We start from the raw sequence: 288,358 nt of genomic DNA, 5'->3' as shown, positions 1-288,358 counted from the left end.
GCAGACACCCATCAGGTGCACACAAGTCCAGCGAGCTACCCAATGCTGTAGCCTGTGTCCGGGGAACCAGAGTCATGCACCATGAAGTGTGGCAAAAAGCAGCAAACACACACGAGCTGCAGAGCAAGCAACCTCAGCAGGGCAATGGCACCGGTATCGATACCATGCCCCAGGTCGGCTCCACCTCTCAGACACCCGATGGCACCAACTGCCACGAGCCTGAAGGAGCAGACCGCACCAAGGCCATACCCCTCGATGTAGGATCACCCACCACTGTTCCCCTGAAGGAAACAGGCACCAGCCAGGATCCCAAACCAAATGACGCTCAGGCCAGCGAGTCAGCAGTTTCCTGTGCACTGTTAGATGGCAGCTCCTCAGGGAGAAGCTGTGACCCAGGGCATAAAGAAAGGACAGGGAGGTCTGTGAACCGGTCCGACACCAAGGACCTTGGCAACAGCCCCGAGAGCAGGCCACGCGAGCCAACCGGGATCCCCCTGCCAGCACCGGGCACTGAGCCGCCACCAGACTGCAGGGACACAACCCAGCAGCTCCGGAACTAGCTTGTCCTCACGCATTGGTCACTGCATCGATAAAGCATCTAACGTACTTGTCACACCACGGACCCACACACAAAAAAACCCCACAAAACCCACTTACCTGAACTTGAATGTATATGAACGTTAGGAGCCCCCGCTATAATCGATGTGGGAGGGGAGGATAATGAAGTGGTCAGGGTCACACACACACAAACAGCAATCACCAGCACGCTACTGCACCAACTACTCACCCAAGGTTGAAGTGACCCACCAAGGGTCAACCAGACAGAGCCCACATAGAGCTAAGCCCAGAGCACAGTCAATACAGAGGCAATTTGCACTGAGGGCTCAGGGGGGAGTGATGTCATGTACCTTACATGGCTACTGTTGGTACTATCACAAGGTGTGCCACCAGAGGGCACAGCAGTGGGAGACTTGTAGGTTACCTGTACAGGTGTGCCTGGCCTAGTATAAAAGGCAGGCCACCAAATGTGATTCTCACTCTGGAGTTAACTAATAAAGGACTAAGGTTCGAGTACAACACACTGCCTCGTGGAGTCACTAGAGCATTTAAGGACAGTAGATGATCTCTCTCTTCCTTTTCTTTCTCTTTCTCTCTTCTCTCTCTCTTTCTCTCTCTCCCTCCCCCTCCCTTTACCTTCTGCGCAAGTGTGGATGACCCCTGACCTCATGAAATACGGGAAAACCTGTTTATCGAAAAAAAGTCGCATGCACAGAAGGCTAGGGAAGCTTTGCATCCACATCGCTGGACTATTGCTGTGCCCATTATACATCGCTGGACTATCGCTGGGCCCATTACACATCGCTGGGCTATTGCTGGGCCCATTACACATCGCTGGGCTATTGCTGGGCCCATTACACATCGCTGGGCTATCGCTGGGCCCATTACACATCGCTGGGCTATTGCTGGGCCCATTTCATATCGCTGGGCTATCGCTGGGCCCATTACACATCGCTGGGCTATCGCTGGGCCCATTACACATCGCTGGGCTATCGCTGGGCCCATTACACATCGCTGGGCCCATTACACATCGCTGGGCCCATTACCCATCGCTGGGCCCATTACACATCGCTGGGCTATCGCTGGGCCCATTACACATCGCTGGGCTATCGCTGGGCCCATTTCATATTGCTGGGCCCATTTCACATCGCTGGGCCCATTACACATCGCTGGGCCCATTACACATCGCTGGGCTATCGCTGGGCCCATTACACATCGCTGGGCTATCGCTGGGCCCATTTCATATTGCTGGGCCCATTTCACATCGCTGGGCTATCGCTGGGCCCATTACACATCGCTGGGCTATCGCTGGGCCCATTTCATATTGCTGGGCCCATTTCACATCGCTGGGCCCATTACACATCGCTGGGCCCATTACACATCGCTGGGCTATCGCTGGGCCCATTACACATCGCTGGGCTATCGCTGGGCCCATTTCATATTGCTGGGCTATTGCTGAGCCGAAAGTCGTTATCCTAAAAATGGGGGATGTTCCAGCGATCATGAAGGTTGACACATCACCAAAGCTGGAACATTGCCCATTTTTTGGGCCCTAGCGATCTGAGTGGAAAGTCTAGCCCTATATAGAATAGTATAGCACAGAAGGAGGCCATTCAGTTCATCGAGTCTTCGTCGGCTCTTTCAAAGAACAATCCAGTTAGTCCCACTCTAACTGGTTTCTAACTTTGCACCAATAGGTGGGAAAAACCATGCTGGCAAAATATATATTTCAGGCTAAACTACAGCACACTAGTGTTATACAGATGCAAGGCAATACACTAGATTAAATATCCTTAAATCTCACTGATTCTTAAAATGGCCCTCTGAAAGAAAAAAGAAAAAAAGCTTTTTGGTATTATCATGTATTCAACTATCATTGTAACCCATGTATAAGCTGACCTAAGTTGTACACCTTGAGAACACTGACCACAGGGGGCGAACTTGTGGGAGACACTCCTAACCTGGACTTTCCGGTATAAAAGGGGAAGCTCCACCCACCGTCTGTCTCTTGAGGTCTTGGTAATAAAGGTAACTGGTCACAGAGTGATCTTTTCTCAAGTATGGGCCTCGTGTGCATTTCTACTGTATAGTAAGGACATATTATTGGCGATGAGAAACTGGGATTTAAACCACGCGAGCATGGCCACTAGCAGCACAGAAGAGAGGTACTGTGTTGGTGATGATTGGGATGACTTTATTGAGAGACTACAGCAAAGTTTTGTCACTAAGGAATGGTTGGGACAGCATTCGGCCGACAAACGCAGGGCTCATCTCCTGACGGTTTGTGGATCCAGAACGTACTCCCTGATGAAGGACCTTCTAGCGCCAGAGAAGCCGGCGGACAAGACGTTCGAAGAGCTCAATAAGTTGATCGGGGAACACCTTAAACCAGCGAGCAGCATGCACATGGCGAGACATCGATTTTATACGCACCGGTGGCAAGAAGGGCAAAGCGTTCCGGACTTCGTGACAGATCTCCGGCGACTGGCGAGCCTATGTAAGTTCCCAGATGCATGCAGAGCAGAGACGCTGCGAGACTTTTTTATTGAGGGCATCGGGCACGCTGGGGTTTTCAGGAAACTGATTGAGACCAAAGACTTGACCTTGGAAGCAGCGGCTCTGATAGCCCAGACAATTATCTCGGGGGGGGGGGGGAAGAGATCAGAATGATTTATGGCAAAAATCTTGGCTCAAATGCGGCAAATGACCAGGGAATCAACATTGTTAACGCGGCACACAGTTCTCTCGGCAGACAAGGGCAATCGGACATGCCCCAGCATGCAGTCGAACCCAAAGGGGGAATTCAACAGAGACAATGGCTAGCTGAACGGCGATTCATACTATCGCAATGGACAATGTGACCAGTAATGGGGCCATCAACACCTGTTAATGGTGCGTTTAAGGACAGTTACAGAGACAGTCAGAGACGATCGACTGGTAATGAACCTTTTGTTTCCAACAATTAGGCCTCTAGCTCATGCTGGAGCTGTGGAGGCAAACACCCAGCCAGAGCTTGCAGGTATCAGCAATATACCTGCAGAAACTGCAACGTCAGCGGTCACTTGGCGCATATGTGCAAGAAGCCTGCAGCCAGGTTGATGTATGAGGAGGACGGGCCCGATGTAAGCCCTACGAGGCCAAATGAATACAGGGGGAAATCGCTGGAAACTGAAGTTCAGCGAGTTCATGTGGAGCACATATACAGTTCATATACCAGGACGCCACCGATAATGATGAAAGTGCTCCTCAATGGCATCCCAGTATTAATGGAGCTGGACATGGGGGCCAGACAGTCCCTGATGAGTATCAAACAGTTCCAAAGTTTGTGGGTGTCCAAGGCCAGGAGGCCAAAATTATTGCCGATTGACGCACAGCTACGGACATATACAAAGGAGATTCCCATGGTAGTCGTGACCCACAAAGATTCGGAGAACAGGTTGCCACTCTGAATTGTCCCGGGGGACGGTCCCGCACTACTGGAGAGGAGTTGGCTTGCTGTCATGAACTGGAAATGGGGTGATGCAAATGCAATTTCTTCTGTGGAACGAGTATCATGCTCACAGGTCCTGGGCAAATTTGACTAATCATTTCAACCCGGCATCGGCATTTTCATGGGGACCAAGGTAGTGATGCACATAAACCCGGACGCCAGGCCAGTACACCACAAGGCCAGAGCGGTGCCGTACGTGATGTGGGAAAAGATAGAAGGCGAATTGGACCACATGCTGAGGGAAGGCATCATCTCGCCAATCGAATTCAGTGACTGGGCGAGCCCAATCGTTCCGGTGCTCAAAGCAGATGGGTCGGTCAGGATATGTGGCGATTACAAGGCCACCATCAATCGGGTATCACTCCAAGACCAGTACACGCTACCGAGAGCGAAGGACCTCTTTGCGACGCTATCCGATGGCAAACTTTTTTCAAAATTGGACCTGACCTCAGCTTACATGACCCAGGAGCTGGCGAGTGAGTCGAAGAGGCTGACCACCATCACGACACACAAGGGGTTGTTTGAGTATAACAGATGTCCGTTCGGGATTTGTTCGGCCTCCGCGATCTTTCAGCAAAATATGGAAAGCCTCCTCAAGTCGATTCCAAGGACAGTGGTTTTTCAAGACGACATCCTCATCACGGGTCGCGATACTGAAGAACACCTCCACAACCTGGAGGAGGTGCTACGCAGACTGGGCCGGGTAGGGCTGCGACTGAAAAAGGCGAAGTGCGTCTTCTTAGCTCCAGAGGTTGAATTCCTGGAGAGGAGGGTAGCAGCAGACGGGATCAGACCTACTGCGTCCAAAACGGAAGCGATCCAGAGAGCATCCAGACCCCGTAACACGACGGAGCTGCGTTCATCAATCTGATCATCAATTACAAGCTTTACATTTAACTCACAGTTGCTATTACATTGCTTGAGTGTGTGGAACTGTCCCTTTAAGTGTGGTGGGTTGCTGGCCTCCTTTAAGAGAGCCTTGCTATCTTTACCCCAACCATCTTCTTCACTTGGTGCCACGTGTTGCTCCATCAGCGCTGCACCTCGTGGTCTGGCCGCTGCCATCTTTTTCTTCAGCGCTTCACCTCGTGATTTGGGCGCCATCTTTCTTCCATCCAAGATGTCGACTGCGGTGATCCTCTTCTCCCCGGGTTCTGACACCGAGACTGGGAAGTCGCCTTTGGATCCGATTTTCTTCCTCCAGAGTCCTGCCACTGGAGCCTGGTAGGTGCATTCGGGTCGTCTCAGCTGGATCATGTCCACGCAGTCGTGCTGAGTGGTCTGTGCCTTGGGTGCTGTGCTGGTCTGCTCTCTGGTGCCGGATCCAACCTCAGGTAAGGGCTTGCTTTGCCTCTGAGTGCGGGGGATGTCGATCGCTGGAGGGATGAAATCTTCCCAGCTCCAATGGATCTTTTCCATCCACCATCTTCCGAGTAGCATTGGTCCATCACCTGCAACAATCCACAGTGGTAACTTGTGCACTGCACCATCATGGAGTACCTTTACATCCGCACTACCAATGACTGGGATAAGTTCATTGGTGTAGGTGAGCAGCTTTGCCTGAACCGGGACCAACTTGGGTCGTTCAGCTTGATTGTCCCATAGCCTCTCAAAGGCTTCTTGATTCATTACTGACTGGCTCATCCCCGTCCACTTCCATGAAGACTGGACTGCCATTTATCTCGACTTCCATCCTCAACGGGGAACATTCTGTGATGCAGGTAAACATGCCATACACCTCATCGTGGGGCTGAGCTGCCTCTCTGACTATCACTTCATAATCCGTGCTGGATTCATGGCCATCTACAGACTCTTCATCAACACAGTGAATTATATTTCTTTTATACATTCACTGGAGGTGGCCCTTTGTGCTGCAGCCTTTACACACATAGTCCTTAAAACGGCACTGGTGATCCCTGTGATTCCCTCCGCAACACCAGCATCGTGCGACTCGATTAGCCCCCCTCGGCGGACTCTGAGTGAAGAGACTCAGGGGTCTGTTCTCTCTCCCATGAGGAGATTCAGGTTCTACAGTCCAGCCTCCAAAAGGAACCACTATGTGTACAGTAGTTGCCGGGTTTGAGTCCTGAGGATGAGTCATCCGCCTGGAGCTGCAGGTCGAGGCCATGAATGCCTGGCTCATGGTGATCGCCTTCTGCAGTGTGACTGTGGTATCCGCAGATAGTAGCCTGTGACCTGTACACACCTGTACAGGTAACCTACAAGTCTCCCACTGCAATGCCCTCTGGTGGCACACCTTAGTGATCATACAGCTGATATACAAGTTTCCTATAGTAGTACCCTCTGGTGGCACATCATATGTAATAATACAAGCAGTAAACACATTTGGATACATGACAGATTGCAGTGGAGATGCAGTCGATATTCGGCACTTGGATGTTTCCTTTGGCTCGGGGCGGATGTAGTCGCGGCTGAGGCGCGGAAGTGCCCTTGCACCGGCTCGGTTGCCCCGATCACTCATCAGCGCTACGCTGATGATGTCAGGCTGACGTGTCACAATGTCTCTCCCCTTCAATTAAAGGGGAAGGTCGCTGCGAGCTCTGCATATTTTTCAGTTAGGTTCACTGGGCCACCAGGGAGAGTTTCAGCCGGGCCAGCGGCCTGGCACCCAAGAGGGGATGCCAGATTGCCTGTTGGCGGCCCGGTTGAACCCGGGGTCTTAATTGTCGGCCTGACCTGGCAGTCGGCCGACAATAGAAAATAAGATGGTGTCGCCGGCAGCACCACCTCCCCTTTAAGGGAGGACGTGCCGTCAACCAACAAGGACCAACAAGAAGTGCACCGACACAAAAAGCTGTCGGGGGCACCGGCTGGCGGCGGCACCGCTCCCGCGGGGCAATTCCACAAAAGGGATATTTCTCGCAGGGCAATTTCGGGAAGCAGTTGCCACCAGTCGGTAAGGGGTTGGCGCGTGTATGCCGCAGCGTGAAAACGGGCAGAGCGATCCCCCACACCGCTCCATCCTGATGAAGGGCAATTTTCAAAATGGCGGCCCTCCACGGAGAATCGACGGTCATTGCGCACCGCCCCGTGGCCATCGCTTTCAGGTGGCCAGAGGCCTTATCGGGAGGGGCAATTTTGGCCCCAAAGAATGGCCACTTGGGCGAGAAAGTGCCACTATCACCAATGTAACTATACCCCAGTATGAATCAATACCTTTGGGAGTGCACTCTGCTTGTCTTGACCCTAACCCACCTATATTTCTTTTTTCAGGCCATTGTAATAGGGCCAATCGTCCACCTGCCCTCCCTTGAGTAGTCTTGTGCCCGAAAGTGGAGGCTGAAAGTCAACCACTGCTGCAGGACAAGAGTCATGCAATGGCACGAATGGTGCTGGCTGAGGTCCATTGGCTGCTGACCAAAAACTGCAACCGGAAGGCTTCCAGCCCTGATTATACTTTGCTGTCGACTGTAGGGAAAATTAAACCTACTTGGTTTCAGCCTCCAGCTGTTTGCTGTCTGCTCTTGTTCAGATCCAGGAGTGGAGTGAACACAGACCGGCAACGAACTGCAGTATTTTTGTGGAGCCAGAGAAGCACTCTTGCTCCTCCTGACTCCACAAAAAAAGACAAATTGGCGCCCTTTTGTGGAGCAGCCACCAGCAGTCTGGTACAAATGAATTACACCAAAATAATCTCAGAAAAACTAAACACAAAAATAATAATGGCATTTTATTAAAAGAATATTAATCTAGGTAGGAAGTCGATTATTGCTTATCTGGTGATGCACATTGTGAAATATATTTGTTCCTTTTCTGTAGGGTTGAAAAAATTAGGGGGAGAAATTCAGGAGCCAATCAGAAAGCATAAAAGGTATTTTGTTCTGCAGACACAAGTACATGGTGACACACCCTATACACAAGACTTTTAAAACATTACCTATATAACTAAAGATTTGGCATCTGAAAGTGTGGCCTCAGAAGTATCATAGAGTGAAAGTATTATCCTTCAAAGCATCACATCGCAAGAGATCACGTTGTGCAGGCAGGGCAGAAATTAGTGATTAGTTGAAATAAGCATATCTGTTGACAATCAAATGTTTGGTTGACTAAATGGGCTACAAATGCAGTACTTACCAGCGCCGGCAACATCCAGAGAAATGATTAAAAAATGAACAAAGCATAAAGCAGTGAAATACATAATTGAGAAGCAGATCACTTGCAGCAACAAGCATTAAATACCTATTTCCTCATATTTATCACAGAAGTCCATGGCCAAAACTTTAAATTCACAAGTATATTACAACAACAACAACTTGTATTTATATAGCGCCTTTAAAATAGTGAAACATTCCAAGGTGCTACACAGCAGTATTATGAGATAAAAAATTTGTCACCAAGTCGCATAAGTAGAAATTAGCGCAGATGACAAAAAGCTTGGTCAAAGAGGTATGTTTTAAGGAGCGTCTTGAAGGAGGAAAAATATGTAGAGAGGTGGAGACTCCTAACCCACCCTTTCTTTCAACCACTGTCTGTCCCACCTGTGACAGAGACTGTAACTCCCGTATTGGACTGTACAGTCACCTGAGAACTCACTTTTAGAGTGGAAGCAAGTCTTCCTCGATTTCAAGAGACTGCCTATGATGATGATGTGATGATGATGGTGGAATAGTCTTGAGGTAACAAAGGCATGGATGAGGGCTTCAGCAGCAGATGAGCTGAGGCAAGAGTGAAGACGGGTAATGTTACGGAGGTGTAAATAGGCGGTCTTAGTTATGCTGTGGATGTGTGGTCAATAGTTCATTTCAGGGTCAAATATGACACCAAGGTTGAGAACAGTCTGGTTCAGCCTCAGATAGGAGTTGGGAAGAGGGATGGAGTCAGTGTTTAGGGAAAGGAATTAATGGCATGGTCCGAAAATAGTGGCTTTGGTCTTCCCAATATTCAATTGGAGAAAATTTCTTCTCATCCAGAACTGGATGTCAGACAAGCAGTCTGACGATTTAGAGACCGAGGAGGGGTCGAGAGAAGTGGTGGTGAGATAGAGCTGGGTGTCGTCAGCGTACATGTGGAAACTGACGCTGTGTTTTCGGATGATGTTGCCAAGGGGCAATATGTTGATGAGAAATAGGAGGGGGCCAAGGATAGATCCTTGGGGGACATCAGAGGCAATGCTGCAGAGGTGGGAAGAGAAGCCGAAGCAGGTAATTCTCTGGTTACGATTAGATAGATAAGAATGGAACCAGGCGAGTGCAGTCCCACCCAGCTGGACGACGGTGGAGAGGCATTGGAAAAGGATGGTGTGGTCAACTGGGTCAAAGACTGCAGATAAGTCAAGAAGTACGAGGAGGGATAGTTTGCCTTTGTCACAGTCACAAAGGATGTCATTTGTGACTTTGATGAGAGACGTTTCAGTATTGTGACAGGTGCAGAAACCGGATTGGAGGGATTCAATCATGGAATTGCGGGAAAGATGGGCATGGATTTGGGAGGCGACAACACATTCAATGATTTTCGATAGGAAAAGGAGGTTGGAAATGGGGCGGTAGTTTACAAGGACGGAGGGATTGAGGGTTGTTTTTGAGGAGAGGGGTGATGATGGCAGATTTGAGGGAGAAGGGGACAGTACCTGAGGAGAGAGAACCGTTAACAGTGTCAGCTAACATGGGAGCCAGAAAAGGAGGTTGGGCAGTCAGCAGTTTGGTGGGAATAGGCTCAAGGGAGCAGGATGTGGGTCCCATGGACAGGATGAGCTCCGGAAAGATCATGAGGAGAGATCGGAGAGAAACTGGAGAAAGATGTGAGGACAGGGCTAAGGCACGGGACTTCCTTAGAGGAATTTTGGCCCGGTGGGCTAGGGGAAGGAAGGGAAAAAGCAGAGGTGGTCTCAATCTGAGAGACAAAGAATTGCTCCTCGCACTTCTTGTCGGAGGTGACGGTGGAGACTGGGGAGAGAGGTGTAAAAAGATGGTTAGTAGCGGAGAATAGAAGCCGGGGTTTATCTTTGCATTCCAGAATGATTCTGGAATAGTGAGTGAATTTGGAGACGAGAGCAGGACCTGATAGTGCTTTACATGGTCCAGCCAGATCTGGCGGTGAATGTCTAAACCAGTTGTCCACCATATCCATTCAAGTCTGCGTCTCTTAGACTTAAGGGAGCAAAGATCAGGGCTGTACCAGGGGGAACGGCCAGGGTGAGAGCGAGTAATCGTTTTAACAGGTACTAGGGCATCAAAAGTGGTGGTGAGGGTGTGATTGAGCTGATCGGTAGCTGCAGAAATGTCATCGTGAGTGGAGGGCCAAAGGCTGGACAGTTGGGAATTCATAAGTGCAGTTGATATGCGCATCGTTACCTCTGGTGTCCCCCAAGGATCTATCCTTGGCCCCCTCCTATTTCTCATCTATATGTTCCTCCTTGGCGACATCATCCGAAAACACAGCGTTGGTTTCCACATGTACGCTGTTGACACCCAGCTCTGCCTCACTACCACTTCTCTCGACCCCTTCATGGTCTCTAAATTGTCCGACATCCAGTTCTGGATCAACAGAAATTTTCTCTAATTGAATATTGGGAAGACCGAAGCCATTGTTTTCGGTCCCCGCCACAAACTCCATTCCCTAGACACTGACTCCATCCCTCTCCCGAACTCCTGTCTGAGACTGAACCACACTGTTCGCAACCTTGGTGTCATATTTGACCGTGAAATGAGCTTTCGACCACATATCCGCAGCATAACTAAAACCTATTTCCACCTCCATAACATCGCCCATCTCCACCCTTGCCTCAGCTCATCCACTGCCGAAGCCCTCATCCATGTCTTTTTACCTTTAGACTTGACTATTCAAACGCACTCCTGGCTGGCCTACCACCTACGTCAACTAGAGGTGATCCAAAACTAGATGTGATCCAAAACTCAGCTGCCCGCGTCATAACTTGCACCAAGTCCCGCTCACCCATCACCCCTGTGCTCGCCGACCTACATTGGCTTCCAATTAAGCAACGCCTCGATTTCAAAATTCTCATTCTTATTTTCAAATTCCTCCATGGCCTCATCCCTCCCCATCTCTAATCTCCTCCAGCCTCGCAACCCCCCGAGATGTATGCGCTCCTCTAATTCTGCCCTCCTGAGCATCCCTGATTGTAATCGCTCAACCATTGGTGGCCGTGCCTTCTGTTGCCTAGACCCTAAGCTCTGGACCTCCCTGTCTAAACCTCTCTGCCCTCTTTCTTCCTTCAAGACATTCCTTAAAACCTAGCTCTTTGACCAAGCTGCGCTAATTTCTACTTATGCGGCTCAGTGTCAAATCTTTATCGCATAATATTCCTTTGAAGTGCCTTGGGACGTTTCACAACATTAAAGGTGCTATATTAATACAAGTTGTTGGTGTTGTTGTAAGTGAGTCGGGAGACAGTTTTTTCCCGGGGCAGACAAAGGACGAGGTAGGGTTCGGGATGGCGGTGGAAGGGGGTGTGGATGGAGCGCGATACGAGGATGTGGTCAGAGATGGCCTTATCTGGGATTGACACGATGGGAACTGCGATGCCATGAGAGATGGCAAGGTCCAGGGGGTGGCCGTGAATATGGGTTGGGGAGTTCACATGGAGGGAGAGACTAAGGGAGGATAGGAGGCTAGTGAACTCAGAGGAGAGAGAGCATGATGAATTGAGATGGAGGTTGAAATATCCGAGGATGAGAAGTCATTCGTTGCAGAGGGAGGAAAGTAGTGAAGAAATATCGGTAATAAAATGTTTATGGTACTTGGGTGGGCGATAGAGAACGTTCTGATGCGCTTTACATTAGTAACATTCTGATGTGCTTCATTGTGTATATGTCAGATGTTCATCTTCCAAATGGGTCAATTAAAAAAATTGCAATCTTTGCTTTTTTTGAGAAAGTTACTTCCTGTTTTCTCGAAATTGTGCAAAACTTTTACTCATGAAATTTCCTGTGTGACTCAACTAAAAATATTTAAATTACTAACAAGCATCTACCAAAAGCTCCATCCTGTCTGTCCTATTTCACACTTTACAGGTAACAACATTGAATGGTTGGGGCATTGTAAAACAAATGTGAATGCTGGAAATATGGAATAATAATTGAAAATGCTGGAAATTCACAGCAGGTCCATCATAAAAGAAAGTCTTGCATTTATGTAGCACCTTTCACAACCACCGGCTGTCTCAATGCGCTTTACAGCCAATGAAGAATTTTTGGAGTGTAGTCACTGTTGTAATATGGGAAACGCGGCAGCCCTCATGAAGCCCTCACCATGCCTTTGTTACCTCTAGACTTGACTATTAGGACGCCAAGGTTCCAAGCAGGTCAAAGACAATGACTTTGGTCTTCTCAATGTGTAACTGCAGAAAATTGCGGCTCATCCAGGACTGGATGTCAGACAAGCAGTCTGACAACACAGAGGTGGCGGAAGGGTCAAGCGAGGTGGTGAAGAGGTAGAGCTGGATGTCGTCAGTGTACATGTGGCTATTTGGTGCATGAAGCTGGCTTCTTCCACACACCATGTGTAATCTACTCTACACTGCATGCTACCCTGTCCATTTAATCACCCATGAGGAAGCTCTGCAGCTACTTTTCCTTGGTCCACAAAGGCAATCAAGCAAAGGTTCAGACCCACATAGTCAACATTATTTTCCTCCCCAAGCTCAGAAGCACAGGAAGGAATATGCTGGGTTATTTACACCAGTATTTGAGGATAGTCATGTTATAGGACTGATAAATGATTTATTTACTGGGATCTGGTGAACTCAGCCTTCACGAGATAGAATAGCTGCCAGCACGTTACTACTGCCATTTTATTTAATGCAAATATATTTACATGCATTCAAATTTTTATATATTAGCTAAAATACAATTTAGAAACCATTAAGGTACAGTAGCATTACAAATGATACCCCGTCCCCTGATCCACACTTAAAAGAAAGTAGAAAACACACTGTTAGCGATTATTATTGAAGTATATATTTGTATTAAATCTGGTTTCCTCAGCAACTGTTGTTACCAATTCTCAGGATTTGAAGCCAATTATTGTACACTATGTTGGAGAAAACAACAGTGAGAGTGGCCACGCAAGTTTTCCATCTCAAGGGGTTGTGCAGACTTCCTATTTCATGGAAAAAGCAAGATGTGCCAAGTGAATGAACCATCGCAGCCTCCTCCTGAGGTCTCCACAATCACAGATGCCAGTGATATCAAGAAATGACTGAGTGCACTGTATACAGCAAAAGCTACGGGCCACGGCCATATCCCAGCTGTAGTGCTCAACACCTGTGCTGCAGACCTAGCCAAGCTGTACCAATACAGCTAAAGCACTGATATCTACCTGACAATGTGGAAAATTCCCCAGCTATGTCATGTCAACAAAAGCAGGACAAATCCAACCCGGCCAATTACCTCCACATCAGCCTGCTCTCAATCAGCAGCAAAGTGATGAACAGAGTCATCAAAAATACCATCAAGTGGCACTTACTCACCAATAACCTGCTCACTAATGCTCAGTTTAGGTTCCGCTAAGACCACTCGGTTCCAGACTTCATTACAGCCTTGGTCCATACATGGAGCTGAATTACATAGATAAGGGGGGCGAAATTGGGTGCCTTTGCGCCCCCTGTTATCACTCCCTGGGGGACATAATGGGGTGCAAATGAATTTACAACCAGGCGTGGTGTTGACATTGACTCCCGCCATATTCAGCAGGAGTTCTGCAGCGGCATTATGGTGTTGTGCTCTGATCTCCTTCGGCCGAAGATTGTGATGTCATCTCTGTGCACATCGCTCCGGTAGCACCCTGGACCTAAAATTGACTTCCGCCCCTACAGCAGCGCCGATCAAAAATACCGACAGCTGCAGGAGGCGAGCATCGAGCGGCCGGCCGCTTCGGGGCAATGATTAAAGGCAAGGTGACCGAGGTAAGTAAAAAAAAACATCCCTTTCCTGATCTAGTTTTTTCACGGGATCCTGCCTGAGCTTGATCAACCCGGCACTCTGCTTGAGTGGCAGGCTGATCACATGGAATCACAGCTGTCATGGTGGTCCCGCGAGGTACTTTTTATATTGCAGAGCCTGCAGCGATGGTGCTTCCCTTTAAGGGAAGGAAAAACCTTTGAATGCGGCAGTGCTCCACGGCCCAGTGTGCAGAGCTGTTGAAGTCTCCGCCTGCCTGCTGCCGATTGCACTGTAAGAAGGAAGTGGAGTGCTTGATTTATTGCTCCACTTCCTTCTTGGAGCGCAAATGGCGATTTTTAAAAAAGTTTAAAATCGTTAACGCCTGGTGATAACTTTTCAACCTTTTAAAAATTATCGCCCCAAATGGGACAATAGTAAATTTCTCCCCCAAGGTGGTTACCGTTGACATCAAGGCAGCACTTGATCAAGTGTGGCACCAAGGGGCCCAAGTAAAACTGAAGTCATTGGGGACCAGGGGGAAAACTCTCTTGTGGCTGGAGTCATAACTTGCACAAGGGAAGATGGTTTGTTTGTTGAAGGCCAATCATCTCAGCACCTGGACATCATTGCAGGAGTTCCTCAGGGCAGCAGTATAGTCCCAACTATTTTCATCTTCAATGGCCTTCCACCCATCATAAGATCAGAAGTGGGACTGTTCATTGATGATTGCACAGTATTCAGCTCCATTTGCAACTCCTCAGATAATCAAGCAGTCCATGCCCGGATTGCAGCAAGACTTGGACAACACCCAGTCTTGGGCTGATAAGTGACAAGTAAAACTCGGAACCATTGCCGAGTTCCCCACCATTAGCATCCTTGGGGTTACCATTGACCAGAAACTTTACTGGACCAGCCACATAAATATTGTGGCAACAAAAGCAGGTCAGAAGCTGGATATTCTGCAGTGAGTGTCTCACCTGTTCACTCACCAAAGCATCTCTACCTCATACAAGGCACAAGTCAGATGGAATACTTTCCACTTGCCAGGATGAGTGCAGCTCCAACAACATTAAAGAAGCTCAACATCATCCAGGACAAAGCAGCCCGCTTGATTGGCACCCCATCTGTTGGCTTACACATCCACTCCCTCCAACATCAGCGTACCGTGGCTGCTGTGTATACCATCTACAGGATGCACTGCAGCAACTCGCTAAAGCTTCTTCAACAGCACCTCCCAAACCCGTGACCTCTACCACCTAGAAGGATAAGAGCAGCAGGAACATGGGAACACCATCACCTGTAACTTCCTCTCCGAGTGACACACCATCCTGACTTGGGAGTATATCGCCATTCCTTTATCGTTGCTGGGTCAAAATCCTAGAACTCCCTCCCTAACAGCACTGTGGGAGTACCTTCACCACACAGACTGCAGCTGTTCAATAAGCGGCTCGTCACGACCTTCTCAAAAGCAATTAGGGATGGGCAATAAATTGTCAGCGATGCCCACATCACGATGAATTAATTTTTAAAAACACAGAAGCCCAAGCAACAGCACTTTTAATCTCAGTGTCCAAATAAACAGCTTGGGATACATTTTGGCAGCCTATTTTACATCTCTCCTAATTTTATTTCAATCGAAATAAAAATTGGGAGAGATATAAAAGGGACTGCCAACTCACCAACACCTGTTTTTCATTATTGCAAAAAGTAAAAATCTAACGTCTTCTCTCCCCAGAAACCTGGGGGTACATGTGTACAAATAGTTGACGGTGGCAGGGGAGTTTGAGAAACAAACGGGATCCTTGGCTTCATAAATCATCATCATCATCATAGGCAGTCCCTTGAAATCGAGGAAGACTTGCTTCCACTCTAAAAGTGAGTTCTCAGGTGACTGTACAGTCCAATACGGGAATTACAGTCTCTGTCACAGGTGGGACAGATAGTGGTTGAAGGAAAGGGTGGGTGGCCAGTCTGGTTTTCCGCACGCTCCTTCCGCTGTCTGCGTTTGGTTTAATGCATGTTCATGGTGACCAGACTCGAGATACTCAGCGCCCACCCGGATACGCTTCCTCCACTAAGGGTGGTCTTGGGCTAGGGATTCCCAGGTACCAGTGGGGATGTTGCACTTTATCAAGGAGGCTTTGAGGGTGTCCTTGAAACATTTCCTCTGCCCACCTAGGGCTTGCTTGCCCTGTAGGAGTTCCAAGTAGAGCACTTGTTTTAATAAATAGAGGCACAGAGTACAAACACAAGGAAGTTATGATGAACCTTTAAAAAACACTGGTTCGGCCTCAACTGGAGTATTGTGTCTAATTCTGGGCACCGCACTTTAGGAAGGATGTGAAGGCCTCAGAAAGGGTGCAGAAAAGATTTATGAGAATGGTTCCAGGGATGAGGGATTTCAGTTTCGTGGATAGACTGGAGAAACTGGAGTTGCTCTCCTTAGAGCAGAGAAGGTAGAGAGGAGATTTGATCGAGGTGTTCAAAACCATGAAGAGTCGAGACAGAGTACATAGAGAGAAACTGTTCCCGCTGGTGGAAGAGTCGAGAACCAGAGTACACAGATTTAAGGTGATTGGCAGAAAAAGCAAAGGTGACATGAGGAAAAACGTTTTTATGCAGCGAGTGGTTACGATCTGGAATGCACTGCCTGAAATGGTGGTGGAGGCAGACTCAACTGTGGCTTTCAAAAGGGAATGGGATAAGTTCCTGAAGGAAAAAAATTTACAGGGCTACAGGGAAAGGGAAGGGGGAGTGGGACTAGCTGAAGTGCACTTGCAGAATGTCGGCATGGGCTCAAAGGGCTGAATGGCCTCCTTCTGTGGTGTAATCATTCTATGATTCTATGGGGGTGAAATTCGGTTTTGCCCCGTTTGGGTGCGGTAGCCGAGGCGAGGCGGGACTTCCCGTACCCAATGCGGAAGTCCCGCCCTGGCCGCGAAATTGGGGTTACTGTCCTGAGAGGAGGTGGAGCGCCATGTTAAAAGGGAAGGCACGCTACGAGTTCTGCAATGGGTTGAGGGGCCTCCACTACACCACCGGGGATGCGGGTGCCGTGGTTGCAGCCCGGCACAGAGGCGGAATGCTGGCCTGCGCCATCATGGCACGGACCCCGAAATAGATAACGGAAAGACCATCTGGAAAAAGAAATGGCACCGCGCACCTCTCCTTTACTTTTAGCCTCACAAGCAGAGTGCGTCCTGGTTGTGTGAAAGCGGGTTGTGTAGAGGACACAGAGAGGCTGCAAGGAGATTTAGACAGGTTAAGCGAATGGGCTAAGGTTTGGCAGATGGAATACAATGTTGGAAAATGTGAGCTCATCCACCTTGGAAAAAAAAACAGTAAAAGGTAATATTATTTGAATGGGGAGAAATTACAACATGCTGCGGTGCAGAGGGACCTGGGGGTCCTTGTGCATGAAACTCTTTTTGGATCCTTGTGCATGAATCCCAAAAAGTTAGTTTGCAGGTGCAGCAGGTAATCAGGAAGGCGAATGGAATGTTGGCCTTCATTGCGAGAGGGATGGAGTACAAAAGCAGGGAGGTCCTGCTGCAACTGTATAGGGTATTGGTGAGGCCGCACGTGGAGTACTGTGTGCAGTTTTGGTCACCTTACTTAAGGAAGGATATACTAGCTTTGGAGGGGGTACAGAGACGATTCACTAGGCTGATACTGGAGATGAGGGGGTTACCTTATGATGATAGATTGAGTAGACTGGGTCTTTACTCGTTGGAGTTCAGAAGGATGAGGGGTGATCTTATAGAAACATTTAAAATAATGAAAGGGATAGACAGGATAGAGGCAGAGAGGTTGTTTCCACTGGTCGGGGAGACTAGAACTAGGGGGCACAACCTCAAAATACGCGGAAGCCAATTTAAAACCGAGTTGAGAAGGAATTTCTTCTCCCAGAGGGTTGCGAATCTGTGGAATTCTCTGCCCAAGGAAGCAGTTGAGGCTAGCTCATTGAATGTATTCAAGTCACAGATAGATAGATTTTTAACCAATAAGGGAATTAAGGGTTACGGGGAGCGGGCGGGTAAGTGGAGCTGAGTCCACGGCCAGATCAGCCATGATCTTGTTGAATGGCGGAGCAGGCTCGAGGGGCTAGATGGCCTACTCCTGTTCCTAATTCTTATGTTCTTATGTTCTTATGTTGTTATTATGGTTCATGTCCTGCGAGGCTGGTGCTGACATTGCCCGTGGCAGCCTCACGGGGCATTACCTAATTTTCACAGCGGGGCGAAAACGGGTTGCTGCGCACGGCAATGATGTCATCATTGCTGGTGCAGCAGCCTGGGGTGTTACTGGTGGGAGCCGGGCGCTGCCGGTTCCTGCCTCCGCTAACTCCCATGTAATTTTGCGGGAGACGGTAGCAGACCCCCGCCCCTGGCCCCCCCCACCCCCCGGGCCAGAAATCTAACGGGAGGCACAAATGATGTGACTTTCTCCCCCTATGATTCTAAATGTTGTGAACATCATGGGGTAGGTTTTAACTTGCAGTGTCCGGCAGAAAGCTGGTGGTAGTGAATGGGCTACCCATTATACATTCTGCCAGGCTTTTTCCTTCCATTGACTTTAATGTAGAAAAAAGGGAGACAAGGAAGCAGTAAGGGAGGGGTCAGTTGCAGGTTGATGATACAATTTATTTTCTTGTGACTGCTGCTCCTGCAGCTCACATTGGGGGAAATTTTCCTTTTGCACATGTATCCATCCCAATGCCATCCGAAATGAAGTAGAATGTGTGTGTTCAGGAGACGAGGGGTCAAAACTGTCATGTATTCAACCAGCATTGTAACCCATGTATAATCTGACCTAAGTTGTACACTGTGAGAACAATGACCACTAGGTGGTGAACTTGTGGGAGACACTCCTAACCTGGACCTTCAGGTATAAAAGGGGAAGCTCCACCCACTTTCATCACTTGAGCGCGAAGGAATAAAGGACAGGTCACAGACTGACCTTCTCTCAAGCATGGGCCTCGTGTGCATTTATACTGTATAGTAAGGATGTATCAAAAAATATTTTTAAAAATTAAACCTTCAGTCTTCCACATTGTTCTGTTTCGTGCCCCAATGCTCAGATATAAAATTCACAAAGTTCAAGGGAGGTTGTCCACTACCTCAAAATTGTCGGAACCCAGAGCAGTGTTTCTCAAACTGTGGTCCACGGATCCCTGGGGTCGGTAGAGACTTTCTAGGGGTTCGGGTAAAACCCCCAATGGCTGATGGAGAGCGAGTTGGTGCGGAGCAGCCGGGCGCTGCTGAACAGGGCCGTAGGAACTGTACGGCCAGCCCACACTGCGATATGTGTGCACACTAAGTCCGTGCAGCAGAGCAGGTCTCCAGTCGTCCTGGTTAACCCTTGCCACTGGATAAAGGCCTAGCTCTGTCAAGCCCGTGTGGTGGCTGATGTGCAATGGTCACCACACGTTAAAAAAATCCACGCACAGGCAATTTCCACCCCTTCAATTGAAGTTCAGGTCCTTCATTGAAACATCTGTGAACTCATGTGGAAGCAAGTCATCCTTGTTCGAGGGACCGCCTACGATGATGATGTTGCAAGAGGAGAAGGAGGGAGGGGAAACGACTGCGGGCCAGCAGCAGCCACAATGCCACCGCCAGCAACAGGAGTCGGAGGTGGAAAAGCGCAGGGCCCTTTGTCACAGCTAGTTCATCTCACTTTAGAATCCTTTCTTGATCATTTTGAAACTGCTCTCTCACATTATAATCTTCACTTGCAAGCCATAAACAGTGAACGTCTGCCCATAAATTCAACCATTTTGGAATGTCTTGACTCACTTGGAGAAAGTAACACAAGGATTTAAAATGTAAAGAAGCCCTTGGAATTTTGAATGATCACTGCTTTCCGATACTTTTACCACAGATATGCAGTGCTGCCAGCCAAGATCAAATTTATAACATGCAGTTTTTTTTAATATGAAAAGGTGAGGATCGGGACCAGGGCCACCTGTTCGGAGACCCTGGTCTGTCTGTAAACAAAGAACATTTTCTGTTCATATTGAAGCATGTAGTGTTTGGACTGTGCTTTACTGTGTGCTTGAAGTCCTCTGTATAGAAAAAACATTATTGAACTCGATGCTTTCATACTTTTCAGGTATGGAGGCCGCTTTCGGTTGTTTGATTATCTTCTTGGTGAAATTAGCAGGCAAGTTCTCAGTGAACCAGCACACACAGGGAAACCACGCGTAGGTTATCATCAGCTCCCCACCGAAGAAGTGGACACAGCGCTGGCAACCATCAAGTCTGGGAAGGCCACCGGGATGAATGGCATCTACCCAGAATTTCTTCAGAAACAAGGCCCAAATGGAAGAACGTGGTTTGCCAAACTTGCCTCCAACATCCTTGACCAGAAGTTTGGCACAATTCCAAAGTCGCTGCCATCCTAAAGCTAGGAAAACCAGCCAACAATCCCAAAAGCTACCACCCCCTTGACCTTCTGTCTATGGTCAACAAGGTGGTCGACTGGCTCATCCTTAATTGGATAAAACCGGCTTTAGAAGCCGCACTCCCATATGAGCGGGCACGCTTCAAAAAGGAAAGAAGCTGCTCTGACCAGATCCTTGCACTCACTACCAACACTGAAGCAAAGTTCCAGAAGCAACTGAAGACTGAAGTTACCTTCATAGACTTGTCATCGGCATACGACACTGTAATGAAGGTCTCCAACTGAAGCTGTCAATAATCACCCAATACCGCAAGACTCTCAGGCTTATCAACAACCATAAGTTCCGCGTCTATCTTGGTGGCAAGATCAGCTGAACACGAACGCTCAACAATTGTCTGCCAACGGGGTCGGTGCGCGTATTGGCCCTTTTCAACATCTACATGGTGGACATGCCCTGCACCAAGTCCCGGAAGTTTGCATATGCCGATGACCTAGCACTGCTGATGCAAGCAACAATGTTAGAGGAAGCAAGTAGGATGCTAACAAGTGATCTGGACCTACTGGAATGCTACTTCCAGACCTGGTGCCTTCATCCCAATCCAGAGATGATAGTTTGTGTTGGCGTTCCTGTTATTTATGCAAGACCTTGTAACCAGCATTCTACTGCCACCAGAGGGCGCATCTGTTGGAGTCCCAAGGGATCTCAGCATCCCTTGGGAGCACTGCATATAAGCGGGCCTCCCATGCTGTGCCAGCACTCTGCAGTCAGAATAAAGAGACTAAGGTCACACTTACTCAAGTCTACAGTACTCAGTCACATTGCTTTATTTGAGACGTAACAACTGGCGACGAGTAATAGATAACAAAGCATCACGCGAAAATGCAGTGAACCATTGGTACCCTGGAGAAATTCTCAGAAGGTGATGATTGGGAAGCCTTCATGCAGTGACTCTACCAATACTTCGTGGCCAACGAGCTGGAATGGAATGAGAACACTGCCAAATGAAGGGCAAGCCTCCTCACCGTCTCTGGGGCAACAACCTATGGCCTCATGAAGAATCTTCTTGCTCCGGTGAAACCAACAACCAAATCATATGAAGAACTGTGTACGCTGGTCCGGGAGCATCTAAATCCGAAGGAGAGCGTTCTGATGGCAAGATATCGATTTCATACATGTCAACGGTCTGAAGGCCAGGAAGTGACGAGCTATGTTGCCGAACTAAGGCGCCTTGCAGGACATTGCGAATTTGGTGGATTCCTGGAGCAAATGCTAAGAGACTTTTTGTGCTTGGCATTGGCCATGAGGTTATCCCTCGCAAACTATTGACTGTTGAAACACCGAATCTGAGCAAAGCCAGAACAATAGCCCAGACATTTATGTCCACCAGCGATAACACCAAACAAAAGATGCATCAGCAAGTACTGTACACAAAGTAAAGTCGTTTTCAGGCAGGAATACATATGGCAGAATGTACACGCCTGCATCTGCACGACCTCAGATGACTCAAAGTCCGCCATCAAGTATGAATGCGAGGCAGTTAACACTTCATTGGCGCTGCGGAGGTGATCATTGAGCCCATCAATGCCGCTTCAAACACCATGCTTGTAAAGGCTGTGGAACAATGGGACACCTCCAGCAAATGTGCAGATGAGCTACAAACCCTGCAAACCACCACGTTGCAGAGGAAGACCGGTCTATGGCAGATCAAACTGAACTAGAGACTCGAACCGAGAAGGCAGAAGTGTACGGGGTACACACCTTCACCACGAAATGTCCACCGATCATGTTAAAAGTTGAACTGAACGGAATTCCAGTATCCATGGAATTGGACATGGGTGCGAGTCAGTCTATCATGAGCAAAAAGGCCTTCGAGAGGCTGTGGTGCAACAATAGGTTCTCAAGGGCGATGGCACGGTCAGAATTTGTGAGGACTATAAAGTAACGATTAACCATTTTTCGCTGCAGGACCAGTACCCGTTACCCAAGGCAGACGACCTATTTGCGACGCTGGCAGGAGGGAAGACGTTCACCAACTTGGACCTGACCTCGGCCTACATGACGCAGGAACTGCCGAAATTTTCGAAAGGCCTTACCTGCATCAACACGTACAAAGGTCTATTCATCTACAATAGATGCCCATTTGGGACTCGATCGGCCGCGGCTATTTTTCAAAGGAACATGAAGAGTCTGCTAAAGTCGGTTCCGTGCACATGGTTTTCCAGGACGAGATATTGATCACAGGTTGGGACACCATCGAACACTTGCAGAACCTGGAAAAGGTTCTAAGTCGGCTAGACTCAGGTTGAAACGCTCGAAGTGTGTTTTCCTGGCGCCAGAGGTCGAGTTCTTAGGGAGAAGAGAAGAATCGCGGCAGACGGCATCAGAGCCACCGACGCCAAAACGGAGGCCATCAAGAACGCACCGAGACCACAGAACATGACGGAGCTGCGGTCGTTCCTGGGACAACTCAATTATTTTGGTAATTTCCTACCCGGATTAAGCACCTTGCTAGAACCTCTACATGTGTTGCTACGCAAGAGAGATGACTGGGTATGGGAAAATCACAAGAGACTGCTTTTGAGAAAGCCAGAAATCTGTTATAGTCCAACAAACTGCTTGTTCGGTATGACCCATGTAAACGTTTCGTGCTAGCTTGTGATGTATCTTCGTACGGGGTCGGGTGTGTGTTACAACAAGCAAACGAATCGGGAACATTGCAACCGGTCGCTTATGCGTCCAGGAGTTTGTCCAAGGCCGAAAGGGCCTACAGCATGATTGAAAAAGAAGCTCTGGTATGTGTTTACGGGGTGAAAAAAATGCACCAATACCTGTTGGGTTTAAGTTTGAGTTAGAAACTGATCATAAGCCGCTCATATCGCCATTCTCAGAGAGCAAAGATATTAATACCAATGCCTCTGCTCGCATGCAAAGATGGGCGGTCACGCTGTCTGCACATAACTATGTAATTCGCCACAGGCCAGACACAGAGAACTGTGCTGATGCTCTCAGTCGGCTACCATTGCCCGCCACCAAGGTGGAAATGACACAGCCTGCAGACTGGCTCTTGGTGATGGATGCATTGGAAAACGAAAAGTCACCCGTTACGGCCTGCCAGATCAGGACCTGGACCAGCCAGGATTCTTTACTGTCCCTTGTAAAATACTGTGTCCTCCATGGGAGCAGGTCCAGAGTCCCAGCGGAGATGCACGAAGAAATCAAGCCGTTCCAGCGGCGCAAAGATGAAATGTCCATATAGGCGGACTGTCTTTTGTGGGGTGATCGCGTGGTTTTGTCTAAGAAAGGCAGGGAAACGTTCATACATGACCGACACTGTACCCACCCAAGCATAGTAATAATGAAAGCTATAGCCAGATCCCATGTGTGGTGGCCCGGCATCGACTCAGATTTGGAGTCTTGCGTGCACCAATGCAACACTGGCTCTCAACTGAGCAATGCACCCAGGGAGGCACCACTAAGTTTGTGGTCAAGGCCCTCCAAACCGTGGTCTAGGATCCACGTTGACTTCGCTGGCCCGTTTCTAGGCAAAATGTTTTTGGTTGTTGTGGATGCTTATTCAAAGTGGATTGAGTGTGTAATAATGTCTGTAAGCATGTCCACTGCCACCATCGAAAGCCTACAAGCCATGTTTGCCACGCACGGCCTGCCTGATGTCCTTGTCGGCGACAATGGGCCGTGCTTCACCAGCACTGAATTCAAGGAATTTCTGACCTGCAATGGGATCAAGCACGTCATATCTGCCCCGTTCAAGCCCGCATCTAACGGCCAGGCAGAACGGGCAGTCCAAACCATCAAGCAATGCTTGAAACGCATGTCGGAAGGTTCCCTGCAGACCCACCTGAACCGAGTCCTGCTCAGCTACCGCACAAGACACCACTCGCTCACCGGAGTTCCCTCTGCCGAATTGCTCATGAAAAAGGCACTCAAAACAAGGCTCTCTCTAGTCCGCTCTTATCTCCATGATCATGTTGAGGGCAGGCGGCATCAACAAAGCGTGCACCATGATCACGCAAATTTGTCACGCGATATTGATGTCACAGACCCTGTATTTGTACTCAACTATGGACATGGTCCCAAATGGCTTGCTGGCACTGTCGTAGCCAAAGAAGGGAATAGGGTGTTTGAGGTCAAACTTGCAAATGGACTAACTTGCAAAGAGCATTTGGACCAAACCAAACTGCGATTCACAGACAGCTACGAGCAACCTGAAGAGGACACCACCAACTTCGATCCTCTGATACACACACAAGTGACAACCGACATCATGGTTGACCACGAAGCTGAACTCATCATCCCCAGCAGATCAGCAAGGCCAGCTGCGCAGCAGCCCAGCGAAGGCCCAACCAACTCACTTGCAGCTATCTTTGTACCGAGACGATCGACTAGGGAGTGGAAAGCCTCAGATTGTCTCATAGAAACAAAGAAACATAGAAAATAGGTGCTGGAGTAGGCCATTCGGCCCTTCGAGCCTGCACCGCCATTCAACAAGATCATGGATGATCACCCACCCCAGCACCTTCCCCCCCCCCCCGACCCGACTCCCCCAGCTGCAAGGACCACATCCAACTCCCTCCCGAACACATCCAATGAACTGGCATCAACAACTCTCCGCGGCATGGAACCACACAGGCCAACAACTCCCCGAGTGAAGAAGTCTCTCCCTATCCCAGCCCCAAACAGCCCACCCCCCATCCCAAGAGCATGCCCCCCCCGCCCCCGGCTCCGGACCCACCCAACACCGGGAACACTCCCCCGCACCCAACCCGCCCCGTCCCGTCAGAATCCTTCCCAAATGCCGAACACCCCCGGATGTCGAGCCCCCAGCCCCGGCCACCCCGGAGCCACGCCCCCGTGACGCCAACCACACCACATCCAACAACCGCCATCTGCGCAGTCAACCCGTCCACCCCACTCTGAACACTCCCAGCACCGAGGCACAGAGCCCCCAGGCCTGCCCCTCCAACACACTTCGCCCCCCCCAGACCTTCGTGGCAATGTGGCCCCTCCTGTCCCCCGCCCTGGGTTTCTCCGCCCCCCACCTCCACCACTCTCCCCTCCATCCCCCGCCCCCGTCTCCCCTCAACTTCCCTCTGCCTTCCCGCACAGGCTCCCATCTTGGGGGCGGTAACCTTCTGGGGCCGGGAATTTTAGCCCCCAGCGTGGAAGACCTGCTCCCGCCGCAGAATTGGCCTTACCACCCCTCAATGGAAGCGGAGTGCAATTTCCCACACTCCACATCCTTTGGGGGCAGTTACCGGAGCACGACTGGATGCTCCTGTGACAGTTTGAACTGGTGCTCTCCACTCTCCCGTCCTGTGACAGTTGGAGCTGGTGCTCTCCACTCTCTCTCCTGCGACAGTTTGAACTGGTGCTCTCCACTCTCTCTCCTGCGACAGTTGGAACTGGTGCTCTCCACTCTCTCTCCTGCGACAGTTTGAACTGGTGCTCTCCACTCTCTCTCCTGTGACAGTTGGAACTGGTGCTCTCCACTCTCCCGTCCTGTGACAGTTGGAACTGGTGCTCTCCACTCTCTCTCCTGTGACAGTTGGAACTGGTGCTCTCCACTCTCTCTCCTGTGACAGTTTGAACTGGTGCTCTCCACTCTCCCGTCCTGTGAAAGTTTGAACTGGTGCTCTCCACTCTCTCTCCTGCGACAGTTTGAACTGGTGCTCTCCACTCTCTCTCCTGTGACAGTTTGAACTGGTGCTCTCCACTCTCTCTCCTGTGACAGTTTGAACTGGTGCTCTCCACTCTCTCTCCTGTGACAGTTTGAACTGGTGCTCTCCACTCTCCCGTCCTGTGACAGTTTGAACTGGTGCTCTCCACTCTCTCTCCTGTGACAGTTTGAACTGGTGCTCTCCACTCTTTCTCCTGTGACAGTTTGAACTGGTGCTCTCCACTCTCTCTCCTGTGACAGTTTGAACTGGTGCTCTCCACTCTCTCTCCTGTGACAGTTTGAACTGGTGCTCTCCACTCTCTCTCCTGTGACAGTTTGAACTGGTGCTCTCCACTCTCCCGTCCTGTGAAAGTTTGAACTGGTGCTCTCCACTCTCTCTCCTGCGACAGTTTGAACTGGTGCTCTCCACTCTCTCTCCTGTGACAGTTTGAACTGGTGCTCTCCACTCTCTCTCCTGCGACAGTTTGAACTGGTGCTCTCCACTCTCTCTCCTGCGACAGTTTGAACTGGTGCTCTCCACTCTCTCTCCTGTGACAGTTTGAACTGGTGCTCTCCACTCTCTCTCCTGTGACAGTTTGAACTGGTGCTCTCCACTCTCCCGTCCTGTGACAGTGGGAACTGGTGCTCTCCACTCTCCCGTCCTGTGACAGTGGGAACTGGTGCTCTCCACTCTCCCGTCCTGTGACAGTTTGAACTGGTGCTCTCCACTCTCCCGTCCTGTGACAGTTTGAACTGGTGCTCTCCACTCTCTCTCCTGTGACAGTGGGAACTGGTGCTCTCCACTCTCCCGTCTTGTGACAGTTGGAACTGGTGCTCTCCACTCTCTCGTCCTGTGGCAGTGGGAACTGGTGCTCTCTACTCTCCCGTCCTGTGACAGTGGGAACTGGTGCTCTCCACTCTCCCATCCAGCGACAGTTGGAACTGGTGCTCTCCACTCTCCCGTCCTGTGACAGTGGGAACTGGTGCTCTCCACTCTCCCGTCCTGTGACAGTGGGAACTGGTGCTCTCCACTCTCCCGTCCTGTGACAGTGGGAACTGGTGCTCTCCACTCTCTCATCCTGTGACAGTTGGAACTGGTGCTCTCCACTCTCCCGTCCTGTGACAGTTTGAACTGGTGCTCTCCACTCTCCCGTCCTGTGACAGTGGGAACTGGTGCTCTCCACTCTCCCGTCCTGTGACAGTGGGAACTGGTGCTCTCCACTCTCCCATCCTGCGACAGTTGGAACTGGTGCTCTCCACTCTCCCATCCTGTGACAGTGGGAACTGGTGCTCTCCACTCTCCCATCCTGCGACAGTTTGAACTGGTGCTCTCCACTCTCCCGTCCTGTGACAGTGGGAACTGGTGCTCTCCACTCTCCCGTCCTGTGACAGTGGGAACTGGTGCTCTCCACTCTCCCATCCTGCGACAGTTGGAACTGGTGCTCTCCACTCTCCCGTCCTGTGACAGTGGGAACTGGTGCTCTCCGCTCTCCCATCCTGCGACAGTTGGAACTGGTGCTCTCCACTCTCCCGTCCTGTGACAGTTTGAACTGGTGCTCTCCACTCTCCTGTCCTGTGACAGTGGGAACTGGTGCTCTCCACTCTCCCGTCCTGTGACAGTTTGAACTGGTGCTGTAAATAAGTCTCACCCTGTAAATAAGTGCTCTATTGACTTTGGGGGGGTCGTGATGTTATGTATGCAACTCCTTGTAACCAGCATTCTACCACCACCAGAGGGCACATCGTTGGAGTCCCAAGAGATCCCAGCATCCCTTGGGAGCACTGCATATAAGCAGGCCTCCCATGCTGTGCCAGCACTCTGGAATCAGAATAAAGAGACTAAGGTCACACTTACTCAAGTCTACAGAACTCAGTCACATTGCTTTATTTGAGTCATAACAGTACCAACATTCTTTCGGGAAAGAACTCAACATTTCCTTCTGTGGAAGGCGAACTTACCCATAAATGCCACCCAAAATAACTGGGCGTCAGCCTGGACAGGACCCTCATCTATTGGCCTTCTTTCAATAACACGAGCCAAAAAGTAAAAGCCAGGGTGCACCTGGTCTGGAACATGGGGTAGTACAGGCAAAACATTTCACTTAGATTATGAGAGTAAACTAGCAAGAAATGTAAAAACAGACAGTAAGAGCTTCTACAGGTATATAAAAAGGAAGAGAGTAGCTAAAGTAAACATTGGTCCCTAAAAGGATGAGACTGGGGAAACAAGGAAGTGGCAGAGACTTTGAACTTATATTTTGTATCTGTCTTCACGGTAGAAGACACTAAAAGCATCCCAATAATAATAGATAATCAAGGGGCAAAAGGGAGAGAGGAACTTAAAACAATCACTATCACTAGAGAAAAAGTACTAGGCAAACTAATGGGAGTAAAGGCTGACAAGTCCCCTGGACCTGATGGCCTGCAACCTAGGGTCTTAAAAGAAGTGGCTGCAGAGATAGTGGATGTATTGGTTGAAATCTTCCAAAATTCCTAGATTCTGGAAAGATCCCAGCGGATTGGAAAACCACAAATGTAACGCCCCTCTTCAAGAAAGGAAGGAGACAGAAAGTCGGAAACCACAGGCCAGTTAGCCTAGCATCTGTCATTGGGAAAATTCTGGAACCCATTATTAAGGGAGTAGTAGCGGGACATTTAGAAAATCATAATACAATCAAGCAGAGCTTGATAAAGAGTGGATAAAGGGTGGTTAAAGAGGCATCAGTAGATGTAATGTATTTGTATTTCCAAAAGGCATTCGATAAGATACCACATAAAAAGGTTACTGCACAAGATAAGAGCTCATAATGTTGGGGATAATATATGACCATGCCAAAAATTGTTGGTCACGGGAATGTGGGAAGGGCGGACCTTGAGACAATCACTATCACTAGGGGGGTAGTGCTGGACAGGCTAATGGGACTCAAGGTAGACAAGTCCCCTGGTCCTGATGAAATGCATCCCAGGGTATTAAAAGAGATGGCGGAAGTTATAGCAGATGCATTCGTTATAATCTACTAAAATTCTCTGGACTCTGGGGAGGTACCAGCAGATTGGAAAGCAGCTAATGTAACGCCTCTGTTTAAAAAAGGGGGGCAGTCAAAAGGCAGGTAACTATAGGCCGGTTAGTTTAACATCTGTAGTGGGGAAAATGCTTGAAGCTATCATTAAGGAAGAAATAGCGGGACATCTAGATAGAAATAGTGCAATCAAGCAAACGCAACATGGATTCATGAAGGGGAAATCATGTTTAACTAATTTACTGGAATTCTTTGAGGATATAACGAGCATGGTGGATAGAGGTGTATCGATGGATGTGGTGTATTTAGATTTCCAAAAGGCATTCAATAAGGTGCCACACAAAAGGTTACTGCAGAAGATAAGGGTACGCGGAGTCAGAGGAAATGTATTAGCATGGATAGAGAATTGGCTGGCGAACAGAAAGCAGAGAGTCGGGATAAATGGGTCCTTTTCGGGTTGGAAATCGGTGGTTAGTGATGTGCCACAGGGATCGGTGCTGGGACCACAATTGTTTACAATATACATAGATGACCTGGAAGAGGGGACAGAGTGTAGTGTAACAAAATTTGCAGATGACACAAAGATTAGTGGGAAAGCGGGTTGTGTAGAGGACACAGAAAGGCTGCAAAGAGATTTAGATAGGTTAAGCGAATGGGCTAAGGCTTGGCAGATGGAATACAATGTTGGCAAATGTGAGGTCATCCACCTTGGAAAAAAAAACAGTAAAAGGGAATATTATTACAATGGGGAGAAATTACAACATGCTGCGGTGCAGAGGGACCTGGGGATCCTTGTGCATGAATCCCAAAAAGTTAGTTTGCAAGTGCAGCAGGTAATCAGGAAGGCGAATGGAATGTTGGCCTTCATTGCGAGAGGGATGGAGTACAAAAGCAGGGAGATCCTGCTGCAACTGTATAGGGTATTGGTGAGGCCGCACCTGGAGTACTACGTGCAGTTTTGGTCACATAGAAACATAGAAACATAGAAAATAGGTGCAGGAGTAGGCCATTCGGCCCTTCTAGCCTGCACCGCCATTCAATGAGTTCATGGCTGAACATGCAACTTCAGTACCCCATTCCTGCTTTCTCACCATACCCCTTGATTCCCCTAGTAGTAAGGACTCCATCTAACTCATTTTTGAATATATTTAGTGAATTGGCCTCAACAACTTTCTGTGGTAGAGAATTCCACAGGTTCACCACTCTCTGGGTGAAGAAATTCCTCCTCATCTCGGTCCTAAATGGCTTACCCCTTATCCTTAGACTGTGTCCCCTGGTTCTGGACTTCCCCAACATTGGGAACATTCTTCCTGCATCTAACCTGTCTAACCTGTCAGAATTTTAAACGTTTCTATGAGGTCCCCTCTCATTCTTCTGAACTCCAGTGAATACAAGCCCAGTTGATCCAGTCTTTCTTGATAGGTCAATCCCGCCATCCCGGGAATCAGTCTGGTGAACCTTCGCTGCACTCCCTCAATAGCAAGAATGTCCTTCCTCAGGTTAGGAGACCAAAACTGTACACAATACTCCAGGTGTGGCCTCACCAAGGCCCTGTACAACTGTAGCAACACCTCCCTGCACCTTACTTAAGGAAGGATATACTAGCTTTGGAGGGGGTACAGAGACGATTCACTAGGCTGATTCCGGAGATGGGGGGGTTGGTTACCTTATGATGATAGATTGAATAGACTGGGTCTTTACTCGTTGGAGTTCAGAAGGATGAGGGATGATCTTATAGAAACATTTAAAATAATGAAAGGTATAGACAAGATAGAGGCAGAGAGGTTGTTTCCACTGGTCGGGGAGACTAGAACTAGGGGGCACAGCCTCAAAATACAGGGGAGCCAATTTAAAACCGAGTTGAGAAGGAATTTCTTCTCCCAGAGGGTTGTGAATCTGTGGAATTCTCTGCCCAGGGAAGCAGTTGAGGCTAGCTCATTGAATGTATTCAAATCACAGATAGATAGATTTTTAATCAATCAGGGAATTAAGGGTTATGGGGAGCGGGCGGGTAAGTGGAGCTGAGTCCACGGCCAGATCAGCCATGATCTTGTTGAATGGCGGAGCAGGCTCGAGGGGCTAGATGGCCTACTCCTGTTCCTAATTCTTACATAGCAGGTTGGCTAACTAACAGAAAACAGAGAGTCGGAATAAATGGGTCATTTTCAGGTTGGCAAACTGTAACTAGTGGGGTGTCACAGGGATCAGTACTGGGGTCTCAACTATTTACAATCTATATTAATGACTTGGATGAAGGGACCAAGTGTACTGTAGCCAAATTTGCTGATGATACAAAGATAGGTGGCAAAGCAAGTTGTGAGGAGGACACGAGTCTGCAAAGGGATATAGAAGGTTAAATGAGTAGGCAAAAAATTTGCAGCAGGAGTATAATGTGGGAAAATGTGAGGTTATCCACTTTGGTAGGAAGAATAGAAAAACAAAATATTATTTAAATGGAGAGAGACCACAGAATGCTGCAGTACAGAGGGATCTGGCGGTCCTCGTACATGAAACACAAAAAGTTAGTACGCGTTTCATGCTCTGCTTGATTGCTTGGACTGCCCGCTCCGCTTGACCGTTAGACGCGGGCTTAAACAGAGCAGACCTGACATGCTTGATGCCATTGTGGGTCATAAACTCGTTGACTTCCAAGCTGGTGAAACACGGTCCATTGTCACTGACAAGAACTTCGGGCAAGCCATGGGTGGCGATCATGGCCCGGAGGCTTTCAATGGTGGCTGTGGACGTGCTGGATGACATGATTATGCATTCAATCCATTTGGAATAAGCATCCACTACTATTAAAAACATCTTTCCTAGAAAGGGGCCGGCAAAATCTACGTGGATCTTGGACCACGGTTTGGAGGGCCATGACCACAGACTCAGTGGAGCTTCCCTTGGTGCATTGCCCAGTTGCGAGCAAGTGTTGCACTGATGCACGCATGACTCCAAGTCCAAGTCAATGCCGGGCCACCAAACATGCGACCTGGTAATTGCCTTCATCATGACAATGCTTGGGTGGGTACTGTGTAGGTCGCGTATAAACATTTCCCTGCCTTTTTTTGGCAAAACCGCGCGATTATCCCATAAGAGACAATCCGACTGGATGGACATTTCATCTTTGCGTCGGTGAAATGGCTTAATTTCATCTTGCATTTCCCTGGGAACGGCCGACCAGTTCCCATTTATGACACAACTCTTTACTAATGATAGCAGAGGATCCTGGCTGATCTGGCGAGCCATGACGGGTGACCCATCGCTCTCAAAAGCATCCATGACCAGTAGCAGGTCTGCGGGCTGCGCCATTTCAACCCCTGTGGTGGGTAATGATAGCCAGCTGAGAGCATCAGCACAGTTTTCAGTGCCTGATCTGTGGCGGATAACATAGACATAAGCGGATAATGTCAGTGCCCAGCTTTGGATGCGGGACGAAGCATTGGTATTTGTACCTTTGCTCTCTGAAAACAGCGAAATGAGAGACTTGTGGTCAGTTTCAAGCTCAAACCGATGTCCAAATGAGTATTGGTGCATTTTTTTTACTCCATATACACATGCTAATGCCTCTTTCTCAACCATACTATAGGCTCTCTGAGCCTTAGACAGACTTCTCGATGCATATATAACCGGTTGGACGTTGCCCGATACATTGGCTTGCTGTAACACACAGCCGACCCCGTACGATGAAGCGTCACAGGCTGGCACTAAATGTTTACATGGGTCTCAGTGTAAAAGTAACTTATTTAAACATAGCAGATTCCTGGCCTTCTCAAAGGCTATGTCTTGAGATTTGCCCCGAACCCAGTTGTCATCATTACGTAGCAATATGTGCAAAGGCTCGAACAACGTGCTCAACCTGGGTAGAAAGTTACCAAAATAGTTGAGGAGTCCCAGGAATGAATGCAGCTCCGTCACATTCTGTGGTCTGGGTGCATTCCTGATGGCCTCTGTCTTTGAGTCTGTGGGCCTGATCCGTCTGCTGCAATCTTTCACCCCAAAAATTCGACTTCTGGCGCCAGGAAAACACATTTGGAGCATTTCAGCCTGAGTCCCACTCTGTCTAGTTGACTTTGAACCTCTTCCAGGTTGTGTAGGTGTTTGATGGTGTCACGACCGGTGATCAGGATGTCGCCTTGAAATACAATGGTGCGCGGAACAGATTTCAGCAAACTCTCCATGTTTCTCTGAAAAATGACTGCAGCCGAGCGAATCCTGAAATGGCACCTGTGGTATATAAACAGTCCTTTGTATGTGTTGATGCACATCAGCCAGCTCCTGTGTCATGTAGGCAGAGGTTAGGTCCAACTTGGTGAATGACATTCCCCCGAAAACGTTGCGAACAGGTCATCCACCTTGGGCAGCGGGTACTGGTCCTGTAGTGAGACTAGGTTAATCGTTACCTTTTAGTCTCCGCAGATTCTGACCGTGCCATCGCTTTTCAACACCGGAACAATTGGACTGGCCCATTCGTTGAACTCGATTAGTGATATGATTCCATCGCTTTGGAGTCTGTCCAGTTCGATCTCGACTTTCTCCCTCATCATGAACGGAACCACCCGAGTCTTGTGATGGACGGGCCGTGCATCGGGACCTCGATGGATCTGTACCTTGGCGCCTGTGAAGTTGCCGATGCCTGGTTCGAATAGCGAAGGAAACTTGCTCAGCACTTCAGCACACGAGGCGTCATCCACTGAAGATAGTGCTTTGATATCATTCCAATTCCAATCTTTTCTGGCCAGCTTCTGCCCAACAGTGTTGGGCCATTGCCTGGAACAATCCACAATGATAGGTCATGCACAGCTCCATCATACGATACCTTCACTGTCGCACTTCCAATGACTGGTATGAGCCCTTTGGTGTAGGTACGCAGCTTTGTCTTAATTGGGCTCAGTTTGGGCCTTTGTGCCTTATTGCCCCACAGTTTCTCGAAAGCCTTCTGGCTCATTATTGACTGACTTGTACCCGTGTCCAACTCCATGGATACTGGAACTCCATTTAATTTGACTTTCTGCATTATAGGAGCGCTCTTGGTGGTGAAGGTATGTACCCCATGTACTTCTTCCTCGGGTTGAGTTGCCTGTGCTGCGTGATCCGCGCTGGATCGATCATCCTCTGCCATATGGTGTGTCGCAGCACGTTTGCACATTCGCTGGAGGTGCCCCATTGTTGTGCAGCCTTTGCACACGTAGTGCTTGAATCGACATTGATGGGCCCGATGATTATCCCCCGCAGCACCAACACGGTGCTAATGGATTCACATTCACCCCCGATGGTGGACTCTGAGTCATCATAGGTTTGCAGCCACAAATGTGTAGGCCCAGCCATATGCAGTACGGCCTGCTAGCAACGTCATTTTATGCACAGTACTTGCCGGTGAGCTTCGATGTTGAGAAGATACCTGTTTGGTGTTATCATCTGTGGCCATGCATGCCTGGGCAATCGCGATGGCCCTGCTCAGGTCGAAGGTTTCGGCAGCCAGCAGCTTTCAAAGAATGACCTCATGGCTGATGCCCAGCACGAAAAAGTCCCACAGTATTTGCCCCAACACAGCTCCAAAATCGCAAGGTCCCACGAGGCGTCACAGATCGGCAACATAATCCGCCACGTCCTGGCCCCCGGAGCGATGGTGCGTGTAAAAATGATACCTAGCCATGAGGATACTCTCCTTCAGCTTGAGGTGGTCCTGAACCAGCGTGCACAACTCTGTATATTCCTTCTCCGTTGGTTTTGTCGGTGTGAGCAGATTCGTGATGAGGCCGTATATTTTAGGCCCGCAGACGATAAGGAGAACCGCCCTGCACTTGGCCGTGGTAGTGTCTCCTTCCAGCTCGTTGGCCACGAAGTACTGGTCGAGATGCTCAACGAAGGCTTCCCAATCATCACCCCGTATGAATCTCTCGAATATTCCAAAGGCAGCCATGGTTGCTTGAAGGTTCGCATTCTGTTACTCATTGCCAGTTGTTAAGTATAGAAGAACTCCATGAGGCTGTGAGCTAAACTTAGTGTAACCTTAGTCTTCTTTATTACAACTCCAGAGTGCCTAAACAACAGGGCAGCCAACCTTTTATACTGGCCCTGTACATGTGTGCAGGTGACCATTGGGACGCCAACAGTCACGCCCTCTGGTGGCAAGTATTACATAGTTACATACATAACAAAAATATTCCATTTCAAACACCCACCATCGTCATTCGAGTACTTCTACATCAGACGCAGCACAGTTAGATTATGAGTAAACCTTCTCCTAAAATGGCTCAATCTCAACCTGAGAAAAACATTGTTCTTTTTCCCTTTCCATTTCCTTCACCAACTGTCCTGGGACCTCTGTGAGCAAGTTGCATGTTGGTATCAATCTCTTTGATCAAGTAGGATGGATTTTCCCTTTTATTTTTCCTGGAGAACACTGATTTCCCAGACACATGGAGGAAAAAGGGTGTAAACCCATTACATAAGAAAATAAGAAATAGGAGCAGGAGTAGGCCATACGGCTCCTCGAGCCTGCTCCACTTTTCAATAAGCTCATGGCTGATCTAATTATGGATTCAGCTCCACTTCCCTGCACGCTCCCCATAACCCCTGATCAAAGAAAATGTCTATTTTTGTCTTAAATTTATTCAATGTCCTAGCTTCCACAGCTCTCTGAGGCAGCGAATCCCACAAATTTACAACCCTCTGGGAGAAGAAATTTCTCCTCATCTCAGTTTTAAATGGGCGGCCCCTTATTCTCAGATCATGCCCTCTAGTTCTAGTCCCCCCCATCAGTGGAAACCTCCTCTCTGCATCCACCTTGTCAAGCCCCCTCATAATCTTATATGTTTCGATAAGATCACTTCTCATTCTTCTGAATACCAATGAGGCGCAATCTACTTAACCTTTCCTCATAAGTCAACCCCCTCATCCCAGAATCACCCTAGTGAACCTTCTCTGACCTGCCTCCAAAGCAAGTATATCCTTTCGTAAATATGGAAACCAAAACTGCGCACAGTATTCCAGGTGTGGCCACAACAATACCCTGTAGAACTGTAGCAAAACTTCCCTGCTTTTATATTCCATCCCCTTTGCAATAAAGGCCAAGATTCCATTGACCTTCCTGATCACTTGCTGTACCTGCATACTATCTGTTATATATGTAAACTTGTATAGCCACCAGAGGGCTCATCCCCTGGAGACCCAAAGGATCCCACAATCCATTGGGAACACAGGTACTTAAGGAGGCCTCAAAGGCTGGAGAGACACTCTGGAGACCTGCAGTAAAAGACTAAGGTCACACTTTACTTTGAGCTCACAGTATCCAGTCAGACTCTTCATTCATACATAACAACTGGCGATAAGATACAGATGATAAACCCAACGATGCAGAGAACAGTGGGCATCCAAGAGAAATTCTAGGAGAGAGATGATTGGAGAACCTTTGTGGAGCGACTCAACCAATACGTCGTGGCCAACGAGCTGGAAGGAGAAGCGACCGCTGCTAAACGAAGGGCGATTCTCCTCACGGTGTGCGGGGCACCAACGTATGGCCTCATGAAAAATCTGCTTGCTCCAGTGAAACCCACAGAGAAATCGTACAATGATTTGTGCACACAGGTCCGGAAGCATCTGAACCCGAAGGAAAGCGTTCTGATGGCGAGGTACCAGTTCTACAACCACAAAAGGTTTGAAGACCAAGGAGAGGAGAGTTATGTTGCCGAGCTAAGAAACCTTGCAGGACATTGCAAAGTTGAAGGACATTTGGAGCACATGCTCAGAGACTTTTTTGTACTTGGCATTTGCCATGAAGTGACACTTCGCAAACTTTTGACTGTAGAGACCCCAACCTTGAGTAAAGCCATAGCGATAGCCCAGGCGTTCATTGCCACCAGTGACCATACTAAGCAAATCTCTCAGCACACGAGTGCTGCTACAAGTACTGTGAACAAAGTGATGTTGCTTTCAAATCGCAACGTACAGGGAAGGCCCCACATGCCTGCAGCTGCACGTCCACAGATGTCTGAGTCCACCATCAAGGGTGGCGAATACAAGGCCATTAACACCTTGTTGGCGCTGCGGGGGTGATCATCGTTTCCATTCATGTCACTTCAAAGGATACATTTGCAAGGGCTGTGGAACAATGGGACATCGCCAACGTATGTGCAGGCGAGCTGCAAACCCTGTTAAACCTGCAAATCACCATGTTGCAGAGGAGGACAGATCCATGGCAGATCACAATGAACCAGAGCCTCAGACCGAGGAGGCAGAGGTATATGGGGTGCACACATTTACCACAATGCTGAAGGTTGAATTAAATGGACTCCTGGTTTCAATGGAGCTGGAAACAGGTGCGAGCCAGTCCATTATGAGCAAAAGAACTTTCAATAAATTGCGGTGCAGTAAGGCCTCAAGGACAGTCTTGACTCCCATTCGCACGAAACTGAGAACTTACACAAAGGAACTGATTCCCGTAATCAGCAGTGCTACTGTAAAGGTCTCCTACAATGGAGCAGTGCACAAGCTACCACTCTGGGTGGTACCGGGCGATGGTCCCACGCTGCTCGGCAGGAGCTGGCTGGGAAAGATACGCTGGAACTGGGACGACGTCCGAGCGCTCTCGTCCGCTGACGACACTTTGTGTGCCCAGGTCTTGAACAAGTTCCCTGCTCTGTTCGAACCAGGCATCGGGAAGTTCCAAGAAGCAAAAGTGCAGATCCATCTAATTCCGGGGTCGCGATCCATCTATCAAAAGGCAGTACCATACATGATGAGAAAAAGGGTAGAGATCGAACTAGACCGGCTGCAACGAGAGGGCATCATTTCGCCGTTTGAATTCAACGAGTGGACCAGTCCGATTGTTCCAGTCCTCAAGGGAGACGGCACCATCAGAATCTGTGGTGATTACAAAGTAACTATCAATCGTTTCTCCCTGCAGCATCAATATCCATTACCAAAGCATGACGATCTTTTTGCTACGCTGGCGGGAGGAAAAACGTTCATGAAACTGGACTTGACCTCGGCCTACATGACGCAAGAGCTGGAGGAATCATCGAAGGGCCTCACCTGCATCAACACACACAAAGGTCCCTTCATTGACAACAGATGCATGTTTAGAATTCGATCAGCCGCGGCGATATTCCAGAGAAACATGGAAAGCTTACTGAAGTCAGTCCGATGTACGGTGGTCTTCCAGGACGACATCTTGGTTACAGTTCAGGACACAGTCGAGCATCTGCAGAACATGGAGGAGGTTCTTAGTCGACTCAACCGCGTGGGACTCAGGTTAAAATGCTCGAAGTGCGTTTTCCTGGTGCCTGAAGTGAAGTTCCTGGGGAGAAGAATCACGGCAGAAGGCATCAAGCCCACTGATTCAAAGACAGGGAATCGAGAATGCACCGAGGCCAAAGAATGTGACGGAGTTGCAGTTGTTTCTAGGACTCCTGAACTATTTTGGTAACTTCTTACTGGGTCTCAGCACACTGTTAGAACCACTGCACACCTTACTCCGTGAGACGAATGGGTATGGGGCAAAAACCAAGAAAATGCCTTTGCGAAAGCTAGAAAATTGTTATGCTCAAACAAATTGCTTGTGTTGTATGATCCATGTAAGCGTTTGGTACTAGCATGTGATGTGTCGTCGTACGGCGTCGGGTGTGTATTGCAACAAGCTAATGAATCTGGGAAATTGCAACTGGTTGCTTATGCATCCAGAAGCCTGTCTAAGGCTGACAGAGCCAACAGCATGATTGAAGAAGAAACATTATCGTGTGTTTATGGGATAAAGAAAATGCATCACTATCTTTTGGACTCAAATTTGAATTGGAAATTGACCATAAGCCACTAATATCACTTTTTTCCGAAAGTAAGGGGATAAATACGAATGCATCGGCCCACATCCAGAGATGGGCGCTCACATTGTCCGCATACAACTACGCCATCCGCCACAGGCCAGGCACAGAAAACTGTGCTGATGCTCTCAGTAGGCCGCCATTGCCCACCACGGGGGTGGAAATGGCACAGCCCGCAGATTTAGTCATTGTTATGGAAGCATTCGAGAGTGAGCAATCGCCCATCACAGCCTGACAGATTAGAACCTGGACGAGCCAGGACCCCTTACTGTCCCGAGTAAAAAATTGTGTGCTTCACAGGAGCTGGTCCAGTGTCCCAGTGGAAATGCAGGAAGAGATAAAGCCATACCAGTGGTGCAAAGATGAAATGTCTATACAGGCAGACTGCCTTCTGTGGGGTAATCTGGAAGTGGTCCCCAAGAAATGCAGGGACACTTTCATCAGTGACCTCCACAGTACTCACCTAGGCATCATAATGATTAAAACGATCGCCAGATCCCACGTGTGGTGGCCCGGTATCGATGCGGACTTATGTCCTACGTGCACAGATGTAACACATGCTCGTAGTTAAGCAATGCACCCAGGAGGCGCCACTAAGTTTATGGTCTTGACCCTCCAAACAGTGGTCCAGGGTCCATGTCGACTATGTAGGCCCGTTTTTGGGTAAAATGTTCCTTGTGGTTGTGGATGCGTACTCCAAATGGATTGAATGTGAGATAATGTCGGCAAGCATGTTGGCTGCCACCATTGAAAGCCTGCGGGCCATGTTTGCCACGCACGGACTGTGATGTCCTTGTGAGCGACAACGGACCATGTTTCACCAGTGCCGAGTTCAAAGTGTTCATGACCCATAACGGGATCAAATATGTTACATCTGCCCCGTTCAAACCAGCATCCAATGGTCAGGCAGAGACAGCAGTGCAAACTATCAAGCAGGGCTTGAAGAGGGTAACTGAGGGCTCACTGCAGACTTGCCTATCCCAAGTGCTGCTTAGCTACCGCACGAGACCCCACTCGCTCAGTGGGATTCCACCCGCTGAACTGCTCATGAAAAGGGCACTTAAGACAAGGCTATCGTTAGTTCACCCTAATCTACATGAACAGGTAGAGAGCAGGCAGCTTCAACAAAGTACATATCATGATAGCGCAAATATGTCACGCAAAATTGAAATCAATGATCCTGTATTTGTGTTGAATTATGAACAAGGTCCCAAGTGGCTTCCCGGCACTGTTGTGGCCAAAGAGTGGAGCAGGGTGTTTCAAACTTTCAAATGGCCGCATTCACCGGAAACACATGGACCAAATCAAACTCAGATTCACGGACTATCCTGAGCAACCCACTTTGGATCTTACCTTCTTTGACCCCCCAACACACACACCAGTGGCAACCGACACCGCAGTTGGCCACGAAGCAGAACCCATCACCCGCAGTAGCCCAGCAGGACTCACCACACCAGGTAGCCCAGCAAGGCCAGCTGCACAGCAGCCCAGCGAGGGCCCAACAAACGATTCACCAAGACCAGCTTTCACACCGAGACGATCAACCAGGGAAAGAAAGGCCCCAGATCGACTCACCTCGTAAATAGTTACACTGTTGACTTTAGGGGCGGGGAGTGTTATATATGTAAACTTGTATATAACTTGTATAGCCACCAGAAGGCTCATCCCCTGGAGTCCCAAGGGATCCCACAATCCCTTGGGAGCACAGGTACTTAAGGATGCCTCACAGGCTGGAGAGGCACTCTGGAGACCTGCAGTAAAAGACTAAGGTCACACTTTACTTTGAGCTCACAGTATCCACTCAGACTCTTCATTCATACATAACACTATCCTTTTGTGTTTCATGCACAAGTACCCCCAGGTCCCGCTGTACTGCAGCACTTTGCAAACTTTCTCCATTTAAATAATAACTTGCTCTTTGATTTTTTTCTGCCAAAGTGCATGACCTCACACTTTCCAACATTATACTCCATCTGCCAAATTTTTGCCCACTCACTTAGCCTGTCTATGTCCTTTTGCAGATTTATTGCGTCCTCCTCACACATTGCTTTTCCTCCCATCTTTGTATTGTCAGCAAATTTGGCTACGTTACACTCTGTCCCTTCTTCCAAGTCGTTAATATAGATTGTAAATAGTAATTACACCAGGTCTCTGCCCCAGGGTTTTGTGCGGTATCCATGATAGGCAGTGCTTGATCTGAATTAGATGCAGACCCAGTGCAAAGATATACACGATGTGGGAGGGAACATTCACAACCTCCCGCCTTCCCATAATCCCACAACCATTAGACACCTGAGCAGCAGGACACATAGAAACATAGAAAATAGGTGCAGGAGTAGGCCATTCGGCTCTTCGAGCCTGCACCACCATTCAATAAGATTATGGCTGATCATTCATCTCAGTACCCCTTTCTTGCTTTCTCTCCATATCCCTTGATCCCTTTAGCCGTAAGGGCCATACCTAACTCCCCCTTGAATATATCCAATGAACTTGCATCAACAACTCTCTGCAGTAGGGAATTCCACAGATTAACAACTCTCTGAGTGAAGAAGTTTCTCCTCATCTCAGTCCTAAATGGCTTATCCCTTATTCTTAGACTATGTCCCCTGGTTCTGGACTTTCCCAACATCGGGAACATTCTTCCTGCATCTAACCTGTCCAGTCCCGTCAGAATCTTATATGATTCTATGAGAACCCCTCTCATCCTTCTAAACTCCAGTGAATACAGGCCCAGTCGATTCAGGGCCTGCAGTTGTACAGGGCTTTAGTGAGGCCTCACCTGGAATATTGTGTTCAGATTTGGTCTCCTAATCTGAGGAAGGACATTCTTGCTATTGAGGGAGTGCAGCGAAGGTTCACCAGACTGATTCCAGGGATGGCTGGACTGACATATGAGGAGAGACTGGATCAACTGGACCTTTATTCACTGGAGTTTAGAAGGATGAGAGGGGATCTCATAGAAACTGTTATGTATCTCACACTACTGTACATAACTGTATCTTACCATGCTATACATGACTGTAACTAGAGATAACCTGTAACCACTAGCTTACCTTACCACCAGGGCTGCACTTGCAGGAGACACTGGATACCTGTCCCAGACAGGTATATAAGGACAGGTCTCAGGCAAGTGGGGCATTCGAGAGCTGTGTAATAAAGGTGCAAGTCCTGAGTGACCTTGACTTCAGTATATGCCTCGTGTAAGTCTGTACTGCAGCGTCAGGACTTTACAGTGGCGACGAGTTACGGGATCACAGAATGGCGACCAACGGCTCAGATGAAAAATACAATGCTGGAGATAATTGGGAGGACTTTATAGAAAGGCTCCAGTAAAGCTTTGTAACCAAAGACTGGTTAGGCGACGATAAGGCAGACAAGAGAAGAGCCCATCTCTTGACCAGCTGTGGCTCGAAAACATACGCTTTAATGAAGGACTTGCTGCCACCCGAGAAACCAGCAAGCAAGTCGTTTGAAGAGTTGAGCACACTGGTGAGAGACCACCTGAAGCCAGCAAGCAGCCTACACATGGTCAGACACAGGTTCTACAACTGCAGACGCTATGTGGGCCAGAGCATACCCGACTTCGTGGCGGAACTTCGGAGGTTGGCTAGCTTATGTGAGTTCTCCAATGAACTAAGGAGAGAAGTACTGAGAGGCTTTTTTATTGAGGGAATAGGCCATGCAGGCATATTCCGAAAGCTCATAGAGACCAAGAACTTGACCCTAGAGGCAGCAGCACTGGTTGCACAGACATTCTTGGCAGGAGAAGAAGAAACAAGGTTGATCTACACTGCGGGTACGACAACTAACGAAACATTGGAACAAGGGGTTCACAGCATTAAACAAGCCCCTACCCCCACACACAGACAAAGGTAGGAGAGCAGGCCCTCAACAGCAGGCAGTGGCGCCAGACGCCATCAAGGGCCACATGAACAGCCGTTCAGTCCTCATCAACCCACAATGCGAGCAATCAACTACAAACTGAGAGAAGCTCAAGAGAGATCAGCCAGACGCAGCTCATCGTTTGGAAACAATGGAAGCGGTATGTGCTGGAGATGTGGGGGGAGGCACTCGTCTAGGGGGTGTCGATTTCAGCACGCCGTTTGCAGAAAATGTGACTATTCAGGGCATCTGGCCCGCACGTGCAGAAAAACGGCAGCTCGGCTGGTATACGAATCGGTAAGTTCAGAAAGTGGACCAGAAGACGGTGGGGACAGTACCCGGGACACCGAGGTACAGCGGGTCAACACGATCAATGGCCACTGCTCTTACAACAAGATGCCTCCAATAATGATGAGTGTCCTACTCAACGGGATACCCGTTAACATGGAGTGAGTCAATCTCTCATGAGCGCTCAACAATTTGAACAGCTGTGGCCGCACAAAAGAGAAAGACCAAAGCTCACAAGGGTCGACACCAAACTAAGGACCTATACCAAAGAAATCGTCCCAGTCCTTGGCAGCGCCATGCTCTCAGTCACACACAAAGGGACAGTGAACCGACTTCCCCCGTGGATTGTCCCAGAGATCTCCCAGCACTGCTGGGGAGAAGCTGGCTGGCAAAACTAAACTGGAAACGGGATGATGTTCACGCTATGTCGTCAGAGGAACGGACCTCCTGCTCAACAGTTCGAAGTCGATTTGAACATCTCTTTCAGCCAGGTGTGGGCACCTTCAAAGGGGCTAAAGTCAAAATCTACATCACGCAAGATGCTAGACCGGTCCATCACAAGGCTAGAGCTGTGCCCTATGTGATGAGGGAAAAGATTGAAAACGAACTGGACCGGCTTCTGCGGGAAGGCATTATCTCACCTGTGGAATTTAGCAACTGGGCAAGTCCCATCGTCCCAGTCATGAAGCCTGATGGATCCGTACGAATCTGTGGGGACTACAAATCTACCATAAACAGAGTCTCCCTACAGGACCAATGCCCGCTGCCCAGAGCGGAGGACTTATTTGCCACATTGGCTGGAGGAAAACTTTTCTCAAAACTAAATCTCACATCTGCGTATATGACGCAAGAATTGACCGACGAGTCCAAGCTACTCACCACCATCAACACACATCGAGGCCTTTTCATGTACAATCGATGCCCATTCGGCATCAGGTCGGCAGCTGCTATATTCCAGCGCAACATGGAGAGTCTGCTCAAGACGACATCTTATCACGGGCAGGGACACCGACTCCCATTTCTGCAATTTGGAGGAAGTACTAAAGCGGTTGGATCGGGTAGGCCCAAGAGTTAAGAAATCCAAGTGCCTGTTTCTCGCGCCCGAGGTTGAATTTTTGGGCAGAAGGATTGCCGCTGATGGAATCCACCCAACAGAGTCCAAAACAGAAGCAATTCGCCTGGCACCCAGGCCCCGGAATGTCTCAGAACTGCGCGCCTTTCTCAGGCTACTCAATTACTTTGGGAACTTTATGCAGAACTTAAGCACGCTGCTGGAGCCTCTCCACGTGCTACTCAGAAAAGGGTGATATTGGTTTTGGGGGGACGCCCAGGAACGCGCCTTCAATAAGGCATGCAACCTTCTGTGTTCCAACAGTGTTTTGGCTTTCTTTGATCCAGGTAAAAAGCTAGTTCTTACATGTGATGCGTCAGCGCACGGGGTCGGTGCGTTTTACAACATGTCAATAGTGCAGGTAAATTACAACCCCTAGCTTATGCCTCCAGGTCACTTTAGCGGGCGGAGCGCAGGTACGGAATGGTGGAGAAGGAAGTGCTCGCGTGCGTGTACGGTGTCAAAAAGATGCACCAATACCTTTTCGGGGCCAAGTTCGCGTTAGAAACCGACCATAAGCCCCTCATGTCCCTAGTATCCGGGAGCAAAGCAATAAACACCAACGCCTCGGCATGCATTCAACGGTGGGCACTCATGCTGGCCTCTTACGATTACACCATAAGGCACAGACCAGGCACAGACAACTGTGTCGACGCGCTTAACAGGCTACCTCTGGCGACTATGGAAGGGTCTGATGAACAGGACTGTGAGATAGTCATGGCAATCAATGCCTTTGAGTCCACAGGTTCGCCCATGACGGTTCGCCAAATCAGGGCCTGGACGACCAGTGACCGCCGTTATCCATAGTAAAAAGATGTGTCTTAACTGGTGATTGGGCAGAGGCTCGCATGCCTGCCCCGAGGAGATCAAACCTTTCCATAGGCGCATGCATGAGCTGTCACTACAAGCAGACTGCCTGATGTGGGGCAGCCGAGTAGTTATGCCTTTGCGAGGCAGAGAGGCATTTTTCTGGGAGGTCCACCGCGAGCACCAGGGGATCATTCTCATGAAGGCCATAGCCAGATCCCACGTCTGGTGGCCTGGCATTGACGCGGACTTGGAACTCTGCGTCCGACAGTGCACCATTTGTGCCCAACTCAGTAATGCCCCCAGGGAGGCCCTCCTGAACCCCTGGCCCTGGCCCACCAAACTGTGGTCGCGGGTGCACGTAGACTATGCGGGCCCATTCATGGGCAAAATGTTTCTCGTAGTTGTAGATGCATTTTCAAAGTGGATCGAATGCACCATTTTAAACTCGAGCACCACCTCCGCCACTGTGGAGAGCATTCCTGACATATTGGTCAGTGATAATGGTCCGTGCTTCACCAGTGCATAATTCCAAGATTTTATGAGTGAAGGTAGTGCAGGGGTCCCCTGCGGTCATCCCCCTGCAAAACAGATACACCATTTTGAGTACTGTTGAGGGGGATGACTCATCAAGGGAGGGCAGCAGCAACCAAGTTCATAGCACCGTGGCTGGCTCTGCTGCACAGGAGGGCAGGAAAAAGAGTGGGAGAGCGATAGTGATAGGGGATTCGATTGTAAGGGGAGTAGATAGGCGTTTCTGCGGCCGCAACCGAGACTCCAGGATGGTATGTTGCCTCCCTGGTGCAAGGGTCAAGGATGTCTCGGAGCGGGTGCAGGACATTCTGAAAAGGGAGGGTGAACAGCCAGTTGTCGTGGTGCACATTGGTACCAATGATATAGGTAAAAAAAAGGGATGAGTTCCTACGAGACGAATTTAAGGAGCTAGGAGCTAAATTAAAACGTAGGACCTCAAAAGTAGTAATCTCAGGATTGCTACCAGTGCCACGTGCTAGTCAGAGTAGCAATCGCAGGATAGCTCAGATAAATACGTGGCTTGAGCAGTGGTGCAGCAGGGAGGGATTCAAATTCCTGGGGCATTGGAACAGGTTCTGGAGGAGGTGTGACCAGTACAAACCGAACGGTCTGCACCTGGGCAGGACCAGAACCAATGTCCTAGGGGGAGTGTTTGCTAGTGTTGTTGGGGAGGAGTTAAACTAATATAGCAGGGGGATGGGAACCAATGCAGGAAGACGGAGGGAAAGAAAAAGGAGACAAAAGCAAAGGACAGAAAGGAGATGAGTAAAAGTGGAGGGCAGAGAAACCCAAGGCAAAAAACAAAAAGGGCCACTGAATATAAAGGGGCTGCAGGAGGGGTCAAAACTAAAAATCATGGTTTAAAAACTAGGATGAAAACACTCTACCTAAACGCACGCAGCATTCGAAATAAAGTAAATGAGTTGACGGCACAAATCATTACAAATGGGTATGATTTGATGGCCATTACAGAAACATGGTTGCAGGGCGGCCAAGACTGGGAATTAAACATACAAGGGTATTTGATGATTTGGAAAGATAGGCAAGAAGGGAAAGGATGTGGGGTAGCTCTGTTAATAAAGGATAATATCAGGGCAGTTGTGAGAGACGATATTGGCTTGAATGAACAAAATGTTGAATCATTGTGGGTGGAGATTAGAGATAGTAAGGGGAAAAAGTCATTGGTGGGTGTAGTTTATAGGCCCCCAAATAATAACTTCACGGTGGGGAGGGCAATAATCAAGGGAATAATTGAAGCATGTGAAAAAGGAACGGCAGTAATCATGGGGGATTTTAACCTACATATCGATTGGTCAAATCAAATCGCACGGGGTAGCCTGGAGGAGGAATTCATAGAATGCATACGGGATTGTTTCTTAGAACAGTATGTTACAGAAACTACAAGGGAGCAAGCTATCTTAGATATGGTCCTGTGTAATGAGACAGGAATAATAAACGATCTCCTAGTAAAAGATCCTCTCGGAATGAGTGATCACAGTATGGTTTAATTTGTAATACAGATTGAGGATGAGGAAGTAGTGTCTCAAACGAGCGTACTATGCTTAAACAAAGGGGACTACAGTGGGATGAGGGCAGAGTTGGCTAAAGTAGACTGGAAACACAGACTAAACGGTGGCACAATTGAGGAACAGTGGAGGACTTTTAAGGAGCTCTTTCATAGTGCTCAACAAAAATATATTCCAGTGAAAAAGAAGGGCGGTAAGAGAAGGGATAACCAGCCATGAATAACCAGGAAATAAAGGAGAGTATCAAATTAAAAACCAATGCGTATAAGGTAGCCAAGGTTAGTGTGAAAATAGAAGATTGGGAAAATTTTAAACGACAGCAAAGAATGACTCAGAAAGCAATAAAGAAAGGAAAGATAGATTACGAAGATAAACTTGCGCAAAACATAAAAACGGATAGTAAAAGCTTTTACAGATATATAAAACGGAAAAGAGTGACTAAAGTAAATGTTGGCCCCTTAGAAGATGAGAAGGGGGATTTAATAATGGGAAATGTGGAAATGGCTGAGACCTTAAACAAGTATTTTGCTTCGGTCTTCACAGTGGAAGACACAAAAACCATGCCAAAAATTGCTGGTCATGGGAATGTGGGAAGGGAGGACCTTGAGACAATCACTATCACTAGTGGGGTAGTGCTGGACAGGCTAATGGGACTCAAGGTAGACAAGTCCCCTGGTCCTGATGAAATGCATCCCAGGGTATTAAAAGAGAAGACGGAAGTTATAGCAGATGCATTCGTTATAATCTACCAAAATTCTCTGGACTCTGGGGAGGTACCAGCGGATTGGAAAGCAGCTAATGTAACACCTCTGTTTAAAAAAGGGGGCAGACAAAAGACAGGTAACTATAGGCCGGTTAGTTTAACATCTGTAGTGGGGAAAATGCTTGAAACCATCATTAAGGAAGAAATAGCGGGACATCTAGATAGGAATAGTGCAATCAAGCAGACACAACATGGATTCATGAAGGGAAATCATGCTTAACTAACTTACTGGAATTCTTTGAGGATATAACGAGCATGGTGGATAGAGGTGTACCGATGGATATGGTGTATTTAGATTTCCAAAAGGCATTCGATAAGGTGCCACACAAAAGGTTACTGCAGAAGATAAGGGTACGCGGAGTCAGAGGAAATGTATTAGCATGGATAGAGAATTGGCTGGCGAACAGAAAGCAGAGAGTCGGGATAAATGGGTCCTTTTCAGGTTGGAAATCGGTGGTTAGTGGTGTGCCACAGGGATCAGTGCTGGGACCACAACTGTTTACAATATATATAGATGACCTGGAAGAGGGGACAGAGTGTAGTGTAACAAAATTTGCAGATGACACAAAGATTAGTGGGAAAGCGGGTCGTGTAGAGGACACAGAAAGGCTGCAAAGAGATTTAGATAGGTGAAGCGAATGGGCTAAGGTTTGTCAGATGGAATACAATGTCGGAAAGTGTGAGGTCATCCACCTTGGGAAAAAAAACAGTAAAAGGGAATATTATTTGAATGGGGAGACATTACAACATGCTGCGGTGCAGAGGGACCTGGGGGTCCTTGTGCATGAATCCCAAAAAGTTAGTTTGCAGGTGCAGCAGGTAATCAGGAAGGCGAATGGAATGTTGGCCTTCATTGCGAGAGGGATGGAGTACAAAAGCAGGGAGGTCCTTCTGCAACTGTATAGGGTATTGGTGAGGCCGCACCTGGAGTACTGCGTGCAGTTTTGTTCTCCTTACTTAAGGAAGGATATACTAGCTTTGGAGGGGGTACAGAGACGATTCACGAGGCTGATTCCAGAGATGAGGGGGTTACCTTCTGATGATAGATTGAGTAGACTGGGTCTTTACTCGTTGGAGTTCAGAAGGATGAGGGGTGATCTTCTAGAAACATTTAAAATAATGAAAGGGATAGACAAGATAGAGGCAGAGAGGTTGTTTCCACTGGTCGGGGAGACTAGAACTAGGGGGCACAACCTCAAAATACGGAGGAGCCAATTTAAAACCGAGTTGAGAAGGAATTTCTTCTCCCAGAGGGTTGTGAATCTGTGGAATTCTCTGCCCAAGGAAGCAGTCGAGGCTAGCTCATTGAATGTATTCAAGTCACAGATAGATAGATTTTTAACCAATAAGGGAATTAAGGGTTACGGGAAGCGGGCGGGTAAATGGAGCTGAGTCCACGGCCAGATCAGCCATGATCTTGTTGAATGGCGGAGCATGCTCGAGGGGCTAGATGGCCTACTCCTGTTCCTAATTCTTATGTTCTTATGTTCTTATATTTATGACCACGGCATAAATGACGTTAGGACGGCACCGTTCAAGCCGGCCTTCAATGGCCAGGTGGAGCGAGCAGTGCAGATCATTAAACAAGGCATGCTCAAAATCCAAGGTCCCACGCTGCAGGGCCGCCTGTCGCGACTGCTGCTGGCATACAGATCTCATCCACATTCATTGACTGGAGTTGCCCCCGCGCAACTATTGATGAAACGGACCTTAAAGACAAGGCTCTCTTTAATTCTCCCAGACATGCATGAAATTGTTGAGGCAAAGCACCGTAAGCTAACCGAGTACCATGACCGAAATTCGAGGGGGAGGTAGAATGAGATAGGGGACAAAGTGTTTGTGCTAAACTATGGCAGGGGTCCCAAATGGCTTGCAGGGACAGTAACAGACAAGGAAGGAAACAGGCTACTGGTGGTACAAATGGACAATGGCCAAATCTGCCGGAGGCATGTAGACCAAGTCAAAAGTAGATTTACCAACAACACTGCTGAACCAGAAGCAGACTACAATGTGGAACTCACACCACACCTGGTGGACAGACAGAGGGAACAACCTGAGGAAAGGGCAATCCCAACAGACAGCCCAGGTGAGACACCAACAATCATACTGAACAAAACAGACAGCCCAGGCGAGATACCAGCAATCACACCGAAAGAAAAACAGGCACCAAGGCAAACAACTGAACCACAACTAAGACGCTCCACGTGGGGTCATAGACCACCCGAGAGACTGAACCTATAAAGGCAATAAGACCTTGGGGGACGGTGATGTCATGTATCTCACATTACTGTACATAACTGTATCTTACCATGCTATACATGACTGTAACTAGAGATGACCTGTAACCACTAGCTTACCTTACCACCAGGGGTGCACTTGCAGGAGACACTGGATACCTGTCCCAGACAGGTATATAAGGACAGGTCTCAGGCAAGTGGGGCATTCGAGAGCTGTGTAATAAAGGTGCAGGTCCTGAGTGACCTTGACTTCAGTATGTGCCTCGTGTGAATCTGTACTGCAGGGAAAGGACTTTACAGAAATGTATAAGATTCTTACGGGACGGGACAGGTTAGATGTGGGAAGAATGTTCCCGATGTTGGGGAAATCCAAAACCAGGGGACACAGTCTTAGGATAAGGGGTTGGCCATTTAGGACTGAGATGAGGAGAAACTTCTTCACTCAGAGAGTTATTAACCTGTGGAATTCCCTGCCGCAGAGAGTTGTTGATGCCATTTCATTGGATGTATTCAAGAGGGAGTTAGATATGGCCCTTACGGCTAAAGGGATCAAGGGATATGGAGACAAAGCGGGAAAGGGGTACTGAGGTGAAGGATCAGCCATGATCTTATTGAATGGTGGTGCAGGCTTGAAGGGCCGAATGGCCTACTCCTGCACCTATTTTCTATGTTTCTATGTAAAAACTGACCTAAAAGAACATCACCCCCAACACACGTTTACTCACTTGCACGTGCAAAACTGACACTATTAGAAAATTACCAAGGAAGGATTTCAGGTAGCAGTCTAATCTTCGGCCTTTTAGATTCTAATCTTAGGCAATTAGATTCTAGTCCATAACTCACTCCAAGATACCCTTTATTTATCATATATAAACCATCTGAGCAATTTGATGGAGTTAGAACATAGGTCTGGAAATTGCAGTCAGCGGCGAAGTGATCCCGATCGCCGCTGACCTCTAAGAAAGCTGCCCACAAAGATCTCATGATTCCTGTGGCAAAAACTTTAGGTTTCTCGACATTATTTTGATTGTAGCACTGTCAAAAGGGTGTCCCCAGCGCGATGCAGAAGTGATGTCACCAAGCTGTCAATGCAGCCAATCACATTGAAGAATTCTCTTATCATCACTCCCTCTTGTCCATTGTCCTTTCTCTGGCAGCTCTTTCTCAATGACATCAATGATAAACTCTTAGTTCTCCAGTCCATCTGGCCTCTGCTCTGTCACGGTCCAATGGCATGATGAAGGCCATGTCTGTTATAACAGTGATGCTTTTTATTATGCTCATCCATCAGCCCTGGGCTGGTCCATAACTCAAGAGCCAATTATGTGCAATAGAGCCCACTTCCTAACATGGAAGCACATCTGGGCCAAAACCTACCAGTTAATGTTGCAAATAATCAAAACATGTTTAGCTGAACCAGAATGGAAATGATTGCCCACTCCAATGTCATGATGGATCTCTCACATTGCGATTGAATATCTGAGGCGGTTTAAAGTTCCGCACCCCAGCAACAGAAGAAAAGAAAGACAGGTTTGGATTTGTATAACGCCTTTCACGACTTCAGGACATCTCAAAGCACTTTACAGCCAATGAAGTACTGTTTGAAGTGTAGTCACTGTTGTCATGTAGGAAACATTGTAATGTAGGAAGGGCTGCATTTGGCTCAGGATACAGAGTTGTACTGGTGAACAACCAATCACTGAGTATGTAGCTGAGACATTGGGCCCAAGTTTCCACAAGAAAAAAAACGGGCGCCGCTCCTAGCTGGGCGCCTGTTTTTCGCGCCTAAAACGGCGCCTAAAAAAATCCTCGGTATTCTCCACCGACTTACAGGTCCTGTGGCACTCGGCGCAGTCAGCACGAGCTGTGGGGGGGCGGAGCCAGGTCCCGGCGCTGAAAACAGTGCCGGGACCTCTGCACATGCGCGCTACAGTCAGCACGCATGTGCAGTAGCTCCAGGTGCCGAACTGTGTGGGAAGGGCCCGAAGCACGCAGCCCCTAGCCCTGGCCCAATGGCCTCACTGGGGCTGCGTGAATGAGGCTCCTCCCACGGCCAGCTCCTGCTCCCCCCCCCGCGACCAGACCCGACACTCGCTCCCCCCCCCACCCGCCGACCAGACCCGACCCGACCCGACACCCGCTCCCCCCCCCCCGCCGACCAGACCCGAGACCCGAGACCCGAGACCCGAGACCCGCTCCCCCACGCCCCGACCCGACACCCGCTCTCCCCCCCACCCCGATCCGACACCCGCTCCCCCCCCCCGCCGACCCGACACCCACTCCCCCCCCGACCCGACACCCGCTCCTGTTCCCCGACCCCCCCCCTCTTGCCCCCCTCTCTCTTCCCCCCCTCTCTCTCTTCCCTCTCCCCTCTCCCTCCCCTCTCCCTCCCTCCCCCTCCCTCTCTCCCTCCCTCCCTCTCTCCCCTCTCTCCCCTCTCTCCCTCCCTCTCTCGCTCAGCGGCACGAACAGCTGCAGAATTCTCCCTTTCACACAGGTAGGAAGATGGTTTATTTAATCTTTTCTTGGCTTATAAATGTTTATTCAGGTTGGATTTATTTGTATAATATTTGTAGAAGTATAAATAAGGATTTATTGTCGAATTTAATGAGTTCCCTTCCCCCCCCCCCCCCCCACCTCGTTCTGGACGCCTAATTTGTAACCTGCGCCTGATTTTTTAATGTGTAGAACAGGTTTTTTCAGTTCTACAAAAATCTTCACTGGCGCCATTCTACTTTCGTTTGGAGTACATTTTCACTGTGGAAACTTTCAAATCAGGCGTCAGTGGCTGGACACGCCCCCTTTTGAAGAAAAAATTCTGTTCTAAACTAGAACTGTTCTACCTGACTAGAACTGCAGAAGAAAAAATGTGGAGAATTGCGATTTCTAAAATAGTCCGTTCTCCACCAGTTGCTCCTAAAAATCAGGCGCGAATCATGTGGAAACTTGGGCCCATTATCTGGACCCCAGCATTTATGTAACTGCCTTGCATGCATCAGTTGTTTTGGTACGTTGTAATGATACAAAAACTGCAGTTCATCAAAATAGGGTTTGTGTAGTGAAATGTTTGCTTACTGTGATGCACACGAGTGAAAGTTGTTGATAGAATAAGCCATGAAAATGAAAAGGTTTGGTACTTTGTAATGGCAGTTACTCCTTAAATTCACCATTAACTGAATTTTAATTAATCAACAGAATAACATGCTTATTCCATCCTCTGTATATATTGTAAACATCTTGTTGCATGTTTTGCTTGGAAAACCTGAAACCATAGATTCTGTTAGTGGTGTAACATCTGAAACTCTGATTTAAAAAAAGTAAAAAGAAGAATCTCATAAGTGAAGATGATAATACCCTACACACTTTAGCCAGATCATCTGGTTAGCTATTCAAATGTACAGAAATCAATAACAAATTAAATTTTTATATACTATTCGCTTACAGAGAGACATCTCAGACCACTTTACAGAGTCATGGCCATTAAATGAACAACGTGCAGGGTGAAGGGGAAGGGGAAGAAATAGGCCTGCCACAGAGCAAAGCCATGATCGAAGAGAAGCATTTATAGATGGCTCTCGATTGCAGGAGCGAGGTGACAGTGGAGATGCTGAAGGACGGAGTTCCAGGGTGCAGGGACATAGTATAAAGATTCTGGCAGGGCTTGACAGGGTAGATGCAGAAAGGACGATTCCCCTCATGGGGAATCCAGAACTAAGGGGCATAGTTTCAGAATAAGGGGTCGCCCATTTAAAATGGAGATGAGGAGGAATTTCTTCCCTCAGGTCGTGAATCTTTGGAATTCTTTACTCCAGAGAGCTGTGGAAGCTGGGTCATTGAATATAATTAAGGTGGTGATACAGATTTTTGAATGATAAGGGAGACGAGGTTTATGGGGAGCGGGTGGGGAAGTGGAGTTGAGGCCAAGATCAGATCAGCCATGATATTGAATGGCGGAGCAGGCTCGAGGGGCCAAATGTCCTACTCCTGTTTCTATTTCTTATGTTCTTATAGTGGCTGAGGAAGCAGACACTTAGTCAAGCGGAGGGAGCGGGGAATGAGAAATAGGCCAGTGATGGAGGAGGGGAGGGTGCATGCAGGGACATACAGAGGAGATTAGTGGAAGTAAGGCGATGCAAGTTCATGGCGGGTTGGGGCGATGGATTCGATTAAGTTGATTCTCGGGGATACAAAGCATCTGTGGATCTTGGCAAAGATAAGGGTAATGAGGACGTCGGCTTTTGTACTAGTGAGAATGTGAGCAACATCATTATGGATGAACTGTAGCTTATTGAGGATAGAAGTAAGGAAGTCAGGGAGTAAGTTTGGGTGCAGATTAGGGTTTCAGCAGGGAAGATGGGGAGACAGGCAATGTCACAAAGGTGAAAGAAAGCGGTCAGGGGTAGGAGAATGTCAAGATACTGCATTTCTGGTCTTAGCCTAAAATTGGGAAAATTGATGGAAAAGAAGCCGGTGGTCCACTGGTGTTTGCAGGAGCAGAAGAGGTTGGCTTCAGTTTTGTTGGCATTCAGCTGGAAGAAGTTTTGGCTCATTCGGGTTTTAATGTTGCAGAAAGTGACAATATCCCTGGAGGCAATGGTGGAGGCAGAGAATAGTCCTATTTCCTTTGTGCATTTGTACCGATGACACTTGTTCTATTCATGTGGATCCTGTTGAGAGAAAAAGATTTAACACAAAATTATACTCATGTTTCAAACCTAAAAGTTGACTTTTAAGGCGATATTCTACGATTTGGTGCTCCCATTGGGGGTTGATACTTGCAGAGAATCACCTCTCTCTACCCCAAAGCAAGGTGTACCTGCAAGTACCTGTGGTAGTTTTTCCATGTCATATTCCATCACTCTCAAACAATCAGAAGAGCATGGTTTATGTACAAGGCAAGAATATATGCAAAAAATCACAATGTGACTGAGCTGACCACTGCCCTGAAATGGATGAACAAATATTGATGTCGCCTCACTCAACATCTGTGTATCAGTTGTGGGGGAAGCTTTGTTGAGGCTTTGAGCCCTTCCTAAAATGTTCACTCAACCTGCTAAACTCAGAAGGGCAGAGCATTGGTCACAGATCCAACACTTCTTCACCAGCTCACTGTCAACTAGTCAGATCGCTGATTTGTAATGGATGATCAGAGATACCAGTCATGATTTGTTGCAGCTAATCTGTTTAGCTCTTTCCAATATTGTACAAAGATTTCCAGGACTGGAAAGGATATCAATCTTGTTTATACCGCTGGAGCTGTTCTACTCCCAAGTGGAAGAGAGTTTAAACTATCGTGTATTAACTTAAAAGGGGTTGGTCGATGTCTTTTTACACAAAGTACTCTCCTCAACTTTCCCAGTCGGGGCATTGCATTTGGCCCCGGACTTCGGAGGAGAGAAATCAGCGGGGTTCCTAGTCACTATCCAGTGACGCTGCTGAAGCTGACTTCAGTTGGATGGCTGACTGTAAACAATGAGTGTTAGCAGATAGAGCCCACACCTGTGCTCACTAGCCATCCACATTGACTGTCCACACATGTACATTTTACTGAGTTTCAGATTGGAGTCATTAAACAGACACTTTTCTAAAGGTCTACACTACCCTAATGGGTAAAGGCTCACTGAACACTTGCACATCAATCAGGCTATACAATTTGCATGCGTTTTACATGATATTTAAAGGACCTCTTTAAATTTACATTCATATCCTCATCAATTACTTGGTTTAATTTTAATCATCTGGGTATAAAAAGATCATGCCTTTGAGAAAATTAATAACACTCAATCACGACAATACATGAATCAGGATAATAAATAAAAACTACAAGATGTCAGACCCTCAGAGATCTGAAGCAACACTGTGATTTCCACTGTATTTTCTAAACAGTAGCAGGCCACTTGTCTCATCACAGTGCCTGGGGAATAGAAACATAGAAACATAGAAAATAGGCGCAGGAGTAGGCCATTCGGCTCTTCAAGCCTGCACCGCCATTCAATGAGTTCATGGCTGAACAAGTAACTTCAGTACCCCATTCCTGCTTTCTCGCCATACCCCTTGATCCCCCGAGTAGTAAGGACTACATCTAACTCCTTTTTGAATATATTTAGTGAATTGGCCTCAACAACTTTCTGTGGTAGAGAATTCCACAGGTTCACCACTCTCTGGGCGAAGAAGTTTCTCCTCATCTCGGTCCTAAATGGCTTACCCCTTATCCTTAGAGTGTGATCCCTGGTTCTTCACTTCCCCAACATTGGGAACATTCTTCCTGCATCTAACCTGTCTAAACCCATCAGAATTTTAAACGTTTCTATGAGATCCCCTCTCATTCTTCTGAACTCCAGTGAATACAAGCCCAGTTGATCCAATCTTTCTTGATAGGTCAGTCCCACCATCCCGGGAATCAGTCTGGTGTACCTTCGCTGCACTCCCTCAATAGCAAGAATGTCCTTCCTCAAGTTAGGAGACCAAAACTGTACTCAATACTCCAGGTGTGGCCTCACCAAGGCCCTGTACAACTGTAGTAACACCTCCCTGCCCCTGTACCCAAATCTCCTCGCTATGAAGGACAACATGCCATTTGCTTTCTTAACCGCCTGCTGTACCTGCATGCCAACCTTCAATGACTGATGTACCATGACACCCAGGTCTCATTGCACCTCCCCTTTTCCTAATCTGTCACCATTCAGATAATAGTCCGTCTCTCTGTTTTTACCACCAAAGTGGATAACCTCACATTTATCCACATTATACTTCATCTGCTATACATTTGCCCACTCACCTAACCTATCCAAGTCACTCTGCAGCCTCATAGCATCCTCCTCGCAGCTCACACTGCCACCCAATTTAGTGTCATCCGCAAATTTGGAGATACTACATTTAATCCCCTCGTCTAAATCATTAATGTACAATGTAAACAGCTGGGGCCCGAGCACAGAACTTTGCGGTACCCCACTAGTCACTGCCTGCCATTCTGAAAAGTACTCATTTACTCCTACTCTTTGCTTCCTGTCTGCCAACCAGTTCTCAATCCATGTCAAATCACTACCCCCAATCCCATGTGCTTTAACTTTGCACATTAATCTCTTGTGTGGGACCTTGTCGAAAGCCTTCTGAAAGTCCAAATACACTACATCAACTGGTTCCCCCTTGTTCACTCTACTGGAAACATCCTCAAAAAATTCCAGAAGATTTGTCAAGCATGATTTCCCTTTCACAAATCCATGCTGACTTGGACCTATCATGTCACCTCTTTCCAAATGCGCTGCTATGACATCCTTAATAATTGATTCCATCATTTTACCCACTGCCGATGTCAGGCTGACTGGTCTATAATTCCCTGTTTTCTCTCTCCCTCCTTTTTTAAAAAGTGGGGTTACATTGGCTACCCTCCACTCCATAGGAACTGATCCAGAGTCGATGGAATGTTGGAAAATGACTATCAATGCATCCGCTATTTCCAAGGCCACCTCCTTAAGTACTCTGGGATGCAGACCATCAGGCCCTGGGGATTTATCGGGCTTCAATCCCATCAATTTCCCCAACACAATTTCCCGACTAATAAGGATTTCCCTCAGTTCCTCCTTCTTACTAGACCCTCTGAACCCTTTTATATCCGGAAGGTTGTTTGTGTCCTCCTTAGTGAATACCGAACCAAAGTACTTGTTAATTGGTCTGCCATTTCTTTGTTCCCAGTTATGACTTCCCCTGATTCTGACTGCAGGGTACCTACATTTGTCTTTACTAACCTTTTTCTCTTGACATATTTATAGAAGCTTTTGCAGTCCATTTTAATTTTCCCTGCAAGCTTCCTCTCGTACTCTATTTTCCCTGCCCTAATCAAACCCTTTGTCCTCCTCTGCTGAGTTCTAAATTTCTCCCAGTCCCCGGGTTCTCTGCTATTTCTGGCCAATTTGTATGCCACTTCCTTGGCTTTAATACTATCCCTGATTTCCCTTGATAGCCACGGTTGAGCCACCTTCCCTTTTTTATTTTTACGCTCGACAGGAATGTACAATTGTTGTAGTTCATCCATGCGGTCTCTAAATGTCTGCCATTGCCCATCCACTGTCAACCCCTTAATTATCATTCGCCAATCTATCCTGGCCAATTCACGACTCAAACCTTCAAAGTTACCCTTCTTTAAGTTCTGGACCATGGTCTCTGAATTAACTGTTCCATTCTCCATCCTAATGTAGAATTCCACCATATTATGGTCACTCTTCCCCAAGGGGCCTCACACAACGAGATTGCTAATTAATCCTCTCTCATTACACAACACCCAGTCTAAGATGGCCTCCCCCCTAGTTGGTTCCTCGATGCTCAATTCCTAAGTGCTGTGGACAGGGAAAAAGGAGTGGAGAGAAGTGGTATCAGGTCTCCTCCCCCACTGCACTGCCCCAGGATTTCTGAGGTTTTCCTTAGTGTCCATACCTGGATCTGGGTCTGTAATTACAACTCATACTTAAACAACTGTTTCTCGTGAGGAGATACAAGGCTGATTTTCCTCTCCCCAAATATGGCAAATTGGGGCATTCCTGGCACTCTCACCACAACATGCTGTATTTCCATCAATGAGACGCCCAAACACAGGACACTCCAAAAATAAAAGCTGCTGGTGGGACTTATGCTGCCCACCCCGCAGCCCCCCCCCCCCCTCCAAAGCTGAAAGGGCCCTGGGAACAACTCAAAGATGACAATTACCAGCAAAATAATTTCTCATCTTCATCCAGCAGGATCTTAGAGCCTTGGAGTCTTCTGGCTGCTGCATGCAGTAGCACTCCTCTTTCCACTTCTGGTTCCCAGTGCAAGTGCAGACAACTGCCAACACCCACAGAACTGTATTCCAACAGCAGACAACATCTTTTGGAGAGCAAAAGAGGTACTCATCCTCCTTCAGAAATATTCCTCTAAGATTGATTACATATTATAGTTTCTACTCATACAGTACAATATGTTGACGAGGTTTGTAATCTTACCTGCAGGAGTATTCATGAACGCTGGATTCTCAAACATATCTTCTGTACCCTCAGTACTGGAAGACAAGTATAGCAGTTTAATTCGAAATGAATTGCTCATGGACAATTTAAAAAGAAATTGAATTGAGTCTGCCTCCGGGATTAATATATGTAATGGATGATGGTCGCATCCCTATGCCTCTGCAATGAGCAATTCCTCATCCTCAGTGATTTCAATCTGAACCGAGTTCCCCTTGCTCTCTCTCCTCTGAATTCAGCACGTCCTGTCTGCCCAAACCTCTCCTTCCAAATATAATTTCCTACCCATATTCATGGCCATCCCCTAAATCTGCTTGGCTTTCATTCAATATTTTCCCTGGTTAACAGCCTGTTTGAGATTGGGAAAGTGTCCAATGGAGCTGCAAAGGCAGACTCTACTACTCCATCTTCTGTCTTGTTGTATAAATAGGCCATCTACAATAATACAACAGCCTGGAATTAAAACAGAGCTTAAAAATGTTTATTGGGAACTGGATTGCAGTGGGTCAGTGCATTATCTATTTGCTCCAAAACCTGTGTTTGAATCCAGTCTGTAGAGATGGGATGAAATTATTCCCTCTACTGGCTATAAGTGTTATACATTTAATGCTTTTGAGCAGCCTCGATCTGATTGGCAGTGCCATTGCATAAAAATGCAACTAACATGACACTGATTGGCATTTTTACTCATTGGGCAAAGTATTAAACCAGTAAGTGGCGCTCTTCCAAAACTGGGAAGAAGGCACTTTTCAGGACAGTAAAAGCAGCTAAACATCGAAGCCACTGTGTGATACTTGTTCAGGGAGCTTGGCACTGACACTAGGTACTCAAAATGAAAACAGATTTCATTTCTCAGCGTTAACATTCCCACTTTGATGAGCACAAACATTGAATTTGAAGTTAGCAGAACATAGAGAAATTGAAGTTACCTGTCAAGGGTCAGCATTTTTGCATCATCTTCTGAAAAAAAAGAAAACATAAGGAATATTAAGGCTTGTATCTTGAAACTTTTAATTTTAAAAATAACTTAAAACACAACACATGATTTCAGCCAGGCAGATGTAGGAATGCTATAGTTAGCCTCAGTGCCTCTGGACTGGGAGGGGGAAAGGTTAGCAGCAGTCTCAATCTTGATTGTTATCCAGTGATTCTGCTGGAAAGTGCATATGTGTGGATGTCAGGCAAGAACAGGGTGAAGTATATTTGTAATGTCAATCTTGGTCAAACAGCCAGTTTACGCTCACTGTCTTGTCTCACACATGAAGTCAAGGCACTCAGGTCACCAGCTTCCATGGATTATACACTTTGAGTTTATATATTTAATCGAGATGGTGGGCGGGGGGGTGGGGGGGAAACTTGAACATAAAAAGTGTAATCGGAGTTTTAATTTACTAAAGAGCTATTACTGGGTTGAAAGCTGATTAACTCAATTAGGCATTATGCACAAGTAACAGTCTACAGCAACATTTTGATCCAAAACCACAATGCAAGGCATTCTGATTCTCGTGTCACCCATCACTCAAGCTCCTCAGCAAGTAAGTGGCTAGGTCCTATTGACTAAACTGCTTGACCATTCAAAGCCAAATAATTGACACTTAATTATTGGTGCATGAGTTAGAAGGGTATGGTTTCAAGCCCCACTCCAGAGACTTGAGCACATAATCTAGACTGACACTTCAGTGGAGTACTGAGGGAAAGTTGCACTGTTGGACGTGCTGTCTTTTGGATTAGACATTAAACCGAGGCCCTGTATGCTCTCTTAGATAGATGTGAAAGGATTTGAAGAGCGAGGGGGAAATTCTTCTGGAGTCTGGCCAATATTTGTCCCTCAACTAACTTCACTAAAACAGATTGGACATTTATCTCAGTGTTCCAAGTCAGACATTACTGTATGCAAATTGGCTGCAGTGTTTTCTTACATTGCAACAGTGACTACACTTCAAAAGTACTTAATTGGATGTGAAGCTCTTTGGCACGTCCTCAGATTGTGAAAGGCGCTATATAAATGCACATTCTTTCTATGGTGAGATCTTTCTGTCTGGCACTCCAGTAGGTAAGTAAAGGTATATCAAGTTTTGGTACAAGATGGCACACTCCTAAATACTGTTTGCAGTCAGCTCATAGAAAAAAAACTATTTTACTATTGGACTGCTAACATTCTTAGTTACCTTTCTTTTGCAGTTTTTTTCTCATCCAGGCCACAATCATACCAATAACGAGAGCAAGTAAGACAGCTGCTGCACTTCCACCTATGTAAGCCAGAAAACTCGCTGCAGGGGGTAATCCAGCAATCACTAAACATAAGAAGAATACTAAGCGGTTACTATGGTGTAACTGGTAACTTTTGTCACATTAGGTTGATTATCTGCGCATTACTGTTGTTGTCACAGCCCAATAGTGATACATCACACCAGCAACGTATAAAATACTACATTTGTGAGTTATTGCTCTCTGTTCATAACTACACTGATTTGTTTCACATGGCACTTTGATGATCCCCATGATGTTAGATCTTGGCTACCATCTGTATCTTGGAAGTGTAAAATGATTGATTACATTAACACACAAAAACATGATATAAATGGCAGGAATTTGAAACTGCAACACACGATTGGAATTATTGACACAATGGCCGTGGAGAAGATGCTAGCATTCAGCCCTAATGAGGGAAGTTTATAAAGGGGGATTTCCCTCATCCAAGCAGAAGTCCTAGGCTGCTCACACCTGGACCTGGGAACAAATAGGAAGAAGTTGTGTGCCATTCGAAGAAGTTTCAAGATAAATGTACTCTGAGGCATACATGCATACTCAAGCTGTGGTCCCAGAGTAACTGAACTTGCTGGACTTTCTGAAAGAGCAGCTGCAGAAGATTCTACAATGTATTATCCCCTTGATGTTACAAATCTTTATTTAATAGAGCCTGTAAAGCACACTGAAATGAGGATACATGACGTCCACGCACAGAGCTCTTCACAGGATGACCGGAAATAAAACAGGCAAATGAACAGTATGCAAATTACTGGGAGCAGTCTGGGCCATAGGATGGGGTTCTTCAATAAACTGCTGCTTCCATCACTCATTCACAAAAAAACAAGCTCATAAATGTGTACCATTTACAGGCCAAGGCAGCCCACAACATTCAGGAGTGAATTATACTATTTTAAGGGGGTGCAAGAGCAGAGGGACCTGGGGTTGCATATTCACAAATCTTTAAAGGTGGCAGGGCAAGTTGATGAGACGGTTAAACAAACGTATGGGGATACTTGGCTTTGTAAATAAGGGCATTGAATACAAAAACAAGGAAGTCATGCTAAACATTTACAAATCACTGGTTAAGCCTCAGCTGGAATAGTGTGTAAAATTCTGGGCATCACACTTTAGGAAGGATGTCAACAACTTGATGAGGTTACAGTGGAGGTTTTACCAGGATAATACCAGGGATAAGGGACTTCAGTTATATGGAGAAGCTGGGATTGTTGTCACTGGAGCACAGAAGATGAAGGAGAGACCTAATAGTGGTATTCAAAATTTAGAGGTTTTGATAAAGTAAATAGGGAGAAACTGTTTCCTCTGGCAAGTGGGTCGGTAACCAGAAGTTATAGATTTAAAATAACTGGCAAAAGAACTAGAGGGGAAATGAGGAGAAACGTTTTCCACACAGAGTGTTGTTAAAATCTGGAACGCACTACCTGAAAGGATGGTGGAAGTAGGTTCCATAGGAACATTCAAAAGGCAATTGTACATGTACTTGAAGAGGACTAATTGCAGGGTTATAGGGAAAAAGCCGGGGTGTGGAACTAAATTGGACAGCTCTTTCAAAGAACCGGCACAGGTACGACAGGCAGCATAGTCTCCTTCTGTGCTGTAAGATCCATTGATTCCAAGGGTCAAACATTCTAAAGGTGGCACCGCCCTCTGTAGCTGACAAGCTGCGCAGAGCATTGGAGAGGGAGAGTGGAGTCAAGGCAGCACCATCCAGTAAGCATCCTTCAATTGTTGGGATCTTTCATTCAGTTACTGCATTGCCCAATCCTTAAGACAGGGTTTACACATGTTTTTGCATGAAGCATTAAAGTAGTATCAGCTTACCTTATTTTACTGGGATCACAAAATGAGGGCTCACGAGTAAGCTATCGCAGTGTGTTTGAGCAGACTATTTGATCATGAAAGACATCACAATGAAGCCCAACCCTGTGCATAGATGATGAACAGGGAAGCGCACTTTCCAGAAGTAGCTGTCAGGAGTAGAAACCTTAGGCCAAGGGGACAACCCCAACAGGAATTAGCAGAGCACAGACCAGGGATCTAACCTAGGACCATTCTGCTCTATTGGACTCTGTAAAACACTGAGCTGTGCATTTACTAACAGAGCCACCTTCTCTGTTTCTTCGAGTCCATCTCTCAACTGATCAACATATAAAACCTATTCTCAACTATTGCAAAAATGACATGTTGCATTCTTATGCTTATTATGTAGGGGAGGACGAAAACCCCTCATTTTACCCAGAAGGAAAAGGGCTGTGGGATCAGTCTGTGCTGTGAATTGAAACCGATGGAAGGAAAACTTTGGGACACAAATGGAGACCCCCCCCCCCAGTGTTTGGACTCATAGGAAAGGGAACTTAATTTGGAACTATCTACCAGAAAGTTTGAAATCCTAAAGTGCACATGGAAGAAACTATGAACTTTAATCGAATTTGGGATTTTTTTAAAGGTCTGCAAGAAAAGGGGTGGAGTCAATATCAAAAGGGCCAGTTTGGACATTGGAACTAATCAAATTGTCTGGGAACTGTATACCCTCGAAACTTGCCCCTTGAAAACATTAAGCATTTAAACAATGCCACATACATATTCCAACACCTTTTTCATCAGGCATAGAAATATCTGGCTCAGGCCAGACTAGCACAATGGCTACAGGAGGCCAATGCAATCAACACCCACTCAAACCTTGAGTAGGTTAAGATCAGTGGGGAAAAAAACCTAAAAACCTCAAACTGTTGCATTTTTCAAAATCAAAAGTCCACCAATGAGAAGAATCGACTTCAGCAGGAGAGGCGGACTGGATAATCTGGCTATAAAAAAAGGGTTTCTGACGTAGTGAAGAAGAGAGGAGTGATGATTTTCCCTGCCCTCGTGATTCAACAACCACAACCACAGGCCTCTCGACACGGAAGGAAAACCAGTGTCCGAAGACACTAAAGATAGAAGAAACAAACCACCAGACTGCAGAAGGCACAGTAGTGAGTATAACCTCTGGTCCCCAGAACTCCCAACTCAGTTAGGCCAGGAAAGGTGGGAGGTTGGGCATTGTACTGCTAAACTGGTGTAAAGATTTTCGTTGTGTCCGTTTAGTGGGATTTAGGGGGATTGTTTTGTTGGTGTATTGCTGTTTGTTGAGTTACACCTTGCCAAATAAATTGGAAACCTAAAGTTCCTCTTGGAATCACCTTGTCTCAGTTCTATTGTATTACATCTCCTGATCGTGAGTCTTATGTCAGAACCGTGTAAGGGAAGCTAGGAGCGCCTCGAAAACGCTCAACTGTGTGTCACAGGCTAGGGAAGAAGGGGTTAGGAGTGTTTGACACTCACAGGTGCCTCACAGGCTAGGCATAAGCTGTGGGGACGCACGAGTCTCAAAACTCCCTTCATAAGCTGTGGACACAGTCTCTCCAGGGGTGCTCTTGCAGCACTCAGGGTACCTCACAGGCCAGGCATAAGCTGTGAGGGCAGAAGCCCAGAGAGAGACACCCAAGGCACAACAACAACCCTGTGAAAACCCCTTACAGAACATGGCGACCCAGATGGGACATAAGCAAACAGGAGATGTTAATATAACAGATGAGGTGATAAGAGAGGAAACTAAAATGGAGGAGAGAATTTCCTCATACATTTTTGGCAAGGTGAACCTCACCAAACCTTGGGTGCAAGCCCTCACTCGGGCAGAGCGCCCAGTGGATGCTGCTGCTCAGTGGACAGCAGGGAAGTACCACAACCGCAGGGTGGAAAAGGCCATCTGGCTTATCTGCCTCACCCGCCAAGTCCGAAAGCTCGACCAGCGGGTGAAGGACTTGGAACATAGTCTTCAGAAATCATAGGAGCTCTCTGCTATCCGGGCTGTGGTTGGGGACAACCTGCTGGCCGAATTAGCTGGGGAGCAGCAAAGGAACCGACAGTTGGAGGAGACCTTCCGAAATAGCCGGGACTATCTTCAGTGTCAGGTCACTGAGGCCAAGGGTAGTGAGGGGTCCCTCCGGGAACAGAACTCTCGGTACACCCAGAAAATTTGGGAACTGGAGAATAAATTAAAAGACGTACAGGCAGCCTATAAAGTGGCCAGTAGCAGTGAGTTTGCAGATCACGGTCCCTGCCAGGAGAGGATTAAAACTCTCACCCACGCTCTGTCCCAGGCAAAGGGGATGGTCGCCCTGATAGAACCTGGAGGGTCCACAGGGGACAAAGGAGAGTATTGGGGGGTAGAGGAGAATCCAAAGGCAAGAGACGCCCGACCACCTCCTGAGGCACCGGTGGTTTGTCCGGTGGGGTACCAGGAGGGGCAGGGCACGCAGGTAGTAGCATTCCCAGGGCTGGGGGCAGGACCAATGTGTCCCGCTCAGCAGCAGGGATGTGAGGCTCCAGCCGAGGGTCAGTTAAGGGCTGGATCAGGAGACCAGGCACTGTCTGCTGCACTGGGTTTGGTGGGACAGCCGGAGGTAGAGGGACCAGCGCAGAAAGATCCTGAACCAGGGCGGATGTGCCCGGTCAGGCAGCGCAAGTACAGTCCACCACAGGGAGGTGGCCAAGGTCGGGGAGTGCTGGAGAGCGACTTTATTATTCCCCATGGAGTTTAATCACTCAGGGCCATGGTGGCCCATTTGGCCAAACTCACTCGCAGCGGGGACCCGTCTATCCACTTCATGGAGGTGATGCAGGCAGGGGAAATTAATGGGTGCGACGAGGAAGAGACAGCCAAGCTGCTGCTCTTCTCTCTGGACAGCAAATTGTACCAGGCCCTGCCGGCAGAATGCCGGAGGGGACAGCGTACATTTACTGAGGTCCAGAGGGCCGTCCTTGAGGCTATGGGCTTCGATGACGGCAGTCCTTTCGAACGGGTCGAAAGGACAAGGCAGCTCGCAGGGGAAACCCCGCAGGCGTTTGCGGACAGGCTGTGGGTGGTATACCACGCAGCCTGTGGGGAGCTCCTCGACCGGGCGAATCTTTCCGCGGTACAGACTGGCCGCTGGCTGAGGATGCTGGTGGCAAACTGCTTGCCCCGGCTCAAGGCCAGGGCAGAACTGTGGTTCGATTCCCGGGACCCCAACCTCACCGAGGAAGCAGTGGTCAGGCAACTGGCACTGGTCCAACGGAATGGAGGAGGGGAGGAGGAGAAAACCTCCAAAGGTCGGGTAAATGAAGTAAAGCCCAACTCGATTCCCAAAAGGGAATGGCACCAGGAGGGTGGCCGCTCGATTGATAAGGAGGGTGTGTGCTACGGGTGCGGGAAAGCTGGGCATTTTAAAAGGGATTGCAGGAGCCCAGTAAAGAGATATGGGGGGAGAAGTCCTTCAGGAGCCGCCCAGAGTGGGGGAAGTGGAGTGAGCTGCAGTGAGGACAGCGCTAGAGGGGACTGGGAAGGTAACCACGGCAACAGGCAGGGAAGCACCAGCAACCCTGCCAGTACAGAGACCGTGACTAGCCCAGACCCAGCCTGCATACCTGTGCCCACTAGAATATGACCCCTGGGGACGACCCTGGGTCAAGATGGAAGTTGAGGGTGTATTGGGTACCTACCTTTTGGACACTGGTGCTTCCAGCACGATAGTCCATTCGGAGGACCCCGCAACCTCACCTCTATCAAACGGGGTGCCGTATCAACTAGTTGGGTTCACAGGTAATGAGAAGGCTGGGTTTTTCTCAGTCCCGCTTGCAGTTCGTTTAGGAGCACTCCAAACACAATGGAAGTGCGTCCTGATGAACTGGGAGCAGGTGGGAAAAGGGATCTTGGGGGCTGATTTTATCATCGCTCGCCAGATCCTAGTAGACTTGAGGAATCACTGTCTATGGGGCACAGTGGGCACGGGAGCAGAGGGAGAAGTCATGGTTATTGATAAGAAACAGGGAAAAGGGACTCTGTGTACAATGAAGCCAAAAGGGGGTTACGACCTGGAGGTTCTGGTCAGTAACACCCCGGCCGAGTACCGGGACTATGTGCAAGCAAATCTTGCAGCATTTGCCACCCATAAACACGACTGTGGGAGAGTCACAGGAGTGGAGGTTCGAATAGATGGGGATCCCATGTTGCGCCCGCAAAAGCAGTATGGCTTTCCCCGAGAGGCAGAAGCAGACTTGGAGACAGCTTTAAGCTCGCTTGTCGAGCAGGGTGTTTTGAGACTCATAGCCACCCATGTCAACTCCCCGCTTTGGCCGGTTAGGAAACCGGATAATTCTTGGAGGGCTACGGTGGATTATAGGGTGCTCAATAAAAACATCCCAGCTTGTGCTCCCACAGTAGCGGCGGTTGCGGATCTAATAGGGGAAATCCCTGCATCCGCAACCACGTTCACAGTGTTGGACATATCCAACGGGTTCTGGTCTATCCCTGTACGGAGGGAAGACCAGTACAAGTTTGCCTTCACCTTCCGGGAACAGCAGTATACATGGAGCTGCCTCCCACAGGGCTTTCATAATAGTCCCAGCATCTTTCACCAATGCATGGCGAACTGCTTAAAAGGCTTCAGCCAGCCACACCAGCTGGTCCAGTATGTGGACGACCTGTTGTTGTTCACAGACAGCATTGAGGAACACGGTCCACTGCTGGCCGAACTGCTGGTATTACTGAAGGAAGGGGGTTTTAAAGTTAACCCCAAGAAAGCCCAGATAGGTCTAGGAGAAGTAAAATTCCTGGGCCTGACGATAAGGGCAGGAGAAAGGGCCATTGATGAGGCTAGAAGAAAGGCAGTGCAGGAACTCCCTGTCCCTAGGGATGTGTCGGGGGTAAGGTCTTTCCTGGGAATCACTGGCTACTGTAGGGACTTCATCGAGGACTATGCAGCCACTGCCGCCCCTCTGCTCAGACTCCTACATAAGGGGGTCGAGTGGGAATGGGACGAGGGCTGTGAGGCAGCATTTGTCCGTCTTAAGAGAGACCTGCAGGTAGCACCAGCCCTAGGGGCAATTGATGGGGTTGAGGAATTCTTCCTGGAGGTGGCAGCCAGTGGCGACAGCTTAAGTGCAGTGTTGCTCCAGGAGCGAAACGGTCAGCTGAGACCAGTGGTGTACTCCTCCAGGGTCCTCACGGAGGTAGAAAAGGGATACTCCAATTGTGAGAGGCACTTGCTTGCCATCCACTGGGCAGTAAAGAGAGCTCAGATCTTTACCGGAATATCCCCCATTACACTCCTCACCCATCATACCCCGACGCAGATGCTGTTGGACGGGAGGATTAAGGACGGGACAGTGAGCAGTGCTCGAATCACTCGCTGGACCCTCCTCCTCTCCCAAATGACTTTAAAGGTCAAGGGCCTCTGCGAGCCCAGGCTCGCAGCAAATTTAATCTATCCAGGGCAGCCGCATCGATGCTCTGTGGAGGGAGTATGGGACATTAACTTTGGATTTCGGGCAGGGATACACCCCACAGGCCGCGAGATCTATGTTGATGGCTCCAGTTCAGTGTCCGCGGGTACAAGACTCACGGGCTGCGGAGTTTGGGATCCCAAGGCAGGGATTGCCTTGGCTCTTAAACTCCCATGCACCCTGAGCGCCCAGCAGGCGGAACTCTCGGCGGTGATGTATGTGGTCACACACCCCGAGGAATTCCCTACCCCATACACGATTTGCTCGGACAGCATGTTCACTTGCAATTCATGTACAGAGTATCTGGCGATTTGGTCACGCCGGGGGTACACCTCTGCGGATGGGAAGCCCCTTGTGACCAAACCCCTGCTAGAAAAGATCGTGGCTGCAGTGGGAGAAACCGGGGATGTATATATCCATAAGGTAAAGGCCCACTCCAAAACTGAGCCACGGGGGGAAGGTAACCAGCAGGCAGACCTGCTGGCAAGGGAAGGTGCTCGCACAGGTCGCCCATGGGACCCATATGAGGCAGGCAGGATAGCAGCAGCAAGAAGCAAGCCAGGGACACAAGGGAGCGTAGGGGCGGCTGTGGCCCCGGACCTTAAAGTAGTCCAGATGCAGGATCCGATCCTGAAGGCTGCCTTGGCTGCTATCAAAAGGGGGGAAAAGGCAGAGGGCCCATACAGTGCTGTAGATATTGCTGTGCGGGAAGGCATGTTGTTTAAAGGGGACAAATGGGTAGTGCCGCCACAACACCGGAGGGAATTCCTTCAGCTGGCCCATGAGGGTCCAGGTGCGGGACACCCTGGGCCAGAATCTACCTGGCAACGGGTAGAAAAGGCAGGGTGGTGGCCAGGCCTCCGGGAAGACGTTCGCAACTTCTGTGCGGGCTGTCTGGTTTGCACTGCAAACAATCCAGACCCTCAGAAAAGGAAGGCGTCTATAGGACACGTCAGGCGGGTAGAGGGACCATGGCAGTCGATCCAAATCGACTACATCGGACCCCTACCGGCCGCCCAGGGAGGTTATAAATACTGCCTTGTCCTGGTGGATGTGTTTTCCAAGTGGGTGGAAGCCTTCCCTTGCCGAACAGCTACCGCGGTGGGGACTGCAAAAATCCTGGTGAGGGAGGTGTTCTCTCGGTGGGGTCTACCTCAAATCGTGGAGTCCGACCGAGGAAGCCACTTCACCGGCCAGGTGATGCAGGCCACCCTAAAGGTGCTGGGGATAAGAGCCAAATGGCATGTCGCCTACAACCCTCAGTCCTCAGGCCCCGTAGAACGCCTGAACCGGACCCTAAAGGAAAGGCTGCGCAAGGAGACGGGAGACTCACCGAACAAGTGGGTGGAGGTCTTACCGTTGGTCCTCATGGGAATCCGGGCCAGTCAGTCAAAGAGCACAGGGTACTCACCCCATGAGCTGATGACGGGCCGGATCATGAGAACCCCAGTGCATGTGTTGGCGCCGGTTCTCACCGAAGGGCAGCTCCGAGAGGTGAACCGGGACCGGTTTGTCAGGAACCTGTTTGAACACCTGAAACAGATTCACTGGCAGGCTGCTAGTAACATGGGCAGACAGCATCAGAGTAACCGATTGCTGCTAGAACCCAGCAAACACCACGAATGGGAGATAGGGGACCAGGTAATGGTGAGGAACTATGCTCGGGTCGGGGTTTTTGAAGCATTATATATGGGACCATACAGCATAGTCGACAAGGCTAGCCCTATGGTCTATGCGGTTCGACTGCCTCGCCGGGTGAAGTGGTATCACATTAATCAGTGTAAATTGTTTGACCCCAAAAGAGGTAAAAAACAGAGGGGACGAGCAAGGGAAGGGAATCAGGCACTGGGGGAAGAACAGGCCCCGGTGGATTTGGAGGCTCCGGAGGAGGCAGCGGGCCCCGAAGCTCTACAGCCGGGGCTGGTTCACTGCTCCTGTAAGGCTATCCCGCCACTGGGTAGAGGTTCCCAGCCCACTAACAGAAGTAGGGAGAAAGGCTCTACCATGAGCAAGGTTCAAGGGGAAGCTGAACCTCCCATGGTGGATCAGCTGGGGCTAGCCCAAGAGGTGGAGGAGATGGCACTGCAGCCCATAACGTGGGACTCTGCACCGACAGTAAGGAGGAGTAACAGAGTGCCACAGCCCAGGGCGCCGTGGTCCCCTGTTTACTTAGCCCCCCGCCCCAGACTAATACGGCGAAAGACAACAGGGAGGGTGCTCTGTTGTGCTAGCAAGGGTCTCCCACCGATCATCCGGGGCTCGGGACGGCCTTGGAGGGCAGCACAAGACTCATTTAGGGGGACCATACGAGCCCCTCAGCGGAGGACATCCTGGTCCCCAGGGTACGGTCAGCCAAGTGGTCGACGACGCCTGTACAGTGACAGGATATAGCCTGGCCACCCGGGGACGGGTGGCGGTGTATATATTTTCACTTCCTGTTTTGTTACTTTGTGTTGTGAGTATATGTGTTTAGGTAAGGCAGTGACGGTTGGGTACAGCATTTTTGTGTTTGGAACATGTTAAGTGGGCCGAGCCTGGAGAGGTCTCTCAAGGCAAGGCCATGTTCTTCTTGCCTTTCAGATGTCAACACCTCCCGACTGGACGTTAGTGATGCTGGTATCGCTAAGGATCTGCACCGGGCACCGAGGGGACACCGAGGACTCCCTAGTTTTCGGATGCTCCGGGGGCAGAGCGCCGACAGTGACCACAGGAGAAGGGACTCCGGCGGCGGATGGCCGGGTCACCTACTCCCACGAGGGGAGATGGCCTGGGTGGTTGGGATCGAACTCCACCAAGTACTCCAACCATAAGGACTTTACCTACGGAGAGGCCTCCATCCCCTGCCCGGAGATCACTGTGGCCACTTCCAGAGTGAGAGTGACAGAAGGCAGGAAGGTATGCCTAACTTGCCAAGGGGACATACCTCTGGGACGGTGGTGGTGGCTCAGAAAGCTCAAGAGGGAAATGAGAGACCGACACTCGGACTGGGAACGTCTGGATAATGATACCTACCGAACCATCATGGGGTCATCCGGCGGGGTAACGGTGTGCTGGGAGAAATGGTGGCGTACGACCAAGGAATTTATTTGTGTATGTGGGGATCCACTCGCGTGTGTTCAGAGGGGGTCTCCATTGCTTTCTATAGGTGGTGGCAGGATGTCGGGGATGGGGTGGTATGGGATCTCAGCGGGGAGGCGTGTGTGATCCCTAATCCCCGGGTACCAGTAAACGCCACCGAACTTGTAGTTCGGGAAAGGAAGCCCCCACCCACGGCCAAGCCCACCGTCCCACACGAGTGCCCGACAACAACCAGGGGGCCGGGGAATGGTTTAGTGTTGGTCCCTACCGAGAAATTATTTTATCAGGGGGTACACTACGCAGTGGCATCAGTGGTGCTAAATCTGACAGATCTGCCTACCTACGTGGTGTCCCCGGGAAACCGAGCTGTTATACCAGGCTCTGCTGCGGGAGATGTTCCGGAAGTTCTATGAACTGGACTTCGGGGATGTCAAAGTGACAGACTTGTATAAACAGTGGGATAGGGCCGAACCGGGCAGGCAGAGGCGAGGGACTTTAAATGACATTCTTACGGGGTTTAACACCGGGGCGTCCGCCATAAACAGTTTGGATAACATGCAGCTGGCCCTCCAGATAAATGGGTTAAAGAATCAGCTGCGCAAAGTCCTGGGGGACGAGAATACCGTAGTGGGATCCGCGCTCCACGAAGAGGTGGCAATGACAGTTCACTTAAAGGAGATTATCTCTCAATTGGAGGCACAGGCCAGGGCTGTAAACGCCTTGATTCGGGAGGATAGAAACGCCTCCGATCAAGCCGCCCAAAATGAGGTGTGCGTGCTCTATGGGGCCTGGTTGCTGGGAGAGGGACGGAGTAACCTCGAGGATCTGAGACAGGGACAGGTCCCCTCCTGGATCAGCAACCAGCACTTAGCAGCACTGCACCCTTATGATAATGTTTTGAGTCCTTGCCAACTTCGTGTAGCATCGGAAGCCTACCCGGTACCGGTGGACTGTGGAAAGTCAAATCATACCATCATGGGTGTGATGGTCAGGATGCCCGTGATGGGGGGCGTCCCCACGACCAGCACCCCTGTACCGAGTGAAGAATGTTCGATTCCAAGAGGTCCCACCTTATGTCACAATGTGGGAGCACACTGTGACGGGTACAGACCTCTCGGGTTGTCGGAGCAGGGGAGCACAGGTAATCCTGTGCCCCCAGCACTTGAATGCTTTTGCAAGGCCACAATGCGGGTTCAGCACTGCTGGGGCAGAGCCTATCAATTGCACAATGGAGGTAATGGCCCCTAACCACATGCCTCCACAGGTAGCGTATGTAGGCGGTGGGACATATTGTGTCACCACAAGTGGCCATCGGTATGAACACGGACCGGGAAGGTGTCCAATTCCGTACAGCAGCTTTTGCTTTAAACCCAGGGCAGAGGTTCAAGTGGCACACACCAGAATCACACCCATCCCTGAACCTTCCACGATTCACCTCACGGTACAAAACAACCTCAGCCATCTACAACAATATGTCGCCCAGTTTGGCTATCCCATTGCCCCACTACCTGAGAAACTTACAGCCCTCCTCCAGGCAGTGGATTTGTCTCAAAAACATTTTTACACCATGGAGCAGAAAACTGAAATTCTAGCAGGGGAGATTGCCCAGATTAAACCCCCAGCATGGTGGAATTTGGGAATACGGGCAGACATACCTGCATGGATCCGGGTGGGATCGCATGCCTTAGTAATCGGCCAACTCCTGATTGTAGCTTATCTGCTAGTTACAAGCTGTAAGCTCAGGAGAAAAAGAAAAAAACGCAGTTCCTCAGGCTACTACACAGCCAGGAGAGCAGTTGCTAAACACTCAAGGCGTGTAAACAAAGCTTGACCGTGACACTTAGGCGGTTTTGTTATTTCCAGGGATGACTGCGTTTTCGTACATGGCTCCTGGGGAGTTTGCAGGGCAGGTTTCTTCGTTTTACGTTTGAGACCGAAATGAGACTCAATGTACAATTACTGCTGTAACCTTAAGTACATATATGTATGTTGCTGTCGTGTATTGTAACCTGTTGGATTTCTGTGTTTAGTACCGCGTTAAAAGGAATTACGATATATATCGAAGGGATCAGTTTAGAGTTAAACTGGGGAAAGTTGGGCAATTTGGGAGACCTAGGGTTTTCTCACCACCCTGAACTTTGACACACTCGAGTGGTGTCTGACTGTGTCAGATGGGGGATTATGTAGGGGAGGACGAAAACCCCCTCATTTTACCCAGAAGGAAAAGGGCTGTGGGATCAGTCTGTGCTGTGAATTGAAACCGATGGAAGGAAAACTTTGGGACACAAATGGAGACCCCCCCCCCCCAGTGTTTGGACTCATAGGAAAGGGAACTTAATTTGGAACTATCTACCAGAAAGTTTGAAATCCTAAAGTGCACATGGAAGAAACTATGAACTTTAATCGAATTTGGGATTTTTTTAAAGGTCTGCAAGAAAAGGGGTGGAGTCAATATCAAAAGGGCCAGTTTGGACATTGGAACTAATCAAATTGTCTGGGAACTGTATACCCTCGAAACTTGCCCCTTGAAAACATTAAGCATTTAAACAATGCCACATACATATTCCAACACCTTTTTCATCAGGCATAGAAATATCTGGCTCAGGCCAGACTAGCACAATGGCTACAGGAGGCCAATGCAATCAACACCCACTCAAACCTTGAGTAGGTTAAGATCAGTGGGGAAAAAAACCTAAAAACCTCAAACTGTTGCATTTTTCAAAATCAAAAGTCCACCAATGAGAAGAATCGACTTCAGCAGGAGAGGCGGACTGGATAATCTGGCTATAAAAAAAGGGTTTCTGACGTAGTGAAGAAGAGAGGAGTGATGATTTTCCCTGCCCTCGTGATTCAACAACCACAACCACAGGCCTCTCGACACGGAAGGAAAACCAGTGTCCGAAGACACTGAAGATAGAAGAAACAAACCACCAGACTGCAGAAGGCACAGTAGTGAGTATAACCTCTGGTCCCCAGAACTCCCAACTCAGTTAGGCCAGGAAAGGTGGGAGGTTGGGCATTGTACTGCTAAACTGGTGTAAAGATTTTCGTTGTGTCCGTTTAGTGGGATTTAGGGGGGATTGTTTTGTTGGTGTATTGCTGTTTGTTGAGTTACACCTTGCCAAATAAATTGGAAGCCTAAAGTTCCTCTTGGAATCACCTTGTCTCAGTTCTATTGTATTACATCTCCTGATCGTGAGTCTTATGTCAGAACCGTGTAAGGGAAGCTAGGAGCGCCTCGAAAACGCTCAACTGTGTGTCACAGGCTAGGGAAGAAGGGGTTAGGAGTGTTTGACACTCACAGGTGCCTCACAGGCTAGGCATAAGCTGTGGGGACGCACGAGTCTCAAAACCCCCTTCATAAGCTGTGGACACAGTCTCTCCAGGGGTGCTCTTGCAGCACTCAGGGTACCTCACAGGCCAGGCATAAGCTGTGAGGGCAGAAGCCCAGAGAGAGACACCCAAGGCACAACAACAACCCTGTGAAAACCCCTTACAAATCTCAAATGAACCTTCAAATGATTTTAAGTCATGATGTACAACTGGATTTTCTAAATAGTACCGTTACAAGATGGAATCTCCTCTGTCCATTGTCCAGATTCATTGCACTGGAGTCTCAAAGGTCCTTCCAAAATGAAGCCCCTGATGCAGTCAAAATGACACGTGTCATTTTTGGGTGATAACAAGATTGGGATGAGCTGTCATGCCTTTGTCAACTAGGTTCCTGACACTCACTATCTAAGTGCACACATGAAGAATCATCAATCTACCAACTCCCATTTTACTAGTTTTGAAACGTTCACCACCGAGTGGTCAGTGTTCTCACGGTGTACAATTTAGGTCAGTTTATACATGGATTACAATGACAGTTGAATACATGACATCACATCCCCCCCAAAGTCTTATTGGGGTCACAGGTTAAGTCTCTCTGGTGGTTTACGCTCCTTTGTAGAGTGCCTGAGTTGGGGCTCCGGTTGTTGGGCGCTGGCCTGAGTGTCTGCTGTTTGCGGTGCCTCAGGCCTGTCCGGACTGCCCACAGCGACTGGGCTCTCCTCCACTTGGTTCCGGTGTTCGGTCACCTGTGGTGGAGTGAACTCGACATCGTGTTCTTCCTCTGCTTCTTCCATGGGGTTGCTGAACCTCCTTTTTGTTTGATCCACGTGTTTGCGGCAGATTTGTCCATTGGTAAGTTTAACTACCAGAATCCTATTCCCCTCTTTGGCAATCATAGTGCCTGCGAGCCATTTGAGCCCTGCAGCATAGTTGAGGGCAAAGACAGGATCATTGACATCAATACATCGCGCCCTCGCATTCCTGTCATGGTAGTCACATTGTGACCGGCGCCTGCTCTCAACAATTTCTTTCATGGTGGGGTGTATAAGGGATAACCTGGTTTTGAGCGTCCTTTTCATTAGCAGCTCTGCGGGTGGAACCCCTGTGAGCAAGTGTGGTCGGGATCTATTGTCCAACAGGAGGTGTGATAAGTGGCTTTGTAAGGAACCCCCTTGGATTCTGAGCATCCCCTGTTTGATTATGTGCACTGCTCATTCTGCCTAGCCGTTTGAGGCTGGCTTGAACGGTGCCGTTCTGACATGGTTAATACCATTTCCTGCCATGAAGTCCTGAAACTCAGTACTTCTAAAGCACGGGCCATTGTCGCTGACCAAGACGTCCGATAGACCATGGGCGGCGAACATTGCCCGTAGACTTTCGACCATGGCAGAGGATGTGCTTGAATTGAGAATGTCACACTCGATCCATTTGGAGTAGGCGTCTACTATAACCAAAAACATTTTTCCCATGAAAGGACCTGCGTAGTCCACATGGATGCGTGACCATGGCTTGGCGGGCCAGGACCAGGGGCTAAGGGGGGTTTCCCTGGGTGCATTGCCCAGCTGGGCACACGTGTTGCACCTGCGAACACAAAGTTCCAGGTCTGTATCTATCCCTGGCCACCAAACATGTGACCTGGCAATTGCCTTCATCATGACAATGCCCGGGTGCTCATTGTGGAGTTCTCGGATGAACACCTCGCTGCCCATCTGGGGCATGACTATTCGGTTTCCCCATAGTAGGCAATCGGCCTGAATCGAGAGTTCATCCTTGCACCTGTGAAATGGTTTAAATTCCTCAGGGCATGCCCCGTACGTGGCTGCCCAGTTCCCATTCAGGACACATTTCTTGACTAAAGACAGTAGCGGGTCTCTATTTGTCCAGACTTTCATCTGACGGGCTGTCACGGGTGAGCCTTCGCTTTCGAAAGCTTCAACAGCCATGACCATCTCAGCAGCATGCTCAGTTGCCCCCTCGGTGGTAGCTAGTGGGAGCTTGCTGAGTGCATCGGCACAGTTTTCAGTGCCCAGTCTGTGCCGAATTGTATAGTCATAGGCGGCTAATGTGAGTGCCTACCTCTGTATGCGGGCCGATGCATTTGCATTTATGGCCTTGTTGTCGGCCAAAAGGGACGATAGGGGTTTGTGATCTGTCTCCAGCTGAAATTTCCTGCCAAACAGGTACTGGTGCATTTTTTTTACTGCATATACACATGCAAGCGCTTCCTTTTCTACCATCCCGTAGCCCTTTTCTGCCTGGGACAGACTTCTGGAGGCATAAGCTACCGGCTGTAACTGACCCTTGGCATTGACATGCTGCAACACACACCCGACCCCATAGGACGACGCATCGCACGTTAAAACAAGTTTCTTACATGGGTCATAAAGCGTTAACAGATTGTTGGAGCATAACAAATTGCGTGCTTTTTCAAAAGCCCTTTCCTGGCTGTCTCCCCAGACCCATTCGCGACCTTTGCGTAGGAGCATGTGAAGCGGCTCTAACAGCGTGCTCAATTTGGGAAGAAAGTTACCAAAATAGTTCAGGAGCCCCAGGAACGCATGCAGCTCCATCGTGTTACGGGGTCTGGGTGCTCTCTGGATCGCTTTCGTTTTGGACGCAGTAGCTCTGATCCCGTCTGCTGCTACCCTCATCCTCAGGAATTCTACCTCTGGAACCAGGAAGATGCACTTCGCCTTTTTCAGTCGCAGACCTACCCGGTCCAGTCTGCGTAACACCTCCTCCAGGTTGTGGAGGTGTTCTTCAGTATTGCAACCCGTGATGAGGATGTCGTCTAGAAAAACCACCGTCCTTGGAATCGACTTGAGGAGGCTTTCCATATTTCGTTGGAAGATCGCGCCGGCCGAGCGAATCCCGAACAGACATCTGTTGTACTCAAACAACCCCTTGTGTGTCGTGATGGTGGTCAGCTTTTTCGACTCACTCGCCAGCTCCTGGGTCATGTAAGCTGAGGTCAGGTCCAATTTTGAAAAAAGTTTGCCACCGGATAGCATCACAAAGAGGTCCTCCGCTCTCGGTAGCGGGTCCTGGTCTTGGAGTGACACCCGATTAATGGTGGCCTTGTAATCACCACATATCCTGACCGACCCATCCGCCTTGAGCACCGGCACAATCGGGCTCGCCCAGTCACTGAATTCGACTGGCGAGATGATGCCTTCCCTCAGCAGGTGGTCCAATTCGCCTTCTATCTTTTCCTGCGTCACGTACGGCACCACTCTAGCCTTGTGGTGTACTGGCCTGGCATCCGGGTTTATGTGACTCACTACCTTGGTCCCCATGAAAATTCCAATGCCGGGTTGAAACAGTGAGTCAAATTTGTCCAGGACCTGTGAGCATGATATTCGCTCCACAGAAAAAATTGCATTGACATCGCCCCATTTCCAGCTCATGACAGCAAGCCAACTCCTCCCCAGCAGCGCGGGACCATCTCCCGGGACAATCCAGGGTGGCAACCTGTTCTCCGAATCTTTGTGGGTCACGACTACCGTGGCGCTGCCTAGCACGGAATGATCTCTTTTATATATGTCCATAGCTGTGCGTCAATCGGCAATAAATTTGGCCTCCTGGCCTTGGATGCCCACAACTTTTCGAACTGTTTGATACTCATCAGGGACTGGCTGGCCCCCGTGTCTAGCTCCATTGATACTGGGATGCCATTGAGGAGCACTTTCATCATTATCGGTGGCGTCCTGGTGTATGAACCGTATATGTGCTCCACATGAACTTGCTGAACTTCAGCTTCGAGCGATTTCCCCCAGTGTCCATTTGGCCTCGTAGGGCTTACATCGGGCCCATCCTCCTCGTACATCAACCTGGCTGCAGGCTTCCTGCACATACTTGCCAAGTGACTACTGATGTTGCAATTTCTGCAGGTATATTGCTGATACCTGCAAGCTCTGGCTGTGTTTGCCTCCACACCACCAACATGAGCCGTTGTTGGAAATAAAAGGTCCGTAACCAGTCGATCATCTTTGACTGTCTCTGTAACTGTCCTTAAATGCACCATTGACAGGTATTGATGGCCCCATTACTGGCCGCATTGTCCCTTGCGATGGAAGGAATCGCCGTTCGGCTAGCCATTGTCTCTGTTGAACACCCCCTTTAGGTTCGACTGCATGCTGGGACATGTCCGATTGCCCTTGTCTGCCGAAAGAACTGTGTGCTGCATTAACAATGTTGACTCCCTGGTCATTTGCCGCATTTGAACCAAGATTTTTGTCAAACATCATTCTGGTCTCTTCCTCCCCTGAGATAAATGTCTGGGCCATCAAAGCCACTGTTTCCAGGGTCAAGTTTTTGGTCTCAATCAGTATCTGAAAACCCCAGCGTGACCGATGCCCTCAATAAAAAAGTCTCGCAGTATCTCCGCTCTGGATGCATCTGGGAACTTACATAGGCTCGCCAGTCGCCGGAGGTCTGCCATGAAGTCTGGAACGCTTTGCCCTTCTCGCCGCCGGTGCGTATAAAACCGGTGTCTCGCCATGTGCATGTTGCTCGCCGGTTTAAAGTGTTCCCCGATTAACTTACTGAGCTCTTCAAAAGTCTTGTCCGCTGGCTTCTCTGGCACCAGAAGGTCCTTCATCAGGGAGTACGTCCTGGATCCACAAACCGTCAGGAGATGAGCCCTGCATTTGTCGGCCGAATCCTGACCCAGCCATTTCTTAGTGACGAAACTTTGCTGTAGTCTCTCAATAAAATCGTCCCAATCATCACCAACACAGTACCTCTCGTCTGTGCTGCTAGTGACCATGCTTGCGTGGTTTAAATCCCAGTTTCTCGTCACCAATAATATGTCCTTACTATACAGTAGAAATGCACACGAGGCCCATACTAGAGAGAAGGTCACTCTGTGACCAGTAACCTTTATTAGCCAGCACTGAAGTGATGAAGGTGGGTGGAGCTTCCCCTTTTATACCTGAAAGTCCAGGTTCGGAATGTCTCCCACAAGTTCACCACCTAGTGGTCAGTGTTCTCACAGTGTACAACTTAGGTCAGTTTATACATGGATTACAATGACAGTTGAATACATGACAAGCTTTACATATGATTTAAAAATGAGTATCCACGTAAAGTTCTTCAGTACCTTTACAACTGGGGGTCAGTCCTGTCCACTGTCCATTGGCTTGACACTGAAGCCTGTCTGACCCGTGCAGTACAAACCCTTCACTGCAGCTAAAGTCACACGCTGAGTTGTAACTGAAGTCTCCAATGGGATGGGAGCAGTTCACTGCCCCTCGTTCAAGCCGTGTCAGTGTCTGACACGTTACAGCTGAATACAAGATTGGAATTACAACATTTTTTTTTAACATGAAACATAGGGGCGGAAATTCACCCCCGCTGAAAAAAGGGTCGCAACTACTGTTTTTGGCCACTGCAACGGATGCTGCGGCCCACCTTGCGAAAATTAGCTCTTTATCATTTTTTTGAGAGCGGGGTGGAAGTTGGTCATAATAGGGGTGGAAGTGGGTACGGGACGGAGCCTCCGCCGCTGTCAGTCATCAGCGCCAGGCTGGTGACGTCATTGCGCTGGTGCATCAACACATCTCTCACCTTCAGTTAAAGGGGAGAGCCACTGCGAGCTCTGCAGCTTTTTAAGTTAGGTCCACTGTGCCACCAGGGAGGGTTTCGGCCGGGCCAGCGGCCTGGCACCCAAGAGAGGGTGCCAGGCTGCCTGTTGGCGGCCCGGCCGAACCTGGGGGCATAATTGTCGGGCTGACCTGGCAGTCGGCAGACAAAAAGGAATAAGATGGCGGCCACAGCAGTGTGCCCACCCCTTTAATGGAGGCCGCACCGCAATTTCAAATGCAGTTCAACAGAAAAAACCGTCGGGGGCACCGAGCGGCGGCCGGAAGATTTTCTGAGGTGAATTTAACTTCCGGGACGGGACATCGGCAGTGCGCACTTTGTTGTCGCACTTACAAGGGTTCGGCGCAGCAGTGGGACAGAAGTGGGGGGGGAGCGGGTCAGATATGGTTACCACCGGAAAAACCACTGGGGAGAATTTCGCGAGCGGCAGCTACTCGACGACAAATCGCCGGCCATTCGATATCACCGCGAGGCTGCCACTTTCCGGCAGTAACAGGCCTTATCAGGAGACTGAATTTCGGCCCCATAGTATATATGCATGCGTAATGTTATATAACTTATAGCACAGGGAATTGCTCCCCTCTTTCGGGCATTAGGGAACGGGTTTCCGCGCCGCTCATGCTGCCGCTCTGTCGGGCACGCACCAAACCCATACCGACTGGCGGCAACCCCCTTTCCGATCCCCACGGGAATTTGTCTCGCGGGAAATTGCCCCACCGGAGCGGATCAGCCGCCGGTCGGTGCCACTGACAGCTTTCCCCTGCGGGAAGCTCTGTGTGTCTGGGCGGCATGTCTGCCCTTAAAGGGGAAGGTTTTATTTTAATTTTATTTTAATTATTGCCCAACTCCAAGGTCAACCCGACAGTGGTGGCCCCCCGGGTTTGGTCAAACCGCCAATACGCAGCCCGGCACCCCCTTTTGGGTACCGGGCTGATGGCCCAGCCGAACCCCTCCCTGGTGACCCAGTGGGCCTAACTAAACCCCATGCAGAGTTTGCAGCGGCTCTCCCCTTTAACTGAAGTGGTGGGACATTATGACGCAACTGACGTCATCAACGACGCGCGGTCGTCATCAACGCTCCGCCCCACCTGCATTTCTGCCCGACTGATGACAGCAATACCGCTCCGACCGAATAAATAAACTAGGAGCTGAATGTCACTCGAGTCTTCACCGCATGGGTTGGGGCAGGGAAAAAATGACAAAACAATGAGTGCGGCACTTTTTTGTCCGGGGGAAATTTCGGCCCCATAGTATATGCATGCGTAATATTATATAACTTACAGCACAGCGGAGACAGAGACAGCTTTTATTGAAGAGTTTAAAACCAAATTTATAAATGAGCATTCATTTAGTTAGTGACAGTTTTATAAATGGAGGTTTATATGGTCCATTGCTACACATCGGAGTTCATCCAATTCCCTTAAAATAAAGCCTGCAGTGCTGCTAATGTCTAATGTTGAGTTGTAATTCCAGTCTCCAATGGGATGGAGCAGTTCATTGTCCTGCGTTCAAGTTGCTATTAATGTTTGACAGGTTACAGCTAATATACAAGATTTTAATCTCAATGAAAGAAATGTGAATGTTTGAAAGCTGCTCTGGTTTTCCATTGCTCAAACGGTTTAGAGGAGTGCAGACAGGTTTATGGGAGTTGTTGTTTGATTACACCATTTTAATATTTGATGGTTCATTTAAAGTTCCCCAGTCCCTTTACAGCTGGGGGTCAGTGCTGTCCACTGTCCATTAGCTCGACACTGAAGACTGTCTGACCCACTTAGTACAAATCCTTCAGCACAGCTAAAGTCACACAATGATCTGTAACTGAAGTCTCCAATGGGATGGGAGCAGTTATAGGTTCCTCTGGCTGGACTCCTCAGCACATCACACTTCATGGCTGGAATATTAATGACACTATTTACGCTGGTTCTATTTACACATAAACGACAAAGGCGAATAGTCAATTGGAAACTAGGATGTTGCCTGATTTTCCTGGATTGCCCCAACTCACAAAATGATGTCATATGGTGGAAGTGGCGGAATTTATCTCATCTTGTGATTGGCAGCCATGTGTCTGACGTCATGGAATTCTGCTTCTCTTTATAAATTGTTCTCTAAAATTCAGAACTCTGGTGAAGAACATCCCATTCGTAATTAGTCTGTTCCTCAGCAATGTTACTGAATTCCATGAAGAACAAAACCTGATGGTTTAGTGAGTAAAGAGCCATACTAAGCCATACAGACTTGGAAGTCCCAGGTCTGATCCTCAGTCTGCACTGAGTTAACTGATCTAATCTGTGGTGGCAGAAGATTTGCTACTCTTGACTGCAATGTCCTGGGCTAGGAAGAGTTAAAAATCAGGCCCTACAGGAAAATATGTGGGCTCATGATAGATGAAGACGCATTTGGGCTCATGTGATGTTCTCTATAGTCAAATAGGCTGGAGTCACCACCTAGGTTCACAGACTAAGAATGGCAACTTGTATCAGAGTGCTGACAGTGTGCATGCTGCAGTGAGTGTTAGTGTCTCAGGAGAGGAGAAGAGAAATTTGGAACAATAAAAAAGGAAAGGCTTTCCTGTTTGTAGAACCCTATCACATCTCTCAGAAACATCTTCACATAAGTTAAGTTAACTTTGAAGTGCGATGACTAATTTATGTAGGCAAATTGGTAGTCATTTTGCACACAGGAGGATCCATGACATCAGGCGAACTTCCTATTCTTCCTTGAATACATGGGATTCATCTGAAGTGGAACAGCTAGACGGGACCTTTGTTTAACATTTAATCCAAATCTTTAACAATGCAACACTCCTTTACAACTGCCCTGCAGAGGCAACTCAAACTTTTGGGGCACGAATGTCTTGTGGAGGGGAAGGGCACAAAGCAGGCATATTGCCGGCAGGAGGGGGACATGATTTTGGAGTGGAACCCTGGTTGGCTGGGTTTCCACCCCATGTAAATACGTTTAGAAATCCTGATCATTTGGGCGGGGGGCGGGTCTGGGGTGGGGAGGCTGGGGAGGCAGATGAGCCTTCTGTCCAACTGCCCACACCCATGTCTACAGCCAGTTTTGGAGTCATGTGAGGGGAGTTCCCGGGCCACCCTGGAAATTCTGGCCAGTATGCCCGACTAATCCAGTAATGAAAGGCTCAACAGGCATAGTAACTTTTACTGAAAGGTTCTTCACATGTGACAATTATGTGTTCATTTGATGCAGTACAATACCTGTACACATGGGTACCTGTGCAGTCTTTCTGTATGTCATGTATAAATGCTTGGGGTCACTAGACACCAGGGGGCGCCACTGTTGGAGGTCATCGGGCTGTACGCGTGTGTGTGGGCCCTGGTCTATAAGTGCTGGTACCATGTCTTGAAGTCACTTTGGGCGTGAATAAAGTGAACCAGGATTGCACCGGAGTGAGTTTACAGTAACAAGTCTTTTGAGTCATTATATACAGAACATTTGGCGATGAGGTTACTTAACAACCTTCTCATGCACAATGGGCACTATTGGAATTCTGGAGAGATTCGTGGATGGTGAGGATTGGGCAGATTTTATCGACCGCCTGGATCAGTATTTTGTGACCAACAACATGGCGGGAGACAATGACGCAGTTAGGCGCCGGGCGGTTTTACTCACTGTTTGTGGTTCAAGAATATATGGTCTCATGAAGAATCTGCTCTCGCCTACACTTCCAATGGACAAAGAACACAAGGATTTATGTGCTTTGATATGTGACCATCTCAAGCCAAATGAAGGGATCATCATATCACGCTATCGCTTCTACACACATGTTCGTGCTGAGGGCCAGGATGTGTCGGGATTCATTGCCGATCTGCAATGTCTTGCTGAGCTGTGTAAGTTCAGGACCGTGTTGGAAGACATGCTGCGAGATTTCTTCGTGATAGACATCAACCATGATGTGATTCTCCGGAAGTTATTGGCTGCAGAGACGCTGGATTTGAGCAAGGCCATCGCACTGCCCAGGCATGCATGACGACTGATGATAATTTGAGGCAGATATCATCGAAAAGTCAGAGCTCCAAGACAAGTACTGTGAACAAGATTGTGTCGTTGTCTGGCAGAGCTGCTTATGGCAGGGCCTACTCGACTGCTTACGTGAAACCTGTAGCTGCTCAAAGTCCGCCAACTGGTACGAATCCTGTTTCACCCTGTTGGCGTTGTGGGGCAATCATCAGCCTCATCAGTGTCAGTTTAGGCAGTACATCGATAATGGCTGTTCCAAAGTGGGGTATCTTCAGAGAATGTGCCCACAACTGAGAAAGCGTGCTGCCGCTCATCACATTGGTGATGATGACAGTCGAGTGTTGGCCCGGATACACAACCCGAGGAGGAAGTGTATAGTCTGTATTCGTTCTTGGGAAAGAGCCAGCCAATAATGGTTAATGTGAAACTGAACGGTGTGCCAGTATCGATGGAGCTGGACACGGTGCGAGTCAGTCGATAATGAGCCAAAGGACATTCGACAAGCTGTGGGACACTGAGGTGGTGAAGCCTAAGCTGAGTCCAGTCAATGCCAAGTTGCGTACTTACACTAAGGAACTCATACCGGTGATTGGCAGTGCAGTTGTCAAGGTGTCATATGATGGTGTGGTTCATGATCCACCGTTATGGATCGTCCCAGGTAATGGTCCAACACTGTGCGGCAGGAATTGGCTCGAGAAAATCAAGTGGAATTATAACAATATTAAAGTGTCGTGTGCTCAAGTGTTGAAGAAGTTTCCTTCTTTGTTCGAACCGGGCATTCGAAATGTTACGGGAGCCAAGGTGCAGATTCAACTGGATGCTGATGCAAAGCCTGTCTATCATAAAGCTCGGTCTGTTCCCTATATGATAAGGAAGAAGGTTGAAATTGAGCTTGACAGACTCCAACATGAAGGGGTCATATCACCGGTTGAGTTTAACGAGTGGGCCAGTCCTATTGTTCCCGTGTTGAAGAGTGATGGCACTGTCAAGATTTGTGGAAACTACAAGGTTACGATTAACCGATTTTTGAAACAGGATCAGTATCCGTTACCTAGAGCTGATGACCTGTTCGCCATGCTAGCTGGTGGAAAGTCATTCACTAAGCTGGATCTGACGTCGGCCTATATGACACAGGAGCTTGTCGACACTTCGAAGAAACTTACCTGCATCAACTCCCACAAAGGACTGTTTGTCTACAACAGGTGTCCTTTTGGAATTCGTTCGGCTGCAGCCATATTTCAGAGGAATATGGAAAGTCTACTAAAATCTGTTCCTAGAACTGTCATGTTTCAAGATGACATTCTGGTCACAGGTCGCGACACTGCTGGACATCTGAACAACCTTGAGGAAGTTCTACATCGACTGGACAAAGTGGGACTCAGGCTGAAATGTTCAAAGTGTGTCTTCATGGCACCTGAAGTTGAATTCCTGGGAAGGAAGATTGCTGCTGATGTCATCAGGCCTATGGATTCGAAAACCAAGGCCATCAAAAATGTACCCAGGCCTCAGAATGTGATGGAGCTGCATTCATTCCTTGGGCTACTCAACTACTTCGGTAATTTTTTACCCAGATAGAGCACTTTACTAGAGCCACTGCACATGCTGCTCAGAAAAGGTGACAACTGGGTCTGAGGTGTATCTCAAGATAGAGCTTTTGAAAAAGCTAAGAATCTGCTCTGTTAAAACAAGCTGCTGGTTCACTATGATCCATGTAAACATCTTGTATTGGCCTGTGATGCTTCATCATATGGGGTTGGCTGTGTACTCCAACAAGCAAATGAGTCAAGTAAACTACAACCTGTTGTATATGCTTCGAGAAGTTTGTCAAAAGTGGAAAGAGTTAACAGTATGGTAGAAAAAGAAGCTTTGGCCTGTGTGTATGTGGTAAAAAAATGCATCAGTACCTGTTTGGTCTTCGATTTGAATTTGAAATGGATCACAAGCCACTCATTTCATTGTTTTCGGAAAACAAAGGTATTAATACCAATGCATCGTCCCGCATTCAGAGATGGGCGTTGATGCTGTCTGCCTATGATTATGTTGTTCGTCACAGACCGGGCACTGAGAACTGTGCAGATGCACTGAGTTGTCTGCCTTTGCCCACACCAGATATGGAGACGCCTCAACCTGCAGATCTACTGTTAGTAATGGAGGCTTTTGAGAGTGAAGGTACCCCTGTCGCTGCTCAACAAGTTAGGATCTGGACCAGCCATGACCCTATTTTATCGGTTGTAAAACGTTGTGTCATCAGTGGTGATTGGTCTGCAATACCCATGGAGATGTGTGATGAGACCGAACCTTACAACCGTCGCAAAAATGAACTGTCCATTCAGTCAGATTGTCTACTGTGGGGCAATCGTGTTATGCCCAAGAAAGGCAGAGAAAAATTTATACGTGAACTACATAGCACTCATCCTGGCATTGCATGATGAAAGCCATTGCCAGGACTCATGTTTGGTGGCCTGGAATTGACTCTGATTTGGAATCATGTGTACATCAGTGCAATACTTGCATGCAGCTAAGTAAAGTACCAGTGGAATCTCCGCTGAGTCTTTGGTCGTGGCCATTTAAACCATGGTCAAAGATCCACATCGATTTTGCGGGCCCTTTCCTGGGAAAGATGTTTTTTGTTGTGGTGGATGCATATTCAAAGTGGATAGAGTTTATTATTATGTCATTCAGTACGTCCACAGATACCATTGAGAGTCTTCGTGTCATGTTTGCTACTCACGGTTTGCCTGACATTGTTGTGAGTGACAATGGACCTTGCTTCACATGTCAGGAGTTTCAAGAGTTCATGAAACTCAATGGTATTAAACATGTGAGGTCAGTCCCATTCAAACCTGCTTCTAATGGTCAAGCAGAGCGTGCTGTTCAAACGATCAAGCAGAGCATGAAATGTGTAACTCAGGGTTCACTGCAGACTCATTTGTCACGCATATTGCTTATTTACAGGACAAGACCTCAAATGCTTACCGGGGTCTCCCCTGCTGAACTACTGATGAAGAGAAGTCTCACGACCAAACTCCCTCTTGTTCATCCCGATTTGAATGATCGTGTTGAAAACAGACGTCAAAGTCAGCAATTGTATCACGATCGTGCTGCTGTGTCACGTGATAGTTCTGTCAATGATCCGATTTATGTATTGAACTATGGTCAAAGTCCAAAGTGGATTGCCGGTACTGTCACAGCCAAGGAGGATAACAGAGTGTTTATTGTCATGCTCATGAATGGGCAAACTTACAGGAAACATGCTGATCAAGTGAAACTATGGCACACGGATGAACTGGAACCGCTTGAGGAAGATGCTGTCAGCGACCAACCAACCAATGGTCATTCATCAGAGGACTTTGCTCTCATTACCGAACCTGGACTTTCAGTCCCTGACATGGTCATTACCACACCCATCAGATTGGCTACTCAGCCTCCAGTCATAACTGACTCAGAACGCTCGCCCAGAACTGGAGTTGAACTGAAACGATCAACTAGTGAGCGGAAGCCACAGACTGTCTTAATTTGTAAAGAGACAGATACTAAGATCTTGAAGGGGGATGTTGTTATGAATTGATGCTTGGGGTCACTAGACACCAGGGGGGCGCCACTGTTGTAGGTCATCGGGCTGTGCGCGCGTGTGTGCGGGCCCTGGTATGTAAGTGCTGGTACCATTTCTTGTAATCACTTTGGGAGCGAATAAAGTGGACCAGGTTTACACCTGAGTGAGTTTACAGTAACAAGTCTTTTGAGTCATTATATACATAACACTATACAGTTTACATTTGAAAGAAAAATGATTCACCTATCCACCTATTTCGTGGATAACACATTTCTAGAGGTAGCCACCCCACAGCTTAAGAGTGTGCAGGCAGAGAGGAAGTGGGTGACCGCCAGACAGAAGAGGAGGACCAGGCAGGTATTACAGGAGTCCCCTGAGTGCATCTCACTCTCCAACCAGTATTCTATTCTGAGTACTGGTGGGGGCAATGGTTCCCCTGGGGAGTACAGCCAGGGCCAAGTCCATGGCACCACGGGTGGCTCAGCTGCACAGGGCGGGGAGGAAGAAGAGTGGAAGAGCAATAGTGGTAGGGGATTTGATAGTTAGGGGAACAGACAGGCATTTCTGCAGCCGCAGACGTGACTCCAGGATAGTATGTTGCCTCCCTGGTGCCAGGGTCAAGGATATCACGGAGTGTTTGCAGGGCATTCTGGGGGGTGGGGAGGGGGCAGGGGGAAGGGTGAACAGCCAGAGGTTGTGGTCCATATCGGTACCAATGACAGGTAGAAAGAGGGATGAGGTCCTACAGGCAGATTTTAGGGAGCTAGGAGAGAGATTAAAAAGCAGGACGTCAAAGGTAATAATCTCCGGATAATTCCCAGTATCACGTGCTATTGAGTACAGAAATAGAAGGACAGGACAGATGAATGTAGGGCTGGAAGGATGGTGCAGGAGGGCGGACTTTAGATTCTTGAGGCATTGGGACTGTTTCTGGGGGAGGTGGGACCTGTATAAGCTGGACGGGTTGCACCTCAACAGAGCCGGGACCAATATCCTCATGGAGGGGGGAGCGAGGTTGCTAGAGCTGTTGGGGAGGGTTTAAACTAGCTTAGCAGGGGGATGGGAACCTGAGAATAGATTCAGTAGGGAGAGAAGTAAAGCTGGAATTGGAAAACAAAAAAATAGAAAGCGAATTTGGAAGACAGAGGAAACAAGGGCTAGAAAGTAGACAACAAGGGAGTTTGGCAGTGCTAAATGGTATATACTTCAATGCAAGGAGTATAGGGAATAAGGCAGATGATCTGAGAGCACAGATAGACATTTGGGAGTATGATATTAAAATTATTACTGAGACATGGCTGAAAGAAGGGCAGGTATGGCAGCTCAACATTTCTGGTTACAGGGTTTTCAGACGGGATAGAGAGGGGAGTCAAAAAGGAGGGGGTGTTATGGTATTGCTTAAAGAAACAATTACAGATGTGAAGAGGGATGATATGTTGGAGGGATCATCAAATGAGGCCATATGGGTCGAATTGAAGAACAAAATAGGAGCGATCATACCACGGGGAGTGCGCTATAGACCCCCAATCAGTCAGAGGGAGATAGAAGAGAAAATATGTCGGCAAATTTCCAGAAGTGCAAAAACTATAGGGCAGTAATAGTAGGGGATTTCAACGACTCTAATATTAACTGGGATAAAATTAATGTGAAAGGTATAGAGGGTGCGGAATTCCTAAAATGCATTCAGGAGAACTTTTTTGGCCAGTATGTAGCAAGCCCAACAAGGGAGGGGGCAGTTCTGGACTTAGTTCAAGGGAATGAAGCTGGGCAGGTGGAAGGGGTATCAGTGGAAGAGCATTTTGGTGCTAGTGATCATAATTTAGTTAGATTTAGGGTAGTTATGGAAAAGAACAACGATAGACCAGGAATAAAAGTTTTCAATTGGAGATAAGCCAATTTTGATAAGCCTAGAGGTGATTTAGCCATAGTGGGCTGGAAACAGCTACTTGAAGATAAATCAGTGTCAGAGCAGTGGCAGGCATTCAAGGAGGAGATCTGAAGGGTTCAGAGCAAGTATGTTCCCTAAAGAAAAAGGGCTGGACTAACAAATCTAGTGCCCCTTGGATGTCAAGGGACATACAGGTTAGGATAAAGAAAAAAAGGGAGGGTTATGACAGATACCGAGGGCTAAATACTGCAGAAACTCGAAAGTCCAGGGGTGAAATTTTAAAAAAAATTAGGAAAGCAAAGAGAGAGCATGAAAAAATTTTGCCAAGTAAAATCAAGGAAAAAGATGTTTTATAATACATTAAGAGCAAGAGGATAAATAAAGAAAGAATATAGCCTATTAGAGACCACAATGTTATCTGTGTGTGGAGGCGGAACACGTGGGTATGGTTCTAAATGAATACTTTGCGTCTGTTTTCACCATTGAGAGGGGTGATGCAGACATTGCAATCAGGGAGGAGGAGTGTGAAATATTAGATGAAATAAATAGTGAGAGAGGAAGTATTAAGCTGTTTAGGAGCTTTGAAAGTGGATAAATCCACTTAAAGGTATCCCATGCTGTTAAGAGAAGCAAAAGAGAAAATAGCAGAGGCTCTGACCATCATTTTCCAATCCTCTCTGGCTACAGGTGTGGTGCTGGAGGACTGGAGGACTGCTAACGTGGTACCTTTGTTTAAAAAGGGAGAAAGGTATAGGCCAATTCGCCTAACTTCGGTGGTGGGAACATTATTGGAAAAAATTCTGAGAGACAGGATAAATCTTTGTTTAGAAAGATATGGATTAATCAAGGACAGTCAGCATAGATTTGTTAAAGGAAGGTCATGTCTGACTAACTGATTGAATTTTTTGAGGAGGTATCACGGAGGCTCGATGTGGGTAGTGCATTTGATGTAGTGTCTATGGATTTTAGCAAGGCTTTTGATAAGGTCCCACGTGGCAGACTGGTCATGAAAGTAAAAGCCCATAGAATCCAGGGCAAAGTGGCAAGTTGGATCCTAAATTGGCTCAGAAGTAGTAAGCAAAGGGTAATGGTTGATGGGTGTTTTTGTGACTAGAAGGCTGTTTCCAGTGGGGTTCTGCAGGGTTTACTACTAGGTCTCTTGCATTTTGTGGTATATATCAATGATTTAGACTTGAATGTAGACATAAACTGGTAGGACATTGAGAAGTGTAGAAGGACAAAGGGACCTTGGAGTGCATGACCACAGATCCCTGAAGGAAGTTAAGAAGGCATACTGAATATTTGCCTTTATTAGCCGAGGGATAGAATAAAAGAGCAGGGAGGTTATGCTTGAACTGTATAAAACACGAGCTAGGATGCAGCGAGAGTACTGCGTACAGTTCTGGTCACCACATTACAGAAAATATGTGATTGCAGGAGAGAGGGTCCAGAGGAGATTTACAAGGATATTGCCTGGACCGGAGAATTTTAGCTATGAGGAAAGTTTGGATGGACTGGGTTTGTTTTCTTTGGAACAGAGGAGACTGAGGGAAGACCTTATTGAGGTGTGTAAAATTATGAGGGACCTAGATAGAGTGGATAGGACGAACCTATTTCCCTTAGCAGAGGGGTCAACAACCAGGGGGCATAGTTTTAAAGTAATTGGTAGAAGGTTTAGAGGGGTTTTGAGGGGAAATGTCTTCACCCAGAGGGTGGTGGGGGTCTGGAACTCACTGCCTAAAAGGATGGGAGAGGCAGAAACCCTAACATTAGATAACATTAATTAAGTCAGTGCAAATGAGATAGATTTCTTTCAGAAAAATAATATTTTGGGATATAGCATATGAGTAATTTGAGGCATGACTTGGCCTGTATTTTGCTGTGAGCGGCGAAGGAACAGCTTTCGCCGTTCACCTCGCATAAAGTTTCCCAGAGAATTTTTGCGGGCATGTCAGTGGAGACTTCTAGTCATCCAGCATATATTTGGATTCAGCGCCCTCTAAAGCAAATCTGTGACATCTGCAACCAGCATTGAGGCTCTTCAAGCAATCAGATTGAAGAATCCTCACTAAGACATGCAGCCTGCAAAGCAGGAAGTTAAAAACAGAAAATATAAATTACATTTAAATCATTGTACAGGAAGCAAAATATAACTTTGAACTTACACATGAGATTAAAGGAAAGACAGAAAAGAGAAAAATAGTAAAACTATTAAAAAGATTTATTTAATTTTTTTTAAATATGCAGCATTAATTTTCTTTTGAGGGAAAGAAACTCCACACTTGTAAAATAAAATTTTCAGGGCCAGAGAGGTTGTTCAGCAGTAATTATCAGTTACTACACGATTAAAAACTCACTTAGTCCTGATTGTACAAGGCCTAAATTTTTCATCTGTGTTTAGAGTGAGAATAGTGGGTAATTAGCCTAAGTTTAAGCCATCACAGTAGTCGCTGTGCGGATTCCATCGGCAATGAAGGCAATAGCGCACTCTGTGGAGGAACAGACTATCACTGACAGCAACTTCCGGAATTCTGCATTTAACTGCACATGTGCGGACACCAGAAGTTGCTGTCAGATTTACCTAGTAATAACGGCAAGCGCTAACAACTCCAATATTCTTTTATCATGCAAATGCCAGGATGGTAGAATGCGAACTAAATGGATCTTGGTCTTTCTTCATCTAAAAATTCTACATTCTTACTATATTCCAGTCTATAATCCTCAGCAATGTTTCATGGATGTAACAACTACAGCAGTTTGGATTTACCCCTTAAGCTAGGCAGTAATCTCTAGTAACTGAGGCATAACATTACAGGACCAATGGCAAATGTGCAACAAAAATCACTGCTTCTAAATATATCGATACATGAGGAATAACATTTCATATTTTTATATGTGTTAGCAATAATTTAGAACCAAATCTGTCACATAAATTTTGCTTCTATTTCTTCTAAATTTGAGTGCCATTTCTACACATGTACGGCTTATAGTTGAACAATAGTAACTGTTTATACCCAATTTATTCTACAGCGCTGCCGCCGATGGCAGCATGAATTTCCATGGCAGGACTACAAACTAATGAGGCCCACCTAAAGAGGTAGCTTCCCAATTGCATTATAAACAGTGTCATCTCCGGCACCGGCAACCATCTTTTCTGGCAATCAGTGGCTGAGTGGCTCAGCCTGACAAGAGAGCTCAATAATGCAGGTATGTTTGACCAGATAATTACCGCACAAACCATGACTTATAAACAACAGCTCAAGTTCCAGTGCTATGAAATTTGCAATGTAAATTGGACTTATTCTACAGCACCAATATCCTTGAGCAATTCTGCAATCGCGAAGCAGATCTGGAACATAAATAGGTCATAACGTTGCAGGGTACCTTCACAGGAGGGTATTTGTGTTGTCCAATTTCCAGAAGCTCCACATTGAACCCTGTCTGATCCATTTAATATAAACCCTTCTTCACAGTTGAAGTCACATGTTGCGTTGTAACTGAAGGGTCCAAAGGGATGGGAGCAGTTTATAGTCCCTTGCTCAGGATTCTCCAGTATTGTGCATTTTGCAGCTGAAACAATAATTTAGCGATTTTGATACACATTCAAACAACTCGGTTTTAACCTTATAAGTTTTGCTTTCTATCCTAAAACACTTTAGGTTACCACCAACATCTATGAAATAAGGATTGACCCCCAACCCGAGGTGTTCTAAATGCATTGAGTTGCTATTGTCAGCCGTATGTAGTCGGCAGCTTTCACCTTCTTACTCCTTCCTCCCCAGTGCCCCAGAAACAGGACAAAATGCGGTAAATTTAAACTTTCAGTAATGGTGCTAAATGAGCAATATCTGATTAGTTGCCTGTTGTCCAATTTTACTTTTCAGAGACTTATTAAGACATACTAATGGAGAGGAAAATCTGGTGGGGTGTTTAATGGGCAGTCAATCCAACACCTCCCATTTCTACCATTGCTGAAAGTTACAATTACTCCCCAATGTTGCAAAAACACGCTTTGTTATTCAGATAAATGCCTAAACTGAGAATGCAGTCTCCAACGGTTGAGACATCGAACTGAAAAGGAGGAGTGGACACAAGTCTCTAAGTTAATAGGCACGAGAGAGGACATAGAAACATAGAAACATAGAAAACAGGTGCAGGAGTAGGCCATTCGGCCCTTCGAGACTGCACCGCTATTCAATGAGTTCATGGCTGAACATGAAACTTCAGTACCTCATTCCTGCTTTCTCGCCGTACCCCTTGATCCCCCTAGTAGTAAGGACTACATCTAACTCCTTTTTGAATATATTTAGTGAATTGGCGTCAACAACTTTCTGTGGTAGAGAATTCCACAGGTTCACCACTCTCTGGGTGAAGAAGTTTCTCCTCATCTCAGTCCTAAATGGCTTACCCCTTATCCTTAGACTGTGACCCCTGGTTCTGGAACATTGGGAACATTCTTTCTGCATCTAACCTGTCTAAACCTGTCAGAATTTTAAACGTTTCTATGAGATCCTCTCTCATTCTTCTGACCTCCAGTGAATGCAAGCCCAGTTGATCCAATCTTTCTTGATATGTCAGTCCCACCATCCCGGGAATCAGTCTGGTGAACCTTCGCTGCACTCCCTCAATAGCAAGAATGTCCTTCCTCAAGTTAGGAGACCAAAACTGTACACAATACTCGAGGTGTGGCCTCACCAAGGCCCTGTACAACTGTAGTAACACCTCCCTGCCCCTGTACTCAAATCCCCTTGCTATGAAGGCCAACAAGCCATTTGCTTTCTTAACCGCCTGCTGCACCTGCATGCCAACCTTCAATGTCTGATGCACCATGACACCCAGGTCTCGTTGCACCTCCCCTTTTCCTAATCTGTCACCATTCAGATAATATTCTGTCTCTCTGCTTTTACCACCAAAGTGGATAACCTCACATTTATCCACATTATACTTCATCTGCCATGCATTTGCCCACTCACCTAACCTATCCAAGTCACTCTGCAGCCTCATAGCATCCTCCTCGCAGCTCACACTGCCACCCAACTTAATGTCATCCGCAAATTTGGAGATACTACATTTAATCCCCTCGTCTAAATCATTAATGTACAATGTAAACAGCTGGGGCCCCAGCACAGAACCTTGCGGTACCCCACTAGTCACTGCCTGCCATTCTGAAAAGTACCCATTTACTCCTACTCTTTGCTTCCTGTCTGCCAACCAGTTCTCAATCCACATCAGCATACTACCCCCAATCCCATGTGCTTTAACTTTGCACATTAATCTCTTGTGTGGGACCTTGTCGAAAGCCTTCTGAAAGTCCAAATACACCACATCAACTGGTTCTCCCTTGTCCACTCTACTGGAAACATCCTCAAAAAATTCCAGAAGATTTGTCAAGCATGATTTCCCTTTCACAAATCCATGCTGACTTGGACCTATCATGTCACCTCTTTCCAAATGCGCTGCTATGATATCCTTAATAATTGATTCCATCATTTTACCCACTACCGATGTCAGGCTGACCGGTCTATAATTCCCTGTTTTCTCTCTCCCTTCTTTTTTAAAAAGTGGGGTTACATTGGCTACCCTCCACTCCATAGGAACTGATCCAGAGTCAATGGAATGTTGGAAAATGACTGTCAATGCATCCGCTATTTCCAAGGCCACCTCCTTAAGTACTCTGGGATGCAGACCATCAGGCCCTGTGAATTTATCGGCATTAAATCTCATCAATTTCCCCAACACAATTTCCCGACTAATAAGGATTTCCCTCAGTTCCTCCTTCTTACGAGACCCTCTGACCCCTTTTACATCCGGAAGTTTGTTTGTGTCCTCCTTAGTGAATACCGCACCAAAGTACTTGTTCAATTGGTCTGCCATTTCTTTGTTCCCCGTTATGACTTATCCTGATTCTGACTGCAGGGGACCTACGTTTGCCTTTACTAACCTTTTTCTATTTACATATCTATAGAAGCTTTTGCAGTCCATTTTAATGTTCCCTGCAAGCTTCCTCTCGTACTCTATTTTCCCTGCCCTAATCAAACCCTTTGTCCTCCTCTGCTGAGTTCTAAATTTCTCCCAGTCCCCGGGTTCGCTGCTATTTCTGGCCAATTTGTATGCCACTTCCTTGGGCTTAATACTATCCCTGATTTCCCTTGATAGCCACGGTTGAGCCACCTTCACTTTTTTATTTTTACGCCAGACAGGGATGTACAATTGTTGTAGTTCATTTATGCGGGGTCTCTAAATGTCTGCCATTGCCCATCCACTGTCAACCCCTTAAATATCATTCACCAATCTATCCTAGCCAATTCACGTCTCATACCTTCAAAGTTACCCTTCTTTAAGTTCTGGACCATGGTCTCTGAATTAACTGTTTCATTCTCCATCCTAATGTAGAATTCCACCATATTATGGTCACTCTTCCCCAAGGGGCCTCGCACAATGAGATTGCTAATTAATCCTCTCTCATTACACAACACCCGGTCTAAGATGGCCTCCCCCCTAGTTGGTGCCTCGACATATTGGTCTAGAAAACCATCCCTTATGCACTCCAGGAAATCCTCCTCCATCGTATTGTTTCCAGTTTGGTTAGCCCAATCTATATGCATATTAAAGTCACCCATGATAACTGCTGCACCTTTATTGCATGCACGCCTAATTTCCTGTTTGATGCCCTCCCCAACATCACTACTACTGTTTGGAGGTCTGTACACAACTCCCACTAGCGCTTTCTGCCCCTTGGTATTCCGTAGCTCCACCCATACCGATTCCACATCATCCAAGCTAATGTCCCTCCTTACTATTGCATTAATTTTCTCTTTAACCAGCAACGCCACCCCGCCTCCTTTTCCTTTCTGTCTATCCTTCCTAAATGTTGAATGCCCTTGGATGTTGAGGATCTGCGGGTGAGCGAATGGAGCAGCCGGAGATAAAGCAGCCCGCGAACTCAGAGGGAGCGTGAGCGTCAGGGAGCGAGGTGAAAAAACCTAAAGTGACGTCAGCACAAGGGAAGGAGCTGATTGGTGAGTAGCTGATAATTGCTTTTTTTAAGCCTTGAGTTTATTTCTGTTAAGTTAGTTAATAGTCTATTAAATAGAGGCAAGGCAGGGCACCTCAGTCCCGTGGAATGCACATCTTGTGCCATGTGGAAACTCCAGGACGCTTCCTGTGTCCTGGACAATCACGCAAGCAGGAAGTGTTGTCAGTTAGAGAGGCTCAAGCTCCAGGAAAACCAGCACAGATTTGTTAACGGCAAATCGTGTTTAACTAATGAGTTTTTTGATGAGGTGACAGAGGGGTTGATGAGGGCAATGCGGTCTATAAAACACTGGTCCAACCTCAACTGGAGTATTGTGTCCAATCCTGGGCCCCACAATTTAGGAAGGATGTGAAGGTCTTAGAGAGGGTGCAGAAACGATTTACAAGAATGGTTCCAGGAATGAGGGACTTCAGTTACGTGGATAGAATGGAGAAGCTAGAATTGTTCTCCTTAAAACAGAGAATGTTGAGAGGAGATTTGATAGAGGTGTTCAAAAGCATGATGGGTCTAGACAGAGTAGATAGAGAGAAACTGTTTCCATTGGCGGATGGGTCGAGAACCAGAAATCACAGATTTAAGGTTCGCAGATTAGCAGAAGAACCAAAGGCAGCATGAGGAAAAGCTTTTTTACACAATGAGTGGTTAGGATCTGGAATGTTTTGCCTGAGAGGGTGGTGGAGGCAGATTCATTTGTAGTTTTCAAAATGGAATTTGCTAAGTATCTGAAGGAAAAAGATTTGTAGGGCTACGGGGAAAGGGCGGGGGAGTGCCGCTTGCTGAAGTGCTCTTGCAGAGAGCTGACATGGGCTCAATGGGCCAAATGGCTTCCTTCTGTGCTGTAATCATTCTATGATTCTACAAAGACTATGTGAGGATTGGAACTTTCAATCTTAGCTGATTCTACATTTGGGGAGGGTGCTATTACAGCTAGCCAGGTGAGGCTCATCTCCATTTTCAAAGGTCTGGAAGTCCCATTATATAACCCGCATTTGATTGGAATTTAACTGGTGGATATATGCTCATATCATTGTGAGGAATTATACTGGAATCTTCCTCAAATAATAGTTAAACATCTCCTACATAAAGTAACATTGCAGATTATATTCAATTGCCTGTCATTTAATGATGGATCTTATCAGCAGTGTAAATTTGTAATCTATAAGGAACTTTTTATTTGTGTGGAAAAAAAACTTTCTCAAAAAATTAGTTTGTTCCCCAAATAAGAGCAGATCTGCATTGCTTGTGCCATTTGCCATTATTTGATGGTATTATTTTGCTGGTGTCATAGAGCCTACTGATATACTCCGAATAGGAAATGTCTTAGCATGGATCGAGAATTGGCTGGCTAACAGAAAGCAGAGAGTCGGGATAAATGGGTCCTTTTCGGGTTGGAAATCGGTGTTTAGTGGTGTGCCACAGGGATCGGTGCTGGGACCACAACTGTTTACAATATACATAGATGACCTGGAAGAGGGGACAGAGTGTAGTGGAACAAAATTTGCAAATGACACAAAGATTAGTGGGAAAGCGGGTTGTGTAGAGGACACTGAGAGGCTGCAAAGAGATTGAGATAGGTTAAGCGAATGGGCTAAGGTTTGGCAGATGGAATACAATGTCAGAAAATGTGAGGTCATCCACCTTGGAAAAAAAAACAGTAAAAGGGAATATTATTTGAATGGGGAGAAATTACAACATGCTGCGGTGCAGAGGGACCTGGGAGTCCTTGTGCATGAATCCCAAAAAGTTAGTTTGCAGGTGCAGCAGGTAATCAGGAAGGCGAATGGAATGTTGGCCTTCATTGCGAGAGGGATGGAGTACAAAAGCAGGGAGGTCCTGCTGCAACTGGATAGGGTATTAGCGAGGCCGCACGTGGAGTACGGCGTGCAATTTAGGTCACCTTACTTAAGGAAGGATATACTAGCTTTGGAGGGGGTACAGAGACGATTCACTCGGCTGATTCCGGAGATGAGGGGGTTACCTTATGATGATAGATTGAGCAGACTGGGTCTTTACTCATTGGAGTTCAGAAGGATGAGGGGTGATCTTATAGAAACATTTAAAATAATGAAAGGGATAGACAAGATCGAGTCAGAGAGGTTGTTTCCACTGGTCGGGGAGACTCGAACTAGGGGGCACAGCCTCAAAATACGGGGGAGCCAATTTAAAACCGAGTTGAGAAGGAATAAGCTATGGGTTGTAATTTGCCCGCACTGTTGACATGTTGCAAAACTCACCCGACCCCATACGCTGACGCATCGCATGTGAGAACTAGCTTTTTACCTGGGTCAAAGAAAGTCAAAACACTTTTGGAACACAGAAGGTTGCGTGCCTTATTGAAGGCGCGTTCCTGGGCGTCCCCCCAAAAACAATCGCACCCCTTCCTGAGTAGCACATGGAGAGGCTCCAGCAGCGTGCTTAAGTTCTGCATAAAGTTCCCAAAGTAATTGAGTTGCCCGAGAAAGGCGCGCAGTTCTGAGACATTCCGGGGCCTGGGTGTCAGGCGAATTGCTTCTGTTTTGGACTCTGTTGGGCGGATTCCATCAGCGGCAATCCTTCTGCCCAAAAATTCAACCTCGGTTGCGAAAAACAGGCACTTGGATTTCTTGACTCGTAGGCCTACCCGATCCAACCGCTTTAGTACTTCCTCCAAATTACGGAGATGGGAGTCGGTGTCCCTGCCCGTGATAAGTATGTCGTCTTGAAATACAACCGTCCACGGGATGGACTTGAGCAGACTCTCCATGTTGCTCTGGAATATGGTAGCTGCCGACCTGATGCCGAATGGGCATCGATTGTACATGAAAAGGCCTTGATGTATATTGATGGTGGTGAGTAGCTTGGATTCCTCGGTCAATTCTTGTGTCATATACGCAGATGTGAGGTCTAATTTTGAGAAAAGTTTACCTCCAGCCAATATGGCAAATAAGTCCTCCGCTCTGGGCAGCGGGTAGTGGTCCTGTCGGGAGACTCTGTTTATGGTAGATTTGTAGTCCCCACAGATTCGTACGGATCCATCAGGCTTCACGACTGGGACGATGGGACTTGCCCAGTCGCTAAATTCCACAGGTGATATAATGCCTTCCCGCAGAAGCCTGTCTAGTTCGTGTTCAATCTTTTCCCTCGTCCCATAGGGTACAGCTCTGGCCTTGTGATGGACCGGTCTAGCATCCTGTGTGATGTAGATTTTGACTTTGGCCCCTTTGAAAGTGTCCACACCTGTTGAGCAGGAGGTCCGTTCCTCTAATGACATGGCATGGACATCATCCCATTTCCAGTTTAGTTTTGCCAGCCAGCTTCTCCCCAGCAGTGCTGGGGGGTCTCCAGGGACAATCCACAGGGGAAGTCGGTTCACTGTCCTTTTGTGTGTGACAGAGAGCATGGCGCTGCCGAGGACTGCTACGATTTCTTTGGTATAGGTCCTAAGTGTGGTGTCGACCCTTGTGAGTTTTGGTCTGTCTCTTTTATGCGGCCACAGTTGTTCAAATTGTTGAGCGCCCATGAGAGATTGACTCGCTCCCGTATCCAGTTCCATGTTGACAGATATCCCGTTGAGTAGGACCCTCATCATTATAGGAGGCGTCCTGTTGTAGGGGCAGCGGCCATTGATCATGTTGACCCGGGTACTGTCCCCACCATCTTCTGGTCCGCTTTCCGACCCATCCGATTCGTATACCAGCCGAGCTGCCGTTTTTTTGCACACGCGGGCCAAATGCCCTGTATATTCGCAATTTCTGCAAACAGCCTGCTGAAATCGACATCCCCTTGATGAGTGCCCACCCCCACACCTCCAGCACAGACCTGTTCCATTGTTCAAAGAGTTCCCAAAAAATGAGCTGCGTCTGGCTGATCTCTCTTGAGCTTCTCTCAGTTTGTAGTTGAATGCTCGCATTGTGGGTTGATGAGGTGTGAACGGCCGTTCCTGTGGCCCTTGATGGCTTTTGACTGCTGTCGCGAGCCTGTTCTCCCAGTTTTGTCTGTGTGTGGGGGTAGCAGCTTGATGGCTTCTGCCTGCTGTCGAGAGCCTGTTCTCCCGGTTTTGTATGTGTGTGGGGGTAGCAGCTTGTTTAGTGCTGTGAACTTCTTCTTCTGATATTTTGTTAGTTGTCGTACTTGCATTGTAAATCAACCTCGTTTCTTCTTCCCCTACCAAGAATGTCTGTGCAACCAGTGCTGCTGCCTCTAAGGTCAGGTTCTTGGTCTCTATGAGCTTTCGGAATATGCCTGCATGGCCTATTCCTTCAATGAAAAAGTCTCTCAGCATTTCTCTCCTCAGTTCATCGGAGAACTCACATAAACTAGCCAACCTCCGAAGTTCCGCCACGAAGTCGGGTATGCTCTAGCCCACACAGCATCTGTAGTTGTAGAACCTGTGTCTGGCCATGTGTAGGCTGCTCGCTGGCTTCAGGTGGTCTCTTACCAGTGTGTTCAATTCTTCAAACGACTTGCTTGCTGGTTTCTCGGGTGCCAACAGATCCTTTATTAAAGCGTATGTTTTCGAGCCACAGCTGGTCAAGAGATGGGCTCTTCTCTTGTCTGCCTTATCGTCGCCTAACCAGTCTTTGATTACAAAGCTTTACTGGAGCCTTTCTATAAAGTCCTCCCAATTGTCTCCCGCATTGTACTTTTCATCTGATCCGTTGTTCGCCATTCTGTGGATTCTGTAATCCCATAACCCGTCGCCACTGTAAAGTCCTGTCCCCTCAGTACAGATTCACACGAGGCATGTAGTATTTCACAGCACTGGAATGCTGCACTTGCCTGAGACCTGTCCTGATATACCTGTCTCTTGCAATTGCACCCCTGGTGGTAAGGTATGCTGGTGGTCATATCTTATTACAGTCATGCATAGCATGTTAGGATACAGTTATATATAATAATGTAAGATACATGACAGATACCTTCACAGGTGGGAACCTCTGCTGTCCATTGTCGAGATGCTTGGCACTGAAGATTGCCCAATCCATGCAGTACAAATCCCTCAGTACAGCCGAAGACACATGTTGAGTTGTAACTGAAGTTTCCAAAGGGGTTTCTGCAGTTCATGATACCTCGCTTCGGAGTCTTCAGGAATTTACATTGAAGAACTAAAACATGAATTCAAACATGTATAAAACCGATAAATGAAATCCACTGTACATCAAACATTTTTGAGAGATACTGCAATTATAATTGTTTGGACTTTAACTAATTTATATGAAGCCATCAGAAGCCAGTTCCACTGATGGCTTAGTGGATGAATGCATCATAGAATCATAGAAACATTTCGACACAGAAAGAGGCCATTCAGCCCGTCGTGTCCATGCTGGTTGAAAAAAAGCTAGCCGGCCTAATCCCACCTTCTAGTACTAGGTCCGTAGCCCTGTAGATTACGGCTCTTTAAGTGCATAGCGAAATACTTTTTAAATGTGATGACGGTTTCTGCCTCTACACCCTTTCAGGCAGTGAGTTCCAGACTCCCACCACCCTCTGGGTGAAAAAATGATTCCTTATCGCCCTTCTAATCCTTCTACCAACTACTTTAAATCTATGCCCCCTGGTTATTGACCCCTCTGCTAAGGGAAATAGTTCCTTCCTATCTGTCTAGGCCCCCTCATAATTTTATACACCTCAATTAAATTTCCCCTCAGCAACCTCTGTTCCAAGGAAAACAACCTGAGCCTATCCAATCTTTCCTCATAGCTATAAAGTTTTCCAGTCCTGGCAACATCCTTGTAAACCTCCTCTGCACCCTTTCTAGTGCAATCACATCCTTTCTGTAATGTGATGACCAGAACTGTGGACATATACTCCAAGGTCCCGCTGTTCCTCCACACCTTTCAGTATCCTCCCATTTATTGTGTATTCCCTTGCCTTGTTGCCCCTCCCCAAATGCTTTACCTCATACTTTTCCGGATTGAATTTCATTTGCCACTTTTCTGGCCAACTGACCAGTTCATCGATATCTTCCCGCAATCGAGAGCTTTCCTCCTCATTGTCTTTATCAAGCCCCCTACATTTAAGTCTAAATCATTAATTTATACTACAAAAAGTAAAGATCCAAGCACTGAGCCCTGTGGAACCACACTGGAAACAGCCTTCCAATCACAAAAGCACCCTTTAACTATGACCCTTTGCTTCCTGCCACTGAGCCAATTTTTAATCCAATTTGCCACTCTCCCTTGGGTCCCATGGGCTTTTGCTTTTTTGATCAGCCAACCATGTTGGACCTTGTCAAGAGCCTTGCTAAAATCCATATAAACTACATCAAACACACTGCCCTCATTGACCCTCCTTGTTATCATCTCAAAGAACTCAATCAAGTTAGTCAGTCACGAAATCCCCTTAACAAATCCATGCTGACTGTCCTTGATTACTCTGTCTTTCTAAATGAAGGTTTATACTGTCCGTCAGAATTGATTCCAGTGATTTGTCCGCCACCGAGGTTAAACTAACTGGCCTGTAATTGCTCAGTTTATCCCTACTCCCTTTTAAAACAATGGTACAATGTTAGCAGTTCTCCAATCCTCTGACATAACTCCTGTAGCCAGGGAGGATTGGAAAATGATGGTCAGAGCCTCCGCAATTTCCTCCCTTGTTTCTTTTAATAGCTTCAGATATATTTCATCTGATGCTGGTGATTTATCTACTTTCAAGGATGCTAAATCCCTTAATACTTTCTCTCTTACTATATTTATCCTGTCCAATATTTTACTTTCTTCCTCTTGAACTTCAACATCGGCATTGTCCCCCTCTTTTGTGAAGACAGCCACAAAGTATTAATTTAGTACCTTACGCACACCCTCCGCCTCCACACATAGATCACCATTTTGGTCCCTAATAGGTCCTACTCTTTCCTTAGTTATCTTTTAGCTCTTTATGTAATTGTAAAACATATTTGGGTTTTCTTTGATTCTACTTGCCAGTACTTTTTCATGCCCTCTTTTTACTTTCCTAATTTCCTTTTTAATTTCACCCCTGCACTTTCTATACTCTTCTAGGCTTCCTGCAGTATTGAGCTCACAATATATGATACAGGCTTCCCTTTTTTGCCTTATCTTACCCTGTATGCACCTTGTCATCCAGGAGGTTCTAAATTTGGCCATTCTACCCTTTTTCTTTCTGGGAACATGCTTACCCTGAACACCATATACCTCCCTCTTGAATGCCTCCCACTGATGTACCTTCAAATAACTGTTTCCAGTCCACTTTTTCTAAATCACTTCTCAGCCCAGTAAAATTGGCCTTCCCCCAATTTAGAACCCTTACTCCTGTTTTTTTCTTTATCCTTATCCATAATTATGCTAAAATTAACTGAATTATGATCACAGCCACAAAAATGCTCTCCCACTGATACTCCTTCCACTGCCCAGCTTCATTTCCTAACACTAAAATCAGAACTGCTCCCTCTTGTTGGGCTTGCTACGTATTGGCTAAAAAAGTTCTCCAGAAAGCAATTTAGGAATTCTGTGTCCTCTGTACCTTTTACACTGATAGTATCCCAGTTAATATTAGGGCAATTTAAATCCTCCACTATTACTGCCCTATTGTTTTTGCACTTGTCAGAAATTTGTCTACACATTTGCTCTTCTATCTCCCTCAGACTGTTTGGGAGTCTATAGTACACTCCCAGCCGTGTGGTCACCCCTTTTTTGTTCTTTAGCTTTTTGTTCTTTGTCTGTAAAGTGCTTTGAGACGTCCGGTGGTCTTGAATGGTGCTATATAAATGAAAGTCTTTTTTTCCTTCTTTCTTTCTTTCTTTCTTTCTTTCTTTCTTTCTTTCTTTCTTTCTTTCTTTCTTTCTTTCTTTCTTTCTTTCTTTCTTTCTTTCTTTTTTCTTTCTTTCTTTCTTTCTTTTTCTTTCTTTCTTTTAACATATATAGCCTCATTTGATGATCCTTCTAACATATCATCCCTCCTCACAGCTGTAATTTCACTCTGTGGTGTGGTTCAGAGCTGGACAGACGATAAGGATATCAGATTGAATTCCTATTCTGTTAGTTGATCTCAGCCAGAGCACCATTTGAACCATTACAATTGGTGTCAGCATCTCTGGACTAGATAGGGGAATAGAATCAGCCAGGATTGCCATTCTTGTTTAATATTCAGTGAGACCTGTTGGGAAGAGCATCTGTGGGGATATCAGGAGAGAATAGGGTCAGATTTAGTCATTATTGACTGTCCAGACTCATACATGAACAATAGAGGTTAAGATGAGATATCAAAAGACTGTCATCACCATAGAACCATATCCTAGCAAGAGACAGGGAGAAACCTGTAGGAAGAGCCATTAGGACACACGACTCTAGGCTGGTTAACAACAGTTGATCAGCAGGACTGACCTGTCACATAATTGCTATGACCAAAGGTCTGTTTAAACATTTGAATGATTCATTGCTCCATTATAATAGCTTAACATTTTAAAACATGTCTGTGGAGAGAACATGTGCTCCTCCTGCTGCAGCTGCATCTGGCCCTTGTCCCCATTCAAGTCCTAAAGCTTGTACTGTACTGCAATCTAGTGTATTTGAAAGTGTACAATTAATGTATTGATGCGGTTAAGAAATGTCTTTTGAATAGTGATTCTGGTGTCAGTTTCATGAATAGTCCCTAATGGTAAGTGTAGAGAACTGATTAGCAATACTTTGAGGAATGGAATTTCATTTTTAAACTTCTTAATAGAGGCCAATTGCCATTTTAAGAAGAACTGATAAACATAACTGTTGCTGCTAACCATTCAGTTATTGACTATACCTTTGCAGATGGGTGTCTTTTCTGTCCATTGCCCAGAAGCTTCACACTGGAGTCTGTCTGACCCCTGTAAGGTAAATCCATCCTTACAGACAAAATCGCATGTTGAGCTATAACTAAAAGGTCTAAAGGGGTCAGAACAGTTCATTAGGAGGCTGTGAGGAATCTTCAGTTCACCGCAATTCACAGCTGTAATAACAAGTTTTCAGGGGTTAATACATATTGTGTAAGTAAGTCAAATATTTCCCTTAAGTTATGGTATAGAATGTTCTATCAGGCTGCATTGGTCCAGCCTTGAAAACAAGGATAATGTTTTTAAAGTCAATGTGCTGGGATACAGGGAAACCATATAGGTCAGTGATTAACTGGGATTATGCGTGAGCAGATAATAGTGCAGGATAGGATATGAATGGCAGAATCTTGGAGCTGTGGAGGATGGAGAATGGTAGGCCAGCAAGGAAGACATTTGAGAAATTGAGTCTAGAGCTGACAAAAGGGTTTCACTTGTGGTGGAGCCGAAGGAAGGGCAGAGATGGTTAAAGTCAATGTGCTGGGATACAGGGAATGATAGTAATTGGTGTTGAAGATGGATAGCATGTGGGGTTTGAAGCTAGCTCCGAGTTCAACAGGACGCCAAGGTTTCCCACAGTCTGTTTCAACTTGGCTAAGTAGCCAGGGTGTGAGGTGGAATCGGTGGCAAGATACCAGTTTACGGCAGAGTTCAAGATTCAAGAATTATGGCTTCAGTCTTCCTGATTTTCAGTTGAATTTTTTTTAGCTCATTGTCAGGCAGCCTGAAACAGAGGTCATGAGGTTAAGGGAAGCGGTGGAGAGATAGAACTCAGTGACATCAACAATAACAACAACTACTAATCATATAGCACCTTTATCATAATAAAACGTCCCAAGGTGCTTCACAGGAGCATTATCAAACAGAATTTGATACTGAGCCTCATAAGGAGATGTTAGGGCAGATGACCAAAAGCTTGGTCAAATAGGTAGGTTTTAAGGAGAGTCTTAAAGAAAGAAAGAGAGGTAGAACGGTGGAGAGGTTTAGGGAGGGAATTACAGAGCTCAGGGCCTTGGCAGCTGAAGGCACGGCTACCAAATGTGGAGCGATTAAAATCGGGGTGCTTAAGAGGCCAGAATTGGAGGAGCGCAGATATTTTGGAGAGTTATAAGGCTGGAGGAGATTACAGAGATAGGGATGGGGCAAGGCCATAGAGGGATTTCAAAACAAGGATGAGAATTTTAAAATCGAGCTTTTACTTACCTGGGAGCCAATGTAGGTCAGCAACACAGGGTTAATGGGTGAATGGCACTCGGTGCGAGTTAGGATGTTCTGGATGACCTCAAGTTTACGGAGGGCACAACATGGGAGGTCGGCCAGGAGTACGTTGGAATAGTCAAATATTGAGGTTTCAAAAGCATGGATGAAGGTTTCTGCAGCAGTTGAGATGAAACAGGAGCGGAGTTGGGCGATGTTATGGAGGTGGAAATAGGTGGACTTAGTAACGGCACGGATATGTGGCGGGAAGCTCATCTCATACATAAGAACATAAGAACATAAGAAATAGGAGCAGGAGTAGGCCATCTGTCCCCGATAAGATCATGGTTGATCTGATCTTGCTCTCAACTCCACTTTCCTGCCCTCTCCCCATAACCCTTGACTCCCTTATCGTTCAGAAATCTGTCTATTTCTACCTTAAATATATTCAAAGACCCAGCCTCCACAGCTTTCTGGGGTAGAGAATTCCAAAGATTCACGACTCTCTGAGAGGAGAAATTCTTCCTAATTTCCGCTTTAAATGGGCGACCCCTTATTCTGAGACTATGCCCCCTAGCTTTAGATTCAACCTCGAGGCGAAACATCCTCTCTGCATCTACCCTGTCAAGCCCCCTCAGAATCTTATGCATTTCAATAAGATCATCTCTCAGTTTTCTAAACTCTAACGAGTATCGGCTCAACCTGTTCAACCTTTCTTCATATGACAATCCTTTCATCTCAGGAATCAACCTCAGCCTCCAATGCAAGTATATCCCTCCTTAAATAAGGTGACCAAAACTGTACGCAGTATTGCAATAAAGGCCAACATTCCATTTGCCTTCCTAAACACTTGCTGTACCTGCATACTAACATTTTGTGTTTCATGTACAAGGACCGCCAGATCCCTCTGTACCGCAGCATTTTGTAATCTCTCCCCATTTAAATTATAATTTGCTTTTTTATTTTTCTTAATAAAGTGAATAATCTCACATTTTCTCACATTATACTCCATCTGCCAAATTTTTTCCCACTCACTTAGCCTATCTATATCTCTTTGCAGATTCTTTGCATTGTCCTCACAACTTGCTTTTCCACCTAACTTTGTATCATCAGCAAATTTAGTTACATTACACTCGATCCCTTCATCCAAGTCAATAATATAGATTGTAAATAGTTGAGGCCCCAGCACTGATCCCTGTGGCACCCCACTAGTTACAGTTTGCCAACCTGAAAATGACCCATTTATCCCGACTCTCCGTTTCCTGTGAGTTAGCCAATCCTCTATCCATGCTAATATATTACCCCCAACCCCGTGAACTTTTATCTTGTGCAGTAACCTTTTATGTGGCACCTTATCAAATGATTTCTGGAAATCCCAATACATCACATCTACTGGTACCTCTTTATGCACCCTGCTCGTTCCATCCTCAAAGAACTCCAGCAAATTTGTCACGCGTGATTTCCCTTTCATAAAACCATGCTGACTCTGCTTGACTGCATTTTGATTTTCTAAATGTCCTGCTACTACTTCCTTAATAATTGACTCCAGCATTTTCCCAATGACAGATGTTAGGCTAACAGGTCTATAGTATCCTGATTTCTGTCTCCCTTCTTTCTTAAATAGGGGCATTACATTTGCGGTTTTACAATCCGTTGGGACCTCTCCCTAATCCAGGGAATTGTGGTAGATTACAATTGATGCATCCACTATCTCTGCAGCCACTTCTTTTAAGACGTTAGGATGAGGCCATCAGGTCGAGGGGACTTGTCCACATTTAGTCCCATTTGTTTGCCTCATACTTTTTCTCTTGTGATAGTGATTATTTTAAGTTCTCCTCCCCTTATAGGCCCTTGATTATCAATTATTGGGATTCTTTTAGCGTCTTCTACTTGTTCAAAGTCTCTGGCATTTCCCTGTTTCCCATTATTAATTCCCCAGTCTCGTCCTCTAAGGGACCAATGTTTACTTTAGCTACACTCTTCCTTTTTATATACCTGTAGAAGCTCTTACTGTCTGTTTTTATATTTCTTGCTAGTTTACTCTCATAAGGTATCTTCTCTCTTTTTCATTTTTTTAGTCGTCCTTTGCTGGTTTCTAAACATTTCCTAATCCTCTGGCCTTCCACCATTCTTCACAACATTGTATGCCTTTGTTTTTAATTTGATATCATTTTACTTCCGTAGTTAGCCACGGAGGGTTCATCCTTCTCTTAGTGTCTCTCTTTCTTACTGGAATATATCTTTCTGAGATTTCTGAACTATCTCCTTAAATGTTGGCCACTGCTTTTCTACCGTCTTACCCTTTAATCTATTTTCCCAATCAACTTTAGTCAACTCTGCCTTCATACCTTTGTAATTGCCTTTATTTAAGTTCAGGACACTGGTTTGAGACCTAGCTTCCTCACCGTCAAACTGAATTTGAAATTCTACCATGCTATGATCACTCTTCCCAAGAGGATCCTTTACTATGAGATCATTAATTAACACAGACTCATTAAACATTACCAAATCTAAAATAGTCTGCTCCCTGGTTGGTTCCACAATGTATTGTTCCAATAAACTATCCCACATACACTCTATGAACTCTTCCTCAAGACTACCTTTGCCAATTTGATTTGGTCAATCAATATGAAGATTAAAATTGCCCATGATTATTTCCAATCATTTCTTACAAGCCTCCATTATTTCTTGACTTATACTCCGTCCTACAGTGTGGCTACTGTATCTTAAGGTCACATGCAACATCAAGGTTGCAAACAGTCTGGATAGCCTCAGACAGTTGCCAGGGAGAGTGATGGCGTTGGTGGCTAGGGAACGGAATTTGTGGCCGAGACTGAAAACAATGGCTTCAGTCTTCCCAATATTTAACTGGAAGAAATTTCTTCTCATTCAGTATTGGATATCAAACAAGCAGTCTGACAATCCTCGAGCCCTCTCACTCTGTGCCTCCCTGGACATAGGGAAGCTGGTCAAGTCCCTCCTGCTTGCGTATAGGGCTTCAGTGACCTGTCTAATGTAGCAATGTGTGGCATGCTGAGAAAGTCCGCAAAAGTCTCCAGCTGTGGCCTGAAAAGAACCCGAGGCATAGAACGACAGTGCGGTGGTGACTTTCACATCATGGACAGTGCAGTAGTGATGGTGCTGGCAGGCTGCAGATCTGCCCTTATCAGCTGGCATACCTCAGTGATAATCTCTTTGTGGAAGCGCAGTCTCTGAAGGCAGGTGGTGTCGGGCAAGTCGAGGTAAGAATGATTCTCCTTGTACTTGCGGTGGGGGGTGTAACATCTGGTCCTCCTCATCAGTCTTTCACATCTTACATTGGGCACATAATGCAGTGGCGATGTCGAGTCATATACATTTAATTGGTCACCAAGAGAGGGTGAGAAAGGACAGGCCCCGTTGCAGTAGCTGTCTGTTTTCCACCGATTGGTCACAAACAAGGAATGTCCCGATGAAGACACCTATTCAATTTCAATCGGTCACAGTATGGTCAAGATGTTTGTAGAGATGGTCACATCAACTCCAACGACCTCCAGAGTGCATCCAAACTCCCCCGAGGTTGAAGCACGGCAGCCTTTTAAAGGATGCGATATGTGATGTAGAACATGGCGTCCATAACGTTGTGATTAGTTCTGGTTAGTTCCACTTTTTCTGGGCGTTTTTTTGGGGTGAGCGATATTGTGGGCGATATGCGTGCGAGGTGGTGAAATTGACGCTGGGCGATCTCATGGCCGCTAGTTTTGATAAATATGCTCTTTATGACAAAAAAAGTGAGCGGGCGGTATTATTGAATGTCGGCGTTAAATCAGTGCGGAAATTAACGCTGAGGGATATTATGGGCGTTGATTCACCTATTCTGATGATTTCACCCAAAAAAAGTGGGCGGGCAGTAATATTTTTTCCCGGCGTTAAGCACATGGGGAAAGTAACACTCAGCGATAAGTTTCCTAATAATGCCCGTCAGTTTCCATTTTGTGTCAAAATGAGCGATATATGGGCGTTATACATCATTTCAGCGGTAAAATGGGCGTTAAGCATGCAAATAAAGTGGAGGTTCTAGCCACTTGGGATTATACTATATGCTTGCGGCACAGGAGCACGTGGAGGCCCCAACCTGCTTGAGAACATCAGCGGCAGGTCGCAGCCATAAAAGGAGCGGCGAGCAGCCCGGGAGCAGCATGGAGGCATACTACTTCAGGGAGCTGTGCGAGCTGGCGCAGGCAGGTGACGGCAGCGAAGAGTGATGTCATAAAGGTCCAGGTTGGTGATTGGAGCGTGGGCAGATACAGCAGGAGCAGCGAGATCGGGGCGAGAGACTGTAGAGGGATGTGATTGGGGCCCAGGGGCAGCACGGGCCAGCCCACACTGCGATATGTGTGCGCACTAGGTCCGTGCAGCAGAGCTGGTCTCCAGTTGTCTTGGGTAATCCTTGCCACTGGACCAAGACCTAGCTCTGTCAAGCCCGTGTGGTGGCTGGTGTGCAACGGCCACCACACATTAAAAAAATCCACGCACAGGCATCTTCCACCCTTAAGGATGTAGTTCAGGTCCTTCTTTCGAAACACCTGTGAACTTATCCTTTATTGGCGTAGAAGCAAGTCATCCTCGTTTCGCAGGACCGCCTATGATGACATAATAATATAATATATTATAGAATCCTCAAATTCTTGCCTCTTGAACATCCCTCATTAAAACTGCTCAACCATCGGTGGACATGCTTTCAGCTGCCTGAGCCCTAAGCTCTGAAACTCCCTCCCTAAACCTCTGCGCCTCTCAACCTCTCCTTCCTTCTTTAAGACGCTCGTTAAAACTTACATCTTTAAACAAGCTTTTGATCATCTGCCTTAATTTCTTCCGTGGTTCGATGTCAAATTTATCTGTTTGTCTGTAACATTGTTGTGAAGCGTCTTGGGACGTTTTACTACGTTAAAGGCGCTATATAAATAAAAGTTATTTTTATTATATGTAATCCAAAATCTGTGTCATGGCTAGTGCACTGTATAGGTGCGGAGTCATGTGTAGTGCACTCTATAGTTGCGGAGTCATGTGTAGTGCACTGTATAGATACAGAGCACCTCTGCTGCAACCTGACCTGCTTACTATTGTTTTTTTTGATCCTCCTGTTCTTCAGCCAAAAAGCTAGAATAGAAGAATTCCCAATGGAAAGCCCATTGTGGCATTATGAGTGCACCACAGCAGTAAGGCTCTTCATTGTACTTCATGGGCTGTAAAGTGCTTTTGGGCTTACTGAGATTGTGAAAGCCACTCTATAAATGCAAGTTTTTTTTCTTCAGCCGCAGCTGGGACAAAACAAAGCTGCGGCCAGGGCCTGACAATGTGGCGATCCTATTACTGGTCTCTTTCAACTGATGGAGCTCAGATCTTGCAGCCCAAAATCCCCAGTTTATAAGGGTGGGTAAAAGAAATTGCATTGAAATGGTGGAAATCATGCTAAAACATACAAATAACTTTAGCACATCAGTATGTGCTTATTTACTGCATCTGTCCACAATCTGGTGTAGGTTTCCGACACAAACTAAAATCCAAATCATTTCATAGCGCTCCACATACAAGCCCAGCTGGTACTCAAGGCTGTTTTTTAATTTCTGTTTCTGTTTGTACTTCTATATTTGCACATTCTGTTCGTAACCTGTGTGGTTTTGGTACATTTTTTAAAACTTGTTTATTTCTGCTTTCAAGCATAACAGTTGTATTAAGGGCTCACCATTTTCACACCGTTCTCCATAGAAACTTTCATTGCACTCACACTTATAATAACCAATAGTTTCCACGCATTCTCCATGACCACTGCAAGAATCAGGACTGCATGAAGCTGTCAAAAGATAACGTAGACATTTTTAAAATATTTACTGTATGCAATAAAACATTATTAAATGCTAATCAAAACTTGTGCTCAGTTTATCACAAGGCAATTACAGATAAGGAAGTCTATTTGGTTCATCCTGAGACATCCATACAGAATGGCCCTAAAGCCTCCACATTGCAGCATTAAATTGGATCATAAATGATTCCAGGGGTTTTCATCAATATTTACCAGGGAGACAGATCAGGTGGACATGACATCGGAAGGTGAGATTAGAAATGATATAACCACATTTAAAATAAAAAAGGAGAAATATTAAATAAACTAATCAAACTCAAAGAGGATAAAACCCTTGGTCCGGATGGATTACATCCGTGCATTTTAAAAGAATCGAGGGAAGAGAAAGCAGAGGCACTATTACACATATTTAATCATTTGTTAGAAAAAGGTATAGTGCCAGAGGACTGGCTGATAGCTAACATAATACCTGTATTTAAGAAGGGAGATAGAACATGTCCAAGGAAATATAGATCAGTCAGCTTAACATCAGTGATAGGAAAAATAATGGAATCCCTACTAAAGGAAATAATAGAACATCTAGAAGCTGAAAATATAATAATGAATATTTCGCATGGATTTCAAACAGGGAAGTCTTGCTTGACCAACCTCATTGAATTCTTTGAAGAGATATCAGAGAGAGTATCATAGAAATCAGAAATTCACAGCACGGAAGAAGGCCATTTCGGCCCATCGTGTCTGCACCAGCCGATCAAGAGCTATCCAGCCTAATCCCACTTTCTAGCTTTTGGTCCGTAGCCCTGTAGGTTACAGCACTTTAAGTGCACATCCAAGTATTTTTTAAATGTGAGGGTTTCTGTCTCTACCACCCTTCAGGCAGTGAGTTCCAGACCACCACCACCCTCTGGGTAAAGACATTTCCCCTCATATCTCCTCTAAACCTCCCCCCAATTACTTTAAATCTATGCTTCCTGGTTGTTGACCCCTCTGCAAAGGGAAACAGGTCCTTCCTAACTACTTATCCAGGCCCTTCATAATTCTATATACCACAATCAGGTCTTCCCTCAGCCTCCTCTGTTCCAAAGAAAACAGACCCAGCATCTCCAATTTTTCCTCATAGCCAAAATTCTCCAGTCCAGGCAACATTTTTGTAAATCTTCTCTGCACACTTTCCAGTGCAATCACATCTTTCCTGTAATGTGGTGACCAGAACTGCACACAGTACTCCAGCTGCGGCCTAACCAATGTTTTATACAGTTCAAGCATAATCTCCTTGCTCTTGTATTCCATGCCTCGACTAATAAAGACAAGTATTCCATATGCCTTCTTAACCACCTTTATCTACCTGGCCTGCTACCGTCAGGGATCTGTGGACGCACTCCAAGGTTACTTTTTTCCTCTACACTTTTCAATGTCATACCATTTAATGTATATTCCCTTGCCAGATCTCCCCAAATGCATTACCTCACACTTATCTGGATTGAATTCCAGTTGCCACTGTTCTGCCCACCTGACGAATACATTGATATCTTCCTGCAGTCCGCAGCTTTCTTCTTCATTATCAGCCGTGTCATGTATTCAACCAGCATTGTAACCGATGTATAAACTGACCTAAGTTGTACACCGTGAGAACACTGACCACTAGGTGGGAGACACTCCTAACCTGGACCTTCAGGTATAAAAGGGGAAGCTCCACCCACCTTCATCACTTGAGTGCTAAGGAATAAAGGACAGGTCACAGACTGACCTTCTCTCAAGCATGGGCCTCATGTGCATTTATACTGTGTAGTAAGGACGTATCAATGGCGACAAGAAACTGGGATTTAAACCACGCGAGCATGGCCACTAGCAGAACAGACGAGAGGTACTGTGTTAAGGAATGGTTGGGACAGAGATTCAACATTGTTACAGCAGCACACAGCTCTCCAGGCAGACAAGGGCAGTCAGCATGCCCCAACATGTAGTCGAACCCAGAGGGGGAGTTCGACAGAGACAATGGCAAGCTGAACAGCGATTCACGCCATTGCAAGGGACAATGCGGCCAGTAATGGGGCCATCAACACCTGTTAATGGTGCACTCAAGGACAGGGGCAGTCAGGGACGATCGACTGGCAAGGGACCTTTTGTTTCAAACCGCAACTCATGCTGGAGGCGTGGAGGCATACATTCAGCCGGAGTTTGCAGAGATGAGCAAAATACCTGCAGAAATTGCAGAAATGGACACTGGGAGAAATCGCTGGAAGCTGAAGTTCAGAGAGTTCATGTGGAGCACGTATATAGTTCATACACCAGGACGCCACCAATAATGATGAAAGTGCTCCTCAATGGCATCCCAGTATCAATGGAGTTAGACACGGGTGCCAGCCAGTCCCTGATGGGTATCAAACAGTTCGAAAAGTTGTGGGCATCCAAGGCCAGGAGGCCAAAATTATCGCCGATTGATGCACAGCTACGGACTTACACAAAGCAGATCATTCCGGTGCTAGGCAGCGCCATGATAGTCGTGACCCACAAAGATTCGGAGAACAGGTTGCCACTCTGGATTGTCCCAGGGGACGGTCCCGCACTACTGGGGAGGAGTTGCCTTGCTGTCATGAACTGGAAATGGGGCGATGTCAATGCAATTTCCTCTGTGGAGCGAGTATCATGCTCACAGGTCCTGGACAAATTTGACTCATTATTTCAACCCGGCATTGGCACTTTCATGGGGGCCAAGGTAGTGATTCACATAAACCCGAACGCCAGACCAGTACACCACAAGGCCAGAGCGGTGCCGTACGTGATGCGGGAAAAGATAGAAGGCGAATTGGACCGCCTGTTGAGGGAAGGCATCATCTCGCCAGTCGAATTCAGTGACTGGGCGAGCCCGATTGTGCCGGTGCTCAAGGCGGATGGGTCGGTCAGGATATGTGGTGATTACAAGGCCACCATCAGTCGGGTGTCACTCCAAGACCAGTACCCGCTACCGAGAGCGGAGGACCTCTTTGTGACGCTATCCGGTGGCAAACTTTTTTCAAAATTGGACCTGACCTCAGCTTACATGACCCAGGAGCTGGCGAGTGAGTCGAAGAAGCTGACCACCATCACGACACACAAGGGGTTGTTTGAGTACAACAGATGTCCGTTCGGGATTCGCTCGGCCGCCGCGATCTTCCAACGAAATATGGAAAGCCTCTTCAAGTCGATTCCAGGGACGGTGGTTTTTCAGGACGACATCCTCATTACGGGTTACAATACTGAAGAACACCTCCACAACCTGGAGGAGGTGCTACGCAGACTGGACCGGGTAGGTCTGCGACTGAAATAGGCGAAGTGCGTCTTCCTAGCTCCAGAGGTAGAATTCCTGGGGATGAGGGTAGCAGCAGATGGGATCAGCCCTACTGCATCCAAGACAGAAGCGATCCAGAGAGCACCCAGACCCCATAACACGACGGAGCTGCGTTCGTTCCTGGGGCTCCTGAACTATTTTGGTAACTTTCTTCCCAAATTGAGCACGCTGTTAGAGCCGCTACACGTGCTCCTACGCAAAGGTCGCGAATGGGTCTGGGGGGACAGCCAGGAAAGGACTTTTGATAGAGCACGCAATTTGTTATGCGCCAACAAACTGTTAACATTATATGACCTGTGTAAGAAACTTGTTTTTACATGCGATACGTTGTCCTATGGGGTCGGGTGTGTGTTGCAGCATGTGAATGCCAATGGTCAGTTACAGCCGGTAGCTTATGCATCCAGAAGTCTGTCCCAGGCAGAAAGGGGCTACGGGATGGTAGAAAAGGCAGTGCTAACATGTGGATATGCAATTAAAAAAAATGCACCAGTACCTGTTTGGCAGGAAATTTGAGCTGGAGACAGATCACAAACCCCTAACGTCCCTTTTGGCCGACAACAAGGCCATAAATGCAAACGCATCGACCCGCATACAGAGGTGGGCACTCACATTAGCTGCCTATGACTACACAATTCGGCACAGACCGGGCACTGAAAACTGCGCCGATGCACTCAGCAGGCTCCCACTAGCCACCACTGAGGGGACTACCGAGCATGGTGCTGAGATGGTCAAGGCTGTTGAAGCTTTCGGAAGCAAAGGCTCACCGGTGACAGCCCGTCAGATTAAAGTCTGGACAAATAGAGACCCGCTATTGTCTCTAGTCAAGAAATGTGTCCTGAATGGGGACTGGGCAGCCACGTACAGGGCATGCCCTAAGAAATTTAAACCATTTCACAGGCGCAAGGATGAACTCTCGATTCAGGCCGATTTCCTACTGTGGGGAAACCCCGTAGTCATGCCCCAGATGGGCAGAGAGGTGTTCATCAGAGAACTCCACAATGGGCACCCGGGCATTGTCACGATGAAGGCAATTGCCAGGTCACACGTTTGGTGGCCAGGGATAGACGCAGATCTGGAACTTTGTGTTCGCAGGTGCAACACATGTGCCCAGCTGGGCCATGCGCCCAGGGAAGCCCCCCTTAGCCCCTGGCCATGGCCCGCCAAGCCTTGGTCACGCATCCATGTGGACTACGCAGGTCCTTTCATGGGGAAAATGTTTTTGGTTGTAGTAGACGCCTACTCCAAATGGATCGAGTGTGACATTTTAAATTCAAGCACATCCTCTGCCACGGTAGAAAGTCTACGGGCAATGTTCGGCGCCCACGGTCTACCGGACAACTTGGTCAGCGACAATGGCCCGTGCTTCACAAGCACTGAATTCCAGGACTTCATGGCAGGCAATGGAATTAACCATGTCAGAACGGCACCGTTCAAGCCGGCCTCAAACGGCCAGGCAGAACGAGCAGTGCAGATAATCAAACAGGGGATGCTCAGATTCCAAGGGGGTTCCCTACAAACCTGCTTATTACGCCTCCTGTTGGCCTATAGATCCCGAGCACACTCGCTCACAGGGGTTCCACCCGCAGAGCTACTAATGAAAATGACGCTCAAAACCCAGTTATCCCTTATACACCCCACCATGAAAGAAATTGTCGAGAGCAGGCGCCAGTCACAATATCACTACCATGACAGGAATGCGAGGGCGCGATGTATTGATGTAAATGATCCTGTTTTTGTCCTCAACTACGCTGCAGGGCCCAAGTGGCTCGCAGGCACTGTGGTTGCCAAAGAGGGAAATAGGATTCTGGTAGTCAAACTTACCAATGGACAAATCTGCCGCAAACATGTGGATCAAACAAAAAGGAGGTTCAGCAACCCCATAGAAGAAGCAGAGGAAGAACACGATATAGTGTTCACTCCACCACAGGTGACCGAACACCGGAACCAAAGGGAGGAGAGCCCAGTCACTGTGGGCAGTCCGGACAGGCCTGAGGCACTGCAAACAGCACACACTCAGGCCAGCGCCCAACAACTGGAGCCCCAACTCAGGCGCTCTACAAGGGAGCGTAAACCACCAGAGAGACTCAACCTGTGATCCCAATAAGACTTTGGGGGGGGAGGTGATGTCATGTATTCAACCAGCATTGTAACCTATGTATAAACTGACCTAAGTTGTACACCGTGAGAACACTGACCACTAGGTGGGAGACACTCCTAACCTGGACCTTCAGGTATAAAAGGGGAAGCTCCACCCACCTTCTTCACTTGAGTGCTAAGGAATAAAGGACAGGTCACAGACTGACCTTCTCTCAAGCATGGGCCTCGTGTGTATTTATACTGTGTAGTAAGGACTTATCAAGTCGTACAGCTGCTTTTAGTATCATCTGTAAACTTCTCAATCATACCCCCAACATTCAGGTCTAAGTCATTGATACATATCAGAAAAAGTGCAAGGGACCCAGCACTGAGCCCTGCAGAATCCCACTGGAAACAGCCTTCCAGTCACAAAAACACCCATCAGCCATTACCCTTTGCTTCCTGCCTCTGAGCCAATTTTGGATCCAACTTGCCACTTTGCCCTGGATCCCATGGGCTTTTACTTTCGTGACCAGTCTGTCATGTGGGACCTTATCAAAAGCTTTGCACTACATCATACGCACAACTCTCATCGACCCTCCTCGAAAAATTCAATCAAGTTAGTCAGACATAACCTTCCCTTAACAAATCCATGCTGACTGTCCTTGATTAATCCATGTCTTTCCAAATGAAGATTTATCCTGTCCCTCAGGATTTTTTCCAATAATTTCCCCACCATTTTTTAAGAAAAATAAGGTCATATATTACTTGGAAAATAAGAATCTAATTGGAGTAGAAGAGCAAAGGTATCTCGGAGTACAAATACACAAATCACTAAAAGATGCAGGTTAATAAGGCCATAAAAAAGCAAACCAAGCACTGGGGTTTATTTCTAGAGGGATAGAATTGAAAAGTAGAGAAGTTATGCTAAACTTTTATCGAACCTGGGTTAGAGTACACTTGAAGGACTCTGTACAATTCTGGTCACCGTATTATAAAAAGGATATAGAAGCAAAGGAGAATGTGCAAAAAAGATTTATGAGGATGATACCAGAAATGTGAGATTATACCTATCAGCAAAGGATGAACAGGCTGAATCCCTTGGGGCCGAAATACAGGGTCCAAATAAGGCCCGTTTTGGTTGAATGGCTGCCGTAAGCTAAATTAGGCAGGTTTTTTTTTCAGGTAGTCCCCATTTCCACTCCGCCATTGCCAAGTGGCCGTAAGTGCATCATCAATGTGCGCACTGCTGAGACTACCTATCTCCGTCCATATTCAACCTGAAAAATCGAATCCCCGCCAATCGGTGCCCCGGCCAGCTTTTACTGTCGGTGCACCTTCTCTTCTCACTGTGTGGCGGCCATTAAAGGCGAGGGCCCACTGCTGTGGCCGCCATTTTTTTTTTTGGCCGGCCGAATTTGGCCAGACTGCCAACAGGCAGCCTGGCACACCCTCTGGTGGCCCAGTAGCCAATGCTAAATATTCGCCAATTATTTCCCGTATAATGCAGGGGAGATACGTGGTGATGCAGACATGCAATGACGTCGCCATCGCTCTGCTGAGTGACAGTGACAGGGAATCCATCCCTCCCCTACTTCCGCCCCTCACCAGCACTTACCACCATACTTCTGCCATTATGACCGGCTTCCGGTCCTCTCCAAAACAAAGGACAAACAGATGAAAATCGATCGAGAGCCTGCCTCATCGGACCCGATGGTAAAAGCTTAAAAAAAATGGAATGTGCACCAGCTTTCTGGCAGGCAATGATTTCGTCCCCCTTTTCTCTTGCAAAGAGAAGTCTGGGGGGTGACTTAATAGAAATCTTTAAAATTATAAAAGGTTTTGATAGGGTAGACACAGAGAGAGTGTTTCCACTTATGGGGAACAGCAAAACTCGAGACCATCAATATAAGATAGTCACCAAGAAATCACATCGGGAATTCAGAAGAAACTTCTTCACCCAGAGTGGAGAATGTGGAACTTGCAACCACAGGGAGTGAGTGGTTTGAAGCGAGTAGCATGGAAGCATTTAAGGGGAGGCTAGATAAGAATATGAAGGAGAAGGGAATAGAGGGTTATGCTGATAGGGTTAGATGAGGAAACACAGGAAGAGGCTCGAGTGGAGCATAAACACCAGCATGGACTGGTTGGGGCAAATGGCCTGTTTATGTGCAGCCCACTGAAAATTAACCTATCTTTCTTTTTCAGAAATTGGCTGACCTGCTGTGCAGCATTTCTGTTTTCATTTCAGATTTCCAGTTTATGCTTTTTCATTCCACCTCATCAAGTTTGGTTTTAATTGGTAGCACTGTTGCCTCTGAGTCAGAAGTTGTGGATTCAAACTGCATCACAGGCCTGAACATATAATCTAGGCCATCACTTCTATGCCGTTCTAAAAGATTGCTGCAGAGCGGCTCCTTTTTCAGGTGAGTTGTTAAACTTGACCCTGTCTGCCTATTTGGGTGCATGCAAAAGATCCCACGGCACTATTCGAAGAAGAGCAGGGAGTTGACCTGCTGTTCTAAGCAACATTCGTCCCTCAACCAATATACCCTTCAAATCTCATCGATGAGTTGATCCAAGGAGGAATCTTATACAGGTTGAACCTCCCTTATCCAGAACTCCCTTATCCGGAACCACCCCTCGTCCAGAACGATTCCCGGCCACCGGCTGGTACACGCACAGAACACCGACATGAACAAATTGAAGTCCTTCTTCACTGCCGACTCCCGCAATCGCTGGCCTGACCCCGCGACCGCCCCCCCCCCCCCCCAGCACCCCACCCCATGATCTCTCTGCCGCACTCCCAGCCCCAAGCCAGCCCGCCCCGATATCCCCTGGCTCAGTACCTGTACCATCCAATTTAACGTGACCACCCCTCGTCCGGAAAAATCCCTTATCCAGAACAGGCCAGCTCCCGAGGGTTCCGGATAAGGGAGGTTTAACCTCTACCTTCATTTATTTGCTGGTTGTGGGACTTTGCTGTGTCCTCCTTCATAACAATAACCTTTGGGATGTCGTGAGGAAGTGATATGGACCTAGAGCTATAAGTGCAAGTTCTTTCTTATGGCTAATAATGTTTAAAGTTACCATTGTAACACAGTGGCCTTTTCTTTTTAAGGCAGGGCTCATCATTCCATTTTCCTGTTTCCGGATACATTTCCACACACTCTTCAGTGTTCTTTCCATTGTTGGGTTCACCAGGAGCCCAGTTCATAACAAAATCTTCCAATGCCCGATTCGTTCCAATCCAGGTCCAGATACCTTCTATCTTCCTCAAACCAATCCAGACGTGGGTGTCTGCTTTTGGCAAATATTTATTCAGGTATTTGTTTTCCTCCATATTTTGTATCGCCACCATGTCAGTGTACTTAGATTGACAGAAGTGCCTCGCAAACTTCCAGCTCACGGATTTATTGGAATAATGGTATGTCCAACCATGTGCTCCTTCTAACATCAGAATTTCTGTAAAGGAAGAAAGCCTTGAGTTTTATATGTCAATAATTATTCAGAAATGCATGGCTATTTATAGCGTTGCATGAAGTGATCTGGAGGGAAAAGCAAACTGAAGTACAATGGATGAACAAAGGTTGGCAGCACATTTAGCCTGAGGTTACAGTCTATCATATGGCAAACTAAGAGGTGATTAACTACAACAAGTAGGTCAAATGTTATTTAAACAGCACCTTACATTCAGGTAGCAACAGTGGTGTGGCACACTGCACCATAAACTGCCATAATGTAGGTTGGTGCCTGTGACTCCCCACACAAAGCTCCTGAATTTATACATTCCATTATCGGAGAAAGACTGACTAGAGACCAAACACTTCCCCACAGGGTGGAGGGAAACACTGGAGGACAAGCTTCCACAGGCTGCTGTTGTACGCTGTTACAAATTCAGGTCTGCCACAGAAAGCTTCTCGGGTTCAGTGGTGCCATCCGCTCCCATAAGCAGTCTGGTCACCCACTTCTTACGGGAATTGACTCCTATTGCCCTTTATCTATTGGTGCGGTAGCAAAACCGGAAAGTGTAACAGTGAAACCAGAATGATTTTCCACATCTTACGCACATGTACTCATTCAATTTCTCCAAAAATAAACTGAGTGAACGCTGGATGAGCTGAAGTATGGTTTGTATCATGAATTGCTTTATTCCATTGTAAGTAAAACATACAGAACAATGATATTGATGAAATACAAACAGAAATGCTGAAAATACTCAGCAAGTCAAGTAGTATCTGTGGAGAGAGAAACAGAGTGAAAGTTTCAGATCGATGACCTTTCATCAGAACTGGAAAATGTTACAGATGTAACAGATTTTAAGCAAGTACAGAGGCAGGGAAAGGGGGAGAGGAGGAAAGAACAAAAGGGAAGGTCTGTAATATGATGGAAGGCAGGAGAGATTAAATGACAAAAGGGATGATGGTGCAAGGCAAATCGGGAAGGTAATGGGATAAGTAAAGAAACCAAAGATGGGTTTACAGGAGGTGTAAATGACAACAGCAGAATCATTACCAGCAGTTGCAGTCCGAAAAAATTGGAGCAGTGGTTATGATCTGAAATTGTTGAACTTAATATTGAGTCCGAAAGCCTGTAAAGTGCCACATGGAAAAATAATGGGCCTAAAATTGAGGTTGGAGGCTTTCTTCGTACACCTCCAACAGGAAAAAACTCTACGAAAGTACCTGATGGTCTTGGAGGAACGTAAAATCCCGGTCGGAGGCCTAGCTTTGCTGCACAGCACATGGGGACCTGTCTTCAAGGTACATATGTGCATTCCAGAGTCACGTGGGCCTGGAGCACCAATCACGATGCAGTATTCTCATTGATAAAAATGGGAACGCCGTTTGTACGAGTTCCCATTAGTATCAATGATAAAACCCCCGAAAACACCCAGACATAACATAATAAATAAATAAAACATTTTACATATTTAAAATTAATTGAAATTAAATGTAATTGAATGTTTTAAAAAAAAGATATATTTTTGGAATTTTTATTAGTGTTTTAATAGTGTTAAAAATAAACTTACCTTAATGGACAGGAAAATATGGTTAAAAAAAAATGTAAAAGCTCTTTATATGAATGCACGCAGCATTCGTAACAAAATTAGATGAGTTGACGGCACAAATAATAAATGGGTATGATCTGATAGCTATTACAGAGAGCAAGGTGACTAAGGCTGGGAACTAAATATTCAGGGATATTTGACAATTCGGAAGGACAGACAGAAAGGAAAAGGAGGTGGAATAGCTCTGTTCGTAAAGGCTGAGATCAGTGTGATAGTGAGAAATGATACTGGCTCAAAAGAGCAAGATGTTGAATCAGTTTGGGTGGAGATAAGGAATAATAAGGGGAAAAAGTTACTGGTGGGCATCGTCTATAGGCCCCCTAAAAGTAGCTACACTGTTGGATGGAGTATAAATCAAGAAATAATGGAAGCTTGTAAAAAAGGAACTGCAATAATCATGGGTGATTTTAACCTACATACTTAGCCTTCAGAGTTGGCTAAAGTGGACTGGGAAAATAGATTAAAGTGTGGAAAGATTGATAAGCAATGGCGGACATTTAAGGAAATATTAATTGGACAAATCAAATTGGCCAGGATAGCTTTGAGGAAGAGTTCATCGAGTGCATCCGGGATAGTTTCCTTGAACAGTATGTTGCGGAACCAACCAGGGAGCAGGCTATCTTAGATCTGGTCCTGTGTAATGAGGCAGAATTAATAAACGATCTCCTTGTAAAGGATCCTCTTGGAATGAGTGATCATAACTTGTTGAATTTCAAATTCAGTTGGAGGATGAGAAAGTTGTCCTAAGCCAAACCAGTGTCCTAAGCTTAAATAAAGGAGACTACAAAGGTATGAAGGCAGAGTTGGCTAAAGTGGACTGGAAAAATAGATTAAAGTATAGGAAGGTTGATGTGCAGTGGCGGACATTTAAGGAGATATTTCATAATTCTCAACAAAAATATATTCCAATGAGAAGGAAAGACTGTAAGAGAAGGGATAACCATCCGTGGCTAACAAAGGATATAATGGATGGTATCAAATTGAAAACAACGACATACAAAGTGGCCAAAATATTGAGAGGCCAGAGGATTGGGAAATGTTTAAAAGCCAACAAAGAACGACGAAAAAAATAATAAGGAAAGGGAAGATACATTATGAAAGTAAACTAGCACGAAATCTAAAATCAGATAGTAAGAATTTCTATAGGTATATAAAAAGGAAAAGAGTGGCTAAAGTAAATGTAGGTCCCTTAGAGGATACAGTAATTAATAATGGGGAACAGGGAAATGGCAGAGACTTTGACCAAATGTTTTGTATCGGGCTTCACGGTAGAAGACCCTGAAAACATCCAATAGTGGATAATCAAGGGGCTATAGGGAGGGAGGAAATTAAAACAATCACTATCACTAAAGAAGTAGTACTCGGTAAAATAATGGGGCTAAAGGTGGACAAGTCCCCTGGACCTGATGGCTTGCATCCTAGGGTCTTAAAAGAAGTGGCTGCAAAGATAGTGGATGCATTGGTTGTAATTTACCAAAATTCCCTGGATTCTGGAAAGGTCCCAGCGGATTGGAAAACAGCAAATGTAATGCCCCTGTTTAAAAAAAGAGGCAGACAGAAAGCAGGAAACTATAGACTAGTTAGCCTAAAATCTGTCGTTGGGAAAATGCTGGAGTCCATTATTAAGGAAACAGTAGCAGGACATTTGAAAAAGCATGATTCAATCAAGCAGAGTCAGCATGGTTTTATGAAAGGGAAATCATGTTTGACAAATTGGCTGGAATTGTTTTAGGATGTAAGGAGCCGGGTGGATAAAGGGGAACCAGTGGATGCTGGATTTGGATTTCCAGAAAGCATTCAATAAGGTGCCACATAAAAGGTTACTGCACAAGATAAAAGTTCACGGGATTGGGTGTAATATATTAGCATGAATAGAGGATTGGCTAACTAACAGAAAACAGCGAGTCGGGATAAACGGGTCATTTTCCGATTGGCTAACGGTAACTAATGGGGTACTGCAGGGATCGATGCTGGGGCCTCAACTATTTACAATCTACATTAATGACTTGGATGAAGGGACCGAATGTAAAGTAGTCAAGTTTGCTGATGATACAAAGATGGGTGGGAAAGCAAATTATGAGGAGGACACAAAAAATCTGCAAAGGGATATAGACAGGCTAAGTGAGTGGGCAAACAGTTGGCAGATGGAGTATAATGTGGGAAAATGTGAGGTTATCCACTTTGGCAGAAAGAATAGAAAAGCAAATTATAATTTAAATGGAGAAAAATTGCAAAATGCTGCAGTACAGAAGAACCTGGGGGTCCTTGTACATGAAACACAAAAAGTTAGTCTGCAGGTTCAGCAAGTAATCAGGAAGGCAAATGGAATGTTGGCCTTTATTGCAAGCGGGATAGAGTATAAAAGCAGAGAATTTCTGTTACAACTGTACAGGGTATTAATGAGGCTACACCTAGAATACTGCATGCAGTTTTGGTCTCCGCATTTAAGAAAGGATATACTTGCATTGGATACAGTTCAGAAAAGGTTCACTAGATTGATTCCAGAGATGAGGGGGTTGACTTATGAAGATAGGTCGAGTAGGTCTAAACTCATTGGAGTTCAGAAGAATGAGAGGTGATCTTATCGAAACATATAAGGTAATGAGGAGGCTTGACAAGGTGGATGCAGTGAGGATATTTCCACTCAGAGGGGAAATTAGAACTAAGGGGCATAGTCTCAGAATAAGGGGCCGCCCATTTAAAACTGAGTTGAGGAGGAATTTCTTCTCTCAGCTGGATGTAAATCTGTGGAATTCTCTGCCCCAGTGAGCTGTGGAGGCTGGGTCATTGAATATATGTAAGGTGGCGATAGACAGATTTTTAAGCGATAAGAGAACAAATGGATATAGGGAGCAGGCAGGGAAGTGGGGTTGAATCCATGATCAGATCAGCTATGATCTTATTAAATGGCGGAGCAGGCTTGAGGGTCCAAATGGCCCATTCCTGCTCCTATGTTTCTTATGTTCTTATGTTTCTACTACAAAATTGTGCATTTAAATTACATTTTTATATTTTTAAAATCTCTTACACTGGTAAAAGTAGGCTATGCGCCTGTTTTCACCAGGCATAAAAGTTTAAAGGACATTTGCTGGGCATGAGTTGGGCAAATAGCCCAATCTCTGCCACGCGGATGTCCTTCTCCCGGGGATGTAGAGGATCTGTCAAGAGAAATCTTTGACAAATCGAAAAAGCCCGTTTTCGGCACATGCGCATCGCACCCCAAAAAACGGCTTTCGCGAGGCCTCGCCCGGTTCGTGCGCACTTCATACGGACTTGGTGAGGCTGGAATTTTAGGCCCAATGTGTTGTTCCTTGAGTTGAATTTCATTGGAGCTGCATAGGAGGTCAGAGTGGGACTGGGGCAGTTAGCTAAAATGACAAGCCACCAGAAGCTCAGGGTCACGCTTGCACATTAAATGGAGGTGCTCCGCAAAGTGATCACCCAATCTGCATTTGGTTTCCCCAATGTAGAGGAGACCACATTGTGAGAAACAAATACTGTACACTAAATTGAAAGAAGTACAAGTAAATCGCTGTTTCACCTGGAAGGAGTGTTTGGGACCCTGGACAGTGAGGAGGGAGGAGGTAAAAGGGCAGGTGTTCCATCTGCTGCACTTGTACAGGAAGGTGCCGTGGGAAGAGGGTGCTGGGGGTGATTGAAGAGTAGGCCAGGGAGTCACAGAGGGACTGGTCCCTTCAGAATCCTGAAAGGGGGAGGGCAGGGGAAGTTGTGTTTTGGTGATGGCATCATGCTGGAGGTGGTGGAAATGGCGGAGGATGATCCGTTGATTGTGGAGGCCGGTGGGATGTAAGGTGAGAACAAGGGATACTTTCCGTTATTAGCCGAGGCATAGAACATACGATCAGAGAGGTTATGTTAGAACTATATAAAACACTAGTTATGCCACAGCTAGAGTACTGCATACAGTTCTGGTCACACATTACAGGAAAGATATGATTGCACTAGAGAGGGTACAGGGAAGATTTACGAGAATGTTGCCAGGACTGGAGAATTTTAGCTATGAGGAAGGTTTGGATAAGCTGGGGTTGTTTTGGAACAGAGGAGGTTGAGGGGAGGTTTAATTGAGGTGCATAAAATTATGAGGGGCCTAGATAAAATGGATAAAAAGGGAGAAACAGAGTTAACGTTTCAGGTCAATGACCTTTCATCAGAACTAAAAAAAAATTCTATGATCGGGTGGAAGGCAAGAGAGATTAAAAGATGAAAGGGATGATGGTATCTTCCATCCTATCACAGACCTTCACCTTTGTTCTTTCATCCTTCTCCCTTTTCCTTGTCTCTGCACTTGCTTAAAACCTGTTTTATCTTTAACTTTTTTCACTTCTGATGAAAGGTCATCAACCTGAAACATTAAGTCTGTTTCTCTCTCCATAGATGCCTGACCTGCTGAGTATTTCCAGCATCCGCAGTATTTTGCTTTTGTTGCTAGGAAAAGACTTATTTCCCTTCGCAGAGAGGTCAATAACCAGGGGGCATAGATTTAAAGTAATTTCATAAGAATTAGAGGGGAGTTGAGGGGATTTTATTTCACCCACCAGAGGGTGGTAGGGGTCTGGATCTCACTGCCTGAAAGGATGGTAAAGGCAGAAACCCTCATCAGATTTAAAGTACTTGGATATGCACTTGAACTGTTGTAACCTGCGAGGCTACAGACCAGGAGCTGGAAAATTGAATTAGGCTGGCTAGCTCTTTTTCGGCTGGCAAAGATGCAATGGGCCGAATGTCCTACTTCTGTGCTGTATATTTCTATGATTCTTCTTCTTCTTCTATGATTCTATGTATCAGGGGAACCCTATCGTAGTTCTGGGAGAGAGGGGAATGGATGACAGCAGAAGTACGGGAATTGGGATGGACACAGTCAAGAGCCCTGTCAACCACAGTGGAGGGTATTCCTCGGATGAGGAAAAATGAAGACATATCGGAAGTACTAGTATGGAAGATGGTATCATCAAAACAGATGTGGTGGAGATGAAGAAACTGGTAGAATGAAATAAAGTCCTAAAAGGGAGCGGGGCAGGAGGAAGTGTAATCCAGGTAGCTGTGGGAGTCAGGAGGTTTATAGTAGATATTGGTCGACAGCTTATCCCTGTAGATAGAGAAGTTGAGGAAGGGAAGAGAAGAGTCGGAGATGGATCAAGTGAAGGAAATTGGGAAATGAGGAAATTGGAAGCAAAGTTAATAACATTTTCTGGTTCAGGTTAAGAGCAGGAATTAGCACCGATACAGATATCAATGTGGCAGAAAAAGAGGTGAGGGAGATGACCTGAGTTGGACTGGAACAAAGAATGATCCATATATCCTAGAAAAAGGCAGACATAGCTTGGACCTAAATGGGTTCCCATAGTAACACCTTTTATTTGGAGGAAGTGAGTGGAGTCAAATGTAAGGAGTTGTTCAATGTAAGAACAAGTTCAGCCAGGTGGAGGAGGGTGATAATGGATGGGGCCTGGTTGGACTTCCGTTCAAGAATAAAGCAAAGGCTCTCAGACCTTCCTGTTGGGGGATGAAGGTGCAGAGGGATTGGATGTCCAGAGTGAAAAGGAGATGGTTAGGGCCAGGAAACTGGAAACTGTTAAAATGGCAGACATCGGAGAGTCATAGATGGGAAGGGATTTGACAAGATAGGAAGAAATAAGTTCCATGGGGCAAGAACAGGCTGAAACAATGGGTCTACCAGGCAGTCCTGATTGTGGATCTTGGGAAGGAGGTAGAAGCAGACTGTGCGGGATAGGGGGACTATGAGGTTGGAAGCCGTGGAGGGAAGATCTCCAGAGGTGATGAGATCAGTGACAGCATTGGCAGAATTTTGCTTTTGTATTAATGAAATTAATGAGAGCTGATTAGTACAAACAGAACAACATCTGTTCAGATACTGTTACTGCTATGTCTTGAATAACGAGTCAGATTAGATACTGCAAGCTCAAAGTAAGGTGTGACCGTAGTCCTATATTACAGATCTCAGAGTGCCTCTCCAGCCTGTGAGGCCTTCTTATATATAGGTGCACCCAAGGGATTGTGGGATCCCTTGGGACTGCAGGGGATAAGCCCTCTGGTGGTTAGACATGGTATTTACAGGTTTACATCATTAACAACACTCCCCCCGCTCTCCCCAAAGTCAATAGTGTAACTATTTGCAATGTGAGTTGATCTGGGACCTTCCTTTCCCTGGTTGATCGTCTCGGTGCGAATGCTGGTTTTGGTGAGTCATTTTTTGGGCTCTCGCTGGGCTGCTGCGCTGCTGGCCGTGCTGGGCTGCTGAGGGTGGTGAGTCCTGCTGGGCTGCTGCGGGTGATGGGTTCTGCTTCATGGACAACTGTTGGGTCAGTTGCCACTTGTGTGTGTGATGGAGGGTCGAAAAAGGTGGAGTCTATTGTGGGTTGTTCTGGATAATCCGTACGTCTGAGTTTGGTTTGGTCCAAGTGTTTCCTGCAGGTGAGTCCATTTAAGAAGTTGACTACTCCTCTCTTTAGACAAAACAGCCACTTGGGACCTTGTCCATAGTTCAACACAAATGCAGAATCATTTATCTCAATTTCGCGTGACACATTTGCGCGATCATGATATGTATTCTGATGCAGCCGCCTGCTCTCTACTTGTTTGTGTAGATCAGGGTGTACTAATGAGAGCCTTGTCTTAAGTGCCCTTTTCATGAACAGTTCAGCGGGAGGGACCTCAGTGAGTAACTAAGCTTGTGCTGTAACTAAGCAGGACTCGGGATAAGCGAGTCTGCAGTGAGCCTTAAGTTATCATTTTCAAGTTCTGCTTGATTGTTTGAAATGCTCGTTCTGTCTGACCGTTAGATGCTGGTTTAAACGGGGCAGATGTGACATATTTGATTCCATTGCGGGTCATAAACTCCTTGAACTCGGCACTGGTAAAGCACGGCCCATTGTCACTTACAAGGACATCAGGCAAGCTGTGCGTGGCAAACATGGCCCGTAGGCTTTCAATGGTGGCAGCGGACGTGCTTGCCGACATTATCACGCATTCAATGCATCTAGTACCACTAAGAACATTTTTCCCAACAATGGGCCTGCATAGTCGACATGGACGCTAGACCATGGTTTGGAGGAGCAGGACCATAAACTTAGTGGCGCCTCCCTGGGTGCATTGCTTAACTATGAACATGTATTACATTTGTGCATGCAGGACTCTAAGTCTGCATCGATACCGGGCCACCACATGTGGGATCTGGCTATCACTTTCATCATTATGATGCCTGGGTGGGTGCTGTGGAGATCACTGATGAAGGTGTCCCTGCCCTTTTGTGGCACCACTACCAGATTACCCCATAGGAGGCAGTCTGCCTGGATAGACATCTCATCTCTGCGCCGCTGGTATGGCTTTATTTCTTCCTGCATCTCTAATGAGACACTAGACCAACTCCCGTGGAGCAGACAGTTTTTTACGAAGGACAGTAAGGGGTCCTGGCTCGTCCAGGTTCTAATCTGTCGGGCGGTAACAGGTGATTGCTCACTCTCGAATGCTTCCATTACCATGACTAAATCTGCGGGCTGTGCCATCACCACCTCTGTGGTGGACAATGGCAGCCTACTGAGAACATCGGCACAGTTTTCTGTGCCTGGCCTGTGGCGGATGGCGTAGTTGTATGCGGACAATGTGAGCGCCATCTCTGGATGCGGGCCGATGCATTCGTATTTATCCCCTCACTTTCAGAAAAGAGGGATATCAGCGGCTTGTGGTCAGTTTCCAATTCAAATTTTAGCGCGAACAGATATTGATGCATTTTCTTTACCCCATAAACACACGCTAACGCTTCTTTTTCGATCATACTGTAGGCCCTCTCGGCCTTAGACTGACTTCTGGATGCATAAGCAACCGGTTGCAATTTCCCAAATTCATTAGCTTGTTGCAATACACACCCGACACCATATGACGACGCATCACATGCTAGCACCAAACGCTTACATGGATCGTACAACACAATCAATTTGTTTGAACATAACAGCTTCCTAGCTTTCTCAAAGGCATTTTCTTGGCTTTTACCGCATACCCATTCATCTCCTTTATGTAGTAAAGAGTGCAGGGGTGCTAACAATGTGCTAAGACCCGGTAAGAAGTTTCCAAAGTAGTTCAGGAGTCCTAGAAACGACCGCAGCTCCGTCACGTTCTGTGGTCTTGGTGCGTTTTTAATGCCTCCGTCTTGAAATCAGTGGGCCTGATGCCGTCCGCCGCAATTTTTCTCCCCAGGAACTCCAAATCAAGCGCCAGGAAAACGTACTTCGATCATTTTAGCCTGAGCCCCACACGATTAAGCCGACTAAGAGCCTCCTTCACGTTCTGCAGGCGCTCAATGGTGTCCCGACCTGTAACCAAGATGTCGTCCTGGAAGGCCACGGTGCGCGGGACTGACTTCAGCAAGCTTTCCATGTTCCTCTGGAATATCGCCGTGGCCGATCGAATCCCAAACAGGCATCTGTTGTAAATGAGGAGACCTTTGTGCGTGTTGATGCAGGTGAGTCCTTTCGATGATTCCTCCAGCTCCTGCGTCATGTAGGCCGAGGTCAAGTCCAGCTTCGTGAATGTATTCCCTCCCGCCAGCGTCGCAAATAGGTTGTCTGCCTTCGGTAGCGGGTATTGATCCTGCAATGAGAAATGATTGATAGTTACTATGTAATCACCACAGATTCTGACGGTGCCATCTCCCTTGAGGACTGGAACAATCGAACTGGCCCACTCATTGAATTCGATCGGCGAAATGATGCCCTCTCATTGCAGCCTGTCCAGTTCGATCTCCACCCTCTCCCTTATCATGTAAGGTACCGCTCTTGCCTTGTGATGGATGGGTCGCACCCCTGGAATCAAATGGATCTGCACTTTTGCTCTTTGGATCTTCCCGATGCCTGATTTGAACAGCAAGGGGAACTTGTTTAGGACCTGGGCACATGAGGCGTCATCGACGGTCGAAAGCACTCCAACGTCGTCCCAGTTCCAGCGTATCTTTCCCAGCCAGCTCCTGCCGAACATCATGAGGCCATCGCCCGGTACCACCCAGAGTGGTAACTTGTGCACCGCTCCATCATAGGAGACCTTTACGGTAGCACTGCCGATTACGAGAATCAGTTCCTTTGTGTACATTCTCAGTTTAGTACGAATGGGACTCAGGACTGGCCTTGAGGCCTTGCTGCACCACAATTTATTGAAAGTCTTTTTGCTCATTATGGACTGGCTTGCGCCCGTGTCCAGCTCCATGGACACCGGGAGTCCATTTAATTCAACCTTCAGCATTATCAGGGGACACTTTGTGGTAAATGTGTGCACCCCATATACTTCTGCCTCCTCGGTCTGAGGCTCTGGTTCGTCGTGATCTGCCGTGGATCTGTCCTGTGCAACATGGTGGTTTGCAGGGTGAACAGGGTTTGCAGCTTGCCTGCACATACATTGGAAATGTCCCATTGTTCCACAGCCCTTGCAAATGTATCCTTTGAAGTGGCATGAATGGAAACGATGATTACCCCCGCAGCGCCAACAAGGTGTTAATGGCCTTGCATTCACCACCCTTGATGGTGGACTCTGAGTTATCTATGGATGTGCAGCTGCAGGTGTGTAAGTCCTGCCCTGTACATTTCAATTCAAAAACAACGTTACTTTGTTCACAGAACTTGCAGCAGCACTTTTTTGTGCTGAGAAATTTGTTTGGTATTATCACTGGTGGCGATAAACGCCTGGGCTATCGCTATGGCTTTACTGAAGGTTGGGGTCTCTACAGTCAAAAGTTTGCGAAGTATTACTTCATGGCCAATGCCAAGTACAAAGAAGTCCCTGAGCATGTGCTCCAAGTGTCCTTCAAATTCGCAATGTCCTGCAAGGTGCCTTAGCTCAGCGATGTAACTCGCCACTTCCTGACCTTTAGACCTCTTGTATGTGTACAACCGATACCTCGCCATCAGAACGCTTTCCTTTGGGTTTAGATGCTCCCGGACCAGTGTGGGTTTCACTGGAGCGAGCAGATTTTTCATGAGGCCATACGTTGGTGCCCCGCAAACGGTGAGGAGGATCGCCCTTCGTTTGGCAGCGTTCGCTTCTCCTTGCAGCTCGTTGGCCACGAAGTATTGGTCAAGTCGCTCCATGAAGGTTTCCCAATCATCTCCCTCCAAAAATTTCTCCAGGATGCCCACAATTCTCTGCATTGTTGCGGTGGGGTTCGTCATTTGCATCTCGTCGCCAGTTGTTATGTCTTGAATAAAGAGTCAGACTAGATACTGCAAGCTCAAAGTAAGGTGTGACTGTAGTCCTTTATTACACATCTCAGTGTGCCTCTTCAGCCTGTGAGGCCTCGTTATATACAGGTACTCCCAAAGGATTGTGGGATCCCTTGGGACTCCAGGGAATAAGCCCTCTGGTGGTTAGACATGGTATTTACAGGTTTACATACATAACAGTTACAAAATATAAAACTTATGAGAGCTAGTCCACTCTGGTTGGTCATCTAACGCAACTTAAAAGCACAATCTCTATGCACTCTGTCCTACCACCCAGGAAACTGCTACGCTCCCTTCGCAGTTTTTACTGCTCTCTTGGTTCTTGGTGTTCAATATTGATATTTAAAAACCTCACCTTTAAGCCTCCACAGTATAAAAAAAAAGTTTTCTAATGCCAAGGTACGAAATGTCTTTCTGAATAACCAGACATTGCCAACAAATTGTCCAATGTTTGGGTCTCTGAGTGAACTTCCCATCTTGCATTGTAAATACTATTCATTTGCCTACCTATGCAAAACTCAGCATGGAGCTATGCTGATAAGTTCATCCGTTTTAGGCAACCCGAAAAGCACAGACATTTTTGCAGGTAAATGTGGGATTATCTGAAGAATCTGGGATTTAGAATAAGGAGTCTGCTATGACCTTCACAGTAGCCTGAAATTCAAAATAAAAATCTGATGTCAGAGTTGCATTTCAGCATAATGTTGAATAGTCCCAAGCCAATGCCATCACTGTAATAACAACCCAGGATTGGTTCCCATTGGAGGCAGAACCTTTAGGCATTGGAAAAATTAACCAACCCATCAGAAAATTAATTAACGTTTAATTTTAGAAGCAGTTATTGGTCAGACAGCAGCTAAGTGACCTGCCTTACTGAGCCCAACAAATTTGTATGCCTGCAACGCCATACTGGGGCTGAATTTGCGTACGAGGTGTGCACACGCCCGTAGGGGCCACACTAATTCCGGTTTAGGCATGCGCTGCGTGTGCACTAAAACCAGCAACTTGTGATCTGTCAAGAATCCTCTTGATAGATCCAACACATTCAAAGGAAATGGGCCTCCGTGGGCGGAGAGTTAGGTTATTTGCCCAATGTCTGCCCAGTGAATGCCCATGAAATTCTTACACCTGATAAAAGTAGGCATAAGACCTGTTTTTACAAGTGTAAGAGTTTTAAAAAACATAAACATAACATTTTTCCAATCATTTATACATTAAAAAAATCCTGTGCAATAAGGTAAGTTTCTGTTTAGCCCCCTTAAAACACGTAAATTGTTTTTCCAAAATATGTAATTTATGTTTTAAATTAAATATGCAATGTTTTTTTTATTTATTTGATGTGTAGAGGTATTTTTTATGTGATCCCCATTCATACTTATGGGAGTTCCGTACATACAGAAGTATGAATGGAGATTCCCTCCTTTGATTGGTTGGGCAAGCCCACCTGATTCCAGGGGTGCTTGCGAACTGCATGCGCCCCTGAGATACATGGGCCACTATGGAGGCCTACGCTGCTATCCCTGATCTTGCTTGTCACAGGCCCACCTAACTGAGGCCATATGTCCGATCCATGCCTCCCCACTCTTTTAGGCAAAGCAATTAAATGTCTTGATTTCAGATTCTGAGGAGTTCAAAATAAACAGCCTAAGATGCATGATGAACAAACATTGGTGGTTTCTTTTAGAATTATATTGTGCCAATTTATTTAATTGCAGGATTATATTCAATAAAATAATTTGCTTCTTTATAAAATATTCTGGCAATATAGCATTCAGTTTCATTATCAACTTCTGCCTTTAAATTCAGAATGTAATGGTGGATTTTATAAATTCACTTTCCCAACATGTGAAGCACATTTCTTTTGGAGTGGGGAGAGAGAGAGAGCAACTATTTTCAGGAGGGAGAAAGAAACCTTGTTATGGGATGGGGGGGTGGCGGGGAGAGGCTGAGATCTTGTTGAAGACAGGATGAGAAAGAGAGCGACTGTTGAAAGAGTAAGTGAGAGAGATCCTGTTAATGGGGATGGGGGAAGTGAGAAACAATGTTGGAGGGAACAAAATTAACGAAAAGAAAACTTTTTGCTGGAAATCTGGCTTACAAAATCAGAACTAAGTACCAAAAATGAAGTGCCTTTTCTTGAAGCTGAAAAATAGTCCTTACAGCATCACAAAGCAAAACAAGTCAAATAAAGGATAGAGGAAGTGCAATCTTACCATAGGTCACCACAGCTAACGCCAATAATCCAAATATGTTTCCTTGTACCTGTGGGCATCGCCTGTACGGGCAGATCATGCCATCATAAGATACCTGCATGTGACAGAACAGATCAAATAGCACCAAATAAAAAAATATTCGAGATAAAAATAAATTAGCCTCCATTGCACCTCCCATTAATTCCTCCAGGGAGTGATAACAGGGTGCTACTGGCTTTCTGATCGGGCGCGGCAAAAGTACCAACGTCCACGAAATTCCCTTGCAGGTTGGCACTGGAGGTAAACCTGAACGCCACGATCTCCTGCACCCCGGAGATCGTGATGTCATCCGATGCACAGCGTCCCGGTACTGCCCCGGAGCCTAAATTCATTTCTGCCCCCTGCGGCATCACCGGGCATCAACAATGGCAGCTGCGGGAGGCGTTGTGAGGACAGCCAGCTGGCCATTCGGGGAGTGGTAATTAAAGTCATTGGTGGTCAGGTAGGCCAAAAATAATTTTTCACCTCTCTCTGCTCATTTTTGAATTTTTCCAATGCCGTGATTGATCAGCCCTGCACTCTGTTAGAGTGCTTGGGGTTGATCGTCGCGGATCACAGATGCTGTCGTCGAAGAGTCCCTTTAAGGGAGGGAAGGAGCCTGTGATTCCGGCAGCGCTGCATGGGACATTGTGCAGCGCTCTGCCACTACCGTCCCTCTTGCTCCATTTAGTGCTCCAAGGGAAGTTGTAGTGCCTGATTTAGCGCTCCACTTCCTCCTGGAGCGTTAAACCGTAAGTTTGTGTCTGCAGGAATTGGGTAGCACCCGGTGATACCTTTGCGCTCCCACAAAAGTTATCACCCCAAATGGGTCGCTACGCAATTTCTAGCCCTTTATTTCAAAAGTCCCAATGACAGCCACGTCCTGGTTGTTCAGTAAAATTATGCAAGTAAGACACGCCCAGCAGATGGCTTTACAAATATTGAGCTATGCTGTACATGATATTGTCTAGCTGGTGATTTAATGGTCTATAACGTCTGCTATTATTCACTCATTTTCTCCTCTCTGTTCACAAAGACTCATACCAGGGCATGGTACTGATGTGCCAGCAGCCCTTCACTACCTTTCCTAAGTCGTCATTCCTCCTTGATGAGTCCTAGCAAACTATTTGAGGTTTATAGGTAGGGAAGAGAGGTTATCAAAGCCAAACCTGACCCTGTTCTCATCCAACATCCATACTCTCAACTGGCAAATGTGAAAATCAGGAATATTTTACTGCACCTTGCTTCATGAATATTCAAATCGCCTAATATTTTCATTTTTGTACTATTATTTTATGTGCTTCTATTGAATTTAATCATTGTTATAGCTTTTACAGTTACAAATATCAAATAAAGTAACTTCAGTCTGGTATGTAAATCTGGTTCCTTTTACATTTCTTAATCTGAGGGACTAATGTCTTATTTTAAGTTGATAGTACAGAGGGAGTGAGTCTGTCATCCAACAGTTCCAGTGAGGACCTTCACTGGCAAACAGTGCATCTCAGGAAACCATGGGTGGGTAGCTTGTGGTTTACTACCCATTATGAATATCATGTGGGCTCACAATTTCCGAAGATGTGGTTCCTGTGAGCTCTGCTTCATGTTGAGTACTGGATTATGAAAATACCCCAAATATTTAAATCTTAAACAAATACAATAGGGTGTTAATCCTCGGACTGAGAAACAAATTAAGCATTTCAGGCATTCTCCTTGTGGTACAAGTGCTATTAAAGTTTTATGTTGCCAGATCCTTCCAAGACACCAATTATGCCATGTGCCAGCTTCTCACAGATACATTAAATATCTGACAGCCCTTATCAGCAAGGGAAAATACATTTATTATTTTCCGCGTGGAAAGGAAACATCAGCTTGACAGAGCACAGAATTCTTACTCGGGGTTCCCAAGAAAACAAAGAACAGCACCTATTAATAGCACCCTGACTATCACCTGCTGATTCATCAGGGGTCATTGCCAACATCTGGGAAGAGTGACCTGAGTTCCAAACAGCGTAATCCTTCATATCAGGTATACTATGTCCACTGCCAGCTCTCAGAGTAGATAAGGGGGAATCAGTGGATGTAGTGGATTTTCAAAAGGCATTCGATAAGGTATCACACAAAAGTTGTTACACAAGGTTAGGGCTCATGAGATTGGGGGTAATATATTAGCACGGACAGAAACCGGAGTAGGAATAAAAGAGTTATTTTCAGGTTGGCAGATTGTAACTAGTTGGGTGCCACAAGGTTCAATGTTTGGGCCTCAGCTATTTAGAATCTATATCAATGACATAATGAGGGGACCGAGTGTAATGTATCCAAGTTTGCCGACTGTCATGTATCTTACATTATTATATATAACTGTATCCTAACATGCTATACATGACTGTAATAAGATATGACCTGTAACCACCAGCATACCTTACCACCAGAGGTGCACTTGCAAGAGACAGGTATATAAGGGCAGGTCTCAGGCAAGTGCAGCATTCCAGTGCTGTGAAATAAAGGTGCAGGTCCAGAGTGACCTTGACTTCACGACATGCCTCGTGTGAATCTGTACTGCAGGGTCAGGACTTTACAGTGGCGACGGGTTACGGGATTACAGAATTCACAGAATGGCGAACAACGGATCAGATGAAAAGTACAATGCGGGAGACAATTGGGAGGACTTTATAGAAAGGCTCCAGCAAAGCTTTGTAACCAAAGACTGGTTAGGCGATGATAAGGCAGACAAGAGAAGAGCCCATCTCTTGACCAGCTGTGGCTCGAAAACATATGCTTTAATGAAGGATCTGTTGGCACCCGAGAAACCAGCAAGCAAGTCGTTTGAAGAATTGAACACACTGGTAAGAGACCACCTGAAGCCAGCGAGCAGCCTACACATGGCCAGACACAGGGTCGACAACTACAGACGCCGTGTGGGCCAGAGCATACCCGACTTCGTGGCGGAACTTCGGAGGTTGGCTAGTTTATGTGAGTTCTCCGATGAACTGAGGAGAGAAATGCTGAGAGACTTTTTCATTGAAGGAATAGGCCACGCAGGCATATTCCGAAAGTTCATAGAGACCAAGAACCTGACTTTAGAGGCAGCAGCACTGGTTGCACAGATATTCTTGGTCGGGGAAGAAGAAACGAGGTTGATTTACAATGCAGGTACGACAACTAACGAAATATTGGAACAAGAAGTTCACAGCACTAAACAAGCTGCTACCCCCACACAGACAAAACCAGGAGAACAGGCTCTCGACAGCAGGCAGAAGCCATCAAGGGCCACAGGAATGGCCGTTCACACCTCATCAACCCACAATGCGAGCAATCAACTACAAACTGAGAGAAGCTCGAGAGAGATCAGCCAGAGGCAGCTCATTCTTTGGAAACTCTTTGAACAATGGAACAGGTCTGTGCTGGAGGTGTGGGGGTGGGCACTCATCAAGGGGATGTCGATTTCAGCAGGCTGTTTGCAGAAATTGTGAATATACAGGGCATTTGGCCCGCATGTGCAAAAAAACGGCAGCTCGGCTGGTATACAAATCGGATGGGTCGGAAAGCGGACCAGAAGATGGTGCGGACAGTACCCGGGACATCGGTGTACAGCGAGTCAACACGATCAATGGCCGCTGCTCCTACAACAGGACGCCTCCTATAATGATGAGGGTCCGACTCAACAAGATATCTGTCAACATGGAGCTGGATACGGGAGTGAGTCAATCTCTCATGGGCGCTCAACAATTTGAACAACTGTGGCCGCATAAAAGAGACAGACCAAAACTCACAAGGGTCGATACCAAACTAAGGACCTATACCAAAGAAATTGTACCAGTCCTCGGCAGCGCCATGCTCTCTGTCACACACAAAAGGACAGTGAACCAACTTCCCCTGCGGATTGTCCCCGGAGACCCCCCAGTACTGCTGGGGAGAAGCTGGCTGGCAAAACTAAACTGGAAATGGGATGATGTCCATGCCATGTCATTAGAGGAACGGACCTCCTGCTCAACAGTTATACAACAATTTGAACATCTCTTTCAGCCAGATGTGGGCATTTTCAAAGGGGCCAAAGTCAAAATCTACATCACACAGGATGCTCGACCGGTCCATCACAAGGCCAGAGCTGTACCCTATGTGATGAGGGAAAAGATTGAACACGAACTAGACAAGCTTCTGCGGGAAGGCATTATATCACCTGTGGAATTTAGCGACTGGGCAAGCCCCATCATCCCAGTCATGAAGCTTGATGGATCCGTACGAATCTGTGGGGACTACAAATCTACCATAAACAGAGTCTCCCTACAGGACCAGTACCCGCTGCCCAGAGCGGAGGACTTATTTGCCACATTGGCTGGAGGTAAAATTTCTCAAAATTAGACCTCACATCTACGTATATGACGCAAGAATTGACCGAGGAATAAGAACATAAGAACATAAGAATTAGGAACAGGAGTAGGCCATCTAGCCCCTCGGGCCTGCTCCGCCATTCAACAAGATCATGGCTGATCTGGCTGTGGACTCAGCTCCACTTACCCACCCGCTCCCCGTAACCCTTAATTCCCTTATTGGTTAAAAATCTATCCATCTGTGATTTGAATACATTCAATGAGCTAGCCTCAGCTGCTTCCTTGGGCATTCCACAGATTCACAACCCTCTGGGAGAAGAAATTCCTTCTCAATTCGGTTTTAAATTGGCTCCCCCGTATTTTGAGGCTGTGCCCCCTAGTTCTAGTCTCCCCGACCAGTGGAAACAACCTCTCTGCCTCGATCTTGTCTATCCCTTTCATTATTTTAAATGTTTCTATAAGATTACCCCTCATCCTTCTGAACTCCAACGAGTAAGGACCCAGTCTGCTCAATCTATCATTATAAGGTACACCTCTATCCACCATGCTTGTTATATCCTCAAAGAATTCCAGTAAATTAGTTAAACATGATTTCCCCTTCATGAATCCATGTTGTGTCTGCTTGATTCTCATCTCCGGAATCAGCCTAGTCTCTGTACCCCCTCCAAAGCTAGTATATCCTTCCTTAAGTAAGGTGACCAAAACTGCACGCAGTACTCCAGGTGCGGCCTCACTAATACCCTATACAGTTGCAGCAGGACCTCCCTGCTTTTGTACTCCATCCCTCTCGCAATGAAGGCCAACATTCCATTCACCTTCCTGATTACCTGTTGCACCTGCAAACTAACTTTTTGGGATTCATGCACAAGGACCAATGGTAGAGCAGTGGAGGCGTGTCCTGCTCAGTTGGAGCTGTGAGCAGTGAGAGAAGGAGCTATCAACTTGAGCTCCTGCCTGGAGAGCCCTGAGACCAGCCCAGGAAGAGAAGGAAGGAAGGGGCTTCACCACCAACTTTCACCCAGAGGGAGAGGAGGAGAAAAGAAAACTTTTTAACAACTTTACCATTTCTGCAAGGAGTTGGAGAGAGGGGGAAAAACCAACAACATACAGTGTGGAAGGAGGGAGACTCTACAATTCTACAGGTGGGTGTGGGTGCATTTCCCAAACAGACTTTGTTGTATCGGTGGGGGGAGGAAAGAAGACCACTGAGGGCCGGAACATCGCGGGGGGTGTGTGTGTGTGTGGAAGTGTGCGTGGGGGCCGTGCTTACAACTAGGCCCCCCCCACAATTGGAACCCCCCCCACCCCCCACATTTGCCTAGCCTGGGATAGCTGGAGCTACCAGGCTGAAGATTTTTCTCATTTACCCAATTAACATCGTTAGGAGTGTGTGCCTGGTGGCTCCAGCTACCCCAGGTGAAGACATCTTCTCCCCCCACCTGAAGACCACCCCAAAGACTTTTGTGTTTTGCCATCTGGGGAGTGCACCCACCCACAGCTGCGAGGGGAGACCTGCCCTCGCAGTCCCCCCCCCCTTCCCACCCCCCTCTCTCTTTCTCTGCTGCTCTGTTTCTCCCCTCTCTCTCTGAGGCCTCTTCCTTCCAAATTTACAAAAAAAAAAAAAAAAACAATTAAGACAACTGAGCAGAGGGAGCAAGGCCTCTCCCCAATTGTCAACGAGGGGAGAGGTGCCTCGTTAAGGGCTCCTCTGCTCAGTTAATATACGAGGCCATTAAAGACCATTAAGGCCTGTGACTTTGGGGTGGGTGTAGCCCTTAAAGGGGCCCCCGTGATGGCGACCCCATCCACGCCGGTGGCAGGGCCAGCAAGGACGTATGCGCAGGTGGCAACCGCTTCCACGGCCCCTCCTGCGCCACCCGCTGCCCTGCCACCTTTCAGACTCATTACTAAAAAACACGGGGTCAAGAGCTACACTCACCCCACAATGACCATCGAGGAGTGCGTGCGGGCGATGGCTGGGGTAGTCGGCCCCTCGGCCATTGTCGCAGCCTCCAAGATGTCTGGGAAGGCCGTGTTCTTCCTGGGGTCGGAGCGGGCGGTGTCCCTGGCCCTTGAAAAGGGGCTCACGGTGGGCGGGACGTTCCTGCCGGTGGACCCTCTCGAGGCCACCGCGCAGAGGGTCATCATTTCAAACGTCCCGCCCTTTGTTCCCGCTGAGCTCCTCCTCCCTCACCTACACCAACTGGGGGAGGTAAGGTCGGGGATCAACCCCATACCGCTCGGCCTCAGGGAGAACAGCCTGCGCCACGTGTTCTCCTTCCGCCGCCAGCTCTTTGTCCGGCTGGCGCGGGAGGACACGACGGAGGGGAATTTTAATGTGGTGCACGAGGGGACTGCCTACCGCGTCTTCTGGACGTCGGACGGCGTGCGGTGCCATGCCTGCAGGGAGGTGGGGCATGTTCGTAAGAACTGCCCCGCCTCCAAGGCCGCCAAACCACCGAAGGCGGCCAAGGCTGGCGCCGCCGCCACCCCTCCCCCTAGTTGCGTCCGCGTGCCGGGAGCCATGGGTGCGCGGGCATCGTCGGAGGCCTTTGTTTTCAGGGCCTCCGGCGGGGGGGAGGGAGAGCGTCCGACCGGAAAGAAGGCGCGGAAGAAGGCAAAACATCTAGAGGCGGGTCCCCTCGGTGCGCCAGATAATTTGACCACCGCGCTCAGCCCAACCCAGTCACCGGCGAGCGCGTGGTGCCCCGAGCCCGTGCCCGAGCCCTTGAATAACACCGCAGAGGGGCCCGGGCGCGGGAAAGGAAAGGAAAAGGGGGGTGCGGAGCGGGAGGCCTCGGCAGACATGGGGGTCTCCCTGCCTCCGCGCACCCCCAGGAACAAAAGGAGGCGCGGCTCCGATGAGGCGGAGGGGGAACAACATCCCTCCGCGGAGGAGTCGGTGCCCGCCGCGTGTCCCGCGTCCCCAACCAGCGCCCCCAAGCAGCGCCGTAGGCGGGAGGAGTCTGTCCCCGGGGAGGGTGAAACAGTTGAGGCTGCCCAGCCTCTGCCTCCCGGGGATGGAGTGGAAGATCTGCCTGTCGTGGGGGGCGTGGGGACCGCGGAGGAATGCGTAGCCGCCGGGCCGGGCGTCCCGGGGACTGAGGCGGGCGAGGCCGAAAAGGCCGAACCTGAGCCCGCCCAGCCAATACCCAACTTCCCCCGGGATTTGCTCGACCCGGCAGAGAATGAAACAATTGATTTTAATGATACTGTACATGCTGGGCCGGGGGGTGGCAGCGGGGAGGGGGAGGAACACCCACCCTCGCCTCTTACTTTGGAGCTGGAGCACTTGGGGAGCCTGGGGATCTCCTATGGCCGGGTCTCTCCTTGTTCTCCGGTTCCTGGGGCGGAGGGGGAACCCCTTCCGCTGTCATTTCCCGACCCAGCACCATTTTTAAAAGAGCCCAGTGGGGACTCCTCTGCCGACGATCCTGGGGGTGGGATCGGGGCAGTGCCAGGGCCGGTTGGAGCGGCCGGTTCATTTGCCGTACCTTGTGCGGTCGATGGGCTGGCTGCTGGCGGCCACCTCCCGGAGGAGGACGGGGACTCGGTGGGGGACGCGGGTGAAGACCTAGAGACCACCGCCAGTGAGGCGGTGGATCTGCTCGCGGCCGCCGCTGAGGCCCTCCTCATTCCTGCAAAGGAACTCCGGGACTTTTTGGCCCAGAGCCGGGGTCGCCGCGACCAAGCCCGACTGGCCCTGGAAAAATGGTCCGAGCCGGAGCTGATCAAGGGGTCTGTCCGCGCCGCCGTTAAAACCTTGGCCGCGGGCGGGCCCTTGACAAAGGAGCAGCACCTTGAGCTGCGCGAGCTCGAGGGACTCCTCGCTGGGCTGCGGAGGGAGCGGAGTTCAACAAAAGACTCCGCTCCCTCCCCCACAATAGGTTAAGGTAGAGGTTGCACTATGCTTTTGCCATGAAGATAACCATAGCCAGCCTCAACATCAACGGCGGCAGAGGGGCACGCCGTAGATTTGACAATTTTTCGCTCCTGCGGGAGGGGAAATATGCGGTGTGCTTCCTGCAAGAAACCCACACCGTTCCGGGAGACGAAGCCACGTGGCTCCTGGAATGGCAAGGAGAGGTCCGCATGAGCCACCTCACCGCCATTTCTAGTGGGGTGGCCATCTTGCTGGGCCCGCATTTTCAGCCGGAGATCTTGGGGGTCGAGGAGCCCGTGCCAGGCCGCTTGCTGCACGTAACGGTTCGCCTGGGGGACGTGCCGCTCCATCTCGTGAACGTGTACGCCCCTCATCCCGGCCCGCAGCAGACGCGCTTCTTTGAAGAGGTGTCCGCTCTTCTTGGCTCCGTCGACGTCGGCGACTGCATTGTCCTCGGGGGGGATTTTAACTGCACGCTCGAGGCGAGGGACCGCTCCGGTGCCCCGCAGTGCATGACGGCGATGGAGAAGTTGAGGGACCTGGTCGGGTCCTTCGACTTGGTGGACGTCTGGCGAAATCTCCACCCCGACTCCAGCGCCTTTACTTGGGTGAGGCCTGGAGTTGGATGGTCTAGAGTCGACCGCCTTTACGTGTCTCGGGCGTACGTTTCCTGCGTCCCGGCGGCCTCCATGCGGCCGGTGCCGTGTTCGGACCACCACCTGGTGTGGGCGGAGCTCGCTTCGCTCCGCGCGAGGACGGGGTCCGCGTACTGGCACTTTAACAACCGGCTGCTGGAGGACGTGCGGTTCCAGGACTCGTTCCGTCGATTCTGGTCCGACTGGAGAAGGAAGCAGGGGGGCTTCCCCTCCTTGAGGCTATGGTGGGACGTGGGCAAGGCTCACGTCCGCGTCTTCTGTCAAGAGTACGCGAGGGGGTCGACCAAGAGGCGGGCGGCCAGAGTCGGGCGCCTAGAAAAAGAGGTGCTCGACCTGGAAGCCCGTCTCGGTCAAGTCGTCCAGGACCCGGCCCTGCGGACGGTGTACGAAGCGAAGAAGGCCGCGCTGAAGGACCTGCAGCTCGTCGGGTCCCGAGGCGCGTTCGTGAGGTCGCGGATCCGGTTCCTGCGGGATCTGGACCGCGGCTCCCCCTTCTTCTACTCGCTGGAAAAAAGGCAGAGTGTCCGTAAGCAGCTCTTGACGCTGCTGGCCGACGACGGCTCTCTCGTCTCGGATCCGGAGGGCGTCAACAACAGGGTCCGTGAATATTACGGGGCTCTGTTCTCTCCGGATCCGTCCAGCGAGGAAGCGCGTAGAGTTTTGTGGGAGGACCTGCCGAAGGTCAGCCCGGAGGGCGCCGAAAATCTGGAAGCTCCGCTAAGCCTGGCGGAGCTGACCGGTGCCCTCGCCCGGCTCTCGAGGGGAAAATCCCCGGGGCTGGACGGGCTGACCGTGGAGTTCCACAGGGCGTTCTGGGACGTCCTGGGGAGCAACTACGCGCGGGTCCTGGGGGAAAGTCTGGCGACCGGGGAGATGCCCCTCTCTTGGCGCAGGGCAGTCATCGTCCTGCTGCCTAAGAAGGGCGATCTCCGCCTCCTTAAGAACTGGCGCCCGGTCTCCCTCCTCAGCACGGACTACAAAATCTTCGCCAGGGCGATGTCTGCTCGCCTTGGTGCCGTGCTGGACCACATGATCCACCCCGACCAGTCATACACGGTCCCGGGCCGGACAATCCACGATAACATCCATCTGGTCCGGGACCTCATCCATTGTTCCCAGGAGGCTGGTCTGTCGGTCGCCTTCCTATCCCTCGACCAAGAGAAGGCGTTCGACAGGGTGGATCACGACTATCTGCTCGGAACTCTGCGCGCTTTCGGGTTCGGGACGCATTTCGTCGCCCGGATCCGACTTTTGTACGCCGCCGCGGAGTGTCTGATTAAGGTTAACGGGTCCTTGACGGCGCCCCTTCGCTTTAGGAGAGGGGTGCGCCAGGGATGCCCCATGTCCGGCCAGTTATACGCCGTTTGCGTGGAGCCTTTCCTGCGCCTCTTGCGGACGAGGTTGACGGGACTGGCTCTGCAAGGGCCGGGCGTGGAGGTCGTCCTCTCGGCTTACGCCGATGACGTGCTCCTCGCGGTAGAGGATCCCGCTGACCTGCGGAGGATGCGTGAGTGCCAGGAGATTTACTCGGCCGCGTCCTCCGCCAGGATCAACTGGGAGAAATGTTCCGGACTCCTGGTGGGTCAGTGGCGGGTGGACTCCCTGCCGGAGGAGCTCAGGCCTTTTGCCTGGAGCACGACCCATCTCCTCTATCTGGGAGTCTACCTTAGCCCCGACGAGGGAGCCTGGCCGGCGAACTGGCAGGAGCTGGAGGCCAAGGTCGCCGCTCGCCTAGGGCGCTGGACAGGACTGCTCCGAGTGCTGTCCTACAGGGGTCGAGCGCTAGTCATAAACCAGCTGGTGGCCGCAATGCTGTGGTACCGGCTGGTCACTTTGACCCCTCCCCCTGCGTTTGTCGCCAAGATACAGAAGAAGCTGGTGGACTTCTTCTGGAACAACAGGAAGCACTGGGTCTCTGCCGCGGTCTTGAGTCTCCCGCTTGAGGAGGGCGGTCAGTCGTTGGTGTGCATCAGCGCCCAGCTCGCGACTTTCCGTCTTCAGACCCTGCAGAGATACCTTTACGTCGAGCCCCCTCCTAGGTGGTGCGCTCTGGCGAGGTATTTCTTCCGCCAGCAGCTCGACCTCAATTATGACACGCAGCTCCTGTTTGTGAACTTGGGGGGTGCCAGGACCGCCCTCCGGGAGCTGCCTGTCTTTTACAGGGAACTCATCAGGGTCTGGAACAAAGTCTCCACCAAGCGCAGCTCTCCGCCGGCTGGAGTGGCGGCCGTCCTGCAGGAACCGCTGCTCGGGAATCCGTACCTCCACGGCCGAGGCTTTATGTGGCGGTCGGAAGAGAGGGCTGTGGCTGGTGAGGTGACCAGGGTCAGGGACCTGCTCGATGGCGGAGGAGCGGGCTGGATGGCGCCAGACACGCTGGCGCGGCGCCTAAATTCTGCCAACGTCCGCAACGCGGCCGATGCCATCGAGTCGCTAAAAACAGCTCTGGGCCCTGACTCCGTTAGGTGCATCGAGGAGGCTCAAGCACGTGGGGAGATCCCGTCCGAACTGACCCCCGTCCGGACGGAATTCCTCATCGGCGCCAAACCCCGGAACCTCCCTCGGGGGCCGGCGCCTCACAACTTGAGCCGCCTCCGGGAAATCCCCTCCGTGCCTTTCAGTTCCGCGCGGAGGGGTTTCCTGTACGGGCTGCTCCTGCACACCCTCAACTTTGCCATCCTCGCCGGCCGTCCGGACACGCCATGGCGTACCATCTTGCCGTCCGGAGGAGGCGGGGGTCCCCGATGGAGGGCACTCTACGCAGGGGTCCTCCCACTATTCATCGGGGACTTGGCCTGGAGGGTGGTGCACGGAGCAGTGCCGTGCAACAAATTTTTAAGCCGGTTCACGGACTCCCAGGCCGCCTGCAATTTCTGCGGTCTGGAGGAGTCCGTGTTCCATGTTTTTATTGAGTGCACGAGGTTGCAGCCCCTGTTCCATTATTTGAAGGGGCTGCTCCTGAAATTCTGGCTGCACTTCAGTCCCACCCTCCTGATCTTTGGGCACCCTGTGCGGAGGGGAGCGGGTAGGTCCGAAGGCCTCCTCGTAGGACTGCTCCTGGGCACGGCCAAGGGTGCCATCAGCCGGTCCAGGCAGCGGGCGGTCGAGGGGGTCGTTCAACCTGACTGCCTGCCTCTCTTCCGCTCTTACATCCGGTCCAGGGTGTCCTTGGAGATGGAGCACGCGGTGTCCACCGGTACGCTCGCGGCCTTCCGCGAGAGGTGGGCACCGGAGGGACTGGAGTGCATCATCACGCCCGGCAACCAAATTTTAATTTGATTTTACGTTTTTAAGTTTAATTTGTTTTAATTGCCGGTGCTTTTAGAGTCCCCCTCTCCTTTTATAGGGGGCACTGGAAAAAAAGGAAAAATTTGATTTTAGTGCCCCAAAAAAAAAACACCAAAAAAAAACAAAAACAAAAAAAAGGGCCTTGTAAATGTCTTGTGTGTGTCATCCAGGTCGGGTGGCACGGATACATGTTTTATGTTTTCACAGGTAAACTCAAAAGAGTTTCATGCACCAGGACCAATGGTAGAGCAGTGGAGGCGTGTCCTGCTCAGTTGGAGCTGTGAGCAGTGAGAGAAGGAGCTATCAACTTGAGCTCCTGCCTGGAGAGCCCTGAGACCAGCCCAGGAAGAGAAGGAAGGAAGGGGCTTCACCACCAACTTTCACCCAGAGGGAGAGGAGGAGAAAAGAAAACTTTTTAACAACTTTACCATTTCTGCAAGGAGTTGGAGAGAGGGGGAAAAACCAACAACATACAGTGTGGAAGGAGGGAGACTCTACAATTCTACAGGTGGGTGTGGGTGCATTTCCCAAACAGACTTTGTTGTATCGGTGGGGGGAGGAAAGAAGACCACTGAGGGCCGGAACATCGCGGGGGGTGTGTGTGTGTGTGGAAGTGTGCGTGGGGGCCGTGCTTACAACTAGGCCCCCCCCACAATTGGAACCCCCCCCACCCCCCACATTTGCCTAGCCTGGGATAGCTGGAGCTACCAGGCTGAAGATTTTTCTCATTTACCCAATTAACATCGTTAGGAGTGTGTGCCTGGTGGCTCCAGCTACCCCAGGTGAAGACATCTTCTCCCCCCACCTGAAGACCACCCCAAAGACTTTTGTGTTTTGCCATCTGGGGAGTGCACCCACCCACAGCTGCGAGGGGAGACCTGCCCTCGCAGTCCCCCCCCCCCCTTCCCACCCCCCTCTCTCTTTCTCTGCTGCTCTGTTTCTCCCCTCTCTCTCTGAGGCCTCTTCCTTCCAAATTTACAAAAAAAAAAAAAAAAACAATTAAGACAACTGAGCAGAGGGAGCAAGGCCTCTCCCCAATTGTCAACGAGGGGAGAGGTGCCTCGTTAAGGGCTCCTCTGCTCAGTTAATATACGAGGCCATTAAAGACCATTAAGGCCTGTGACTTTGGGGTGGGTGTAGCCCTTAAAGGGGCCCCCGTGATGGCGACCCCATCCACGCCGGTGGCAGGGCCAGCAAGGACGTATGCGCAGGTGGCAACCGCTTCCACGGCCCCTCCTGCGCCACCCGCTGCCCTGCCACCTTTCAGACTCATTACTAAAAAACACGGGGTCAAGAGCTACACTCACCCCACAATGACCATCGAGGAGTGCGTGCGGGCGATGGCTGGGGTAGTCGGCCCCTCGGCCATTGTCGCAGCCTCCAAGATGTCTGGGAAGGCCGTGTTCTTCCTGGGGTCGGAGCGGGCGGTGTCCCTGGCCCTTGAAAAGGGGCTCACGGTGGGCGGGACGTTCCTGCCGGTGAACCCTCTCGAGGCCACCGCGCAGAGGGTCATCATTTCAAACGTCCCGCCCTTTGTTCCCGCTGAGCTCCTCCTCCCTCACCTACACCAACTGGGGGAGGTAAGGTCGGGGATCAACCCCATACCGCTCGGCCTCAGGGAGAACAGCCTGCGCCACGTGTTCTCCTTCCGCCGCCAGCTCTTTGTCCGGCTGGCGCGGGAGGACACGACGGAGGGGAATTTTAATGTGGTGCACGAGGGGACTGCCTACCGCGTCTTCTGGACGTCGGACGGCGTGCGGTGCCATGCCTGCAGGGAGGTGGGGCATGTTCGTAAGAACTGCCCCGCCTCCAAGGCCGCCAAACCACCGAAGGCGGCCAAGGCTGGCGCCGCCGCCACCCCTCCCCCTAGTTGCGTCCGCGTGCCGGGAGCCATGGGTGCGCGGGCATCGTCGGAGGCCTTTGTTTTCAGGGCCTCCGGCGGGGGGGAGGGAGAGCGTCCGACCGGAAAGAAGGCGCGGAAGAAGGCAAAACATCTAGAGGCGGGTCCCCTCGGTGCGCCAGATAATTTGACCACCGCGCTCAGCCCAACCCAGTCACCGGCGAGCGCGTGGTGCCCCGAGCCCGTGCCCGAGCCCTTGAATAACACCGCAGAGGGGCCCGGGCGCGGGAAAGGAAAGGAAAAGGGGGGGGCGGAGCGGGAGGCCTCGGCAGACATGGGGGTCTCCCTGCCTCCGCGCACCCCCAGGAACAAAAGGAGGCGCGGCTCCGATGAGGCGGAGGGGGAACAACATCCCTCCGCGGAGGAGTCGGTGCCCGCCGCGTGTCCCGCGTCCCCAACCAGCGCCCCCAAGCAGCGCCATAGGCGGGAGGAGTCTGTCCCCGGGGAGGGTGAAACAGTTGAGGCTGCCCAGCCTCTGCCTCCCGGGGATGGAGTGGAAGATCTGCCTGTCGTGGGGGGCGTGGGGACCGCGGAGGAATGCGTAGCCGCCGGGCCGGGCGTCCCGGGGACTGAGGCGGGCGAGGCCGAAAAGGCCGAACCTGAGCCCGCCCAGCCAATACCCAACTTCCCCCGGGATTTGCTCGACCCGGCAGAGAATGAAACAATTGATTTTAATGATACTGTACATGCTGGGCCGGGGGGTGGCAGCGGGGAGGGGGAGGAACACCCACCCTCGCCTCTTACTTTGGAGCTGGAGCACTTGGGGAGCCTGGGGATCTCCTATGGCCGGGTCTCTCCTTGTTCTCCGGTTCCTGGGGCGGAGGGGGAACCCCTTCCGCTGTCATTTCCCGACCCAGCACCATTTTTAAAAGAGCCCAGTGGGGACTCCTCTGCCGACGATCCTGGGGGTGGGATCGGGGCAGTGCCAGGGCCGGTTGGAGCGGCCGGTTCATTTGCCGTACCTTGTGCGGTCGATGGGCTGGCTGCTGGCGGCCACCTCCCGGAGGAGGACGGGGACTCGGTGGGGGACGCGGGTGAAGACCTAGAGACCACCGCCAGTGAGGCGGTGGATCTGCTCGCGGCCGCCGCTGAGGCCCTCCTCATTCCTGCAAAGGAACTCCGGGACTTTTTGGCCCAGAGCCGGGGTCGCCGCGACCAAGCCCGACTGGCCCTGGAAAAATGGTCCGAGCCGGAGCTGATCAAGGGGTCTGTCCGCGCCGCCGTTAAAACCTTGGCCGCGGGCGGGCCCTTGACAAAGGAGCAGCACCTTGAGCTGCGCGAGCTCGAGGGACTCCTCGCTGGGCTGCGGAGGGAGCGGAGTTCAACAAAAGACTCCGCTCCCTCCCCCACAATAGGTTAAGGTAGAGGTTGCACTATGCTTTTGCCATGAAGATAACCATAGCCAGCCTCAACATCAACGGCGGCAGAGGGGCACGCCGTAGATTTGACAATTTTTCGCTCCTGCGGGAGGGGAAATATGCGGTGTGCTTCCTGCAAGAAACCCACACCGTTCCGGGAGACGAAGCCACGTGGCTCCTGGAATGGCAAGGAGAGGTCCGCATGAGCCACCTCACCGCCATTTCTAGTGGGGTGGCCATCTTGCTGGGCCCGCATTTTCAGCCGGAGATCTTGGGGGTCGAGGAGCCCGTGCCAGGCCGCTTGCTGCACGTAACGGTTCGCCTGGGGGACGTGCCGCTCCATCTCGTGAACGTGTACGCCCCTCATCCCGGCCCGCAGCAGACGCGCTTCTTTGAAGAGGTGTCCGCTCTTCTTGGCTCCGTCGACGTCGGCGACTGCATTGTCCTCGGGGGGGATTTTAACTGCACCCTCGAGGCGAGGGACCGCTCCGGTGCCCCGCAGTGCATGACGGCGATGGAGAAGTTGAGGGACCTGGTCGGGTCCTTCGACTTGGTGGACGTCTGGCGAAATCTCCACCCCGACTCCAGCGCCTTTACTTGGGTGAGGCCTGGAGTTGGATGGTCTAGAGTCGACCGCCTTTACGTGTCTCGGGCGTACGTTTCCTGCGTCCCGGCGGCCTCCATGCGGCCGGTGCCGTGTTCGGACCACCACCTGGTGTGGGCGGAGCTCGCTTCGCTCCGCGCGAGGACGGGGTCCGCGTACTGGCACTTTAACAACCGGCTGCTGGAGGACGTGCGGTTCCAGGACTCGTTCCGTCGATTCTGGTCCGACTGGAGAAGGAAGCAGGGGGGCTTCCCCTCCTTGAGGCTATGGTGGGACGTGGGCAAGGCTCACGTCCGCGTCTTCTGTCAAGAGTACGCGAGGGGGTCGACCAAGAGGCGGGCGGCCAGAGTCGGGCGCCTAGAAAAAGAGGTGCTCGACCTGGAAGCCCGTCTCGGTCAAGTCGTCCAGGACCCGGCCCTGCGGACGGTGTACGAAGCGAAGAAGGCCGCGCTGAAGGACCTGCAGCTCGTCGGGTCCCGAGGCGCGTTCGTGAGGTCGCGGATCCGGTTCCTGCGGGATCTGGACCGCGGCTCCCCCTTCTTCTACTCGCTGGAAAAAAGGCAGAGTGTCCGTAAGCAGCTCTTGACGCTGCTGGCCGACGACGGCTCTCTCGTCTCGGATCCGGAGGGCGTCAACAACAGGGTCCGTGAATATTACGGGGCTCTGTTCTCTCCGGATCCGTCCAGCGAGGAAGCGCGTAGAGTTTTGTGGGAGGACCTGCCGAAGGTCAGCCCGGAGGGCGCCGAAAATCTGGAAGCTCCGCTAAGCCTGGCGGAGCTGACCGGTGCCCTCGCCCGGCTCTCGAGGGGAAAATCCCCGGGGCTGGACGGGCTGACCGTGGAGTTCCACAGGGCGTTCTGGGACGTCCTGGGGAGCAACTACGCGCGGGTCCTGGGGGAAAGTCTGGCGACCGGGGAGATGCCCCTCTCTTGGCGCAGGGCAGTCATCGTCCTGCTGCCTAAGAAGGGCGATCTCCGCCTCCTTAAGAACTGGCGCCCGGTCTCCCTCCTCAGCACGGACTACAAAATCTTCGCCAGGGCGATGTCTGCTCGCCTTGGTGCCGTGCTGGACCACATGATCCACCCCGACCAGTCATACACGGTCCCGGGCCGGACAATCCACGATAACATCCATCTGGTCCGGGACCTCATCCATTGTTCCCAGGAGGCTGGTCTGTCGGTCGCCTTCCTATCCCTCGACCAAGAGAAGGCGTTCGACAGGGTGGATCACGACTATCTGCTCGGAACTCTGCGCGCTTTCGGGTTCGGGACGCATTTCGTCGCCCGGATCCGACTTTTGTACGCCGCCGCGGAGTGTCTGATTAAGGTTAACGGGTCCTTGACGGCGCCCCTTCACTTTAGGAGAGGGGTGCGCCAGGGATGCCCCATGTCCGGCCAGTTATACGCCGTTTGCGTGGAGCCTTTCCTGCGCCTCTTGCGGACGAGGTTGACGGGACTGGCTCTGCAAGGGCCGGGCGTGGAGGTCGTCCTCTCGGCTTACGCCGATGACGTGCTCCTCGCGGTAGAGGATCCCGCTGACCTGCGGAGGATGCGTGAGTGCCAGGAGATTTACTCGGCCGCGTCCTCCGCCAGGATCAACTGGGAGAAATGTTCCGGACTCCTGGTGGGTCAGTGGCGGGTGGACTCCCTGCCGGAGGAGCTCAGGCCTTTTGCCTGGAGCACGACCCATCTCCTCTATCTGGGAGTCTACCTTAGCCCCGACGAGGGAGCCTGGCCGGCGAACTGGCAGGAGCTGGAGGCCAAGGTCGCCGCTCGCCTAGGGCGCTGGACAGGACTGCTCCGAGTGCTGTCCTACAGGGGTCGAGCGCTAGTCATAAACCAGCTGGTGGCCGCAATGCTGTGGTACCGGCTGGTCACTTTGACCCCTCCCCCTGCGTTTGTCGCCAAGATACAGAAGAAGCTGGTGGACTTCTTCTGGAACAACAGGAAGCACTGGGTCTCTGCCGCGGTCTTGAGTCTCCCGCTTGAGGAGGGCGGTCAGTCGTTGGTGTGCATCAGCGCCCAGCTCGCGACTTTCCGTCTTCAGACCCTGCAGAGATACCTTTACGTCGAGCCCCCTCCTAGGTGGTGCGCTCTGGCGAGGTATTTCTTCCGCCAGCAGCTCGACCTCAATTATGACACGCAGCTCCTGTTTGTGAACTTGGGGGGTGCCAGGACCGCCCTCCGGGAGCTGCCTGTCTTTTACAGGGAACTCATCAGGGTCTGGAACAAAGTCTCCACCAAGCGCAGCTCTCCGCCGGCTGGAGTGGCGGCCGTCCTGCAGGAACCGCTGCTCGGGAATCCGTACCTCCACGGCCGAGGCTTTATGTGGCGGTCGGAAGAGAGGGCTGTGGCTGGTGAGGTGACCAGGGTCAGGGACCTGCTCGATGGCGGAGGAGCGGGCTGGATGGCGCCAGACACGCTGGCGCGGCGCCTAAATTCTGCCAACGTCCGCAACGCGGCCGATGCCATCGAGTCGCTAAAAACAGCTCTGGGCCCTGACTCCGTTAGGTGCATCGAGGAGGCTCAAGCACGTGGGGAGATCCCGTCCGAACTGACCCCCGTCCGGACGGAATTCCTCATCGGCGCCAAACCCCGGAACCTCCCTCGGGGGCCGGCGCCTCACAACTTGAGCCGCCTCCGGGAAATCCCCTCCGTGCCTTTCAGTTCCGCGCGGAGGGGTTTCCTGTACGGGCTGCTCCTGCACACCCTCAACTTTGCCATCCTCGCCGGCCGTCCGGACACGCCATGGCGTACCATCTTGCCGTCCGGAGGAGGCGGGGGTCCCCGATGGAGGGCACTCTACGCAGGGGTCCTCCCACTATTCATCGGGGACTTGGCCTGGAGGGTGGTGCACGGAGCAGTGCCGTGCAACAAATTTTTAAGCCGGTTCACGGACTCCCAGGCCGCCTGCAATTTCTGCGGTCTGGAGGAGTCCGTGTTCCATGTTTTTATTGAGTGCACGAGGTTGCAGCCCCTGTTCCATTATTTGAAGGGGCTGCTCCTGAAATTCTGGCTGCACTTCAGTCCCACCCTCCTGATCTTTGGGCACCCTGTGCGGAGGGGAGCGGGTAGGTCCGAAGGCCTCCTCGTAGGACTGCTCCTGGGCACGGCCAAGGGTGCCATCAGCCGGTCCAGGCAGCGGGCGGTCGAGGGGGTCGTTCAACCTGACTGCCTGCCTCTCTTCCGCTCTTACATCCGGTCCAGGGTGTCCTTGGAGATGGAGCACGCGGTGTCCACCGGTACGCTCGCGGCCTTCCGCGAGAGGTGGGCACCGGAGGGACTGGAGTGCATCATCACGCCCGGCAACCAAATTTTAATTTGATTTTACGTTTTTAAGTTTAATTTGTTTTAATTGCCGGTGCTTTTAGAGTCCCCCTCTCCTTTTATAGGGGGCACTGGAAAAAAAGGAAAAATTTGATTTTAGTGCCCCAAAAAAAAAACACCAAAAAAAAACAAAAACAAAAAAAAGGGCCTTGTAAATGTCTTGTGTGTGTCATCCAGGTCGGGTGGCACGGATACATGTTTTATGTTTTCACAGGTAAACTCAAAAGAGTTTCATGCACCAGGACCAATGGTAGAGCAGTGGAGGCGTGTCCTGCTCAGTTGGAGCTGTGAGCAGTGAGAGAAGGAGCTATCAACTTGAGCTCCTGCCTGGAGAGCCCTGAGACCAGCCCAGGAAGAGAAGGAAGGAAGGGGCTTCACCACCAACTTTCACCCAGAGGGAGAGGAGGAGAAAAGAAAACTTTTTAACAACTTTACCATTTCTGCAAGGAGTTGGAGAGAGGGGGAAAAACCAACAACATACAGTGTGGAAGGAGGGAGACTCTACAATTCCACAGGTGGGTGTGGGTGCATTTCCCAAACAGACTTTGTTGTATCGGTGGGGGGAGGAAAGAAGACCACTGAGGGCCGGAACATCGCGGGGGGTGTGTGTGTGTGTGGAAGTGTGCGTGGGGGCCGTGCTTACAACTAGGCCCCCCCCACAATTGGAACCCCCCCCACCCCCCACATTTGCCTAGCCTGGGATAGCTGGAGCTACCAGGCTGAAGATTTTTCTCATTTACCCAATTAACATCGTTAGGAGTGTGTGCCTGGTGGCTCCAGCTACCCCAGGTGAAGACATCTTCTCCCCCCACCTGAAGACCACCCCAAAGACTTTTGTGTTTTGCCATCTGGGGAGTGCACCCACCCACAGCTGCGAGGGGAGACCTGCCCTCGCAGTCCCCCCCCCCCTTCCCACCCCCCTCTCTCTTTCTCTGCTGCTCTGTTTCTCCCCTCTCTCTCTGAGGCCTCTTCCTTCCAAATTTACAAAAAAAAAACAATTAAGACAACTGAGCAGAGGGAGCAAGGCCTCTCCCCAATTGTCAACGAGGGGAGAGGTGCCTCGTTAAGGGCTCCTCTGCTCAGTTAATATACGAGGCCATTAAAGACCATTAAGGCCTGTGACTTTGGGGTGGGTGTAGCCCTTAAAGGGGCCCCCGTGATGGCGACCCCATCCACGCCGGTGGCAGGGCCAGCAAGGACGTATGCGCAGGTGGCAACCGCTTCCACGGCCCCTCCTGCGCCACCCGCTGCCCTGCCACCTTTCAGACTCATTACTAAAAAACACGGGGTCAAGAGCTACACTCACCCCACAATGACCATCGAGGAGTGCGTGCGGGCGATGGCTGGGGTAGTCGGCCCCTCGGCCATTGTCGCAGCCTCCAAGATGTCTGGGAAGGCCGTGTTCTTCCTGGGGTCGGAGCGGGCGGTGTCCCTGGCCCTTGAAAAGGGGCTCACGGTGGGCGGGACGTTCCTGCCGGTGGACCCTCTCGAGGCCACCGCGCAGAGGGTCATCATTTCAAACGTCCCGCCCTTTGTTCCCGCTGAGCTCCTCCTCCCTCACCTACACCAACTGGGGGAGGTAAGGTCGGGGATCAACCCCATACCGCTCGGCCTCAGGGAGAACAGCCTGCGCCACGTGTTCTCCTTCCGCCGCCAGCTCTTTGTCCGGCTGGCGCGGGAGGACACGACGGAGGGGAATTTTAATGTGGTGCACGAGGGGACTGCCTACCGCGTCTTCTGGACGTCGGACGGCGTGCGGTGCCATGCCTGCAGGGAGGTGGGGCATGTTCGTAAGAACTGCCCCGCCTCCAAGGCCGCCAAACCACCGAAGGCGGCCAAGGCTGGCGCCGCCGCCACCCCTCCCCCTAGTTGCGTCCGCGTGCCGGGAGCCATGGGTGCGCGGGCATCGTCGGAGGCCTTTGTTTTCAGGGCCTCCGGCGGGGGGGAGGGAGAGCGTCCGACCGGAAAGAAGGCGCGGAAGAAGACAAAACATCTAGAGGCGGGTCCCCTCGGTGCGCCAGATAATTTGACCACCGCGCTCAGCCCAACCCAGTCACCGGCGAGCGCGTGGTGCCCCGAGCCCGTGCCCGAGCCCTTGAATAACACCGCAGAGGGGCCCGGGCGCGGGAAAGGAAAGGAAAAGGGGGGGGCGGAGCGGGAGGCCTCGGCAGACATGGGGGTCTCCCTGCCTCCGCGCACCCCCAGGAACAAAAGGAGGCGCGGCTCCGATGAGGCGGAGGGGGAACAACATCCCTCCGCGGAGGAGTCGGTGCCCGCCGCGTGTCCCGCGTCCCCAACCAGCGCCCCCAAGCAGCGCCGTAGGCGGGAGGAGTCTGTCCCCGGGGAGGGTGAAACAGTTGAGGCTGCCCAGCCTCTGCCTCCCGGGGATGGAGTGGAAGATCTGCCTGTCGTGGGGGGCGTGGGGACCGCGGAGGAATGCGTAGCCGCCGGGCCGGGCGTCCCGGGGACTGAGGCGGGCGAGGCCGAAAAGGCCGAACCTGAGCCCGCCCAGCCAATACCCAACTTCCCCCGGGATTTGCTCGACCCGGCAGAGAATGAAACAATTGATTTTAATGATACTGTACATGCTGGGCCGGGGGGTGGCAGCGGGGAGGGGGAGGAACACCCACCCTCGCCTCTTACTTTGGAGCTGGAGCACTTGGGGAGCCTGGGGATCTCCTATGGCCGGGTCTCTCCTTGTTCTCCGGTTCCTGGGGCGGAGGGGGAACCCCTTCCGCTGTCATTTCCCGACCCAGCACCATTTTTAAAAGAGCCCAGTGGGGACTCCTCTGCCGACGATCCTGGGGGTGGGATCGGGGCAGTGCCAGGGCCGGTTGGAGCGGCCGGTTCATTTGCCGTACCTTGTGCGGTCGATGGGCTGGCTGCTGGCGGCCACCTCCCGGAGGAGGACGGGGACTCGGTGGGGGACGCGGGTGAAGACCTAGAGACCACCGCCAGTGAGGCGGTGGATCTGCTCGCGGCCGCCGCTGAGGCCCTCCTCATTCCTGCAAAGGAACTCCGGGACTTTTTGGCCCAGAGCCGGGGTCGCCGCGACCAAGCCCGACTGGCCCTGGAAAAATGGTCCGAGCCGGAGCTGATCAAGGGGTCTGTCCGCGCCGCCGTTAAAACCTTGGCCGCGGGCGGGCCCTTGACAAAGGAGCAGCACCTTGAGCTGCGCGAGCTCGAGGGACTCCTCGCTGGGCTGCGGAGGGAGCGGAGTTCAACAAAAGACTCCGCTCCCTCCCCCACAATAGGTTAAGGTAGAGGTTGCACTATGCTTTTGCCATGAAGATAACCATAGCCAGCCTCAACATCAACGGCGGCAGAGGGGCACGCCGTAGATTTGACAATTTTTCGCTCCTGCGGGAGGGGAAATATGCGGTGTGCTTCCTGCAAGAAACCCACACCGTTCCGGGAGACGAAGCCACGTGGCTCCTGGAATGGCAAGGAGAGGTCCGCATGAGCCACCTCACCGCCATTTCTAGTGGGGTGGCCATCTTGCTGGGCCCGCATTTTCAGCCGGAGATCTTGGGGGTCGAGGAGCCCGTGCCAGGCCGCTTGCTGCACGTAACGGTTCGCCTGGGGGACGTGCCGCTCCATCTCGTGAACGTGTACGCCCCTCATCCCGGCCCGCAGCAGACGCGCTTCTTTGAAGAGGTGTCCGCTCTTCTTGGCTCCGTCGACGTCGGCGACTGCATTGTCCTCGGGGGGGATTTTAACTGCACCCTCGAGGCGAGGGACTGCTCCGGTGCCCCGCAGTGCATGACGGCGATGGAGAAGTTGAGGGACCTGGTCGGGTCCTTCGACTTGGTGGACGTCTGGCGAAATCTCCACCCCGACTCCAGCGCCTTTACTTGGGTGAGGCCTGGAGTTGGATGGTCTAGAGTCGACCGCCTTTACGTGTCTCGGGCGTACGTTTCCTGCGTCCCGGCGGCCTCCATGCGGCCGGTGCCGTGTTCGGACCACCACCTGGTGTGGGCGGAGCTCGCTTCGCTCCGCGCGAGGACGGGGTCCGCGTACTGGCACTTTAACAACCGGCTGCTGGAGGACGTGCGGTTCCAGGACTCGTTCCGTCGATTCTGGTCCGACTGGAGAAGGAAGCAGGGGGGCTTCCCCTCCTTGAGGCTATGGTGGGACGTGGGCAAGGCTCACGTCCGCGTCTTCTGTCAAGAGTACGCGAGGGGGTCGACCAAGAGGCGGGCGGCCAGAGTCGGGCGCCTAGAAAAAGAGGTGCTCGACCTGGAAGCCCGTCTCGGTCAAGTCGTCCAGGACCCGGCCCTGCGGACGGTGTACGAAGCGAAGAAGGCCGCGCTGAAGGACCTGCAGCTCGTCGGGTCCCGAGGCGCGTTCGTGAGGTCGCGGATCCGGTTCCTGCGGGATCTGGACCGCGGCTCCCCCTTCTTCTACTCGCTGGAAAAAAGGCAGAGTGTCCGTAAGCAGCTCTTGACGCTGCTGGCCGACGACGGCTCTCTCGTCTCGGATCCGGAGGGCGTCAACAACAGGGTCCGTGAATATTACGGGGCTCTGTTCTCTCCGGATCCGTCCAGCGAGGAAGCGCGTAGAGTTTTGTGGGAGGACCTGCCGAAGGTCAGCCCGGAGGGCGCCGAAAATCTGGAAGCTCCGCTAAGCCTGGCGGAGCTGACCGGTGCCCTCGCCCGGCTCTCGAGGGGAAAATCCCCGGGGCTGGACGGGCTGACCGTGGAGTTCCACAGGGCGTTCTGGGACGTCCTGGGGAGCAACTACGCGCGGGTCCTGGGGGAAAGTCTGGCGACCGGGGAGATGCCCCTCTCTTGGCGCAGGGCAGTCATCGTCCTGCTGCCTAAGAAGGGCGATCTCCGCCTCCTTAAGAACTGGCGCCCGGTCTCCCTCCTCAGCACGGACTACAAAATCTTCGCCAGGGCGATGTCTGCTCGCCTTGGTGCCGTGCTGGACCACATGATCCACCCCGACCAGTCATACACGGTCCCGGGCCGGACAATCCACGATAACATCCATCTGGTCCGGGACCTCATCCATTGTTCCCAGGAGGCTGGTCTGTCGGTCGCCTTCCTATCCCTCGACCAAGAGAAGGCGTTCGACAGGGTGGATCACGACTATCTGCTCGGAACTCTGCGCGCTTTCGGGTTCGGGACGCATTTCGTCGCCCGGATCCGACTTTTGTACGCCGCCGCGGAGTGTCTGATTAAGGTTAACGGGTCCTTGACGGCGCCCCTTCGCTTTAGGAGAGGGGTGCGCCAGGGATGCCCCATGTCCGGCCAGTTATACGCCGTTTGCGTGGAGCCTTTCCTGCGCCTCTTGCGGACGAGGTTGACGGGACTGGCTCTGCAAGGGCCGGGCGTGGAGGTCGTCCTCTCGGCTTACGCCGATGACGTGCTCCTCGCGGTAGAGGATCCCGCTGACCTGCGGAGGATGCGTGAGTGCCAGGAGATTTACTCGGCCGCGTCCTCCGCCAGGATCAACTGGGAGAAATGTTCCGGACTCCTGGTGGGTCAGTGGCGGGTGGACTCCCTGCCGGAGGAGCTCAGGCCTTTTGCCTGGAGCACGACCCATCTCCTCTATCTGGGAGTCTACCTTAGCCCCGACGAGGGAGCCTGGCCGGCGAACTGGCAGGAGCTGGAGGCCAAGGTCGCCGCTCGCCTAGGGCGCTGGACAGGACTGCTCCGAGTGCTGTCCTACAGGGGTCGAGCGCTAGTCATAAACCAGCTGGTGGCCGCAATGCTGTGGTACCGGCTGGTCACTTTGACCCCTCCCCCTGCGTTTGTCGCCAAGATACAGAAGAAGCTGGTGGACTTCTTCTGGAACAACAGGAAGCACTGGGTCTCTGCCGCGGTCTTGAGTCTCCCGCTTGAGGAGGGCGGTCAGTCGTTGGTGTGCATCAGCGCCCAGCTCGCGACTTTCCGTCTTCAGACCCTGCAGAGATACCTTTACGTCGAGCCCCCTCCTAGGTGGTGCGCTCTGGCGAGGTATTTCTTCCGCCAGCAGCTCGACCTCAATTATGACACGCAGCTCCTGTTTGTGAACTTGGGGGGTGCCAGGACCGCCCTCCGGGAGCTGCCTGTCTTTTACAGGGAACTCATCAGGGTCTGGAACAAAGTCTCCACCAAGCGCAGCTCTCCGCCGGCTGGAGTGGCGGCCGTCCTGCAGGAACCGCTGCTCGGGAATCCGTACCTCCACGGCCGAGGCTTTATGTGGCGGTCGGAAGAGAGGGCTGTGGCTGGTGAGGTGACCAGGGTCAGGGACCTGCTCGATGGCGGAGGAGCGGGCTGGATGGCGCCAGACACGCTGGCGCGGCGCCTAAATTCTGCCAACGTCCGCAACGCGGCCGATGCCATCGAGTCGCTAAAAACAGCTCTGGGCCCTGACTCCGTTAGGTGCATCGAGGAGGCTCAAGCACGGGGGGAGATCCCGTCCGAACTGACCCCCGTCCGGACGGAATTCCTCATCGGCGCCAAACCCCGGAACCTCCCTCGGGGGCCGGCGCCTCACAACTTGAGCCGCCTCCGGGAAATCCCCTCCGTGCCTTTCAGTTCCGCGCGGAGGGGTTTCCTGTACGGGCTGCTCCTGCACACCCTCAACTTTGCCATCCTCGCCGGCCGTCCGGACACGCCATGGCGTACCATCTTGCCGTCCGGAGGAGGCGGGGGTCCCCGATGGAGGGCACTCTACGCAGGGGTCCTCCCACTATTCATCGGGGACTTGGCCTGGAGGGTGGTGCACGGAGCAGTGCCGTGCAATAAATTTTTAAGCCGGTTCACGGACTCCCAGGCCGCCTGCAATTTCTGCGGTCTGGAGGAGTCCGTGTTCCATGTTTTTATTGAATGCACAAGGTTGCAGCCCCTGTTCCACTATTTGAAGGGGCTGATCCTGAAATTCTGGCTGCACTTCAGTCCCACTCTCCTGATCTTTGGGCACCCTGTGCGGAGGGGAGCGGGTAGGTCCGAAGGCCTCCTCGTAGGACTGCTCCTGGGCACGGCCAAGGGTGCCATCAGCCGGTCCAGGCAGCGGGCGGTCGAGGGGGTCGTTCAACCTGACTGCCTGCCTCTCTTCCGCTCTTACATCCGGTCCAGGGTGTCCTTGGAGATGGAGCACGCGGTGTCCACCGGTACGCTCGCGGCCTTCCGCGAGAGGTGGGCACCGGAGGGACTGGAGTGCATCATCACGCCCGGCAACCAAATTTTAATTTGATTTTACGTTTTTTAAGTTTAATTTGTTTTAATTGCCGGTGCTTTTAGTGTCCCCCTTCCCTTTTATAGGGGGCACTGGGGAAAATTGTGAATTTAGTGCCCAAAAAAAAACCAAAAAAGAAAAACACAAAAAAAAAAGGGGGGGAAAAAAAAAAAGGGCCTTGTAAATGTCTGGAGTGTCACCCAGGTCGGGTGGCACCGTTTAATGTTTTTTATGTTTTGCAGGTAAACTCAAAAGAGTTTCATGCACAAGGACCAATGGTAGAGCAGTGGAGGCGTGTCCTGCTCAGTTGGAGCTGTGAGCAGTGAGAGAAGGAGCTATCAACTTGAGCTCCTGCCTGGAGAGCCCTGAGACCAGCCCAGGAAGAGAAGGAAGGAAGGGGCTTCACCACCAACTTTCACCCAGAGGGAGAGGAGGAGAAAAGAAAACTTTTTAACAACTTTACCATTTCTGCAAGGAGTTGGAGAGAGGGGGAAAAACCAACAACATACAGTGTGGAAGGAGGGAGACTCTACAATTCTACAGGTGGGTGTGGGTGCATTTCCCAAACAGACTTTGTTGTATCGGTGGGGGGAGGAAAGAAGACCACTGAGGGCCGGAACATCGCGGGGGGTGTGTGTGTGTGTGGAAGTGTGCGTGGGGGCCGTGCTTACAACTAGGCCCCCCCCACAATTGGAACCCCCCCCACCCCCCACATTTGCCTAGCCTGGGATAGCTGGAGCTACCAGGCTGAAGATTTTTCTCATTTACCCAATTAACATCGTTAGGAGTGTGTGCCTGGTGGCTCCAGCTACCCCAGGTGAAGACATCTTCTCCCCCCACCTGAAGACCACCCCAAAGACTTTTGTGTTTTGCCATCTGGGGAGTGCACCCACCCACAGCTGCGAGGGGAGACCTGCCCTCGCAGTCCCCCCCCCCTTCCCACCCCCCTCTCTCTTTCTCTGCTACTCTGTTTCTCCCCTCTCTCTCTGAGGCCTCTTCCTTCCAAATTTACAAAAAAAAAACAAAACCAATTAAGACAACTGAGCAGAGGGAGCAAGGCCTCTCCCCAATTGTCAACGAGGGGAGAGGTGCCTCGTTAAGGGCTCCTCTGCTCAGTTAATATACGAGGCCATTAAAGACCATTAGGGCCTGTGACTTTGGGGTGGGTGTAGCCCTTAAAGGGACCCCGTGATGGCGACCCCATCCACGCCGGTGGCAGGGCCAGCAAGGACGTATGCGCAGGTGGCAACCGCTTCCACGGCCCCTCCTGCGCCACCCGCTGCCCTGCCACCTTTCAGACTCATTACTAAAAAACACGGGGTCAAGAGCTACACTCACCCCACAATGACCATCGAGGAGTGCGTGCGGGCGATGGCTGGGGTAGTCGGCCCCTCGGCCATTGTCGCAGCCTCCAAGATGTCTGGGAAGGCCGTGTTCTTCCTGGGGTCGGAGCGGGCGGTGTCCCTGGCCCTTGAAAAGGGGCTCACGGTGGGCGGGACGTTCCTGCCGGTGGACCCTCTCGAGGCCACCGCGCAGAGGGTCATCATTTCAAACGTCCCGCCCTTTGTTCCCGCTGAGCTCCTCCTCCCTCACCTACACCAACTGGGGGAGGTAAGGTCGGGGATCAACCCCATACCGCTCGGCCTCAGGGAGAACAGCCTGCGCCACGTGTTCTCCTTCCGCCGCCAGCTCTTTGTCCGGCTGGCGCGGGAGGACACGACGGAGGGGAATTTTAATGTGGTGCACGAGGGGACTGCCTACCGCGTCTTCTGGACGTCGGACGGCGTGCGGTGCCATGCCTGCAGGGAGGTGGGGCATGTTCGTAAGAACTGCCCCGCCTCCAAGGCCGCCAAACCACCGAAGGCGGCCAAGGCTGGCGCCGCCGCCACCCCTCCCCCTAGTTGCGTCCGCGTGCCGGGAGCCATGGGTGCGCGGGCATCGTCGGAGGCCTTTGTTTTCAGGGCCTCCGGCGGGGGGGAGGGAGAGCGTCCGACCGGAAAGAAGGCGCGGAAGAAGGCAAAACATCTAGAGGCGGGTCCCCTCGGTGCGCCAGATAATTTGACCACCGCGCCCAGCCCAACCCAGTCACCGGCGAGCGCGTGGTGCCCCGGGCCCGTGCCCGAGCCCTTGAATAACACCACAGAGGGGCCCGGGCGCGGGAAAGGAAAGGAAAAGGGGGGGGCGGAGCGGGAGGCCTCGGCAGACATGGGGGTCTCCCTGCCTCCGCGCACCCCCAGGAACAAAAGGAGGCGCGGCTCCGATGAGGCGGAGGGGGAACAACATCCCTCCGCGGAGGAGTCGGTGCCCGCCGCGTGTCCCGCGTCCCCCACCAGCGCTCCCAAATTGCGCTGCAGGCGCGAAGAGTCTGTCCCCGGGGAGGGTGAGGCAGTCGAGGCTGCCCAGCCGCTGCCTCCTGGGGATGGAGTGGAAGATCTGCCTGTCGTGGGGGGCGTGGGGCCAGCGGAAGAATGCATTGCCGCCGGGCCGGGTGTCCCGGGGACTGAGGCGGGCGGGGCCGAAAAGGCCGAACCTGAGCCCGCCCAGCCAATACCCAACTTCCCCCGGGAGTCGCTCGACCCGGCAGAAACACAAACTGATTTTAATGAAACTGTAGATGCTGGGCCGGGGGGTGGCAGTGGGGAGGGGGAGGAACACCCACCCTCGCCTCTTACTTTGGAGCTGGAGCACTTGGGGAGCCTGGGGATCTCCTATGGCCGGGTCTCTCCTTGTTCTCCGGTTCCTGGGGCGGAGGGGGAACCCCTTCCGCTGTCATTTCCCGACCCAGCACCATTTTTAAAAGAGCCCAGTGGGGACTCCTCTGCCGACGATCCTGGGGGTGGGATCGGGGCAGTGCCAGGGCCGGTTGGAGCGGCCGGTTCATTTGCCGTACCTTGTGCGGTCGATGGGCTGGCTGCTGGCGGCCACCTCCCGGAGGAGGACGGGGACTCGGTGGGGGACGCGGGTGAAGACCTAGAGACCACCGCCAGTGAGGCGGTGGATCTGCTCGCGGCCGCCGCTGAGGCCCTCCTCATTCCTGCAAAGGAACTCCGGGACTTTTTGGCCCAGAGCCGGGGTCGCCGCGACCAAGCCCGACTGGCCCTGGAAAAATGGTCCGAGCCGGAGCTGATCAAGGGGTCTGTCCGCGCCGCCGTTAAAACCTTGGCCGCGGGCGGGCCCTTGACAAAGGAGCAGCACCTTGAGCTGCGCGAGCTCGAGGGACTCCTCGCTGGGCTGCGGAGGGAGCGGAGTTCAACAAAAGACTCCGCTCCCTCCCCCACAATAGGTTAAGGTAGAGGTTGCACTATGCTTTTGCCATGAAGATAACCATAGCCAGCCTCAACATCAACGGCGGCAGAGGGGCACGCCGTAGATTTGACAATTTTTCGCTCCTGCGGGAGGGGAAATATGCGGTGTGCTTCCTGCAAGAAACCCACACCGTTCCGGGAGACGAAGCCACGTGGCTCCTGGAATGGCAAGGAGAGGTCCGCATGAGCCACCTCACCGCCATTTCTAGTGGGGTGGCCATCTTGCTGGGCCCGCATTTTCAGCCGGAGATCTTGGGGGTCGAGGAGCCCGTGCCAGGCCGCTTGCTGCACGTAACGGTTCGCCTGGGGGACGTGCCGCTCCATCTCGTGAACGTGTACGCCCCTCATCCCGGCCCGCAGCAGACGCGCTTCTTTGAAGAGGTGTCCGCTCTTCTTGGCTCCGTCGACGTCGGCGACTGCATTGTCCTCGGGGGGGATTTTAACTGCACCCTCGAGGCGAGGGACCGCTCCGGTGCCCCGCAGTGCATGACGGCGATGGAGAAGTTGAGGGACCTGGTCGGGTCCTTCGACTTGGTGGACGTCTGGCGAAATCTCCACCCCGACTCCAGCGCCTTTACTTGGGTGAGGCCTGGAGTTGGATGGTCTAGAGTCGACCGCCTTTACGTGTCTCGGGCGTACGTTTCCTGCGTCCCGGCGGCCTCCATGCGGCCGGTGCCGTGTTCGGACCACCACCTGGTGTGGGCGGAGCTCGCTTCGCTCCGCGCGAGGACGGGGTCCGCGTACTGGCACTTTAACAACCGGCTGCTGGAGGACGTGCGGTTCCAGGACTCGTTCCGTCGATTCTGGTCCGACTGGAGAAGGAAGCAGGGGGGCTTCCCCTCCTTGAGGCTATGGTGGGACGTGGGCAAGGCTCACGTCCGCGTCTTCTGTCAAGAGTACGCGAGGGGGTCGACCAAGAGGCGGGCGGCCAGAGTCGGGCGCCTAGAAAAAGAGGTGCTCGACCTGGAAGCCCGTCTCGGTCAAGTCGTCCAGGACCCGGCCCTGCGGACGGTGTACGAAGCGAAGAAGGCCGCGCTGAAGGACCTGCAGCTCGTCGGGTCCCGAGGCGCGTTCGTGAGGTCGCGGATCCGGTTCCTGCGGGATCTGGACCGCGGCTCCCCCTTCTTCTACTCGCTGGAAAAAAGGCAGAGTGTCCGTAAGCAGCTCTTGACGCTGCTGGCCGACGACGGCTCTCTCGTCTCGGATCCGGAGGGCGTCAACAACAGGGTCCGTGAATATTACGGGGCTCTGTTCTCTCCGGATCCGTCCAGCGAGGAAGCGCGCAGAGTTTTGTGGGAGGACCTGCCGAAGGTCAGCCCGGAGGGCGCCGAAAATCTGGAAGCTCCGCTAAGCCTGGCGGAGCTGACCGGTGCCCTCGCCCGGCTCTCGAGGGGAAAATCCCCGGGGCTGGACGGGCTGACCGTGGAGTTCCACAGGGCGTTCTGGGACGTCCTGGGGAGCAACTACGCGCGGGTCCTGGGGGAAAGTCTGGCGACCGGGGAGATGCCCCTCTCTTGGCGCAGGGCAGTCATCGTCCTGCTGCCTAAGAAGGGCGATCTCCGCCTCCTTAAGAACTGGCGCCCGGTCTCCCTCCTCAGCACGGACTACAAAATCTTCGCCAGGGCGATGTCTGCTCGCCTTGGTGCCGTGCTGGACCACATGATCCACCCCGACCAGTCATACACGGTCCCGGGCCGGACAATCCACGATAACATCCATCTGGTCCGGGACCTCATCCATTGTTCCCAGGAGGCTGGTCTGTCGGTCGCCTTCCTATCCCTCGACCAAGAGAAGGCGTTCGACAGGGTGGATCACGACTATCTGCTCGGAACTCTGCGCGCTTTCGGGTTCGGGACGCATTTCGTCGCCCGGATCCGACTTTTGTACGCCGCCGCGGAGTGTCTGATTAAGGTTAACGGGTCCTTGACGGCGCCCCTTCGCTTTAGGAGAGGGGTGCGCCAGGGATGCCCCATGTCCGGCCAGTTATACGCCGTTTGCGTGGAGCCTTTCCTGCGCCTCTTGCGGACGAGGTTGACGGGACTGGCTCTGCAAGGGCCGGGCGTGGAGGTCGTCCTCTCGGCTTACGCCGATGACGTGCTCCTCGCGGTAGAGGATCCCGCTGACCTGCGGAGGATGCGTGAGTGCCAGGAGATTTACTCGGCCGCGTCCTCCGCCAGGATCAACTGGGAGAAATGTTCCGGACTCCTGGTGGGTCAGTGGCGGGTGGACTCCCTGCCGGAGGAGCTCAGGCCTTTTGCCTGGAGCACGACCCATCTCCTCTATCTGGGAGTCTACCTTAGCCCCGACGAGGGAGCCTGGCCGGCGAACTGGCAGGAGCTGGAGGCCAAGGTCGCCGCTCGCCTAGGGCGCTGGACAGGACTGCTCCGAGTGCTGTCCTACAGGGGTCGAGCGCTAGTCATAAACCAGCTGGTGGCCGCAATGCTGTGGTACCGGCTGGTCACTTTGACCCCTCCCCCTGCGTTTGTCGCCAAGATACAGAAGAAGCTGGTGGACTTCTTCTGGAACAACAGGAAGCACTGGGTCTCTGCCGCGGTCTTGAGTCTCCCGCTTGAGGAGGGCGGTCAGTCGTTGGTGTGCATCAGCGCCCAGCTCGCGACTTTCCGTCTTCAGACCCTGCAGAGATACCTTTACGTCGAGCCCCCTCCTAGGTGGTGCGCTCTGGCGAGGTATTTCTTCCGCCAGCAGCTCGACCTCAATTATGACACGCAGCTCCTGTTTGTGAACTTGGGGGGTGCCAGGACCGCCCTCCGGGAGCTGCCTGTCTTTTACAGGGAACTCATCAGGGTCTGGAACAAAGTCTCCACCAAGCGCAGCTCTCCGCCGGCTGGAGTGGCGGCCGTCCTGCAGGAACCGCTGCTCGGGAATCCGTACCTCCACGGCCGAGGCTTTATGTGGCGGTCGGAAGAGAGGGCTGTGGCTGGTGAGGTGACCAGGGTCAGGGACCTGCTCGATGGCGGAGGAGCGGGCTGGATGGCGCCAGACACGCTGGCGCGGCGCCTAAATTCTGCCAACGTCCGCAACGCGGCCGATGCCATCGAGTCGCTAAAAACAGCTCTGGGCCCTGACTCCGTTAGGTGCATCGAGGAGGCTCAAGCACGTGGGGAGATCCCGTCCGAACTGACCCCCGTCCGGACGGAATTCCTCATCGGCGCCAAACCCCGGAACCTCCCTCGGGGGCCGGCGCCTCACAACTTGAGCCGCCTCCGGGAAATCCCCTCCGTGCCTTTCAGTTCCGCGCGGAGGGGTTTCCTGTACGGGCTGCTCCTGCACACCCTCAACTTTGCCATCCTCGCCGGCCGTCCGGACACGCCATGGCGTACCATCTTGCCGTCCGGAGGAGGCGGGGGTCCCCGATGGAGGGCACTCTACGCAGGGGTCCTCCCACTATTCATCGGGGACTTGGCCTGGAGGGTGGTGCACGGAGCAGTGCCGTGCAACAAATTTTTAAGCCGGTTCACGGACTCCCAGGCCGCCTGCAATTTCTGCGGTCTGGAGGAGTCCGTGTTCCATGTTTTTATTGAGTGCACGAGGTTGCAGCCCCTGTTCCATTATTTGAAGGGGCTGCTCCTGAAATTCTGGCTGCACTTCAGTCCCACCCTCCTGATCTTTGGGCACCCTGTGCGGAGGGGAGCGGGTAGGTCCGAAGGCCTCCTCGTAGGACTGCTCCTGGGCACGGCCAAGGGTGCCATCAGCCGGTCCAGGCAGCGGGCGGTCGAGGGGGTCGTTCAACCTGACTGCCTGCCTCTCTTCCGCTCTTACATCCGGTCCAGGGTGTCCTTGGAGATGGAGCACGCGGTGTCCACCGGTACGCTCGCGGCCTTCCGCGAGAGGTGGGCACCGGAGGGACTGGAGTGCATCATCACGCCCGGCAACCAAATTTTAATTTGATTTTACGTTTTTAAGTTTAATTTGTTTTAATTGCCGGTGCTTTTAGAGTCCCCCTCTCCTTTTATAGGGGGCACTGGAAAAAAAGGAAAAATTTGATTTTAGTGCCCCAAAAAAAAAACACCAAAAAAAAAACAAAAACAAAAAAAAGGGCCTTGTAAATGTCTTGTGTGTGTCATCCAGGTCGGGTGGCACGGATACATGTTTTATGTTTTCACAGGTAAACTCAAAAGAGTTTCATGCACCAGGACCAATGGTAGAGCAGTGGAGGCGTGTCCTGCTCAGTTGGAGCTGTGAGCAGTGAGAGAAGGAGCTATCAACTTGAGCTCCTGCCTGGAGAGCCCTGAGACCAGCCCAGGAAGAGAAGGAAGGAAGGGGCTTCACCACCAACTTTCACCCAGAGGGAGAGGAGGAGAAAAGAAAACTTTTTAACAACTTTACCATTTCTGCAAGGAGTTGGAGAGAGGGGGAAAAACCAACAACATACAGTGTGGAAGGAGGGAGACTCTACAATTCTACAGGTGGGTGTGGGTGCATTTCCCAAACAGACTTTGTTGTATCGGTGGGGGGAGGAAAGAAGACCACTGAGGGCCGGAACATCGCGGGGGGTGTGTGTGTGTGTGGAAGTGTGCGTGGGGGCCGTGCTTACAACTAGGCCCCCCCCACAATTGGAACCCCCCCCACCCCCCACATTTGCCTAGCCTGGGATAGCTGGAGCTACCAGGCTGAAGATTTTTCTCATTTACCCAATTAACATCGTTAGGAGTGTGTGCCTGGTGGCTCCAGCTACCCCAGGTGAAGACATCTTCTCCCCCCACCTGAAGACCACCCCAAAGACTTTTGTGTTTTGCCATCTGGGGAGTGCACCCACCCACAGCTGCGAGGGGAGACCTGCCCTCGCAGTCCCCCCCCCCCTTCCCACCCCCCTCTCTCTTTCTCTGCTGCTCTGTTTCTCCCCTCTCTCTCTGAGGCCTCTTCCTTCCAAATTTACAAAAAAAAAAAAACAATTAAGACAACTGAGCAGAGGGAGCAAGGCCTCTCCCCAATTGTCAACGAGGGGAGAGGTGTCTCGTTAAGGGCTCCTCTGCTCAGTTAATATACGAGGCCATTAAAGACCATTAAGGCCTGTGACTTTGGGGTGGGTGTAGCCCTTAAAGGGGCCCCCGTGATGGCGACCCCATCCACGCCGGTGGCAGGGCCAGCAAGGACGTATGCGCAGGTGGCAACCGCTTCCACGGCCCCTCCTGCGCCACCCGCTGCCCTGCCACCTTTCAGACTCATTACTAAAAAACACGGGGTCAAGAGCTACACTCACCCCACAATGACCATCGAGGAGTGCGTGCGGGCGATGGCTGGGGTAGTCGGCCCCTCGGCCATTGTCGCAGCCTCCAAGATGTCTGGGAAGGCCGTGTTCTTCCTGGGGTCGGAGCGGGCGGTGTCCCTGGCCCTTGAAAAGGGGCTCACGGTGGGCGGGACGTTCCTGCCGGTGGACCCTCTCGAGGCCACCGCGCAGAGGGTCATCATTTCAAACGTCCCGCCCTTTGTTCCCGCTGAGCTCCTCCTCCCTCACCTACACCAACTGGGGGAGGTAAGGTCGGGGATCAACCCCATACCGCTCGGCCTCAGGGAGAACAGCCTGCGCCACGTGTTCTCCTTCCGCCGCCAGCTCTTTGTCCGGCTGGCGCGGGAGGACACGACGGAGGGGAATTTTAATGTGGTGCACGAGGGGACTGCCTACCGCGTCTTCTGGACGTCGGACGGCGTGCGGTGCCATGCCTGCAGGGAGGTGGGGCATGTTCGTAAGAACTGCCCCGCCTCCAAGGCCGCCAAACCACCGAAGGCGGCCAAGGCTGGCGCCGCCGCCACCCCTCCCCCTAGTTGCGTCCGCGTGCCGGGAGCCATGGGTGCGCGGGCATCGTCGGAGGCCTTTGTTTTCAGGGCCTCCGGCGGGGGGGAGGGAGAGCGTCCGACCGGAAAGAAGGCGCGGAAGAAGGCAAAACATCTAGAGGCGGGTCCCCTCGGTGCGCCAGATAATTTGACCACCGCGCTCAGCCCAACCCAGTCACCGGCGAGCGCGTGGTGCCCCGAGCCCGTGCCCGAGCCCTTGAATAACACCGCAGAGGGGCCCGGGCGCGGGAAAGGAAAGGAAAAGGGGGGGGCGGAGCGGGAGGCCTCGGCAGACATGGGGGTCTCCCTGCCTCCGCGCACCCCCAGGAACAAAAGGAGGCGCGGCTCCGATGAGGCGGAGGGGGAACAACATCCCTCCGCGGAGGAGTCGGTGCCCGCCGCGTGTCCCGCGTCCCCAACCAGCGCCCCCAAGCAGCGCCGTAGGCGGGAGGAGTCTGTCCCCGGGGAGGGTGAAACAGTTGAGGCTGCCCAGCCTCTGCCTCCCGGGGATGGAGTGGAAGATCTGCCTGTCGTGGGGGGCGTGGGGACCGCGGAGGAATGCGTAGCCGCCGGGCCGGGCGTCCCGGGGACTGAGGCGGGCGAGGCCGAAAAGGCCGAACCTGAGCCCGCCCAGCCAATACCCAACTTCCCCCGGGATTTGCTCGACCCGGCAGAGAATGAAACAATTGATTTTAATGATACTGTACATGCTGGGCCGGGGGGTGGCAGCGGGGAGGGGGAGGAACACCCACCCTCGCCTCTTACTTTGGAGCTGGAGCACTTGGGGAGCCTGGGGATCTCCTATGGCCGGGTCTCTCCTTGTTCTCCGGTTCCTGGGGCGGAGGGGGAACCCCTTCCGCTGTCATTTCCCGACCCAGCACCATTTTTAAAAGAGCCCAGTGGGGACTCCTCTGCCGACGATCCTGGGGGTGGGATCGGGGCAGTGCCAGGGCCGGTTGGAGCGGCCGGTTCATTTGCCGTACCTTGTGCGGTCGATGGGCTGGCTGCTGGCGGCCACCTCCCGGAGGAGGACGGGGACTCGGTGGGGGACGCGGGTGAAGACCTAGAGACCACCGCCAGTGAGGCGGTGGATCTGCTCGCGGCCGCCGCTGAGGCCCTCCTCATTCCTGCAAAGGAACTCCGGGACTTTTTGGCCCAGAGCCGGGGTCGCCGCGACCAAGCCCGACTGGCCCTGGAAAAATGGTCCGAGCCGGAGCTGATCAAGGGGTCTGTCCGCGCCGCCGTTAAAACCTTGGCCGCGGGCGGGCCCTTGACAAAGGAGCAGCACCTTGAGCTGCGCGAGCTCGAGGGACTCCTCGCTGGGCTGCGGAGGGAGCGGAGTTCAACAAAAGACTCCGCTCCCTCCCCCACAATAGGTTAAGGTAGAGGTTGCACTATGCTTTTGCCATGAAGATAACCATAGCCAGCCTCAACATCAACGGCGGCAGAGGGGCACGCCGTAGATTTGACAATTTTTCGCTCCTGCGGGAGGGGAAATATGCGGTGTGCTTCCTGCAAGAAACCCACACCGTTCCGGGAGACGAAGCCACGTGGCTCCTGGAATGGCAAGGAGAGGTCCGCATGAGCCACCTCACCGCCATTTCTAGTGGGGTGGCCATCTTGCTGGGCCCGCATTTTCAGCCGGAGATCTTGGGGGTCGAGGAGCCCGTGCCAGGCCGCTTGCTGCACGTAACGGTTCGCCTGGGGGACGTGCCGCTCCATCTCGTGAACGTGTACGCCCCTCATCCCGGCCCGCAGCAGACGCGCTTCTTTGAAGAGGTGTCCGCTCTTCTTGGCTCCGTCGACGTCGGCGACTGCATTGTCCTCGGGGGGGATTTTAACTGCACCCTCGAGGCGAGGGACCGCTCCGGTGCCCCGCAGTGCATGACGGCGATGGAGAAGTTGAGGGACCTGGTCGGGTCCTTCGACTTGGTGGACGTCTGGCGAAATCTCCACCCCGACTCCAGCGCCTTTACTTGGGTGAGGCCTGGAGTTGGATGGTCTAGAGTCGACCGCCTTTACGTGTCTCGGGCGTACGTTTCCTGCGTCCCGGCGGCCTCCATGCGGCCGGTGCCGTGTTCGGACCACCACCTGGTGTGGGCGGAGCTCGCTTCGCTCCGCGCGAGGACGGGGTCCGCGTACTGGCACTTTAACAACCGGCTGCTGGAGGACGTGCGGTTCCAGGACTCGTTCCGTCGATTCTGGTCCGACTGGAGAAGGAAGCAGGGGGGCTTCCCCTCCTTGAGGCTATGGTGGGACGTGGGCAAGGCTCACGTCCGCGTCTTCTGTCAAGAGTACGCGAGGGGGTCGACCAAGAGGCGGGCGGCCAGAGTCGGGCGCCTAGAAAAAGAGGTGCTCGACCTGGAAGCCCGTCTCGGTCAAGTCGTCCAGGACCCGGCCCTGCGGACGGTGTACGAAGCGAAGAAGGCCGCGCTGAAGGACCTGCAGCTCGTCGGGTCCCGAGGCGCGTTCGTGAGGTCGCGGATCCGGTTCCTGCGGGATCTGGACCGCGGCTCCCCCTTCTTCTACTCGCTGGAAAAAAGGCAGAGTGTCCGTAAGCAGCTCTTGACGCTGCTGGCCGACGACGGCTCTCTCGTCTCGGATCCGGAGGGCGTCAACAACAGGGTCCGTGAATATTACGGGGCTCTGTTCTCTCCGGATCCGTCCAGCGAGGAAGCGCGTAGAGTTTTGTGGGAGGACCTGCCGAAGGTCAGCCCGGAGGGCGCCGAAAATCTGGAAGCTCCGCTAAGCCTGGCGGAGCTGACCGGTGCCCTCGCCCGGCTCTCGAGGGGAAAATCCCCGGGGCTGGACGGGCTGACCGTGGAGTTCCACAGGGCGTTCTGGGACGTCCTGGGGAGCAACTACGCGCGGGTCCTGGGGGAAAGTCTGGCGACCGGGGAGATGCCCCTCTCTTGGCGCAGGGCAGTCATCGTCCTGCTGCCTAAGAAGGGCGATCTCCGCCTCCTTAAGAACTGGCGCCCGGTCTCCCTCCTCAGCACGGACTACAAAATCTTCGCCAGGGCGATGTCTGCTCGCCTTGGTGCCGTGCTGGACCACATGATCCACCCCGACCAGTCATACACGGTCCCGGGCCGGACAATCCACGATAACATCCATCTGGTCCGGGACCTCATCCATTGTTCCCAGGAGGCTGGTCTGTCGGTCGCCTTCCTATCCCTCGACCAAGAGAAGGCGTTCGACAGGGTGGATCACGACTATCTGCTCGGAACTCTGCGCGCTTTCGGGTTCGGGACGCATTTCGTCGCCCGGATCCGACTTTTGTACGCCGCCGCGGAGTGTCTGATTAAGGTTAACGGGTCCTTGACGGCGCCCCTTCGCTTTAGGAGAGGGGTGCGCCAGGGATGCCCCATGTCCGGCCAGTTATACGCCGTTTGCGTGGAGCCTTTCCTGCGCCTCTTGCGGACGAGGTTGACGGGACTGGCTCTGCAAGGGCCGGGCGTGGAGGTCGTCCTCTCGGCTTACGCCGATGACGTGCTCCTCGCGGTAGAGGATCCCGCTGACCTGCGGAGGATGCGTGAGTGCCAGGAGATTTACTCGGCCGCATCCTCCGCCAGGATCAACTGGGAGAAATGTTCCGGACTCCTGGTGGGTCAGTGGCGGGTGGACTCCCTGCCGGAGGAGCTCAGGCCTTTTGCCTGGAGCACGACCCATCTCCTCTATCTGGGAGTCTACCTTAGCCCCGACGAGGGAGCCTGGCCGGCGAACTGGCAGGAGCTGGAGGCCAAGGTCGCCGCTCGCCTAGGGCGCTGGACAGGACTGCTCCGAGTGCTGTCCTACAGGGGTCGAGCGCTAGTCATAAACCAGCTGGTGGCCGCAATGCTGTGGTACCGGCTGGTCACTTTGACCCCTCCCCCTGCGTTTGTCGCCAAGATACAGAAGAAGCTGGTGGACTTCTTCTGGAACAACAGGAAGCACTGGGTCTCTGCCGCGGTCTTGAGTCTCCCGCTTGAGGAGGGCGGTCAGTCGTTGGTGTGCATCAGCGCCCAGCTCGCGACTTTCCGTCTTCAGACCCTGCAGAGATACCTTTACGTCGAGCCCCCTCCTAGGTGGTGCGCTCTGGCGAGGTATTTCTTCCGCCAGCAGCTCGACCTCAATTATGACACGCAGCTCCTGTTTGTGAACTTGGGGGGTGCCAGGACCGCCCTCCGGGAGCTGCCTGTCTTTTACAGGGAACTCATCAGGGTCTGGAACAAAGTCTCCACCAAGCGCAGCTCTCCGCCGGCTGGAGTGGCGGCCGTCCTGCAGGAACCGCTGCTCGGGAATCCGTACCTCCACGGCCGAGGCTTTATGTGGCGGTCGGAAGAGAGGGCTGTGGCTGGTGAGGTGACCAGGGTCAGGGACCTGCTCGATGGCGGAGGAGCGGGCTGGATGGCGCCAGACACGCTGGCGCGGCGCCTAAAATCTGCCAACGTCCGCAACGCGGCCGATGCCATCGAGTCGCTAAAAACAGCTCTGGGCCCTGACTCCGTTAGGTGCATCGAGGAGGCTCAAGCACGGGGGGAGATCCCGTCCGAACTGACCCCCGTCCGGACGGAATTCCTCATCGGCGCCAAACCCCGGAACCTCCCTCGGGGGCCGGCGCCTCACAACTTGAGCCGCCTCCGGGAAATCCCCTCCGTGCCTTTCAGTTCCGCGCGGAGGGGTTTCCTGTACGGGCTGCTCCTGCACACCCTCAACTTTGCCATCCTCGCCGGCCGTCCGGACACGCCATGGCGTACCATCTTGCCGTCCGGAGGAGGCGGGGGTCCCCGATGGAGGGCACTCTACGCAGGGGTCCTCCCACTATTCATCGGGGACTTGGCCTGGAGGGTGGTGCACGGAGCAGTGCCGTGCAACAAATTTTTAAGCCGGTTCACGGACTCCCAGGCCGCCTGCAATTTCTGCGGTCTGGAGGAGTCCGTGTTCCATGTTTTTATTGAGTGCACGAGGTTGCAGCCCCTGTTCCATTATTTGAAGGGGCTGCTCCTGAAATTCTGGCTGCACTTCAGTCCCACCCTCCTGATCTTTGGGCACCCTGTGCGGAGGGGAGCGGGTAGGTCCGAAGGCCTCCTCGTAGGACTGCTCCTGGGCACGGCCAAGGGTGCCATCAGCCGGTCCAGGCAGCGGGCGGTCGAGGGGGTCGTTCAACCTGACTGCCTGCCTCTCTTCCGCTCTTACATCCGGTCCAGGGTGTCCTTGGAGATGGAGCACGCGGTGTCCACCGGTACGCTCGCGGCCTTCCGCGAGAGGTGGGCACCGGAGGGACTGGAGTGCATCATCACGCCCGGCAACCAAATTTTAATTTGATTTTACGTTTTTAAGTTTAATTTGTTTTAATTGCCGGTGCTTTTAGAGTCCCCCTCTCCTTTTATAGGGGGCACTGGAAAAAAAGGAAAAATTTGATTTTAGTGCCCCAAAAAAAAAAAAACACCAAAAAAAAACAAAAACAAAAAAAAGGGCCTTGTAAATGTCTTGTGTGTGTCATCCAGGTCGGGTGGCACGGATACATGTTTTATGTTTTCACAGGTAAACTCAAAAGAGTTTCATGCACCAGGACCAATGGTAGAGCAGTGGAGGCGTGTCCTGCTCAGTTGGAGCTGTGAGCAGTGAGAGAAGGAGCTATCAACTTGAGCTCCTGCCTGGAGAGCCCTGAGACCAGCCCAGGAAGAGAAGGAAGGAAGGGGCTTCACCACCAACTTTCACCCAGAGGGAGAGGAGGAGAAAAGAAACCTTTTTAACAACTTTACCATTTCTGCAAGGAGTTGGAGAGAGGGGGAGAAACCAACAACATACAGTGTGGAAGGAGGGAGACTCTACAATTCTACAGGTGGGTGTGGGTGCATTTCCCAAACAGACTTTGTTGTATCGGTGGGGGGAGGAAAGAAGACCACTGAGGGCCGGAACATCGCGGGGGGTGTGTGTGTGTGTGGAAGTGTGCGTGGGGGCCGTGCTTACAACTAGGCCCCCCCCACAATTGGAACCCCCCCCACCCCCCACATTTGCCTAGCCTGGGATAGCTGGAGCTACCAGGCTGAAGATTTTTCTCATTTACCCAATTAACATCGTTAGGAGTGTGTGCCTGGTGGCTCCATCCAGCTACCCCAGGTGAAGACATCTTCTCCCCCCACCTGAAGACCACCCCAAAGACTTTTGTGTTTTGCCATCTGGGGAGTGCACCCACCCACAGCTGCGAGGGGAGACCTGCCCTCGCAGTCCCCCCCCCCCTTCCCACCCCCCTCTCTCTTTCTCTGCTACTCTGTTTCTCCCCTCTCTCTCTGAGGCCTCTTCCTTCCAAATTTACAAAAAAAAAAACAAAACCAATTAAGACAACTGAGCAGAGGGAGCAAGGCCTCTCCCCAATTGTCAACGAGGGGAGAGGTGCCTCGTTAAGGGCTCCTCTGCTCAGTTAAATACACGAGGCCATTAAAGACCATTAAGGCCTGTGACTTTGGGGTGGGTGTAGCCCTTAAAGGGACCCCGTGATGGCGACCCCATCCACGCCGGTGGCAGGGCCAGCGAAGACATATGCGCAGGTGGCAACCGCTTCCACGGCCCCTCCTGCGCCACCCGCTGCCCTGCCACCTTTCAGACTCATTACTAAAAAACACGGGGTCAAGAGCTACACTCACCCCACAATGACCATCGAGGAGTGCGTGCGGGCGATGGCTGGGGTAGTCGGCCCCTCGGCCATTGTCGCAGCCTCCAAGATGTCTGGGAAGGCCGTGTTCTTCCTGGGGTCGGAGCGGGCGGTGTCCCTGGCCCTCGAAAAGGGGCTCACGGTGGGCGGGACGTTCCTGCCGGTGGACCCTCTCGAGGCCACCGCGCAGAGGGTCAGCATTTCAAACGTCCCGCCCTTTGTTCCCGCTGAGCTCCTCCTCCCTCACCTACAACAACTGGGGGAGGTAAGGTCAGGGATCAACCCCATACCGCTTGGCCTCAGGGAGAACAGCCTGCGCCACGTGTTCTCCTTCCGCCGCCAGCTCTTTGTCCGGCTGGCGCGGGAGGACACGACGGAGGGGAATTTTAATGTGGTGCACGAGGGGACTGCCTACCGCGTCTTCTGGACGTCGGACGGCGTGCGGTGCCATGCCTGCAGGGAGGTGGGGCATGTTCGTAAGAACTGCCCCGCCTCCAAGGCCGCCAAACCACCGAAGGCGGCCAAGGCTGGCGCCGCCGCCACCCCTCCCCCTAGTTGCGTCCGCGTGCCGGGAGCCATGGGTGCGCGGGCATCGTCGGAGGCCTTTGTTTTCAGGGCCTCCGGCGGGGGGGAGGGAGAGCGTCCGACCGGAAAGAAGGCGCGGAAGAAGGCAAAACATCTAGAGGCGGGTCCTCTCGGTGCGCCAGATAATTTGACCACCGCGCTCAGCCCAACCCAGTCACCGGCGAGCGCGTGGTGCCCCGGGCCCGTGCCCGAGCCCTTGAATAACACCACAGAGGGGCCCGGGCGCGGGAAAGGAAAGGAAAAGGGGGGGGCGGAGCGGGAGGCCTCGGCAGACATGGGGGTCTCCCTGCCTCCGCGCACCCCCAGGAACAAAAGGAGGCGCGGCTCCGATGAGGCGGAGGGGGAACAACATCCCTCCGCGGAGGAGTCGGTGCCCGCCGCGTGTCCCGCGTCCCCCACCAGCGCTCCCAAATTGCGCTGCAGGCGCGAAGAGTCTGTCCCCGGGGAGGGTGAGGCAGTCGAGGCTGCCCAGCCGCTGCCTCCTGGGGATGGAGTGGAAGATCTGCCTGTCGTGGGGGGCGTGGGGCCAGCGGAAGAATGCATTGCCGCCGGGCCGGGCGTCCCGGGGACTGAGGCGGGCGGGGCCGAAAAGGCCGAACCTGAGCCCGCCCAGCTATTATCCAACTTCCCCCGGGATTTGCTCGACCCGGCAGAAACACAAACTGATTTTAATGAAACTGTAGATGCTGGGCCTGGGCCGGGGGGTGGCAGCGGGGAGGGGGAGGAACACCCACCCTCGCCTCTTACTTTGGAGCTGGAGCACTTGGGGAGCCTGGGGATCTCCTATGGCCGGGTCTCTCCTTGTTCTCCGGTTCCTGGGGCGGAGGGGGAACCCCTTCCGCTGTCATTTCCCGACCCAGCACCATTTTTAAAAGAGCCCAGTGGGGACTGCTCTGCCGACGATCCTGGGGGTGGGATCGGGGCAGTGCCAGGGCCGGTTGGAGCGGCCGGTTCATTTGCCGTACCTTGTGCGGTCGATGGGCTGGCTGCTGGCGGCCACCTCCCGGAGGAGGACGGGGACTCGGTGGGGGACGCGGGTGAAGACCTAGAGACCACCGCCAGTGAGGCGGTGGATCTGCTCGCGGCCGCCGCTGAGGCCCTCCTCATTCCTGCAAAGGAACTCCGGGACTTTTTGGCCCAGAGCCGGGGTCGCCGCGACCAAGCCCGACTGGCCCTGGAAAAATGGTCCGAGCCGGAGCTGATCAAGGGGTCCGTCCGCGCCGCCGTTAAAACCTTGGCCGCGGGCGGGCCCTTGACAAAGGAGCAGCACCTTGAGCTGCGCGAGCTCGAGGGACTCCTCGCTGGGCTGCGGAGGGAGCGGAGTTCAACAAAAGACTCCGCTCCCTCCCCCACAATAGGTTAAGGTAGAGGTTGCACTATGCTTTTGCCATGAAGATAACCATAGCCAGCCTCAACATCAACGGCGGCAGAGGGGCACGCCGTAGATTTGACAATTTTTCGCTCCTGCGGGAGGGGAAATATGCGGTGTGCTTCCTGCAAGAAACCCACACCGTTCCGGGAGACGAAGCCACGTGGCTCCTGGAATGGCAAGGAGAGGTCCGCATGAGCCACCTCACCGCCATTTCTAGTGGGGTGGCCATCTTGCTGGGCCCGCATTTTCAGCCGGAGATCTTGGGGGTCGAGGAGCCCGTGCCAGGCCGCTTGCTGCACGTAACGGTTCGCCTGGGGGACGTGCCGCTCCATCTCGTGAACGTGTACGCCCCTCATCCCGGCCCGCAGCAAACGCGCTTCTTTGAAGAGGTGTCCGCTCTTCTTGGCTCCGTCGACGTCGGCGACTGCATTGTCCTCGGGGGGGATTTTAACTGCACCCTCGAGGCGAGGGACCGCTCCGGTGCCCCGCAGTGCATGACGGCGATGGAGAAGTTGAGGGACCTGGTCGGGTCCTTCGACTTGGTGGACGTCTGGCGAAATCTCCACCCCGACTCCAGCGCCTTTACTTGGGTGAGGCCTGGAGTTGGATGGTCTAGAGTCGACCGCCTTTACGTGTCTCGGGCGTACGTTTCCTGCGTCCCGGCGGCCTCGATGAGGCCGGTGCCGTGTTCGGACCACCACCTGGTGTGGGCGGAGCTCGCTTCACTCCGCGCGGGGACGGGGTCCGCGTACTGGCACTTTAACAACCGGCTGCTGGAGGACGTGCGGTTCCAGGACTCGTTCCGTCGATTCTGGTCCGACTGGAGAAGGAAGCAGGGGGGCTTCCCCTCCTTGAGGCTATGGTGGGACGTGGGCAAGGCTCACGTCCGCGTCTTCTGTCAAGAGTACGCGAGGGGGTCGACCAAGAGGCGGGCGGCCAGAGTCGGGCGCCTAGAAAAAGAGGTGCTCGACCTGGAAGCCCGTCTCGGTCAAGTCGGCCGGGACCCGGCCCTGCGGACGGTGTACGAAGCGAAGAAGGCCGCGCTGAAGGACCTGCAGCTCGTCGGGTCCCGAGGCGCGTTCGTGAGGTCGCGGATCCGGTTCCTGCGGGATCTGGACCGCGGCTCCCCCTTCTTCTACTCGCTGGAAAAAAGGCAGAGTGTCCGTAAGCAGCTCTTGACGCTGCTGGCCGACGACGGCTCTCCCGTCTCGGATCCGGAGGGCGTCAACAACAGGGTCCGTGAATATTACGGGGCTCTGTTCTCTCCGGATCCGTCCAGCGAGGAAGCGCGTAGAGTTTTGTGGGAGGACCTGCCGAAGGTCGGCCCGGAGGGCGCCGAAAATCTGGAAGCTCCGCTAAGCCTGGCGGAGCTGACCGGTGCCCTCGCCCGGCTCTCGAGGGGAAAATCCCCGGGGCTGGACGGGCTGACCGTGGAGTTCCACAGGGCGTTCTGGGACGTCCTGGGGAGCGACTACGCGCGGGTCCTGGGGGAAAGTCTGGCGACCGGGGAGATGCCCCTCTCTTGGCGCAGGGCAGTCATCGTCCTGCTGCCTAAGAAGGGCGATCTCCGCCTCCTTAAGAACTGGCGCCCGGTCTCCCTCCTCAGCACGGACTACAAAATCTTCGCCAGGGCGATGTCTGCTCGCCTTGGTGCCGTGCTGGACCACATGATCCACCCCGACCAGTCGTACACGGTCCCGGGCCGGACAATCCACGATAACATCCATCTGGTCCGGGACCTCATCCATTGTTCCCAGGAGGCTGGTCTGTCGGTCGCCTTCCTATCCCTCGACCAAGAGAAGGCGTTCGACAGGGTGGATCACGACTATCTGCTCGGAACTCTGCGCGCTTTCGGGTTCGGGACGCATTTCGTCGCCCGGATCCGACTTTTGTACGCCGCCGCGGAGTGTCTGATTAAGGTTAACGGGTCCTTGACGGCGCCCCTTCGCTTTAGGAGAGGGGTGCGCCAGGGATGCCCCATGTCCGGCCAGTTATACGCCGTTTGCGTGGAGCCTTTCCTGCGCCTCTTGCGGACGAGGTTGACGGGACTGGCTCTGCAAGGGCCGGGCGTGGAGGTCGTCTTCTCGGCTTACGCCGATGACGTGCTCCTCGCGGTAGAGGATCCCGCTGACCTGCGGAGGATGCGTGAGTGCCAGGAGATTTACTCGGCCGCGTCCTCCGCCAGGATCAACTGGGAGAAATGTTCCGGACTCCTGGTGGGTCAGTGGCGGGTGGACTCCCTGCCGGAGGAGCTCAGGCCTTTTGCCTGGAGCACGACCCATCTCCTCTATCTGGGAGTCTACCTTAGCCCCGACGAGGGAGCCTGGCCGGCGAACTGGCAGGAGCTGGAGGCCAAGGTCGCCGCTCGCCTAGGGCGCTGGACAGGACTGCTCCGAGTGCTGTCCTACAGGGGTCGAGCGCTAGTCATAAACCAGCTGGTGGCCGCAATGCTGTGGTACCGGCTGGTCACTTTGACCCCTCCCCCTGCGTTTGTCGCCAAGATACAGAAGAAGCTGGTGGACTTCTTCTGGAACAACAGGAAGCACTGGGTCTCTGCCGCGGTCTTGAGTCTCCCGCTTGAGGAGGGCGGTCAGTCGTTGGTGTGCGTCAGCGCCCAGCTCGCGACTTTCCGTCTTCAGACCCTGCAGAGATACCTTTACGTCGAGCCCCCTCCTAGGTGGTGCGCTCTGGCGAGGTATTTCTTCCGCCAGCAGCTCGACCTCAATTATGACACGCAGCTCCTGTTTGTGAACTTGGGGGGTGCCAGGACCGCCCTCCGGGAGCTGCCTGTCTTTTACAGGGAACTCATCAGGGTCTGGAACAAAGTCTCCACCAAGCGCAGCTCTCCGCCGGCTGGAGTGGCGGCCGTCCTGCAGGAACCGCTGCTCGGGAATCCGTACCTCCACGGCCGAGGCTTTATGTGGCGGTCGGAAGAGAGGGCTGTGGCTGGTGAGGTGACCAGGGTCAGGGACCTGCTCGATGGCGGAGGAGCGGGCTGGATGGCGCCAGACACGCTGGCGCGGCGCCTAAACTCTGCCAACGTCCGCCACGCGGCCGATGCCATCGAGTCGCTAAAAACAGCTCTGGGCCCTGACTCCATTAGGTGCATCGAGGAGGCTCAAGCACGTGGGGAGATCCCGTCCGAACTGACCCCCGTCCGGACGGAATTCCTCATCGGCGCTAAACCCCGGAACCTCCCTCGGGGGCCGGCGCCTCACAACTTGAGCCGCCTCGGGGAAATCCCCTCCGTGCCTTTCAGTTCCGCGCGGAGGGGTTTCCTGTACGGGCTGCTCCTGCACACCCTCAACTTTGCCATCCTCGCCGGCCGTCCGGACACGCCATGGCGTACCATCTTGCCGTCCGGAGGAGGTGGGGGTCCCCGATGGAGGGCACTCTACGCAGGGGTCCTCCCACTATTCATCGGGGACTTGGCCTGGAGGGTGGTGCACGGAGCAGTGCCGTGCAATAAATTTTTAAGCCGGTTCACGGACTCCCAGGCCGCCTGCAATTTCTGCGGTCTGGAGGAGTCCGTGTTCCATGTTTTTATTGAATGCACAAGGTTGCAGCCCCTGTTCCACTATTTGAAGGGGCTGCTCCTGAAATTCTGGCTGCACTTCAGTCCCACTCTCCTGATCTTTGGGCACCCTGTGCGGAGGGGAGCGGGTAGGTCCGAAGGCCTCCTCGTAGGACTGCTCCTGGGCACGGCCAAGGGTGCCATCAGCCGGTCCAGGCAGCGGGCGGTCGAGGGGGTCGTTCAACCTGACTGCCTGCCTCTCTTCCGCTCTTACATCCGGTCCAGGGTGTCCTTGGAGATGGAGCACGCGGTGTCCACCGGTACGCTCGCGGCCTTCCGCGAGAGGTGGGCACCGGAGGGACTGGAGTGCATCATCACGCCCGGCAACCAAATTTTAATTTGATTTTACGTTTTTTAAGTTTAATTTGTTTTAATTGCCGGTGCTTTTAGTGTCCCCCTTCCCTTTTATAGGGGGCACTGGGGAAAATTGTGAATTTAGTGCCCAAAAAAAAACCAAAAAAGAAAAACACAAAAAAAAAAGGGGGGGGAAAAAAAAAAAGGGCCTTGTAAATGTCTGGAGTGTCACCCAGGTCGGGTGGCACCGTTTAATGTTTTTTATGTTTTGCAGGTAAACTCAAAAGAGTTTCATGCACAAGGACCAATGGTAGAGCAGTGGAGGCGTGTCCTGCTCAGTTGGAGCTGTGAGCAGTGAGAGAAGGAGCTATCAACTTGAGCTCCTGCCTGGAGAGCCCTGAGACCAGCCCAGGAAGAGAAGGAAGGAAGGGGCTTCACCACCAACTTTCACCCAGAGGGAGAGGAGGAGAAAAGAAAACTTTTTAACAACTTTACCATTTCTGCAAGGAGTTGGAGAGAGGGGGAAAAACCAACAACATACAGTGTGGAAGGAGGGAGACTCTACAATTCTACAGGTGGGTGTGGGTGCATTTCCCAAACAGACTTTGTTGTATCGGTGGGGGGAGGAAAGAAGACCACTGAGGGCCGGAACATCGCGGGGGGTGTGTGTGTGTGTGGAAGTGTGCGTGGGGGCCGTGCTTACAACTAGGCCCCCCCCACAATTGGAACCCCCCCCACCCCCCACATTTGCCTAGCCTGGGATAGCTGGAGCTACCAGGCTGAAGATTTTTCTCATTTACCCAATTAACATCGTTAGGAGTGTGTGCCTGGTGGCTCCAGCTACCCCAGGTGAAGACATCTTCTCCCCCCACCTGAAGACCACCCCAAAGACTTTTGTGTTTTGCCATCTGGGGAGTGCACCCACCCACAGCTGCGAGGGGAGACCTGCCCTCGCAGTCCCCCCCCCCCCTTCCCACCCCCCTCTCTCTTTCTCTGCTACTCTGTTTCTCCCCTCTCTCTCTGAGGCCTCTTCCTTCCAAATTTACAAAAAAAAAACAAAACCAATTAAGACAACTGAGCAGAGGGAGCAAGGCCTCTCCCCAATTGTCAACGAGGGGAGAGGTGCCTCGTTAAGGGCTCCTCTGCTCAGTTAATATACGAGGCCATTAAAGACCATTAGGGCCTGTGACTTTGGGGTGGGTGTAGCCCTTAAAGGGACCCCGTGATGGCGACCCCATCCACGCCGGTGGCAGGGCCAGCAAGGACGTATGCGCAGGTGGCAACCGCTTCCACGGCCCCTCCTGCGCCACCCGCTGCCCTGCCACCTTTCAGACTCATTACTAAAAAACACGGGGTCAAGAGCTACACTCACCCCACAATGACCATCGAGGAGTGCGTGCGGGCGATGGCTGGGGTAGTCGGCCCCTCGGCCATTGTCGCAGCCTCCAAGATGTCTGGGAAGGCCGTGTTCTTCCTGGGGTCGGAGCGGGCGGTGTCCCTGGCCCTTGAAAAGGGGCTCACGGTGGGCGGGACGTTCCTGCCGGTGGACCCTCTCGAGGCCACCGCGCAGAGGGTCATCATTTCAAACGTCCCGCCCTTTGTTCCCGCTGAGCTCCTCCTCCCTCACCTACACCAACTGGGGGAGGTAAGGTCGGGGATCAACCCCATACCGCTCGGCCTCAGGGAGAACAGCCTGCGCCACGTGTTCTCCTTCCGCCGCCAGCTCTTTGTCCGGCTGGCGCGGGAGGACACGACGGAGGGGAATTTTAATGTGGTGCACGAGGGGACTGCCTACCGCGTCTTCTGGACGTCGGACGGCGTGCGGTGCCATGCCTGCAGGGAGGTGGGGCATGTTCGTAAGAACTGCCCCGCCTCCAAGGCCGCCAAACCACCGAAGGCGGCCAAGGCTGGCGCCGCCGCCACCCCTCCCCCTAGTTGCGTCCGCGTGCCGGGAGCCATGGGTGCGCGGGCATCGTCGGAGGCCTTTGTTTTCAGGGCCTCCGGCGGGGGGGAGGGAGAGCGTCCGACCGGAAAGAAGGCGCGGAAGAAGGCAAAACATCTAGAGGCGGGTCCCCTCGGTGCGCCAGATAATTTGACCACCGCGCTCAGCCCAACCCAGTCAACGGCGAGCGCGTGGTGCCCCGGGCCCGTGCCCGAGCCCTTGAATAACACCACAGAGGGGCCCGGGCGCGGGAAAGGAAAGGAAAAGGGGGGGGCGGAGCGGGAGGCCTCGGCAGACATGGGGGTCTCCCTGCCTCCGCGCACCCCCAGGAACAAAAGGAGGCGCGGCTCCGATGAGGCGGAGGGGGAACAACATCCCTCCGCGGAGGAGTCGGTGCCCGCCGCGTGTCCCGCGTCCCCCACCAGCGCTCCCAAATTGCGCTGCAGGCGCGAAGAGTCTGTCCCCGGGGAGGGTGAGGCAGTCGAGGCTGCCCAGCCGCTGCCTCCTGGGGATGGAGTGGAAGATCTGCCTGTCGTGGGGGGCGTGGGGCCAGCGGAAGAATGCATTGCCGCCGGGCCGGGTGTCCCGGGGACTGAGGCGGGCGGGGCCGAAAAGGCCGAACCTGAGCCCGCCCAGCCAATACCCAACTTCCCCCGGGAGTCGCTCGACCCGGCAGAAACACAAACTGATTTTAATGAAACTGTAGATGCTGGGCCGGGGGGTGGCAGCGGGGAGGGGGAGGAACACCCACCCTCGCCTCTTACTTTGGAGCTGGAGCACTTGGGGAGCCTGGGGATCTCCTATGGCCGGGTCTCTCCTTGTTCTCCGGTTCCTGGGGCGGAGGGGGAACCCCTTCCGCTGTCATTTCCCGACCCAGCACCATTTTTAAAAGAGCCCAGTGGGGACTCCTCTGCCGACGATCCTGGGGGTGGGATCGGGGCAGTGCCAGGGCCGGTTGGAGCGGCCGGTTCATTTGCCGTACCTTGTGCGGTCGATGGGCTGGCTGCTGGCGGCCACCTCCCGGAGGAGGACGGGGACTCGGTGGGGGACGCGGGTGAAGACCTAGAGACCACCGCCAGTGAGGCGGTGGATCTGCTCGCGGCCGCCGCTGAGGCCCTCCTCATTCCTGCAAAGGAACTCCGGGACTTTTTGGCCCAGAGCCGGGGTCGCCGCGACCAAGCCCGACTGGCCCTGGAAAAATGGTCCGAGCCGGAGCTGATCAAGGGGTCCGTCCGCGCCGCCGTTAAAACCTTGGCCGCGGGCGGGCTCTTGACAAAGGAGCAGCACCTTGAGCTGCGCGAGCTCGAGGGACTCCTCGCTGGGCTGCGGAGGGAGCGGAGTTCAACAAAAGACTCCGCTCCCTCCCCCACAATAGGTTAAGGTAGAGGTTGCACTATGCTTTTGCCATGAAGATAACCATAGCCAGCCTCAACATCAACGGCGGCAGAGGGGCACGCCGTAGATTTGACAATTTTTCGCTCCTGCGGGAGGGGAAATATGCGGTGTGCTTCCTGCAAGAAACCCACACCGTTCCGGGAGACGAAGCCACGTGGCTCCTGGAATGGCAAGGAGAGGTCCGCATGAGCCACCTCACCGCCATTTCTAGTGGGGTGGCCATCTTGCTGGGCCCGCATTTTCAGCCGGAGATCTTGGGGGTCGAGGAGCCCGTGCCAGGCCGCTTGCTGCACGTAACGGTTCGCCTGGGGGACGTGCCGCTCCATCTCGTGAACGTGTACGCCCCTCATCCCGGCCCGCAGCAAACGCGCTTCTTTGAAGAGGTGTCCGCTCTTCTTGGCTCCGTCGACGTCGGCGACTGCATTGTCCTCGGGGGGGATTTTAACTGCACCCTCGAGGCGAGGGACCGCTCCGGTGCCCCGCAGTGCATGACGGCGATGGAGAAGTTGAGGGACCTGGTCGGGTCCTTCGACTTGGTGGACGTCTGGCGAAATCTCCACCCCGACTCCAGCGCCTTTACTTGGGTGAGGCCTGGAGTTGGATGGTCTAGAGTCGACCGCCTTTACGTGTCTCGGGCGTACGTTTCCTGCGTCCCGGCGGCCTCCATGCGGCCGGTGCCGTGTTCGGACCACCACCTGGTGTGGGCGGAGCTCGCTTCACTCCGCGCGGGGACGGGGTCCGCGTACTGGCACTTTAACAACCGGCTGCTGGAGGACGTGCGGTTCCAGGACTCGTTCCGTCGATTCTGGTCCGACTGGAGAAGGAAGCAGGGGAGCTTCCCCTCCTTGAGGCTATGGTGGGACGTGGGCAAGGCTCACGTCCGCGTCTTCTGTCAAGAGTACGCGAGGGGGTCGACCAAGAGGCGGGCGGCCAGAGTCGGGCGCCTAGAAAAAGAGGTGCTCGACCTGGAAGCCCGTCTCGGTCAAGTCGTCCAGGACCCGGCCCTGCGGACGGTGTACGAAGCGAAGAAGGCCGCGCTGAAGGACCTGCAGCTCGTCGGGTCCCGAGGCGCGTTCGTGAGGTCGCGGATCCGGTTCCTGCGGGATCTGGACCGCGGCTCCCCCTTCTTCTACTCGCTGGAAAAAAGGCAGAGTGTCCGTAAGCAGCTCTTGACGCTGCTGGCCGACGACGGCTCTCCCGTCTCGGATCCGGAGGGCGTCAACAACAGGGTCCGTGAATATTACGGGGCTCTGTTCTCTCCGGATCCGTCCAGCGAGGAAGCGCGTAGAGTTTTGTGGGAGGACCTGCCGAAGGTCGGCCCGGAGGGCGCCGAAAATCTGGAAGCTCCGCTAAGCCTGGCGGAGCTGACCGGTGCCCTCGCCCGGCTCTCGAGGGGAAAATCCCCGGGGCTGGACGGGCTGACCGTGGAGTTCCACAGGGCGTTCTGGGACGTCCTGGGGAGCGACTACGCGCGGGTCCTGGGGGAAAGTCTGGCGACCGGGGAGATGCCCCTCTCTTGGCGCAGGGCAGTCATCGTCCTGCTGCCTAAGAAGGGCGATCTCCGCCTCCTTAAGAACTGGCGCCCGGTCTCCCTCCTCAGCACGGACTACAAAATCTTCGCCAGGGCGATGTCTGCTCGCCTTGGTGCCGTGCTGGACCACATGATCCACCCCGACCAGTCGTACACGGTCCCGGGCCGGACAATCCACGATAACATCCATCTGGTCCGGGACCTCATCCATTGTTCCCAGGAGGCTGGTCTGTCGGTCGCCTTCCTATCCCTCGACCAAGAGAAGGCGTTCGACAGGGTGGATCACGACTATCTGCTCGGAACTCTGCGCGCTTTCGGGTTCGGGACGCATTTCGTCGCCCGGATCCGACTTTTGTACGCCGCCGCGGAGTGTCTGATTAAGGTTAACGGGTCCTTGACGGCGCCCCTTCGCTTTAGGAGAGGGGTGCGCCAGGGATGCCCCATGTCCGGCCAGTTATACGCCGTTTGCGTGGAGCCTTTCCTGCGCCTCTTGCGGACGAGGTTGACGGGACTGGCTCTGCAAGGGCCGGGCGTGGAGGTCGTCCTCTCGGCTTACGCCGATGACGTGCTCCTCGCGATAGAGGATCCCGCTGACCTGCGGAGGATGCGTGAGTGCCAGGAGATTTACTCGGCCGCGTCCTCCGCCAGGATCAACTGGGAGAAATGTTCCGGACTCCTGGTGGGTCAGTGGCGGGTGGACTCCCTGCCGGAGGAGCTCAGGCCTTTTGCCTGGAGCACGACCCATCTCCTCTATCTGGGAGTCTACCTTAGCCCCGACGAGGGAGCCTGGCCGGCGAACTGGCAGGAGCTGGAGGCCAAGGTCGCCGCTCGCCTAGGGCGCTGGACAGGACTGCTCCGAGTGCTGTCCTACAGGGGTCGAGCGCTAGTCATAAACCAGCTGGTGGCCGCAATGCTGTGGTACCGGCTGGTCACTTTGACCCCTCCCCCTGCGTTTGTCGCCAAGATACAGAAGAAGCTGGTGGACTTCTTCTGGAACAACAGGAAGCACTGGGTCTCTGCCGCGGTCTTGAGTCTCCCGCTTGAGGAGGGCGGTCAGTCGTTGGTGTGCATCAGCGCCCAGCTCGCGACTTTCCGTCTTCAGACCCTGCAGAGATACCTTTACGTCGAGCCCCTTCCTAGGTGGTGCGCTCTGGCGAGGTATTTCTTCCGCCAGCAGCTCGACCTCAATTATGACACGCAGCTCCTGTTTGTGAACTTGGGGGGTGCCAGGACCGCCCTCCGGGAGCTGCCTGTCTTTTACAGGGAACTCATCAGGGTCTGGAACAAAGTCTCCACCAAGCGCAGCTCTCCGCCGGCTGGAGTGGCGGCCGTCCTGCAGGAGCCGCTGCTCGGGAATCCGTACCTCCACGGCCGAGGCTTCATGTGGCGGTCGGAAGAGAGGGCTGTGGCTGGTGAGGTGACCAGGGTCAGGGACCTGCTCGATGGCGGAGGAGCGGGCTGGATGGCGCCAGACACGCTGGCGCGGCGCCTAAACTCTGCCAACGTCCGCCACGCGGCCGATGCCATCGAGTCGCTAAAAACAGCTCTGGGCCCTGACTCCGTTAGGTGCATCGAGGAGGCTCAAGCACGTGGGGAGATCCCGTCCGAACTGACCCCCGTCCGGACGGAATTCCTCATCGGCGCCAAACCCCGGAACCTCCCTCGGGGGCCGGCGCCTCACAACTTGAGCCGCCTCGGGGAAATCCCCTCCGTGCCTTTCAGTTCCGCGCGGAGGGGTTTCCTGTACGGGCTGCTCCTGCACACCCTCAACTTTGCCATCCTCGCCGGCCGTCCGGACACGCCATGGCGTACCATCTTGCCGTCCGGAGGAGGTGGGGGTCCCCGATGGAGGGCACTCTACGCAGGGGTCCTCCCACTATTCATCGGGGACTTGGCCTGGAGGGTGGTGCACGGAGCAGTGCCGTGCAATAAATTTTTTAAGCCGGTTCACGGACTCCCAGGCCGCCTGCAATTTCTGCGGTCTGGAGGAGTCCGTGTTCCATGTTTTTATTGAATGCACAAGGTTGCAGCCCCTGTTCCACTATTTGAAGGGGCTGCTCCTGAAATTCTGGCTGCACTTCAGTCCCACTCTCCTGATCTTTGGGCACCCTGTGCGGAGGGGAGCGGGTAGGTCCGAAGGCCTCCTCGTAGGACTGCTCCTGGGCACGGCCAAGGGTGCCATCAGCCGATCCAGGCAGCGGGCGGTCGAGGGGGTCGTTCAACCTGACTGCCTGCCTCTCTTCCGCTCTTACATCCGGTCCAGGGTGTCCTTGGAGATGGAGCACGCGGTGTCCACCGGTACGCTCGCGGCCTTCCGCGAGAGGTGGGCACCGGAGGGACTGGAGTGCATCATCACGCCCGGCAACCAAATTTTAATTTGATTTTACGTTTTTTAAGTTTAATTTGTTTTAATTGCCGGTGCTTTTAGTGTCCCCCTTCCCTTTTATAGGGGGCACTGGGGAAAATTGTGAATTTAGTGCCCAAAAAAAAACCAAAAAAGAAAAACACAAAAAAAAACAAAAAAAGGGGGGGAAAAAAAAGGGCCTTGTAAATGTCTGGAGTGTCACCCAAGTCGGGTGGCACCGTTTAATGTTTTTATGTTTTGCAGGTAAACTCAAAAGAGTTTCATGCACAAGGACCAATGGTAGAGCAGTGGAGGCGTGTCCTGCTCAGTTGGAGCTGTGAGCAGTGAGTGGAGCTGCTAGCAACTTGAGCTCCTGCCTGGAGAGCCCTGAGTACAGCCAGGAAGAGAAGGAAGGAAGGGGCTTCAACACCAACTTCTATCCAGAGGGAGAGGAGGAGAACAGAAAACTTTAACAACTTTTACCATTCTGCAAGGAGTTGGAGAGAGGGGGAAAAACCACAACAACATCCAGTGTGGAAGGAGGGAGACTCTACTTTCTACAGGTGGGTGTGGGTGCATTTCCCAAAAAGACTTTGTTGTTTCGGTGGGGGGAGGAAAGAAGACCACTGAGGGCCGGAACATCGCGGGGGGTGTGTGTGTGTGTGGTAGTGTGCGTGGGGGCCGTGCTTACAACTAGGCCCCCCCCACAATTGGAACCCCCCCCACCCCCCCACATTTGCCTAGCCTGGGATAGCTGGAGCTACCAGGCTGAAGATTGTCATTAATCATCCTATTAAAGATCGTTTAGGATTGTGTGCCTGGTGCTCTAGCTACCCCAGGTGAAGACGTCTTCTCCCCCCACCTGAAGACCACCCCAAAGACTTTTTGTTTTGCCATCTGGGGAGTGCACCCACCCACAGCTGCGAGGGGAGACCTGCCCTCGCAGCCCCCCCCTTCCCACCCCCCTCTCTCTTTCTCTGTTACTCTGTTTCTCCCCTCTCTCTCTGAGGCCTCTTTCTTCCAAATTAATAAAAAAAAACAATTAAGACAACTGAGCAGAGGGAGCAAGGCCTCTCCCCAATTGTCAACGAGGGGAGAGGTGCCTCGTTAAGGGCTCCTCTGCTCAGTTAAATATACGAGGCCATTAAAGACCATTAAGGCCTGTGACTTTGGGGTGGGTGTAGCCCTTAAAGGGACCCCGTGATGGCGACCCCATCCACGCCGGTGGCAGGGCCAGCGAAGACGTATGCGCAGGTGGCAACCGCTTCCACGGCCCCTCCTGCGCCACCCGCTGCCCTGCCACCATTCAGACTCATTACGAAGAAACACGGGGTCAAGAGCTACACTCACCCCACAATGAGCATCGAAGAGTGCGTGCGGGCGATGGCTGGGGTAGTCGGCCCCTCGGCCATTGTCGCGGCCTCCAAGATGTCTGGGAAGGCTGTTTTCTTCCTGGGGTCGGAGCGGGCGGTGTCCCTGGCCCTCGAAAGGGGGCTCACGGTGGGCGGGACGTTCCTGCCGGTGGATCCTCTCGAGGCCACCGCGCAGAGGGTCATCGTGTCGAACGTCCCGCCCTTTGTTCCCGCTGAGCTCCTCCTCCCTCACCTACAACAACTGGGGGAGGTAAGGTCAGGGATCAACCCCATACCGCTCGGCCTCAGGGAGAACAGCCTGCGCCACGTGTTCTCCTTCCGCCGCCAGCTCTTTGTCCGGCTGGCGCGGGAGGACACGACGGAGGGGAATTTTAATGTGGTGCACGAGGGGACTGCCTACCGCGTCTTCTGGACGTCGGACGGCGTGCGGTGCCATGCCTGCAAGGAGGTGGGGCACGTTCGCAAGAACTGCCCCGCCTCCAAGGCCGCCAAACCACCGAAGGCGGCCAAGGCTGGCGCCGCCGCGACCCCTCCCCCTAGCTGCGTCCGCGTGCCGGGAGCCATGGGTGCGCGGGCATCGTCGGAGGCCTTTGTTTTCAGGGCCTCCGGCGGGGGGTAGGGAGAGCGTCCGACCGGAAGGAAGGCGCGGAAGAAGACAAAACATCCAGAGGCGGGTCCCCTCGGTGCGCCAGACAATTTGACCACCGCGCTCAGCCCAACCCAGTCACCGGCGAGCGCGGGGTGCCCCGAGCCCGTGCCCGGGCCCTTGAATAACACCACAGAGGGGCCCAGGCGCGGGCAAGAAAAGGAAAAGGGGGGGGCGGAGCGGGAGGCCTCGGCAGACATGGGGGTCTCCCTGCCTCCGCGCGCCCCCAGGAACAAAAGGAGGCGCGGCTCCGATGAGGCGGAGGGGGAACAACATCCCTCCGCGGAGGAGTCGGTGCCCGCCGCGTGTCCCGCGTCCCCCACCAGCGCTCCCAAATTGCGTTGCAGGCGCGAAGAGTCTGTCCCCGGGGAGGGTGAGGCAGTCGAGGCTGCCCAGCCGCTGCCTCCTGGGGATGGCATGGAAGATCTGCCTGTCGTGGGGGGCGTGGGGACCGCGGAGGAATGCGTAGCCGCCAGGCCGGGCGTCCCGGGGACTGAGGCGGGCGAGGCCGAAAAGGCCGAACTTGAGCCCGCCCAGCCAATACCCAATTTCCCCCGGGAGTCGCTCGACCCGGCAGAAACACAATTTAGTGATTTTAATGACACTGTAGATGCTGGGCCAGGGGGTGGCAGCGGGGAGGGGGAGGAACACCCACCCTCGCCTCTTACTTTGGAGCTGGAGCACTTGGGGAGCCTGGGGATCTCCTATGGCCGGGTCTCTCCTTGTTCTCCGGTTCCTGGGGCGGAGGGGGAACCCCTTCCGCTGTCATTTCCCGACCCAGCACCATTTTTAAAAGAGCCCAGTGGGGACTCCTCTGCCGACGATCCTGGGGGTGGGGTCGGGGCAGAGCCAGGGCCGGTTGGAGCGGCCGGTTCATTTGCCGTACCTTGTGCGGTCGATGGGCCGGCTGCTGGCGGCCACCTCCCGGAGGAGGACGGGGACTCGGTGGGGGACGCGGGAGAAGAACTAGAGACCACCGCCAGGGAGGCGGTGGATCTGCTCGCGGCCGCCGCTGAGGCCCTCCTCATTCCTGCAAAGGAACTCCGGGACTTTTTGGCCCAGAGCCGGGGTCGCCGCGACCAAGCCCGACTGGCCCTGGAAAAATGGTCCGAGCCGGAGCTGATCAAGGGGTCCGTCCGCGCCGCCGTTAAAACCTTGGCCGCGGGCGGGTCCTTGACAAAGGAGCAGCACCTTGAGCTGCGCGAGCTCGAGGGACTCCTCGCTGGGCTGCGGAGGGAGCGGAGTTCAACAAAAGACTCCGCTCCCTCCCCCACAATAGGTTAAGGTAGAGGTTGCACTATGCTTTTGCCATGAAGATAACCATAGCCAGCCTCAACATCAACGGCGGCAGAGGGGCACGCCGTAGATTTGACAATTTTTCGCTCCTGCGGGAGGGGAAATATGCGGTGTGCTTCCTGCAAGAAACCCACACCGTTCCGGGAGACGAAGCCACGTGGCTCCTGGAATGGCAAGGAGAGGTCCGCATGAGCCACCTCACCGCCATTTCTAGTGGGGTGGCCATCTTGCTGGGCCCGCATTTTCAGCCGGAGATCTTGGGGGTCGAGGAGCCCGTGCCAGGCCGCTTGCTGCACGTAACGGTTCGCCTGGGGGACGTGCCGCTCCATCTCGTGAACGTGTACGCCCCTCATCCCGGCCCACAGCAGACGCGCTTCTTTGAAGAGGTGTCCGCTCTTCTTGGCTCCGTCGACGTCGGCGACTGCATTGTCCTCGGGGGGGATTTTAACTGCACCCTCGAGGCGAGGGACCGCTCCGGTGCCCCGCAGTGCATGACGGCGATGGAGAAGTTGAGGGACCTGGTCGGGTCCTTCGACTTGGTGGACGTCTGGCGAAATCTCCACCCCGACTCCAGCGCCTTTACTTGGGTGAGGCCTGGAGTTGGATGGTCTAGAGTCGACCGCCTTTACGTGTCTCGGGCGTACGTTTCCTGCGTCCCGGCGGCCTCCATGCGGCCGGTGCCGTGTTCGGACCACCACCTGGTGTGGGCGGAGCTCGCTTCGCTCCGCGCGAGGACGGGGTCCGCGTACTGGCACTTTAACAACCGGCTGCTGGAGGACGTGCGGTTCCAGGACTCGTTCCGTCGATTCTGGTCCGACTGGAGAAGGAAGCAGGGGGGCTTCCCCTCCTTGAGGCTATGGTGGGACGTGGGCAAGGCTCACGTCCGCGTCTTCTGTCAAGAGTACGCGAGGGGGTCGACCAAGAGGCGGGCGGCCAGAGTCGGGCGCCTAGAAAAAGAGGTGCTCGACCTGGAAGCCCGTCTCGGTCAAGTCGTCCAGGACCCGGCCCTGCGGACGGTGTACGAAGCGAAGAAGGCCGCGCTGAAGGACCTGCAGCTCGTCGGGTCCCGAGGCGCGTTCGTGAGGTCGCGGATCCGGTTCCTGCGGGATCTGGACCGCGGCTCCCCCTTCTTCTACTCGCTGGAAAAAAGGCAGAGTGTCCGTAAGCAGCTCTTGACGCTGCTGGCCGACGACGGCTCTCTCGTCTCGGATCCGGAGGGCGTCAACAACAGGGTCCGTGAATATTACGGGGCTCTGTTCTCTCCGGATCCGTCCAGCGAGGAAGCGCGTAGAGTTTTGTGGGAGGACCTGCTGAAGGTCGGCCCGGAGGGCGCCGAAAATCTGGAAGCTCCGCTAAGCCTGGCGGAGCTGACCGGTGCCCTCGCCCGGCTCTCGAGGGGAAAATCCCCGGGGCTGGACGGGCTGACCGTGGAGTTCCACAGGGCGTTCTGGGACGTCCTGGGGGGCGACTACGCGCGGGTCCTGGGGGAAAGTCTGGCGACCGGGGAGATGCCCCTCTCTTGGCGCAGGGCAGTCATCGTCCTGCTGCCTAAGAAGGGCGATCTCCGCCTCCTTAAGAACTGGCGCCCGGTCTCCCTCCTCAGCACGGACTACAAAATCTTCGCCAGGGCGATGTCTGCTCGCCTTGGTGCCGTGCTGGACCACATGATCCACCCCGACCAGTCATACACGGTCCCGGGCCGGACAATCCACGATAACATCCATCTGGTCCGGGACCTCATCCATTGTTCCCAGGAGGCTGGTCTGTCGGTCGCCTTCCTATCCCTCGACCAAGAGAAGGCGTTCGACAGGGTGGATCACGACTATCTGCTCGGAACTCTGCGCGCTTTCGGGTTCGGGACGCATTTCGTCGCCCGGATCCGACTTTTGTACGCCGCCGCGGAGTGTCTGATTAAGGTTAACGGGTCCTTGACGGCGCCCCTTCGCTTTAGGAGAGGGGTGCGCCAGGGATGCCCCATGTCCGGCCAGTTATACGCCGTTTGCGTGGAGCCTTTCCTGCGCCTCTTGCGGACGAGGTTGACGGGACTGGCTCTGCAAGGGCCGGGCGTGGAGGTCGTCTTCTCGGCTTACGCCGATGACGTGCTCCTCGCGGTAGAGGATCCCGCTGACCTGCGGAGGATGCGTGAGTGCCAGGAGATTTACTCGGCCGCGTCCTCCGCCAGGATCAACTGGGAGAAATGTTCCGGACTCCTGGTGGGTCAGTGGCGGGTGGACTCCCTGCCGGAGGAGCTCAGGCCTTTTGCCTGGAGCACGACCCATCTCCTCTATCTGGGAGTCTACCTTAGCCCCGACGAGGGAGCCTGGCCGGCGAACTGGCAGGAGCTGGAGGCCAAGGTCGCCGCTCGCCTAGGGCGCTGGACAGGACTGCTCCGAGTGCTGTCCTACAGGGGTCGAGCGCTAGTCATAAACCAGCTGGTGGCCGCAATGCTGTGGTACCGGCTGGTCACTTTGACCCCTCCCCTTGCGTTTGTCGCCAAGATACAGAAGAAGCTGGTGGACTTCTTCTGGAACAACAGGAAGCACTGGGTCTCTGCCGCGGTCTTGAGTCTCCCGCTTGAGGAGGGCGGTCAGTCGTTGGTGTGCGTCAGCGCCCAGCTCGCGACTTTCCGTCTTCAGACCCTGCAGAGATACCTTTACGTCGAGCCCCCTCCTAGGTGGTGTGCTCTGGCGAGGTATTTCTTCCGCCAGCAGCTCGACCTCAATTATGACACGCAGCTCCTGTTTGTGAACTTGGGGGGTGCCAGGACCGCCCTCCGGGAGCTGCCTGTCTTTTACAGGGAACTCATCAGGGTCTGGAACAAAGTCTCCACCAAGCGCAGCTCTCCGCCGGCTGGAGTGGCGGCCGTCCTGCAGGAACCGCTGCTCGGGAATCCGTACCTCCACGGCCGAGGCTTTATGTGGCGGTCGGAAGAGAGGGCTGTGGCTGGTGAGGTGACCAGGGTCAGGGACCTGCTCGATGGCGGAGGAGTGGGCTGGATGGCGCCAGACACGCTGGCGCGGCGCCTAAATTCTGCCAACGTCCGCCACGCGGCCGATGCCATCGAGTCGCTAAAAACAGCTCTGGGCCCTGACTCCGTTAGGTGCATCGAGGAGGCTCAAGCACGTGGGGAGATCCCGTCCGAACTGACCCCCGTCCGGACGGAATTCCTCATCGGCGCCAAACCCCGGAACCTCCCTCGGGGGCCGGCGCCTCACAACTTGAGCCGCCTCGGGGAAATCCCCTCCGTGCCTTTCAGTTCCGCGCGGAGTGGTTTCCTGTACGGGCTGCTCCTGCACACCCTCAACTTTGCCATCCTCGCCGGCCGTCCGGACACGCCATGGCGTACCATCTTGCCGTCCGGAGGAGGCGGGGGTCCCCGATGGAGGGCACTCTACGCAGGGGTCCTCCCACTATTCATCGGGGACTTGGCCTGGAGGGTGGTGCATGGAGCAGTGCCGTGCAATAAATTTTTAAGCCGGTTCACGGACTCCCGGGCCGCCTGCAATTTCTGCGGTCTGGAGGAGTCCGTGTTCCATGTTTTTATGGAATGCACAAGGTTGCAGCCCCTGTTCCACTATTTGAAGGGGCTGCTCCTGAAATTCTGGCTGCACTTCAGTCCCACTCTCCTGATCTTTGGGCACCCTGTGCGGAGGGGAGCGGGTAGGTCCGAAGGCCTCCTCGTAGGACTGCTCCTGGGCACGGCCAAGGGTGCCATCAGCCGGTCCAGGCAGCGGGCGGTCGAGGGGGTCGTTCAACCTGACTGCCTGCCTCTCTTCCGCTCTTACATCCGGTCCAGGGTGTCCTTGGAGATGGAGCACGCGGTGTCCACCGGTACGCTCGCGGCCTTCCGCGAGAGGTGGGCACCGGAGGGACTGGAGTGCATCATCACGCCCGGCAACCAAATTTTAATTTGATTTTACGTTTTAAAGTTAATTTGTTTTAATTGCCGGTGCTTTTAGTGTCCCCTTCCCTTTTATAGGGGGCACTGGGGAAAAATTGTGATTTTAGTGCCCAAAAAAAAAAAAAAAAGAAAAACACAACAAAAAAAACAAAAAAAAGGGGGGGGAAAAAAAAAAAAGGGCCTTGTAAATGTCTGGAGTGTCACCCAGGTCGGGTGGCACCGTTTAATGTCTTTATGTTTTGCAGGTAAACTCAAAAGAGTTTCATGCACAAGGACCAATGGTAGAGCAGTGGAGGCGTGTCCTGCTCAGTTGGAGCTGTGAGCAGTGAGAGAAGGAGCTATCAACTTGAGCTCCTGCCTGGAGAGCCCTGAGACCAGCCCAGGAAGAGAAGGAAGGAAGGGGCTTCACCACCAACTTTCACCCAGAGGGAGAGGAGGAGAAAAGAAAACTTTTTAACAACTTTACCATTTCTGCAAGGAGTTGGAGAGAGGGGGAAAAACCAACAACATACAGTGTGGAAGGAGGGAGACTCTACAATTCTACAGCTGGGTGTGGGTGCATTTCCCAAACAGACTTTGTTGTATCGGTGGGGGGAGGAAAGAAGACCACTGAGGGCCGGAACATCGCGGGGGGTGTGTGTGTGTGTGGAAGTGTGCGTGGGGGCCGTGCTTACAACTAGGCCCCCCCCACAATTGGAACCCCCCCCACCCCCCACATTTGCCTAGCCTGGGATAGCTGGAGCTACCAGGCTGAAGATTTTTCTCATTTACCCAATTAACATCGTTAGGAGTGTGTGCCTGGTGGCTCCATCCAGCTACCCCAGGTGAAGACATCTTCTCCCCCCACCTGAAGACCACCCCAAAGACTTTTGTGTTTTGCCATCTGGGGAGTGCACCCACCCACAGCTGCGAGGGGAGACCTGCCCTCGCAGTCCCCCCCCCCCTTCCCACCCCCCTCTCTCTTTCTCTGCTGCTCTGTTTCTCCCCTCTCTCTCTGAGGCCTCTTCCTTCCAAATTTACAAAAAAAAAACAAAACCAATTAAGACAACTGAGCAGAGGGAGCAAGGCCTCTCCCCAATTGTCAACGAGGGGAGAGGTGCCTCGTTAAGGGCTCCTCTGCTCAGTTAATATACGAGGCCATTAAAGACCATTAAGGCCTGTGACTTTGGGGTGGGTGTAGCCCTTAAAGGGGCCCCCGTGATGGCGACCCCATCCACGCCGGTGGCAGGGCCAGCAAGGACGTATGCGCAGGTGGCAACCGCTTCCACGGCCCCTCCTGCACCACCCGCTGCCCTGCCACCTTTCAGACTCATTACTAAAAAACACGGGGTCAAGAGCTACACTCACCCCACAATGACCATCGAGGAGTGCGTGCGGGCGATGGCTGGGGTAGTCGGCCCCTCGGCCATTGTCGCAGCCTCCAAGATGTCTGGGAAGGCCGTGTTCTTCCTGGGGTCGGAGCGGGCGGTGTCCCTGGCCCTTGAAAAGGGGCTCACGGTGGGCGGGACGTTCCTGCCGGTGGACCCTCTCGAGGCCACCGCGCAGAGGGTCATCATTTCAAACGTCCCGCCCTTTGTTCCCGCTGAGCTCCTCCTCCCTCACCTACACCAACTGGGGGAGGTAAGGTCGGGGATCAACCCCATACCGCTCGGCCTCAGGGAGAACAGCCTGCCCCACGTGTTCTCCTTCCGCCGCCAGCTCTTTGTCCGGCTGGCGCGGGAGGACACGACGGAGGGGAATTTTAATGTGGTGCACGAGGGGACTGCCTACCGCGTCTTCTGGACGTCGGACGGCGTGCGGTGCCATGCCTGCAGGGAGGTGGGGCATGTTCGTAAGAACTGCCCCGCCTCCAAGGCCGCCAAACCACCGAAGGCGGCCAAGGCTGGCGCCGCCGCCACCCCTCCCCCTAGTTGCGTCCGCGTGCCGGGAGCCATGGGTGCGCGGGCATCGTCGGAGGCCTTTGTTTTCAGGGCCTCCGGCGGGGGGGAGGGAGAGCGTCCGACCGGAAAGAAGGCGCGGAAGAAGGCAAAACATCTAGAGGCGGGTCCCCTCGGTGCGCCAGATAATTTGACCACCGCGCTCAGCCCAACCCAGTCACCGGCGAGCGCGTGGTGCCCCGAGCCCGTGCCCGAGCCCTTGAATAACACCGCAGAGGGGCCCGGGCGCGGGAAAGGAAAGGAAAAGGGGGGGGCGGAGCGGGAGGCCTCGGCAGACATGGGGGTCTCCCTGCCTCCGCGCACCCCCAGGAACAAAAGGAGGCGCGGCTCCGATGAGGCGGAGGGGGAACAACATCCCTCCGCGGAGGAGTCGGTGCCCGCCGCGTGTCCCGCGTCCCCAACCAGCGCCCCCAAGCAGCGCCGTAGGCGGGAGGAGTCTGTCCCCGGGGAGGGTGAAACAGTTGAGGCTGCCCAGCCTCTGCCTCCCGGGGATGGAGTGGAAGATCTGCCTGTCGTGGGGGGCGTGGGGACCGCGGAGGAATGCGTAGCCGCCGGGCCGGGCGTCCCGGGGACTGAGGCGGGCGAGGCCGAAAAGGCCGAACCTGAGCCCGCCCAGCCAATACCCAACTTCCCCCGGGATTTGCTCGACCCGGCAGAGAATGAAACAATTGATTTTAATGATACTGTACATGCTGGGCCGGGGGGTGGCAGCGGGGAGGGGGAGGAACACCCACCCTCGCCTCTTACTTTGGAGCTGGAGCACTTGGGGAGCCTGGGGATCTCCTATGGCCAGGTCTCTCCTTGTTCTCCGGTTCCTGGGGCGGAGGGGGAACCCCTTCCGCTGTCATTTCCCGACCCAGCACCATTTTTAAAAGAGCCCAGTGGGGACTCCTCTGCCGACGATCCTGGGGGTGGGATCGGGGCAGTGCCAGGGCCGGTTGGAGCGGCCGGTTCATTTGCCGTACCTTGTGCGGTCGATGGGCTGGCTGCTGGCGGCCACCTCCCGGAGGAGGACGGGGACTCGGTGGGGGACGCGGGTGAAGACCTAGAGACCACCGCCAGTGAGGCGGTGGATCTGCTCGCGGCCGCCGCTGAGGCCCTCCTCATTCCTGCAAAGGAACTCCGGGACTTTTTGGCCCAGAGCCGGGGTCGCCGCGACCAAGCCCGACTGGCCCTGGAAAAATGGTCCGAGCCGGAGCTGATCAAGGGGTCCGTCCGCGCCGCCGTTAAAACCTTGGCCGCGGGCGGGCCCTTGACAAAGGAGCAGCACCTTGAGCTGCGCGAGCTCGAGGGACTCCTCGCTGGGCTGCGGAGGGAGCGGAGTTCAACAAAAGACTCCGCTCCCTCCCCCACAATAGGTTAAGGTAGAGGTTGCACTATGCTTTTGCCATGAAGATAACCATAGCCAGCCTCAACATCAACGGCGGCAGAGGGGCACGCCGTAGATTTGACAATTTTTCGCTCCTGCGGGAGGGGAAATATGCGGTGTGCTTCCTGCAAGAAACCCACACCGTTCCGGGAGACGAAGCCACGTGGCTCCTGGAATGGCAAGGAGAGGTCCGCATGAGCCACCTCACCGCCATTTCTAGTGGGGTGGCCATCTTGCTGGGCCCGCATTTTCAGCCGGAGATCTTGGGGGTCGAGGAGCCCGTGCCAGGCCGCTTGCTGCACGTAACGGTTCGCCTGGGGGACGTGCCGCTCCATCTCGTGAACGTGTACGCCCCTCATCCCGGCCCGCAGCAGACGCGCTTCTTTGAAGAGGTGTCCGCTCTTCTTGGCTCCGTCGACGTCGGCGACTGCATTGTCCTCGGGGGGGATTTTAACTGCACCCTCGAGGCGAGGGACCGCTCCGGTGCCCCGCAGTGCATGACGGCGATGGAGAAGTTGAGGGACCTGGTCGGGTCCTTCGACTTGGTGGACGTCTGGCGAAATCTCCACCCCGACTCCAGCGCCTTTACTTGGGTGAGGCCTGGAGTTGGATGGTCTAGAGTCGACCGCCTTTACGTGTCTCGGGCGTACGTTTCCTGCGTCCCGGCGGCCTCCATGCGGCCGGTGCCGTGTTCGGACCACCACCTGGTGTGGGCGGAGCTCGCTTCGCTCCGCGCGAGGACGGGGTCCGCGTACTGGCACTTTAACAACCGGCTGCTGGAGGACGTGCGGTTCCAGGACTCGTTCCGTCGATTCTGGTCCGACTGGAGAAGGAAGCAGGGGAGCTTCCCCTCCTTGAGGCTATGGTGGGACGTGGGCAAGGCTCACGTCCGCGTCTTCTGTCAAGAGTACGCGAGGGGGTCGACCAAGAGGCGGGCGGCCAGAGTCGGGCGCCTAGAAAAAGAGGTGCTCGACCTGGAAGCCCGTCTCGGTCAAGTCGTCCAGGACCCGGCCCTGCGGACGGTGTACGAAGCGAAGAAGGCCGCGCTGAAGGACCTGCAGCTCGTCGGGTCCCGAGGCGCGTTCGTGAGGTCGCGGATCCGGTTCCTGCGGGATCTGGACCGCGGCTCCCCCTTCTTCTACTCGCTGGAAAAAAGGCAGAGTGTCCGTAAGCAGCTCTTGACGCTGCTGGCCGACGACGGCTCTCTCGTCTCGGATCCGGAGGGCGTCAACAACAGGGTCCGTGAATATTACGGGGCTCTGTTCTCTCCGGATCCGTCCAGCGAGGAAGCGCGTAGAGTTTTGTGGGAGGACCTGCCGAAGGTCAGCCCGGAGGGCGCCGAAAATCTGGAAGCTCCGCTAAGCCTGGCGGAGCTGACCGGTGCCCTCGCCCGGCTCTCGAGGGGAAAATCCCCGGGGCTGGACGGGCTGACCGTGGAGTTCCACAGGGCGTTCTGGGACGTCCTGGGGAGCAACTACGCGCGAGTCCTGGGGGAAAGTCTGGCGACCGGGGAGATGCCCCTCTCTTGGCGCAGGGCAGTCATCGTCCTGCTGCCTAAGAAGGGCGATCTCCGCCTCCTTAAGAACTGGCGCCCGGTCTCCCTCCTCAGCACGGACTACAAAATCTTCGCCAGGGCGATGTCTGCTCGCCTTGGTGCCGTGCTGGACCACATGATCCACCCCGACCAGTCATACACGGTCCCGGGCCGGACAATCCACGATAACATCCATCTGGTCCGGGACCTCATCCATTGTTCCCAGGAGGCTGGTCTGTCGGTCGCCTTCCTATCCCTCGACCAAGAGAAGGCGTTCGACAGGGTGGATCACGACTATCTGCTCGGAACTCTGCGCGCTTTCGGGTTCGGGACGCATTTCGTCGCCCGGATCCGACTTTTGTACGCCGCCGCGGAGTGTCTGATTAAGGTTAACGGGTCCTTGACGGCGCCCCTTCGCTTTAGGAGAGGGGTGCGCCAGGGATGCCCCATGTCCGGCCAGTTATACGCCGTTTGCGTGGAGCCTTTCCTGCGCCTCTTGCGGACGAGGTTGACGGGACTGGCTCTGCAAGGGCCGGGCGTGGAGGTCGTCCTCTCGGCTTACGCCGATGACGTGCTCCTCGCGGTAGAGGATCCCGCTGACCTGCGGAGGATGCGTGAGTGCCAGGAGATTTACTCGGCCGCGTCCTCCGCCAGGATCAACTGGGAGAAATGTTCCGGACTCCTGGTGGGTCAGTGGCGGGTGGACTCCCTGCCGGAGGAGCTCAGGCCTTTTGCCTGGAGCACGACCCATCTCCTCTATCTGGGAGTCTACCTTAGCCCCGACGAGGGAGCCTGGCCGGCGAACTGGCAGGAGCTGGAGGCCAAGGTCGCCGCTCGCCTAGGGCGCTGGACAGGACTGCTCCGAGTGCTGTCCTACAGGGGTCGAGCGCTAGTCATAAACCAGCTGGTGGCCGCAATGCTGTGGTACCGGCTGGTCACTTTGACCCCTCCCCCTGCGTTTGTCGCCAAGATACAGAAGAAGCTGGTGGACTTCTTCTGGAACAACAGGAAGCACTGGGTCTCTGCCGCGGTCTTGAGTCTCCCGCTTGAGGAGGGCGGTCAGTCGTTGGTGTGCATCAGCGCCCAGCTCGCGACTTTCCGTCTTCAGACCCTGCAGAGATACCTTTACGTCGAGCCCCCTCCTAGGTGGTGCGCTCTGGCGAGGTATTTCTTCCGCCAGCAGCTCGACCTCAATTATGACACGCAGCTCCTGTTTGTGAACTTGGGGGGTGCCAGGACCGCCCTCCGGGAGCTGCCTGTCTTTTACAGGGAACTCATCAGGGTCTGGAACAAAGTCTCCACCAAGCGCAGCTCTCCGCCGGCTGGAGTGGCGGCCGTCCTGCAGGAACCGCTGCTCGGGAATCCGTACCTCCACGGCCGAGGCTTTATGTGGCGGTCGGAAGAGAGGGCTGTGGCTGGTGAGGTGACCAGGGTCAGGGACCTGCTCGATGGCGGAGGAGCGGGCTGGATGGCGCCAGACACGCTGGCGCGGCGCCTAAATTCTGCCAACGTCCGCAACGCGGCCGATGCCATCGAGTCGCTAAAAACAGCTCTGGGCCCTGACTCCGTTAGGTGCATCGAGGAGGCTCAAGCACGTGGGGAGATCCCGTCCGAACTGACCCCCGTCCGGACGGAATTCCTCATCGGCGCCAAACCCCGGAACCTCCCTCGGGGGCCGGCGCCTCACAACTTGAGCCGCCTCCGGGAAATCCCCTCCGTGCCTTTCAGTTCCGCGCGGAGGGGTTTCCTGTACGGGCTGCTCCTGCACACCCTCAACTTTGCCATCCTCGCCGGCCGTCCGGACACGCCATGGCGTACCATCTTGCCGTCCGGAGGAGGCGGGGGTCCCCGATGGAGGGCACTCTACGCTGGGGTCCTCCCACTATTCATCGGGGACTTGGCCTGGAGGGTGGTGCACGGAGCAGTGCCGTGCAACAAATTTTTAAGCCGGTTCACGGACTCCCAGGCCGCCTGCAATTTCTGCGGTCTGGAGGAGTCCGTGTTCCATGTTTTTATTGAGTGCACGAGGTTGCAGCCCCTGTTCCATTATTTGAAGGGGCTGCTCCTGAAATTCTGGCTGCACTTCAGTCCCACCCTCCTGATCTTTGGGCACCCTGTGCGGAGGGGAGCGGGTAGGTCCGAAGGCCTCCTCGTAGGACTGCTCCTGGGCACGGCCAAGGGTGCCATCAGCCGGTCCAGGCAGCGGGCGGTCGAGGGGGTCGTTCAACCTGACTGCCTGCCTCTCTTCCGCTCTTACATCCGGTCCAGGGTGTCCTTGGAGATGGAGCACGCGGTGTCCACCGGTACGCTCGCGGCCTTCCGCGAGAGGTGGGCACCGGAGGGACTGGAGTGCATCATCACGCCCGGCAACCAAATTTTAATTTGATTTTACGTTTTTAAGTTTAATTTGTTTTAATTGCCGGTGCTTTTAGAGTCCCCCTCTCCTTTTATAGGGGGCACTGGAAAAAAAGGAAAAATTTGATTTTAGTGCCCCAAAAAAAAAACACCAAAAAAAAACAAAAACAAAAAAAAGGGCCTTGTAAATGTCTTGTGTGTGTCATCCAGGTCGGGTGGCACGGATACATGTTTTATGTTTTCACAGGTAAACTCAAAAGAGTTTCATGCACAAGGACCAATGGTAGAGCAGTGGAGGCGTGTCCTGCTCAGTTGGAGCTGTGAGCAGTGAGAGAAGGAGCTATCAACTTGAGCTCCTGCCTGGAGAGCCCTGAGACCAGCCCAGGAAGAGAAGGAAGGAAGGGGCTTCACCACCAACTTTCACCCAGAGGGAGAGGAGGAGAAAAGAAAACTTTTTAACAACTTTACCATTTCTGCAAGGAGTTGGAGAGAGGGGGTAAAACCAACAACATACAGTGTGGAAGGAGGGAGACTCTACAATTCTACAGGTGGGTGTGGGTGCATTTCCCAAACAGACTTTGTTGTATCGGTGGGGGGAGGAAAGAAGACCACTGAGGGCCGGAACATCGCGGGGGGTGTGTGTGTGTGTGGAAGTGTGCGTGGGGGCCGTGCTTACAACTAGGCCCCCCCCACAATTGGAACCCCCCCCACCCCCCACATTTGCCTAGCCTGGGATAGCTGGAGCTACCAGGCTGAAGATTTTTCTCATTTACCCAATTAACATCGTTAGGAGTGTGTGCCTGGTGGCTCCATCCAGCTACCCCAGGTGAAGACATCTTCTCCCCCCACCTGAAGACCACCCCAAAGACTTTTGTGTTTTGCCATCTGGGGAGTGCACCCACCCACAGCTGCGAGGGGAGACCTGCCCTCGCAGTCCCCCCCCCCCCTTCCCACCCCCCTCTCTCTTTCTCTGCTACTCTGTTTCTCCCCTCTCTCTCTGAGGCCTCTTCCTTCCAAATTTACAAAAAAAAAAACAAAACCAATTAAGACAACTGAGCAGAGGGAGCAAGGCCTCTCCCCAATTGTCAACGAGGGGAGAGGTGCCTCGTTAAGGGCTCCTCTGCTCAGTTAAATACACGAGGCCATTAAAGACCATTAAGGCCTGTGACTTTGGGGTGGGTGTAGCCCTTAAAGGGACCCCGTGATGGCGACCCCATCCACGCCGGTGGCAGGGCCAGCGAAGACATATGCGCAGGTGGCAACCGCTTCCACGGCCCCTCCTGCGCCACCCGCTGCCCTGCCACCTTTCAGACTCATTACTAAAAAACACGGGGTCAAGAGCTACACTCACCCCACAATGACCATCGAGGAGTGCGTGCGGGCGATGGCTGGGGTAGTCGGCCCCTCGGCCATTGTCGCAGCCTCCAAGATGTCTGGGAAGGCCGTGTTCTTCCTGGGGTCGGAGCGGGCGGTGTCCCTGGCCCTCGAAAAGGGGCTCACGGTGGGCGGGACGTTCCTGCCGGTGGACCCTCTCGAGGCCACCGCGCAGAGGGTCAGCATTTCAAACGTCCCGCCCTTTGTTCCCGCTGAGCTCCTCCTCCCTCACCTACACCAACTGGGGGAGGTAAGGTCAGGGATCAACCCCATACCGCTCGGCCTCAGGGAGAACAGCCTGCGCCACGTGTTCTCCTTCCGCCGCCAGCTCTTTGTCCGGCTGGCGCGGGAGGACACGACGGAGGGGAATTTTAATGTGGTGCACGAGGGGACTGCCTACCGCGTCTTCTGGACGTCGGACGGCGTGCGGTGCCATGCCTGCAGGGAGGTGGGGCATGTTTGTAAGAACTGCCCCGCCTCCAAGGCCGCCAAACCACCGAAGGCGGCCAAGGCTGGCGCCGCCGCCACCCCTCCCCCTAGTTGCGTCCGCGTGCCGGGAGCCATGGGTGCGCGGGCATCGTCGGAGGCCTTTGTTTTCAGGGCCTCCGGCGGGGGGGAGGGAGAGCGTCCGACCGGAAAGAAGGCGCGGAAGAAGGCAAAACATCTAGAGGCGGGTCCCCTCGGTGCGCCAGATAATTTGACCACCGCGCTCAGCCCAACCCAGTCACCGGCGAGCGCGTGGTGCCCCGGGCCCGTGCCCGAGCCCTTGAATAACACCACAGAGGGGCCCGGGCGCGGGAAAGGAAAGGAAAAGGGGGGGGCGGAGCGGGAGGCCTCGGCAGACATGGGGGTCTCCCTGCCTCCGCGCACCCCCAGGAACAAAAGGAGGCGCGGCTCCGATGAGGCGGAGGGGGAACAACATCCCTCCGCGGAGGAGTCGGTGCCCGCCGCGTGTCCCGCGTCCCCCACCAGCGCTCCCAAATTGCGCTGCAGGCGCGAAGAGTCTGTCCCCGGGGAGGGTGAGGCAGTCGAGGCTGCCCAGCCGCTGCCTCCTGGGGATGGAGTGGAAGATCTGCCTGTCGTGGGGGGCGTGGGGCCAACGGAAGAATGCATTGCCGCCGGGCCGGGCGTCCCGGGGACTGAGGCGGGCGGGGCCGAAAAGGCCGAACCTGAGCCCGCCCAGCTATTATCCAACTTCCCCCGGGATTTGCTCGACCCGGCAGAAACACAAACTGATTTTAATGAAACTGTAGATGCTGGGCCTGGGCCGGGGGGTGGCAGCGGGGAGGGGGAGGAACACCCACCCTCGCCTCTTACTTTGGAGCTGGAGCACTTGGGGAGCCTGGGGATCTCCTATGGCCGGGTCTCTCCTTGTTCTCCGGTTCCTGGGGCGGAGGGGGAACCCCTTCCGCTGTCATTTCCCGACCCAGCACCATTTTTAAAAGAGCCCAGTGGGGACTGCTCTGCCGACGATCCTGGGGGTGGGATCGGGGCAGTGCCAGGGCCGGTTGGAGCGGCCGGTTCATTTGCCGTACCTTGTGCGGTCGATGGGCTGGCTGCTGGCGGCCACCTCCCGGAGGAGGACGGGGACTCGGTGGGGGACGCGGGTGAAGACCTAGAGACCACCGCCAGTGAGGCGGTGGATCTGCTCGCGGCCGCCGCTGAGGCCCTCCTCATTCCTGCAAAGGAACTCCGGGACTTTTTGGCCCAGAGCCGGGGTCGCCGCGACCAAGCCCGACTGGCCCTGGAAAAATGGTCCGAGCCGGAGCTGATCAAGGGGTCCGTCCGCGCCGCCGTTAAAACCTTGGCCGCGGGCGGGCCCTTGACAAAGGAGCAGCACCTTGAGCTGCGCGAGCTCGAGGGACTCCTCGCTGGGCTGCGGAGGGAGCGGAGTTCAACAAAAGACTCCGCTCCCTCCCCCACAATAGGTTAAGGTAGAGGTTGCACTATGCTTTTGCCATGAAGATAACCATAGCCAGCCTCAACATCAACGGCGGCAGAGGGGCACGCCGTAGATTTGACAATTTTTCGCTCCTGCGGGAGGGGAAATATGCGGTGTGCTTCCTGCAAGAAACCCACACCGTTCCGGGAGACGAAGCCACGTGGCTCCTGGAATGGCAAGGAGAGGTCCGCATGAGCCACCTCACCGCCATTTCTAGTGGGGTGGCCATCTTGCTGGGCCCGCATTTTCAGCCGGAGATCTTGGGGGTCGAGGAGCCCGTGCCAGGCCGCTTGCTGCACGTAACGGTTCGCCTGGGGGACGTGCCGCTCCATCTCGTGAACGTGTACGCCCCTCATCCCGGCCCGCAGCAAACGCGCTTCTTTGAAGAGGTGTCCGCTCTTCTTGGCTCCGTCGACGTCGGCGACTGCATTGTCCTCGGGGGAGATTTTAACTGCACCCTCGAGGCGAGGGACCGCTCCGGTGCCCCGCAGTGCATGACGGCGATGGAGAAGTTGAGGGACCTGGTCGGGTCCTTCGACTTGGTGGACGTCTGGCGAAATCTCCACCCCGACTCCAGCGCCTTTACTTGGGTGAGGCCTGGAGTTGGATGGTCTAGAGTCGACCGCCTTTACGTGTCTCGGGCGTACGTTTCCTGCGTCCCGGCGGCCTCCATGAGGCCGGTGCCGTGTTCGGACCACCACCTGGTGTGGGCGGAGCTCGCTTCACTCCGCGCGGGGACGGGGTCCGCGTACTGGCACTTTAACAACCGGCTGCTGGAGGACGTGCGGTTCCAGGACTCGTTCCGTCGATTCTGGTCCGACTGGAGAAGGAAGCAGGGGGGCTTCCCCTCCTTGAGGCTATGGTGGGACGTGGGCAAGGCTCACGTCCGCGTCTTCTGTCAAGAGTACGCGAGGGGGTCGACCAAGAGGCGGGCGGCCAGAGTCGGGCGCCTAGAAAAAGAGGTGCTCGACCTGGAAGCCCGTCTCGGTCAAGTCGTCCGGGACCCGGCCCTGCGGACGGTGTACGAAGCGAAGAAGGCCGCGCTGAAGGACCTGCAGCTCGTCGGGTCCCGAGGCGCGTTCGTGAGGTCGCGGATCCGGTTCCTGCGGGATCTGGACCGCGGCTCCCCCTTCTTCTACTCGCTGGAAAAAAGGCAGAGTGTCCGTAAGCAGCTCTTGACGCTGCTGGCCGACGACGGCTCTCCCGTCTCGGATCCGGAGGGCGTCAACAACAGGGTCCGTGAATATTACGGGGCTCTGTTCTCTCCGGATCCGTCCAGCGAGGAAGCGCGTAGAGTTTTGTGGGAGGACCTGCCGAAGGTCGGCCCGGAGGGCGCCGAAAATCTGGAAGCTCCGCTAAGCCTGGCGGAGCTGACCGGTGCCCTCGCCCGGCTCTCGAGGGGAAAATCCCCGGGGCTGGACGGGCTGACCGTGGAGTTCCACAGGGCGTTCTGGGACGTCCTGGGGAGCGACTACGCGCGGGTCCTGGGGGAAAGTCTGGCGACCGGGGAGATGCCCCTCTCTTGGCGCAGGGCAGTCATCGTCCTGCTGCCTAAGAAGGGCGATCTCCGCCTCCTTAAGAACTGGCGCCCGGTCTCCCTCCTCAGCACGGACTACAAAATCTTCGCCAGGGCGATGTCTGCTCGCCTTGGTGCCGTGCTGGACCACATGATCCACCCCGACCAGTCGTACACGGTCCCGGGCCGGACAATCCACGATAACATCCATCTGGTCCGGGACCTCATCCATTGTTCCCAGGAGGCTGGTCTGTCGGTCGCCTTCCTATCCCTCGACCAAGAGAAGGCGTTCGACAGGGTGGATCACGACTATCTGCTCGGAACTCTGCGCGCTTTCGGGTTCGGGACGCATTTCGTCGCCCGGATCCGACTTTTGTACGCCGCCGCGGAGTGTCTGATTAAGGTTAACGGGTCCTTGACGGCGCCCCTTCGCTTTAGGAGAGGGGTGCGCCAGGGATGCCCCATGTCCGGCCAGTTATACGCCGTTTGCGTGGAGCCTTTCCTGCGCCTCTTGCGGACGAGGTTGACGGGACTGGCTCTGCAAGGGCCGGGCGTGGAGGTCGTCTTCTCGGCTTACGCCGATGACGTGCTCCTCGCGGTAGAGGATCCCGCTGACCTGCGGAGGATGCGTGAGTGCCAGGAGATTTACTCGGCCGCGTCCTCCGCCAGGATCAACTGGGAGAAATGTTCCGGACTCCTGGTGGGTCAGTGGCGGGTGGACTCCCTGCCGGAGGAGCTCAGGCCTTTTGCCTGGAGCACGACCCATCTCCTCTATCTGGGAGTCTACCTTAGCCCCGACGAGGGAGCCTGGCCGGCGAACTGGCAGGAGCTGGAGGCCAAGGTCGCCGCTCGCCTAGGGCGCTGGACAGGACTGCTCCGAGTGCTGTCCTACAGGGGTCGAGCGCTAGTCATAAACCAGCTGGTGGCCGCAATGCTGTGGTACCGGCTGGTCACTTTGACCCCTCCCCCTGCGTTTGTCGCCAAGATACAGAAGAAGCTGGTGGACTTCTTCTGGAACAACAGGAAGCACTGGGTCTCTGCCGCGGTCTTGAGTCTCCCGCTTGAGGAGGGCGGTCAGTCGTTGGTGTGCGTCAGCGCCCAGCTCGCGACTTTCCGTCTTCAGACCCTGCAGAGATACCTTTACGTCGAGCCCCCTCCTAGGTGGTGCGCTCTGGCGAGGTATTTCTTCCGCCAGCAGCTCGACCTCAATTATGACACGCAGCTCCTGTTTGTGAACTTGGGGGGTGCCAGGACCGCCCTCCGGGAGCTGCCTGTCTTTTACAGGGAACTCATCAGGGTCTGGAACAAAGTCTCCACCAAGCGCAGCTCTCCGCCGGCTGGAGTGGCGGCCGTCCTGCAGGAACCGCTGCTCGGGAATCCGTACCTCCACGGCCGAGGCTTTATGTGGCGGTCGGAAGAGAGGGCTGTGGCTGGTGAGGTGACCAGGGTCAGGGACCTGCTCGATGGCGGAGGAGCGGGCTGGATGGCGCCAGACACGCTGGCGCGGCGCCTAAACTCTGCCAACGTCCGCCACGCGGCCGATGCCATCGAGTCGCTAAAAACAGCTCTGGGCCCTGACTCCGTTAGGTGCATCGAGGAGGCTCAAGCACGTGGGGAGATCCCGTCCGAACTGACCCCCGTCCGGACGGAATTCCTCATCGGCGCTAAACCCCGGAACCTCCCTCGGGGGCCGGCGCCTCACAACTTGAGCCGCCTCGGGGAAATCCCCTCCGTGCCTTTCAGTTCCGCGCGGAGGGGTTTCCTGTACGGGCTGCTCCTGCACACCCTCAACTTTGCCATCCTCGCCGGCCGTCCGGACACGCCATGGCGTACCATCTTGCCGTCCGGAGGAGGTGGGGGTCCCCGATGGAGGGCACTCTACGCAGGGGTCCTCCCACTATTCATCGGGGACTTGGCCTGGAGGGTGGTGCACGGAGCAGTGCCGTGCAATAAATTTTTAAGCCGGTTCACGGACTCCCAGGCCGCCTGCAATTTCTGCGGTCTGGAGGAGTCCGTGTTCCATGTTTTTATTGAATGCACAAGGTTGCAGCCCCTGTTCCACTATTTGAAGGGGCTGCTCCTGAAATTCTGGCTGCACTTCAGTCCCACTCTCCTGATCTTTGGGCACCCTGTGCGGAGGGGAGCGGGTAGGTCCGAAGGCCTCCTCGTAGGACTGCTCCTGGGCACGGCCAAGGGTGCCATCAGCCGGTCCAGGCAGCGGGCGGTCGAGGGGGTCGTTCAACCTGACTGCCTGCCTCTCTTCCGCTCTTACATCCGGTCCAGGGTGTCCTTGGAGATGGAGCACGCGGTGTCCACCGGTACGCTCGCGGCCTTCCGCGAGAGGTGGGCACCGGAGGGACTGGAGTGCATCATCACGCCCGGCAACCAAATTTTAATTTGATTTTACGTTTTTTAAGTTTAATTTGTTTTAATTGCCGGTGCTTTTAGTGTCCCCCTTCCCTTTTATAGGGGGCACTGGGGAAAATTGTGAATTTAGTGCCCAAAAAAAAACCAAAAAAGAAAAACACAAAAAAAAAAAAAAAAAGGGGGGGGAAAAAAAAAAAGGGCCTTGTAAATGTCTGGAGTGTCACCCAGGTCGGGTGGCACCGTTTAATGTTTTTTATGTTTTGCAGGTAAACTCAAAAGAGTTTCATGCACAAGGACCAATGGTAGAGCAGTGGAGGCGTGTCCTGCTCAGTTGGAGCTGTGAGCAGTGAGAGAAGGAGCTATCAACTTGAGCTCCTGCCTGGAGAGCCCTGAGACCAGCCCAGGAAGAGAAGGAAGGAAGGGGCTTCACCACCAACTTTCACCCAGAGGGAGAGGAGGAGAAAAGAAAACTTTTTAACAACTTTACCATTTCTGCAAGGAGTTGGAGAGAGGGGGAAAAACCAACAACATACAGTGTGGAAGGAGGGAGACTCTACAATTCTACAGGTGGGTGTGGGTGCATTTCCCAAACAGACTTTGTTGTATCGGTGGGGGGAGGAAAGAAGACCACTGAGGGCCGGAACATCGCGGGGGGTGTGTGTGTGTGTGGAAGTGTGCGTGGGGGCCGTGCTTACAACTAGGCCCCCCCCACAATTGGAACCCCCCCCACCCCCCACATTTGCCTAGCCTGGGATAGCTGGAGCTACCAGGCTGAAGATTTTTCTCATTTACCCAATTAACATCGTTAGGAGTGTGTGCCTGGTGGCTCCAGCTACCCCAGGTGAAGACATCTTCTCCCCCCACCTGAAGACCACCCCAAAGACTTTTGTGTTTTGCCATCTGGGGAGTGCACCCACCCACAGCTGCGAGGGGAGACCTGCCCTCGCAGTCCCCCCCCCCTTCCCACCCCCCTCTCTCTTTCTCTGCTACTCTGTTTCTCCCCTCTCTCTCTGAGGCCTCTTCCTTCCAAATTTACAAAAAAAAAACAAAACCAATTAAGACAACTGAGCAGAGGGAGCAAGGCCTCTCCCCAATTGTCAACGAGGGGAGAGGTGCCTCGTTAAGGGCTCCTCTGCTCAGTTAATATACGAGGCCATTAAAGACCATTAGGGCCTGTGACTTTGGGGTGGGTGTAGCCCTTAAAGGGACCCCGTGATGGCGACCCCATCCACGCCGGTGGCAGGGCCAGCAAGGACGTATGCGCAGGTGGCAACCGCTTCCACGGCCCCTCCTGCGCCACCCGCTGCCCTGCCACCTTTCAGACTCATTACTAAAAAACACGGGGTCAAGAGCTACACTCACCCCACAATGACCATCGAGGAGTGCGTGCGGGCGATGGCTGGGGTAGTCGGCCCCTCGGCCATTGTCGCAGCCTCCAAGATGTCTGGGAAGGCCGTGTTCTTCCTGGGGTCGGAGCGGGCGGTGTCCCTGGCCCTCGAAAAGGGGCTCACGGTGGGCGGGACGTTCCTGCCGGTGGACCCTCTCGAGGCCACCGCGCAGAGGGTCATCATTTCAAACGTCCCGCCCTTTGTTCCCGCTGAGCTCCTCCGCCCTCACCTACACCAACTGGGGGAGGTAAGGTCGGGGATCAACCCCATACCGCTCGGCCTCAGGGAGAACAGCCTGCGCCACGTGTTCTCCTTCCGCCGCCAGCTCTTTGTCCGGCTGGCGCGGGAGGACACGACGGAGGGGAATTTTAATGTGGTGCACGAGGGGACTGCCTACCGCGTCTTCTGGACGTCGGACGGCGTGCGGTGCCATGCCTGCAGGGAGGTGGGGCATGTTCGTAAGAACTGCCCCGCCTCCAAGGCCGCCAAACCACCGAAGGCGGCCAAGGCTGGCGCCGCCGCCACCCCTCCCCCTAGTTGCGTCCGCGTGCCGGGAGCCATGGGTGCGCGGGCATCGTCGGAGGCCTTTGTTTTCAGGGCCTCCGGCGGGGGGGAGGGAGAGCGTCCGACCGGAAAGAAGGCGCGGAAGAAGGCAAAACATCTAGAGGCGGGTCCCCTCGGTGCGCCAGATAATTTGACCACCGCGCTCAGCCCAACCCAGTCACCGGCGAGCGCGTGGTGCCCCGGGCCCGTGCCCGAGCCCTTGAATAACACCACAGAGGGGCCCGGGCGCGGGAAAGGAAAGGAAAAGGGGGGGGCGGAGCGGGAGGCCTCGGCAGACATGGGGGTCTCCCTGCCTCCGCGCACCCCCAGGAACAAAAGGAGGCGCGGCTCCGATGAGGCGGAGGGGGAACAACATCCCTCCGCGGAGGAGTCGGTGCCCGCCGCGTGTCCCGCGTCCCCCACCAGCGCTCCCAAATTGCGCTGCAGGCGCGAAGAGTCTGTCCCCGGGGAGGGTGAGGCAGTCGAGGCTGCCCAGCCGCTGCCTCCTGGGGATGGAGTGGAAGATCTGCCTGTCATGGGGGGCGTGGGGCCAGCGGAAGAATGCATTGCCGCCGGGCCGGGTGTCCCGGGGACTGAGGCGGGCGGGGCCGAAAAGGCCGAACCTGAGCCCGCCCAGCCAATACCCAACTTCCCCCGGGAGTCGCTCGACTCGGCAGAAACACAAACTGATTTTAATGAAACTGTAGATGCTGGGCCGGGGGGTGGCAGCGGGGAGGGGGAGGAACACCCACCCTCGCCTCTTACTTTGGAGCTGGAGCACTTGGGGAGCCTGGGGATCTCCTATGGCCGGGTCTCTCCTTGTTCTCCGGTTCCTGGGGCGGAGGGGGAACCCCTTCCGCTGTCATTTCCCGACCCAGCACCATTTTTAAAAGAGCCCAGTGGGGACTCCTCTGCCGACGATCCTGGGGGTGGGATCGGGGCAGTGCCAGGGCCGGTTGGAGCGGCCGGTTCATTTGCCGTACCTTGTGCGGTCGATGGGCTGGCTGCTGGCGGCCACCTCCCGGAGGAGGACGGGGACTCGGTGGGGGACGCGGGTGAAGACCTAGAGACCACCGCCAGTGAGGCGGTGGATCTGCTCGCGGCCGCCGCTGAGGCCCTCCTCATTCCTGCAAAGGAACTCCGGGACTTTTTGGCCCAGAGCCGGGGTCGCCGCGACCAAGCCCGACTGGCCCTGGAAAAATGGTCCGAGCCGGAGCTGATCAAGGGGTCCGTCCGCGCCGCCGTTAAAACCTTGGCCGCGGGCGGGCCCTTGACAAAGGAGCAGCACCTTGAGCTGCGCGAGCTCGAGGGACTCCTCGCTGGGCTGCGGAGGGAGCGGAGTTCAACAAAAGACTCCGCTCCCTCCCCCACAATAGGTTAAGGTAGAGGTTGCACTATGCTTTTGCCATGAAGATAACCATAGCCAGTCTCAACATCAACGGCGGCAGAGGGGCACGCCGTAGATTTGACAATTTTTCGCTCCTGCGGGAGGGGAAATATGCGGTGTGCTTCCTGCAAGAAACCCACACCGTTCCGGGAGACGAAGCCACGTGGCTCCTGGAATGGCAAGGAGAGGTCCGCATGAGCCACCTCACCGCCATTTCTAGTGGGGTGGCCATCTTGCTGGGCCCGCATTTTCAGCCGGAGATCTTGGGGGTCGAGGAGCCCGTGCCAGGCCGCTTGCTGCACGTAACGGTTCGCCTGGGGGACGTGCCGCTCCATCTCGTGAACGTGTACGCCCCTCATCCCGGCCCGCAGCAAACGCGCTTCTTTGAAGAGGTGTCCGCTCTTCTTGGCTCCGTCGACGTCGGCGACTGCATTGTCCTCGGGGGGGATTTTAACTGCACCCTCGAGGCGAGGGACCGCTCCGGTGCCCCGCAGTGCATGACGGCGATGGAGAAGTTGAGGGACCTGGTCGGGTCCTTCGACTTGGTGGACGTCTGGCGAAATCTCCACCCCGACTCCAGCGACTTTACTTGGGTGAGGCCTGGAGTTGGATGGTCTAGAGTCGACCGCCTTTACGTGTCTCGGGCGTACGTTTCCTGCGTCCCGGCGGCCTCCATGCGGCCGGTGCCGTGTTCGGACCACCACCTGGTGTGGGCGGAGCTCGCTTCACTCCGCGCGGGGACGGGGTCCGCGTACTGGCACTTTAACAACCGGCTGCTGGAGGACGTGCGGTTCCAGGACTCGTTCCGTCGATTCTGGTCCGACTGGAGAAGGAAGCAGGGGGGCTTCCCCTCCTTGAGGCTATGGTGGGACGTGGGCAAGGCTCACGTCCGCGTCTTCTGTCAAGAGTATGCGAGGGGGTCGACCAAGAGGCGGGCGGCCAGAGTCGGGCGCCTAGAAAAAGAGGTGCTCGACCTGGAAGCCCGTCTCGGTCAAGTCGTCCAGGACCCGGCCCTGCGGACGGTGTACGAAGCGAAGAAGGCCGCGCTGAAGGACCTGCAGCTCGTCGGGTCCCGAGGCGCGTTCGTGAGGTCGCGGATCCGGTTCCTGCGGGATCTGGACCGCGGCTCCCCCTTCTTCTACTCGCTGGAAAAAAGGCAGAGTGTCCGTAAGCAGCTCTTGACGCTGCTGGCCGACGACGGCTCTCCCGTCTCGGATCCGGAGGGCGTCAACAACAGGGTCCGTGAATATTACGGGGCTCTGTTCTCTCCGGATCCGTCCAGCGAGGAAGCGCGTAGAGTTTTGTGGGAGGACCTGCCGAAGGTCGGCCCGGAGGGCGCCGAAAATCTGGAAGCTCCGCTAAGCCTGGCGGAGCTGACCGGTGCCCTCGCCCGGCTCTCGAGGGGAAAATCCCCGGGGCTGGACGGGCTGACCGTGGAGTTCCACAGGGCGTTCTGGGACGTCCTGGGGAGCGACTACGCGCGGGTCCTGGGGGAAAGTCTGGCGACCGGGGAGATGCCCCTCTCTTGGCGCAGGGCAGTCATCGTCCTGCTGCCTAAGAAGGGCGATCTCCGCCTCCTTAAGAACTGGCGCCCGGTCTCCCTCCTCAGCACGGACTACAAAATCTTCGCCAGGGCGATGTCTGCTCGCCTTGGTGCCGTGCTGGACCACATGATCCACCCCGACCAGTCGTACACGGTCCCGGGCCGGACAATCCACGATAACATCCATCTGGTCCGGGACCTCATCCATTGTTCCCAGGAGGCTGGTCTGTCGGTCGCCTTCCTATCCCTCGACCAAGAGAAGGCGTTCGACAGGGTGGATCACGACTATCTGCTCGGAACTCTGCGCGCTTTCGGGTTCGGGACGCATTTCGTCGCCCGGATCCGACTTTTGTACGCCGCCGCGGAGTGTCTGATTAAGGTTAACGGGTCCTTGACGGCGCCCCTTCGCTTTAGGAGAGGGGTGCGCCAGGGATGCCCCATGTCCGGCCAGTTATACGCCGTTTGCGTGGAGCCTTTCCTGCGCCTCTTGCGGACGAGGTTGACGGGACTGGCTCTGCAAGGGCCGGGCGTGGAGGTCGTCCTCTCGGCTTACGCCGATGACGTGCTCCTCGCGATAGAGGATCCCGCTGACCTGCAGAGGATGCGTGAGTGCCAGGAGATTTACTCGGCCGCGTCCTCCGCCAGGATCAACTGGGAGAAATGTTCCGGACTCCTGGTGGGTCAGTGGCGGATGGACTCCCTGCCGGAGGAGCTCAGGCCTTTTGCCTGGAGCACGACCCATCTCCTCTATCTGGGAGTCTACCTTAGCCCCGACGAGGGAGCCTGGCCGGCGAACTGGCAGGAGCTGGAGGCCAAGGTCGCCGCTCGCCTAGGGCGCTGGACAGGACTGCTCCGAGTGCTGTCCTACAGGGGTCGAGCGCTAGTCATAAACCAGCTGGTGGCCGCAATGCTGTGGTACCGGCTGGTCACTTTGACCCCTCCCCCTGCGTTTGTCGCCAAGATACAGAAGAAGCTGGTGGACTTCTTCTGGAACAACAGGAAGCACTGGGTCTCTGCCGCGGTCTTGAGTCTCCCGCTTGAGGAGGGCGGTCAGTCGTTGGTGTGCGTCAGCGCCCAGCTCGCGACTTTCCGTCTTCAGACCCTGCAGAGATACCTTTACGTCGAGCCCCCTCCTAGGTGGTGCGCTCTGGCGAGGTATTTCTTCCGCCAGCAGCTCGACCTCAATTATGACACGCAGCTCCTGTTTGTGAACTTGGGGGGTGCCAGGACCGCCCTCCGGGAGCTGCCTGTCTTTTACAGGGAACTCATCAGGGTCTGGAACAAAGTCTCCACCAAGCGCAGCTCTCCGCCGGCTGGAGTGGCGGCCGTCCTGCAGGAGCCGCTGCTCGGGAATCCGTACCTCCACGGCCGAGGCTTCATGTGGCGGTCGGAAGAGAGGGCTGTGGCTGGTGAGGTGACCAGGGTCAGGGACCTGCTCGATGGCGGAGGAGCGGGCTGGATGGCGCTAGACACGCTGGCGCGGCGCCTAAACTCTGCCAACGTCCGCCACGCGGCCGATGCCATCGAGTCGCTAAAAACAGCTCTGGGCCCTGACTCCGTTAGGTGCATCGAGGAGGCTCAAGCACGTGGGGAGATCCCGTCCGAACTGACCCCCGTCCGGACGGAATTCCTCATCGGCGCCAAACCCCGGAACCTCCCTCGGGGGCCGGCGCCTCACAACTTGAGCCGCCTCGGGGAAATCCCCTCCGTGCCTTTCAGTTCCGCGCGGAGGGGTTTCCTGTACGGGCTGCTCCTGCACACCCTCAACTTTGCCATCCTCGCCGGCCGTCCGGACACGCCATGGCGTACCATCTTGCCGTCCGGAGGAGGCGGGGGTCCCCGATGGAGGGCACTCTACGCAGGGGTCCTCCCACTATTCATCGGGGACTTGGCCTGGAGGGTGGTGCACGGAGCAGTGCCGTGCAATAAATTTTTAAGCCGGTTCACGGACTCCCAGGCCGCCTGCAATTTCTGCGGTCTGGAGGAGTCCGTGTTCCATGTTTTTATTGAATGCACAAGGTTGCAGCCCCTGTTCCACTATTTGAAGGGGCTGCTCCTGAAATTCTGGCTGCACTTCAGTCCCACTCTCCTGATCTTTGGGCACCCTGTGCGGAGGGGAGCGGGTAGGTCCGAAGGCCTCCTCGTAGGACTGCTCCTGGGCACGGCCAAGGGTGCCATCAGCCGGTCCAGGCAGCGGGCGGTCGAGGGGGTCGTTCAACCTGACTGCCTGCCTCTCTTCCGCTCTTACATCTGGTCCAGGGTGTCCTTGGAGATGGAGCACGCGGTGTCCACCGGTACGCTCGCGGCCTTCCGCGAGAGGTGGGCACCGGAGGGACTGGAGTGCATCATCACGCCCGGCAACCAAATTTTAATTTGATTTTACGTTTTTTAAGTTTAATTTGTTTTAATTGCCGGTGCTTTTAGTGTCCCCCTTCCCTTTTATAGGGGGCACTGGGGAAAATTGTGAATTTAGTGCCCAAAAAAAAACCAAAAAAGAAAAACACAAAAAAAAACAAAAAAAGGGGGGGAAAAAAAAGGGCCTTGTAAATGTCTGGAGTGTCACCCAAGTCGGGTGGCACCGTTTAATGTTTTTATGTTTTGCAGGTAAACTCAAAAGAGTTTCATGCACAAGGACCAATGGTAGAGCAGTGGAGGCGTGTCCTGCTCAGTTGGAGCTGTGAGCAGTGAGTGGAGCTGCTAGCAACTTGAGCTCCTGCCTGGAGAGCCCTGAGTACAGCCAGGAAGAGAAGGAAGGAAGGGGCTTCAACACCAACTTCTATCCAGAGGGAGAGGAGGAGAACAGAAAACTTTAACAACTTTTACCATTCTGCAAGGAGTTGGAGAGAGGGGGAAAAACCACAACAACATCCAGTGTGGAAGGAGGGAGACTCTACTTTCTACAGGTGGGTGTGGGTGCATTTCCCAAAAAGACTTTGTTGTTTCGGTGGGGGGAGGAAAGAAGACCACTGAGGGCCGGAACATCGCGGGGGGTGTGTGTGTGTGTGGTAGTGTGCGTGGGGGCCGTGCTTACAACTAGGCCCCCCCCACAATTGGAACCCCCCCCACCCCCCCACATTTGCCTAGCCTGGGATAGCTGGAGCTACCAGGCTGAAGATTGTCATTAATCATCCTATTAAAGATCGTTTAGGATTGTGTGCCTGGTGCTCTAGCTACCCCAGGTGAAGACGTCTTCTCCCCCCACCTGAAGACCACCCCAAAGACTTTTTGTTTTGCCATCTGGGGAGTGCACCCACCCACAGCTGCGAGGGGAGACCTGCCCTCGCAGCCCCCCCCTTCCCACCCCCCTCTCTCTTTCTCTGTTACTCTGTTTCTCCCCTCTCTCTCTGAGGCCTCTTTCTTCCAAATTAATAAAAAAAAACAATTAAGACAACTGAGCAGAGGGAGCAAGGCCTCTCCCCAATTGTCAACGAGGGGAGAGGTGCCTCGTTAAGGGCTCCTCTGCTCAGTTAAATATACGAGGCCATTAAAGACCATTAAGGCCTGTGACTTTGGGGTGGGTGTAGCCCTTAAAGGGACCCCGTGATGGCGACCCCATCCACGCCGGTGGCAGGGCCAGCGAAGACGTATGCGCAGGTGGCAACCGCTTCCACGGCCCCTCCTGCGCCACCCGCTGCCCTGCCACCATTCAGACTCATTACGAAGAAACACGGGGTCAAGAGCTACACTCACCCCACAATGAGCATCGAAGAGTGCGTGCGGGCGATGGCTGGGGTAGTCGGCCCCTCGGCCATTGTCGCGGCCTCCAAGATGTCTGGGAAGGCTGTTTTCTTCCTGGGGTCGGAGCGGGCGGTGTCCCTGGCCCTCGAAAGGGGGCTCACGGTGGGCGGGACGTTCCTGCCGGTGGATCCTCTCGAGGCCACCGCGCAGAGGGTCATCGTGTCGAACGTCCCGCCCTTTGTTCCCGCTGAGCTCCTCCTCCCTCACCTACAACAACTGGGGGAGGTAAGGTCAGGGATCAACCCCATACCGCTCGGCCTCAGGGAGAACAGCCTGCGCCACGTGTTCTCCTTCCGCCGCCAGCTCTTTGTCCGGCTGGCGCGGGAGGACACGACGGAGGGGAATTTTAATGTGGTGCACGAGGGGACTGCCTACCGCGTCTTCTGGACGTCGGACAGCGTGCGGTGCCATGCCTGCAAGGAGGTGGGGCACGTTCGCAAGAACTGCCCCGCCTCCAAGGCCGCCAAACCACCGAAGGCGGCCAAGGCTGGCGCCGCCGCCACCCCTCCCCCTAGTTGCGTCCGCGTGCCGGGAGCCATGGGTGCGCGGGCATCGTCGGAGGCCTTTGTTTTCAGGGCCTCCGGCGGGGGGGAGGGAGAGCGTCCGACCGGAAGGAAGGCGCGGAAGAAGACAAAACATCCAGAGGCGGGTCCCCTCGGTGCGCCAGACAATTTGACCACCGCGCTCAGCCCAACCCAGTCACCGGCGAGCGCGGGGTGCCCCGAGCCCGTGCCCGGGCCCTTGAATAACACCACAGAGGGGCCCAGGCGCGGGCAAGAAAAGGAAAAGGGGGGGGCGGAGCGGGAGGCCTCGGCAGACATGGGGGTCTCCCTGCCTCCGCGCGCCCCCAGGAACAAAAGGAGGCGCGGCTCCGATGAGGCGGAGGGGGAACAACATCCCTCCGCGGAGGAGTCGGTGCCCGCCGCGTGTCCCGCGTCCCCCACCAGCGCTCCCAAATTGCGTTGCAGGCGCGAAGAGTCTGTCCCCGGGGAGGGTGAGGCAGTCGAGGCTGCCCAGCCGCTGCCTCCTGGGGATGGCATGGAAGATCTGCCTGTCGTGGGGGGCGTGGGGACCGCGGAGGAATGCGTAGCCGCCGGGCCGGGCGTCCCGGGGACTGAGGCGGGCGAGGCCGAAAAGGCCGAACCTGAGCCCGCCCAGCCAATACCCAACTTCCCCCGGGAGTCGCTCGACCCGGCAGAAACACAATTTAGTGATTTTAATGACACTGTAGATGCTGGGCCAGGGGGTGGCAGCGGGGAGGGGGAGGAACACCCACCCTCGCCTCTTACTTTGGAGCTGGAGCACTTGGGGAGCCTGGGGATCTCCTATGGCCGGGTCTCTCCTTGTTCTCCGGTTCCTGGGGCGGAGGGGGAACCCCTTCCGCTGTCATTTCCCGACCCAGCACCATTTTTAAAAGAGCCCAGTGGGGACTCCTCTGCCGACGATCCTGGGGGTGGGGTCGGGGCAGAGCCAGGGCCGGTTGGAGCGGCCGGTTCATTTGCCGTACCTTGTGCGGTCGATGGGCCGGCTGCTGGCGGCCACCTCCCGGAGGAGGACGGGGACTCGGTGGGGGACGCGGGAGAAGAACTAGAGACCACCGCCAGGGAGGCGGTGGATCTGCTCGCGGCCGCCGCTGAGGCCCTCCTCATTCCTGCAAAGGAACTCCGGGACTTTTTGGCCCAGAGCCGGGGTCGCCGCGACCAAGCCCGACTGGCCCTGGAAAAATGGTCCGAGCCGGAGCTGATCAAGGGGTCCGTCCGCGCCGCCGTTAAAACCTTGGCCGCGGGCGGGTCCTTGACAAAGGAGCAGCACCTTGAGCTGCGCGAGCTCGAGGGACTCCTCGCTGGGCTGCGGAGGGAGCGGAGTTCAACAAAAGACTCCGCTCCCTCCCCCACAATAGGTTAAGGTAGAGGTTGCACTATGCTTTTGCCATGAAGATAACCATAGCCAGCCTCAACATCAACGGCGGCAGAGGGGCACGCCGTAGATTTGACAATTTTTCGCTCCTGCGGGAGGGGAAATATGCGGTGTGCTTCCTGCAAGAAACCCACACCGTTCCGGGAGACGAAGCCACGTGGCTCCTGGAATGGCAAGGAGAGGTCCGCATGAGCCACCTCACCGCCATTTCTAGTGGGGTGGCCATCTTGCTGGGCCCGCATTTTCAGCCGGAGATCTTGGGGGTCGAGGAGCCCGTGCCAGGCCGCTTGCTGCACGTAACGGTTCGCCTGGGGGACGTGCCGCTCCATCTCGTGAACGTGTACGCCCCTCATCCCGGCCCACAGCAGACGCGCTTCTTTGAAGAGGTGTCCGCTCTTCTTGGCTCCGTCGACGTCGGCGACTGCATTGTCCTCGGGGGGGATTTTAACTGCACCCTCGAGGCGAGGGACCGCTCCGGTGCCCCGCAGTGCATGACGGCGATGGAGAAGTTGAGGGACCTGGTCGGGTCCTTCGACTTGGTGGACGTCTGGCGAAATCTCCACCCCGACTCCAGCGCCTTTACTTGGGTGAGGCCTGGAGTTGGATGGTCTAGAGTCGACCGCCTTTACGTGTCTCGGGCGTACGTTTCCTGCGTCCCGGCGGCCTCCATGCGGCCGGTGCCGTGTTCGGACCACCACCTGGTGTGGGCGGAGCTCGCTTCGCTCCGCGCGAGGACGGGGTCCGCGTACTGGCACTTTAACAACCGGCTGCTGGAGGACGTGCGGTTCCAGGACTCGTTCCGTCGATTCTGGTCCGACTGGAGAAGGAAGCAGGGGGGCTTCCCCTCCTTGAGGCTATGGTGGGACGTGGGCAAGGCTCACGTCCGCGTCTTCTGTCAAGAGTACGCGAGGGGGTCGACCAAGAGGCGGGCGGCCAGAGTCGGGCGCCTAGAAAAAGAGGTGCTCGACCTGGAAGCCCGTCTCGGTCAAGTCGTCCAGGACCCGGCCCTGCGGACGGTGTACGAAGCGAAGAAGGCCGCGCTGAAGGACCTGCAGCTCGTCGGGTCCCGAGGCGCGTTCGTGAGGTCGCGGATCCGGTTCCTGCGGGATCTGGACCGCGGCTCCCCCTTCTTCTACTCGCTGGAAAAAAGGCAGAGTGTCCGTAAGCAGCTCTTGACGCTGCTGGCCGACGACGGCTCTCTCGTCTCGGATCCGGAGGGCGTCAACAACAGGGTCCGTGAATATTACGGGGCTCTGTTCTCTCCGGATCCGTCCAGCGAGGAAGCGCGTAGAGTTTTGTGGGAGGACCTGCCGAAGGTCGGCCCGGAGGGCGCCGAAAATCTGGAAGCTCCGTTAAGCCTGGCGGAGCTGACCGGTGCCCTCGCCCGGCTCTCGAGGGGAAAATCCCCGGGGCTGGACGGGCTGACCGTGGAGTTCCACAGGGCGTTCTGGGACGTCCTGGGGGGCGACTACGCGCGGGTCCTGGGGGAAAGTCTGGCGACCGGGGAGATGCCCCTCTCTTGGCGCAGGGCAGTCATCGTCCTGCTGCCTAAGAAGGGCGATCTCCGCCTCCTTAAGAACTGGCGCCCGGTCTCCCTCCTCAGCACGGACTACAAAATCTTCGCCAGGGCGATGTCTGCTCGCCTTGGTGCCGTGCTGGACCACATGATCCACCCCGACCAGTCATACACGGTCCCGGGCCGGACAATCCACGATAACATCCATCTGGTCCGGGACCTCATCCATTGTCCCAGGAGGCTGGTCTGTCGGTCGCCTTCCTATCCCTCGACCAAGAGAAGGCGTTCGACAGGGTGGATCACGACTATCTGCTCGGAACTCTGCGCGCTTTCGGGTTCGGGACGCATTTCGTCGCCCGGATCCGACTTTTGTACGCCGCCGCGGAGTGTCTGATTAAGGTTAACGGGTCCTTGACGGCGCCCCTTCGCTTTAGGAGAGGGGTGCGCCAGGGATGCCCCATGTCCGGCCAGTTATACGCCGTTTGCGTGGAGCCTTTCCTGCGCCTCTTGCGGACGAGGTTGACGGGACTGGCTCTGCAAGGGCCGGGCGTGGAGGTCGTCTTCTCGGCTTACGCCGATGACGTGCTCCTCGCGGTAGAGGATCCCGCTGACCTGCGGAGGATGCGTGAGTGCCAGGAGATTTACTCGGCCGCGTCCTCCGCCAGGATCAACTGGGAGAAATGTTCCGGACTCCTGGTGGGTCAGTGGCGGGTGGACTCCCTGCCGGAGGAGCTCAGGCCTTTTGCCTGGAGCACGACCCATCTCCTCTATCTGGGAGTCTACCTTAGCCCCGACGAGGGAGCCTGGCCGGCGAACTGGCAGGAGCTGGAGGCCAAGGTCGCCGCTCGCCTAGGGCGCTGGACAGGACTGCTCCGAGTGCTGTCCTACAGGGGTCGAGCGCTAGTCATAAACCAGCTGGTGGCCGCAATGCTGTGGTACCGGCTGGTCACTTTGACCCCTCCCCTTGCGTTTGTCGCCAAGATACAGAAGAAGCTGGTGGACTTCTTCTGGAACAACAGGAAGCACTGGGTCTCTGCCGCGGTCTTGAGTCTCCCGCTTGAGGAGGGCGGTCAGTCGTTGGTGTGCGTCAGCGCCCAGCTCGCGACTTTCCGTCTTCAGACCCTGCAGAGATACCTTTACGTCGAGCCCCCTCCTAGGTGGTGTGCTCTGGCGAGGTATTTCTTCCGCCAGCAGCTCGACCTCAATTATGACACGCAGCTCCTGTTTGTGAACTTGGGGGGTGCCAGGACCGCCCTCCGGGAGCTGCCTGTCTTTTACAGGGAACTCATCAGGGTCTGGAACAAAGTCTCCACCAAGCGCAGCTCTCCGCCGGCTGGAGTGGCGGCCGTCCTGCAGGAACCGCTGCTCGGGAATCCGTACCTCCACGGCCGAGGCTTTATGTGGCGGTCGGAAGAGAGGGCTGTGGCTGGTGAGGTGACCAGGGTCAGGGACCTGCTCGATGGCGGAGGAGCGGGCTGGATGGTGCCAGACACGCTGGCGCGGCGCCTAAATTCTGCCAACGTCCGCCACGCGGCCGATGCCATCGAGTCGCTAAAAACAGCTCTGGGCCCTGACTCCGTTAGGTGCATCGAGGAGGCTCAAGCACGGGGGGAGATCCCGTCTGAACTGACCCCCGTCCGGACGGAATTCCTCATCGGCGCCAAACCCCGGAACCTCCCTCGGGGGCCGGCGCCTCACAACTTGAGCCGCCTCCGGGAAATCCCCTCCGTGCCTTTCAGTTCCGCGCGGAGGGGTTTCCTGTACGGGCTGCTCCTGCACACCCTCAACTTTGCCATCCTCGCCGGCCGTCCGGACACGCCATGGCGTACCATCTTGCCGTCCGGAGGAGGCGGGGGTCCCCGATGGAGGGCACTCTACGCAGGGGTCCTCCCACTATTCATCGGGGACTTGGCCTGGAGGGTGGTGCACGGAGCAGTGCCGTGCAACAAATTTTTAAGCCGGTTCACGGACTCCCAGGCCGCCTGCAATTTCTGCGGTCTGGAGGAGTCCGTGTTCCATGTTTTTATTGAATGCACAAGGTTGCAGCCCCTGTTCCACTATTTGAAGGGGCTGCTTCTGAAATTCTGGCTGCACTTCAGTCCCACTCTCCTGATCTTTGGGCACCCTGTGCGGAGGGGAGCGGGTAGGTCCGAAGGCCTCCTCGTAGGACTGCTCCTGGGCACGGCCAAGGGTGCCATCAGCCGGTCCAGGCAGAGGGCGGTCGAGGGGGTCGTTCAACCTGACTGCCTGCCTCTCTTCCGCTCTTACATCCGGTCCAGGGTGTCCTTGGAGATGGAGCACGCGGTGTCCACCGGTACGCTCGCGGCCTTCCGCGAGAGGTGGGCACCGGAGGGACTGGAGTGCATCATCACGCCCGGCAACCAAATTTTAATTTGATTTTACGTTTTTTAAGTTTAATTTGTTTTAATTGCCGGTGCTTTTAGTGTCCCCCTCCCCTTTTATAGGGGGCACTGGGAAAATTTGATTTTAGCGCCCCAAAAAAAACCCAAAAAGATAATAAAAAAAAAAAAAAAGGGGCCTTGAAAATGTCTGCTGTGTCACCCAGGTCGGGTGGCATGGTCTTAATGTTTTATGTTTTGCAGGTAAACTCAAAAGAGTTTCATGCACAAGGACCCCCAGGTCCCTCTGCACCGCAGCATGTTGTACTTTCTCGCCATTCAAATAATATTCCCTTTTACTGTTTTTTTTTCCAAGGTGGATGACCTCACATTTTCTGACATTGTATTCCATCTGCCAAACCTTAGCCCATTCGCTTAACCTATCTAAATCTCTTTGCAGCCTCTTTGTGTCCTCTACACAACCCGCTTTCCCACTAATCTTTGTGTTATCTGCAAATTTTGTTACACTACATTCTGTCCCCTCTTCCAGGTCATCTATGTATATTGTAAACAGTTGTGGTTCCAGCACCGATCCCTGTGGCACACCACTAACCACGGATTTCCAACCCGAAAAGGACCCATTTATCACGACTCTCTGCTTTCTGTTAGCCAGCCAATTCTCGATACATGCTAATACATTTCCTCTGACTCCACGTACCTTTATCTTCTGCAGTAACCTTTTGTGTGGCACCTTATCGAATGCCTTTTGGAAATCTAAATACACCACATCCATCGGTACACCTTTATCCATCATGCTCGTTATATCCTCAAAGAATTCCAGTAAATTAGTTAAACATGATTTCCCCTTCATGAATCCATGTTGCGTCTGCTTGATTGCACTATTCCTATCTAGATGTCCCGCTATTTCTTCCTTAATGATAACTTCAAGCATTTTCCCCACTACAGATGTTAAACTAACCGGCCTATAGTTACCTGCCTTTTGTCTGCCCGCTTTTTTAAACGGAGGCGTCACATTAGCTGCTTTCCAATCCGCTGGTACCTCCCCAGAGTCAAGAGAATTTTGGTACATTATAACGAATGCATCTGCTATAACTTCTGCCATCTCTTTTAATACCCTGGGATGCATTTCATCAGGACCAGGGGACTTGTCGACCTTGAGTCCCATTAGCCTGTCCAGCACTACCCCCCTAGTGATAGTGATTATCTCAAGATCGTCCCATCCCACATTCCCGTGACCAGCAATTTTTGGCATGGTTTTTGTCTCTTCCACTGTGATAACCGAAGCAAAATAATTGTTTAAGGTCTCAGCCATTTCCACATTTCCCGTTATTAAATCCCCCTTCTCATCTTCTAAGGGACCAACATTTACTTTAGTCACTCTTTTCCGTTTTATATATCGGTAAAAGCTTTTACAATCTGTTTTTATGTTTTGCGCAAGTTTACTTTCGTAATCTATCTTTCCTTTCTTTATTGCTTTCTTAGTCATTCTTTGCTGTCGTTTAAAATTTTCCCAATCCTCTAGTTTCCCACTACCCTTGGCCACCTTATACACATTGGTTTTTAATTTGATACTCTCCTTTATTTCCTTGGTTATCCACAGCTGGTTATCCCTTCTCTTACCACCCTTCTTTTTCACTGGAATATATTTTTGTTGAGCACTATGAAAGAGCTCCTTAAAAGTCCTCCACTGTTCCTCAATTGTGCCACCATTTAGTCTGTGTTTCCAGTCTACTTTAGCTAACTCTGCCCTCATCCCACTGTAGTCCCCTTTGTTTAAGCATAGTACGCTCGTTTGAGACACTACTTCCTGACCCTCAATCTGTATTACAAATTCAACCATACTGTGATCACTCATTCCGAGAGGATCTTTTACGAGGAGATCGTTTATTATTCCTGTTTCATTACACAGGACCAGATCTAAGATAGCTTGCTCCCTTGTAGGTTCTGTAACATACTGTTCGAAGAAACAATCCCGTATGCATTCTATGAATTCCTCCTCAAGGCTACCCCGTGCGATTTGATTTGACCAATCGATATGTAGGTTAAAATCCCCCATGATTTCTGCCGTTCCTTTTTCACATGCCTCCATTATTCCCTTGATTATTGTCCGCCCCACCGTGAAGTTATTATTTGGGGGCCTATAAACTACGACCACCAGTGACTTTTTCCCCTTACTATCTCTAATCTCCACCCACAATGATTCAACATTTTGTTCATTCAAGCCAATATCATCTCTCACAACTGCCCTGATATCATCCTTTATTAACAGAGCTATCCCACCTCCTTTCCCTTCTTGTCTATCTTTCTAAATTGTCAGATACCCCTGTATGTTTAATTCCCAGACTTGGCCACCCTGCAACCACGTTTCTGTAATGGCCACCAAATCATACCCATTTGTAATGATTTGTGCCGTCAACTCATTTACTTTATTTCGAATGCTGCATGAGTTTAGGTAGAGTGTTTTAATACTAGTTTTTAAACCATGATTTTTAGTTTTGACCCCTCCTGCAGACCCTTTATATTCATACATATTGTCCCTTCCTGTCACCTTGTGGTTTACACTTACCCCAGTGCTACTCTGCTCTGTTGCCTCCTGCCTTTTGCATTCTTTCTTGGGGTCCTGTTCATCTGAGCTCTCACCCACTCTAACTAGCTCAGAGCCCTCTCCTGGGTTCCGAATAGTCTTTGCATTGAGGCACCGAGCTTTCATGCTTGCCTTTTTAATACACTTTGACCCTTTAGAATTTTGCTGGACAGTGGCCCTTTTTGTTTTTTACCTTGGGTTTCTCTGCCCTCCACTTTTACTCATCTCCTTTCTGTCTTTTGTTTTCGTCTCCATTTTGTTTCCCTCTGTCTCCCTGCATTGGTTCCCATCCCCCTGCCCTATTAGTTTAACTCCTCCCTAACAGCACAAGCAAACAATCCCCCTAGGACTTCCAAGCTACTCACCACCATCAACACACATCGAAGCCTTTTCATGTACAATCGATGCCCATTCGGCATCAGGTCGGCAGCTGCCATATTCCAGCGCAACATGGAGAGTCTGCTCAAGTCCATCCCGGGGATGGTTGTATTTCAAGACGACATATCTATCACGGGCAGGGACACCGACTCCCATCCCTGTAATTTGGAGGAAGTACTAAAGCGGTTGGATCGGGTAGGCCTACGAGTCAAGAAATCCAAGTGCCTGTTTCTCGCACCCGAAGTTGAATTTTTGGGCAGAAGGATTGCCGCTGATGGAATCCGCCCAACAGAGTCCAAAACAGAAGCAATTCGCCTGACACCCAGGCCCCGGAATGTCTCAGAACTGCGCGCCTTTCTCGGGCTACTCAATTACTTTGGGAACTTTATGCAGAACTTAAGCACGCTGCTGGAGCCTTTCCACGTGCTACTCAGAAAGGGGTGCGATTGGTTTTGGGGGGACGCCCAGGAACGCGCCTTCAATAAGGCACGCAACCTTCTGTGTTCCAACAATGTTTTGACTTTCTTTGACCCAGGTAAAAAGTTAGTTCTCACATGCGATGCGTCAGCGTATGGGGTCGGGTGCGTTTTGCAACATGTCAATAGTGCGGGCAAATTACAACCCATAGCTTATGCCTCCAGGTCACTTTCGCGGGCGGAGCGCGGGTACGGAATGGTAGAGAAGGAGGCGCTCGCATGCGTGTACGGTGTCAAAATGATGCACCAATACCTTTTCGGGGCCAAGTTCACATTAGAAACCGACCACAAGCCCCTCACGTCCCTCCTATCCGAGAGCAAGGCAATAAACGCCAACGCCTCGGTGCGAATTCAACGGTGGGCACTCATGCTGGCGTCCTACGACTATACCATAAGGCACAGACCAGGCACAGACAACTGTGCCGACGCGCTCGGCAGGCTACCCCTGGCGATCACGGAAGGGTCTGACGAACAGGACTGTGAGATAGTCATGGCAATCAATGCCTTTGAGTCCACAGGTTCGCCCATGACAGCTCGCCAAATCAGAGCCTGGACGGCCAGCGACCCCACGTTATCCTTCGTAAAAAGATGTGTCCTAACCGGTGACTGGGCAGAGGCTCGTGATGCCTGCCCCGAGGAATTAAAACCCTTTCACAGGTGCATGCATGAGTTATCACCACAAGCAGACTGCCTGATGTGGGGCAGCCGAGTAGTCATGCCTCTGCGAGGCAGAGAGGCATTTGTCCGGGAGCTCCACTACGAGCACCCGGGGATCGTTCTCATGAAGGCCATAGCCAGATCCCATGTCTGGTGGCCTGGTATTGACGCGGACCTGGAGCTCTGCGTCCGAAGGTGCACCATTTGTGCCCAACTCAGCAATGCTCCCAGGGAGGCTCCACTGAGCCCCTGATCCTGGCCTACCAAACAGTGGTCGCGGGTGCACGTAGACTATGCAGGCCCATTCATGGGCAAAATGTTCCTCGTAGTTGTAGATGCATTTTCAAAGTGGATCGAATGCACCATTTTAAACTCGAGCACAACCTCCACCACTGTGGAGAGCCTCGCAACCATGTTTGCAATGCACGGAATCCCTGACACATTGGTCAGTGACAATGGTCCGTGCTTCACCAGCGCAGAATTCCAAGACTTTATAATTGACCACGGCATAAATCACGTCAAGATGGCCAAGCCAGCTAGGCTAGGCGGAGAGAGCAGTGCAAATCATTAAACAAGGCATGCTTAAAATCCAAGGTCCCACGCTGCCTGTCGCGACTGCTGCTGGCATACAGATCTCGCCCGCACTCACTGACTGGGATCCCCCCCGCGCAACTGTTGCTGAAAAGGACTTTAAAAACAAGGCTCTCATTAATCCTCCCAGACATGCACGAAATCGTTGGGGCAAAGCGCCGTAAGCTGACTGAGTATCATGACAGAAATTCGAGGGGGAGATGGAATGAGATAGGGGACAAAGTGTTTGTACTAAACTATGGCAGGGGTCCCAAATTGCTTGCAGGGACAGTAACGGGCAAGGAAGGAAACAGGCTACTGGTAGTGCAAATGGACAATGGCAAAACCTGCCGGAGGCATGTCGACCAAGTCAAAAGCAGATTTACCAACAACACTGCGGAACCAGAGGCAGACTACAATGTGGAACTCGCACCACACCTGGTGGACAGACAGAGGGAACAACCTGAGGAAAGGGCAATCCCAACAGACAGCCCAGGCGAGTCAACAACAATCATACCAATCAAAACAGACAGCCCAGGTGAGATACCAGCAACCGCACCCAAAGAAAAACAGACACCAAGGCAAACAACTGAACCACAACTTAGACGCTCCACGCGAGAGCGTAGACCACCTGAGAGACTGAACCTATAAAGACAATAAGACCTTGGGGGAGGGTGATGTCATGTATTTTACATTATTATATAAAACTGTATCCTAACATGCTTTACATGACTGTAATAAGATATGACCTGTAACCACCAGCATACCTTACCACTAGGGGTGCACTTGCAAGAGACAGGTATATAAGGGCAGGTCTCAGGCAAATGCAGCATTCCAGAGCTGTGAAATAAAGGTGCAGGTCCAGAGTGACCTTGACTTCACTACATGCCTCGTGTGAATCTGTACTGAGGGGACAGGACTTTACACCAACGATACAAAGCTATGTGGAAACTAAGTTGTGAGGAGGGCGCGAATGGGCTCAAAGGGATATAGACAGGTTAAGTGAGTGGGTAAGAAGGTGGCAAATGGAGTACAATGTGGAGAAATGTGAAATTATCCACTGTGGTAAGAAGAATAGAAAAGCAAAATATATTTTTAAATGTGAGAGACTAGTATATGTTGGTTTACAGAGAGATTTGGGTGACCTTCTTCACGAATCACAGAAATGTACAGCAAGTAATTTGGAAAGCAAATGATATTTTAGCCTTTATTGCAGAGAGTTCGGAGCCAAAATTGGCCCTTCCCTTAAGGCCTGTTACCACCAGAAATCGATGGCCACGCTACAGATTTTTTGTAGAATGGCCGGCTTTTTGAAAATTGCCCTCCTGCGGAATCCTGGCAGTGACTCATTCCCCCCATTTCCACCCGCTGCTGCCGATCGTCCTAAGTGCATCATCAGAGCATGCACCTCCGATGATCCCCCCGAAACACGAAATTCCGCAGAGAAAATGTTGCTGCCATCGCTCGGTGCCACTGACAGGTTTTTCTGTCGGTGCACTGTGCTTGCAGTGTGTTCAAAATGGCAGTGCGGCCACCACTGAGGTCGTTGACTTTGTTACAGCACTGTGTCAGGGTTCTGTCTACCACACTGCTGGCTGACACCTCCTCAGCCAATTCTCGCCACATGGCCCTGAATACCTGTGGCGATGGCCTCCTTCCAGATGCAGCGAACCGCGACTCCCTCCTTTTCTCTACTGCCCCCACCAATGGTGCCAATGCCACATTAATGAAGTGCATGACCCTCTCCCTTGAAGCAGGATTTACACCAGCCATCGTACAAAGGTGTCTCAGTTGCTGAGAGGTCTGACTCAAGTGTAGCAATGCTGAAAATGAGCAGCAGCAGTTTGAAATTACCTCCCCTTTAAGAACTGGAATGAGCTAGAGGCACGGATTGAAAGCTGATTGCTGAAAGCAAGTCGCTGAAATTGGGTAACTCTCTGGCAATAGCACCCCTGCAGCGCCCCACTGAGGCCAATAGTGCTTCATTTACCACCCCCTTCACTTCTGGGGCTTAAACGCCCAATTTCACACAATTTTGCAAGACATTTCGCCGGACACTAACTTTTCAAAAAGTAAAATTAACGGCTCAAATGGAGCACTGCCGAATTTTGCCGACCATTGGGTCTCTCCTCAGTTTATTTGTGTCTGGCACCACTTCCCACCCCACAGCCTGGGCAGAAATTGACAAATATTTCAATCCATTTCAAGCCAATATAAAAGTTGGCCTCATATGTAGCCATTTAACCATTAAATGGGCACATCCATTTAAATCTGTACTGTTGTGGAAATTTACTTTCTAAAAAGTTACATTTTCTGTAAAATGTACCCTTTTGTAATAAAACAAAATGGAGTCTCAGTTCTCCCAGAAGCCCCTGCAGAAGACAGCCTTTTTCTGCATAAACATACTAACCTTGACTGACAGCCAACTAATTTAGTAAAGCAGGAGCCATCTGTGTGAGTGAGGGAATCTTAAATTTACCCTCCCTAACAGAAAGAATGTCAGGATATGCCCTGTAGAATTATACTCCCTGCTAATAACTGTCACTGTGCTAAACCTTATAAGTATTAGATAAAGGCTGTATAGCTATGTAGAGAATTAAAACAAGAATGTAATGTTAATTAAGTGATTGAAGAACTCCTTATCTGTATTTGCTGACCACAAGGACAGAACTGACACACATGATGGAACCATAATTTCTTTGTTTGTTCTTTTGTATAAAGATAATGTTTTTTGTATCACTGTAGAAGTCTTCGCAGAGCCTTTGACTCAGTGAGACTTTTCCTTACAGCAAGTAAATCTATTAAAGGAACATCTACTGAGCTGTTTATGTCAGAGTTTAATTTTTTTTAGTTAAATTGAGAGTCGAGATTTCGACACTGTTAAACAGATTTTCTACTTGTCCCATTAAGCTTGCTGTTAGTTCAAGGCTAAAGATATGCTGAGAATTTATGCTAATTATTCCAATAACCTGACATGGTAAAATCACACGCTGTTAGTTCACAGCGCACTTTTAGCTCATTCACACCACAGATTTTGCAGGGAGCATAATATTATGGGCATAGAGATTTTTAAAATTAACTATACTGAAAGCAGTCTAAATGCCTTTCCTGTCATTTATATTTAATTGCATTACTCCTGGCCACATTTAGTCCAATAACCATCGGATGGAAAATACTGGAAGTGGCAAGTGAACTGCTCCCTGGACAATTTCCCTTCGTTGCCCATCTAAACTACACCAGCAGGCAAAGGGAGTTGAGGTATAGATCAACCATAATCTAATTAAATGGTGGAACAGGTTTGAGGGACTTAATGGTCCTATCTACGTGCATTTGCACTTTCAATAATTATACATTTAAATCCCTGTTCATCTGCACCCTTCAGCATCTTTCCATTGTGTAGACTCCATTTCTTGTTCAACCCAAATATATTACTCATACTTTTCCCCATTAAATGTTATCTGCCACCTGTCTGCTCATTCCACTAACATGTCTTATGCCTTCCTGAAGACTAATACAGTCCTTCTATTTTTGTTTCATCAGCAAATTTTAAGCTTATGCTCCCTATAGCAAGGCCAAACCCACATCATCTGTATATGCCGACAACAAAAGTGGACCCAGCACAGAACCTTCTCCAATCGAAGCACGAATTCACCATGTGGGAAAATCCCGGGTGTGAAATCAGCCAAACCAACTTTTGTCTCATAAATCACTCCTGCCTGCCACCCTATCACAGACCTTCCCTTTTCTTCTTTCCTCTCCTCTCCCTTTCATTGCCCCTGCACTTCCTTAACAATCTGTTACATCTCGAACATTTCCAGTTCTGACGAAGGGTCACAGACCCAAAACGTTAACTCTGTTTCTCTCCACACATTCTGCCTGACCTGCTGAGATTTCCAGCATTTTTTGTTTTTATGTACATTCTATCCCCTGCTGACATCATTTGCAAGTACATGGTCAGCTTTCACGTGTACTCTGATGCTAACCATCATTCTACTACCACAGTCAGCTCCAAAGTTTTGCTGTTTGTCCAACATCAAGTCTTGGATGACTTGATTTATTTCAGCTCAATGTAGAAAAAGCTGATGTCATCTTGGTCAGTTCACATCAGTATCTGCATGGCTCCGACTCCAGCTCCATCAGCCTCCTGGGCTGCTTGCTCAGGCTGAACCAGTTGGTGCTCAACACTTGCATTGAGCTCAACCTTGAGCTGGACTGCTTACTGCAGATCCAATTAGTTGACAAGACTGTGTTTTCCCACCTCTAGAATATTGCCCATTTCAGTTGACTGCCTCTCTGCCTCTGCTGCTTACTTTATGCCCTTCATTACCGTGAAGATTGTTTTCTCAAATGTTCTCCTTAGTCTCCCCTCCTCTACCCTTCACAAACTTACATTAATACAGAACTCTCAGGCCTGAGCTCTTTCTCACATAAAGCCCTGAATTCCCTTCACACTTGTCCTTATTAAGCCCCACTGGCTCTCTGTCCTCCAGTGCATTAGCTTCAATGTCCCAGTCTTCAAATCCTGCTATTGTCTCACCCCATATTATCTGACTGATCTTCTCCCCTTACTGCTTTTCCTCTGTTTTCCTGACTCCACCATTGATAGCCAATGTTTCAGTGACTACTCCCCAGCTCTTTGGAATGCTCTCTCAAAACCACGCCATCTTGCTACCTTTCTCCTTTCCTTCAAAACTTTAAAAAGGAACCTTCCCCTTAGAGCCTGCTTTTGAGTGCCCCCATTAACTTTCCCACCATATCTTGCTTGCCACCTGCCTCTCCCCGTTATAAGGAGTCATTCTTCAATCATAGGAGGAGGCCATTCGGCCTGTCCGACCTCTTTGAAAGAGCTGTCCAATTTAGTTCCACAACCCAGCATTTTCCCCATAACCCTGCAAATTAGTCCTCTTCAAGTACATGTCCTACTGCCTTTTGAAAGTTCCTATGGAATCTGCTTTCATCATCCTTTCAGGTATTGCGTTCCAGATCATAACAACTCTCTGTGTGAAATAATTCCTCCTCATTTCCCCTCTAGTTCTTCTGCCAATTATTTTAAATCTACCGGCCCACTAGCCAGAGGGAACAGTTTCTCCCTCTTGCTCTATCAAAACCCTTCATAATTTTAAATACCTCTGTTAGGTCTCTCCTTAACCTTCTCTGCTCTAAGGAGAACAATTCCAGCTTCACCAATCTCGCCACATAACTGAAGTCTCTCATCCCTGGTATAATTCTTGGTAAACCTGCTCTGTGCCCTCTCCAAGACCCAGACATCCTTCCTGAAGTGTGGTGCCCAGATTTGTACACAATACTCCAGCTGAGGCCTAACTAGTGATTTGTAATGGTTTAGCATGATTTCCTTGTTTTTGTACTCAATGCCCTATTTACAAAGCCAAGCATCCTATATGGTTTCTTAACTGCCTTATCATTTTGCCCTGCCACCTTCAAGGATTTGTGAATAAGCACCCCCAGGTTCATCTGCTGTTGTACCCATCAAAATAGTACCATTTAGGTTATACTGCCTCTCCATGTTGTTTCTTCCACAGTGCATCACTTCACACTTATCACATTCAATTGCATCTTCCATGGGGTGGAAATTCGGTCGCGCCTCTGTTATGGGTTAACCCAGGCGGAGCGGTAAATTTTGCACCGGCAAATGGTTTGCGTCTGCCACCGCAAAATTCATCAGCTGGCCCTGAGTTTGGAGTGGAGCACTAAGGGAGGCATTGCGCATCTCTTTTAGGGCACTAGGCCGGCTGAGCAAGTGAAAATCCCGAGCTAAACAACCGGCCTTGGAGCGACCAATGAGAGGCCCCATGGAAAAAAAAATTTGAAAAAAACCCACCAGAAACATTCCCAATAAATACCTCATGCCACCACAACATAAATTGCAAAAAAAAATTAAGAACAATCACACTGACCTCAGGTCGACATTACTTACCTCACTGCAGCTGCTACAGCTTTGAACGGCAGCTTCCACAGGCGTTCCCACCACGGCGCTCTGTAGAGTGCTATGGGTCGGGGGCAATCCAAATATCGAGCCGGTGTCGCAACCAGTAGTGGTGCAGACCGACTTGCCACTTCTGGGCGGTAATGTTCTGCGCCCCCTCGAAACCGGCACCGAATGTCCCGGCAGGGCACTGGAAGCTGGCCGCCCACCCGCCCGGAAGTGCTTACCGTCGCCATTGCCACCCCTCCGGGGCGCTAACAGGGTCGGCAGAATAACCAAAAATCCAGCCCCATATGTCTACTCATTCCACCAGTCTGTCTACAACTTCCTCAAGTCTCCTACTATCATGCTCACTATTTGTTTCATCCGCAAACTTTGAAATTGTACTACCTATACCCAAATCCAGGGAATTTATATAAGAAGAAAAGTAATGGACCTAATACCAATCCCTGGGGGATCCCACTGCATACTTCTCCCTAGTCAGGAAAACATTTGTTCACCACTACTCTCCGTCTCCTATCCTTAGCCAATTACTTACCCAAGTTACCACCAGCCCTTTAATACCATCTGCTTCTATTTTCCGAATGTCAGTTATGAGGTACTTTATCAAATGCCTTTTGAAAGTAGATATATGCAATATTGCATTACCTTCATCAGCCCTCTCTGTTACTCCATCAAGGAATTCAATCAGGTTAGTCAGACACGCTTTACCTTTAACAAATCCATGCTAGCTGTCCTTTATTAACCCATGCTTTTCTAAATGAGAATTAATTTTGTCCTTGACAATGGTCTCTCGTAGTTTTCCCACCACTGATGTTAGCCTGACTGGTCTGTAGTTACCAGGTTTATCCCTCTCCCCTTTTTTGAACAGGGCTGTAACATTTGCAATCATCTAGTCCTCTGGCATCAATCCCAGACCTAAATACGATTGAAAGATTGTGGTCAAAACTTCTGCTATCTCAACCCCAGCTTCCCTCAACAACCTACAATGCATCCCAACTGGACCAAGTGATTTGTTAACTTTGAGTGGTCTCAACCTACTTAGCACCTCCTTTCTCTGTATTTTATTCTTATCCAATATCTCTACTTCCCTTCCTCTACTGCAACATTAAATTCACCCTCTTTTGTGAAGAGAGGTGCAAAGTACTCTTTCAGTACGTCAGCCCCACCATTCCTTTAACTATCCTTTTACTTTTTATATGTTCATAAAAAAGATTTTTGGGTTCCCTCTTATGATACCTGACAAGCTTTTCTCATACTCTCTCTCTGCCTTTTTATATCCGATTTCAATTCGCCCCCACATTCTCTGCATTCTGCTTGGTTTTCTATTGTATTCTGTATCTGACATTTGTCATAAACCTCCTTTGTCTGTTTTATTTAAACTTGATTTCCTTTGTTATCCAGGGAGCTCGAGTTTTGGATGCCCCCTCTTCCTTATAGGAATGTGATGATCTATGTAAATACAAGTTATTGTTGGTCCAACATGTTACATCACTATGCTGCCTGGTAATCACTCTATAAACAGCATTCAAAAATATCGAGACGATTTTTAAAAAACGTACTCATTAATCTTAGTTTAGACAGTAAAACTATTGTCCAAATACAATGTGAATACTTACAGTCAGTTGTATTGGTAACCAAATGCCTTTGCAATTGACAAATTAACTCAGTTACATTATCAAGTATACAGCAATTTGCCAAAAGAAAAGAAACGATTAATGCAGTAAATAGTTCAACTGTATCATATATAATGTACATGTAGCACTGAGACCCTCCGATACCAGTGTATTTTGTTTATAACGGTTTTTGTTTTTATCAATGTGTATGTAGTTACAGTTCATTTCATTTGACGAATTCAAGAGTTACCAGTATTTTTAATATCTTCCTCATTTCAGTCACTCTCTTAAACCCAGCAGAATAGTACTGCACTAGGCAACTGTTGCACGAGATTCCCTCTCCTGAAAGAAAAGGCAGAAAACTTTACTCACCATCTTCGTGATGTGAGAGAATCCTTAGACTTGTGACTGTCACTGCTCTCAGCTTTGGTCTTACCAAACTTCTGTGCATAATTCTGTAACAGCAGGAACATATAATACAGCCCATTGTGTGGATTTCCTGAAGAGTTGTTAATTAGGAACTCGTCCACTTCTGTTTCTTGCCTGAATGATCTCCTGTGCATAAGGCTTACTGGAACTGAATTTATACAAATAAATTCACAGCGTATGGAAGATTCAAAGAACTATTTCCATTTGTATGAATAGCTGACTGGCTTTATTTGAAGAACTCATCAAAAGCTGTGTCTTATCTTAAGTTGTTTTAAATAATCTTGGCCACAAAAAACAAGGGGAAGAGTGGGAGAACTATAGTGATAGGGGATTCTATTGTAAGGGGAATAGATAGGAGTTTCTGCGGCCGCAACTGAGACTCCAGGATGGTATGTTGCCTCCCTACTGCAAGGGTCAAGGATGTCTCAGAGAGGCTGCAGAGCATTCTGGAGAGGGAGGTTGAACAGCCAGTTGTCGTGGTACATGTAGGTACCAACGATATAGGTAAGAAGCGGGAAGAGGTCCTCCAAGCTGAATTTAGGGAGCTAGGAGTTAAATTAAAAAGTAGGACCTCAAAGGTAGTAATCTCTGGATTGCTACCAGTGCCACATGCTAATCAGAGTAGAGGGAGCAAGATAGTTAGAATAAATACGTGGCTTGAGCAGTGGTGCAAGAGGGAGGGATTCAAATTCCTGGGACATTGGAAACAATTCTGGGGGAAGTGGGACCTGTACAAAAGGGACAGTCTGCACTTGGGCAGGACTGGAACTGATGTCCTAGGGGTAACATTTGTAATGCAGTTCGGGAATGTTTAAACTAATATGGCAGGGGGATGGGAACCTATGCAGCGAGACAGGGCGAAGTAATATGGAGTCAGAAACAGATGGTAGAAAGGTAAAAAGCAATTGTGGAAGGCTGAGTAAACAAAGGCAAGAAACAAAAAGGGCCACACTACATCATAATTCTAAAAGGACAAAGGATGTTAAAAAAACAAGCCTGAAGGCTTTGTGTCTTAATGCAAGGAGTATCCATAATAAGGTGGATGAATTAACTGTGCAAATAGATGTTAACAGATATGATGTGATTGGGATTACAGAGACGTGGCTCCAGGATGATCAGGGCTGGGAACTCAACATCCAGGGGTATTCAACATTCAGGAAGGATAGAATAAAAGCAAAGGATGTGGGGTAGTATTGCTCGTTAAAGAGGAGATTAATGCAATAGTTATGAAGGACATTAGCTTGGATGATGTGGAATCTATATGGGTAGAGCTGCAGAACACCAAAGGGCATAAAACGTTAGTGGGAGTTGTGTACAGACCTCCAAACAGTAGTAGTGATGTTGGGGAGGGCATCAAACAGGAAATTAGGGGTGCATGCAATAAAGGTGCAGCAGTTATCATGGGTGACTTTAATATGCATATAGATTGGGCTAACCAAATTGGAAGCAATACAGTGGAGGAGGATTTCCTGGAGTGCATAAGGGATGGTTTTCTAGACCAATATGTCGAGGAATCAACTAGGGAGGAGGCCATCTTAGACTGGGTATTGTGTAATGAGAGAGGATTAATTAGCAATCTTGTTGTGCGAGGCCCCTTGGGGAAGAGTGAACATAATATGGTGGAATTCTACATTAGGATGGAGAAGGAAACAGTTAATTCAGAGACCATGGTCCAGAACTTAAAGAAGGGTAACTTTGAAGGTATGAGGCGTGACTTGGCTAGGAGAGATTGGCGAATGATACTTAAGGGGTTGACAGTGGATGGGCAATGGCAGACATTTAGAGACCGCATGGATGAACTACAACAATTGTACATCCCTGTGTGGCATAAAAATAAAAAATGGAAGGTGGCTCAACCGTGGCTATCAAGGGAAATCAGGGATAGTATTAAAGCCAAGGAAGTGGCATACAAATTGGCCAGAAATAGCAGCGAACCCGGGGACTGGGAGAAATTTAGAACTCAGCAGAGGAGGACAAAGGGTTTGATTAGGGCAGGGAAAATAGAGTACGAGAGGAAGCTTGCAGGGAACATTAAGATGGACTGCAAAAGCTTCTATAGATATGTAAAGAGAAAAAGGTTAGTAAAGACAAACGTAGGTCCTCTGCAGTCAGAATCAGGGGAAGTCATAACGGGGAACAAAGAAATGGCAGACCAATTGATTTGTCAAGTACATTGGTTCGGTATTCACTAAGGAGGACACAAACAACCTTCCGGATATAAAAGGGGTCAGAGTGTCTAGTAAGAAGGAGGAACTGAGGGAAATCCTTGTTAGTCGGGAAATTGTGTTGGGGAAATTGATGGGATTGAAGGCTGATGAATCCCCAGGGCCTGATGGACTGCATCCCAGAGTACTTAAGGAGGTGGCCTTGGAAATAGCGGATGCATTGACAGTCATTTTCCAACATTCCATAGACTCTGGATCAGTTCCTATGGAGTGGAGGGTAGCCAATGTATCTCAATTTTTAAAAAAGGAGGGAGAGAGAAAACAGGGAATTATAGACCGGTCAGCCTGACATCGGTAGTGGGTAAAATGATGGAATTAATTATTAAGGATGTAATAGCAGCACATTTGGTAGGAGGTGACATGATAGGTCCAAGTCAGCATTGATTTGTGAAAGGGAAATTATGCTTGACAAATCTTCTGGAATTTTTTGAGGATGTTTCCAGTAGAGTGGACAAGGGAGAATCAGTTGATGTGATGTATTTGGACTTTCAGAAGGCTTTCGACAAGGTCCCACACAAGAGATTAATGTGCAAAGTTAAAGCACATGGGATTGGGGATAGTGTGCTGACGTGGATTGAGAACTGGTTGGCAGACAGGAAGCAAAGAGTAGGAGCAAATGGGTACTTTTTAGAATGGCAGGCAGTGACTAGTGGGGTACTGCAAGGTTCTGTGCTGGGCCCCAGCTGTTTACATTATACATTAATGATTTAGACGAGGGGATTAAATGTAGTATCTCCAAATTTGCGGATGACATTAAGTTGGGTGGCAGTGTGAGCTGCGAGGAGGATGCTATGAGGCTGCAGAGTGACTTGGATAGGTTAGGTGAGTGGGCAAATGCATGGCAGATGAAGTATCATGTGGATTAATGTGAGGTTATCCACTTTGGTGGTAAAAACAGAGAGACAGACTATTATCTGAATGGTGACAGATTAGGAAAAGGGGAGGTGCAATGAGACCTGGGTGTCATGGTACATCAGTCATTGAAGGTTGGCATGCAGGTACAGCAGGCGTTTAAGAAAGCAAATGGCATGTTGGCCTTCATAGCGAGGGGATTTGAGTACAGGTGCAGGGAGGTGTTACTACAGTTGTACAGGGCCTTGGTGAGGCCACACCTGGAGTATTGTGTACAGTTTTGGTCTCCTAACTTGAGGAAGGACATTCTTGCTATTGAGGGAGTGCAGCGAAGGTTCACCAGACTGATTCCCGGCATATCAAGAAAGACTGGATCAACTGGGCTTGTATTCACTGGAGTTCAGAAGAATGAGAGGGGATCTCATAGAAACGTTTAAAATTCTGACAGGTTTAGACAGGTTAGATGCAGGAAGAATGTTCCCAATGTTGGGGAAGTCCAGAACCAGGGGTCACAGTCTAAGGATAAGGGGTAAGCCATTTAGGACCGAGATGAGGAGAAACTTCTTCACCCAGAGAGTGTGAACCTGTGGAATTCTCTACCACAGAAAGTTGTTGAGGCCAATTCACTAAATATATTCAAAAAGAAGTTAGGTGTAGTCCTTACTACTAGGGGGATCAAGGGGTATGTCGAGAAAGAAGGAATGGGGTACTGAAGTTGCATGTTCAGCCATGAACTCATTGAATGGCGGTGCAGGCTCGAAGGGCCAAATGGCCTATTCCTGCACCTATTTTCTATGTTTCTAAGTCTATGTTTGTAAGAGAGCAGCCAATTCACCAGGGTTTTGCAGTTAGCAACAAGAATAACTTGTATTTATATAGCGCCCTTAATGTAGTAAAACATCCCAAGGCACTTCACAGGAGCATTATCAAACAAAACTTGACACCAAGCCACATAAGGAGATATTAGGGTAGGAGAGCCAAAGTTTGGTCAAAGAGGTAGGTTTTAAGGAGCGCCTTAACGGAGGAAAGAGAGGTAGAGAGCCGGAGAGGTTTAGGGAGGGAATTGCAGAGTTTAGGGCCTTAGCAGCTGACGGCATGGCTGCCAATGGTGGAGCGATTAAAATCTGGTATGCTCAAGAGGCCATAGTTGGAGGAGCGCAGAAATATCGGAGGGTTGTATGGCTAGAGGAGATTACATAGATAGGGAGGTGGCGAGGCCATCGAGGGATTTGAAAACAAGAATGAGAATTTTAAATCAAGGCGTTGCTGAACTGGGAGACAATGTAGGTCAGCGAGCACAGGGGTGATGGTGAATGGAACTTGGTGTGAGTTAGCAGAGTTTTTGATGACCTCAAGTTTATGGAAGGTCGAACGTGTGAGGCCAACCTGGAGTGCATTGGAATAGTCAAGTCTAGAAAGGCATTTCTCCACTCATCATCTCAGGAGGCCATCGAATGGATAGCCAAACTAGACATCCCATGATAAGTTTTTCCTGTCATATGAAAGTAGTAAAGGCATGGATGAGGATTTCAGCAGCAGATGAGCTAAGGCAGGAGTGGAGTCGGGTAATGTTACAGAGGTGGCAATAGGCGGTCTTGTGATGGCGCAGATATATGATCAGAAGCTCATCTTGGGGTCAAATATGACATGAAGTTTGCGAACAGTCAGATGGAGTCAGTGGCTAGGGAATGGAGTTTGTGGCGGAGACTGAAGACAATGACTGAAGATGATGACTGGTGCCAGTTCTGGCAACTGTGTCTGCCGCAGACATCTCCTGGGCAATTTCACACCATATCCATTTGAAAATTGTTGGCAGCGGTCCCCCTCCCCCAACCAGATGGAGTGATGTCCGCCTCCTCTCCACTGCATGGACTAAGGCCTCAGCAGTCTACGTTGAGAAATGCCTGGCACGTTGCCTGGCCTCCTGGTGCTCCATCTCTGCACAAGTGCCAGAAGTCGGGCGGGTCATCTGCGCATGCGCAGAGGAAGCCACCCGAGGAAACAAAACCGCGACTGTACATGTACAAAATGGCCGCCTCTTTTACCGCCGTGATTTTCAGTTTGGGCGGACAAAGTCCGTGGTGTAACGCCTGATTTAGTGACCCGATCATGGATCCTCATTTTTTGACGAAATTTCCAGTCGAAGGCGCAAACCTTTTTCATGCGGTATCGGGATTGGCCCGCTGCGATTAGCGCCCCGAAATCGGTAAAGCTGAAAATCCAGTATAATATCCAACATAATAAAATAGAATATTGATGGATTATTCGGTAAATATACTGCCTAGTGTATCACTGAAGCATATAGACCAAGAACGTTCCAGGTTCAATCCCTGGTCTCTGCTCAGTTAGCTGACTTCTTCATCTGGCCAGCTGTTGGGTTGCTACAAATAGCACTGCTGGGCTTGAGAGGGAGACAAATAAAAATCAGCCAGAGTTCCCACTTAGCCAACAGGAGGACCAATTGGACCAATAGCCAATAATTCCCACTGGAAATGCATGTGCGTGTGTGTGTGTGGCAAGGGAGAACAGGATTGAGCTTAGCTATGATGGCCCCTGAGGCAAGGAATAAACTTGCCTCAGGGGCAATAAACTTGCCTGCAGATTGCTCAAGGTTCCTTCTTGCTTGTAGAGACCCTGGCTGTCACAAGTAGGTCCCAACATCGTTCCTGCTGAACCTGGGAGAGAGGGGAGGATACTTGGGCCCTGAGCAAATGACACAACCACCACCCCGCCCTCATGGTGCCCCAGTCATTTGCATACGGTGGGGTGAGAATGCGGAGAGCAAATAAGTACACCCTAGCAGGAGTGGAGGAGAATCTACGAGACAACATCTCCTAGAGCAAGAATTTGGTGGTAGGCCACCTGGCTTCATGAAAAATTCTAGAGATTCTTAGTTGCCATTAAGAACTGGCATTCCCTGAATTACGGGCCCTACCTCCACCAGGATCTAATCCCGACAGGCAAGCGCTACATCATTACGCCAACATACCATTGGAGGCAAGTGCAGCAAAACTGGTTGGATTTCTGACATGATATCATTCAACCGTTGTGACGCCTCTTCCTGCACGGGGGCAGGGGATGATGGAAGAGACATCTGCCCCTGCTTCTGTTGGAATTTGGACACATGAGAAGGGAAATGGACCAGGCAGAACCAATCCTACCCCAAATTCAAGCCCGATCGCCTGCCCCAGTTACAGTGACACTGCATCCCCCAGTAGGCCATGGAATTTCAGGGCCTGTGCTTCCATTACGTTGCTTTTGCTGCTGAGAGAGTTATCTGCTTGGCAAAGCACTTTAACATTGTGCCCAATGGTTTCTATCGTGGCCCTTGGTGGTGTAAAACGCAACTTCTCAACTTCCGTGCCTCAAGGTAAGCCCTGCAGGGATTGCTGAATTACCCTTCATTGTCCTGCTGTTTGCTGGTGTTAAGGAAAATAATAGTTTCAATATAAAATTAGTTTCTCTGCTTTCACATCAGCTTGTTTGCTAACATTACTCAAAAATGCTCAGAAATTTTTTAACAGATCTGTTTGTGTAAGAGTCTCCATCAATTCTATTTAATAGGATCTCCAAGAAAAGAGACTTACTTAACACTATTTTGCTGGCATGGAGAAGCTAACAGATATATCACACGAACAGGAGAGAACAAAGGCACCATACAAGCCAAGGTCATCCATCTGCTTTCAGTATTTTGTATTATTTACTTCACTGCCAAACTGCATCTGTTCCAATGTGTACTTAAACAACCTTTTTAAAGAGTTTCTTCAAAAAAAAATTCTTGCTGATTTTCACTTCTTTTCGCCTGAAGGTGTTCGACTTTTTGCTGGGCATGGCTAAATTTTGTGCGGCCATTTCAAATTCTTGAAAGCCAGAAGAAGGAACAGACTGAGCACACAGCTGGAGGCTGCATTATGTGGTATCCCATTAATCTATCCGTTTCATACTAATGATGGGGTATCTGAGTAATTCTGTGATGTCAGTACTATTATTCATGTGTGAGTCGTGACTTGAGTATCAACAGGATATTCAAACACTGGGCAATGGGGGGGCATTACAGCTGGGCCCCTACCCACTGTTCACATGCACGCACTTCCAGCAGTGGTCATTGAATAGCCATCAGATGTGGGAACCGCTGACAAATATCTCCTCCCTAACGTAGGGCTGCTGAGATCAACTGTAACACACCTACTCACACTGTGGCTTAGATCAGCTAATTCAGCACAGAGAAGGGATTGAACCCAAGATTTTCCTTTACTCACTAGACCAACTCACAGCCATTCAGGGAACCACAACTGTTTAACCTCTGGAGTAAGGGAAGGGAAAAACAACCAAAGTTTCTATTTCTGATCATTATCCACTTTTGCAAAATGCATATGTGTGGACATTAAGTGGGAATAGCATCAGGATCAGCTGTGATGCCTGCCAAGTGCCAACCCCCCCAATGTTAACTAGCATTCTGATACACACAGTCTACATTGCATACCACATGCATTGGTTACTTGGGTAACTGGTGCCTGTGGGGTCATGCCCAGCGTGAGTCAGCACCTTCAGGAGAAAAGGAGAGAATTGGCTGTAAATTTTCTATCTATGCCAATGTAAGGATTTGGAGCAATCATAGATCAAATGCGAACATATGAAAATGACAGACAGGAAAAGACCAGCTGGTCCATTAGTCTATTTTATGCAGTCATGTTGCATTACGACCATTGATGCATCCATCCACCAGCAGCCATGTCATTTCCCGAGGCCATTTCAGCAAAAAAATAATTCTCGGAAATACCTCTTTAATCCACAGCGACAATTGAAAGGATTCCCAGGAGACCACAGTGACACTTCATCCAATACTCCAGCCTCAGCCAGGAAATCCACGAGCAACCTATTAAATGTTTGCAGCAAATCTGCACTCACGGCCAAGCCGGCAAATTGTTCCAGAGATTGATGACCCGCTTCAAAAAGAAAAAGCTCCTGACCTCTAAACTAATTCTCTATTTATGCAACTTAGAATCATACAATCATAAGAACATAAGAAATAGGAGCAGGAGTAGGCCATACGGCCCCTCGAGCCTGCTCCGCCATTTAATACGATCATGGCTGATCCGATCATAGACTCAGGTTCACTTCCCTGCCCGCTCTCCATAACCCCTTATTCCCTTATCGTTTAAGAAACTGTCTATTTCTGTCTTAAATGTATTCAATGTCCCAGTTTCCACAGCTCTCTGAGGCAGCAAATTCCACAGATTTACAACCCTCTGAGAGAAGAAATTTCTCCTCATCTCAATATTAAATGGGCGAACCCTTATTCTAAGGTTATGCCCTCTAGTTCGAGACTCCCCTATCAGTGGAAACATCCTCTCCGCATCCACCTTGTCAAGCCTTCTCATAATCTTATACATTTTGATAAGATCACCTCTCATTCTTCTGAATTCCAATGAGTAGAGGCCCAACCTACTCAACCTTTCCTCATAAGTCAACCCCCTCTTCACCGGAATCAACCTAGTGAACCTTCTCTGAACTGCCTCCAAAGTAAGTATATCCTATCTTAAATATGGAAACCAAAACTGCATGCAGTATTCCAGATGTGGCCTCACCAATACCCTGTATAACTGTAACAAGATTTCCCTGCTTTTATACTCCATCCCCTTTGCAATAAAGGCCAAGATTCCATTGGCCTTCCTGATCACTTGCTGTACCTGCATACTATCCTTTTGTGTTTCATGCACAAGTACCCCCAGGTCCCGTTGTGCTCCAGCACTTTGCAATCTTTCTTAATTTAAATAATAACTTGCTCTTTGATTTTTTTCTGCCAAAGTGCATGACCTCACACTTTCCAAAATTATACTCCATCTGCCAAATTTTTGCCCATTCACTTAGCCTGTCGATGTCCTTTTGCAGATTTTTTGTGTCCACCTCACACATTGCTTATCCTCCCATCTTTATATCGTCAGCAAACTAGGCTATGTTACACTCGGTCCCTTCTTCCAAGTCGTTAATATAGATTGTAAATAGTTGGGGTCCCAGCACTGATCCCTGTGGCACCCCACTAGTTACTGGTTGCCAACCAGAGAATGAACCATTTATCCCGACTCTCTGTTTTCTGTTAGTTAGCCAATCCTCTATCCATGCTAGTATATTACCCCCAACCCCGTGAACTTTTATCTTGTGCAGTAACCTTTTATGTGGCACCTTGTCATAGAATAGTACAACACAGAAGCAGGCCATTTGGACCATCGAGTCTGCGCCGGCTCTTTCAAAGAGCAATCAAGTTAGTCCCACTTACTTGGTCTTTCCCCATATTCCTGCAATTGTTTCTTCTTCAAGTATTGAAGGCTACTACCGAATTTGTATACACCACCCTATCAGGTAGTGCATTTCAAATTATTGTGTAATATTTTTTTCCTCATGTCATAGAATGGTTACAGCACAGAAGGAGGACATTCGGCCCATCGAACCTGTGCCGACTCTCTGCAAGAACTCCACAGCTCGTCCCACTCCCCTGCCTTTTCCCGTAGCCCTGCAAATGTTTTTCCTTCAGGTACTTATCTAATTTGAAAGGCACGATTGAGTCTGCCTCCACCACACTTTCAGGCAGTGCATTCCAGATCCCAACCACTCGCTGCGCAAAAATGTTTTTCCTCATGTCGCCTTTGGTTCTTCTGCCAATCGCCTTAAATCTGTTTCCTCTGGTTCTCGAGCTTTCTGCCAATGGGAACAGTTTCTCTCTATATACTCTGTCTAGGCCCCTCATGATTTTGAATACCTCTATCAAATGTCCTCTCAACTTTCTGCAGTACAGAGGGACCTGGGGGCCCTTGTACTTAAAACACAAAAAGTTAGTGTGCAGGTACAGCAATTAATCAGGAAGGCAAATGGAATGTTGGCCTTTATTGCAAGGGGGATAGAGTATAAAAGCAGAGAAGTCCTGCTACAACTGTACATCATCATCATAGACAGTCGCTCGGGATTGAGGAAGACCTGCTTCCACTCTTTGCATGAGTTCTTAGGTGGCTGTACAGTCCAATACAAGAACCACAGTTTCTGTCACAGGTGGGACAGATAGTCGTTGAGGGAAAGGGTGGGCAGGGAGCCTGGTTTGCTGCACGCTCCTTCCGCTACCTGCGCTTGATTTCTGCATGCTCTCGGCGACGATACTCGAGGAGCTCAGCGCCCTCCCGAATGCACTTCCTCCACTTAGGGCGGTCTATGGCCAAGGACTCCCAGGTGTCAGTGGGGATGTCGCATTTTATCAGGGAGGCTTTGAGGGTGTCCTTGTAATGTTTCCTCTGCCCACCTTTGGCTTGTTGCCGTGGACGAGTTCCGAGTCGAGCACTTGCTTTGGGAGTCTCGTGTCTGGCATGCGAACTATGTGGCCTGCCCAGCGGAGCTGATCAAGTGTGGTCAGTGCTTCAATGCTGGGGATGTTGGCCTGGACAAGGACGCTAATGTTTGTGCGTCTGTCCTCCCAGGGGATTTGCAGGATCTTGCAGAGACTTCGCTGGTGGTATTTCTCCAGCGACTTGAGGTGTCTATTGTACATGGTCCACGTCTTTGATCCATACAGGAGGGCGGGTATTACTACGGCCCTGTAGACCATGAGCTACAACTGTACAGGGTATTGGCGAGGCCACACCTAGAGTACTGCGTACAGTTTTGGTCTCCGTATTTAAGGAAGGATATACTTGCATTGGAGGCTGTTCAGCGAAGGTTCACTAGGTTGATTCCGGAGATGAGGGGCTTGACTTATGAGGATAGGTTGAGTAGATTGGGCCTATACTCATTGGAATTCAGACGAATGAGAGGTGATCTTATTGAAACTTACAAGATAATGAGGGGGCTCAACAAGGTGGATGAAGAGAAGATACTTCCACTCATCGGGGAAATTAAAACTAGGGGACTATGGGCTAGAACCTCCACTTTTGTGCTTGTCGCCCAAAAATGGGCGTTATTTCTGGCATGGGCGGTAAAAAAGGGTTTTCATCCCGCCGGCTTCTCACCCATTCTCAAAACACCTAGTTTCCATTTTTGAAAATGGGCGTTACCACGAGCGATATCAAATGGGCGGTAGCGTTAAAGTTTTTTGACCTTCTGGCGTAAATTGTGGGCGTCCTTAGCAACGGCATGGCAACGCTAGGTTCCCGTGATTCAGAAGGTCAAGGGTCATCATGAGATCCGCAGAAGAGGAATCAGAGAGAGAGGGAGCTCAGAGGCACTGAAAGCATGTGTTGCTGTGGTGTGTGCTTGTCTCGCTGTTATGGGAGGAACGACGGATATTCACCAGTAGTAAAAAGCCTACTAAGCACCAAGAACATAGTTGGCACCAACTTTTTGTCCAACAAATAAGATATAACATGGAAGGGATGGAGGAGGCCCTAGAGCTAGTAGCCAGGAACACTGGTGGCAGAGGGCTCCCAGTGGTCTCGGAGTGCCGCACTGCACCCTAAGGTGCCGCAACCCCATTGCCAACCACACATGAGAGCCAGCAGCAACATCTTGCTTCTGGCTCAGAGCACGTTCCCACCTCAGGACCGTCCTCTCCTGTATCTATTCAAGCAGTGTTTCGGCCTTCACCCCCCTCCCCAGTGAAGCATCGCTCGAGGACCTCCTCGGCCAGGCGACTTGGAGTCAAGAGGGGAAGTGGAAGGGGTGGAGGTGGGGAGGAGAAGCGGGGGGAGGGAGGAAAGCGTTGGCTTGTACAGAAATACTGAGTATTTCAGACCAATGTTTGGTTCAAATGTTTTTTATTTAACAAAACCTTGTAGCACATTGGCTCAGATAACTGCACCATTACACGCTGGTGATTCTTTTACATCAAAGGGTATAATCACACTTAATTTCAATCAACTTAAACTTTAACTGTCACCAAGATGATGCCCACCATTGATGTATGACCTGCACACCCAGCAGTGTGTCAGCCTTGTAAATAACACCAACATTCTTTCAGGCAAAGCAATCATTGATGAGCTCCTGATTTAAGGCTGTTGCAGCTATCATGCCACCATGGGCCCTTTCATGTGGTCTACAGGGGTGTGGGGGCATGGCTTCAGCATCAGTCTGATTGTCTGGGCCGATGTCAGCATATGCCTCCTTGTCCTCCTCTATAATTTGCTGGTGGTCGACAACGAGTTGGACATTCAGGGGGTGGAATCCCTTTCGGTTCCTGAAAACCTTAGCATCCTGAAAAGGTGCCCGTATCACGATGTGCGTACAGTCTATTGCTCCCTGCACCTTGGGGAAGTTTGCAATTCTGGAGAATCCTAGAGCCCTCTCACTCTGTGCCTCCCTGGTCATAGGGAAGCTGATCAAGTCCCTCCTGCGTGCGTACAGGGCTTCGGTGACCTGTCTAATCCAGCGATGTGTAGCATGCTGAGACAGACTGCAAATGTCGCCAGCTGTGGCCTGAAAGGAAACCGAGGCGTAGAACAACAGTGCCGCGGTGATTTTGACCTCGACGGACAGTGCAGTAGTGATGGCGCTGGCAGGCTGCAGATCTGCCCTTATCAGCTGGCATACCTCAGTGATAACCTCTTTGTGGAAGCACTGTCTCCGAAGGCAGGTGGTGTCGGGCAAGTTGAGGTAAGAATGCTTCTCCTTGTACTTGCGGGGGGTGTAACGTCTGGTCCTCCTCATCTGTCTGTCACGTTTTACATTGCGCACATAATGCAGTGGAGCATTCCTTCGGCGATGTCAAGTCTGCTGCATGTAATTGGTCAGCAAGAGAGGATGAGTAAGGACAGGCCCCATTGCAGTAGCTCTCTGATTTCCACCGATTGGTCACAAACAAGGAAGGTCCCGACGAAGACACCTTTTCAATTCCAATCGGTCACAGTATGTGTCATGTACGGAGACCATGTATACTAACTGTATAGTCACATAAGATGTGCCACCAGAGGGCACTGCGGTGGGAGACCTGAGGGTCACCTGCATAGGTGTGCAGGGCCCAGTATAAAAGGCTGCCCACCATGCTTGTGCCTCACTCTGGAGTTACAATAAATGGGACTAAGATCACAACAGCTCAAGTACAACAGTAGACCTCGTGGAGTCATTCATAAGAGTATTAAAGACATAATAACTGGCGACAAGATTACGAACTTTCACGCAAAAATGACTAACGTTGGTGCATTAGAAACATTCTCAGAGGGTGAAGATTGGGAAGCCTTTACGGAGCAGCTCGACCAATATTTCGTAGCAAATGACCTGGTAGGCGATGATCCGGCCACGCTGGCAGATAAGAGCAGAGCTGTCCTGTTGACCAGTTGTGGGCCCACGGTCTACGGCCTCGTCAGGGTCTTGCTTGCTCCTGAGAAAACAATGGCCAAGCCATACGAGGAGCTGAACGTGCTAATTCGGGACCAACTCAAATCAAAGGAGAGCATCCCCACGGCCAGGCATCGATTTTATACACACCACCGCCCCAAGGGCCAGGAAATCGCGAAGTACGTTGCCGACCTCAGGAGGCTGGCAGGACCGTGTGAATTTAGCGCATCACTCGCCGATGTGTTGCGGGATGTCTTCATAATTGGCATCGGTCATGAGGCTCTTCTTCACGGGCTACTGTCTGCCGAAAGGCCATCAGCATGATGACCCACTCTCAGAACTCAACCCGGCAAGTACTGTAAACAGAATGGCGCCTTTCACAAGCAGAACTGTTAAACGTGAATCTGCCCAGAGCAGAGCGTACAGGCCCCCTAGTCCTTTAACTCAGAGTCTGCCGAGGGGTGCAAACGTAAGTCGAGTAGCACCATGCTGGCGTTGTGGAGGTAATCACAGGGCTCATCAATGTCGGTTCAGAGACTATGTGTGCAAAGGCTGCAGCACAAAGGGCCACCTCCAGTGAATGTGCAAAAGAGCTGTGACTCACCACGTGGAAGAGGAGTCAGCAGATGGCTGTGAATCCAGCGCGGATTATGAGGAGATGGCTAGAGAGGCAGCTCAGTCCCAGGACGAAGTGTATTGAGTATATACCTGCACCACAGATTGTCCTCCAGTGATAATGGAAGTCAAGATAAATGGCGTTCCAGTCTTCATGGAAGTGGACACGGGGACGAGTCAGTCAATAATGAGCCAGGAAGCCTTTGAGAGGCTATGGAATGATTAAGCTGAACGACCCAAGCTGGTCCCGGTTCAGGCAAAGCTGCGCACCTACACCAAGGAACTGATACCAGTTGTTGGTAGTGCGGATATAAGCGTATCCCATGATGGCGCGGTGCACAATTTACCATTGTGGATTGTTTCAGGTGATGGGCCACCGCTACTTAGAAGAAGATGGATGGGGAAGATTCATTGGAACTTGGAAGACTTCATCCCTCCAGCGATCGACGACCGATAGCACAGAGGTAGAGCAAGCCCCACCTTCGATTGGACCAGGCACTGGAGAGCAGATCCCCGCAGCCTCTGAGGCACAGACCGCTCATCACGGCTGCGTGGCGATGATCCGGTCGAGATGACCCGAACGCACCTTCCCTGTTTCAGTGGCAGACTCCTGAGGATAAAGATTGGATCCGAGGGCACCTTCCCAGCTTCAGTGGCAGAATCCCTGGGAAAGAAGATCGCGGCAGTCGACATCATGGACAGAGAAAAGATGGCGTCCAAACCGTGAGGTGCAGCGCTAATGGAGCAACGACACATGGTTCCACGCAAGGAAGACGATTGGGGTAAAAGTAGTAAGGCCATTTTAAAGGAGGCCAACAACCCATCATTTTTGAATGAGCTGCTTGAAATTGGTAACCAATGTAAAAGTCCAGCTGTAACGAGCAAAATGTTGTTGAGCGATGTCGGGTGCAAATTGCAATCAGCCAATGTAGCGGGCAACACCTAACGGTCGTATACAGGTCCAACAAGCTACCCAATGCTGTAGCCTGTGTCCCTAGGACCAGAACAATGTATCATAAAGTGTCCCCACAGCTGACAGAAGTAGACAAGGCGCAGAGTAAACGATCCCTGGAAAACAGAGGCACCAGTAGCAATACCCTGCCTCAGATCGGTTTAACATTGCAGGCACCCGATGGCATGAACTGCCACAGTAAACTGCGCCTATGCTCGCAGTCGGCTACCATCACTCATCACCCGGGTGGAAAAGGCGCAGCTCACAAACCCACTCGCCACCACAGCAATGCCCAAGAACGAAGAGTCACCCGCAACGGCTCCTCCGAATGGGACTTGGACCAGCCAGGATCCTAAACTAGAGAGTGCTCACAATGGTGTCCTCAAGGAAAGCGAGTCAGCAGTCCCCTGTGAACTGCTATACAAGCCGAGGCAGCCCCACCGTCGCTTAGACAAAACGTTCCGTCGCTTAGACCACTTCCCAGGGAGCAGCAGTGAAACTGTGCAAATGAAAAGGACAGGGAGGTCACAGACACATCAGCTGTCTTTGGGCCTGCCCAACACTAGGAGTAACGGCAAGAGCCCTGAGCTCCGGCAACTCGAGCAAAATGAGCTCACCTCGCCCACAGACCCACTAGCATGGGGCGCTGCGCTGCCACCAAATGATCCGGATCTCATCCAGCCATGCTGGAACTAGACTGTCCTGTGTACCTGTACTGATATACCTGTACTGATCATGTAAATAAACCACACAAAAAGAAACACAACTGTAATCCACCCAACAAATGTACCAAGATGTAAATGTAAAACCCATGTGATGAACTTGAATGCAACTTGCATGTAACGGGTCATTAGCATGATCTCTGTGTGGGGCGGAGAATGGAGTAGTCATGGACTCACAACCAGAAACCACTGGGACCTCTACTGGCAACAAATCTCACTACCAACCCACCCAAGCTAGAAGCGACCCTCCAATGCTCAACCAGGAAGAGCAAAGCCCAGGTCACCGTCAATGTACGAGTCAATTTGCATTAAAGACTCGGGGGTGGGGGGGTGGGGGAAGTGATGTCATGTATGTAGACCATGGATAGTCACATAAGGTGTGCCACCAGAAGGCACTGCGGTGGGAGACTTGAGGGTCACCTGCATAGGTGTGCAGTGCCCAGTATAAAAGGCTGCCCACTATGCTTGTGCCTCACTCTGGAGTTACAATAAATGGGACCAAGGTCACAATAGCTCAAGTACAATGCTAGACCTCGTGGAGTCATTCATAAAAGTATTAAAGACATAACAGTATGGTCAAGATGTTTTTACAGATGTTCACATCAACTCCAACGACCTGCAGATTACACTCGAACTTCTCCGAGGTTGAAGCACAGCAGCATTTTAAAGGATGCGACATGTGATCTAGAACATGGTGTCCATAATGCTGTGATTCGTTCCGGTTAGTTCCACTTTTTCTGGGCGTTTTTTTGGACGAGCGATATTGTGGGCGATGTGTGTGCGAGGTGGTGAAATTGATGCAGGACGATCTCATGGCTGCTAGTTTCGGTAAATATGCTCGTTACGACAAAAAAAAGTGGTCGGGCGTTAATATTGAATCTCAGCGTTAAATCCGTGCCGAATGTAATGCTGGGCGATATTATGGTCATTGAATTCACCCATTCTGCTGATTCCACTCAAAAAATGTGGTTGGGCGGTAATATATTTTCCCAGCATTAAGCCCATGGGGAAAGTAACACTCGGCGATAAGTTTACGAAAAATGCCTGCCAGTTTCCATTTTGTGCCAAAATTGGCGCTATATGGGCGTTATACATCATTTCAGCGGTAAAGTGGGCGTTAAGCATGCACAAAAGTGGAGGTTCTAGCCCATAGTCTTAAAATAAGGGGCTGTCCATTGAAAACTGAGATGAGGTGAAATTTATTCTCTCAAAGGGTTGTAAGTCTCTGGAATTATCTTCCCCAGAGAGCTGTGGAGGCTGGGTCATTGAATATATTTATGGCGGAGATAGACAGACTTTTGAGCGATAAAGGAGTAAAGGGTTATGGGGAACGGGCAGGGAAGTGGAGCTGAGTCCATGATCAGATCAACCATAATATTGAATGGCGGAGCAGGCTCGAGGGGCAAATGGCCAACTCCTGCTCCTATTTCTTATGTTCTTATGTTCTTAAACTGTTAGGTTTCAGGTAACCTCGTGTAGGGGTTGTTTATTGTCGGTTCTGTGTTATTCCGGCCGAATCTCAGGGAGGTTGGGTACTGGCGAATAGCGCAAGTTCAATAAACGTACAAGTTTAAGGTTGAGCAAAAACCCTGTGTCGTGTGCATTTTGTTCTCAGAAATCCTGAAGTCAAGAACTGTTGGTGAGGGGTTATGGAATCTCTTACAGCACTGAAGGACGCCATCATCCACAGCAAACAATAATTGAAACCAGACCCCTTCAAACATTCTCACCCACATCCACATGCAACTATTTACATTAGTTCATATTTGAGCAAGGTAACCATCTCTGCCACTATCACACAATTCTTTATTGGCTGATCCAAGTGCAACTATTTACATGAGTTTATATTCGAGCAAGATCACCATCTCTGGCCACTAGCACACACATATTTAGTGGGTCTTTCAGAATGCTTTCCCACCCCTTCCCTTTTCCCCATTTCCATGCCCACTGCTCCTCCTCAATGGGGTCTCAGTGCAGCGAGGCTGGTAGAATGTCGCTCTCTTGGCGCTGCTGTCACAGCTGATGGCCTAGCAGGACGTTCCCCACCAGCTCAGGACCTGGAAAGCCCGGCTGCGGACTGCATCACCTCAGCATGGGCGGCAGCACTCTGTGGTGGATGGATTGCAGAGAGTGTCAGGGGAAAGGGTGAAATTATGTCATCTTGAGAGAGGACATCATGTTCTAACAGGCCCGACATGCTGCTACTCCCCTGGGGCAGAGCATCTGGAGCAATCTGCATCAGCACAGTTTGCTGCCCTGCTTCGGCAACGTTAGGTCCCTGTTGAACTGATGGGACCCCAGACACAATGGCAGTGGTCAGTGCAAAGGAACTTAACATATCGTCATTGTCCTGAGGGGGCTCGGCCTGACCCACCCCACTTGTGCGCCCGTCAGGACTGAGACGCATTCCTCCATAGGACTTAGAGGTTGAACCTCAGAGTCCCCTCCTCCGGTCTGCATCTGGTCTTTTCTGATCTGTGCGAACTTGGTGTGCAAGATTAAAGAGAACGTCAGAGTTAATGCCCTTCTATCCGAAGTGACTTACATAATTCAGAACATGTTAGTCTTTGAGAGTCTTTGAAGGTCGATGTAATTTCCATTAGCTGTGAATACTTAGTGTGGCAATGCTTGAATGAGGGGGTGTGCGAGGACCTAATAGTTACTGGGAGGGCTTCAAGCAGTGCATCGATTGCGGTGTCCAAGAAGTAATGGGTGCGCTGGCGAGCTGCTGCTGCATCTGCCTTCTTCACCCATGAATGAGTGCATAGCAAGCGAATATACACACGAGGCAGTGCAGCACCCAATCACTGCCTCAGTTGAATGTTGGTGGCGGCAGTATGTCTGTGGCGCACTTACAAATGATGATTGCCGCCTGGATGTTGCCGCGCCACTTACCGCCGCTTACCATCTCCAGAGTAACATGCAACTCCCGATTTAACGCTGCAATCCCCTTATCAGGCAGCAAAACTGAATTTCGCGGTTGGTGGCGGCAACTGTCACCAGGCGGTAAAATCTCCATTCAGACGGTGACATCGCATCAAAAATGACGGGACCGAATTTCAACCACTACGTTTCCTCATTTGGATGTAAAAGATCTCATCGTATTATTCAAAGAATAGCATGAAGCTCTTTCATTGTGTGGTTCAACATTTCTTCCTCAACTTACACCACCAAAAATATATTATGTGGTTATGCACTCAGCTCCTCTTAGTGGGATCTTGCTGTGCACAAATTGGTTGTCACCTTTGTCTACATAACAATGACTGCACTTAAAAAGTTATGTATTGGTTATAAAGTGCTTTGGAATATCCTGAGGACATAAGAACGCGTTGCATAAATTCATGTCAAGTGTTTTTTTCCTTATGAGCTAACATATATTCTCTGAGCTGAAATCTGGTGCAAGTGACGCGGAATTAATACTAAGCTGTGTACATCTGAACCCTGTCTATTTCTATTTTTAATTTTTAATTTTAAAAAAAGTGTCATTTGGGAATCAGTTGATATTATTTAAATTTTAGCTACAGAGATTTTCAATATGATGCCCAAAGATATGCTTGCTATAGGCAGGGGGGAGTTCGCTGGTTTCTCCGTGGTCGATGAACTATGGCTGAGAGAAGTGGTGACCACCTCCTTGAGTTTAATGAATACCTCTTGGAAGTAGGAGATGTGTGACACTCACCTGGTGATGATCCTCCCTCTTATTTTCTCTTTCCTTTGTGGGAAGCACTTAACCTCTGTTCATGGTAGAGATTAAGAATTCAAGATAGTGAGGGAAGAGGAGATCTCAGGCTGTAAACCCACGTGTCACCATTCCATGGGTGCTCTAGGGTGCTATATCATCTTATGAGCTAGCATACATTCTCTGAGCTGAAATATGGTGCAAGTGACGTGGTATTAATACTAAGATGTGTACATCTAAACTTTGTCTATTTCTAATCATTTCTAACACAGCAATACTATTCCCTTTGGATCCTCCCCTCACAAAACTATCCACTCCCTTCCTTCCTGTCAACAATGATGTTCCAGTCACCATTAATACACACTCTATAGTTGCAATGTTTATATTATAACCTTTGCTGCACATTTATATCATCCTGGAATTTCTGGTTAAGTTACTGGATTGTTAATATTTGACACATTTATAGTTTTGTAAAAAGACAATGACATAAGCCAGAAACTAATCAGAACAGTCTAAGACACACATTGGAGTCACCATGTCTATTCTCATTCACAGGTTGAGCATATGGGGAAAGATGAGTCAAACATCGATTGATGTCCAGGCATAATAGAGGAGCTATATCACCATCTGGTCAACTCTGAGGAAGTGCTCCTTCCTGCTACACAACTGATCTATTTCAGGAATAGCCACAAATGTTGCTGTACAAATGGTATAGATGTGTATACCTAGGATAGAATGAAGAAATCCAACCACGGCTTTTCAAAACCTGTTACTCTGGGGCACATCCAGAAGAGGTGCAATGCAGGATTTTTACTGCACGCAGCCAATGCAGTGGGCAGACACCCATCAGGTGCACACAAGTCCAGCGAGCTACCCAATGCTGTAGCCTGTGTCCGGGGAACCAGAGTCATGCACCATGAAGTGTGGCTACAAACAGCAAACACACATGAGCTGCAGAGCAAGCAACCTCAGCAGGGCAATGGCACCGGTATCGATACCATGCCCCAGGTCGGCTCCACATCTCAGACACCCGATGGCACCAACTGCCACGAGCCTGAAGGAGCAGATCGCACCAAGGCCATACCCCTAGATGTAGGGTCACCCACCACTGTTCCCCTGAAGGAAACAGGCACCAGCCAGGATCCCAAACCAAATGACGCTCAGGCCAGCAAGTCAGCAGTTTCCTGTGCACTGTTAGATGGCAGCTCCTCAGGGAGAAGCTGTGACCCAGGGCACAAAGAAAGGACAGGGAGGTCTGTGAACCGGTCCGACACCAAGGACCTTGGCAACAGCCCCGAGAGCAGGCCACGCGAGCCAACCGGGTTCCCCCTGCCAGCACCGGGCACTGAGCCGCCACCAGACTGCAGGGACACAACCCAGCAGCTCCGGAACTAGCTTGTCCTCACGCATTGGTCACTGCATCGATAAAGCATCTAACGTACTTGTCACACTATGGACCCACACACAAAAAACCCCACAAAACCCACTTACCTGAACTTGAATGTACATGAATGTTAGGAGCCCCCGCTATAATCGATGTGGGAGGGGAGGATAATGGAGTGGTCAGGGACACACACACACAAACAGCAATCACCAGCACGCTACTGCACCAACTACTCACCCAAGGTTGAAGTGACCCGCCAAGGATCAACCAGACAGAGCCCACATAGAGCTAAGCCCAGAGCACGGTCAATGCAGAGGCGATTTGCACTGAGGGCTCAGGGGGGAGTGATGTCATGTACCCTACATGGCTACTGTTGGTACTATTACAAGGTGTGCCACCAGAGGGCACAGCAGTGGGAGACTTGTAGGTTACCTGTACAGGTGTGCCTGGCCTAGTATAAAAGGCAGACCACCATGCGTGATCCTCACTCTGGAGTTAACTAATAAAGGACTAAGGTTCAAGTACAACACACTGCCTCATGGAGTCATTACTAGAGCATTTAAGGACACTAGATGGTCTCCCTCTCTTTCTTTTCTTTCTCTTTCTCTCTTCTCTCTCTCTTTCTCTCTCCCTCCCCCTCCCTTTATCTTCTGCGCATGTGTGGATGACCTCTGACCTCATAAAATGCGGGAAAACCTGTTTAGCGAAAAGAAAAACGCATGCACAGAAGGCTAGGGAAGCTTTGCATCCACATCGCTGGACTATCGCTGGGCCCATTCCACATCGCTGGGCCCATTACACATCGCTGGGCTATTGCTGAGCCCATTTCACCTCGCTGGGCTATCACTGGGCCCATTTCACATCGCTGGGCCCATTTCATATAGCTGAGCCCATTTCACATCGCTGGGCTATCGCTGGGCCCATTACACATCGCTGGGCTATCGCTGGGCCCATTACACATCGTTGGGCTATCGCTGGGCCCATTACACATCGCTGGGCTATCGCTGGGCCCATTACACATCGCTGGGCTATCGCTGGGCCCATTTCACATCGCTGGGCTATCGCTGAGCCCATTACACATCGCTGGGCTATCGCTGGGCCCATTTCATATCGCTGAGCCCATTACACATCGCTGGGCTATCGCTGGGCCCATTTCACATCGCTGGGCTATCGCTGAGCCCATTACACATCGCTGGGCTATCGCTGGGCCCATTTCATATCGCTGAGCCCATTACACATCGCTGGGCTATCGCTGGGCCCATTACACATCGCTGGGCTATCGCTGGGCCCATTACACATCGCTGGGCTATCGCTGGGCCCATTTCACATCGCTGAGCCCATTACACATCGCTGGGCTATCGCTGGGCCCATTACACATCGCTGGGCTATCGCTGGGCCCATTACACATCGCTGGGCTATCGCTGGGCCCATTACACATCGCTGGGCTATCGCTGGGCCCATTACACATCGCTGGGCTATCGCTGGGCCCATTACACATCGCTGGGCTATCGCTGGGCCCATTACACATCGCTGGGCTATCGCTGAGCCCATTACACATCGCTGGGCTATCGCTGGGCCCATTTCATATCGCTGAGCCCATTACACATCGCTGGGCTATCGCTGAGCCCATTACACATCGCTGGGCTATCGCTGGGCCCATTTCATATCGCTGAGCCCATTACACATCGCTGGGCTATCGCTGGGCCCATTACACATCGCTGGGCTATCGCTGGGCCCATTACACATCGCTGGGCTATCGCTGGGCCCATTTCACATCGCTGAGCCCATTACACATCGCTGGGCTATCGCTGGGCCCATTACACATCGCTGGGCTATCGCTGGGCCCATTACACATCGCTGGGCTATCGCTGGGCCCATTACACATCGCTGGGCTATCGCTGGGCCCATTACACATCGCTGGGCTATCGCTGGGCCCATTACACATCGCTGGGCTATCGCTGGGCCCATTACACATCGCTGGGCTATCGCTGGGCCCATTACACATCGCTGGGCTATCGCTGGGCCCATTACACATCGCTGGGCTATCGCTGGGCCCATTACACATCGCTGGGCTATCGCTGAGCCCATTACACATCGCTGGGCTATCGCTGGGCCCATTTCATATCGCTGAGCCCATTACACATCGCTGGGCTATCGCTGGGCCCATTTCATATCGCTGAGCCCATTACACATCGCTGGGCTATCGCTGGGCCCATTACACATCGCTGGGCTATCGCTGGGCCCATTACACATCGCTGGGCTATCGCTGGGCCCATTTCACATCGCTGAGCCCATTACACATCGCTGGGCTATCGCTGGGCCCATTACACATCGCTGGGCTATCGCTGGGCCCATTACACATCGCTGGGCTATCGCTGGGCCCATTACACATCGCTGGGCTATCGCTGAGCCGAAAGTCGTTATCCTAAAAATGGGGGATGTTCCAGCGATCATGAAGGTTGACACATCGCCAAGGCTGGAACATTGCCCATTTTCTGGGCCCTAGCGATCTGAGTGGAAAGTCTAGCCCTATATAGAATAGTATAGCACAGAAGGAGGCCATTCAGTTCATCGAGTCTGTGTCGGCTCTTTCAAAGAACAATCAAGTTAGTCCCACTCTAACTGGATTCTAATTTTGCATGAATAGGTGGGAAAAACCATGCTGGCAAAATATATATTTCAGGCTAAACTACAGCACATTAGTGTTATACAGAAGCAAGGCAATACACTAGATTAAATATCCTTAAATCTCACTGATTCTTAAAATGGCCCTCTGAAAGAAAAAATTAAAAAAGCTTTTTGGTATCTTATTGCTGTTTCAGAGATCTTTAACTAAATCTTGAATTTATGTACAATGTCACTACAGCTCCATGGAGTTCTGCCTTGCCACCATGATGTAATTTGGGTTTTGGCAAAGTGAACTGAAGATTTGGCGAAAGACTTAAGTAAATATACCTGATTCAAGCAGCTTCTTATACCTTAGATCAAAGGCTGATCTTTCACATTAGGTAACTACCTTTAAAATAAAAGATTATTTTGCAATAGCCTCATAAGAATGTTAATTAATGTTATAACTCTGAGTAGATGGGAAGTAAAAAATAACTCCCTGGCCTGTCTGATGAGATGATTATGTTAGGCTTAGTGGGTAGCACTCTCACCTCGGAGTCAGGAGATTGTGAGCTCAAGTCCCACTCCAGAAACTTCAGCACAAATTCTAGGCTGACACTCCCATGCTGCACTGAGCGAGTGCTACACTGTCACAGGTGTCATCTTTCAGATGAGACATTAAACCAACAGACTCCGTCTGTCCTCTCAGGTTGAATTCTGCCTGGTATCCTGGCCAATATTTATCCCTCAACCAACATCACTAAAACAGATGATATGATCATTATCACATTGCTGTTTGTGGGATGTTGCTGGCGCATATTGGCTGCTGCGTTTCCTACATTACAACAGTGACTACACTTCAAAAACGACTTAATTGACTGTAACGCGCTTTGGGACGTCCTGAGGCTATGACAGGCGCTATATAAATGCAAGTCTTTCTTCATTTTATCTAGGTTCAAGACAAAGCCGATTGGAATTTACATTGGGGTTGATCACTGCAACAGCCCACCCCCTCCCTTTTTGTGAAACATTATGTATTAATATAAAATCGAATCACATAATTGTATATTTGCTCTATCTATAGTCTCTCAATCTAAAAGCACAAAGAAAAACTAAACAAATGCAGCAATCATAGCTTCCATTTAAAATTTCCCAGTGCTCTCCCCAACTACAATTTAAAGCTAAATGAAAAGATATGAGTACATTTTACAATGCTCCACTGATGATGCAGAAACTTGTAACAAGTGGGTGGGATGTGGAACATTGTCCCCAGTTCAGTGTGCACAACTTCCTGAAGTGACCCTCTTTGGTGTTAAAATGAAGCTGTGCGACAAACATATTCCACCAGCCAGCTGCCCGAAGTCCGCCCGAGGGAGAAGGTTCAACTCATTATTTCTCTTTTCTATTTTGTTCTGTTAGCAGACCTCGTTTAGGCCAAGGTTTAAACGTTATGGAGCACCCCTGATAGTTCAGCCCCATAAATCTACTGCGTGGTGTGCACGCTGTGACATAGAGGCCAGGAAGTTCTGACGTTGAGCATCTGGTCTGTGCTAAGTCGGATAATTTCAGCTGGAGCAGCAGTGGGGCACTGCAATTGGGCTAAGTCTCCCTGCGGTTGGGAAAACAGGGGTTGAGGAACCAGTGAGGTGCCTTCTCCTGGTTGTTATCCAGTGACCTCTGCTAGAAAAGGGACATTAGGCAATGGGAAGACTTAGCTGTGAGGCCTTCATGGTCAAATAGCTTGTCGACACACATTGTCCAGGCATACAAATAAAGGGGTAGAAGTTTACCTCCGCACAAAACGGGGTGCACTTTCTGTTTTTTGTAGTTTTTCTCTGCCGCATCGGTTGTGTTATGTTCATTAGATGCTCTGATAATGACTCCACGAGGCAATGTATTGTACTTGAACTGTAGTGACCTTAGTCCATTAAATGTAACTCCAGAGTGAGTATCACACATGGTGGCCTGCCTTTTATACTAGGCCTGGCACACCTGTACAGGTAACCTACAAGTCTCCCACTGCAGTGCCCTCTGGTGGCACACCTTAGTGACCATACTGCTGATGTACAAGTTTCCCATCGTAGTGCCCTCTAGTGGTACATCATATGTAATAGTACAAGTAGTAAACACATTTGGATACATGACATCACTCTCCCCCAAGTCCTTAGTGCAAATCGCCTTCACACTTTGACTGTGCTCTGGGCTTAGCTCCATCTGGTTGACCCTTGGAGAGTAGTTTCCATCTTGGGTGAGTAGGTGGTGTTTTGTTGGCAGTAGAGGTGCCGGTGGTTTCTGATTGTACGTCCATGACCACTCCATTCTCTTCCCCCCACATATAGATTATGCCGGTGGTTTATTACATTCATATACATTCAAGTCCAGAAAAAAAAAATTGCATTTACATTCTTACATTTGTGGTACAGTTGTGAGGCAAGTACATTTGACTGGTGAGGTACCTACTTGATACATACTTGGAATCAGTACTGGTGTCAGCACCGGTGTGTGAGGACAAACTAGTTCCAGAACTGCTGGATGGTGTCCAGGTAGTCTGGTGGCGGGGCAGTGACCAGTGCTGGCAGTGGGACCCGGTTGGCTCGAGTTGCCTGCTCTCGGGGCCTTTGTTGTTGCTCCTAGCGTTGGGCAGTTCACAGATGCCTGTGACCTCCCTGTCCTTTCCTTGCGCCCTGGGTCGCTGCTGCTCCCTGAGGAGCAGTTGTCCAGCAGTGCACAGGGAACTGCTGACTCACTTGCCTGGGCGTTATTTGGTTTCCGATCCTGGCTGGTCCCGGTCCCATTTGGGAGAACCGTTGCGGGTGACCCTTCATTCCCGGTTGTAGCCTTGGTGGCGATAGGATCTGGGGGCTGCGCCTTAGCGCGGTTTGCTCTTTCAGGCTCGTGGCGGTTGGTGCCATCGGGTGCCTGAGAGGTGGAACCGATCAGGGGCAGGGTATCGATATCGGTGCCGTTGCCCTCTTGAGATCGCTTGCTCTGCAGCTTGTCTATTTTAGCTGCTTGTGACCACACTCCGTGGTGCATCACTCTGGTCCCAGGGACGCAGGCTACAGCATTGGGTAGCTCGCTGGACCTGTGTGCTCCCGATGGGTGTTTACCCGCTACATTAACTGAATGCAGTTGAAATCCTACATCGCACAACGTTTCATTACTCATTGTGGATAAACTGTAGCTCGATCGCAATCGCACGACTTTTCTTTGCTTATTACATGTATAAAAACTCTGATCATCAATTACAAGCTTTACATTTAACTCACAGTTGCTATTACATTGCTTGAGTGTGTAGAACTGTCCCTTTAAGTGTGGTGGGTTGCTGGCCTCCTTTAAGAGAGCCTTGCTATCTTTACCCCAACCATCTTCTTCACTTGGTACCACGTGTTGCTTCATCAGCGCTGCACCTCGTGGTCTGGCTGCTGCCATCTTTTTCTTCAGCACTTCACCTCGTGATTTGGGCGCCATCTTTCTTCCATCCACGATGTCGACTGCGGTGATCCTCTTCTCCCCGGGTTCTGACACCGAGACTGGGAAGTCGCCTTTGGATCCGATTTTCTTCCTCCAGAGTCCTGCCACTGGAGCCTGGAAGGTGCATTCGGGTCGTCTCAGCTGGATCATGTCCACGCAGTCATGCTGAGTGGTCTGTGCCTTGGGTGCTGTGCTGGTCTGCTCTCTGGTGCCGGATCCAACCTCAGGTAAGGGCTTGCTTTGCCTCTGAGTGCGGGGGATGTCGATCGCTGGAGGGATGAAATCTTCCCAACTCCAATGGATCTTTTCCATCCACCTTCTTCCGAGTAGCATTGGTCCATCACCTGCAACAATCCACAGTGGTAACTTGTGCACTGCACCATAATTTTTTACATCCGCACTACCAACGACTGGGATAAGTTCATTGGTGTAGGTGCACAGCTTTGCCTGAACCGGGACCAACTTGGGTCGTTCAGCTTGATTGTCCCATTGCCTCTCAAAGGCTTCTTGATTCATTACTGACTGGCTCATCCCCGTCCACTTCCATGAAGACTGGAATGCTGTTTATCTCGACTTCCATCCTCAACGGGGAACATTCTGTGGTGCAGGTAAACATGCCATACACCTCATCGTGGGGCTGAGCTGCCTCTCTGACTATCACTTCATAATCCGTGCTGGATTCATGGCCATCTACAGACTCTTCATCAACACAGTGAATTATATTTCTTTTATACATTCACTGGAGGTGGCCCTTTGTGCTGCAGCCTTTACACACATAGTCCTTAAAACGGCACTGGTGATCCCTGTGATTCCCTCCGCAACACCAGCATCGTGCGACTCGATGAGCCCCCCTCGGCGGACTCTGAGTTAAGAGACTCAGGGGCCTGTTCTCTCTCCCCTGAGGAGATTCAGGTTCTACAGTCCAGCCTCTAAAAGGAACCACTATGTGTACAGTACTTGCCGGGTTTGAGTCCTGAGGATGAGTCATCCGCCTGGAGCTGCAGGTCGAGGCCATGAATGCCTGGCTCATGGTGATGGCCTTCTGCAGTGTGACTGTGGTATCCGCAGATAGCAGCATGTGAAGAATTCCCTCGTGGCCGATTCCGATGACAAAGATATCCCGCAGCGCTTTGGTGAGGTGGTCGCCGAAATCACACGGTGCCACCAGCCTCCTGAGGTCTGCAGCGTATTTTGCAATTTCCTGGCCTTCGGGTTGTCGGTGGGTATAAAACCAGTGTCAGGCTATGAGGGTGCTCTCTTTGGGCTTGAGTTGTTCTTGGATCAGCGTTACAAGCTCCTCGGTAAGGTTCGAAAATCCACGGCCGCATTTTCTTTTGGAACACCCTAAGGACAAGAAAACTAATATAGGATCATCCTATACATTTTAAATGAACATTTTTGGCCAAGTAAAATCCTCAGACCAGGTAGGCTGGGGAACGTGTGGGCGGATACAGACATTGTGGAGTCTGGCTCACAAGCGAGACAGAGGCACTGGCCAATGGGGGAAAAGTGCAATCTGGCAGGCCAATCAGGGGTCGAGTTGGGCCTGAAGTGGGGACATCCTCAACCAATGCGGATTACCCGGCCCAGTTTGAAAATATGACTCATCCCTAATCAAATTATGAATGTGGACCATCATCTACCTGATTAAAATGGACAGTGGACAATAGTCCTGAGATCACTGCGGTGATGGCCCATCAAAGGGGAGGCCCAAACCGATTGACTCCCAGGACTGTTATAATGCACCAGCAGACTTTGAGGCACCAATGTGCACTGAAACAATACCCCTGTACTCACACCTACCTGCACCTGTGACATCTTCTGATTAAATATTCAAAGCTATCTCCCCGCCCAAACTTACGCAATGGACCACTAACTGAGTTTGGGCGCAAAAAGGCCAGAACTAAATTGGATACAAATATAGGACCTACGGAACCACTGAGGGAGAGAAGCAGCTGGAGCAGTCGGAGAAGGAGTCGAGGAGCAGTAACAGTCACAGACAGACAGAAACCGAAAGAGAACGGAGACGGACTGTTACCGGCTGGGAAACCTACCATCGAACGGGCCCTGGACTCCACTTGTGTGCAGAATATACAACCCAACTACCGAGAGGCCCAACATCGTCTCAAGAAGCCGAGCCGTACACCGAACATCGCTCCGAGGCCAACCAGCTGAAGAACCGGAGACCTAAGTATCTGGGAGAGGCAACATTCACTCCAGCTACCCCGTAAACTAACCATCCTGAGGCTAAAAAAAAATAACTGTCTAAAGGGATCGTAAGTATTATCCTGGGGTTCCTTTTCCCAATTGTCAGCCTAGGTCAGTCAGGTAAAAATGGGGGTGGGAGTGGTGCTGGAAATGTCTTGGAAAGATAAAATTGTGTAAGGTTTTTGTTGTGTCCGTTTCTTCCCACAGATTTTCATAGTTTATAAGTGTGTGTCAGATACGTGTTTTGATGAAGTTTGACCTTGTTGGAAACTTACCGTGGTTAATAAATTGGACTTACCCGTTTTTTTCGTTCCAAGGACCACTTGTCTCTGAGTGTTTTGTTTTCCCTTGTGGAAACTCATAATCCACCAAAATTCTGAGGTTAGAACCAGATAGGGGTGCTCGGGCGCTTCGCAACCGCCAGTTTAGTGGTCAGCGAGCCATAAGCTGCTGGACCGTCCCCTGGAAGGGACAGAGAAGCCCAATACACCAACAGCCACCAAAGACCCCCGTAATTGGGCAGAGCAAAAACCCCTACACTCATGGCGAGCCAAGTAGGAGCTCAGTGGGAGAATGAGCTTACTACCTCAGAGAGGGTGGTACTGGAAAATTCTAAAATGGAGGAGAGAATCACGGAATATGTTTTCTCCAAGGTCAATTTTGCCAAAGCATGGGTTCAGAATCTGACCAGGGCGTCACGTCCAACGGACGCGGCAACCCAGTGGACAGAAGGGTCTACACATAACAAAAGGGTAGAAAAGGCAATTTGGCTGATATGTTTAACTAGGCAGGTTCAGGAGCTAGGCCTCCAGGTAGGAAAATTACAGGAGGAATTAAAGGATGCCGTTATCACCTCAGTGGCCAGGGGGGCCGCGGGTACTAAGGTCACAGAAAAGTTAATAGAGGAAAGGAATAGAAGGGCACGGTTAAAGGAAACGTTCCGCAACCATCAGGAGTACCTGCAGAGTCAGGTCATGGTGTCATGGGCTACCGAACAGAAGTACAGGGAGCAGAGTGCAGCTTATGCCCAGTAGGTCCAAGAGCTTCAGGTCCAATTAAGGGATTTGCACACAGCATATAAAGTTATCACCGAAATAAGCCATGAGAAGGCAGATCATACGCCCTGCCATAAGCGGATCCAATCCCTCCTCCAGGCTCTGTCGCCTCCTGAGGCACCGGTAGTGTGTCCGGCAGGCCTTACGGAGGATCAGAGAGTGCAGCCCAAGAAACCCACAGGGCATGGGATCGGCCAGGTAGAGCCGATCCAGCCAAAGGGGTATGGGACATCCGCAGAAAGGGTCAAGTCTGCAGATTTAAATTCAGAGGCAGTTGAGGCTGAGGAAAGGGGGGAGCCAGTGGTGGGGTCTGCCGCGGGACCGATGTGCCCGGCTGTGCAGAGGAAGTACGGTCCCCCACAAGGTGCACAACCCCAAGGACCGCTGGACAGTGAGTTTATCATTCCGCATTCAGTTGCTGCATTAAAGGCCATGGTGTCACATATCCCAAAGCTCACTAGACTGGGAGATCCGTACGCTCACTTCCTGGAGATAGCGCAGGCAGTGGACATGAACACATGCGATAACGCGGAGGCAGTTAAAGTACTCCTTTTTTCCATTGACGGGAAGATCTACCAGGCTCTTCCCCCAGATTGTCGCGGGGGACACCCTCGCAGCACTACAAAGGGCTATCCTAAAGGCCATGGGGTGGAACGAAGGGAGTCCCTTTGAAAGGATAGCGAAAACACGCCAGTTAGCAGGAGAGGCCCCACAGATATACGTGGAAAGGTTATGGCTGGTCTACAACACAGCATGTGGTGGCCTGCTTGTCAGAAACAACCTTACAGCGGAACAAAGGGAAGCATGGTTTCGCACCATAATTGCGAACAGCCTGCCCAGTGTCAAGGAAAGGGCAGATCTCTGGTTCATCCCGGGAGACCCCGATCTCACCAAAGCCATCGTGATAGGCAGACTAGCTGCCACACGGCGGCGGGATGGGGAGGAAGAGGGGAAGCCAGAGAAAGGCCAGCTGCATGCGGTGCAACCTAACCAAACCCTCAAGAGAGAATGGCATCAGGAGGTTGGACATCCTCCCGATAGAAGGGGGGTGTGTTACGGGTGCGGTAAGCCTGGCCACTACCGCAACAACTGCAGGGCCAACCCCTACTGCATGAAAGAAGTAAAAACACCCACGGAGGTGAAACCGGGTAATGAGAAAGCGGGTGCCACAACAGTGTTTGAAACCGCTGTAGAAACCCTCAGGCAGCTGCTGACAGGTCCCGGCCGTATCAATGTAGCGGTGGGTAGAGAGATCCCCACAGCTCCCATACGGCAGGAACCATGGCTAGCACCCACCAAGCCTGCCTACCTGTGTCCGCTGGACTATGACTCGTGGGGAAGACCGTGGGTAAAAATGGAGGTGGAGGGGAACCAGGGAACTTACTTGTTGGACAAGGGGCACCCTTGTCCACACAGAGGACCCGGCCTCCTCGCCTCTGTCCAGCGGTGTGCCCTATGAGCTAGTCGGCTTCACGGGGAACGAAAGAACAGGGTATTTTTTGATCTCACTGACCCTTAAATTGGGAGCACTGACCACCAAATGGAAGTGCGTCCTGATAAGATGGGAGCAGGCTAACAAAGGTATATTGGGGGCCGACTTCATTATAGCCCACCAGATCCTGGTGGATCTGCGAAATCATTGTTTATGGGGAACAGTGGACCCAGGTACAAACAACGAGATCATGCTTATAGAAAGGATACAAGATAAAGGGGCTCTGTGTACTGTGAAGCCAAAAGGGGGTTATGACTTAGAGCTTCTGGTCAGGGACACCCCGGCAGAGTACTATATGCGAGCCATTCTCGCAGAATTTGCCACCCACAAACACGACTGTGGGAGAGTCACCGGAGTAGAGGTCAGGATAGATGGGGATCCCATGTCCCGACCTCAGAGGCAGTATAACTTCCCGAGAGAGGCAGAAGCCGACTGAGCTCACTGGTGGAGCAGGTCAGAAAATCGGACAACTCGTGGAGGGTCACCGGGTGCTCAACAGAAACTTGTGCTCCTACAGTGGCAGCAGTGGCAGAGCTGATCAGGGAAATCCCTGCGTCTGCAACCACCTTCGCAGTCCTAGACATTTCAAATGGCTTCTGGTCGATCCCTGTGAGGAGAGAGGACCAGTACAAGTTTGCTTTCACCTTTAAGGAACAGCAATATACTTGGAGCTGCCTCCCTCAGGGATTTCACAACAGACCCAGCATCTTCTACCAGTGCTTGGCGAACTGTTTAAAGAGCTTCAGCCAGCTGCTACAGTTGGTGCAGTATGCGGACGACCTGCTCCTTTTCACTGACAACAGTAAACAGCATGGTCCCCTGCTGGCAGAAATGTTGACTGTGCTCAAGGAGGGGGGTTTTAAGGTCAACCCCAAGAGGGCCGAGATAGGGTTAAAGGAAGTAAAATTCCTGGGTCTAACACTCAGAGCAGGGGAACGAGGTATAGATGAGGCCCGAAGGCAAGCCGTGCAGGAACTCCTGGTACCGACCACCGTATCCGGAGTCAGATCTTTTTTAGGGATCACAGGCTACTGTAGAGATTTCATAGAAGATTATGCAGCAACCGCAGCCCCTCTACTCAGGCTCCTACACAAAGGGGTCGAGTGGGAGTGGGACCAAGGCTGCCAAGCTGCATTTCTTCAGTTGAAACAGAACCTGCAGAAGGCACCTGCACTGGGGGCTATTGATGGGGGAAAGGATTTCTATTTAGAAGTAGCAGCCAGCGGGGACAGTCTGAGTGCAGTGCTTTTACAGGAAAGGCACGGACAGCTGAGACCGGTGGTGTACTCCTCTAGAGTCCTTGCAGAGGTGGAGAAGGGGTACTCCAACTGTGAAAGGCATCTGTTAGCCACTCACTAGGCTGTGAAAAGAGCACAGGTTTTCACAGAAGTATCCCCTATCACACTCCTCACCCATCACACCCCGACCCAGATGTGATTAGATGGGAGAATAAAAGATGGAACAGTTAGCAGTGCCAGGATCACTCACTGGACCCTCCTCCTCTCCCAAATAGCCATCAGGATCAGGGGCCTCTGCAAGCCCAGGCTCGCAGCTAACCTCATTTATGCAGGGGAGCCACACAGATGCTCAGTAGAAGGGGTTTGGGAGACCGACTTTGGATTTCGGGCAGGGGTACATCCCACAGGCCGCGAGATGTACGTCGATGGATCCAGTTCGGTGTCCGCGGGTACAAAACTCACGGGCTGCGGAGTTTGGGACCCCGAGGCGGGCCTGGCCTTGGCGCTTAAACTCTCCAGCACCCTGAGCACCCAGCAGGCTGAACTGTCAGTGGTGATGTACGTGGTGACACACCCCGAGGAATTCCCCACCCTGTACACGATTTGTTCGGACAGTATGTTTACTAGCAATTCGTGTACAGAGTATCTGGCTATTTGGTCATGCAGGGGGTACATATCCGCAGATGGGAAGCACCTGGTAACCAAATTCCTGCTAATAAGGATAGTGGCAGCCCTAGGGAACAATAGGGACGTCTACATCCACAAGGTTAAGGCACATTCTAAGACAGAGCCCAGGACAGAGGGTAACCAGCGGGCGGAGCTCCTGGCCAGAGAAGGAGCCAAGACAGGTCGCTTCTGGGACCCGTATGAGAAAGGCAGGGTGATAGCAGCTAGAGGCAAGCCAGGGAAACAAGGGAGCGCAGGGGTAGCAGTGGCCCCAGACCTGAGAACGGTTCAGGTGCAGGACCCCGCCCTCAAGGCTGCCATAGCAACCATCCTAAATGGAGGAAAGGCAGAGAGCCCATACAGTGCCGCAGATAGAGCTGTCAAGGAAGGGATGCTGATTAAAGGGGATAAGTGGGTGGTTCCAACACAACACCAGCGGGAGTTCCTACAACTGGCCCATGAGGGTCCAGGTGCAGGACACCCCGGGCCAGAGTCCACCTGGCAGAAGGCGGAACAGGCAGCATGGTGGCCAGATCTCCGGAACGACGTCCGTGATTTCTGTGCAGCCTGTCTGGTGTGTGCAGCCAACAACCCAGACCCCCAGAAGAGAAAGGCATCCATGGGACACATCAGGCGGGTAGAGGGACTATCGCAGTCGATCCAAATCGACTACATAGGGCCCCTACCAACTGTCCAGGGGGTGGTACAAGTACTGTCTAGTGCTGGTGGATGTATTCTCCAAATGGGTGGAAGCCTTCCCTTGCCGAACAGCTACTGCATTGGGGACGGCCAAGATCCTGGTCAGGGAAGTGTTCTCAAGGCGGGGTCTGCCACAGTTTGTGGAGTCCGACCAGCGAAGCCACTTCACCGGCCAGGTGATGCAGGCCACCTTAAAGGTACTGGGGATTAAAGCACAGTGGCATGTGGCATACAACCTCCAGTCCTCATGCCCTGTAGAGCGTCTCAACCGCACCATCAAGGAAAGGCTCTGCAAGGAGACAGGGAATTCACCCAACAGATGGGTAGAAGTCTTGCCACTGGTCCTTATGGGGATCCGGGCCAGTCAGTTGAAAAGCACAGCATATTCACCCCACGAGCTGATGACTGGGAGACCAATGAGGACCCCAGTACACACATTGGTGCCGGGTCTCACCGAAGGACAGTTTCAGGAAGCTAACCGAGACCGCTTTGCTACGAATCTGCTGGACCAGCTGCAGCAGATTCACTGGCAGGCAGCCACCAACATGGGAAGACAGCACTTTAGTAACAAGCTGCTGCTGGAACCCCGTAGCGACCAGGTCATGGTATGCAGCTTCGCCAGAGTGGGGGTGTTCGAGCCACTGTACATGGGGCCCTACAGTATAGGGGACAAGGCAAGCCCTATGGTTTATGCGGTCCAATTACCCCGCTGGGTAAAGTGGTACCACATAAACCAATGCAAGCGGTTCGACCCCACTAGGGCAGGAAAAAGGAAGGCTCCCACAGGTAAAGAAACCTCACGGGAGGCAGAGGACATTCCGGTGGATGTGGAGGCTGTAACAAAGGTCAACCGCAGCCCCGAAGCCCCACAACCCGGAATAGTCCACTGCCACAGTAGGACCATCACACAGCAGAGTGAAGTGGCACAGCCTGATAGACAGGAAAGGATCTTAGCACAGGAGAAGGGAGTCCTGTGCAGTATAACGACAGGGCAGGTAGAGGAAGGGATAGACCAGTGGGAGGACCAAGGGGTGCAGCCCGTAACATGGGACTCCGCGCCCCTGGTTAGGTGTAGTTCCAGAGTGAGGCAGCCTAGGATGCCTTGGTTCCCCGTATACCTTCCCGCCCGTCCCAGAGTCAAACGAGAAAAGAAGCACAAGAGTGGTAGACTCTGTGCGGTAAAAGGGACACCACCGAAAGACCCGGGAAAGATCCCAGACACCGAAGGGCTCACAGAAATGGAAGCAGGACATTTAAAAGAAGTCCTCCTGCAAGCCCTACAAAAGGGGGCAGTCCGGCTCCTGGGGCAAGGTCAGCAAGATGGCCGACAAAGCCAAGTCAGTATCAAAGACCGACCTGGCCACCCGGAGACGGGTGGCATTGTATATATCCCGGTGTTCTGTATATAGTTTGGGGAGATTTTAAAGTGAGGGGATGGTGTTTTTTATTTTGTGATGTTACTCCAGTCGAGTCTGAAGAAGTCTCAGGCAAGACTGTGTTCAATCGTGTGTTCCAGAAGATGCTCCGGACCGTTGCAATGTTATTTACCTACCTGGGGACCTGCACCGGACAGAAACTCCACATCGAGATGTCTTTGACATACGGGTGCTCTGGGGGCAGGGTGCCAATCGTGACCACGGGAGAAGGGATCATGGAGGCAGAAGACCAGGCCACCTACTTCCACAAGGGGAGAAGGCCGGGGTGGTTGGGTTCGAATTCCACCCGGTATTCGAGCCACGAGAGTTTTACCTATGGAGAGGCCTCCATCCCTTGCCCCGAAATTGAGATGGCCACGTCCCAGGTTAGGGTGACAGAGGGAAGGAGAGTGTGTTTAACGTGTGTTGGCGACATACCTTTGGGACGCTGGTGGTGGCTCAGGAAACTGAGCACAGACATCGAGGACAGCAGCTCAGACTGGGAACGTCTGAGCAATGACACCTACCGGACGATCACTGGGTCACCGGTGGGGGGGCGGTCAGTGTGTGTTGGGAGAAATGGTGGGCCTATGATCAGGGGATCTATACATGCCTATGGGGGTCGGCCCAGGTGTGCCCAGCGGGTTTGTCCATTGCCTTTGCCAGATGGTGGAAGGACTCGGGGAAGGAGATGGAATGGGATTGCAGCAGGGAAGACTGTGTGCTCCCTCACTTCTGGGTACCAGTCAACGCCACCGAGCTGCTGGCTCAGGTGAAGGAACCCCTGCCCACGCCCAAGCCCATTGACAGTTATGCATGTCCGCCCACCACTAGGGGACCTGGGAATGGGTTAGTGTTAGTACCGACAGATAAGTTAGTATACCAGGGAATACATTATGCTGTTGCTTCAGTAATTCTAAACCTGACAGAAGTACGCCTACCTGTTTTCTGCCCCAGAGAAACCAAGTTGTTGTACCAAGCTCTACTGAAGGAAATGTTCAGGAACTTCTATGAGCTGGACTTTGGGGACGTCAATGTAGCGGACCTGTATAGACAAGAAGATACAACCGAGCGGGGCAGACAACGCTGGGGGGTCATGAATGACGTTTTCACCGGATTTAACACAGGGGCATCGGTCATGAACAGCCTGGATGATGTGCAGTTGGCCCTACAGATCAATGGGTTAAAGTCACAGCTGCGCAGCATCCTAGGGAAAGAGAATAATGTGTTGGGTTCCACGCTTCACGAGGGGGTGGCTATGACTGTGCATCTGAAAAAAATTAGTGCCCAGCTAGAGGCTCACGCCCGGACAATAGACACCTTGATCTAGGAGGACCGGCTGGCCTTGGATCAGGCTGCACAGAACGAGGTGTGTGTACTCTACGGGGCCTGGTTTCTAGGAGAGGGACGGAACAATTTGGAAGACCTTAGGCAAGGTCGGGTCCCCTCCTGGATCAGCAACCAGCACCTGGAGACACTACACCCATACAGCAGCTCCCTCAGTCCCTGCCAACTCCGCGTAGCGTCGGAAGCCTATCCTGTCCCTGTTGACTGTGGGAAATCCAACCACACTATTATGGGTGCAGTTGTGCGAATGCCAGTGATGGGGCCATCCACCAAGCCAGCACCCCTGTACCATGTGGAGAACATTGGAGTCATTCGCGGGGTGGTACACGTCCGTTTTTCAACAGTCCCACCCTATGTCATTGTGTGGGAGCGCGCAATGTGGGGTACAGACCGATCTGGCTGCCGTAGCCGGGAAGCACAGGTCATCCTGTGTCCCCAGCACTTGAACGCCTTTGGGAGGCCACAGTGCGGGTTTAGCACTGCTGGGGCCGAACCTATAAATTGCACGATGGAGGTGATGGCACCTGGCCACGTACCTCCACAGATAGCATATGTAGGTGGTGGGACGTATTGTGTCGCCACGACTGCCCACCGGTATAGACACGGCCCGAGTAAGTGGTGTGATATTCCGGACAGCAGTTTTTGCTTTAAACCTAGGGCAGAAGTTCAAGTGGCCCAGGAAGGAATCATCTCAATCCCAGAATCCTCCACGGTCCGCCTCATGGTACAGTATAACGCGAGTGATCTGCAGAACTATGTTGCCCATTTTGGGTACCCCATACCCTTACTACCTGAGAAACTCACTGCCCTGTTGAAGGCAGTGGATCTCAGCCAAAAACATTATTACACCCTACAGCAAAAGACCAAAGACATAGCCCTCGAAATTGCGGACATACAGTCACCAGCGTGGTGGTAATGGGGTACGAGAGTAGATATCCCGGTTTGGCTCAGCATGGCCTCCCACACACTGGTGAATGAACAACTGGTCATTGTCCTATGTCTCATCATCATTGCCTGCAGATCCAAAAGAGCCCGAATAGCACGGGGTTATCTTAAAATATTCCAGAAACAACAGAAGGACAGCCCAGTCTAACACACAAGAATGCCATTTTGTTTCCAGGTGGTTTTAAGCAAAAGCACCACAAAAGCCCGTACCTGGAAACTGACTGGCACTGTCAACTACGTAAGCTGTTAAAACTATCCATGACAGAACACAATACGGACTTAATTATCACAGATATACATTTGTACAGTGTAAATACATCTGTTTGATATGCTGTGATTGTGGAAAAATCTTTCAAGGAACGCAAGGAACACACGACATGATGTGCTATAATTATGTACTTAACGCTACATAACTAAAAGCAAAAATGGTACTTTGTTTGTAGTTTACCTGTAAAGGAGTGTGGGTAGTGCACAAATTATGGATAGTAATATTGTTTGTGCACATTGGTTTATGCGGGTCTATAGTTTAGAGTAATTATGGGGAAGGCTGACACTTGGGGAGTTCTAGGATTTTCTTGCAACCCTTTTGACACATTCCGTCTATATCCGGGTGTGGCAAGATGGGGGAGTGTAAGGTTCGAAAATCCACGGCCGCATTTTCTTTTGGAACAACCTAAGGACAAGAAAACTAATATAGGATCGTCCTATACATTTTAAATGAACATTTTTGGCCAAGTAAAATCCTCAGACCAGGTAGGCTGGGAAACGTGTGGGCGGATACAGACATTGTGGAGTCTGGCTCACAAGCGAGACAGAGGCACTGGCCAATGGGGGAAAAGTGCATTCTGGCAGGCCAATCAGGGGTCGAGTTGGGCCTGAAGTGGGGACATCCTCAACCAATGCGGATTACCCGGCCCAGTTCGAAAATATGACTCATCCCTAATCAAATTATGAATGTGGACCATCATCTACCTGATTAAAATGGACAGTGGACAATAGTCCTGAGATCACTGCGGTAATGGCCAATCAAAGGGGAGGCCCAAACCGATTGACTCCCAGGACTGTTACAATGGACCAGCAGACTTTGAGGCACCAATGTGCACTGAAACAATACCCCTGTACTCACACCTATCTGTACCTGTGACATCTTCTGATTAAATATTCAAAGCTATCTCCCCGCCCAAACTTACGCAATGGACCACGAACTGAGTTTGGGCGCAAAAAGGCCAGAACTAAATTGGATACAAATATAGGACCTACGGAACCACTGAGGGAGAGAAGCAGCTGGAGCAGTCGGAGAAGGAGTCGAGGAGCAGTAACAGTCACAGACAGACAGAAACCGAAAGAGAACGGAGACGGACTGTTACCGGCTGGGAAACCTACCATCGAACGGGCCCTGGACTCCACTTGTGTGCAGAATATACAACCCAACTACCGAGAGGTCCAACATCGTCTCAAGAAGCCGAGCCGTACACCGAACATCGCTCCGAGGCCAACCAGCTGAAGAACCGGAGACATAAGTATCTGGGAGAGGCAACATTCACTCTAGCTACCCCGTAAACTAACCATCCTGAGGCTAAAAAAAAATAACTGTCAAAAGGGATCATAAGTATTAACCTGGGGTTTCTTTTCCCAACTGTCAGCTTCGGACAGTCAGGTAAAAACAGAGGTAGGGGTGGTGTTGGAAATGTTTCGTAAAGATAAAATTGTGTAAGGTTTTCGTTGTGTCCGTTTCTTCCCATTATTTTCATAGTTTATAAGTGTGTGTCAGATATGTGTTTTGATGAAGTTTGACCTTGTTGGAAGCTCATAATCCACCAAAATTCTGAGGTTAGAACCAGATAGGGGTGCTCGGGCGCTTCGAAACTGCCAGTTTAGTGGTCAGCGAGCCATAAGCTGCTGCACCATCCACTAGAAGGGGCAGAGAGGCCCAATACACCAACAGCCACCAAAGACCCCCGTAATTGGGCAGAGCAAAAACCCCTACAATATGTCTTGGTCGTTGTCTTCGCTGGTGCCAGAAAGTCCCTGACGAGGCCATAGACAGTGGGCCCACAACTGGTTAGCAGGATAGCTCTGCGCTTATCAGCCAGTGTGGCCTGGTCGTCACCGGCCAGGTCATTTGCTGTGAAGAAATGGTCGAGCCTCTCCACAAAGGCGTCCCAATCATCACCATCGGCGAACTGCTGCAACGTACCAAGGGTAGCCATTTTCGTGTGAAAGTCCGTAATCTCGTCGCCAATTGTTATGACTTTAGATGCTCTGATAATGACTCCACGAGGCAATGTATTGTACTTGAACTGTAGTGACCTTAGTCCATTAAATGTAACTCCAGAGTGAGTATCACACATGGTGGCCTGTCTTTTATACTGGGCCTGGCACACCTGTACAGGTAACCTACAAGTCTCCCACTGCAATGCCCTCTGGTGGCACACCTTAGTGACCATACAGCTGATATACAAGTTTCCTATAGTAGTGCCCTCTGGTGGCACATCATATGTAATAATACAAGCAGTAAACACATTTGGATACATGACAGATTGCAGTGGAGATGCAGTCGATATTCGGCACTTGGATGTTTCCTTTGGCTCGGGGCGGATGTAGTCGCGGCTGAGGCGCGGAAGTGCCCTTGCACCGGCTCGGTTGCCCCGATCACTCATCAGCGCTACGCTGATGATGTCAGGCTGACGTGTCACAATGTCTCTCCCCTTCAATTAAAGGGGAAGGTCGCTGCGAGCTCTGCATATTTTTCAGTTAGGTTCACTGGGCCACCAGGCAGAGTTTCAGCTGGGCCAGCGGCCTGGCACCCAAGAGGGGATGCCAGATTGCCTGTTGGCGGCCCGGTTGAACCCGCGGTCTTAATTGTCGGCCTGACCTGGCAGTCGGCCGACAATAGAAAATAAGATGGTGTCGCCGGCAGCACCACCTCCCCTTTAAGGCAGGACGTGCCGTCAACCAACAAGGACCAACAAGAAGTGCACCGACACAAAAAGCTGTCGGGGGCACCGGCTGGCGGCGGCACCGCTCCCGCGGGGCAATTCCACAAAAGGGATATTTCTCGCAGGGCAATTTCGGGAAGCAGTTGCCACCAGTCGGTAAGGGGTTGGCGCGTGTATGCCGCAGCGTGAAAACGGGCAGAGCGATCCCCCACACCGCTCCACCCTGATGAAGGGCAATTTTCAAAATGGCGGCCCTCCGCGGAGAATCGACGGTCATTACGCACCGCCCCGTGGCCGTCGCTTTCAGGTGGCCAGAGGCCTTATCGGGAGGGGCAATTTTGGCCCCAAAGAATGGCCACTTGGGCGAGAAAGTGCCACTATCACCAATGTAACTATACCCCAGTATGAATCAATACCTTTGGGAGTGCACTCTGCTTGTCTTGACCCGAACCCACCTATATTTCTTTTTTCAGGCCATTGTAATAGGGCCAATCGTCCACCTGCCCTCCCTTGAGTAGTCTTGTGCCCGAAAGTGGAGGCTGAAAGTCAACCACTGCTGCAGGACAAGAGTCATGCAATGGCACGAATGGTGCTGGCTGAGGTCCATTGGCTGCTGACCAAAAACTGCAACCGGAAGGCTTCCAGCCCTGATTATACTTTGCTGTCGACTGTAGGGAAAATTAAACCTACTTGGTTTCAGCCTCCAGCTGTTTGCTGTCTGCTCTTGTTCAGATCCAGGAGTGGAGTGAACACAGGCCGGCAACGAACTGCAGTATTTTTGTGGAGCCAGAGAAGCACTCTTGCTCCTCCTGACTCCACAAAAAAAGACAAATTGGCGCCCTTTTGTGGATCTGCCACCAGCAGTCTGGTACAAATGAATTACACCAAAATAATCTCAGAAAAACTAAACACAAAAATAATAATGACATTTTATTAAAAGAATATTAATCTAGGTAGGAAGTCGATTAGTGCTTATCTGGTGATGCACATTGTGAAATATATTTGTTCCTTTTCTGTAGGGTTGAAAGAATTAGGGGGAGAAATTCAGGAGCCAGTCAGAAAGCATAAAAGGTATTTTGTTCTGCAGACACAAGTACATGGTGACACACTCTATACACAAGACTTTTAAAACATTACCTATATAACTAAAGATTTGGCATCTGAAAGTGTGGCCTCAGAAGTATCATAGAGTGAAAGTATTATCCTTCAAAGCATCACATCGCAAGAGATCACGTTATGCAGGCAGGGCAGAAATTAGTGATTGGTTGAAATAAGCATATCTGTTGACAATCAAATGTTTGGTTGACTAAATGGGCTATAAATGCAGTACTTACCAGCGCCGGCAACATCCAGAGAAATGATTAAAAAATGAACAAAGCATAAAGCAGCGAAATACATAATTGAGAAGCAGATCACTTGCAGCAACAATCATTAAATACCTATTTCCTCATACTTATCACAGAAGTCCATGGCCAAAACTTTAAATTCACAAGTATATTACAACAACAACAACAACAACTTGTATGTATATAGCGCCTTTAACATAGTGAAACATTCCAAGGTGCTACACAGCAGTATAATGAGATAAAAAAATTTGTCAACAAGTCGCATAAGTAGAAATTAGCGCAGATGACAAAAAGCTTGGTCAAAGAGGTATGTTTTAAGGAGCGTCTTGAAGGAGGAAAGACATGCAGAGAGGTGGAGACTCCTAACCCACCCTTTCTTTCAACCACTGTCTGTCCCACCTGTGACAGGGACTGTAACTCCCGTATTGGACTGTACAGTCACCTGAGAACTCACTTTTAGAGTGGACCAAAGATTTCGAGAGATTGCCTATGATGATGATGATGGTGGAATAGTCTTGAGGTAACAAAGGTATGGATGAGGGCTTCAGCAGCAGATGAGCTGAGGCAAGGGCGGAGACGGGTAATGTTACGGAGGTATAAATAGGCGGTCTTAGTTATGCTGTGGATGTGTGGTCAATAGTTCATTTCAGGGTCAAATATGACACCAAGGTTGAGAACAGTCTGGTTCAGCCTCAGATAGGAGTTGGGAAGAGGGATGGAGTCAGTGTCTAGGGAAAGGAGTTTATGGCAGGGTCCAAAAACAATGGCTTTGGTCTTCCCAATATTCAATTGGAGAAAATTTCTTCTCATCCAGAACTGGATGTCAGACAAGCAGTCTGACAATTTAGAGACCGAGGAGGGGTCGAGAGAGTGGTGGTGAGGTAGAGCTGGGTGTCGTCAGCGTACATGTGGAAACTGACGCTGTGTTTTCGGATGATGTTGCCAAGGGGCAATATGTTGATGAGAAATAGGAGGGGGCCAAGGATAGATCCTTGGGGGACATCAGAGGCAATGCTGCAGAGGTGGGAAGAGAAGCCGAAGCAGGTGATTCTCTGGTTACGATTAGATAGATAAGAATGGAACCAGGCAAGTGCAGTCCCACCCAGCTGGACGACGGTGGAGAGGCATTGGAGAAGGATGTTGTGGTCAACTGGGTCAAAGACTGCAGACAAGCCAAGAAGGACGAGGAGGGATAGTTTGCCTTTGTCACAGTCACAAAGGATGTCATTTGTGACTTTGATGAGAGACGTTTCAGTATAGTGACACGTGCAGAAACCGGATTGGAGGGATTCAATCATGGAATTGCGGGAAAGATGGGCATGGATTTGGGAGGCGACAACACATTCAATGATTTTCGATAGGAAAAGGAGGTTGGAAATGGGGCGGTAGTTTGCAAGGACAGAGGGATTGAGGGTTGTTTTTGAGGAGAGGGGTGATGACGGCAGATTTGAGGGAGAAGGGGACAGTACCTGAGGAGAGAGAACCGTTAACAGTGTCAGCTAACATGGGAGCCAGAAAAGGAGGTTGGGCATTCAGCAGTTTGGTGGGAAGAGGCTCAAGGGAGCAGGATGTGGGTCCCATGGACAGGATGAGCTCTGGAAAGATGATGAGGAGAGATCGGAGAGAAACTGGAGAAAGATGTGAAGACAGGGCTAGGGCACGGGGCTTCCTTAGAGGAATTTTGGCCCAGTGGGCTAGGGGAAGGAAGGGAAAAGGCAGAGGTGGCTGAACGGATGGTCTCAATCTGAGAGACAAAGAATTGCTCCTCACACTTATTGTTGGAGGTGACGGTGGAGACTGGGGAGAGAGGTGTAAAAAGATGGTTAGTAGCGGAGAATAGAAGCCGGGGTTTATCTTTGCATTCCAGAATTATTCTGGAATAGTGAGTGAATTTGGAGACAAGAGCAGGACCCGATAGTGCTTTATATGGTCCAGCCAGATCTGGCGGTGAATGTCTAAACCAGTTGTCCACCATATCCATTCAAGTCTGCGTCTCTTAGACTTAAGGGAGCAAAGATCAGGGCTGTACCAGGGGGAACGGCCAGGGTGAGAGAGAGTAATCGTTTTAACAGGTACTAGGGCATCAAAAGTGGTGGTGAGGGTGTGATTGAGCTGATAGGTAGCTGCAGAAATGTCATCGTGAGTGGAGGGCCAAAGGCTGGACAGTTGGGAGTTCATAAGTGCAGTTGATATGCGCATCGTTACCTCTGGTGTCCCCCAAGGATCTATCCTTGGCCCCCTCCTATTTCTCATCTACATGTTGCCCCTTGGCGACATCATCCGAAAACACAGCGTTGGTTTCCACATGTACGCTGTTGACACCCAGCTCTACCTCACTACCACTTCTCTCGACCCCTTCATGGTCTCTAAATTGTCCGACATCCAGTTCTGGATGAACAGAAATTTTCTCTAATTGAATATTGGGAAGACCGAAGCCATTGTTTTCGGTCCCCGCCACAAACTCCATTCCCTAGACACTGACGCCATCCCTCTCCCAAACTCCTGTCTGAGACTGAACCACACTGTTCGCAACCTTGGTGTCATATTTGACCGTGAAATGAGTTTTCGGCCACATATCCGCAGCATAACTAAAACCGCCTATTTCCACCTCCATAACATCGCCCATCTCCACCCTTGCCTCAGCTCATCCACTGCCGAAGCCCTCGTCCATGTCTTTTTATCTTTAGACTTGACCATTCAAACGCACTCCTGGCTGGTCTTCCACCTACGTAAACGAGAGGTGATCCAAAACTAGATGTGATTCAAAACTCAGCTGCCTGTGTCATAACTTGCACCAAGTCCCGCTCACCCATCACCCCTGTGCTCGCCGACCTACATTGGCTTCCAATTAAGCAACGCCTCGATTTCAAAATTCTCATTCTTATTTTCAAATTCCTCCATGGCCTCGTCCCTCCCCATCTCTGTAATCTCCTCCAGCCTCGCAACCCCCCGAGATGTATGCGCTCCTCTAATTCTGCCCTCCTGAGCATCCCTGATTGTAATCGCTCAACCATTGGTGGCCGTGCCTTCTGTTGCCTAGACCCTAAGCTCTGGACCTCCCTGTCTAAACCTCTCTGCCTCTCTTTCTTCCTTCAAGACATTCCTTAAAACCTAGCTCTTTGACCAAGCTGCGCTAATTTCTACTTATGCGGCTCAGTGTCAAATCTTTATCGCATAATATTCCTTTGAAGCGCCTTGGGACGTTTCACAACATTAAAGGTGCTATATTAATACAAGTTGTTGGTGTTGTTGTAAGTGAGTCGGGAGACAGTTTTTTCCCGGGGCAGACAAAGGACGAGGTAGGGTTCGGGATGGCGGTGGAAGGGGGTGTGGATGGAGCGCGATACGAGGATGTGGTCAGAGATGGCCTTATCTGGGATTGACACGATGGGAACTGCGAGGCCATGAGAGATGGCAAGGTCCAGGGGGTGGCCGTGAATATGGGTTGTGGAGTTCACATGGAGGGAGAGACTAAGGGAGGATAGGAGGCTAGTGAACTCAGAGGAGAGAGAGCATGATGAATTGAGATGGAGGTTGAAATATCCGAGGATGAGAAGTCATTCGTTGCAGAGGGAGGAAAGTAGTGAAGAAATATCGGTAATAAAATGTTTATGGTACTTGGGTGGGCGATAGAGAACGTTCTGATGCGCTTTACATTAGTAACATTCTGACGTGCTTCATTGTGTATATGTCAGATGTTCATCTTCCAAATGGGTCAATTTAAAAAATTGCAATCTTTGCTTTTTTTGAGAAAGTTACTTCCTGTTTTCTCGAAATTGTGCAAAACTTTCACTCGTGAAATTTCCTGTGTGACTCAACTAAAAATATTTAAATTACTAACAAGCATCTACCAAAAGCTCCATCCTGTCTGTCCTATTTCACACTTTACAGGTAACAACATTGAATGGTTGGGGCATTGTAAAACAAATGTGAATGCTGGAAATATGGAATAATAATTGAAAATGCTGGAAATTCACAGCAGGTCCATCATAAAAGAAAATCTTGCATTTATGTAGCGCCTTTCACAACCACCGGCTGTCTCAATGCGCTTTACAGCCAATGAAGAATTTTTGGAGTGTAGTCACTGTTGTAATGTGGGAAACGCGGCAGCCCTCATGAAGCCCTCACCATGCCTTTGTTACCTCTAGACTTGACTATTAGGACGCCAAGGTTCCAAGCAGGTCAAAGACAATGACTTTGGTCTTCTCAATGTGTAACTGCAGAAAATTGCAGCTCATCCAGGACTGGATGTCAGACAAGCAGTCTGACAACACAGAGGTGGCGGAAGGGTCAAGCGAGGTGGTGAAGAGGTAGAGCTGGATGTCGTCAGTGTACATGTGGCTATTTGGTGCATGAAGCTGGCTTCTTCCACACACCATGTGTAATCTACTCTACACTGCATGCTACCTTGTCCATTTAATCACCCATGAGGAAGCTCTGCAGCTACTTTTCCTTGGTCCACAAAGGCAATCAAGCAAAGGTTCAGACCCACATAGTCAACACTGCCTCCACTGGCAATATTTTCCTCCCCAACATCAGAAGCACAGGAAGGAATATGCTGGGTTATTAACACCAGTATTTGAGGATAGTCATGTTATAGGACTGATAAATGATTTATTTACTGGGATCTGGTGAACTCAGCCTACACTAGATAGAATAGCTGCCAGCACGTTACTACTGCCATTTTATTTAATGCAAATATATTTACAGCATTCAAATTTTTATATATTAGCTAAAATACAATTTAGAAACCATTAAGGTACCATTAGCATTACAAATGATACCCCGTTCCCTGATCCACATTTAAAAGAAAGTAGAAAATACACTGTCAGCGATTATTATTGAAGTATATATTTGTATTAAATCTGATTTCCTCGGCAACTGTTGTTGCCAATTCTCAGGATTTGAAGCCAATTATTGTACACTATGTTGGAGGAAACAACAGTGAGAGTGGCCACGCAAGTTTTCCATCTCAAGGGGTTGTGCAGACTTCCTATTTCATGGAAAAAGCAAGACGTGCCAAGTGAATGAACCATCGCAGCCTCCTCCTGAGGTCTCCACAATCACCGATGCCAGTGACATCAAGAAATGACTGAGTGCACTGTATACAGCAAAAGCTACGGGCCACGGCCATATCCCAGCTGTAGTGCTCAACACCTGTGCTGCAGACCTAGCCAAGCTGTACCAATACAGCTAAAGCACTGATATCTACCTGACAATGTGGAAAATTCCCCAGCTATGTCATGTCAACAAAAGCAGGACAAATCCAACCCGGCCAATTACCTCCACATCAGCCTGCTCTCAATCAGCAGCAAAGTGATGAACAGAGTCATCAAAAATACCATCAAGTGGCACTTACTCACCAATAACCTGCTCACTAATGCTCAGTTTGGGTTCCGCTAAGACCACTCGGTTCCAGACTTCATAACAGCCTTGGTCCATACATGGAGCTGAATTACATAGATAAGGGGGGCGAAATTGGGTGCCTTTGCGCCCCCTGTTATCAATCCCTGGGGGCCATGATGGGGTGCAAATGAATTTACAACCAGGCGTGGTGTGACATCGACTCCCGCCATATTCAGCGGGAGTTCTGCAGTGGCGTTATGGTGGTGTGCCCTGATCTCCTTCGGCCGAAGATCGTGATGTCATCGCTGTGCACATCGCTCCGGTAACACCCTGGACCTAAAATTGACTTCCGCCCCTACAGCAGCGCCGATCAAAAATACCGACAGCTGCAGGAGGCGAGCATCGAGCGGCCGGCCGCTTCGGGGCAATGATTAAAGGCAAGGTGACCGAGGTAAGTAAAAAAAAACATCCCTTTCCCGATCTAGTTTTTTCACGGGATCCTGCCTGAGCTTGATCAACCCGGCACTCTGCTTGAGTGGCAGGCTGATCACATGGAATCACAGCTGTCATGGTGGTCCCGCGAGGTACTTTTTATATTGCAGAGCCTGCAGCGATGGTGCTTCCCTTTAAGGGAAGGAAAAACCTTTGAATGCGGCAGTGCTCCACGGCCCAGTGTGCAGAGCTGTTGAAGTCTCCGCCTGCCTGCTGCCGATTGCACTGTAAGAAGGAAGTAGAGTGCTTGATTTATTGCTCCACTTCCTTCTTGGAGCGCAAATGGCGATTTTTTAAAAAGTTTAAAATCGTTAACGCCTGGTGATAACTTTTCAACCTTTTAAAAATTATCGCCCCAAATGGGACAATAGTAAATTTCTCCCCCAAGGTGGTTACTGTTGACATCAAGGCAGCACTTGATCAAGTGTGGCACCAAGGGGCCCAAGTAAAACTGAAGTCATTGGGGACCAGGGGGAAAACTCTCTTGTGGCTGGAGTCATAACTTGCACAATTGAAGATGGTTTGTTTGTTGAAGGCCAATCATCTCAGCACCTGGACATCATTGCAGGAGTTCCTCAGGGCAGCAGTATAGTCCCAACTATTTTCATCTTCAATGGCCTTCCACCCATCATAAGATCAGAAGTGGGACTGTTCATTGATGATTGCACAGTATTC

The 288,358-nt window shown here is 51.6% G+C and overlaps 1 protein-coding gene across 2 annotated transcripts; it reads right to left on the bottom strand.

The window, feature by feature from the left end:
* Positions 1-53,190: 53,190 nt before the first annotated feature.
* Positions 53,191-239,740, bottom strand: LOC139268665 (P-selectin-like). Of its 2 annotated transcripts, XM_070887195.1 has the most exons (11): positions 239,678-239,740; positions 135,779-135,872; positions 121,341-121,715; positions 112,730-112,837; positions 105,741-105,926; positions 101,909-102,094; positions 93,359-93,544; positions 61,133-61,258; positions 59,894-59,924; positions 58,947-59,002; positions 53,191-54,638 (listed from the first exon to the last, which is right to left on the bottom strand). In XM_070887195.1, exons 1-11 carry the CDS (start codon positions 239,678-239,680, stop codon positions 54,628-54,630), a joined length of 1,362 nt encoding a protein of 453 aa, XP_070743296.1. In that variant the 5' UTR covers positions 239,681-239,740; the 3' UTR covers positions 53,191-54,627. The 2 variants fall into 2 exon arrangements, with proteins under 2 accessions (XP_070743296.1, XP_070743297.1); XM_070887196.1 differs by lacking the exons at positions 135,779-135,872; positions 239,678-239,740 and adding an exon at positions 122,936-122,990.
* Between the last annotated feature and the right edge of the window lie 48,618 nt (positions 239,741-288,358).

This window comes from Pristiophorus japonicus, chromosome 8 (genome assembly GCF_044704955.1).
Source record: "Pristiophorus japonicus isolate sPriJap1 chromosome 8, sPriJap1.hap1, whole genome shotgun sequence".
NCBI classification, from domain to species: Eukaryota; Metazoa; Chordata; class Chondrichthyes; family Pristiophoridae; genus Pristiophorus; species Pristiophorus japonicus.
Note: the sequence above shows the minus strand (reverse complement) of the source record. Positions and strands in the feature narration are given on the sequence as shown.

Bases quoted from the DNA above. Each gene is read 5' to 3' on its own strand.
- LOC139268665 (XM_070887195.1), bottom strand. The intron at 121,716-135,778 runs GTAAGATTGCAC...CTTCCTTTACAG, and splicing joins GTTAGCTGTGGTGACCTATG to AAATTCTGATGTTAGAAGGA. The intron at 102,095-105,740 runs GTATAGTCAATA...TTCATGTTTTAG, and splicing joins AAAGACACCCATCTGCAAAG to TTCTTCAATGTAAATTCCTG.